General features: G+C 44.7%; 5 protein-coding genes across 9 annotated transcripts; 3 read left to right on the top strand and 2 right to left on the bottom strand.

The window, feature by feature from the left end:
- The first annotated feature begins 4,665 nt into the window (after positions 1–4,665).
- Positions 4,666–27,177, top strand: SLC19A2 (solute carrier family 19 member 2). 4 transcript variants are annotated; one of them, XM_064143234.1, is made up of 7 exons: positions 4,666–4,933; positions 5,041–5,646; positions 9,562–9,796; positions 13,698–13,890; positions 14,761–14,902; positions 15,127–15,295; positions 27,093–27,177. In XM_064143234.1, the coding sequence occupies exons 1-6, from the start codon at positions 4,760–4,762 to the stop codon at positions 15,250–15,252; spliced, it is 1,476 nt and encodes a 491-aa protein (XP_063999304.1). In that variant the 5' UTR covers positions 4,666–4,759; the 3' UTR covers positions 15,253–15,295; positions 27,093–27,177. The 4 variants fall into 4 exon arrangements, with proteins under 4 accessions (XP_063999304.1, XP_063999305.1, XP_063999303.1 ...); XM_064143235.1 differs by lacking the exon at positions 27,093–27,177 and adding an exon at positions 22,566–22,614; XM_064143233.1 differs by lacking the exon at positions 27,093–27,177 and adding an exon at positions 16,453–17,552.
- CCDC181 (coiled-coil domain containing 181) lies at positions 27,116–38,623 on the top strand. Its single transcript, XM_064143231.1, has 5 exons — positions 27,116–27,253; positions 27,815–28,798; positions 35,969–36,115; positions 36,883–37,037; positions 37,780–38,623. Exons 1-5 carry the CDS (start codon positions 27,116–27,118, stop codon positions 37,940–37,942), a joined length of 1,587 nt encoding a protein of 528 aa, XP_063999301.1. The 3' UTR covers positions 37,943–38,623.
- Positions 38,624–39,848: 1,225 nt separating this feature from the next.
- On the bottom strand, positions 39,849–49,142 carry BLZF1 (basic leucine zipper nuclear factor 1). Of its 2 annotated transcripts, none has more exons than XM_064143228.1 (7): positions 48,785–49,142; positions 47,213–47,269; positions 45,686–46,125; positions 44,544–44,743; positions 42,839–42,967; positions 42,089–42,308; positions 39,849–41,211 (listed from the first exon to the last, which is right to left on the bottom strand). In XM_064143228.1, the coding sequence occupies exons 2-7, from the start codon at positions 47,229–47,231 to the stop codon at positions 41,026–41,028; spliced, it is 1,194 nt and encodes a 397-aa protein (XP_063999298.1). In that variant the 5' UTR covers positions 47,232–47,269; positions 48,785–49,142; the 3' UTR covers positions 39,849–41,025. The 2 variants fall into 2 exon arrangements, with proteins under 2 accessions (XP_063999298.1, XP_063999299.1); XM_064143229.1 differs by lacking the exon at positions 48,785–49,142 and adding an exon at positions 48,306–48,408.
- Positions 49,143–49,232: 90 nt separating this feature from the next.
- On the top strand, positions 49,233–177,047 carry NME7 (NME/NM23 family member 7). Its single transcript, XM_064143226.1, has 13 exons — positions 49,233–49,339; positions 50,173–50,254; positions 74,803–74,910; positions 79,651–79,817; positions 88,165–88,275; positions 90,697–90,747; positions 94,785–94,992; positions 98,748–98,853; positions 120,701–120,765; positions 122,072–122,140; positions 126,783–126,884; positions 155,097–155,204; positions 176,784–177,047. Exons 2-13 carry the CDS (start codon positions 50,252–50,254, stop codon positions 176,814–176,816), a joined length of 1,131 nt encoding a protein of 376 aa, XP_063999296.1. The 5' UTR covers positions 49,233–49,339; positions 50,173–50,251; the 3' UTR covers positions 176,817–177,047.
- Positions 176,862–192,441, bottom strand: ATP1B1 (ATPase Na+/K+ transporting subunit beta 1). The gene is made up of 6 exons (XM_064143227.1): positions 192,144–192,441; positions 188,963–189,091; positions 181,811–181,966; positions 180,898–181,082; positions 178,912–178,992; positions 176,862–178,303 (listed from the first exon to the last, which is right to left on the bottom strand). Exons 1-6 carry the CDS (start codon positions 192,241–192,243, stop codon positions 178,037–178,039), a joined length of 918 nt encoding a protein of 305 aa, XP_063999297.1. The 5' UTR covers positions 192,244–192,441; the 3' UTR covers positions 176,862–178,036.
- Positions 192,442–237,893: the final 45,452 nt, after the last annotated feature.

The raw sequence follows: 237,893 nt of genomic DNA, 5'->3' as shown, positions 1-237,893 counted from the left end.
CAGAACTGCACACAGTACACCAGGTGGGGTCTGACAAGAGCAGAGTAAAGGGAGAATCACCTCCCTTGCCCTGCTGGCCACACTTCTCTTGAGGCAGCCCAGGAGGACACGGTTGCTGTCTGGGCTGCGTGCACATTGCTGGCTTGTGTTGAGCTTTTCATCAACTCAGACCCCCAGGTCCTTTTCCTCAAGGCTGCTCTCCAGTCAGTCATCACCATCCTTGAAGGCATGCAAGAAATATATGGACATTGCTCTTTGGGCCATGGTTTAATGGCCATGGTGGTCTTAGGCTGACGTTTGGACTTCCTCTTAGATGTATTTTTCAAACAAAACAATTCTCTGAAGCTTCCCCTTCCTCCATTCTCTCAGGTTTTCTTCTTTAGCATGATGTCATGTGGTCTAGGGTATCCCTTGGGTCAGGGATCCCAGAAGTATCCTCTCCCAGCCTCTTGTGCAACCCCAGCTTGCTTACAAGTAGGGCATGGTGGGAAAAATAAAAGACCTTGGTACTGTGCAAACACTGTTCAACAACAGCTGCAGCATCAGTGTGTTATCAGAGTTAGCTGCAAATCCAAAGCACAGCATTGTACAAGCTGCTAGGAAGAAAATTATCCCAGAGTACACATGATCAGGTACACAAAGTATTTCCAAATGCAAACAGAGGGGCAAATTCCTGATCCAGCTTTACAGCATGGCAGATGTGAAACATATCTGTCCAAGATCTGCCAAATCAAAGCTGTTATTAAGTGAGCCTGCAGGTGACTGGAAAACAAAGAACTTCTGCCAGTTTTATGAAGCAACTAGTGCATGTTCAATCTGCTTTTGGAACTCTGTAGTTCAAAACAATCCGTTTTGCACAGCCCTTTACACACTGGAATGAAATCCTGTGTAGGTTGAAACTGTCTGCAAAATACACAAGGAGAGCAAGAATTCCAGCAGCTTTCTGAAACTAAGGGATAAAGATGCATATCACAGCATGAAGGTTGGCAAGGCACAAGCTCTTTTGGGCTTTCTCTAAGGGAGAAATGTAGTGCCAGAGTTCAGAGTATTCAATTCTGGGCAATAATTTCTTCGCTTTCAAATCTGGGTGGATGCCTTCACACTGGCCTGTTGATCCAAAGGTCTAAAGTTAACTGCTTTTAGCCTCATGCGGTGTTGTAGTGGAGTTGCTGCCCTCTAATGTTTGTTCCAGCTTCCAGTTGGCCTCAGGGTGCTTAAAGCTGACATCTGCAGAGGACGCCGTAGAGTCTTATGCCTGAGCAAGAATAACCCTATGCACCAGTACAGATTAGAGGGTGGCCTGCTGGAAAGTAGCTCCACAGCAGAGAACTTGGAGACTTGGTGGAAAGTAAGTTGACTGTGAGAGAACAAAGTGTCCTTGTGGCCAAGAGGGCCGATGGTATCCTGGGGTGTATTAGGAAGAGTGTATCCAGCAGGTCAAGGGAGGTTCTCTTACCCCTCTACTCTGCCCTAGTGAGACCACATCTGGAATACTGTGTCCAGTTCTGGGATCCCCAGTTTAAAAGGGCTGGAGAACTACTGGAGAGAGTCCTATGGAGGGGATGATTAAGGGACTGGAATATCTGTTTTATGAGGACAGGCTGAGAGGCCTTGGGGCAGCTTAATCTGGAGGAGACTAAGAGAGGATCTGATCAATGTTTACAAATACTCTCAGGATGGGTGCCAAGAAAATTGTGCCAGTGTCTTTTTGCTGCTGTCCAGTGGTAGGACAAGGACATGAACTGGAACAGAGAAAGTTCCACCACAGCATGAGGTAAAACTTCCTCCCTGTGAGGATGTCAGAGCCCTGGAACAGGATGCCCAGAAAGGTGGTGGATTCTGCTCTGGAGACTTTCAAACTCCATCTGCATGTGCTCCTGTGTGACCTTCCCTAGGTAATCCTGCTTTGGCAGAGGCCTCAGTGATCTCCAGAGGTCCTCTTTGCCCCTTGCCATTCTGTGACACGGTTGGCTATGCATGAAGGCTCATGCTTTCCTTGCCATGTGCCACTAGGTATTTCCTTTTGCTTATGTCAAAACCATACTTTCCATTGGTGGTGGCAGCTCTGCTCCTCCATGCAGTAGCTGTGAAACTGTTTGTGCTTGCACTTGGATTGGAAGGGAGGTGGAGGTACGCGCAGACACTTGAGCAGCAATGAAGTAGTTACTGACAGAAGCACCACAGTAGTTTCTTTATCTCTTGATGCAGCAGACCAGTATTCAGACAGGTTTGTACAGATGACACTGTAAATTCTAAAGCTGATTCAGACAGCCCTTATATGACTTCTTGCTTATAGAGTGGATATAATGTCTGCTTTGGCCGCTTTTTCTGCTGGTAGTTCTGACCCAACATCTCCACTGTGAGCGTAGCAGGGCTGAAGCTGAGCCATCTCACTTCACTGAGGTTTCTGTAAGTCTGCAAAGTGGGTACCTCCCTGGTATAACATAATAAAGACACAAAGCTGCATAGTGTCCATGTATTAAATTCAGCAGAGATCATGCTTCTGTGCTACTTCTCTCAGAAACCTCCTGAGCTGTGCATCAACATAGATGCAAAGGTGAATCTGGACTGTGGGGCAACTTCACCTATTAGACACATCAGTGAGCATCTGTGGCAAGTGCCAGGAGAAATCTAGGGAAAAAGCATCAAATATGAATCTGGTCAGGACTCCAAATAAACATCCATCTTTTTTTGAGCACCCTGAAATAGCCATGAGCCTTGGTGGATTGCTCAGAATGTTAGGACTGTTCAAGATGACCTTAAAGGTGTGTTCCAGCCTTTATGATTCTATGACTTGAGACTTGTTGCAGGGCTTGCGACTTCACAAGTACTGATGCTTATGAGGCATCTTTCCATGACAGCAAAAGATTATTTTGGGCTGTTTATTTAAACATTACTATTTAGCACTGTCAAAATGAGATGCAACAGCTGTCCAGTGGTGACCAATTGCTGTTTTATATAACTCTTGATCCACTTAATCAGCATGCATTATTTCTCTTCTTGCTCTGGCTCAGGTAATTTGCTGTGTTTACTTGTGCTAGTCGTATATTGTAACCACTTTATCCACCTACACTTTCCTATTAGTACTGTGCTCCATTCTCCATGGCCTGTTACACCCAGCACTTGCATCATGCTTTAATTACAATAATCTCCTCTAGGTAGGGACTTCATCTTCTTGAATGTTTATACAGCACTCCCCAAAACATGGGGATCATTCTCAAGGTTCCTAGGCACATCTGTAACACTATTCCTTGTGGGAGCAATATTACATTAAGCCCACTGTGACCTAGATAGTTCTAAAAGCACCACATAATTCAGCCCAGCCTATCTTGGGCTACATCAAGAGATGCATGGACAGCACGTCAAGGGAGGTGACTCCGCCCTTCTATTCTGCTCTCATGAGACTCCATCTGGACTACTGCATCCAGCTGTGGAGTCCCAAACACAAGAAGGACATGGATCTGTTGAAGAGGGCCCAGAGGAGGGTCACAAAGATGCTCAAAGGGCTGGAGCACCTCTCCTGTGAGGACAGGCTGAGGGAGTTGGGTCTGTTCACTGTGGAGAAGGCTCTAGGAAGGCTAGAGCCTTCCAGTACCTGAAGGGGGTCTACAGGAAAGCTAGAGAAGGACTTTTTATAAAAGCCTGTGGTGATAGGACAAGAGGCAATGGTTTTAAACTAGAGGAGGGTAGATTTTGGTCAGACATTAGGAAGAAGTTCTCTACAGTGAAGGTGGTGAGACACTGGAACAGGTTGGCCAGAGAAGTTGTGGCTGCCTCAATTCTGGAAGTGTTTTAAGACCAGGCTGGACAAGGTTTTGAGCAGCACAGTCTAATAGGAGGTGTCCCTGCCCAGGGCAGGGGGGGTTGGAACTAGATGATCTTTAAGCTCCCTTCCACCTCAAGCTATTCTACGATTTTTCTCTGTACCATGGAGAGAATCTATTTTCAGCTTGCATTTTACTACACACAATGTAGAAGTCCAGGGTATCTTGGTACTCTAGTCTGACACAGACTAATCTTTCTCACTTTTCTTAAGCTCCACTGATTTCACCATCTAGCTCACGCCTTAATATCCACACCTGTCAGAGCTACCTTCACCACCTCTAGCTACATACACACTACATTCACCTCCTCCCATAGGGAGGTGAACGTGACCACCTTTGTGGCCCTCCTCTGGACCTCTCCATCAGACCTATGTCCTTGTGTTGGGGGGCCCCCAGAAATGAACGCGGCTCTCCAGGCGGGGTCTCACAAGAGCAGAGAGGCAGGGTCACGCCGCTTGTCTCGCTGGTCGCACCTCTTCTGAGGCAGCCAAGGACGCGAATGCTTCTGGGCTGCAAGCACACGGCTTTGGCTCGCGTTGAGTTTTTCAGCAACTGACACCCCCCCGCCCCAAGTCCTCTTCTTCAAGACTGCTCTTGAGCCACCCAAGGGCAGCGCCGTGCCCAGGCGATGACCGCGACCTGCCCGGGCGCCTTCCCGGCCGCACACGTGCTGCGCCGGCCCGCCCGCTCCTGCTCCCCGTCGCTGGCGCTTGCGGAGAAGCGGCGGCGGAGCCCAACCAGAGGGCAGCGGGACGGCCCGCCTCCCGCTCGCCGGCGAATAGCCTTCAAGCGCAGCTCCGCGGGCGGGAGGTGCCTTGTGGGAGGCGGTGTCGGGAGATGATCCGGGAGGTGACCCGGGACGGGCTCCGCCGCCGCCAGCAGCGCCGGCCTCGGGAGCACCGTCAGGTCTGGCCCGGCCCCCGCCCCTGCCCGGTATGGCGGGGCCGCGGCGGGCCCGGCGCTCCGCCCGGGGTGGCGGCGGAGGGTGTTGCTGGGCGCTGCCCACGGGGCTGCTGTGCGCCTACGGCTTCTTCTGCAGCGTGCGGCCCTCGGAGCCCTTCCTCACCCGGTACCTGCTGTCGCCGTACAAAAACCTCTCCAGAACCCAGGTACTGCGGCATCGGGCACCTCGCAGCCCTGCCTGGGTGCCCGCGTTTCTATTTCCATTGCAGTACGAAGGCGATGGGGGTTACCGGTGTCATTTTCTCCCTTCCAGGTGTTCAACGAGATTTACCCGGTGTGGACGTACTCCTACCTCGCACTGCTCTTCCCGGTGTTCCTGGCCACAGACTACCTGCGGTACAAGCCCGTGGTCCTGCTGCAGGGCCTGAGCCTCATCGTCACCTGGTTCATGCTGCTGTACGCCCAAGGACTACGAGCCGTCCAGTTCCTCGAGTTCTTCTACGGGATGGGGACAGCCGCGGACATCGCCTACTACTCCTACATCTACAGTGTTGTCGATGTCAATCTGTACCAGAAGGTCACCAGCTACTGCCGGAGCGCCACCCTGATAGGATACACGGTGGGCTCGGTGTCCGGGCAGGTCCTGGTGTCGGTAGGGGGATGGTCCCTTTTCAGCTTGAACGTGATCTCCTTAACCAGCATATCAATTGCGTTTGGCACAGCGTGGTTCCTGCCAATGCCACAAAAAAGCCTTTTCTTTCACCACGTCCCCGGGCAGCAGCTCAGTTGTGAAATGAAGGTCATGGACTGTAAAAATGGATCAGCTGTCCAAGATCACCCTGCTGTGCAGAGGGCACCTGGCTGGGAGGATGAATCACAAGTTCCCTTAAATGGGGAGAGTCACACAGCAGAGAAGCAGGTGAGTTGTGGCCAGAGTTTACATAAATAGAAGGTGCAATACTGATGTGGCCATCATGCATGCCTATGTGCAGACAAGTATACAGCAGTAGAGAAGTAATGCCCTTGAAGAAGAAGTATCCCATTGCTTATCTTGCTTCCTTATGTATGGGCACAGAAAATTTATTCCTGTTTTCCTATTGCCGATTGATCATGGCAGGCAGTGCCTTCTTTTCTGAAGTTGTTCTGCATTAAAATTCTCTGGACATCAAACTGCCATGCAGTGGCACCAAAACTGGTGCACATGTCCATCTTCTGTGTGTGCTTTTGGATGCTTGCTATCCTGCAGCAAAGAGTTGATTGTTCCTGTATTCACGTTTTGAAAACACTTGTCCTTGACAGCACTTGTAGGCTGATATTGATGAGTTATAGATGGACAAAACACAACTAAATTGCAGGAAACACCTCTCCATAACAACAGCTTAATGCAGCCTGTGAGGGCATTGAGGCGGTACCCTCACTTGGGACTTTTGTGGACTGCATATCTGCTGTCAGAGTCACTTGTGTGGAAACAAGCATGCAGGTGCTCTTTGGTGGTAGGAGGTATTGGAGCCCATGAGGTGGTGCACACCCTCCAGTTTGGAGACCCTATGTGTGTGGTTGCCTGCTGGCAGGTCACTGCTGCACTGCTCCAGATGATGTACAGAGAGCGTGTTGTGGCCGGGGGATTCGAAATCATGGGGAGAGGTTAGTCTTGCTCCTTGCTTAGAAGGAGGCTGTGTTTGATCTGAGGACATTCTGAGAAGAAGCCAGAAGGTAAATGTGGCTGTTAGTTTAGTTGGCTAATGGGTGTTTCACGTAGCAAGTAAGCCCTGGTTAGCAAAGCTGGGGGAGGCAGCATTCAGGGCTGTTTCAAATTTCTTCCATCTGCAGCTGGGAATTAAAGGTATTAACATTCCATGGTCCTAATCCAGCCCCATCCAGCACAGTCTTGTTGGAGAAGAAGTGTTTTTAGCCATGTTATACTTGCACACTTGAAGGGTATTTGTTAAATGACCAATTCTGTACCAAGAGTGACTACGCTATTAGTGTGACTTACCCATCGCTGTTGTCCCGGGTTGGGGGAGGTTCCCCCCGGGGAGAAGTGGACTCAGCACAACACAGAACCCTTTTTTTTGAAAGCCAGGGAAAGATGAAATTGTATTTTCTTATAGTATAACAATGTAAAGAGAGATAATAACTAGAGAAGGAAAAAAGGGAAAAAAAATACAACAACCTTAAGGGAGATGGGGGAGGGATCAAGCGGTGGCGAAGCAGCAAAGCAGCAGCAGCCAAAACAGCAGCCGGGGAAGATAGGCGAAGCTGCAGCAGCAGAAGCTAGCGGGAGAAGGGGGAGAACAAGCTGTGCTTCTAGACATTAAATTCTTGATGCTCCAATGAAATTATATTAATTTATCTATTGTTGCCATTTATGTGACCTATCCCTGGAATGTTCATCTCTCCCCTATGTCTGAGCTAGAGGATCAGCTCAAACGGCCACAGCTGTTGTGAGATTCCAAAGGAGTGGTGAGCACTGAAAAAGGGACAAGTACACTTGCTCAGCTCTCCAGAATTCGGTTCTACCACATGCTAAAAGCTGAGAGGCACTGGCACGTGGTCAGCGTCCTCCTTACTGAGCTGATGGCAGCCGTGTGCCATGAACATGGCTGGCTGTGTGAATGATCATACTGAAGAAGCACTGCCAAGTGGTGGGAGGTCAAATGGACCTCCCACTTTCTGGTGTATCAGGCATGTGCTTCAGTTCAGTGAGTCCTGTCAGGCTTTGTAGCATATGTGACAGTTCTGCCCCTGTACTCTGCACTGGTTAGACCACACCTTGAGTACTGTGTTCAGTTCTGGGCCCCCCAGTTTAGGAAGGACATTGAGATGCTTAAGCGTGTCCAGAGAAGGGCGACGAGGCTGGTGAGAGGCCTTGAGCACAGCCCTACGAGGAGAGGCTGAGGGAGCTGGGATTGTTTAGCCTGGAGAAGAGGAGGCTCAGGGGAGACCTTATTGCTGTCTACAACTACCTGAGGGGTGGTTGTGGCCAGGGGGACGTTGCTCTCTTCTCTCAGGTGGCCAGCACCAGAACGAGAGGACACAGCTTCAGGCTGCGCCAGGGGAAATTTAGGCTGGAGGTGAGGAGAAAGTTCTTCACTGAGAGAGTCATTGGACACTGGAATGGGCTGCCCGGGGAGGTGGTGGAGTCGCCGTCCCTGGAGCTGTTCAAGGCAGGATTGGACGTGGCACTTGGTGCCATGGTCTAGCCTTGAGCTCTGTGGTAAAGGGTTGGACTTGATGATCTGTGAGGTCTCTTCCAACCCTGATGATACTGTGATACTGTGAGTTCCCTTTCTTGGCTTTCCTGCAGCAAAACTCGAGTTTCACATGAAACCTTCTGTAGGAGTAATGTTCCTAAAGTCGCATTGTCACAGGCTGACCTCGGGTTGTTCTGTTGGGCCTCGGAGGAGTGGTGTCTCCGTGTGGATCAAGCCATTGGCATTGGCAGAGCACCTGTGGGGCTGGCTGTGTGGAGCTTAATAAAGATGCTTGGGAATCTGTGATGCTTTGAGGAGTGGAATAAAGGGAGTTCAGGACAGAGTTAGGCTATGATTTGTGAGGGTTTTAATGGAGACAGTTAGTTGTGTTGTTTATGGAGAATGGTCTTTCCCAGGCACACACTGCATGACTGCCTCAGGGAAAGGGGATACAATTGAGACACGGTTGTTGCTGTTTGGAAGTGATTGAAACTGGATGTGCACAACAGCATGATGTGCAATAGCTCAGCCCTGTGACAGTGCTGTGTGTGTTCCTCCACAGGGAATCCAAGTTCATAGAGGCTGGGGGTGCTGTGTAAGACTTGAGGGCTCTAGAACCAGTTTCATGTGTGGTAATCCTTCCTCTGACTTGGACAAGAAGTGTCTTGCCTGTCCATAGGCACTATAGTGTGTGCATGCAGCAGCTCTGCCTGCAATGCAAAGATGTGGTTATTTCCTGTGCTGCGGTTGGCTTAAAGTGGTTATCAACAAGACTGTAACAGCCTGTATAGAGAAAGCATTTTTTTTGTGGTCATCTGCTGTTACTAAAGCTGATCTACTTTTTTTTTCTTTCCTTTCCAAATCACTTTATGGATTTGCCTCCTTTCATGGTCTTTCTAGAAGGGTTTGTAGGGGAAAAAACCGGTTCTATCTCCTATCATTTGTCAGAGCACTTGTGTGTATAATAGGAACTGCCGTTTGCAATAGTAGTGTCTGCTGGAAGTAGCTTCTGTTTCTTTTTAGATCCTGACGTGACATCTCTAACCTCAGACCTTTGGTAAACATTGACAGAGGTAGTGTGTGGCACACTGAGATTACAGATATTCAAAGGAGCAATCTCTGACTGGAAGTACTAAAGCAAATCAACTGCTTTGTGGGAAAATAGACTCTCCTGATTGATGGCTTTCGTGTTTTCTGTACTACCACACTTGGTTGAATTTGAATTGGAGCTTAAATGTGTCAGTGATGCTTTTTTGGCTTTGTGATTTGAATGACTGGCTTCTGATCTTGTCTTGTCAAAATGGTTTTTGTATCCTGCTCTTCTGTGCCTCTTTTCCCTAGTATCATCCAGCTGCTCATGTAGTATTTCTAACATCTAAAAGTTAATGCTCTCTGCTTGAGAGAGACAGGGATTGAACCACACTTGGGAGTGAACTCTCCCATCTGTGTGTTAGGGGACAGTCCTGGTTAGGGCTGAGACTGTGGGGTGGGGTCACTTTGTGTACATTACTCTGGAGGTTTGTGTCCAAGAGTGACACTGTCACTCACCAGTGATCAGACCACTTGAAAGGGGCAAATCGTGGAGCAGTGTCAAGTGTTTATAAGCAAATACTAACACTTCTCTCCTCTTTCTTCCCCAGTCTATGCAGGAACAGAAAGTAGACATCATAAAGGTGCTCAAAGATCTCTGGCGGGACTTCCTGCAGTGCTACTCCTCACGGACCATGCTCTGCTGGTCTGTGTGGTGGGCATTGTCCACCTGTGGCTACTTCCAGGTCATCAACTACGCTCAGGGCCTGTGGGAGATGGTGCTGCTGCCTTCTCAGAGCACAGACATCTACAACGGTGCCGTGGAGGCAGCCTCAACACTGCTAGGTAAGCCTTTGGTATAGCTTGTACTCTGCTGGGAGAAATGTCTTGTGTCCTCCAGGGTCACTAGAGTGTGGTTTGGAAGTGGTTTGCATTCCTCCATACATGCAGGAGAGGCAACCCTGGAATTTGGGGTGAGTCTCTGCGGACTTGGTGCTCATTGTTGAGTTAGTTGCTGCACGCAGCCCTAATTCTTGTAACTTAGTATGTAGGTGTTTGAAGGAGCCTCCCAAGTCAACTTTTTACTCTGAAATACTTGGCAGAAGGTTGCAGGCTTGTGACTGACTGTGTTCTTGACAGTCACTACGGCAGTGGATTTGGTTTCTTCCCTCTGGCAGTATAAGGAACACATGAATGTTTCCTGTACGCGCAGCGTGCAGTGAGCCACATGTGGTCATTTCGGCACTGCTAAGTGGAAAAGCTGCTAAGATGAAAGGAGTTGCTTGACTTGAAAGGAACAGGTGCATTACTCAATGTAAACATTTGTTTATTAAGTTGTTTAATATTTTTCCATTGTAGAAGTAGGACAATACCTTTTTAATATAGCTAACATGCTCTTACAGAGGCTTTCTAGGTGTTGGTGCAGTATGTTCCATTTCTTTAATGGAAACGGTTCCACCTTCTGTTGTGGGCATCACCTACTTTGGAGCAAAAGAAGCCACAGGTACACAAACAAGCAAGGTGTAGTACTTTCTTGGTCGTGCTTAGTCCCCTCTTGGAGTTCAGTGGGAAAGTGTGGCTCTTTCATAGTTCTAAAGGCTGGTCTGTCACTCATTGTTACTTGGGTTTGAAACTGTTTGCATCTTGATTCTGAAAGCTTTGGCTAATAAATCATCTTTGGTGAGCTAAACCTGCACTTCTTAATGCATTTAGTCATATAATGTTCCTCAACTCTGAGATGATGCTGTGGCACTTACATTTCATTTGATTTGGCTTCCTTTACCACTCTGTCTTAGCCCTGCAAAGGAAAAGAATTGCTGTCATAGGAAGGAAAAGAGGACTGATAAAAAAGGAATATTCTTCCAACTTTTGTATCAATATTTTTGATATCATAGTCCTTTTAAAAGGCTGTGAACAATGGACCAATAAAAGAGAAGGTGATTGGCACTAAACTAATGTAAAATGAAAGTGTTTAGTTCCTAATTTTGGATTTTTTTCTTTTTCCTTTCCCCTCTCTAGTATATTTTTTATAAATGGTTTAATCACTTTGTGTGATGTTTTTTGAAAGCAAATTAGCTTTTGTCTCTGAACTGCTCAAAAGGAAAGAACCAAGAAATCCTTCTCTGGACACAAATTCATTGGAACAAATGAAGTAATAAATCTCAGCTAAAAGCTTGAAGATTGTAACAGGACTGGAAGGGGCCTATTAAGAATGGGCATCTAGTGCCCTGACTTCCTAGGCACTACAGCAGATCTTAGATGCCACTTCTCTTGGTTTCTATTTTGAACTTACTGCTAAGCAGTTTGTCTTTGTCATGCTGAGGCTGTATTTTAGCACAAAAATCTTTGCTCTAGGTCAAGGCTTTCTACTTGTACTTTGATGAAGTTATGTTTTGTGATCACTCCATTGTCTTACTAGCCCCTGTGCACCAAACCTGGTTTGAGATGCATTGTTTTTGGAGGTGGATGACCTGAACTCCGCTCAGCTTTATTCAGCAAGGCCTCAGCCTTGTAGAAAATCATACTGGTCTCTCTTTTACCTTTCCTGGTGCATCCTGGATACAAATTGCCATCTTGTGGCTTAGTCATTCTGTGCTGGGTTATGAGCAGTGTTTGGCAGCCTTTGTGTAAGATGCTGTTGCCGTCCCTGCCAGTACCCGTGCAGGTCTGCAGAAAGGTTTGGGTTGAGTGTGGTGACTCAAGTGGCTCTCAGCTTCATAGCCTGGGCAAGATAAATACTATTTCTTCCAGTGAGATCAACTTGACTGTTAAACTGCATCCCTGAGATGTGGCAATCATTTATCAGGTTGGGTTGTGAAACCACTGGACCAGCTGTAGCTGTCTAATCGCAGGACACAGTTTGTGTGTCTTTATTGTAGTTGTTTTCTTTTACAGAGCAGAGAGAAATAATTAATTTTACTCCTGAAGGCAGTGAAATAAAACTGCTTTGTGTGAATTGGAGAGGAATACAGAAAGTGTGCTTAAAGACTTACAGGAGAATACAGAATGCATGAATCCTTAACACCTGATCCATGAGAACTCCCCCACAACCAAGCCAAAGCACAACCCCCAGTGCTCCTTTTCTCCCTCCTGTTGTCTCCCACCAGGCCCAAACAGGCCTGATTGTGCAGCAAGACATTCACTGTGGCCTTGAAGGCCACAGGCAGGTTACTCCCCCGTTGGTTACTAGATAAGACTCCCTCTGGAGAGCCAAAGGAAAGGAGAGAAAAGAAGGATTTGGCTTTGCTGCCCACTTACAAAGTCATAGGAGAGTTATGGGGTTGAATGACAAAATTATGTTTTCCAGAGTCCACTCCCTGGACCTCTCTGGTCCTCTTGGAGAACTGTATGGATTTCTTAAGAGTACCTGGGCCAAACCATCACAACCTTGTCATAATCAGGTTAATAAAATCTTGATTCATAGAGGGGAGTACAGCTTCATGATTTGCCATGAGATTAGCAGATTGAGATTGATGTCTGTTACCAGATGTTGGAATTGCTGAGACAGTGGAAAGAAGGCTTTTGGACTTAGCTTCTTTTGAGTCTTGGGGTTTTGCTACTGGGGAAACCAGACTTTCAATGAGCAAATGTCAGTTGAGCTATTTGAAAGCAGGCACTGGAGAGATGAGTTTAGTGGGGGGAAGTAAATCCTTTTCCTTTGGCCTAGCTACCTTCACTGGATTGCAAGATTGGTGTGAGATTTAGTGGGGTTGCAGGCTCATACACACTGATGGTACCTAAGGAGGCTCTGTGTGCTTGAAGCATTTCTTGGATAGGCTGGCCAAGGGCCACAAAGCACTCAGATGATGCACCGTTGTACTTCTGTACAGTGGGCAAATGCTGAGCACAATCCTGGTTTTCAGACCTCTCCAGTAGGCCTCCTTTTGTCACTGTGCTCTTTAGCTTGCTATGTGGAAGCAGTGTCCTCGTGTCCTTGTGCTCTTGGTTGCTGTTGGGCTTGTTGACAGAGCAAGGCCTACTTCAGATGGAAACTTTCTTGTGATGTGTTTGAGCTTCTCGGTAGTTACATCAGTGATAATCTGTGACATACTTTGTCTGCTCATTGAGTTATCATAGAATCAACCAGGTTGGAAGAGACCTCCAAGATCATCCAGTCCAACCTAGCACCCAGCCCTATCCAGTCAACCAGACCATGGCACTAAGTGCCTCATCCAGGCTTTTCTTGAACACCTCCAGGGACGGTGCCTCCACCACCTCCCTAGGCAGCCCATTCCAATGGGAAATCACTCTCTCTGGGAAGAACTTCCTCCTAACATCCAGCCTAGACCTACCCTGGCACAACTTGAGACTGTGTCCCCTTGTTCTGTTGCTGGTTGCCTGGGAGAAGAGGCCCCCCCCACTTGGCTACAATGTCCCTTCAGGTAGTTGTGTCACCCCAGAGCCTCCTCTTCTCCAGGCTAAACATCCCCAGCTCTCTCAGCTTCTCTTCACAGGGTTGCATGAAATATCACAGGCTTTCCATCTTGCAAGTTGTCTTCTCTCCCCATCCTCCTCCTTTGTAAATTCCAGCAGGAGTTAGAAACTTGTTCTCTTTGTAAAGGACTTGCACCATCAGTGGTGTACGACTGTAGGCTGTTTCCTGGGAGACCTGGATTTGAATGCCTGCTCTTGCTTACTCTTACAGCTCAACACAAAGACAACAGTAAAGGTAGGTGTTTCTGTACAGTCTCCAAGCTGCTCCAATTGCAACTGCTAACAGTTACACTTTCCTTCCTTTCCCTCACAGGAGCTGTTGCAGTGTTTGTTGTGGGTTACATAAAGACATCCTGGGCAACATGGGGTGAAGTGGCACTCGCCCTGTTCTCCTTTCTTATTGCTGCCACTGTGTACATCATGAACACCGTGGGGAACATCTGGGTGTGCTACACATCCTATGTTGTCTTCAGAATTATCTACATGATGCTCATCACAATAGCAACGTGAGTGTCACTTCAAGGTGAATTGCTCTCAAGGTGTGAAAGCTAGTATCGTTTATATGACTAAAGTTGCCTGCCAGGAGTTTGGTGAGAGGGTTTGTACTGTGATTCAGGTTGGAAACTGAGGCACAGAGATGCATGTGACTGGCAGTCTTCCCAAGCTTAAAAGCCTTATGACACTAAAGTGACTACTTCTAAGTATTAGGTCATGCCGCTTGCCAGGGGAATGGTTTTCGTAAGCATGGCTGGAGTGAAGGGTTAGCAGATGAGGATAAATACTTTGCCTGTGTGGAAGTATCAGCCTCCCCTAACTTGTAAGGAGGAAAACTATTTGTTTTGATGTTTGTCACTCTGGGGAGGAAAACACAGCTGCTGTTGAACCACACGTGCATAATTGCTGCAAGATGACTCGGGCACAATGAGGGGTGATGCTGAAACTAGTAAGTACAAAAGGAATTCTGGTTAGAAGGATGCAGGAGGCTATGGACCACATTGTAGTTAGCTGACACTTTGAGACTGCCAACAGCTGTCTGATCTGAGCATGTATCTTCTCTGTGTGATAAGATTATTTAGCAACATTGGACAGGAGGACTGCTTTAGTAAGGCTGAAACCCACAGAACTCCCAGTGTTTTGTCTTGGGGTATTTAAGCTTTCTATATGCATTTCTTCTAACTTCTATGCTAGTCTGTAATGGTTCTATTTAGAAAAGTACACTCAGTGCAAGGTAATTTGGCTGTAGAAAATGCCTGACCAGTTTTCCTAAGCCTTCAAGTTGCATATTTAATTGTGCAGAGATGTTCTTCATGCTCTTGCACTTCCCTCTTTTTTTTATCTCCCCATCCTTATGTTTCTTGTCATCCCTATCTTTCCAGGTTCCAGATCGCTTCAAATCTCAGTGTAGAACGGTATGCCCTGGTGTTTGGGGTCAATACTTTCATTGCCTTAGCACTTCAGACACTGCTCACTTTGATCGTTGTGGATGCCAGTGGACTTGGGTTGGACATTGTTCCCCAGGTATGATAGACTCTCTTAGCTTTGCTGATGAGAGGGAGAAAGGTAAGCCAAGTTGTGAAGCTTGTCGGCTACCTGTTTCTGGGTCAAGGGTTTCACAGAGGAACAATGACCCACCCCTGCTATTTTAGAAGAGCGAGAGAACTTGTGTCTTAACCTTCTTACAGATTTGCTAACTGCTTGGTTTAACCACTCCTTTTTTTCATTTTCTTTCCTCTTCTCTGCAGTTTATGATTTATGCCTCTTACTTCGCGGCCATCTCGCTGGTGTTCTTGGGCAGTGGCATATACAGTGTTATGAGAGCTTACAGAAGAAAAGAGCAAATGCACAGCAGATCTCCTGAAAGCCAGTAGTGCACCAAGTTGAGATTCTTGGTGCCTACATATGAAGATATAGGTCTGTTTTTTGATCTCTGCCCTTTCTTCCCAAGGCAGGCACCTTAACGGTATTTGATCCATATTCATACTACATTAGTAGCACATTTTAGAAGGTAAATGTACTAGCTCTTATGTAAGTAAGAGCAGATATCTTCTTTCTAAAATGCCTTTTGTTCTTCTGTTGCATATATGAGATGTGCAGCAGAGAACTGTAAGCTGTCTCAAAGATTGAAAGCCTTAGGAGGTTTTGGGTTTAGGCTGCGTTGTTGAAAAGACAGCCTCACGATTGTCTAGTCAGCTGCTGCTCTGTCACTGAGGTGCTGCTGCAGGGCACACAACAGACCTCTATGTGAAGAGCCCCAGGCCTGGGACAGGAGGTGGCCTTAGGCTGATGGCCCTGTGAAGCTGGATGCTTGGTTTTAAGGACTACGACACTCATGTTTATGCATATGCACATTTCCTTGAGTCACTTGTACTGTTTGCTGTTTCTGTCTGTCACCCCAGCTGCCAAAGTTTTACAGTAGTTGATCATGGTAAAGCAACATTTCTGATTCCCAAAAACCTGTGTCATAGAGCAACATGTAGCACTCATGAATTGGCTGTCAGCAGCACCACTTGTGCCATGAAAGTCTGTGCTCAAGAGATTGTAAACCTAGAGGGGAAGCTTACAGGGAGATTGAGTAGACAAAATGCCAATTCAGGGGACCCTTGGACATCTTTGCCTTTGTCCTTTAGGACTGCAGATTCCTGGAGTCACTGCCTTGCAGCTCTATAGAGGGCTGTGATTGGCGAGCACTGAGGGTGGGGCACTGAGATGGTGGATAGCACTGAGAAGGAAGGTGACTTAACAGGCTTTTAAGCTGTTGTTTGTGACCTTGGAGAGTCATGAGTCTGGTTACTAAGTAGACACTTTCAGTTATGGTAGCTAGTACAATGGCTGCCTGAGGCTTTGAAAAAATGCTGGTTTCTGGTCTGTTAGTTTTCCCCCTTATTTTAAAATGCCTTTATGCATCTGGTGGGTCTCTTTCCACTAATTTTGCCTCCTCTTCCCACCGAAGCAGAACAATGAATGTTTGGAGTGGGGTAGTTCTTTTATTTTGTTGAATCGTAAGAAATTTGGCATTTGCTTTATATCTGAGTTTTAAAAATAATTTCCTTTTTTCCAAATTGCTTCAGCAATGAGAAGTTGCACAGAGCTGTGCTAGTCTTGGACACCTGGATCCTCAGGCACCAGGACCATCACAGCAATCTGTAGTATGCTGTGGAAATGGACTGTCCCTGTTGCTGTGCACGTTGTGTGAAGTGTACAGAACTGACAATGGAGAAGATGTAATGCAGCATGCTTCCCTCTGTGCCTTCTCTGTATGTGTGGTTTAGAGCTTCTCCCAGCAGAGCCTGAAGCAGCAGCTAGGATTCCTTGCTTGCTTCTAGTGTCATAAAGACTTCACACTACTGGGGTTTGGAAGGCATGTCTTCCCTTGGTGGGACAGGTGTAGCCTGTGTCATCACCTAGGGAGTTTCAGCCTTTACCACACGAGGTGAATAATTAGTGTGTTTGGGATGTTCTGTCTAGGGTCTGGGGAGCCCTTTCGGGCTGGTTGCTCAGGAGAACTCGCTCCCCAAAGCTTCTCTGTGTTTGCAGGCTGTCTTCTAAAGCAACCCCTTAAAAAGAGTCTTGGCTGTACTGGCATGTGCACATGTAGGTTTAACTGCCTTATCCTGAAATGGAAACTTGAAGCCACCCGTGTATATATCCCTTTCTTTCCCCTTTTTTTGGTCAGGTGTTTTGATTTGTTTTGGGGGTGTTTTTTAAACAATAAAATTTGAGGCCATGAAATGCTAGCTGATGAGCTGTCCTGGGAAAGAGATTGTGCCTATCCTCTCCTTGGAGTTCCTTGGTCTGATGGCAGTTGCAACAAGGCACGGGGAGCACTCATGTTCATACAGAACCGATGTGTGATAGGCTACAAACCAGTTATTTAAAAGCAAGTGAAAAAATAATGAATTAAAGTAACAATATTTTTTCTACCAAAGTAATGAAACTGGCAACTGCAATAGAGAGGCATGCTGTGTCTTCAGACCTAATAATGTATGGAAACCACACCTGGTATGTTGTTCAGGTTCCAGTGCTGTTGCTGTGGTGATGAGGTGACGGTAGAGCCTCACTGGAGCTGTGTGCAGAGTTACTGATGCCTGTGAAAATCTGTAAATGTGTTGACAGTGCTGATTGGTTTCTAATTCAATAGCTATTTTTGTTAAATAAAAATGCTCTGAGATGTCCTGTGTGACCAGTCTGTTTTGTGTTTTGATACTTTGCTAATCCACGTCACTGCTGCTGCAGGTTATTGTGAGCATCTTTGTTAAAACGAGGGGAAAAAAGACCCAACAAGACAAAACATGCAGAAAGAAGCCTTCAAGAGCTCACAGTTGTTGTCTGTTTTGCGTAGGTTTGCAGAGCTTCGTGCAGGTGTTGAACTGAGGATCCTTAATTGCTGAGCAGTTCAGAAATACCACTGTAGGTCCAGTACAGACTGGTCCAGTGTGGGAGAAGATCACTCGCTGATGCAGAAAGTAACCCTGGTTAGGATGTGTCAGTCTCACTGAGGGTGCCTAAGGAGAAGCAGGTGTAGGTGTGCCAGGCAGGAGGACCTTTCTATTTGCATTGACCTAATTACAAAATCGAGACTTTAAGGAGAAATGCTGTAAACTCCCCATCCTGGCACACCCATGTGTCACAGCCTTGGAAGGCTTACATTGTCTTGTGCTTCTAGAGGAAATGGCCTGTACTTGGTAGTACACATTGGGCTGAAGGAGAAAGTGGGCTTTAAATGTTTGCTACTAGTCTGATGGTGTTTGGTGTGGGTTGCAGCCTAACAAGCTCTCTACACAACACCAAAGGCAAAAGAAAAGGAGAGGGGTGGGGGGGTGGGGCTGTGCTTTCTTACGCGTTTGCTGGAAAGCCTTACTGCTGAAGTAGGAGGAATAGAACTGCAGCATGTCAGGCTTGCCCTGAATTTGATTCCTCTGCTTTCCTTGGGTGAATGCAGGAGTCAGCTGTGTGAGGATGAGCTTCTTGATAGTGTAGGTGATTAAAATCTCTGCTTGTGTATGACAGGAAGGTAACTAGTAGCTCATACAGGTATAGCATTACCCTGGATTGAAGTGTTTGACTCTCTGGTGCAAGATGCTGTGACAAGAACCCTGAGGCTGCTCTTCGCTGCAATGGAAGCGGGTCCACGTGAACTGTGGTAATCCTCCTTGCTCCTCCCATCACATCCTACCACACCATGTACAGCTGAGAGATCCGAAAAGGAGCAGACACCCAGCTGTTGTCAAGCAGCTGAATTCCTGCATTAGTGATACAGCACACAGTGCAGTCTGGTGGAGATAAGTACTACACATGGATGGTGTGTTGGTCTAGGATGCTGAAATTGTTTCTTTGTTCCAGTTGATGCTGGGGGCTGCTGGAGGGTGAGTGTTATCGCTGAATCTGTCTCCTACACTGGGATTGCTGTAGTGCTGGTAAGGTGTATAGTTTCTGGGCTTTAGAATCAGTTAAAAGAAGAGGTCAGGTGCTGAGCTTGTTCTGCCCAAAAAGCAAGGAATAGTAAAAAATGCCAGAGGCTGCTGCTTCAGGGGCATTACCCACTGCTGTTGCTCCAGGCTAGCACTGGCTGTGACAGCCCACCAAGGCATGGCAGGGTTACACTGAACTGGGCTATGGCTGTGTGCATGTGAAACAGCTGACTGCTCTGGCAGTGCTCTGAGGTGAAGGGAGAGGCTCTGCATGGAAGTGATTACATTTTCTTCTGTATTGTTATGATTGTAGCCAAGTACGGGAAAGGAAAGGGGGGGACTTTAACTATGGAAGGGGCAGGAGACTGGGAGCATTGCACCCTGCTCCCAGTGTCTGTTGACAGTGTGTTTCCTGCAACACCTACAAGCATTGCTAAGGTGCTTGTTTATTATTGCTCTCGGGGTCTTGCATGGTCTTTGTCAAACACACTGGCTCTGGGTGAATCAGTGTTCCCTAAACACAATGCACTAGTGACATGGAAAAGAGCAACCAACCTGTCAGGGCCTGTCTTTAGAACTCTGTGCTGCTTTGTCTGTCCTTGGGGACTTGCATTGCTTAGCTATTGTTTCCATTGCATTTTTTCGTAATGATGCTCCATAGCTCCCTCATGGATGGGAACATCCAAAAACCTGAATTTAATGACAGCTAGGTTAATGAATGCATGCTTGATTTCTAAGATAGACCTTAAGATATTAAATAATTACCGAAAGCCACAGCTTGATCCTCCAAGAATGGGCTCTAATCCTTGTTTTAGGATTATGCCAATTTGTAATTAGTCAAATAAAACATGTCTTGTGAATGCCAGGAGTAGCACTGGCTTGTAAGATGCATAGTCTTGCAATAAAAGCAGGGCAAAAAGCTTTCATATTGTGCCCAGTTCTCTCTGTTTGGACTTGCCAAAGCTACCTGTCTGTAACATGAAAAATCAGAAGTTTGGCATGTTGTCTTCAGGAGCAGGATACCTGTATGACTCTGGGTGAGGTCAGTGGTCCAAGCTTCTCCAGGCACAGCAGGAACTATTGCTAACACTTGGGAACCTGAGTGTTATCTCAAGTGATTATAAGGGAGTCGTTTCCTACCCACTGAAAACAATGTCAAACCCCATTTCTCTTTCTCACTGTATAGTCAGACTGGCAGAAACCCTGAGGTTATGGAGTCCAGCATCCTCGTGTGGCTTGTGGCCTCTAATAGCAGGTATCTTTGGTGACCTGATTCCCCACCTTGAAGGGGTTTAGCTTTCCTACTGGATATTTCTTTGATTAAAAGGGTAACTCTATCCACACTACTCTGAGTTACCAATGCCCCTGCTAATTTATTCATGGCTGGTTTCAGCTCATATTTTATTTCATTAGTGCTTTAGTACAGGAAGTGTGTTGCCCTCTGAGGTGCGTGGCCTTCTGGCACATTTGTAGGCTGTCATCTTTAACTTTGCTATGCCAGTGGATTTGGCTGGGGGCCATGGCTGTGGGGGGGACAGTGTGATGGATGAGGCATGTAGTGCCATGGTCTAGTTGATTGAACAGGGCTGGGTGATAGGTGTGGCTGGATGATCTTGAGGTTTCTTCCAACCTGGTTGATTCTATGATTCTATGGGTGCCATGTTCATGCTGTCAGTAAGGACAACTCTTTCCCTCCTCCCATACCTCCACCCTGGGGTGTCATGCAGTGTGGCTCAGGCCTACGTGCTGGCAGGAGGACTAAAGGGGGGGGGAGTCGTCTCCTAAAACGTGGTCCTGGAAAGCACTACATGGCACTGGACTGGCTACTTCAGAGGGCTGCCAGTAGTGTGGGCGGCTTTCCCTTGCTAGGAGCTGCCCTCTCTGGGTCAGGGGAATCACAGCATCATGTTATGCACTGGGAGGTTTATCCCTTGGTGTGGGGATGGTGCTGTGAGTGGGAATTGAGTCTGATACAAGCTGGCCTTTGGAAGTCGTTTGGGCTTTTCTAAGAAGAGAGCATATCTGCTTCCTGTTGAACTGCATCTATCAGGGTGAAGCTAGAGTGGCTTTCTGTGGTAACCATGCTTATTGGGAGCCTTTCAGAAGTTATCAGTGTGCTTAGCTGTTCAAATGCCACTGTTGCTTTCTGGAGGCTGGGTACCACAGCCACAGCCCTGCCCTCTGCAAGGCCTCCATGGGCTGCAGCAGTGGCAGCCTCTACCTGGTGCCACCATAGCCAGCATTTTCCTCAAGAGCCTCTGCCCAATGGCAAACCCTCTGTGTGCACCATGGCAGGTTTAGAGGTTGCATAGCTGGCTGTGCTTATCACAGGGGCACAGCATCCACGGTCTGTGGAGCTGTTAGGCTCTCAATACAGGAGGCTATGAAGTGCCATCTCTTCCCCAGCAGCTCTGCTGAGTAGCCTGATCCTTTTGCCAGCTATCCTAACTCAGGGTGATTTCTGGTGGCAATTTTTTTTCAGAAGGGAATCAATTTAGGGTGGTTTTGTGTTTGTAGTTGGTTGTATTTTTTTCCTCCTCTCTTTCTTTTCTGGTAGCATTTCAAAGATCTAGAATTAATGCAAAGAGGTGCCTCTTTTGGAGATGCAGCTCTGTCTTCATTAATGAAAGCTCAGATTTTGACACTACTTGCTTTTGGTCTGATCAAATTGCTCAACAGCAGCTAGAGCATGAATAATACAACACACACAAAAACCCCATGCCTTCACTCAGGTGCTCCCCAACCAAGTGCATAATTTAACAGCACTGTAAGGCTTTAGGCTGGGCAGAGGAAGCTGCCTAAAACACTGCTGCCACTCTCCCAGCAGCTTATGGCTGCAAGTCTGCTGTTGTCCTGTGTGCCTATCCTCCTTGCCTTCACTTTAATTTCTGAGCATTAAATGCAAGTGCATGATGCAAATGATAGGACTTGAGGAAATGACCTCAGGATGCAGCAGGGGAGGTTCAGGTTGGATATTAGGGAAAAATTCTTTACTGAGAGAAGGGCTGCCCAGGGAGGTGGTGGAGTCATCTTTCTTGGAGGCATTTAGAAAAACCCCAAACATGTAGCATGGCACTTTGGGACACAGAATCATAGAATTACTTCAGTAGGAAAAGATTTCTAAAACCATTGAGCCCAATCATCAACATGACACCACCACAGCCATTGAACCGGGTCCCCAAGTGCCATGTCTCCATGTTTCTTGACGCCTCCAGGGGCAGTAACTCCACCACCTCCCTGGGCAGCCTGTTTCAATGCCTGACCACTCTTTCAGAAATGATTTCTTTTTTCCCTGATATCCAACCTAAACCTCCTGTGCCACAATTTCAGGCCCTTTCCTCTTGTCCTATCACCTGATACTAGGGAGGCAACCAGCAATAGAACAAGGGGACACAGTCTCAAGTTGTGCTGGGGTAGCTATAGGCTGGATGTTAGGAGGGAGTTGTTGCCAGAGAGAGTGATTGGCATTGGAATGGGCTGCCCAGGGAGGTGATGGAGGCACTGTCCCTGGAGGTGTTGAAGCAAAGCCTGGCTGAGGCACTTAGTGCCATGGTCTAGTTGACTGGCTAGGGCTGGGTGCTAGGTTGGACTGGATGATCTTGGAGGTCTCTTCCAACCTGGTTGATTCTATGATTCTAAGCCAGAGAGGAGACCAAACCCTACCTCACTTCCACCCCCTTTCAGGTAGTTGTAGAGAGAACTGTTTGTAGAGACATGATTTAGTGGTCGTGGTGGTGGTGGTGTGTTAAAGGTTGGACTAGATTATCTTACAGGTCTTTTCCAACCTAAACGATTCCCTGTAACGGGCCTTCACACCTCAAAACGGAAGACAAAGAGCCGGAGGTGCGGCGCCCGTCTCCATAGAAACGGGGCGGTGTCGCCTCGCCAGCGCGCCTGTGCCCATTGCTGCCCCGGAGCCGGCGGTGGCGGGAAGGTACGCGCAGGGCTGAGCGGAGTTTGGTCCTCAGGGGCCACCGTCGGCAGTGACCGCAGGAGGTGAGGGGGGGGGGGGGGGGGGGGGGGGCGGGGCCGCTGTTGCCATGGCAACGCCGCCGGACGCACTGGGCGGGGCCGTGGCGGGACTTCATCCCCCGGTCCGCGGCCCGTGGCAAGACCCGGCGGTGCCGCGGTGAGAGGGCAGGGCGGGGTGAAGCAAGCAGGCAGGCAGGGACGGCTTCTGCGAGGAGTCGGTGAGGCGAATGGCGTCTGCAGCTGCCGGCTGAGCCCGCTGGTCTGCACACGGCCAGCCTTCACGCGTTTTGACCCAGCCGTCTCGCCCGCTCCCCGGTGTCGGTAATGATCGCGGTGAGGCACTACCGAAGGTAGGGGAGTATCGTTTGCCGGTCTCCATCAGCAGGAGCTGTCCGCGTTGAAACGCGGAGCTCGGTGCTGCTGGTCCCGTCTGCAGGGCCGGGCTGAGGGAGCCCCCACCGCAGCGCTGTTGGGTTCGAGTTTGTGTATCTGTCTGTTTCTGTACCTTGATACAAAGGGTCTGTCGCCGTACCCCTCTTTGTGTGGTAACCGTGCCTGAAGATAACCACGCAGAGCATTAAGCTTTGAAGAACGATTCAGTCATAGCATATTCCACCATCCCAAATTAAAATAGAAACAGGTGGAAATGCAGACTTGAAGTTTTCTGAATGCTTTTGGTCGCTTTTGCAGCTGAAGCGGTTTAATCTTCATAAGAGCTTAACTGAAATACGACTTGATTCAGGACTTCCCCCCGGTTTAGGAGGGACATTGAGATGCTTGAGCGTGTCCAGAGAAGGGCGACGAGGCTGGGGAGAGACCTCGAGCACAAGCCCTACGAGGAGAGGCTGAGGGAGCTGGGATTGGTTAGCCTGGAGAAGAGGAGGCTCAGGGGTGACCTTATTGCTGTCTACAACTACCTGAGGGGTGGTTGTGGCCAGGAGGAGGTTGCTCTCTTCTCTCAGGTGGCCAGCACCAGAACGAGAGGACACAGCCTCAGTCTGTGCCAGGGGAGATTTAGGCTGGAGGTGAGGAGAAAGTTCTTCACTGAGAGAGTCATTGGACACTGGAACGGGCTGCCTGGGGAGGTGGTGGAGTCGCCGTCCCTGGAGCTGTTCAAGGCAGGATTGGACGTGGCACTTGGTGCCATGGTCTAGCCTTGAGCTCTGTGGTAAGGGGTTGGACTTGATGATCTGTGAGGTCTCTTCCAACCCTGATGGTACTGTGAAAGTCACTAAACTGAAATTATCTCTTCGTCCATGACTAGTTTGTATTACAACAGTAGAGGCTGATTTTTATGCTGCTGCTCTTTATTAAAGGTATCCTAAATACGTTGAACGTTCTTCAGGATTTGTGTTGAGTGTCACCGACAGACACGAATGTGTTTTGTTAATTCGTCTTTGTAGCTTTTGTGTCCACTTAGCACAATGATGAAGTTAAAGGGAAATCATTCCCTTTTGCTGAGTGTGTACTAGAGCAAAGTAACTACCATTAAGAACCCAGGTACTTGTCACCACCCAAACCAAGGATGTTTGTGAACAAAGGGGCATTTCCTAGCAAAAATTACTTCATGCTCTATGAGAAGAGATGCTGACAAAACATGATGGAAATAGACATGGTGTGTAAAGCCAAGGCAACAGTCTGAACAAGCTTTGAAAATATAACCTTGAAATCTAGTGTAATTCTCCTGGCAAGCGATGACTAAAATGAAGTAAATTAGGAGCAAACACTTTCCAGATTTTTCTGAACAAATTGTGGATCAGATAAAAGGAGCTTTATTTATAAAGTTTCTATCCAAATAAGTTTGCAACAGAAGGGCTCAGCTTTATTACCATTCTTTCCTCTTGTGATTTAACTCCAAGCAGCAATGGAGACAGTTGCTTGCTTGCTTACTCCACCCTCTTGGTGGGATGGAGTTGAGAATCAGATGAGTAAAAGTGAGAAAACCTGTGGGTTGAGGTAAAGACAGCTTAATAGGTAAAGCAAAAGCTGTGTATGTAAGCAAAAAAAACCCCAAGAAATTAATTCACCACTTTCCACTAGTAAACAGGTGTCCAACCATCTCCAGGAAAGCAGGGCTCCAGCAATGACTTAGGAAGACAAATACCGTAACTCTAAATGTCCCCTTTTCCTTCTTCCACTGCTGTATGTGCTGTGACATTGCTATGGGACATCCCTTTGGTCAGTTGAGGTCAGCTATCCCAGCTGTGTCCCTTCCCAACTTCTTGTGCCACCCTCAGTCCACTCGCCGGTTGTGCAAGGAGCAGAAAAGGCCATGACTTTATGTGGGCACTGCTCAGCAGTAATTAAGACCTCCCTAAATTATTAGTTTCTAGAGAAATTAAAACCTCACTCAGGTACAGACCTGTACAACTTGCTCTGGATGAAACTGCTTTAGCAAAGTGGTTGGACTAGATGATCTCCAGAGGTCACTTTCAAACCCTGCCATGCTGAGAATTATCAACACTGTTTCCAGCATAAATCTAAAACACAGCTGAATAGTAACTACTGCAAACAAAATTAATTCCATCCCAGCCAAAACCAGCACACCTTTTAAACAAATCGTGGCTAAATGTTGATGTCTAAAGAGCAGCACTCTTGTTCAGCATGAAATGCAGAGTTTTAAGAAGTGGAGTTGGTGTTCCTGAGATTAAGTAACTGAGAACTCAAATATCCTCATCATCGTTTGTTAAGCAACATTTTCTGGAGGGCTTTTGCATTATAAAATGGTTGGACAGATTGGGAAGTCCAGGTGCAACCCTTGTCTGGAGGGGCAGGATGGTCATGCTCAGGGCCCTCCAGGGTCAGGGCTACTTCTTACATCCCACATTGTGTTGCCATATGCTAATGCTCAGATATTGATCTTACAGTATGCTGTAAAAGACATAGGTTTGTACTACTAGAGAGAGACATTCAGAAGTGGCACCTTACAGTCTACAACAAAGGACACAAACAGAATAGTAACTTTTGAGTAATCAACCTTTCATTTTTAAGTTGTTTTCCTAAACAAATTAGGGAAAGGATGATCAATGGCTAAAGCTGTAAAAAGAGTAGAATTAGCTCTCTAAGCTGATGTGTTTCTCCATACATCTTCAACCCTATTGTGTCTTTAGATGGAGACAGGTGCTTTCTATTGAGTGAATGAGGGGTGGTGGCAGGCAGGCAGCCTGGAGCTCAGGCAGCTCTTTAGGAGCAGTTAACACCTGTGTATTATGCAGTCCAAAGTTAAGAGATTCAATCCTAATAGTGGGTCATCTTCAGTTTTATCATGAATATGACTGTACCCAGCTTCTCACCTTGGTTTGCTTTGACTCCAAATTTCCCCTAATAGAGCTGGAAAGGCCTAAACCATTTATGTTCATAAGCTGTTTGTGTTGATCTGTTGGAAAGTAGGAGAGCCCTGCAGAGGGACCTGGACTGGCTGGATGGGTGGGCAGAGGCCAGTGGGATGAGATTTAACAAGGCCAAGTGCAGGGTTCTGTACTTTGGACACAACAACCCCAAGCAGCTATAGGCTGGGGACTGAGTGGCTGGAGAGCAGCCAGGAGGAAAGGGACCTGGGGATACTGATAGATAGTAAGCTGAAGATGAGCCAGCAGTGTGCCCAGGTGGCCAAGAGAGCCAATGGCATCCTGGCCTGCATCAGGAACAGTGTGGCCAGTAGGACAAGGGAGGTTATTCTTCCCCTGTACTCAGCACTGGTCAGGCCACACCTTGAGTACTGTGTCCAGTTCTGGGCCCCTCAATTCAAGAGAGATGTTGAGGTGCTGGAGCATGTCCAGAGAAGGGTGACAAAGCTGGTGAGGGGCCTGGAACACAAACCCTATGAGGAGAGGCTGAGGGAGCTGGGGGTGTTTAGCCTGGAGAAGAGGAGGCTCAGGGGTGATCTTATTACTGTCTAAAACTACCTGAAGGGGCATTGTATCCAGGTGGGGGCGGCCTCTTCTCCCAGGTAACCAGCAACAGAACAAGGGGACACAGTCTCAAGTTGTGCCAGGGTAGGTCTAGGCTGGATATTAGGAAGAAGTTCTTCACAGAGAGAGTGATTGGCATTGGAATGGGCTGCCCAGGGAGGTGGTGGAGACACCATCCCTGGAGGTGTTGAAGAAAAGACTGGCTGAGGCACTTAGTGCCATGGTCTAGTTGACTGGATAGGGCTGGGTGCTAGGTTGGACTGGATGATCTTGGAGGTCTCTTCCAACCTGGTTGATTCTATGATTCCTTAATCCTGAGGTACTGTGGTGCTGTCTGCCAGGTTTGTACTGATACTGCTCACAAGTTTGATGTCTCACTAGAGCCTTAAAACTCTTTTTCCCCTCTCCCTTTTCTAGTGTTAGTCTAACACATCACCAAAATGAGTGATGAGAAGGAAGACCGAGGAGATCCATCAGACATGGGTGATTTAGAAGAAAATGGAGAATATGAGGATGATTTTGAAGAAGACCTTGAGTGTCTAACTAAAGAAGAAAAAGAAAATCTTGGTGAAAGAGAGGTAGTTGTTAAATGCTAGTTGTCTTATTAAGAGAATAAAACTGAGTAATATTTGAAATCATAAGCACAAAGTACATTCACTGAATTTTGATAAGGGAGGTTATTTGGGAGTATAATTAAAAACAATTCAGTGAATGGGTTAGTTTGGTAATAAAATTGCCTTCAAGCAGAAAATCTAGCGTTCACTGAAAAGAATAAGTTTGTTTCTAAAGTGCTTCTGTGTTCCTTTTGTTGGAATTTGTCAGGCAATGGAAAAGGTTGCCCAGGGCAGTGGTGAAGTCACTATACCCAGAAGTAAGAAATGTGTGGACATGGGACTTTGGGACATGGTTTAATGGCCATGGTGGTCTTAAGTTGAAGGTTGGACTTGACGGTCTTCAAGATCTCTTCCAACCAAAATGGTTCTATGATTTCACAGTGTTCTGCTTTTATGTTGTCGTGTCATGCTAGTACTTCTCATGCTGGTATTGCTCTTCCCTCTTGCTGTTTCTTTTGTCCTTTCCTGATAGTTGTTGTTCTTTCTTGGGAGAGCAGCCTAGCTTATTCTAATTTGTTTTTTTAGAATTCTGAAAAAAATGGAGAGGATAACGAAGCACAAATTGTTAAAGTTGTGGACAACCTGGAGGAAGACAATGAGGAAATGGAAGAAAATCGAGATCAGCTTTCAGAGGCAGATGTAGATGCACAAGTGAGGCCCTCCAATGAAGAAAGTTCGGAATCTAGGTCTGATATTAAGCAGGAGGATCATGTATCTGATAGTGATAGTGAAAGCTCTGTCCAGGAATCCAAGATGGAAAACCAGCAGGAATTGGATGAGGAAGAGGATGAAGAAATAAAGCGTTACATCTTGGAAAAGATTGAAGAAGCCAACAAACTGCTGGAGAATCAGGCTCCCGTGGATCAGAAAAGAGAACGGAAATTAAAGTTTAAGGATAAGTTGGTGGATCTTGAAGTCCCTCCTCTAGAAGATGCTGAAGTTTGTAAAACTGACCTTGCGAGAGGAGATGATGTTTCAAACAGGCTGTCTCGGTTGCATATTTCTAATGAAAGGGGACAGGAAAGCACGTCTCTCTCAACACGTGCTGGCAAGGATGAGGACAAGAAGGATGGTAAAATCCTAGTGGAAAAAGATGGGAAGTTCGAACTCTTAAGTTTACGCGATATTGAAAGCCAAGGATTTTTGCCTCCAATAAGTGTTTCTTTCACTGATATTGAAACTCAGCACACGTCCCCAAAATCTTCACACGATGGTCCTTTTGGCCCTGCCTCTCGAGTGAAGGAAGTCCCTCCGGTCAGACCGGGAGGAGCACGCTGTTCTCAAGGTGCAGGTGGAGAAGAGTGTTTGTATTTCCCTAAGCCGCCACCAAACCCCAAGCGTCGCCCTAATTCTGCTGCTGGTGCCGCAAGAGGTCTGGCAAAGCGGAAGACTCCACCCAGGGCGCAGTCTGCAAATGTGGCCGTGAGAAGCTCCACTTTCTGCCTTTCTCCCAGACAAAAAGAATTGCGCAAGCAATTGGAACAAAGGAAGGAAAAACTGAGGAAAGAGGTAAAGATATAGAGGCAACAAGTAGATTGCAATGACTGTGTTCAGAGCATTTACTCCATTTTTCCATGGTAAAAAGAACAGTAATAACCATTCTCTGGCATTTGTATAGAATCTCTCAAAACTTCTTTCCTTAAAAGAACGAAACCAAACATCACATAGGATCATGCCTTGCTTACAGGAGAAATTTAGTATTTTATTTGGTATAACTGTGTTCAGTTTTGGGCCTCTCACTACAAGAAGGATGCTGAGTTGCTGGAGCGTGTCCAGAGAAGGGAGCAAAGCTGGTGAAGGGTCTAGAGAAGAAGTCTTGTGAGGAATGGTTGAGGGAAATGGGGATTGTTTGTTCTGGAAAAGAGGAGATCTCATTGCTCTCTACAGCTCTCTGAAAGGAGGTTGTAGTGAGATGGAGGTCAGTCTCTTCTCTCTAGTATCAGGCGATAGGCTGAGAGGAAATGGCCTCAAGTTGCACCAGGGGAGGTTTAGATTGGATATTAGGATTTTTTTTTTTTACTGAAGGAGTGGTCAGGCATTGGAATAGGGTGTCCAGAGAGGTGGTGGAGTCACTTTCATGGCTTAATGAGCAGAGGGATTGCTCTCTTGCTCCAAATGAGACAAAAGAATAATGCTCATGCAATGGGTTGAAGAATTGGAAAGATAAATGGACAAGCGATTCACAAGCTGCAACAATGTTACAGTTCTCCATAGTGGTGAGCACAGCAAAGCATATAAAATACACAATTTCATACCCAGCCTTGGCCCAGTCCTGTGACCTGGTCTTACAATAATCTCATTAGGCTAAAACCTTGCAAAGCCTTCCCCTAACCAGGCCTCAAATGCTCTCTCCCTACCATACCTCTCTACCCCCATTCCAAAAGTGTTTGTGACACAACACAAAAATTCCTCTTGGCAGCCCCAGCCACTTAAGGCCTAACTGGCAGCATCACCAAGGTCAGCAGTCAGGCCTGAGAAGAGCTTGGGCATCCTTCCTAGGAGGAGAGAGGCCAGGGAGAAGGGAAGATACTGACTTTACAGCCAGTTTTTATAGGGATGCAGGATTATGGATATGAAATACAAAGATGACACTTTCTGGTACACCTCTGGGACCTCTCTGAGCTTTTGGAGGTCTGTAACTCTGCGGTCTTAAAGGCACCACCCAGCTGCAAACTGGCACACGTTCCCTGGAGGTGTTAGAGAAACATACGGACATGGCACTTCAGGATGTGTTTTAATGCCCCTGAGTTCTACTAGGTTGATGGTTGGACTTGATCTTAGAGGTCTTTTCCAACCAAAGCAATTCTATGATTCTGTGATTCATAGATTGCCCTTCTTCTGCTACGTTGTGCTTACTGTTTGTGATTACCTCTCTGTTTACCTGGCTTCCATTAGAGGCCCAGTGTTTACTGAAACACAGCACATGGTACAGCATCTCCACAGGTGGCACTGCAGTGCAGGAGATTAACGTTAACCACAGTAATACTGGGACACATTTGGGTGCTCGTGAAGTATGTAATAGTTATGTGGGAGAGTGTCCCGTCCTAAAATAAGATTTGTGCAGGAAGACAACTGTGACTGCACTAAGGATTAAGAAAAATGTGTCCAGCAGGTCAAGAGAGTTCTTCTCCCCCTCTACTCTGCCCTAGTGAGACTCCATCTGGAGTACTGTGTCCAGTTCTGGGCTCCCCAGTTCAAGAGGGACAGGGATATACTAGAGAGAATCCAACGAAGTGATGCAAGGATGATTAAAGGACTGGAACGTGTCTTATGAGGAAAGGGGCTGTTTGGCTTGGAGAAGAGCAGGCTGAGATTGATCTGATCAATGTTTACATCTGAAGGGAGGGTATAAAGAAGAAAGGGCCAGTCTCTTTTCACTGATGCCTTGAGATAGGGCAAGGGGCAACACACATGCAGTTTCACCTCAGCATGAGGAAAAAAATTACTGTGTGGGTGCTGAAGCCATGGAACAGGCTGCCCAGAGAGGTTGCAGAGTCTGCTTCTCTGGAGGCTTTCAGGAGCTGTCTGGATGCATTCCTGTGTGGCCTGCTGCAGGTAGTTCAGCTTTGACAGGGGGTTTGGACTTGATCTCTGGAGGTCCCTTCCAACTCCTATCTTTCTGTGATTCTATGAACTTTGATCAAAGAGGAGTGTTCTTAACAGGTATGGTGGCTTCAAAAGATGCATACAGTTAAAGACATGCTGTCAGAGTATACAGCTGAATACATTTTTCCTGTTGTGATGGGTTGAGTAACTTCCTCCCCCCAACTATTGGAATTTACCAGCCCAGCTCAGGTGGCTTGGAAGTAAGATGAGGCTGTATTCACAACAAAGCAAAATTTACAAGCATACATGCACAATATATTTACAAGTATTTACACATATTTACACTTATATACAATTTAGAAACAATATAGACATCCAAACCTCCCCCCGGACAGGCAAAAGAAGCCCAGAAGGGGCTCAAGGCCTCTTTTTCTGTCCCAGACAGACAAAACAATTAGCAAAGTTTACTTGTTATCTGTTAGGGGACGATATTAATTATAGAATCAACCATGTTGGAAGAGACCTCCAAGATCAACCAGTCCAACTTAACCACCCAGCCCTATCCAGTCAACTAGACCATGGCACTAAGTGCCTCAGCCAGGCTTTTCTTTAACACCTCCAGGGACGGTGCCTCCACCACCTCCCTGGGCAGCCCATTCCAATGCCAATCACTCTCTGGGAAGAACTTCCTCCTAACATCCAGCCTAGACGTCCCCCGGCACAACTTGTGACTGTGTCCCCTTGTTCTGTTGCTGGTATCCTGGGAGAAGAGACCAACCCCCACCTGGCTACAGCCTCCCTTCGTAGTTGTAGACAGCAATGAGGTCACCCCTGAGCCTCCTCTTCTCCAGGCTGCACACCCCCAGCTCCCTCAGCCTCTCCTTAGAGGGGAGCAAAGGAGAAGCAAAGAGAAGGAAAGTCCTAGAGCAAAGAGGGACAAATTATTTATGCTTTCACTTTTTAGTCCTTTTGGCAAACTAGTTAATGATACAGACGTAATATAACTATGTTCTTTTTACAACCAATGATCTCATTTCTCTCATTAGAATATTCCAGTTAGCCTCAAACCAGCGTACCTGTAAAGGTTCTGCATGGGTGAGTGTTGTACTAAGTTCTCTCATTGTTTGTTGCAGAGAAGGACTTTTGTCTCCTACTAGTTGGTACTACATTTTTTTCTTATTTGGTTTTACCTGGGTGCTACGCAGAGATGAAGAGGAGTAAAATATTCTGTTATTCTGAGGTTATTTTCTTGAATCTATAAAGAGCAGCAATTTAAAATATAAAAAAATCTATTTTGGTAAGTTAAAATCCATATCTTATGTATTACCAGGGGGGAAAAAAAACACAAACAACAAACTTTAATTATTTCTCAGTTCATTATTTAGAAAAAATAACAGTGAGATGAGCCTTTGCCATGAACTTCAGAAATCTTTGACAAAGATTTTCAAATCTTTTCTTTGTTTTGCATTATGGCAACTCATGGCTTGGACAGATTCACTCTGTGCTGGGTCAAGAACTGGCTGGATGGCCAAGCCCAGAGAGTGGTGGTGAACGATGCCACATCCAGTTGGCAGCTGTCACTAGTGGTGTGCCCCAAGGATCAGTGCTGGGCCCAGTCCTGTTCACTATCTTTATTGATGACCTGGACGAGGGGATTGAGTCCAGCATCAGTAAGTTTGCAGATGACACCAAGCCAGGAGCCAGTGTTGATCTGTTGGAATGTAGGAGAGCCCTGCAGAGGGACCTGGACAGGCTGGATGGGTGGGCAGAGGCCAATGGGATGAGATTTAACAAGGCCAAGTGCAGGGTTCTGCACTTCAGCCACAACCCCAAGCAGCGCTACAGGCTGGGGACAGAATGGCTGGAGAGCAGCCAGGCAGAAAGGGACCTGGGGAGTGCTGGTAGATAGTAGGCTGAAGATGAGCCAGCAGCGTGCCCAGGTGGCCAGGAGAGCCAATGGCATCCTGGCCTGGATCAGGAACAGTGTGGCCAGTAGGACAAGGGAGGTTATTCTTCCCCTGTACTCAACACTGCTCAGACCACACCTTGAGTACTGTGTCCAGTTCTGGGGTCCTCAATTCAAGAGAGATGTTGAGATACTGGAACGTGTCCAGAGAAGGGCGACAAAGCTGGTGAGGGGCCTGGAACACAAAACCTATGAGGAGAGACTGAGGGAGCTGGGGGTGTGCAGCCTGGAGAAGAGGAGGCTCAGGGGTGACCTCATTGCTGTCTACAGCTACCTGAAGGGAGGCTGTAGCCAGGTGGGGGTTGGTCTCTTCTTCCAGGCAACCAACAACAGAACAAGGGGACACAGTCTCAAGTTGTGCCAGGGGAGGTCTAGGCTGGATGTTAGGAGGAAGTTCCCAGAGAGTGATTTGCATTGGAATGGGCTGCCCAGGGAGGTGGAGGCACCATCCGTGGAGGTGTTCAAGAAAAGCCTGGCTGAAGCACTTAGTGCCATGGTCTAGTTGACTGGACAGGGCTGGGTGCTAGGTTGGACTGGATGATCTTGGAGGTCTCTTCCAACCTGGTTGATTCTATGATTCTATGATACAATTACCAAAATGTAACTTACTGTCTGTGTTGTTCTATAAAAACAATATGAGGCACCTATCATTTCTCTGTGCCATGATGTTCTAAGTAAGCTAATTAGCTTCAGAGGTTGTGTTCTGTCTGTGAAAATAGGTCTAGCCTACTTTATTTGAAGTTTGGTGAGGCTCAGCTCAGTACCAAGGGGTATGAAATGTGAAGAGTTACTGATGTGTGTTCCTTGCATACACAAGACAACATCTCTTCACACCATACTCTGTATATTTAAAGTGAAAGGTAGCATAGTGGAAGTAAAGCAAGTTATTTTCCTGGCAGTGTGAGCTAAACCTCTTCCTCTGTTGGCTGGCTTAGGAAAAGGTAAGAATGTATGGCTTTGTTTCTTCATTCATGAATGCGTTTCATAGAATCAGCCAGGTTGGAAGAGATCTCCAAGATCATCCAGTCCAACCTATCACCCAGCCTTATTTCTTCTATTCTGTGATAGCTTTCACATGCATGAAACATTTCTAGACATTACTGGAATCCATTTGCTTCTTTTTGGTGTGGCTTCTTTCACTTCAGTAGAAGTGGAGGATAGTCTAAAAGATATGTGTGTGTGTGTGTGTGTCTGTGTGTGTAACATCATCTGTCTGCAAGAATTGATTTCTCTGAGTGTTAAAACGAGTGGAGATTGTAGCTTTTCTGTCAAAAGGAGAGTAAAAACTTGGTAAAATGTCTTAATCAGAGATGTTGAGGTGCTGGAACATGTCCAGAGAAGGGCAACAAAGCTGGTGAGGGGCCTGGAACACAAACCCTATGAGGAGAGACTGAGGGAGCTGGGGGTGTTTAGCCTGGAGAAGAGGAGGCTCAGGGGTGACCTCATTTCTGTCTACAACTACCTGAAGGGACATTGTAGCCAGGTGGGGGTTGGCCTCTTCTCCCAGGCAACCAGCAATGGAACAAGGCGACACAGTCTCAAGTTGTGCCAGGGGAGGTCTAGGCTGGATGTTAGGAGGAAGTTCTTCCCAGAGAGAGTGATTGGCATTGGAATGGGCTGCCCAGGGAGGTGGTGGAGTCACCGTCCCTGGTGGTCTTCAAGAAAAGCCTGGCTGAGGCACTTAGTGCCATGGTCTAGTTGACTGGCTAGGGCTGGGTGCTAGATTGGACTAGATGATCTTGGAGGTCTCTTCCAACCTGGTTGATTCTATGATTCTTGTTAGCTAAAATGCAGTTAGTAATTTGAAAAAAAACCCTCTTCTCATAAAAAGTCAGAAGAGGCCTTCAAGTTATGTTTTGTTTTGTAAACACTTGTTTGGAAAACTTGAAAAAAAGGTAAGCTTATCTTGTGTAAATACATTACAGCTTCATGTATGAGGGATAACATTTAGGAGGTTAAACAAAGTCAACTGCTGGGTCCTACACTTGAGTCACAACAGCCCCATGCAACAAGACAGGCTTGGGGTAGAGTGGCTGGAAACTGCCCAGCAGAAACCGATGTGAGGCTGCTGTTTGACACCTGGTTCAACATGAGCCAGCAGTATACTTAGGTGGCCAAGGGCACCAGTGTCCCAGTTTGGGTCAGGAATAGTGTGGCCAGCAGGAATAGGGAAGTCATTGTGCCCCTGTTCTTGGCACTGGTGAGGTCACATCTCAAATACTAGGTTCAGTTTTGGGCCTCTCACTACAAGACAGACATTGAGGTGCTTGAGCATGTCCAGAGAAGGGCAGCAAAGCTGTTGAAGGGTTTACAAACAAGTCTTACGAGGACCATCTAAGGGAACTGAGATTGTTTAGTCTGGAGGAGGCTGAGGGGAGACCTCATTGGTCTCTACAAGTACCTGAAAGGAAGATGGAGTGAGATGGGGGTCAACACTTCTCTCTAGTATCAGGCAATGGGATGAGAGGAAATGGCCTCGATTGTACCATGGGAGATTTAGACTGGATATTAGGAAAACTTTCTTCACTGAAGGAGTGGTCAGGCATTGGAATATGCTGCCCAGGGAGGTGATGGAGTTACTGTTCCTGAAGGTGTTCAAGAAACATGTGGACGTGGATTAATGGCCATGAGTTGTGTGAGGTTGATGGTTGGACTTGATGATCTTAGGTGTCTTTTCCAACCAAAACAATTCCATGATTCATGGACAGAAAAAAAAAATCCTTAATTAAAAATTAGTGTCTGCAGCCTATAGATAGTTAAGTGTCCCTTAGGGTTTAGTGGTCCATCAAGCTTGAGAACTGCACTGATTTTTAAAGTGAATGTTTTCACTGATTTTAAGCCAATCAAAGATACTGGGCAGGCCTAATTCTAAAAGTGTTCATTTAATGCTATTGCAGTGTCTGTGACTTGAGATCTATTATCAAATAGATGCAAACAAAAAGGGTTAGACTTGAAAGCATCTGAACGTAACATGAACTGCAGAAGTGCTCAAACTCATTTCTTCCTTAGAAATATCAACTATGACACAGTTTTGTTGAGTATTTCTGCTTCCTCAGTATTATTTTTTTGTCTCCCATGGAATTCAAATGACTTAGTGTCTTGGAAAGCCCTTGCAAATTAAGATGCTTCTCTTAAACTAAGTTTATTCCTTTTTCATTCTATTTAAGGAAGAAGAAAGGAAAAGGGAACAAGAAGAGCAGAAGAGAAAAGAGAACGAGATGGTTTTTAAAGCTTGGTTACAGAAGAAAAAGGAGCAAGTGCAAGAAGAAAAGCGAAGTCGTCGTGCAAAAGAGCTAGAAGACTTGAACAGCAAAGTAAGATCTATCTGTAGTGGAATCTGTAGTACTCATTAAATAGGCATGCCAGATTTTAAGCCTAAGTTCAGACCTAAACATGTGAAAAGAGGGACAGGAAACATTTTTGTCTGTTTTCAGTGACTGACTAGCCTCTCTGGGATTTTTCTGCTTGGCAGGGTGGCTTGTGTTGTAGAAGCTGTATGTGTGAACTTAATAGCTATAAAATCAGAGATACAGGGATGCTCCTTTTCATCAGAACGACTTGATTGAACCTTGCAGTGAACTGGAAACCCTTTGAAGAACTTGTCAAGCAACTAATGCTGCTCCTGACCAAACACAAAAGATTCAGATGCTTTGTTCTTAAGTTTCTCTTCCTTGCAGTGAGGCAACTAAAATTAAATTCAGTGGGTTTTAAAACATACTGCTTTGAATGCTTGCTGTGTATATATTCCATGCCAGATTAGCATATGCTCTAGTTTGCCTAGTATGTTTTGCCATTGGAATGGGCTGCCCAGGGAGGTGGTGGAGTCACTGTCCCTGGAGGTGTTTAAGAAAAGACAGGATGAGGCATTTAGTGCCATGGTCTAGTTGATTGGATAGGGCTAGGTGATAGGTTGGACTGGATGATTTTGGAGGTCTCTTCCAGCCTGGTTGATTTTGTGTGTGATACAAATACAAATACGCATGGGAGATGCCAGCACAGTTCAAAGAATTATGATGATGTAATTAATATAAAGTGCACTTAATTATAAGCCTTGTATGCGCATGTCATTATTTTTACATAGGATAAGAGCAGGAATCCAGAAGAAGCTTTCAAGTTATGGCTTAAAAAGAAGCACCAAGAACACATGAAAGAAAAACAGATAGAAATGTTGAGACGCCAAGCTGAAGGAATTGCACTTTTTCCAAGAACGGAGGAATGCAACAGAGCCTTTAAAGAGTGAGTAAGGTCATCCCTAGGGAATATTTGACAATTCTGTAGTCTTGTCATCTTAAGACTGTGGTTTTGGTAGGAGTGGTAGAGTCACCATCCCTGGCAGTGTTGAAAAAACGAACAGATGGAGCACATCAGGACATGGTCTAGTGGTCATGGAGGTGTTGGGTAGAAGGTCAAGGCATCATCTTAGAGGTCCTTTCCAACTTCACTGATTCAATGATTCCATGTATGTAGTTTATGGTGCAGCTTTACAGCTGAAGTCCTTAATGGTTTATTTTTTTTTCTGCATGAATATGCCAAAACTTACACCCTAGCAAAACCACATTGGTTCCTTCACATTGTTTGTGCACTGTTATGAAAATATTTGTCAGAACTTGAGCCGAAATAATTACTTTGGCTGAAAAAAGGAGATCCTTCTGCTCCGTCTCTTTTTGCCTGTTCTGGAGCAGACTTGGATTTATCCAGTTCATTAAGGAGAAAGTTAATCCAATAAAATTATGGCTATTCTCTTGAGTCCATGAGTTGAATCAGCTTAAAGAGGTGAGGAGGTAAAAGTGTGTTCAGAATCAGAACTGGGATGGAAAAGTAGCACTTCCCATGTTTAGGAGTGGCAGGCTTTTAGGCTGGCTCAGTCACACCTAACTTTATTCTATAGGACAGGTGATTCTAGTTAAATGGGGGCATGAATAAATGGATGACAACAATCTTTCCATTGTAACTGCCAGTCCTCCTCCTCTTTCCACAGATGGCTAAAAAGAAAGAGAGAAGAAAAACGAGCAGAAGAACTAGCTGCTAAGGAGAGAGCAAGGCAGATGAGGTTAGAAGCCAGAAGAGCAAAGCAGATGCAGAACATCCACTGCATTAATTCAGAGGCAAAATCCTTTCGCTTCACAGACCATTACACTTGAAAGTTTGATGTAAGCTTTGTGACAACCCTCTTAATGATCATGGCTTGAGCTTTCACTCTTTTTACAGCAACTGACTTTTTGTGGTGTTTTTAAAGCTTTTAAGCAAGTTTAACAATTACCTTCACTGACAATGATTTTATTATCTATTTATTTGGAATTCTGTTGAAAAGCCTGCTTTTACATGTAACTCAGGGATTAGTTGACCAAACCAAAATGCATGCATGATCTATATACAAGGGTGGCAAATACATGTTCCTGTCTTTAAAAGGCACTTTATACTCAACTCCACCATGAATTCCTGGATGCAGGCTAGTATGTACAATGTTGAATTTTTGCTGGATAAAAATATTGCTGTTTGTTGCTGCTCGTGATGAAGGCATTATGTTGTAGGAAAATGTTGTTTCTTGTACCACTTTGAACTGCTCTGTCAACCTGCTGTTGATTCTGGCTAGACCAGAGGATTACTTTAGTTCAGGGAAAGTGGTTAGTGAAGGCAAATGTGTATGCAAATGTGCTACAGTTTTTGAAACACTTCTGTGAGGAATTTTCAGTAGTTTTCCACGTAATTAAAAGGTTAACTGATTCAAGATTTTATGAGTATCAAGGAAGCTGGATTCCTTGTATACATGTCCTTGTTTGCTAAGTTAATTGTAATAAATTACATCACCATAGCCAGCTAAATGTTTTGTGAATTCTTGTCAGAGAATATGCTGAGATGGCTCATGAAATGTTAATGGAAGATGAGGGCCATTCTGTCCAACAGATTTAATGATCTGGCATTGTGCTTTTGTTTTTCCACTTACAGAAAACACTTTGAAAGTACTGTTAACAGACAGAAGTGTGGCAGATGCAAAGCCAACTTGCCATTATTATTTTTCTCTTACCTTTTTGGATTTAATTGTAGGCATAGAGAGAGTACTGGTGTTTGATAGAAGGTGCCTCTGCAGCTTTTGACAGCATAGGTAATGGGAATGAGCATGAAATGAAAAATTTACCTGCTACTGAGAAACATTACTAATAGATCCCTTCCTCCCTTCCTGTAACCTTCCCCTGGCAACAAGGGCAAGAAATGCTTGTGTCTAACAAGCAAATGCAGGGCAGGAGGAAAGGGACCTGGGGGTACTGATAGATAGTAAGCTGAAGATGAGCCAGCAGTGTGCCCAGGTGGCCAAGAGAGCCAATGGCATCCTGGCCTGCATCAGGAACAATGTGGCCAGTAGGACAAGGGAGGTTATTCTTCCCCTGTACTCAGCACTGGTCAGGCCACACCTTGAGTCCTGTGTCCAGTTCTGGGCCCCTCAATTCAAGAAGGATGTTGAGGTGCTGGAACATGTCCCGAGAAGGGCAACAAAGCTGGTGAGGGGCCTGGAGCACAAATCCTATGAGGAGAGGTTGAGGGAGCTGGGGGTGTTTAGCCTGGAGGAGGCTCGGGGGTGATCTTATTACTGTCTACAACTACCTGAAGGGGCATTGTAGCCAGGTGGGGGGTGGCCTCTTCTCCCAGACAACCAGCAATAGAACAAGGGGGGACAGTCTCAAGTTGTGCCAGGGTAGGTATAGGCTGGATATTACGAAGAAGTTCTTCACAGAGAGAGTGATTTGCCATTGGAATGGGCTGCCCAGGGAGGTGGTGGAGGCACTGTCCCTGGGGGTCTTCAAGAAAAGACTGGCTGAGGCACTTAGTGCCATGGTCTATTTGACTGGATAGGGCTGGGTGCTAGATTGGACTAGATGATCTTGGAGGTCTCTTCCAACCTGGTTGATTCTATGATTCTATCTTTCTTTAAGCTATCTCCCTTTATAGCTTACTCCCTTGTAGGAAGCCTCCATTCATTACCTCAGACCAGTAAAGGCCACAGAGAAAATGAGGTCAGAAATACAGGTGTATTAAATGTAAAACTGCGACTTGAAAGCAAGGAAAGAAAGTTTATTGTAGGTTCCTTCATGCAAACCAAAGCCAGCAACAGCAAGAATTTAGACCTTAACCTATTCTGTTTATGGTATGTTTCAAAGGAAAACTGGACAGAAGCAACCATTACACAAACCCTCTCTAAAATACACAGCTACATATGATAACTTTAGGAGTGAAACTAAAAAATAAGAAGCATATTTGCTTCCTCCTACCTTTCTTCTTTATATTTGCAACTTAAATAGGCTTCTTTGGATGTAGCAGATTACCTGCTAAAAGTTCTTTATAAGATTCTTTTCACGATTACAAAACCATACAAGTAAAAAAATATCTATTTTTTTACTAGTATCTGTGCAAACTTAGTGCTTCAGCTTCCCACAACACCCAAAAAGACCTTGGGCAAGGACTCAGTTCTAATGTTAGGTCAGGTTTCAACACTAGGTACTAAAGGAGGTATATCAGTCTCTTTCTGCTGAAAATCAGCTGCTACAGCTTCATTCTAGAAGCTGAAATAGATAGGAAAGGAGATTTTAGCTCTGTGTCAACACAAGAATAACCTCACCCCACAGAGTTTTCAGAGTCCATGAAAACTATTTACATATTACATCCAGAGTTCATTCAAGCTCTTTCCCCTTCTTGCCAGGATGGCTGCAACAGTGCTTATGCTCTTACTTTTGGAACTTACAGCTATGAAAAATCATTGCACATACTCAGTTTAATTACTAAATTTCAGAGGCTGAACAGTTGGGACCTGTTCATAACTGTTGCTAAGATTAAAAGAAGGCATGGAGATGACCATTTTCCATTGCCTTGTTTTTTTAAGCAACCTATTGACACTTCCTTTACTTTGATATAGTTATGCTTTTGTCTCCTTCTAAGAAGAAATTAATTGAGATTTTCTAATTAAGACTGTAAACTTTACATAGTCAAGGGCACCTCTGTGCTCTACAAAGTGGATTTGAGGCCATAGTAGAAAATAAGTAGCAGAAGTATCCCAGAGGCTAAGGAAATCCTGTGAGTCTCTAACTTCAAGGGGTAGAGAAGCAGAAACTACTGAATTTCCAATGTTAAACACACCCATTATGGAAAGAAATAGGAAAATGGGAAGTCTGCTGATCATCAAAGAGTGTAGTTATTCAGAAAGAGTACATGTGCAGTTGCACTGGCTGTATTTTTAAAGGGCAATCAGCTCTCCTTGACAATGATTGCAACAGTTAAAAGTTACATCTTCATATCTTGTATATGGGTGAAACCTTCCAATATTCTTCTTTGTGGAAAGGAAGGAGGAAGGAGAGGTCTCAGAAAAAGAAACTTCAGTTGAGGTTTCTGTATGTGCAGCTGGATCCAGTACATGTAGCACCTAAAGATGGAAAAAAAAAGACTGAAATCATATCTATGAAGTTTAATGGGTTTTATCTTTCCCTAACAGCTAGGAAGCTTTTCTGCTCAAAAGCAAATTTTCCATTTTTTTCAGAGTTGAAACTTAAATGTCCAACTATGCAGACCTTCAATAAAGAAATACAGTTTATAAATGAGTATGCCCAGCAGAAATCCAAGGTATGAATTTATTAATAATTAAAAATTAAAAACTGCTTTTAGCACAGTTGAGCAAAACCAGGCATAAATAACACAGACCACTATGCACTGTGAGGAGCCTGCTGCTGAACTGTTACTCAATTGCTCCCAGACTAAATAGTTGAGTCTAGCTTGCTATTTAAACCTCAAGCTTGCTACAGTGGAAACTTATCTTGAAAGATAATCACATGGCTTCTCTGTGTGTTTCCATCCACTTTTAAGAGGATTGATTTTTAGAGCAACAGAAACTACTGCTGAAGTGTTATGATTTATTCTTCAAATTTTAAACTCAATGGAGTATTTTCAATTGGCTTTCTCCTGATGCACTAATCCTAAACAAATTTTGACCCAATCATTTGTGGTCAGATTGGGCAGAAGGAAACAGCGTGCATCATTATGTTATTTGTTATATATATTATTTGTTGTTGTTCTGCTTATTCTTCCATGTGTAAGAGTAGTGGGTTTTTTTGTGGGGGGTTAGTTGGCTGTGTTTTTTTTGTTAGGTTTGTTTGCCTTTTTAAACTATTACCTTAAATGAAGGAAACAGCTCTATTCATCGTGTTTTCCCTGCATATAGTTTTTACAAAGGGCAAACTGCTGAGTAGCTTTATTTCTGGAAAGAAGACTCTGCTGACAGACTGAGATGTGTGAACAGTTCTTACCATTTCAGCCATTTTCTCAGCAGGGGTATTGCAAAACTCCACAGCTGCTGAAGTCTTTTTCGGACTGTTAGTGCCAGTATTTCCAAGAAGATGTGAACTCACAGCTTTGGCTAGCTTACAGTTCACAGCTGCCAGCTCTGTTGTGGTGTAAGGCTGGGCACTAGGATAGTATGTCTGTTGTCTGCCCCATTGAAGAGAAACCATCAGCTCCTCCAAGAGCCTATGCAGAAAGGAGAAAAAGCACAGTTAGTAGGTTTTGCACTCTTTACTATCAGAGGAGCCGCTCCTTATGAAGACTTACTGAGTAAGTCCTGAACTAAAGAAAAGACAGAAGAAGTGTTTAAACCCAAGAATGCAAACAGGCTATTCTCCAATGCAAGGCCTCACCAACACACTATTTTAATACTGGCAAAACTTATTTGCCATCTGGCAGGATAAGCACTAAAAAGGTCAATGCAGGTAGAAGAATCCATACTGTGGGAGGAGACAGAGAAGACTTGAAGTCAAGACAGTAAGTGATTAAATACAGGATGTCCGTTCTACAACATATTAACCCCAAGACCTCACACCTCCAGGGAATGAAGAATTAAAGCTACTTCGACTCTTCTGCCTCTGTACTGTCCATCAGTACAAATAATTTTTGTTGAGTATTACTCAAACAAGGAAAAGTCATTTAACTCATTTCTATAATAAACCAAGAGAAATGAGGTTTGTAAAACGCAGTCTGGATTAGGAAAAAAAAAATCCTACTTGTGTGTATCACTCATTTCTCGACGGAACTGATCGCGTTCACTCAGCAAGTCCTGGATTGCACTTTGTGCATCCCTGGTTTGACGCTGAAGAATTGCTCTGGTGTTGGTTAGTTCATCAGACATAACCCTGTAAAAGAAATATTCAATCATTAGTGGAAGCGATCAGTTTGAAAGTCACCTTATTCTACTACAGAGGGTGATCAGTCAGCTTCAACGAAGGATTAAGCTGCTGTTCTCACTCCTCCCTCTCCATAGTGAGCCTTTATCAAGCTAATTACAAAGGATGCATATTAAGCATCATTTCTGTTCAACTACAGTCAGCACAAGTGCAAGATTATGTTTTGACCTGCTGAATTTAAATGATCTATGTCACTGAACAGATACCTAACAGACAGTTCAAAAGACTTGGTATGACAAGGATCCTGAGAGGTTAAAATAGCTAAATACATTTTGTTTTACTCACATGATTCTCACAAGTGTGCTACAATCACATCTTGTCATGCTCCTCTCTAAAGGTGACAGCTATGGCTATAGACTGCATTCACTCACCTTGCTGCCTATCTCAAGGACTACATGCGTCAGATACAAGGATTTAAGAGCTGCAAATTAGACAACTGTTGTCACATTTTTCCATGCTATGAGGCTTGGCACTGATCCCTTAAGCAGGTTTTCCAAATGCCTGCAGTACTGCACATGCAGGGACCAGAATGCCATTTAAACCATTTAGAAATCTGAGATCTCAATAAACCAGAATATTATAATATCTAAAGATGTTACTTGAAGCACGTCATCAGGGACTCTCATCCCTGATTTTAACACTTCTATTAATGCTAAAGAAGCAAGTTAATTTAGGATAGTAACTCTTGCCTAGCTAGCATTATCACAACTACCTACCATTCTCGTAATGTGTTGGAACTTCTTAAGATCAGCAAATAAAAGGGAGGAGATTGTATTCTATGACAATTTCCTTCAAGCAGTGGGGTCTTTTGTACGTGCATTAAGCATCATAATTAAACTACAATCACAGCACAACAGAGGATTAAAAATCCTGGAACACTATTTGCAGATCTGACAAGGCAACTACACTGAGGAAGTTAAAAGTCTAATCCATTGCTTGCATGAAATTTTGACACTCGGACCAGCTTTTACAGTTACAGAAATAACAGCTGGGTTCTTAGCAGTAACACAGCCAGTGTTTAATGAAGAGGTCCCACTACTTTTTCTTCCACATTGGGTTGCTCTTTATAGATCTCTAAACAACAGTAATAATAATCAGCACAGTTATTAACCAAATCAACTTTACTAACTGATGATTTTACCATACTAAAGACTGGGCTAAGTAAGACAAGCTAATTACCTCTAGGACAAGTCAAGATAGCTAGCTATCCTGGAAGACATTTTTAAACCAAAACTGCACAATACATATCAGAATTAAGAACTTCTCTTTTTATGTTGACAAGAACTGTAGTTAGCATTTTATGAGGTATTATCTTTGTATTACTTCTGAAAAGCAGATCTAATTATATTTACAAGGAGCTTACTTTCTTCGTAACCTTTTCTGTATGCTCAGCTTTCATAGTAGGTGTCAGTATAGTTGTGTCTGCCCTCTGCACATGTAGGTGCATTGCCAAGCAGTGCAGTAGGTGCACTCAATAGAAGTGTGAAAGAGAAAGGTGTTGTTTCAGGTCTGTAGGATGGACTACCTGCTTGCCAGGAATTTGCTTCTCCACACGTCACACTGTATGGACATGCGCTCCAATTGCTCCGATAACTGGGATAAATTCCGGCCCAGAACCTCATTTTCTAGGATGAGCTGATTTTTCTCACGAGCCATCCGTTCAAAGTGGTACTGCAGATCATCCCCAACAGAAGCAACAAGCAATTTCTTCAGCTCCCGATTCACCTAGAAACAGACCAGAGAGTCTTGTAATTACCAACAGAGAATAAAACACCTCCTGCCTCCAGGATGCAGTGCAAGTTAGTGCAAATGATAGCAATACATTACCTTTCTCCTTCTGGAATGGGATGCATTCAATGCAGAGTATATTAATACCTGCCTTAGGTGATCCTGCTTTGGCAGAGGGTTTGAACTTGATCTCCAGGTTCCTTCTGACCTCTACTATTCTGTGATTAAGCATCATAACCTGCTCTAGCAACATTTGAGATCAATGCATGTTTAAAACTTCCTTTAAATTCTAACAGAGGCCCAAGAGAGAGAGTGAAGGCACATTACAAGAGTCAAAGTTAGTTTCAGTAGTATTCGATTCCTGAATCAGCAAGATAAAAGATTACAAAATCACAGAATGGTATAGGCTAGCAATCTGGAGATTGAATCTGACCTCCCTGTTAGAGCATGATAACCTAAAGAAGGTCACACAGGAACACATCCAGGTGGGCTTTGAAAGTCTCCAGAGACAAAGACTACACTACCTCCATGAGCAGCCTGTTCCTGTGTTCTGTCACACTCAAAGTAGAGGATCCTTCTCATGTTTAGATTAGACATCATCAGGTTATATTAAGTAAAAAATGAGTCAATCCTATGGCATAACATTTTTCACTTAATGGTTGAGGAGCAAAATCCTTCTTCAAGGAAGATCCATTTCCTGCAGCCCTCTAATGTGTTTCTCCTAGCTTCAAGCCTTTGAATTCTTTCATGTGATGTCAGAGAAGCAACACTGGACTACTCAGAGGTACTTCCACTTTGTATCCTAACTGGTAAGTTCAAAAGGCAAGCTATTTGTTTTAAATCGAGTGTTGTGGCAGTTCTCTTCAGTCACGTTCACAAACTGCTCACGTAATCCAAAGCAGGTCAGCTGCGTGAGAGAAAAGAGCTTTCATTTCTTACCTCTGTCTGTATGCGCAGCTGATTAGAGAGACCTTCTTTATCCTGCAGCAGCCGCTTTTCTGAATTCTTTAGCTTTTCAACTGCATTTTTCAGCTCTGTCTGTTCTTTCTTGGGATCTGTGGCTCCATCTGACTGATGAAACACATCTCCTTTATGTCCCACTGATTTAGCTACCTTAGCGTTTTTAGTTGGAACAACATGGGTGATAGCTGCTTTGGGGACTACTATACGAATAGCTTCAATCTCCACTGATTTATCGGCATGGATTTTCCCCAGCTGCAGAACTCCAGGACTCAGGGAGGAGACTGTCTTCTTAAGTGGGCTGTGGTGGATCTGACGGTTTGTAGCATTGGCTCCAGTGATTATTTCTGCTGCTTCACCTGTCTGTTCTGTTTCCATGCCATCTCCAGGTCCTCGGATGGGTGATGAGGCATCCTCAACTAAAGTTTAGAAATAGCAGAGGGAAAGTTGACAACCTTTTACTTTGTTATGGTCTTTTTGCAACTCTTCATTTGCAACTACTTCAAAGTGAGATTTTAACTGCCCACTGCATGTGTAAAATAACTCTTTGCAGCAGCAGTTACTAAGAACAAGTTAGAGAAGTCCTTGCTCAAGTATGTATTACTCATTAGTATTAATCTAACGTTAATCTGAAATGCATTAATCTTGATATCCTGCTGCCATACAAGCTTAATTTCAGGCATGAAAATGAACTAGCACAAAGAAAATGAATTGCAACATTACTCATAGGCTGAAAGTAAAATCAAGTTGTGGAAGCTGAGAGAATTAAGCAGTCTAATTTTAAAAACAAGAATTAAAGGGAACGCAGCCATTAGCTACATAGCTTCTAACACCTTAAGAAGTTTAGCAGAATTAAGTACTATCTACTCTGCATTTTAGCTGTCCAAGTGAAAGTCTGAAAAAAAACAAGCCAATTCTGATTCATTCCCCTCTGTATTCCCAGTGATGCTGCATTCTGAAATTCAATTTATTCATGTTTACTGAAATTAAGTTTATTAAAATTCACCAAGTTTTCAGTTGAATCAAGTATTACTGTAGGAAAGTTTCCTCACAATGAGTGAAAGCAAGAAACACAGATACACATGCTGGATTTTTCTTCTCATACTGTGGGCAGTAAGGTGAGTCTGCACCCTCTATCCAAAAAAAAGAAGTTTTAAAAACTGCTGTAGAAACCCCAGTACAGTGCCCTATTTTCAAGATGTACCAACTAGTACTAACCAGTTCTAAATACTAGAGGCAAGTGAAGTACCAGCATTATATTGATGACAGTACCAGTGAAAAATCTGAGTTTATTTTCAATACAAAGCTGGATTGGAAAACTACATTTAATTTTCTATCCAGGCCACTCTGGTTTTCACTGCAACAGTGAAGCCCCATAAATCCTTCCTAACAGGTACATAAAGAGGAATAAATTTAAATGAATAGAGCCTGGCACACAGTGGTCTTTAGCATTCAAATTTAAGTACTTTTAATCCAGCCTGCTTAGACATAATGTAAATCATTTACCTTTTTCTAAAGATGACATTTTCTCTTTAGTAGTCAGCTTCTCTCAACTACAGAAGTCTGAGGAGAAAATGAGGAAGGGAAAATAAAATCTTTAGCACGGTAGCAGTGACAGATAATCTTGGATTGCCCTATTTTCTCATAGAATCTCTAAAGTCCAGTGGGGAAAAAAAAAGGGCATGCCAAAACAAAGGGGAAAAAAAACCCCACCCCAAATGATAAAACCCACACCAGGACCCAAATAGTTACAAGGAGAAGGCCTGCTGGCACTTGTTTCTTTCTTTCTTTCATCAATATCTGAACTTCCAACTCCTATGTCCTGCTCCTCACCTAGTTCCAGTTTCCCTTCCTCAGATTTATCTTTCTAGGTCACCTTCTTTTTTCAGTGATCCCTCATCTTACTCAGAGTGTTACTCTCTAACATGCACAACCATGTAGAGACAGTTACAGAGCTGTAAGAATTGGAAATCTCAGGTTGTGCTTAAAGCAAAGCAAGAGGCTATGAAGGAATGACAGCAACTGCACAGCTGCACAGTAGCTTCAGTCTTGCATGCTAATACAATTTCTTTGATAGTGCAAATTGCTAACAAAAAGATGAGTCAGTGCCCTGAGCAGCTGCACATGCTCAGTTTAACCCAACAGTAAAACTTCACCCCCAGTTTGGTCCAAACCACTATCCTGGCCATTTTCTCTTACCCACCAATGCCTCCTTTCTGTGCAGTTCCTTCCACTCTTAGTTCTCCGGGTGACTCATCCCCCTTTTCTAACTACATTAATTTGAGATCCGTATAGCCCTACTTTGTGGTGGTCATTGTCGGTTTTTTTTCTTCCCATTATTCCAGAAAACAAAGCCTGTGCTTCCTTTCATTGTACCACTAACTGAAAAGGTTTAACTACAACTGTTTTTTTTTTTCACTTCCATTGGCACAGCTCTCTGCCCTGAAGAGATAAAGGCAACAGTGAGCACACAACTGCCAGCTTTCTAGAGTCATCATTATCTGTTTCATGGAAGGTTATCTTTTGTGATGACCACAAAAGGAACACCTTTTTCCTTCTTGAGTTTTCTCAAGGTATAAATATGCGAACGCCTTACTACCTGTTGCTTCTACATCTGGAGTTTGTAAATTCACAGTTCTTTTTTCTTCATTTAATATTGGGATGTGTTATTCACCACTGTTACTGCTTAATTTCTGATTGTGGGTCCCAGTTGAGAAGAAGAAGGACGAAAGTGTAGCTGGTCAGGAAGAGGCAAAAATACTCGATAAAATTATTACGAGCATTTTGTCATGTCTGCTTCCCCTGAGACCACCTGTTCCTGCAGTACTCATGTCATAATACTGTTCTTACTGTCCTGTTACTCTCAAAGCCTCAGCTTAAGCCTCTGCACTTCCCCCCCCCTCCCCTTTTTATTACATCTCTATCGGCAAACCTCCCTTCACTGGTTGAATCATTCATCCTGTATTAACGCAGCTAAACCACGACCCAGCGACGGCCTCGGAAAATCGCCACCCACACAATCCCCGCCGTCCGGCCCCGCCGCGCCTACGCTACCAGAGGCAAGATGTCCCGTCTCACCTCAGCCCTGCAGCTCGCCGGTAAGCGACAGCTGGACGCTACCCACCGATCTGCAGAAGAGGTTTCTGACCGCGCAGCAGTATCGGTCAGCACAGGCCGAACACACCCACCGCCCGCCTCAGAGCCCCAGGGAGCCAGCCCCAGCCGCTCTCCTGCTCTGTTTCTATCGCCACCGCTGTCGCCCCAACTCCTTTGCCCCGATCCCGGTGGAGGGCCGCACCGCGGAGGTTACCGGAGCGCGCAGCGGCACTGTTACGACAGACTCTGCCTCCGCCACAACCGCCAGCCGCACCGCTTCCGCTTCCCGCGGGGAACAGAGCGCCCGCGGGTGACGTCCCCTCCTCTCGCCCAGTCGGCGCCCGGGCCGGGCGCGGGGGCTGAGCCGCGGCTGCCAGGGGGCGGGTTCGGCGGCGTCACGGCGCGGCGCGCGCGCGGGTGACGTCCCCTCCTCTCGCCCAATCGGCGCCGGGGCCGTGCGCGCGGACGGGGCTCCGGTTGCCAGGGCTTCGCGCGGCGTCGCGGCCAGGTGCGCTGGGTGCTGCTGCCATCGCCATGGTGAGTGCTGCTGCCATCGCCATGGTGAGCGCCGGACCGGGACCGGGACCGGGGCCGGGGCTGTGGCGGGCGGGGAGATCGCGCAACTTCCCTTCTGCAGGGCTGGCTGCCGAGGCAGAGCTCAGCCCCGAGGCAGGTATACGGGGCTGTCGGAATAACGGCGGCGGGGCCCTGCGTGTCTCCCCTTCGGCGTTGCGCGAGCGGGGCGGGACGGGGAGTTGCTGCGGGTGTCCGCTGCCTGCCAGATCGGCCCGGCGGGCCCCGGAAGGTTTTACCCTGGCGTGAGATGAGTCCTGGCTCGTCCTTTCGCTCCTTTCTGAGGGATCTTGTGAGGCGCAGTGAGCCGTGCGTGTGCGGCTGCCTTCGGGTCCCCTTGGTGTCCTGCTGGAAATGCTGCTGTTTGCGTCCGAGCTGCCCTGAGTTAGGAACAGGCTAGTTCGGAAACTCCTGAGAGACTCATTAGGAGGGCAGCTGGTGAATGTACGAAAAAGAAATAGGTTTCAGGTGCCACAGTCTCTATTCTTGCTTGGACAGTCTGTTTGGTAACGCAAGGAGATGACAGGTGTTGTTGCAACGGCACTAATGAAGAGCAGTCTGCACTCACAGCACAGCTGACTGGGACCCCTTTGCTAAGAGGGTATGCAAAAAGCAGTGCTGCAAAGCTGATTAAAACCCAGTAACACCGAATAGAGTTCTGTACTCAAACTATATGCAGAGTATGTGTAAGAATCTGGCCAATGCACCTGCTAGCGTTCTTGGCTTTACCTGCCTCAAGCAGCTCAGATTTGCCACCTCTAGTTTGTGTAACTACTTCGCTTGCTCCTTGCTTTCAGAACACAAACTCAGTACCAGCAATTGCCGCTTAAGTAGGACTATCACTACTCAGTTTCGCATACAGAGGATAGAGGCAAAATGGTAATTTTCAGCTCCCATGATGAATTTGTTTGCATTGGCAGAAGTCCTGTTTTGTGAGTTCACGCAGATGCCACTTAGGTACAAAGCCTGCTTGGTTGTAGTTGGTTGTTGCTATGAGTGTGATGTTATTTTTGAGGTGACAGCAAGTGAACTGATTTGGTAAAGCGGTGTCAAATCTTAGCCTCTAACAAAATGTGCTGTGGTGAATTTATTTGTTTTGAAAAGCCTTCAGTGACAGGACTGTGATCTATTGACCCAATTGCATTACATGATGGTTTTCATAATTCACTGAAGTTTTCCCATAGTTTAGTCGGTGCTGCAGATGATGCCAGTGATTACTTGCTCTGTTCTAGGTCTAAAGGTAGTCCACTTTTCACATAATCACAGAATTGTCAGAGGTGGAAGGGACCTCAAGGATCATCTAGTTCCAACTCCCTTGCCATGGGCAAGGATATTTTCCATTAGATCAGGTTGCCCAGAGCCATGTCCAGCCTAGCCTTAAAAACATCCAGGGATGGAGCTTCCACCACATCCCTGGGCAACCTGTTCCAGTGTCTCACCAACCTTACAGTGAAGAACTCATTCCTAATGCCTGATCTAAATATAACCTCCTCTATCTTGGATCTATTCTCCTTAGTGCTATCACTTGACATCCTAAAAAGTCCCTTACCAGCTTTCTTGTAGGCCCTCTTCAGGTATTGGAAAACCACAATAAGGTCTCCTGGGAGCTTTCTCTTCTCCGAACTGAACAACCCCAACTCAGCCTGTCCTTATAGGAAAGATGCTCCAACCCTCTCATCATCCTCATGGCCCTTCTCTGGATATGTTCTAGCACATACATATTTTTCTTGTGACAGGGGTTCCAGAACTGGACACAGTATTCCAGGTGGAGTCTTATGAAAGCGGTGTAGAGGGGGACAGTCACCTTTTTCTACCTGCTGGCCACATTTCCCTTAATGCAACCCAGGATACTTTTGTCTTTTACTTGCAGAAGAAATTGAAGATTATAACTTTGGCTTTTTTCACATTATTCTACACTAACCAAATTCTGTTCTCTTGGTATCCTCCTGCTGATCATGTGTTTGTAAAGTTTAAATTTTTTTTTCTACTCTGCAGTTTTCTGTAAATATGATGTTTAATCTGTACATTGTGTGCCAACTGCTGTGCGTTTCACTCCTACTGAACAGAGCAAAATATTTGTTTCTGCTGTTTTACATCTCCCTAGTTAGCCACACAGGGCTTGTGTTCCAGGCCCCTCACTAGCTTCGTCACCTTTCTCTGGACATGTTCCAGTACCTCAACATCTCTCTTGATTTGAGTGGCCTAGAACTGGACCCAGTACTCAAGGTGTGACCCGACCAGTGCTGAGTACAGGGGAAGAATAACCTCTTTTGTCCTGCTGGCAGCTCGGGAGATGATTTGCCTTCTGGGCTGCATGAGCACACTGCTGGCTCATGTTGAGCTTCTCATCAATCAACACTCCAAAGTCTTTTTCTTTAGGGCTACTTTCAACCTGCTCTTGATAAATACAAGCTGAAAAATCCAGCTGTTTGTCTTTATATGACAGAACTTTGGCTTAAAAGGTCTGCTAATCATGGAAAAACAGTTTCTGTTGTCATCAGATGGGAGTATTTCAAATCTAACACATTGTGGGGTCTTGACTGTACACAGGTGACACATGGCTGCTATGTGTACTAAGCAGTAAATTCCCAAAGGGAAATCTGCTTATCTCCATCTGAGATGTGCTGTCTAACTTGGCTGCTAGAATGCATTATTCTTTAACGGTGCTTTTTATGTAATCACATGCAGAGACATACTGGACTGTCATCTTAAGAACATTACTTTCTTTTTATGAATGAGTTTGGTGTACTCTGACACTTGAAAGTGTTCCAGGTATAGAAATATAGCGTTTGCCTCTGTATGCAATCAGCATATCCCACAGGTACAGAACCTTACTCTACCATGGCTGTACATAGGTGCAGTTGGATGATTTCCTTTCCCTTCACTCTTTGGAAAACTTACCTGCACAGCTGGTAACTTAAGCCTGTGTTATGAAAACTCTTGAGCAGCAGGGTAGACAAATATTATTTCTTTCTTGTCAACAAAGAAATTGCAGCACATAAAGGCCAGGTGACTTGTCTAAAATGATGCCATCTGGCTTTGATTTTGTGTATGTGAAGTATGTGGTTAGTGGAATATGAGTGTCCATCTACCTTACTCCTTTCTGCAAAGTTGGGGAAAAATACATATTGTGAGGCTTCACCTCAAATAATGTGTTCAGTTTTGGGATCCCTCTCTACAAGAAGGACATTGAGAACATAAAATCACAGAACACTAGAGGTTGGAAGTGACCTTGAAAGATCATGTAGTCCCATCTCCTTGCTAGAGCATGACCACAGCAAGTCACACAGGAATGCATCCAGGTGGGTTTTGAATGTCTTTGCAGAGGGAGGCTCCACAACCTCTCTAGGCAGCCTGTTCTAGGGCTCTGCCACCCTCACAGTGAAAAAGGTTTTCCTTATGTTTATGTGGAATCTCCTTTGCTCCTGCTTGCACCTGCTGCCCCTTGTCCTATCATTGGGCATCCCTGAGAAGATCCTAGCTCCATCCTCCTGACAATCACCCTTCACATGTTTATAAAAAAATTATGTAATCTCTCAGTCTTCTCCAGGCTAAAGAGATCCAGCTCTCTCAGCCTTTCCTCATAAGGCAGATGTTCCACTCCTGGAATCTTCTTTGTGTCTCTGCACTGGACTCCTTCAAGCAGTTCCCTGTCCTTGAACTGAGGGGCTCAGAACTGGACACAATATTGCAGATGTGGCCTCACCCAGACAGATTAGATGTAGAGGAGAGTCTCTCTCTCGGTTGACTTCTTGGCCACAAGGGTACTCTGGTGGCTCGTGGTTAGCCTATTGTCCACCAGGACTCCCAGGTTCCTTTCCACAGAGCTGGTCTCCAACAGAGCAGTCCACAGGGTTGTTCTTTCCCAGGTGCAAGACTAAACATGTCCTTGTATTTCATTAAGTTTCTCCCAGCCCAGCTCTGCAATCTGTTCAGGTCCTGCTGAATGGCAGCACAGCCCTCTGGTGTGTCAGCCACTCCTGCCAGTTTGGTGTCCTCAGCAAACTTGTTGATGATGCACTCTGTGCCCTCATACAGGCTGCTGCTGAATACATTGAATAGTACTGGATCCAGAACCAACCCCTGAGGGACTCCACTTGATACAGACCTCCAACTAGACTGTCTCATTGACCACAACTCTTTGACTTCTTTCCTTCAACCAGTTCTCAATCCACCTCACTACCCTGTCATCCAGACCACACTTCCTCAGTTTATCTGCTGTGGGAGATGGTGTCAGATGCTTTCCTGAGATCAAGATAAACCACACCCACTGCACTATCATCACCTGTCCACCTGGTGGTGCCTTTGTAAAATGCTATGAGGTGGGTTAAACATGATATCCCCTTGGTAGAAGCATACTGACTGCTCCCAATGACCTTCTTATCCTTGATGTGCTGGAGCTTGTCCAGAGAAGGGCATCAAAGCTAGTGAAGGGTCTCTAGAACAAATATCAGGAGTGGCTGAGGGAACTGGAATTGTTTAGTCTGGAGAACAAAAGGCAGAGGGGAGAGACCTCATTGCTCTGTACATTTCCCTGAAAGGAGACTGTAGTTAAGTGGGTGTTGGTCAGTTTTCCCTGGCATCAGGTGCTAGAACTAGAGGAAATGACCTGAAATTGTGCCAGTGAAGGTTTAGATTGGATATTAGGAAAAAAATTCTTTACTGCAGGAGTGGTCAGGCATTGGAACAGGCAGCCCAGGGGAGTTCACCATCCCGGGAGGTGTTCAAGAAACACGCGGACATGGTGCTTTGTGAGATGGTTTAGTGGCCGTTGAGGTATTTGTTTGATGGTTGGACTCAATGACTTTGGAGGTCTTTTCCAACCAGAACAGTTCTGTGATTTTATATAAAGTAAACAGAGTTTGCAGTCTTGTCATTTTGAGCACATTTTTGTGAGCAATTCAGCTCACTTCACCAGAAAATTCTACCACTTGTTTATTGTTATTATTATCATCAGTTCATTGGTAAAACCTCTAGCCTACAGAACGTCGACATGGAAATCCTCAGTTCAGACAGTGAAGAAAAATGAGTCATTTTTAAAACCACTTTGATTCACCAGTGAAAAAGACTTACTTCATGTTTTGGAAACTGGATCTTGGAAAATAGGAAAGAAGACAGGCATTTTGAGAGCTTGAAAGTAGTAAGTTCTGGGTTCCTCATGTTCCAGCATTGTCATGGTGTAATCAGGTTTTCAGATTTATGAAGGCAGTGAGGCTTATGGGTCAACTGTGGAATATACTTTGGTGTACTGGTTCCCAAATGAAACTCCTGTAATCTCAACCATACTGGATTAGCTGGTAAAACAGGACAAATTTGGTGAAGAGCTGTTGTTTAGAGCTGACCATACAAACAGACAAAACTGTCCTCCTAACAGACAAAACTGTCCTCCTAACAGACTTTCCTGAACATCTGTATGTTTATAAAATAAATGCCAATAATGTCAAAATTTTGACTCTTCCAGGAAAAGATAAAACAATCTTCCTGAAAGGTACTTTCCTAACGGTTAAAAAGATTTGCTGCTTTCATAGAATCATAGAATCAGCCAGGTTGGAAGAGACCTCCAAGATCATCCGGTCCAACCTATCACCCAGCCCTAACCAATCAACTAGACCATGGCACTAAGTGCCTCATCCAGTCTTTTCTTGAAGACCCCCAGGGGCAGTGCCTCCACCACCTCCCTGGGCAGCCCATTCCAATGGGAAATCACTTTGATCTTGAAACAAAGCTCAGTTTCACTAGAGTGCCAGCTGGTGACTATATAGAATCATAGAATCAGTCAGGGTTGGAAGGAACCACAAGGAACATCTAGTTCCAAGCCCCCTGCCATGGGCAGGGACACCCTACCCTAGAGCAGGTTGGCCACAGCCTCATCCAGCCTGGCCTTAAACACCTCCAGGGATGAGGCCTCAACCACCTCCCTGGGCAACCCATTCCATCCTCTCACCACTCTCATGCTCAACAGCTTCCTCCTCACATCCAGTCTGAACCTACCGATCTCCAGCTTCGCTTCATTCCCCCTGGTCCTGTCACTCCCTGAGAGCCTGAAAAGTCCTTCCCCAGCTTTTTTGTAGGCCACCCTGAGATGCTGAAAGGCCACAATAATGTTAATTATTATGTTTTTTTTTCAGCTGCAAAGTGGCTTGACCCTTTCAGTTGCATGACACTAAGGCAAGTTTCCTTACTTAATGGCTGCCATTTGCAGCATTTCATCACAAACGTAAGGAAAATCTGTCCCTTGCTAGAGGTTAATGTTCACAATGGAGACACAGGAGTCCTGTAAAGGGAGAGTTCGTGGGACAGAAATCCCTATGGAAGCTCTCAAATTGGTGGAAGGCACAGCTTCCCTTTTACGCTAAATTCACCGACACTAATTTCCTTCTCCCTTTCCTCAGTGGCTGAGGTGAAATTACAGTCTGCCTACTACTGTTCATTTAAATTAGGTTCTTCACTTCTCTGGGCAGAGAAGTTAATATTAATTTGCCTGCTAAGCCTGTGCTCTGCCCTAAAAGTTCAGAGGTTCAGACTGTGTTCAGTTTGTTATCTGGGGAGGACAGTCTCTTGCTGATTTGCAGCATGACCTCTGGTGAGACATCAGAAGAAGCTCTTTCTGATTTACATATAACAGAGGTAAGGCTGGACTGTTGAGATTCCTATTCTGTTTTTTTCTTTGTTATCTCGGCTTCCTCTAGCCACCTCTTCATTTGTAAAGACACTGTCCACCTTAATCCTGTCACAAGGAGTTGCATGCAGCGTGGAGAAAAAATAAACAAACTGCTGCCAAGTAGCCTTTTAACACTTAAAGTCATGGTGAGTCTTCCTCTGAGCATCACAAATACAACACAGTTTCTTCATGAACTTTCCAAATTTTACTGATAATTTTACTGCTTGAGCAGATAGGTTCTGTATATTACAGAAGATGTTGCTGATGGAGTAACAGAATCTTTGACCGTTTGTCAGCCAACTGAATGTTGCTAAAAATCATAGAATCCTGGAATCAACCAGATTGGTGTGGCCTGACCGGTGCTGAGTACAGGGGAAGAATAACCTCCCTTGTGCAGCTCGCCACACTGTTCCTGATACAGGCCAGGATGCCATTGGCTCTCCTGGCCACCTGGGCATACTGCTAGCTCATGTTCAGCCCCCTATCTACCAGCACCCCCAGGTCTCTTTCTGCCTGGCTGCTCTCCAGCTACTCTGTCCCCAGCCTGTAGCACTGCTTGGGGTTGTTGTGGCCAAAGGTAGAACCCTGCACTTATCCATTGGCCTCTGCCCACCCATCCAGCCTGTCAAGGTCCCTCTGTAGGGCTCTCCTACCCTCCAACAGATTAACACCTGCTCCTAGCTTGGTGTTATCTGCAAACATACTGATGCTGGACTCAATCCCCTCATCCAGATCATCAGTAAAGATATTGAACAGGAGTGGGCCCAGCACTGATCCTTGAGGCACACCACTAGTGACAGCTGTCAACTGGATGTGGCACCATTCACCACCACTCTCTGCGCCTGGGCTTCCAGCCACTTCTTGACCCATGTGATAGTGTATCTGTCCAAGCCATGAGCTGCCAACTTTGCCAGGAGTTCATTGTGGCAGATGATGTCAGAGGTTATGCTGAAGTCCAGGTAGACTACGTGACTACATCCGCAGCCTTTCCCACATTCAGCAGGCAGGTAACCTAATCATAAAAGGAGATCAGGCTGGTCAGGCAGGACCTGCCCATCCTAAACCCATGCTGGCTGGGCCTGATCCCTTGGCCATCCTGTAGGTGCTTTGCATTGACACTCAAGATGACTTGTTCCATGACCTTGCCTGGCACTGAGGTTAAATGAACATTTCCTTTGTTCCAGGAGCTCATCTTGGATTTGATGTTGCTATCTTTGTGACATTATATGCTATAATAAAAACCCCTACAAATAAAAAGTTGACAGGTTCAGAAACCATGAGATAAATTACCTTCTGCTCTAGCCAAGTCTTGGCTTGGGCTTGCAGAAATTTCCCTCTCTCTACAAGTAATTTTAGATGCGTTGTTGGCTCTTCTGATGTAGTGGCTCAAGTAGTTGGCATTATGATAGTCAAAGTTATCTGGCATTTCCTAACAATAAATTTGATATTGATCTCTGTTTATCATCCAGAGTTGTCTTTTCAGATCCTTCAGGTTATTTGTGGGCTTTTATTTGTGTCTGTGTTGTTTTTTTTTTTAACATATATTGTCAGAAACTGAAGAATTTGAAGAATTACTCAGTAAACAGAAGTTACAAACTTTCTGTTCAGTTGGCAATAAAAAATAGTAGATTTTTGTGCGAGGGGCAGTGGCTACTTGAGAATTGTTACAGGCAGACTGGATGTGGGTAACATTTATACTTACAGAGCTCTTCTTCTGAAACCACATCTAGACCATTGTTAATGTATGAACCCAACAGATCTGTGTAAGCTCTGAAGAAGGATGGACATTAGCTTTGGGCAAGTAACCTCCAAACTATAATAAGTATCATAGACTCATGATTTAGGTTGGAAGGAACCTCCCACATGCTCTGAAGTGGTCTAACTAGATGAGACTGCTTCAGCCAACATCCAGGCAAGTCCACAGATGGATATTGTACGCCTCCTGTGGACAGCTTGTGCTAGTGTTAGACCACCCTCTTGGTAATTATTTTTTTCCCTAATATGCAACTGCAAAATCCCATTTTTCAACTTGTGTCTCTTGCGTTTTTTGCTGTCACTGTGTACCTTGGAGTTCAGCTTCATCTTTCTGATGTCTTTTTCTTAGGCAGTTGTAGATGGTGGTAAGATCACCCTCAGTCCTCTCTGAGCTGTGCAGGCTCAGTTCTCCCAGCCTCATCTTGTGTGTCGTGTTCTCCAAATCCTGACTGTTTTGTTGGTCAGCGACTAAAGGCTAAAATCTAAACCTTTTGTCTTTCTTCTGTTTGATGGAGTCTGTTTGATTTAAGCTAAGGGAATAGTGTGCCTCTGAAGAGCGTTTTTGACTGTGTAGTTGAACGTTTTAGTGTCAGGTTCTGGAATATTACACTCATTTAGTATATCCAGGTGGGATACTCTGTTAATCATTAATTAGCTGGTGAGAAACGGTGGTAGTAGGGAACACTTACTGCTGTGAGTCTGGAGAGGGTTTTTTCCATGAACATTGACCTTTAACTAAAATTGTGGCTGCCCGGAATAATCCCCAAAACCACTATTTCCTGGAAGTAAACACAGCGCTTGGCCTAACACGTCAAGGTCACTTGGTAGTGCTTTGTGGGTGGAACCCAGTAATTCTCTGCCAGCCAGCAAAATCAAAAGGGAAAAAACAGCCTGAGATTTGGTGAAAGGAGTACATTTTGTATAGCTGGGCTTTGGAACACACTGCTGCATGAAGAACCAGACCTTAGCACGTATTTGAATGTGTAAGGTGAATATCCCCTAGTCAGATGAGTAGATACAAGAAGCAGAAAGTCTTTTTTTCCCCTCACACTAATGTCTGGAGGAATACGTTCCAAGTATGAGATAAATTCTGTATTGTGACTCTTGCAAGTTGCCCTGTGGTAGACAGTGCTTGGAATCATTTTAAACACATGGTACCATTGGCATGTTTTAAGGTTCATTCTTGACAAAGGCTGCATGACCACATGTCAGCAGTTTTCCTATCTGAAAGGGTTTTACCACCCAGGCTGTGGTGATCTGTGATTTATAGGTTAGCAATTTCTACTTCCACTTGCAAGGTTACTGATTTTGGTGTGTAGTGCACTGGGATGAGATAGAGGAGACAGCTTCTTGATGTTCATGTCAGTTACTTCTTGGTTTCGAAAGGGTGCTGAGGCTGTCCGTGAGCACTAGAGGGCGCTGTTGTCCTTGTAAAGAAGTGACTCGACGGCGATCATGGATGCTAGGGGCTGGATGGGACCCCCCTAGCAAAGCAGGGCAGTGTTCCAGAGTACCTATTGCATGTTCTTTCCTTGCGTAGGGCTCTTCAGGAAGTTTAACTACCTTAAGGAGTCAGGAAGAGTGGCTAGCAGGAGAAGGGAAGTGGTTGTGCCCTTGCACTCATCACTGATGAGGCCACACCTCAAATACTGGCTTCAGTTTTGTGCTCCTCACTGCATGAAATACACTGAGGTGCTGGAGTGTGTCCAGAGAATGGAAACAAAACTGGTGAGTCTAGAGATCAAGTCTTATGAAGAGTGTCTGAAGCAACTGGAAGTGTTTAGTCTGGAGAAGAGGAGGCTGAGGGGAGACCTCATTGCTCTCTGCAGCTCCCTGAAAGGAGGTTGGAGTGAGGTGAGGGTTGGTCTCTCTTCTGCCTAGTGCCAGGTGACAGAATGAAAGGAGATGAGTCGTCGTCCCTGAGGCAGTTCAAGGCAAGGTTGGACGTGGCACTTGGTGCCATGGTCTAGCCTTGAGCTCTGTGGTAAAGGGTTGGACTTGATGATCTGTGAGGTCTCTTCCAATCCTAATAATACTGTGATACTGTGAAATGCCCCCGGGTTGGACCAGCAAAGGTTCAGGCTGAGTGTTAGGAAAAACATCTTTCCCAAAGGATTGGTCATGCATTGGAACAGACTGCCCAGAGAGGTGGTGGATTCACCTGGTGGTGTTCAAGAAATGTGTGGACATGGCACTTTGGGAACTATTATAATGGCCATGGTGTTGTTGGGCTGATGGTTGGACTTGATGATTTTAGAGGTCTTTTCCACTCAAAACAGTTCTTTGATTCTTTGAGAAGTAATTAAGTTGCTGAACAGCTTTTTAACGTCATAACTTTAATTCACATGTAACTTGTGGTTAGTCTGGCTTTAGAATGAAGGTTACATGACCATGATATCTGTACTACCTGCAATATAGATTCAGTCCAACTTCCTTAGAATTACTGTTTGGTGCAATCTGAACAACAACTACAAAAGTGTTTTGATAAGATTTGTTTAAACAGCAATGCAAAATAAATGTTTAAGTGCCCACCATAATAAGAAAATAAATGTTTAAGTGCCCACTATAATAAGAAACATGTCAGCAGAGTTCTTTGTCTGCTTCATAGGACTGTAAATTGTTATCTGACTGTTAGAAGCTCTAAGTGCTTAAGGTATATTGCAGCATGTGTGGTCTGTAGAGCATTCCCTGAAACTCCTCTGTGCTAATGCTCATGGTGTGGGCAGGCTGAAGGACCCTCTCTCCCTTAGCTGTGATTCCAAGGCAACCATCCAGTTCTTGATAAAAATGCTTTTCAGAAGACTATTATGAGCTAATAAAATCTGAAGATGCAGTAGGCATTGTACTGCTTTGAAGTGCTGTTGACAGCTTTGGTTTAGGATTTGTTGATGTTTTCTTTCAAACCTCTACTTCCAGCTGCTTGTAACTTTCTGAAATTTTAACTTTCTGCTTGAAATTTTTAAGACAGGTTCCATTGGAGGTTGAAAATTGAATGGCAGACTTAAATGAGAATGGGGGTGGGGGACTGAAAACATTTAAAATCTTAATTAAAGCATTTTCAGACTTAGTTCTGAAAATTTGTAACTTGAGAGCTGAAAGTTTGCCAGAGGAATGGTCTTTACAAAAGAATACTTTTGAGTATTGACATCAATTTCAATGCAGGACCAAGTTTTGAGCCTTTTAAAAATGTTTTTCCTGTAAATGAAATATATGTTGGACCCTGTAGTGGGATGTGTATGGGTACCTCAGTGCATTTGTAGGTCTGTTTCCTTTCTGGGGTCACAGTTAGACACTAAGGTCACAGTTCAAAGTCAGATTCCCAGCATTCAGGAGCAGACCATGGCAGTGTTAGCCTTGCCACTACTGACTAAGTGAATACACCTAAACTTCATACTTGAATGTAATGCTGTGAGATGGCTTGTGTTACAAATGCTGTTCTGGGTTAGGAAACAGATTTGCTTTCACTAAATTCACTGTTAGACTTCTCTCAAGTTAGTGCAGGCAGATAGTCACATGGTGAGCACTACTAACTGCTTGGATCGTGTAAATCCAAGTACAAGAATATAGCTTCCAATCTGCAGCTTTATAAATATGTGTTAAATGGGGCCATATTCTTTCAAAGACAAGGTTTCACACTTTGGCACGTGATTTAATAGCCATGGTGGTTGGACTTCATCTGAGAGGTCTTTTCCAACCAAAACTATTCTATGATTCATAGGTTCACACAATCATAGAATGGTTTAGGTTGGAAGGGACCTCAAGGATCATCCAGGTCCAACCCCCTTGCCATAGGCAGGAACACTTCCCACTAGAACAGATTGCTCAAGACCTCATCCAACCTGACCTTGAACACCTCCACAGAAGGAGCATCCACAACCTCCCTGGGCAACCTGTGCCAGTGTCTCACCACCCTCACTGTAAAGAACTTCCTCCTAACTTCTAGTCTAAATCTCTCCTCTTCCAGTTTAAACCCATTACCTCTCGTCCTGTCATTACAAGACCTTGTAAATAGTCCCTCCCCAGCCTTCCTGTAGGCCCCCTTCAGATACTGGAAGGCCACTATCAGGTCTCCTCAAAGTTTAGCAACTTCATCTGCCAGTTCCCTCAGGGTCTGTGTGTGGATCTTGTCAGGCCACATGGACTTGTGCATGTTCAGATTCTTTAGGTGCTCACAAGCATGATCTTCAAGTATAGTGTGCAGATCTTCCTTCTCTCAGTCCTTACTGTTGTCCTCTGGGACTTGGACATTGTGGTTGGAGCCCTTGCCATTGAAGACGAAGGCAAAGAGATCACTGAACATCTCAGTCTTATCCACCTCCTTTATCACCAGCTCTCCATTTCCCTTCTGGAAGGGTCCCACATTCTCCTTAGTCCTCATTTTCTCACTAGTATACCTGAAGATATTCTTATTATTCCCCTTACTGTCCCTAGCCAGATTCTTTGTATCTATCCCAGGTTACCTGTCCTTGCTTCCACTCTCTGTGGGCTTTCTTCTTGCACCTGTGTCCAGGAGCTCGCTATTCATCCATGCAGGCCTCCTGGCATTCTTACCTGCCTTCCTCTTTTTTGGGATGCATTGCTCCTGGGCCTGGAGGACGTGATCCTTGAACACGGACTAACCTTCCTGGGCCCCCCTTCTTTCCAGAGTTTTTTTCCCATGGCACCCTGCCAAGGAGGTCCCTGAAGAAGTTGAAATCTACTGTCCTGAAATCTAGACCACCGAGTTTGCTATGCACCCTCCTTGATGCCTTAAGGATCTTGAACTCTACCATTTCATTGTCACTGCAGCCAAGGCTACCCTTCAGCTTCACTTCACTCACCAGCCCCTCCTTGTTGGTGAGTGAAGTGATTCTCAGGTTCAACCTGTCTTCACAGAGAGGTGAAGAGCAGTATGGCATCCTCTGTGTGTTTCAGAGAAATTGTATGCCATAATTAGAAAAATAACATGAGTGCTCTTAGTAAGTACTTAACATGTAGTTGCAGAGGGCTGGAGTTAAATGGTTGAGGTTACATGAGAGACTGGGGAGGAGGGTTACATTAATCATGCCTACACACTTCATAGGAAGCTTGCAGAATTTACATAATTTAGTAGTAAAAGAAGATTTCTTGCTTAGTAACTTGACAGAAGAGCAAGATGATTTTGCTGGTGCAACTTGAGGTTGCAGCTACTGAAATCTGAGAAGAAACTTAGCATCCTTCAGCCTTCTAGGGCTGTGTTCCTCACAAACTCTGAGAATATAAGAATGATTTACTGAACTGAGATGCCAGGGGAAGAGACAGATTCACTTGGTTAGTGGTACAGAGACAGAAGGATTGCCACGTTACTTGGCAACAGATGCTCCAGGCAGCAGTAGCCACATGACCATATACAGTCCAAAAGGCATGACAGAATCATAGAATGGTTTGGGTTGGAGGGGTCCTTAAATATCATCTAGTTTCAACACCCCTGCCTAGATACTGATGTTATTGGGATGCAGATCACTGTGGATCTGAAGGATGTATCCCGTATTTGCAGTACATTAAATGCAAATGCAGTTGAGTGTTTAGCTCACTAAATAGATTTCCAAAAATAGCTAAGAATTCTAATAATTTAACCTATACTGAATTAGTTTGAAATAACCAGGACTTTCTTTCTCCAAGAGAACAACTTGCTTACAAAATTCACCAGTGAGATTCTGAGTATGAGGTTTAGAATAACCTGTAGTCAAGACATTGTTGTGCAAATTGCAGTTGCCAGATGTTTTCTCCATTTGAGAAGTAATCTTTTGATTGTATTTTTTGACTAGAGACTGTTGATAGAGTGGTGGGAGGTCCAGCAGCAGCAAGAGGGCTGCAGAATTTGAGTTCTAAAAAATACACTAACTCATGTCAGAGTCACGAATAGAAAAAGAGGAGGAAAATGGGTTTTAAGAGAGCAAATTGAGTGTTCTATCTATACAGTATTGTGGATTTAAAGGTTTGTTGTTTTTTTTTCTTGGAAAATATCCTGTATTACAGGAACTGTGAAGGTAGGAGATAAGTTGAGTTACACAACCTAATAAGCATGCACTGCTAAGGATTAATTTTAAACTAAGGTGCATAAAGTGCTGAAAATGAGAGCACTTTCTGCCACTCAAAATGTTGTTAAATATCACCAGTATGGCTGAAGTCTCTTGTTTCTGTCTTGCAAAATTGTTGCTAACATTTAATGGCTTAGCTACTTCTGCACATTTTTTCTTTCCTTTTTTTGCAACAAATGGAGATTTTTTTCCTGTAAAGCATTATTGATGGTGGAAAATTACTTGTGGTGTGCAAGCAGAATTTTTCACATGCTTTAACCTTCTTGCCTCAGAAAACAAAACTTTGTTTGATTGCAATTTATTACTGTGTGACCAGTAAGTTTCCCCCTGGCAGATTTCAGTTGGATTTAGTAGAGACATAATGATGTACCCCCAAGTTTCACAAGAATGGGGATGGGGAAGAAAATCTGTAAAGCATCTTTTAAAGAAAGACTTCAGTGCGAGCTCAACCCTGGTTAGATGTCAGCGAATCCAAGTGGGTATTAACATTTATTAAATGCCTGAGCTGCAGGGAGGCTGTGGTCAGAACAGTCAGGGATGAAGACGTGAGTATAGAGAACCAGGCTTTGTTACTTCTTGTGCTTGCAGAGGTGCTTGTCATTGAGTAATGCCAAGTAGCTGTAAAGAAAGCTAGAGAACAGTGATTTGGAAGCGTAGTTGCCAGTTGTTAAACATCCTTCTAGTTCAGTCAAAGTGAGGAGCATGCGGTGCCTGGAAGCTACAAAGATAGACAATTTCGATGAAGAAGCAAGTGCTTTGTGCTCTGATAAAGTGACACCATCTGTTTCCCTCACCATTCCTTTGTGCTCTGAGATACATCTCAGTGTAGCAGTCTAGGCATGGATAGTGAAGAGGAAATGAAGTAGCTGGTGTGTATAAGCTGGAATTGGAGTGCTTTTGTAACTCAAGTATCTCTTTCATTTACTAGTGCCCAACATGGCAAGCCCTCCCATGTTACAACTGGAGAAAAACACCCAGAAAATTAAGGGGTTGCACAGAAGTTCATGAAGAGCTTGACATGTCCTGTTTGATAGCTTGACTCTTTATGTAACATTTTTGTAAGGATTCCAATTTCTGGAAAGTGTTCTTTTCCTTTTTCAGCTTTATAGATTTATCTGCAGAGGACTGTCACATTTAGATGCCCTTACATGAAAGAAAAGCACTCCTAACCTCTAATTTGTCTTTAAAGATAATTTTCTGTTTACAGATAATTCCAGTTGCATTTCCTTGTGTTCTCAATTCAGAAGCACTCAGAGCTGCTGAAGCTAGGCTAAGTGCCGGGCCTGCAATTCCCCAGGCAGAGGCACCTAAGAACAAAATAAAGCACAGCTAGATGGATGTTAGAATGAGACACCAGGAAAACTCGTAAGTGAACCATTTCAAGCAATTAAAGTATTTCTGAGACTCTTAAAGCAAGTGGTGCTATGACAGTGCTTGCTTGCATCTGTGGCTTGCTGGGGGAGTGTAAGACTCTGAGTATCTGCCTCTGAGGAAGGTGGAGATGGATCTGGCTGAAATTCATGAGTACTGCTCAGACTAGGGGTTTATCAGTGACTTTCTTTTGATTTCTGTTTGAGTCTTCTTCTGTATTGAGAAGTAGAGTTAAATCTGAGTGGTGATTGGTCTGGAAGATGAGTGACTGGTGGTTTATGAGCTTTGAAAAACAGTTTCAATTCGTTGCAAGACTTGCATACCTGCTGTTAAAGGTTGATCATGTACCTACAACAGTAACTTCAGGTTCCAGTTCTGAGAATAATGTTCTTTATGAAGGCAGCTGGTCAGGTTCCTCACTTCAGCCCACTGTCTGAAAAGCGTGAGGCCAACATCTGTCTGTAGAATGCACCAACACATACAGCAAAGAGGAAACACACATCCTACAAAGAGGAAAGACAAGGAGAAAGATATCTGTTGAATGTCCATTTCAACAGATTTTATTTTTCACCAAAGAGAATGGTCAGCAAACTTGCATACTTTTGTAGTATTTTTTTATCTTTTTTCCATAGAAGTGCAAGGTAAATATATGTTAATGCATAAATAAACTACCTGAAGTTATAGTCAGTCAGCCTCATGATATCTTCACACAGAAAGTTTTAAGGTAATTTGTATCCCTGTCCATTAAGAATGGTCAGGCATTGGAATTCACTACCCAGGGAGGTGGTAAAGTCACCAACCCTGGATGTGTTTAAAGGTCGTTTGCATGTGGTGCTTGGGAATATGGTTTAGGTTGAACCTTGTAGAATAGGGATATTGGTCAGACTTGGTGATCCTGAGGATCTTTTCCAAGCTGAATGTTCTGTGATTCTGTGATTGATGCCATCTCATTATCCATAAAAGTATTCTTACTCTTCTAAAAATAGTTTTGAGAGTGCCCCCAGCCTGGTTGGAGGAAGGCAGATTATGAAACAAAGGCTTCTTTTAAAATGATTGCCAGAATTTTAGGAAGTTTCAGGGAAGTTTTAGGGAAGTTTTTCTGGAAGGCTTTTTTTTTGTTGTTTTGGTTTTCTTTTGTTTCTTCGTTTTTTTTTGGGAGTTGTTTTTGGATGTGTATTAGGAGAAATACCTATTTAGTGTGAGAATAGTTCCTGTTTGCTGGATCATTCTGTTCCCAGTAACTTTTGTGTAAACGATTTGACTCTTAATATCAGTTCTTAACTGTAGGTTTTCCCTCTGACAGCGCAGTTATACAAAAGACAGACAGCAAGATGGATCCTTCTGGTGCTGTTTTAGCTTTTACTGAGGTTTGTGCTGTCTTTTTATTGCTTCACTAGAAGCTGATGCAGATTCTTCAATTCTTTTTCTCTCTGGTCTGATTTCTGAGTCACTGAGAAAAATTGAAGGAGCAGCAGACACGAAGCTGCCTACTTACAATTTAACAATACTCCTTATGACTCCTAAACTTGTAAATATGTAGGCAACAGACTGTGGACCTGTGTCAAATATGTCATGCATGTTGAAGTTCCTGATAGCGTGTATAAGCCTTAGACAGACCAGACTGCTAACAGCATGTGAAGATGCATTTTGTAGATAACTCAGGGCTACTCTGAATCTAAGAAATAGTTTGATATTGTTTCATGTGACATTTTCATGAGTAAGTAGTAAGCTAAAGGAGTTCTGATACATTGCAGGCTGATGACTAGGTTAAGCCCAAGTGGTTGTTTCCAGTCAGTTACAGATTACAGCGGTTGCAGCTGAAAAGCATGAAATGACAAACTGGCAGAGGAATACTAACTTCAAGTCTACAAATGGGTCAGAATTATCTGTATAATGGAAAAAAAGAAAGTCATGTGAAAGGTAGGATTGTAGTAAAAATATGCTGCCTGTATAGCAGTGAGGAGAATTGTGTCAACTGCCCTTCCCTGGGACTGTGAAAAGTTTCAGAGTGCATATGACCAGCAGAAAAAGACTTCCTTAGCTCCTGATGCCCTGTGTTCTCCATTTTAAGAGAAACTGTAGGAGGGAATTTCTAGTCAGCACTAGAAAAAGAGGACAGAAGTATTCGCCCCAGGACAATAAAATAGTGTGGCAGTCAGGAAGCATTGTGAAGCTGGGAAAACTAAATCCAGGTGTATGTTCTGTATGGTTCAGACCAGAGGGATAAAATTGGTTCTCTACCATCTGGTGCAAGTTCATTAGTTTCTGGGCTGCTGTTCTACCACTGTTCATAAATTAATAGAATGGTTTGGATTGGAAGGGTCATTAAAGATCATCTTGTTCCAAACCCCCTGCATGGGCAGGGACACCTTCCACTAAACCAGGTTGCCCAAGGTCTCATGCAGCCTGGCTTTGAACATCTCCAGGGAGGGGGCATCCATGACCTCTCTGGGCAACCTGTTCTACTGTCTCACCACCCTTACTGTAAAGAATTTCTTCCTAATGTCTGGTTTGAAACTGCCTTTCTCATGCTTCAGTCTATTCCATCTTCTGTCACTACAAGCCATTGTAAAATGTCCCTCCTCAGCTTTCTCATAGGCACACTTGAGGCACTGGAAGGCCACTGTAAGGGTTCCCTGAAGTCTTTTCTCCAGGCTAAACAGTCCCAATTCTTGCAGCTCATCCCTACAAGGGAGATGCTCCAGCCCTCTGATAATCTTTGTGACACTACTCTGGACCCACTCCCAACAGTTTGATATCTTTCTTGTGCTAGAGGCACCAGAAGTGGACACAGTACTCAGGTGGGGTCTCACAAGAGCAGAGCCAGAGAATCACCTCACTCTTTCTGCATCTCAGGAAAACATTCTTCCTGTTGCTTCTCATGAAACCACTTGGAAGATCTGCTTTTGGTTTATTGCAGAGCAGAAGCTCTTTGAAAGTGTAGCAGGTTTACAGGACAAGTAATTCATTTCCTGTCCAGGTTGCTAAGCATTCTGCTTTCTGGTTATGAGCTTCCTTGCCAGACAAACCGTTTCTCCCTGCAGCTGAGTTTTTTGTGATGCTTGGATTTATCCTCTGGAACTTAGTGCTGCACCTAAGAAAGGCTGCTTCCCCCCATCACTTCCAGAACTAAGTGCAAAATCTTATTTTTTTAATTCAGCTAAGCATCAGTAGATGCTGCTGGTGCATGGAGCCATCCTACTGCATATTCACACATACTAATATAAACAAAAGAGTGTAAGCTAACAAAACCTACGCGTGCATCAAAGTGTTTTCCCATCCAGCTTATAAAAGGAGGAAGAAAGGAAGAGCTTTTTCTTTCTGTATTCACAGTAGGTGAACTTTTGTCATTGCTGATTCCCATGGCCCTAGATTTTAGCATGGAAAGGGACTGTAAAATGTGAGCTAAAGACAGCTGCTGTAGAACTATCAGTATGTAAATATGAAGTGCACAGTCACTGCTGAGTTTTTAAGTGCTGCTGATTTTTCCACTGATGTGAAAAGTTATGAAGAATTATTTCTTCCTCATTATGTATTATATGGTTAATTGCATAGTCATGAGACCTTAGGCTGTGTGTGATTTTAATGAGGATACAGTATATAAATGAATGTAAACTCATGCTTTAAAGCAAAAATTTTCAGAGTTTTAATGTATTTATAGATTCATTTGGTTTGTTTTTACTTGAGCTGTTCACAGTGAGTTGATTTCACAAGTGACTGCCTGTTTCAGCCATTTCTTGGGAGAATGAAGTGCTGGGGCTCTCTGGTAGAGGGCTGTGAAATCTTCCCCTTCGGTGGTGAATGGTGCCACATCCAGCTGGCGGCCAGTCACTAGTGGTGTCCCTCAGGGATCAGTGCTGGGCCCCATCCTCTTTAACATCTTCATAGATGATCTGGATGAGGGCATCGAGTCAGTCATCAGCAAGTTTGCAGATGACACTAAGCTGGGGGCAGATGTGACTGAGTTGGAGGGCAGAAGGGCTCTGCAGCGGGACCTTGACCGCCTGGACAGATGGGCAGAGTCCAATGGGATGGGGTTCAATAGCTCCAAGTGCAGGGTGCTGCACTTTGGCCACAACAACCCCATGCAGAGATACAGGCTGGGGTCGGAGTGGCTGGAGAGCAGCCAGACAGAGAGGGATCTGGGGGTGCTGATTGATACCCGCCTGAACATGAGCCAGCAGTGTGCCCAGGTGGCCAAGAGAGCCAGTGGCATCCTGGCCTGCATCAGGAATGGTGTGGTCAGCAGGAGCAGGGAGGTCATTCTGCCCCTGTACTCTGCACTGGTTAGACCACACCTTGAGTACTGTGTTCAATTCTGAGCCCCCCAGTTTAAAAGGGACGTTGAGATGCTTGAGTGTGTCCAGAGAGGGGCGACGAGGCTGGGGAGAGGCCTTGAGCACAGCCCTATGAGGAGAGGCTGAGGGAGCTGGGATTGTTTAGCCTGGAGAAGAGGAGGCTCAGGGGAGACCTTATTGCTGTCTACAGCTACCTGAGGGGTGGTTGTGGCCAGCACCAGAACAAGAGGACACAGCCTCAGGCTGTGCCAGGGGAGATTTAGGCTCGAGGTGAGGAGAAAGTTCTTCACTGAGAGAGTCATTGGACACTGGAATGGGCTGCCCGGGGAGGTGGTGGAGTCGCCGTCCCTGGGGCTGTTCAAGGCAAGGTTGGACGTGGCACTTGGTGCCATGGTGTAGCCTTGAGCTCTGTGGTAAAGGGTTGGACTTGATGATCTGTGAGGTCTCTTCCAACCCTGATGATACTGTGATACTGTGATAGTGTGGTATTGGTCTGGAACAGTGTGGTACATTGAACATGATACCTCTCAACAGGTCATTGCTGGTCTGACTCTTCTCTGGTCAATTTTCTCTCCTGTATTAGGAGGATGAACAGAAGCCAGGGATAAAACTTATCATGTCTCCCATAGTACTTTCTCATCTTTGAGTCTCCTTCCTACATTGTAGTCTAGGGCACACTAGTGAAAGGATATGTAAGGAAGTTGTGTGCTGTGCCAGTCCTGTTGATTGAGCAGTAAACCAAATGAAAGTAAACTCTCAGGAAAGATAATATCAGAGCTATTGGCTCATTATGGGTAAGATCCTGACATCTGCCTGTCTCAGAGCACCAGGACTCATATTGAATGTGTTTGACAATTAATCTTTGCCTGTTTTCTAGTGCCCAGTAAGGACTTGCCCTGACATAGGTTCAGAAAGTTTGTAGAATCACAGAACAGTAGGGGCTGGAAGGGACCTCATCACAACTACCTCAAAAAGGGTTGGAGCAAGATGGAGGTTGATCTCACATGCAACAAGTGTCAGGACAAGGGAAAATGGCCTCGAATTGTTCCAGGGAAGGTTTAGGCTGGATTTTAGGAAAACTTTCTTCACAGAAAGGGTTATCAGGCATTGGAGCATGCTGCCCACAAAGGTGGTGGAGTCACTGTGCCTGAAAGTGTTTTAAAGATGTGTGGATATGGTGCTGAGGGACATGATTTAGTGGTAGTGGCTTAGCAGTAGTGGAGGGACTGTGAGCTCTAGATGAGCCATTTGACTTAATGATCTCAAAAGTCTCTTCCAACCTCAATAGTTCTGTGGTTCTAAATTGGAGTAATAGCCCAGGAGAAGCTTTACAGACTTTGTCTTGGTCATTTTAGAAAATCTCGTGGCTCTCTATATTGTACAGATACAAAGTAATAATCATAGAGTCAACCAGGTTGGAAGAGACCTCCAAGATCATCCAGTTCAACCTAGCACCCAGCCCTAGCCAGTCAACTAGACCATGGCACTAAGTGCCTCAGCCAGGCTTTTCTTGAACACCTCCAGGGATGACAACTCCAGCACCTCCCTGGGCAGCCCATTCCAATGCCAATCACTCTCTCTGGGAAGAACTTCTTCCTAACATCCAGCCTATACCTCCCCTGGCACAACTTGAGACTATGTCCCCCTGTTCTGTTGCTGGTTGCCTGGGAGAAGAGACCAACCCCCACCTGGCTACAACCTCCCTTCAGGTAGTTGTAGACAGCAATGAGGTCTGCCCTGAGCCTCCTCTTCTGCAGGCTGCACACCCCCAGCTCCCTCAGCCTCTCCTCATAGGGTTTGTGTTCCAGGCTTCTCACCAGCTTTGTTGCCCTTCTCTGGACACGTTCCAGCATCTCAACATCTCTCTTGAATTGAGGAGCCCAGAGCTGGATTCAAATTTTCCTGCTTACCGATAACATTATTGGGTGTTGGGGGATAGCTCTGCAGTGTTTCTGAAGTCAGTAAGTAGCATTTATTATGTTGCCTTTGCTCACGATACTAAAGGAAGATAACTACAGAATGGTCATTTCTGCCATTCAGCCGAACTAGAAGCAGCTTGATGAATAACAAATATGAATAGTTAAGACATTCAGATCTTATAATGTGAATTTCAAGCGGATCTTAAAGCCAATATGAGTTTAGAAGGAAATGGACGAATTCCTCACCATTCCAGAAACACAGTATAGTTTCTTGCTGTAAGCCTGAAGATCTGATGACTAATAATGGTTACTAAGTGAAACTTTTTTTCCTGCTTGTTCACATGAGTGCATTACTTCTCTGAGACAAGTAAAGTTTGCTTACATGAAAACTAGTTGGTTCTGGAAAATGCTACCTAGAAAATAGGCTTCAAAATGATGCTCTAGTGTGAAATACATAGCGTGAAGTAATGCACTTGTGTATGCCTTCATGTTCTGAGACTTCATTGATTAAGGATGGTGCATCTCTTTTAATTTCATACATCACTAGTTGACTTTTGGAGGGTAGTACACTAGAAATGGGATTGTTTGTCTTTTTAGACAACCTCTTTAGTAGCGAACTGCACCTCCGTAATATTATAGAACCATAGAGTGGCTTAGGTTGGAAGGAACTTTAGAGAATATCTACTCCAATATACTCTGTGCTGGGGGAGGGGTTGTCGTGTGATAAAGCAGCTGCTAGAGTTTAGCCCCAAATACAAGCTAAATGCAAGCAGTCACTTTTAAGCCGAAGATGCTGAAGGGAAAAAAATGCATTGACAGTAAAAGTGAGATCACTGTTGTTTTGGGTTTGTTTTTCTTTGGTTTGGTGTAGTGGGTTTGTTTTTAAGTGTCCACAGGCTTGCCCTCAGGGAAGCTGGTTGATTCTTCTCCTGCCAATGTTCCAGAATAGTCATAGAAGCCCACAGGAACTGTTTCTGTGCCATTACTTATTGAGCCCTCTTTAAAACAACAGAAATAATGCTGTTTTCTAAAATCTGAAGGGCCTACGTAGCTTCAACGTGAACTCCAAGTGGTAGCTAAATGTTTGAGATGCTGAAGAAGGGTACAGATACATCTAAACAGTGGAAAGCCTACGACAAGATTGAGCTTACCCTCAGGAGTAGCAATCAGATGTAGAGGAAGTGTGGAAAATAAAAATGTAAAGCTACATCCAGTGGCTATCAAATAATCGATGCTGCAGGATCAGTAGCTAACACACATAGACTGCTAAGGAGTGTTAAAAGTGCACATCTACGTGCATGGCATCAGCTTTGTGCTTACTTTCCTGTAGGGGATTATCCTTTGAAGGGTGAAAAGCTATGCATGTAGCTATGGTTTTAAAATACTGCATTCTAGCTTTCTTGTCACACTCTTTAGGAACAGGAAATGAGTTGTAAATGAGATTGAGCTGTTTATGCTTTATGTAAATTTCAAGAAGTTAAGTAGAGAATCAAACTAATGTTGTCCTCAACTTGAATATCTTTGTCTCATCGAGAGTTCAGACATGACTGCTCAGAAAGGCAGAAATGTTTTCTTGTAGGATGTGTAGAGAAATGTGTTAAGATATAATAGCGATAATAATAATGTAAGGGCTTTTAACTGTTGGTCCAGAGGAAGCCATGAATATGGCCAGAGGACTGGAGCACTTCCTCTATGGGGACAGACAGTGAGAGTTGTGGCTGTTCAGCCTGGAGAAGAGAAGGCTTCAGGGAGACCTTCTAGAAGCCTTCTAGTAACTGAAGGAGGCCTACAGGAAAATTTGGGCTTGTAGTGATAGGATGAGGAGGAATGGCTTTAACCTGGAAAACTGGAAATTTAGATTAGATATGAGAAAGAAATTCCTTACAGGGAGGGTGGTTAGACACTGGAACAGCTTGCCCGGGGAGGTCATGGATTCTCCCTTCCTGGAGATCTTCAAGGCCAGGTTGCACAGTGCCCTGAGCAACCTGGTCTAGTGGAAGGTGTCTCTGCCCATGGGAGTTTCACAGAACTAGATGATCTTTAATGTCCCTTCCCACCAAAGCATTCTATGAATCTATGAAAGTAGTTGTGAGAGTACACATCCTTTTTAACAAATGAAAGTAAAACAAATCACAGAGTCATAGAATGGTCTGGGTTGTAAGGGACCTCCAAAGGTCATCTTGTCCAACCCCCTCTTCAGTCAGCAGGGGCATCCTCAACTAGATCAAATGGTCCAGAGCCCTGTTGTGCCTCTGTGGTGGTTTGGGTGTTCCCCACCCCCCCACACTTTAGAAATCACCCAGACTAGTCTCAACCGGCTCTGGGAATATAAATGAAGCTATTTATTTACAGTAGCACAATATACAAGCAGGTATTTGCAGTATATACAGTTATAGACAGAAATATACAAGGTAAAAGGTAACACAGAAACACAACTCCCCTCCCAGAGACCTGAGTCCCCAGGAGGGGCTCTCAACCACCCCTGCACCTTCCCCCTGCCCCTCTCAACCTCACCCCAGTCCCAAGGAAGAATGGAGGTTCAGCCAAGAGGTTAAGAAGCAAAGGTGAGTGGAAGGTGAGGTTAGGGAGCTGCAGCTCAGTCAGAAGGCCAAGGCAGAGTGCCACAAAAATGGCCAGAGTGTTATCTAATGTTTTCCTTTCTTCTTCAGCAAGACTCTGAGGGGAGCAGACATCACCATTGTTTTCCTTTCACAGCCTGTGATCTAGTTCCTCTCACCAAAACATTCTACCCTGCTTCAAACTAGCACAGCCTCAACTTGAATATCTGCAGGGATGAGGCCCCAACCACCTCCCCAGGAAACCTGTTTCAGTACTCCACTCCCTCAATGTAAAGAACTTGTTCCTAACATCCAATCTAAATCTACTCTTCTGTAGTTTGAGGCCATTGCCCCTCATCCTATCACTACAAGTTTTTGTAAACAGTCTCTCTCCATCCTTCTTGTAGACCCCCTCAGGTACTGGAAGGCTACTATTAGGTCTCCCTGGAGCCTTCTCTTTTCCAGGCTGAACAACCGCAGCGTGAAGAAGTCTAACAACAGTTTCTGTGGCAGTCCATGTTTCATGACTGATTGAATTGGAATAGGTTCTGAGATTGCCTGGGAAACTGCTGTGCTGTTTCCATCATGTTTAAAGGGTGATAGATAACAAGTGAAAAGATGTCACCTGCTGTGGTAGGCAGGAGATGATATGCAGACTGTGGATGTGCATTTACTAGTGATTTTTTTATTTGTATTTTTTACTTTCCTGATAATAAATATAAGGATTTTTTTGGGGGGTGTGTTTTTACCTATAAAAGATGAGTGTTTTCTCTAACAGTCTTTCTAACCCCTTTTTCTTTTTCCAGAGTCAAGATGATAGATTTGCTTTCACTGCCGAATGGTATGACCCAAATGCTTCACTCTTTCGTCGTTATGAACTTCTGTATTATCCAAAAGATGGATCAGTTGAAATGGTAAGAATAAAAAAGTACAATTTATGGTCATTAAATGATTTTTAGAATGGCAATCCACTGCATATGCCTATTGACTTTCCAGGTAAGGAAAACATGATTTAAGATGTATCTTGCTCTGTTTCTACAACTAAAAGAAAAGTGAAAATACAAATTCACAGTGACGCACGTGGAAGAGCTTCCACATTTATAAATTATATTTCCTTAAAGGTTTCTTTGATATGGAGACATGAACTTTCACAAGTTTGTTTCAATTCAGTCTCTGTCAGGTTTCTGTATTGAAACTCAGCAATGCTGACCTACCAGTTGAGAAACCTAAATTGAAGCTGATTCCAAACAGGGGAATAATCTTTAGCTGGAATTCCAGAAGTCTCTGAAGATTAAAATATAAAAGGTGTCTTACTAAAGTAGAGGAAATGCTGAACTGCTCTTAATTTAATTTTAATGAAAGGAAGAATGTTTCAGACAGTGATGTCTGAATTTTTCCATCAATGGTGTTTGCAGAGGCCTTTCTGATTTCTGGTTCATACAGATGATCCTTCTTAGTTTTTGATAGCAGATTAAAGCAAGCATTTTGCAGTAGCAGGCATGTATGTATGTGTGCATATATGTGTGTGTATGTATATATACAAAGTAGTATATACTGTAAGTAATCCTAATGAACCAATCTGTGTTTTGGGCTGCCTTTTAGGAATGAGTGAACAGTCTGAGCTAGTCTTTTCTCATTTTTAATGAAGACCCAAGTGCCTGAGAATAGCCTAGATTTGGATATTCACACTTAGTAATTCCATTATCAAGTTTTAGTTTACCTGCTATAAATATGAGATACAGAAATAATAAAGCTAATGGAATCTGCCTTTTCATACCCAGTGTAGTCCCTACTGAAACCATGGTACCCACCTGTGAACTTTGCACTCGTTCCTAGTAGTCTCTTTAAACAAACTCTATCATAATGTTGTCCCTTTTAAGTTAGTTCTTGGTGTGAAGCCTGTGTGCACAGTTGTCAAAATGTGAGGATTTTTCTTTCCCAGAGACAGTTTAGCTAATCAGTCAGGAGCCGTAATAATCTTCCTACACAACCATGTGTAGGCTGGCAAAATTGTTGTTCATTTCACCTACATGTCTCAAAACCAAGAACTTTCAAGGTGTTCTTGAGCTTATTATTGCATTCATCATAAAACACCTATGGCTTGGTAGACTTTTGTATTTTCCTGCTGTGCTTTTAGGTTAAGATAGTATGGTGTGTACATAGTCATGTGTGGACTATGGACTATGTGTGTATATATGGACTATGTGTGATCAGAACAGAAGTTTGAAAAAGCAAAAATGCATGTCTTTTCTAGAGACAGAGTATCTCAACATCCTTTTTGAGAGTGAGTGTGATGGTTTGGGTGTACCCTGCCCCCCCACACTATAGAAATCACCCAGGCTAATCTCAGCCGGCTCTGGGAATATAAATGAAGCTATTTATTTACAGCTAGCACAATATACAAGCAGATATTTACAGTATATACAGTTATAGACAGAAATAGACAAGGTAAGAGGTAATACAGAAAACACAAATTCCCCTTCCAGAAACCTGAGTCCCCAGGAGGGGCTCTCAACCACCCCTGCACCTTCCCCCTGCCCCTCTCAACCTTACCCCAGTCCTAAAGAAGAATGGAGGTTCAGCCAAGAGGTTAAGAAGCAAAGTGTGTTAGTCCAAATGGAAGGTGAGGTTAGGGAGATGCAGTTCAGTCAGAAGCCCAAGGCAGAGTGCGAGTGAAAATGGCCAGAGTGTTATCTAATGTTTTCATTTCTTCTTCAGCAAGACTCTGAGGGAGAGTAGACATCACCATTGTTTTCCTTTCACAGCCTGTGATCGAGTTCTTCTCACCAAAACATTCTACTCTGCTTCAAACTAGCACAGTGGGTTTCTGGACAGAGATCAAATCTAGAATTCTTCTCTGATTTTAAAAAAATATTTTAGGTTTCTGCAGAATTTACATATTTTAGTATCTTCTTGAGAGGGTAAAAGCCTGCTCATACCTCTGACATATCTTAGGAGAAGGGAAGTAATGGATATGAGCCAGCTTTAAATTTATCGTGAGAAGGATCTTTCATCCCCTTTCCTACCTCCCTGAAAATAGTTCTTCTTTATCACACACCTCAGCTGAGGGCAGAGCAGAGCTATTGATGGCTTGTGTTAGGTGAAGTCCTCAGCTTTCTTTTCTTTCCTCAGGTCTTCATGTCTTGGTTCCTCTGAAGAAAAATGGTGGTGTGAATAGTAAATTTCTAGTTTGCTTTGCAGCTGGAAAAAAAATCTGCATAGGTGTTTGTTCCAGGACAGCAAGCAACCCATATGATCAGATAAGACCTGTTGACAAAGAGAGGCCCCATTCTCTGAATCTTCCATAGTTTATAACTCCCATGAGGAATTCCTAAAGCCTGATCAACTTTCTTTCAACAAGAGATTTCTTTAAAAGAGAGAAGAAATCTTTAAGAAGGACAGATTCATATCTGAGAAGTATTTTGATTTGGGTACTTTACCTCTAATTATACTTGGGCAAGACAGGAGCAATCCAGTTTTCTCTTTCTTCTGCTGTGGCTTATCATTTGCTTTATAAAAGGTATTTAAACAGATGCAGAATTCCACAATAAAGAAAAATTCTTTAACAGGTAAAGGCCTCCCCCCTAACCTATTTGCCTCTTGGGAAACAAGAAATACCTTGGGGAAGAGCCAAGGAAATGTTCAGATCTTTAGTCGAGAGTCTGAAGAATTTGAATATGACCCAGGCATTTAATAGGCTTCCTGGCAAAGTTCAGGAAAAAAAACCTACTTGGATTCAAATTTGTGTTTTGGTTTTGTTTGTTTTGTCTTTGCATGCTGTCATTTCATTCCCTACCATGCCTGAATAGAGGTCATTTAGTAGGAGCGTATATGAAACACTGAAGACATTTCAGCAGGGGAGGATTATTCCTTGCTTCAGCAGAGAGAACTATCAAAATATATATTTTTTGATCTGTAATTTTGGTTATTATGGAAAAACTTGCATTTCTTCTAAACTTCTAACAGGACAAAGTATTCATGCATTTCCAAACGTGGAGTATACAGTTCTGCTCATGGCTCTTTTCCTTCACAGTTTTTGGGAATGATGGTTTTTGTTCTTTTTTTTCTTTTATCTCTGGTCTGTATTACATTGCAATAAAGGACAGAACATGTAATTCAAGACAGAGGAGAGGAAATCAGACCAAACAAGGACAAAACTCTTCTTTTCATAGACTTCTGCTTCCTCAGGAAATTGAAGGCACCTTTAATATCTACATACAGTGAAGAAACTGTTCAGCAGGTTGCCTTTTGTGCTTTGCCAGCCCACCCAGAAAACTACACATTAATGTCTTGCGTCTTGCTTGGAATGATGATACAGAGCTGAATTGTCTTGACAGGTCTTAGAGCTTGCAGCTTCAGGCAGTGAGAACATCTCAGCCTAGTACTGCAGGCATCCATCCATCTCTAATTCTGAGTCTTATTCAGTCAAACAAAACATAGTATCGCTGGAGCATTGCCCTGAGAAGGAGACTTGCCAGAGTGTGTATCATTCATGGTGTGAGCCATTGGTCTGTGAAACAGCATAGATCTGCTAGGAAAAGTGTTCAGAGAGACTGGACAGAGGTATCCAGGCACCTGAACCGTTTGTCACAGGTCAAATTGGCACAAGTGAATGATAAAATAAAAACTGCAGACAGCTGCCAACCTGATATGATTTAAATAGAATGAATTTTTAATCTTTTGGTTTAGTCCCCTAAGCCTTCCTGGTACACCTCTAAGATGAAAGAGTTAGAAATTAAATCAATTTAGTGATCATTGAATGGCCTAGGTTGGAGGGGACCTTAGATATTGTCTGCTCCAACCTCTCTGCCATTGGGCAGGGAAGCCTCTCAACTGGACCTGGTTGATCAAGGCCTCATCCTTGCTACCTCTGCTACGAACATAGGCTGAGGACACTGGGGTTGTTCAGCCTGGAGAAGAGAACGCTCCAGAAAGACCTAATAGTGACCTTCCAGTACCTAAAAGGGTCCTACAAGAAGGATGGAGAGAGACTGGTTACAAAGGCCTGTAGCGACAGGATGAGGGGCAATGGCTTCAATTTAGAGATGAGTAGATTTAGATTGGATGTTAGGAACAAATGCTTTACCGTGAGGGTAGTAGAGCACTGGAGCAGGTTGCCCAGGGAGGTGTTTGGGGCACCACCTCTGCAGATATTCAAAGTGAGGCTAGACAGTGCTCTGTGCAACTTGATCTAGTTGAGTATGCCCCTTCTGACTGCGGAGGGGATTGGACTAGATGACCTTCGGAGTTCCCTTCCAACCTAGACCATTCTATGAATAACCTATCCTTGAACATCTCCAGGAATGACCCATTGGTCATCCTCAGCCTCTCTGGGCACCCTATGCCAGAGCCTCTCCACTCTCATACTGAAGAACTTCTTCTAAAGATCCAGTCTAAACCTACTCTTTCTCAGCTTCCACTTGCCCTATCGATAGACATCCTTATGTAAAGTCCCTCTCCAGCCTTTCTGTAGGTTCCTTTCAGGTATTGGAACACTTCTAGAAGGTCTCAGAGTCTTTTCTTCAGGCTGAACAACCCTGATCAGATTCAGTCCCACAGTACTGTGGAAATTTCTGAAGGCAAGAGTGAAAATTGAATTTGCCCAGAGCTTAAATGTCTTGCTGTGATGAATTTTAATCTTCCTTTCCCTGCAGTATGATATGAAGAACCATCGCACCTTTCTGAAGCGCACCAAGTATGAGAGTTTACACCTTGAGGATTTATTTGTGGGCAACAAAGTTACTGTGTTTTCTCGTCACCTTTCCATAGTGGACTATGGGGACCAATACACAGCCCGCAAGCTGGGGAGCCGCAAAGAGAGGTAAGGAAGCATGGCTTTTGGAAGTCGTTCTTTGTGGATGGGGCTTTCTAAATAGCTGTTACTTCACAGAATCATAGAATCAGCCAGGTTGGAAGAGACCTCCAAGATCATCCACTCCAACCTAGCACCCAGCCCTATCCAGTCAACCAGACCATGGCACTAAGTGCCTCAGCCAGGCTTTTCTTGAACACCTCCAGGGACGGTGCCTCCACCACCTCCCTGGGCAGCCCATTCCAATGCCAATCACTCTCTCTGGGAAGAACTTCCTCCTAACATCCAGCCTATACCTACCCCGGCACAACTTGAGACTGTGTCCCCTTGTTCTATTGCTGGTTGCCTGGAGAAGAGGCCACCCCCCACCTGGCTACAATGTCCCTTCAGGTAGTTGTAGACAGCAATGAGGTCACCCCTGAGCCTCCTATTCTCCAGGCTAAACAGGCCCAGCTCCCTCAGCCTCTCCTCATAGGATTTGTGTTCCAGGCCCCTCACCAGCTTTGTTGCCCTTCTCTGTACATATTATAGTATCTCAACATCTCTCTTGAATTGAGGGGCCCAGAACTGGACACAGCACTCAAGGTGTGGCTTGACCAGTGCTGAGTACAGGGGAAGAATAACCTCCCTTGACCTACTGGCCACACTGTTCCTGATGCAGGCCAGGATGCCATTGGCTCCCTTGGCCACCTGGGCACACTGCTGCCTCATCTTCAGCCCACTATCTATCAGTACCCCCAGGTCCCTTTCCTCCTGGCTGCTCTCCAGCCACTCAGTCCCCAGCCTGTAGCACTGCTTGGGGTTGTTGTGGCCAAAGTGCAGAATCCTGCACTTGGCCTTGTTAAATCTCATCCCATTGGCCTCTACCCACCCATCCAGCCTGTCCAGGTCCCTCTGCAGGGCTCTCCTACCTTCCAACAGATCAACACCTGCTCCTAGCTTGGTGTCACTTGCTGGAAATAAGATAGGCTTTCCATACTGCTTTGGCCAATCCCAGACACAAACACAGGCCAGGTACAGAGTGGTTTGAGAGTAATCCTGACGTGAAAGACTTGAGGGTGTTGATTGATTTGAAACTCAGCATGAGCCAGCAGTGTACTCATGCAGCCCAGAAGGCTGCATCAGGAGAGGTGTGGCCAGAACATCAAGAGAGGAGATTCTTCCCCTTTACTCTGCTTTTGTGAGACTCCACCTCAGATAATCTGTTTGGTTCTGGTGTCTCCATCAGAAGAAGAACACAGAACTGTTGGAACAAGTCCAGAGGAGAGCCACAAAGATGATCCAAGGGCTGGAGCACCTCTATTATGAGAATAGGCTGAGGGAGCTGAGGTTGTTCAGCCTGGAGAAGAGAAGACTTTGTTCGGGAGACCTTCCAATACCTGAAGGGAACCTAGAGGAAGGATGAAGAGAGACTTTTCATAAGATTGTTTAGCAATAGGACATGAGGAAATGGTTTGAAGCTGAGGGAATGTATGTTTGGACTGGATCTTAGGAAGAAGTTCTTCAGTTTTGAGGATGGTGAGACTCTGGAATAGGTTCTCCAGGGAGGTTGTGGGTGCTCCATTCCTGGATGTGTTCAAGGCTACGTTGGATAAGGTCTTGAGCAACTAAGTCCAGTTGAGAGGCTTCCTTGCCCATGGCAGGGAGGTTGGAGTAGATGCTCTCTAAGGTCTTGTCCAACCTAGGCTGTTCTATGATTTTGTGGGGTGAGGAGGAGACAGCTGCAGGTTTGTGTGCAGTTTGAAGCAAAGTAGCCCCTGCTTTTGGGCAAACCCATGACTGTCACTGTTGCCTGATGATAAGTCCTCAAGGCCATCTTCTCCATGATTGTCAACTGCTCCCTTCTCTAGGTCTTTAGGGAGAGAAAAAGGGGATCAGGAAAGCAGAGGATCCTATTCAGCTTTGATACTTCCCCATGGCAGGCAGCAGTGGATTCTTGTGATTTGTGGATTGTTTTGTGGCAGAATTGATATAGTAACAGGACTGAAAGGCCTGGATCTAACTTACCCATCTCTCTGGGATCTGTGCAGTAGCCTTGTGTCTTAACAATCCAACCTGCTCTTACTAGTAACTGAAATCAGTAGAAACAGGAATGAAAGGTCCATTCTCACTCTTACAGTTTTTCCTACTACTGAGGATTTTTTTTTCTGGGAATTTTTTCATCATTTCTTAAATTTTGTGTGCATGAGGGCAGAAAGTATAGAGTGAGAATGTCAGTAAAACCTGTAGGCTTGTTGAAGCAAATTTTGTTTATAATGGATGAAGATAAAACTCAATCTCCTTTTGATTGAAAGATTTGCTCTGGAAAAAGTTTAAGAGCCCATCCAGGAACAAAAATATCAGGAGATGCTTAATAAAAGTAAAGCAAGGTTGATTTGCAAATAATTTGAATGTGACCACAGTGGAATTAGTCTCTGAATTTGCAAATTAATACGTTTTGATAATTTTCCTCCAGCTTTTCTTGAAAAGAGCACAGAATATTTTCCTAGAGATGGTTTTCTGATGAGTCTTATTCACTTACTTTCTTACTCCCTCCCACTCACAGGTCTTATGTTGAACTCTTTTTGGAGAGTTGTACATAACCAGACATACAAGAGGAGTTTCAAGTTTTAACACACATCTTTGTCTTAACTTCATAAAAACATTGCCATGTTAATAGTGTCTTTCCAGAAGTAGTTTTTCTCCAAGTCAGAGTTGGACATAGTGAAAGAGTAGCAAAGGAGGTACAGAAAACCAGGGGACCAGAAGGAAGCTTTTATATATGTGGCTACTCTACCTCTCCCAAGTGACTGAAGATGGAACAAGAGGGAATGGCCTCAAGCTGCACCAAGGGAGGTTTAGGCTGGACAGTAGGAAATTTGCATTGGAACAGACTGCCCAGGGAGGCGGTGGAGTCACCATCCCTGGAGGTGTTTAAAAGCCGTGTAGATGTGGTGCTTGGGTTTATGGCTTAGTAGTGGACTTGGTAGTTGAGTTAATGGTTGAATTTGATCTAGGAGATCTTTTCCAACCTAAACGAGTCTGTAATTCTAACTGTTCCTCTGTGGAGCTTTGGGTAGATTACATTTATCTTGTTTTGGGGGTTTATATCTCTTTTTATAGATGTCCATTTTCTGCACTGCCTGATCTAGTGTAAGCCCTGGTGCTGATGCAGTTTTGCCAAGAAAAGGCAGCTTATGATAAAACCCCATTTTCTTCTTGCAAGGAAAGTTGCCATCATACCCCACCTGGAGTACTGTGTACAGTTCTGGGGCCTCCAACACAAGAGGGATATGGAACTGTTGAAGCAAGTCCAGGGGAGGGCCACGAAGATGCTGAGAGGGCTGGAGCAGCTCTGCTATGAGGACAGGCTACAATAGTTGGGGTTCTTCAGTCTGGAGAAGAGAAGGATTTGAGGAGACCTGATAGTGGCCTTCCAGTATCTGAAGGGGGCCTACAGGAAGGCTGGGGAGGGACTATTTACAAGGTCTTGTAATGACAGGACAAGGGGTAATGAGTTTAAACTGGAAGAGGAGAGATTTAGACTAGAAGTTAGGAGGAAGTTCTTTACAGTGAGGGTGGTGAGACACTGGAACGGGTTGCCCAGGGAGGTTGTGGATGGTCCCTTCCTGGAGGTGTTCAAGGCCAGGTTGGATGAGGCCTTGAGGAACCTCTTCTAGTGGGAGGTGTCCCTGCCTATGGCAGGGGGTTGGACCTGGATGATCCTTGGGGTCCCTTCCAGCCTAGACCATTCTATGATTCTATCTCCACAGCAGCAATATAGTTGTGTCAATGAGGTGGTCCTGGGAGAGGGTAGGTTTTTCTACTGCCCTACAAACGAAGGGAGGGAATTTACGACATGTCAGCTGTTTGGAAAGCATTTTAAGAATGTGGGCTGAAAGATAACACAGATATGCAAGTGGTGTTACATATTCAGCATAGCCCAAAGGAACGTAGTGAAAGGTGAAAGGTGTGTCAAACAGGCAAGGGATCCTCAAAATCCAGTTTCTTTATAGAAGCTTTCACTGGGTAAACAGGGGCATGTTAAAAGAGTCCTTGGGCAAAACAGTTGCATATGAGGTATTTGTCTTTTGGGGCTGTTCCTAGCAGGTTTTACAACATGTACTAGTTACAATCAAATTTCTGCATTATGTGATAATTCCTAAAATAATCTGCAGTTGGAATTCTATCAACAATTTTAAGGATGTTGCATAAGGCAGAATGTATCCCTCTGTTTTTCTTGCCCTTGTGCTGTACAGGACTATCAGCAATTTAGTTTGATTAGGGAAATACATTCTTTGGTCACTGAATATTTATGCAAACAGGACCAGCAAAGGCCTTTGAGGAAGACTGAGGAGTGCATATAAAAAAAATATTGACTGTTATGAATTAGGGTCCTTTTGTTTATTTTTCCTCAGGAAATCAAGTGAATGTGACTTGAGGTACATGAGGTACAAAGAAAAGCCTAGATTTGCACTAATCCTCTCTATAATTAGGCTAAAATTAAGACAGTTCTCTGCAGTTCCAATTTCTACACCTATTTTTCTTAAGTCTTGTGTAAATGTTTAAGTACAGCCATATTTGAGTGGTATTCTTCCCCTACTCCTCTCCTAGGGTATCATAAGGACTAAAATGGGTAAGTGAGCAAGTGCTCACTTGAAGTATACCACATAAAGAATCACAGAATGGTAGGGGTTGGGAGACACCTCTGAAGATTATCTAGTGCAACCCCCTTGCCAAAGTAGGATCACCTAGGGCAGGTGACACAGGAATACATCCAGACAGGTCTTGAAAGCCTTCAGAGGAGGACACTCCACAACCTCTCTGGATAGCCTGTTCCAGAGCTCTGACAACCTCACAGTAAAGAAGATTTTCCTGATGTTGAGGTGGAACTTGCTGGAGTGCAGTTTATATCCATTGCCCCTTGTCCTAGCACAGGACACCACTGAAAAGAGACTGACACCACTCCCCAGTTTCTTGACACTCAGCTCTCAGATATTTACAAACGTTGGTAAGATCTCCTGTCAGTCTTCTCCAGAATAAAAAGCCTCAGGTCTCTCAGCCTTTCCTCTTAGGACAGATGTTCTAGGTACCATTGGCATAGGAGGATTTTCTGTTTCTCTAGTCTTTCACTTGTGATCCTGGATGGTTGCAACCTGAGGTAAACATCTGCATGACTAGAGTGTCCTATCTAAGTAGACTGCTTGCAGTGTGGTTTTGAAAATGGTGTTAGAAAGCTTGTCTCTCATATTTGAATTCTTTTCATTTTGATATGTTATTCTTACGCTTCTAGTAATTGACATAATCAGTGTTTCTTCCTCTAGAAGATGTAAGCTACTGTGTGTGCAGCAGTCCTATTATTAGAAATAAGTGGATGTCAGAAGCATAGCCACAGTGTGCCTTGTGCGCTGCTCCTTTGATCATTTCCCATCTTCTGTTGTTTCAGTGCTCACTGTAGTACTGTTGTACAGTCCCTCTGAAAATATAAGCAAATGAGCATCATTTTCATTCTTTCCCCTTTGTTCCTAGACATAAAACTTTCAAAATGTGCTTAGCAGACTGCATCATATCAATCTGCAAGAAACATATTTCTAATTAAAACTAAAAATAAGGTACATGAATCAAAATCCAATCTCAGAAACAGTCTTCAGCATTCTCAATTACACTTTTATTATCCTGCATACCTCTGAGAAGCTCACACAGAAATGTTAAAGTTAATACATCAGTGTTAGAGAAAAAGTGTTACAAGTTGCTCAGTGCAGTTGGTATTAATGTCTTCTACATAAATTGCTTCATAATGCAATATTTCATTATATTTTGGTAGGAATGACAGTTTTACTAGAAGGTTTGAAATGATAAAAGCAAGGGCAATTTATTTCTAGCATTAGCAGTCTTGTCTCAAATAGCCTGTGTAATAATATAGATTCAAAACAGTATTCCTCTTGGAAATGCAAACAGTGCTGGAGATCTCATTCCAGTGGTTTGATCCTTACTGCTTGTAGTGAATGACAGAGTTGAGAACCTCTTGTGCCACAATGCACATCATGCATTGTGTTACTGTGGCTCCATGTCATTGGTCAACCACACAGCTGCTGCCCCTCATGTGCTTCAGTGCACATGGCACACTCTGTCAGGTGGGAATACCACAAAATGAGGTGGACTTGTGAAATCCTTTGGGAAGAGTGGAATGGGCTATGGGATGTAGGCTGCATGGAGTATGCTAGACCACACCTTGAGTACTGTGTTCAGTTCTGGGCCCCCCAGTTTAGGAAGGACATTGAGATGCTTGAGCGTGTCCATAGAAGGGCGACGAGGCTGGTGAGAGGCCTTGAGCACAGCCCTATGAGGAGAGGCTGAGGGAGCTGGGATTGGTTAGCCTGGAGAAGAGGAGGCTCAGGGGTGATCTTATTGCTGTCTACAACTACCTGAGGGGTGGTTGTGGCCAGGGGGAGGTTGCTCTCTTCTCTCAGGTGGCCAGCACCAGAACAAGAGGACACAGCCTCAGGCTGTGCCAGGGGAAATTGAGGCTGGAGGTGAGGAGAAAGTTCTTCACTGAGAGAGTCATTGGACACTGGAATGGGCTGCCCGGGGAGGTGGTGGAGTCGCCGTCCCTGGAGCTGTTCAAGGCAGGACTGGACGTGGCACTTGGTGCCATGGTGTAGCCTTGAGCTCTGTGGTAAAGGGTTGGACTTGATGATCTGTGAGGTGTCTTCCAACCTTGGTGATACTGTGATACTGTGAATGTTGGCCAGAGGCTGACCTTCCCCGGTCTGAAGCTGGGGTTAAACCACCTTTATCTTGCACTGCAATGCGCTGAAGCATAGGCTTGGCTGACTGCTGTCTTGCAGTTTTTACATACATACTTAGTCCATCAAGTTTTTTTCTGTCACATTTCCCAGCAGATCTGGGCCTAAACTGGTTCATGTACATGAGCTTCCTGATACTTGAGGAAGTCTCTGTTTCTGAGGTCTGAAAAGTCACATACATTTAAATCTTTCTCTTCATATTTCTTGGTCCCATTATCACCCTTCCTTTAGATTTGCTGTGAAGTCTGTCTGTTCCTAAAACAGGAACAATCTGGGGTCACTTCAAGGTTCAAAGTAAATGTAGTGGAAGCTTGTCCCTCTCCTGTAGCCTCAGTTTATTTGCCCTGGCTCTACTATATTGCTGCTTATCTCAAGACTGCTTTCCATGCTGTGCTGGTGTATAAAATCAGAAAATTGCAATTCTTTGCCTTTCATTTCAGGAGATACTGCAATAAAAAAAGTCTATCTTGGTTAGTCTTCATTATTCAAAAGTGTGAAAGATGGAGAGAGCTCTTTGGGATTGTCAGAGGCATGGAATTTTCTGAGATACAGGGTTGAATAAATCTGTTGATTTGTAAGCTGAGCACATTTGAAGCTGACTCACCCCAAGATGAACACAAATAGAAAATGCCATTTTACAGACTTTTTTTTTGTGCTTGTTATTTTTGATTAATGATATGTTTAGTGCTGATGGTGTGCTTGGTGCTATGCAAAGCACACTAATAAAACAGTCCTGGCCTTGGGGATGTACAGTATAAAAAGATAATTACCAGGAAGACAGGATGTACTTGGAAACAAAGATGTGGGGGAGAGTGTAGAGATTTTATGGGTTGGTATCCCTTAGAATATAGCTGTCAGTCAGTATAAGAGATGTAGTACCTCTTCTGCCAGCCTTTTATTGTGTCTATTAACAGTGACAGCTATTTGGCATGCCAGCTTTATACCATGAAGTGTTTGTACTGTACCAAGCACAATGGGACCTTCTTCTCACTGAGGCCTCCAAATGTTGAAAGAAAGTAATAAGTAAACAACAAAATTGTTCACTTGGAATTTTATGCAGGAGACACATTTAAGTCATATTTTTAAACAGATAATTCTAACAGCTTAATTTTTAACTATATAATGTTTAACTTCAGGAAAAAAAGTGTAGCAAGTGTAGAGAGACATTAACAATTTAGTAGTGGTCCAACCCAGAGCCAAGAGTGAGGAGGTATAGAAATGTACACTAGTTAAGGAAGAAGTGGGCAGATTGTTTGCTCTGGGAGTTGAAGGAAGAAGCCAGTGAATAACAACTGCTGGTGAAGCAGCACTGTGAGCTGACTTTGGTTAGAAGCTTAGGAAATTGTAATGTGCAAAGCTTATTCTTATCAGAGTAATGGCTTGTTCAGGCACTCAAGAACAGTGTGGAAATTGAAGAGACACTGGGACTAGGATGCCTTACTGTGACAGAACTTCTCTTTGATGTGGTATTTTTTTTCCTTCTTTTTTTTTTCTGCATATAAACTCCACATTCACAGCAAATCCTCTAAGGAAAGTAGTATTGACTATATCTACTACTTTTTTTTTTCCAGAACCCTGGCTTTGATTAAACCTGACGCAATGCCTAAGCTTGGAGAATTAATTGATATCATTATTAATGCAGGATTTACAATCACTAAGGCCAAAATGATGATACTTTCAAGGTAAGGAATTTTTAGGGTTAGCTCTATTATAACTTACTATTAGCTCTATTATAACTTACTGTTATGCTTACTGTTTAACATTCTCTGAAGCTGTCCTGTGTTGTTCCACACATCAAACCCATTACAGTGAGTAAGAGAGGGTAGACTCATCAGTTTCATAATCATGTAGATTTCTGAAAGCATGTAGAGAATTAAACAAAATATTAAAGTATGAGTAGTTTAAGTATGTAATGTCTCTATTACAAATCCAAGACGACTACCATAGCTTTAGCAGTTCAGCACTGTTTGCTGTTAGCATGTCTGTATATCCTCGCCTTCTGGCCTGCTGATACAAATCATATTGCTGATTACAACAGCTTTGTCTTTGAAGCTGTTTGTTGTTTTAATTTGTGCTCTCAGAACCCAAAGTTGTTTGCTATATGCCTTTGAAAATAAGAGCTGGGTCTATCTGACATAATATTTTCATGTGTTTTTATGGTTTCTGTGGGAGGTCAGGAACAGTTTCCCTCACCTCAAAACATGTTTGGCTTTCTAAAATACTGATAAAATAACAATGTGACTTCCCCTTGTCTCCACATTTACCTGCTGTAGTATTTGATGATAGTGGCTCCAGATCCTTCTTCAAACTACTCCAGCTTCTAAAGCTGATATATGATTCATGGTGTTTTTCAAGCCAGTTTTTTATTTTGCTCTCCTGCAGTCTGAGAGATTTGATCCTGGAGTGGTTTGTTGTGTGGTTCTTTATTTCCATGTCTGTCTGAGAAGCTAAGAACTGTTGAGCCAAGTCACATGCTTTGGAATTGACTCATGCTGAAATGAAGAAACTTTGAGACTTGAACTTTCATTGCCTCTTGCTACATAAACATTTTTGCTTGTCTTGTATAATTGAAAATAATTATTAGTGAAAGCAAGATTGGGCTAGAGAACTCAAGGCATTATTTCAAATGCATCTGGTATTTGTGGTTTCTTTGCATACTGTATACTATGTTCCTTGGGACTGTGCAGTTTTAAAATGATAGAACCATGGCTTTGCTGTGGTATTCTACAGTTAGATTTTTCCAGGTATGCTTGTTCAAACTGATATCATCATCTACTGCTTTCTTTAAAAGCATTATTACTGACCAATGTCTGGCAATCACTGTTTAGTAGATTGATGTCTTCTGTAAAAATTGTAGCCAAGATATATAAATGAGGGCAGGCACTTGCTTTGGTAGAGCAGCTCTCTAGTCTCTCCTTTTAATTGTACTTCAGTTCAGTCTAGTGTTCCCAGATGAATGCTGCATTCTGTGCTTTAAAATCAGAGAACAAGAGAGATGAAATGTAAAAGGAGCTTGGTTATACATCACGACTGCAGGTTTATATTTATTGAAATAAGAATTCGTAACTGAGTAGCAGAGCTCAAATCATTTCAAAAATAGATCCCTCAAGTGTTTCTTTGTGTTCAGAGATTATAATACTTAATCTGTTTGCAAACGTTTTTCATATTCCCTTTCCAAAATTATTTGGTGAATTAGTCTCAGAAGAGGATTTTCTGGTGAAGTAGTAAAACGTATGCAAAAACTTAAGGCTATTTTCGGAGTGTGGGTTTGAAGTTTGAGATTTCAGGAGCTCCTGTGACTAGCATGATTTTAAAATCCACTTTCTGCCCTAGTTACAAAATGAAAGGAAAGCATATGAGCTGGATGGTCAATGAAAATCTTTCAAACTGTGAATGACTTATACTTCTAAGTGAACTGAAAGCAGCAAACCAGAAATTACTCAGCTCCCATGACCAGGTGGTCATTTTGATAAAAAAAGCTGCTCAAATATTTGTCAGCGATAGGAAAATTAAATTCTTCTTTGGTTCTTCTTGAGGTTATTTCTTTCCTCTGGCAATATTTGGCTCAAGACTGAACTGCAAAAGGGAAAGATGTGAGAAGTTCCCTTGCAGGTAGCAGAAATGTGCCTTTGTTCATATTTGGAATCTGCTGTTTGAAAAACATGCAAATAATTTCTTTCAGTAAAGAAACTAGAAAAAAAACCCCAGCAGATAGTTTCTACAGATAAAAACAAGTTTCCAAGAGGGATGTTTCAGTCCCTTAATCATCCTTGTAACCTCTGTTGAACTCTCTCTAGTAGTTCTCTATCCCTCTTGAACTGGGGAACCCAGACCTAGACACAATAAATACTCTGTATGTGGCCTCAACAGGGCAAAGTAGAAGAGAAGGAGAACCTCCTTTGACCTCCTGGCCACACTATTCTTAATGCACCCTGAGATACCATTGGCCTTCTTGGCCACAAGGGCACATTGCTGTTCCACAGATGGCAGTTGCCCCATAGAGATCATTGATAAAGATATTAAACAAGACTGATCCCAAAACTGAGCCCTATGGAACACTGCTTGTGCATATGTCTGTACATCTGTTTTTATGTCTCTTTCAGAAAAGAAGCAGCAGATTTCTATGTAGACCATCAATCTAAACCTTTTTATAAGTAAGTATATGCATTTCAGTTTGACATGTATTAAGTTTATTTAATGCCTAAAATAAATTTACCATACTTAGTACAACAGGACCATGGGAGAATCAGAACTTTTTTTCAGTTGATGGAAGCTCTTTGCAAAGTGTGCACCTTGCTTGTCTGCCTCCAAGGACAGATCCTTATTTCAGCTGTTCAAGTGTTTAAGACTCCTTACAGCCTGATGATATCAGGGGAATGCCTTTGGTCTCTTAGAAGTGCTCCTAGCAAGGTGAAACTTCAAAGCTAAGGGAAGGAACATCTTCAGGATCAGGGTGGAGCTTGTAGGGAATAAAAATTAGGAGGGGAACACTTACCTGTGATAATTGATTTGGTAGCAAGTAACCCAAATCGTAGGTAACTGAAAGGGTAGTGCATGGGGTGGTTGTTTGCTGCCTTTGGACAAAACTTCCATGGTGCTACACTGCTCCACCTGACATGAAAAACTTTAGGCTTTCCATCAGTGCCCAAACTGATAGTTATGACCCAGAGATTGTGTCATTTCTACACTTCACCTGAAAGTGCCAACAAACATCTTTCTTTTCTCTCCTCTGGATTTGGCAGACTGCTTTTTTTAGGAAGAGAGTGTAGCTCTGCCTTGTTTTTTTTCAGATATGTTGAAACCTGGGTTTGCACTGATTTGGTTGAAAGACCTGGTTTCAGTACTGTTATGAATGCTTGAGTATTAGAATCTACCAGCTGTTCTCCTGCAACAGCAGCTGATATATTTGTGGGTCCAAACTCAAGCTCTTCTTGGAGACATGCCCCCAGGCTATGTTTGACAGTATTGGAGATCAGAGGAAAATTGAGAATTGCCTTTTCATTGCTGAGTAAGCCTGCTTGAGTATGCTGATAAATAACCAGGAATTTTGCCTGTAGGGTTATTTCACAGATGTCTATCTACACTAATGGTAGATATCTGAGGAATTGTGACCTTTTTCCACTGTGCTGTGCCTGTTTCCCGTCCTGCAGTCCCATTGGCTACATCTTCTGTGCAGAATTTCAGAAACAAATAGTTATGAAATGTTACAAATCAAAGAGAACAAGAATCTTGAAGGTAGTGATGTGTGAAGTCTCTGGCTCGTTAATATTTAGCATCATAATCATCTTCAAATTCAGGTATCTTTGGCAAGTTCACTAGTCAATTAAAATCTAGTGAACAGCAGGGAAAATTAGCAATTATGCTTGTTGCCAGAAGTTTTTTTTTTCATATTAAAGAACTGATTTTAAAACATTTATGCAAGATTCAGGATTAGTCTGCATGATAAGCAGTGTTGTGGAAATGCTTTTCTAATTGGATGTATCTATGCCAAGTTAACCATGGCACAGCAATGTGCCCTTGTGGCCAAGAAGGCCAATGGCATCCTGGGGTGTATTAAGAAGAGTGTGTCCAGCAGATCAAGGGAGGTTCTCCTCCGCCTTTACTCTGCACTGGTGAGATCTCATCTTGAATACTGTGTTCAGTTTTGGGCTCCCCAGTTTAAGAGGAACAGGGATCTGCTGGAGAGGGTCCAGCGGAGGGCTACAAGGATGATTAAGGGACAGGAAGGCATGGCTTGTGAGGAGAGGCTGAGAGACCTGGGGCTTTTTAGTCTGGAAAAGAGAAGACTGAGAGGGGGTTTGATAAATGTTTCTAAGTATCTGAAGGCTGGCCAGAAAGGGGAGGACAGGCTCTGCTCACTTGCTCCCTGGGATAGGACAAGGAGCAATGGGTGTAAATTGCAGCACAAGAGGTTCTGCCTCAACACAAGGGGGAACTTCTTTACTGTAAGGGTCACCAAGCACTGGCACAGGAGCCCCAGAGAGGCCATGGAGTCTCCTTCTCTGGAGACTTTCAAGGCCTATCTGGATGTGTTCATCTGTGATCTGTGTTAGATAGCATTGTCCTGCTCCGGTAAGGGGGTTGGACTCGATGGTCTCTTTGGGTCCCTTCCAGCCTTAACATCCTGTCATCCTATGTGTAAGGCATTTAACTGAACCCTAAGCAAGCAGTCTCACACCAACAGAATTGAGTTCCTCATGACATTTCTATGTGTAGTTTGTTTATGTTTATGTAACCTTTCCTAGTTTGGTTGGAAAAGACCTCTAAGTTCATCAAGTCCAACCACTGACCTATCACCACCATGGCCATATCGTTCCTTTAATGAAGAACTAGCAGGATTTCTCTGCTTTTGTTTCCCACTAATCATTGCATAAATTATGATTAGGAGGAGTATGATTGGAGAAACATACACAACGATAATTATAATTACATAAAGGTTTTTTTTTAAAAGAAACTAATACAAAAAACATTGAGTCAACTTTCTTCTTTGTTGATTCTGTCCTGACTACACAGTGAACAGGCAGGCTTGTTGATAGGCGTGTTTTATAAACACACAAAATTATAGTCATGTCATTTTGTTTAGTTTTTCAACAGTGTTTGGGTTTCCAGTTTTGGGTGTGTTTCTCCTCTCTAAGTGAGGTGGTCAGGACAGGAGGCAGGCTGATCCATACAGTCTCTTCTCCTTACTCAGATTCATCCTATTAAAATCAGTTGGCATCTGCTTATGCCAGCATGCACTGTTTTGCTTTGTGGTTAAGTTCCCTCCCTCTTGCAGAATTTATCTCAGAATCATAGAACTGTTGAGGTTGGAAGAGACCTTTTGAGATCACCAAGTCCAGCTACTCACTTACAGCTCACAATCCCACGGTTGCTGCTATGGCACTACCACTAGACCATGTCCTTAAGCACCACATCCACATGTCTTTTAAGTACCTCTGGGATGGTGACTCCACTATCCTCCCTGGGCAGCTTGCTTCAGTGCCTGATAACCCTTTCTGTGAAGAAATTTTGCCTAATATCCCATCTAACCCTCCCCTGGCACAACTTGAAGCCATAATCTTTTCAAATACTTTGCAAATCTTGTTTCTCCTTCTTGCCCACTTTGGATTTTGACTAGGCAAAATACACAGAAGATACCACAAGGCAGCAAAGCGATGCCTGCTGACAGCTGTGAAGCTGATGTGGGGAACACACACAGGTCGTGTGTAGGAGTCCTGAAATCCTGCTGTGCAGAAGTGACATGCTTAGGAATTGATCCTGTGAGACACACAGTTAGCAGGGTCTCTTTCACTGTTGTCAGGACTGATGTTTTTAGAGATTATTTTGAAATCTAACATACTACACTGTAGCTTGTGTGAGTTTGTATTATCTCTTTCTTTTTCTATAACCATAATAAGAAGGGAATGTCTGCACATGACCTAGCCCAACTTCTTCCTCGAAGCAGAGCCAACTTCACAGTATCACAGTATCACCAAGGTTGGAAGAGACCTCATAGATCATCAAGTCCAACCCTTTACCACAGAGCTCAAGGCTAGACCATGGCACCAACCTTGTGATGGTTTGGGTGTCCCCTGCCCCCCACACTTTTGAAAATCACCCAGACTAGTCTCAGATGGCTCTGGGATATAAATGAAGCTGTTTATTTACAGCTAGCTCAATATACAAGCAGATATTTACAGTATATACAGTTATAGACAGCAATAGACAAGGTAAAAAGTAATACAGAAACACAACTCCCCTCCCAGAAACCTGAGTCCCCAGGAGGGGCTCTCAACCACCCCTCACCTTCCCCCTGCCCCTCTCAACCTTACTCCAGTCCTAAAGAATAGAGGTTCAGCCAAGAGGTTAAGAAGGAAAGGTGAGTGGAAGGTGAGGTTAGGGAGATGTAGCTCAGTCAGAAGCCCAAGGCACAGAGCGGCAAAATGGCCAGAGCATTATCTAAAGTTTTTGTTTCTTCTTCAGCAAGACTCTGAGGGGAGTAGACATCACCATTGTTTTCCTTTCACAGCCTGTAATCTAGTTCTTCTCACCAAAACATTCTAGCCTGCTTCAAACTAGCACACAACTTCAAAGGCAGATCAGGCTGCAAAAAGTCTTGACAAGCTGAATTGTGATCACCTTCGCTGGCTCGTATGTTGTTGTTGATTTTAGTTTGTACTGTGGATCACCATGTGCTGTTTCCATTTTGCAGTGAGCTTCTTCAGTTTATAACGAGTGGTCCCATTGTTGCTATGGAAATCTTAGGAGATGATGCAGTTTGTAAATGGAAAACATTACTGGGGCCAGCAAACTCTGCAGTGGTTCAGGCTGATGCACCTGACAGTGTCAGAGACACCTTTGGGCATAATGGCCTAAGAAATGCAGCTCATGGCCCAGATACTGTTGCTTCAGCTGCTCAAGTAAGTTTTTGACAGAGTTTTATTTTTTCTTTATCTGGTAAGAAATGGGTCAGGAATTACTTATTTCCCCCCACTTTAGTTCAGAACTATTTTAGATATCCTTCATGGGTCCCTTTTAGCATGGAAAAATGAATTGTCTGAAAACAGAAATCTTGTCACAAAGGGATACCTTGGGCACTTTGATCAGAAGTGCATGCCTGGTCATTTTTAATCTCTTCTGTGCAGCACAAACATTGAGTTAATTGCATAGTTTACATAATCTACTTTTAGACTCCTAATGTTGCCCATAAAAAGAAAGGGATTGAACAATTAAATCCTTTTCTGCCCTCCTGTGTTTCCCTTATCTGTTCTTCTCCACAATCCTCACTAGTCGTCTGCCTGTAGTAGTTGTTGTTGTTCAGAACAACTAATTATGAGAACAAGCCACTTTGTAGTAGGTTGTGTTCTGAGAGGTAATACAGTGGACTTGACATTGAGGAGTTTGGTTCCCTTTTGCTGTGTTTGCAGTGTATTTTTTCCTTAGGGTTAAGGAAAAGGCCTGGGACTGGGTGACAGATGCTACTGGCATTTCTTTAGAATTGAGATGACTATTTTGTCTGTATTGTTGTGGTGTAGGTATGCTGATAATGATGGCAAGAATAAAGTTTGCCTCATGATTGGTATTGTGCTGGTGGATGAGGCAATAGACATGAGCCAGCAATATGAGCTGGCAGCCCCAAAAGTCAAGCTATCCTGGGCTGCATCAAAATAGGTGTGGCCAGCAGGTCAAGGGAGGAGGTTCTGCCCCTCTGCTCTGCTCCTGTGAGACCCCACCTGGAGTACTGCATCCAGCTCTGGAGCCCCCATCGCAAGAAAGACATGGATCTGTTGGAGAAGTTTTAGAGCAGGCTCACAAAGATGGTCACAGGGCTGGACCACTATGCCATCAAGGACAGACTGAGCAAGTTGGGTCTGTCAATCTGGAGAAAAGAAAGCTCCAGGAAGATCTTTTAGTGGCCTTCTAGTACCTGTAGAGGGCCTACAGGAAAGATGGTGAGAGGCTTTTTGTAAGGATGATAGGTGATAGGACAAGGGGAAATGTTTTTAAACTAGAGCAAGGTAGATTTAGATTGGACATTAGGAAGAAGTTCTTTACTATGAGGGTGGTGAGACACTGGAAAGTGTTGCCTAGAGAAGTTGTGGATGCCTTATCCCTAGAAGTGTTTCAAGCAGGCTGGGTGAGGCTTTGATCAACCTGGTCTAGTGGGAGATGTTTGAACTAGATAATCTTTAAGATCCCTTCAAGCTCAAGGCTTTCAAGCTCAAGGTCTTCTGTTGTAATTCTGTGATCTTAGCTCTAGACCATCAGGGAAGAGATACCAGTTGTTGCTTCCTTGATCCTAGTCTTTCCTCTGTTGAAATTGATACAGCTGCAATAGTACATCTGGAGAGAGACCTGCCCTGCAAAACCTAATATGCTGCCAAGTACCATATACTAGAAAATACATGTAGAGGTTATTTCCTGGCAGGGGTACAGTTGATCACCTGCTGCTTCTGACAGGCTGTTTTGCTGTGTGGCACAGCAGGCTAACTGTCAATTGTGCTGGTTTTCTGCTGTCCGAGCACTCATCTTGTCTGCACCATGCCTGGACAGCTGGATCCTCTCTGTGTGCCACTGATTTTGGCAAGAAATCCTATTCTGGACCTGAAGTATTTTTTCTATTAGCAGACTTGATGAAGATGTTAGAGTCAGAAGGAGTCTGGATGAAATTGATCTTTTCTATTGAAATAGAATTATAGTCATTAGAACGTCTCTGTAGTTCTGGTTAAATAGCTGTCTTCATGCACAGGGATGAAAGTTTCTTTTTGTTCCTGTGTACTGCTGTGACAACTGTGCCAGCTTTTGAACTGAGAGTGTCAGAAAGAGCATCTATTAGCATAAAATTTTGATTAGAAGCTTCGATACAACTTGGCTGAAGTTTGTTCTTTTTGCATTTCACTGAATGCTGTTTGAAGGCCTCATTGACCTGTGGCATTTTATGACTGTGGGATTATTTTGTTACCCTCATAGTAAAGAACTTCTTCCTGATGTCCAACCTAAATCTACCCTGATGTAGTTTAAAACCGTTGCCCCTTGTCCTATCACCACAGGCCCTTGCTAAAAATCTCTCCCCCACTGTTCCTGTAGGTCCCCTTCAGGTACTGGAAGCCTGCTGTAAAGTCTCTTCTCTTATTATTTAACACAAATTATTTCTTTTTGTTCAATGAGTGTTATTTAACTTTTGTACGTGTTGCTAATACCAGTCTTCAATAAATCAACCCAAATTGTGAATTTAATAACCTCTATGCCTATTTTAATGTAGTAGGTCCAGTATTAATATGGCTGTATATCAGTTGCCATGGTAACTAGTTAGATGCACCTTGTAGAAGCTTTGCTAAAAAGAGATATAAGATAATGGTACCTAAACAAACTCACATGAAGGACCACTGAAGTTTCAACCACATTTGATGAATGTGTGGTAAACTGGGCAGCTAGATTGTCTTTTAAAATAACCCTTGGCTATAGCTTGGCATTTCATTATCCCTGTCTTTCTGCATTATATAGTTACTTTCCTTTTGTGTTTTGTTTTGTTTTACTTTTAATTGATAAAATAGAGTGTTAACACTTGTAAATATTTTACTGACTGCTTCTTTTAGAGTAACAATTAGTTAACAAAGTGGGACAAGAGCTTTGGAGTATGCAGCTTTTTATCAGTAGAAGGATGTAAGTTTTTGTCTTAGATCTGGCCACTTAAAAATTGATTATTTGCTAGGACACAAAAAACACAGTAGTATTTCCAGAATAGCATTATTTCTGCTAAACAGGAATTTATCATTTATCAAGTCTGAATTTGGCTGCTGGGTCTGAAATAGAATCTATGTTTTTTGAGCATTTGAGTGATGTTAACTGGCAGATTGTGTAACATGCACGAATAAATGGTGTGGAAAAAGTGTGAAGCTGGCAGTGAACAGTGAAACAAACTGGGCTGTGAAACTCACCCTGGTGTGATCTAATACCCAAGCTACATGATATTTGAGTAGTGATGGTGGAAAGAAAGGAAGTGATTGGAGGCAAAGAGGATCTTTTGATTCATCCCAGAAATGAGAGCAATTGCGTTAATCAACTTCAGTTCTGTAAGATAAAAGCAAGTAAAAATTGAGTCAATAAGGTATGAGGAGTGAGTCAACAGTGTTAGACAAAATTTAGTTGCTTAAGACAGAGAGTAGGAAAAGAAAAATAAAAATTGAAAGGAGATCAGTTTTGTTTATGGAAAGAAAACATACTGAGAGATGGATGGTATTTGTATTTTGCCTCATATAGTGGGAAAGATGATGTGACAGAAGGAAGGTAAAATATGTGTGTATGGGAATTGGCTTGGGAAAGATACTGAGGGAAGAGAGAGAATTCCAAAAAGAGAGAATTCCAAAGACTGGGAGCACTTCTGCAAAATGATTCAGAACAGTTTGAATGCTCTGAATAGAAATGGATTGCATTGCAGAAGTGAAAAGAAAGACATGGCAAAGAAATATTCAGATTGTGTGTTTATGACTGTAGCAACGATGCCAGAGAGAGAAAGATATAATTGAGAAACTATTATAAGGAAAAAATATTTGTAACACAGAAATCTATAATTAAAGTTTATCTTTTGTAACTGTGGATACTTGAGATATATTTGTTTCTGATAAAAGCTGATGCATGCAACCAGATCAATTTAAAACGTATCAATCATTTTCAGGAGCTGGAGTTGTTCTTTCCCTCCAGTGGAGGTTGTGGACCAGTCAACAGCGCAAAATTCACAAACTGCACTTGTTGCATTATTAAGCCTCATGCTGTTAATGAAGGTAAGCAATAGAGACAGTGGAAGTAAAAGCAGTATGTTCTTCATTGTGTCCGTGATCATTCCTGTGCCTTTGGTTTTTTTGAGGAATGATACTGCAAGAGCAAAGGGTGTTTCATAGCACATGCAAAAGTAAGCAGTTATGTTATCTTTTGTACACCTTTGTTTTTTCTGCAGTTCAGTTCCAGGAAGGGTGGGTTCTTTGCTTTCCATATGGATGCTTACTAATTTCAAAATAAGAACAGAGAGGTTTAAACAAGAGAAAAAAAAAGTAAAAATATACATGAGATTTGCCGAGTTTTACTGTGACAGCTTCCCATGGCCTTAGAATCTAGAATCGTAGAATCAACCAAGTTGGAAGAGACCTCCAAGATCATCCAGTCCAACCTATCACCCACCCCTTTCCAATCAGCTAGACCATGGCACTAAGTGCCTCATCCAGGCTTTTCCTGAGCATCTCCAGGGTTGGCAACTCCACCACCTGGGCAGCCAATTCCAATGGCAATCACTCTCTCTGGCAAGAACTTCCTCCTAATATCAAGCCTGTACCTCTTCTGGCACAACTTGAGACTGTGCCCCCTTGTTCTGTTGCTGGTTGCCTGGTGGAACAGACCAACCCCCACCTGGCTACAGCCTCCCTTCAGATAGTTGTAGACAGCAATGAGGTCACCCCTGAGCCTCCTCTTCTGCAGGCTGCACACTCCCAGCTTCCTCAGCCTCTCCTCATAGGGTTTGTGTTCCAGGCCTCTCACCAGCTTCGTCACCCTTCTCTGAACACATTCCAGTATCTCAGCATCTCTCTTGAATTGAGGGACCCAGAACTGGACACAATACTCAAGGTGTGGCCTGACCAGTGCTGAGTATAGTGAAAGAATAACCTCCCTTGTCCTACTGGCCACACTGTTCCTGATTCAGGCCAGGATGCCATTGGCTTTCTTGTCCACCTGGGCTCACTGCTGACTCATGTTCAGCTACTATCTATCAGTACCCCCAGGTCTCTTTCTGCTTGGCTTCTCTCCAGCCACTCTGTCCCCAGCCTGTAGTGCTGCTTGGGGTTGTTGTGGCCAAAGTGCAGAACCCTGCACTTGGCCTTGTTAAATCTCATCCCATTGGCTTCTGCCCACCCATCCAGCCTGTCCAGGTCCCTCTGCAGGGCTCTCCTACCTTCCAACAGATCAACACCTGCTCCTAGCTTGGTGTCATCTGCAAACTTACTGATGCTGGACTCAATCCCCTCGTCCAGATCATCAGTAAAGATATTGAACAGGACTGGGCCCAGCACTGATCCTTGGGGAACACCACTAGTGACAGCTGCCAACTGGATGTGGCACCATTCACCACCACTCTCTGGGCTCTGCCATCTAGCCAGTTCTTGACCCATATGATAGTGTATCTGTCCAAGCTGTGAGCTGCCAGCTTGGCCAGGAGCTTGTTGTGGCAGACAGTGTCAAAGGCTTTGCTAAGTCCAGGTAGACTACATCACAACCTTTCCCACATTCAGCAGGCAGGTAACCTGATCATAAAAGGAGATCAGGTTGGTCAGGCAGGACTTGCACTTCCTCAACCCATGCTGGCTGAGCCTGATCCCCTGGGCATCCTGTAGGTGCTTTGTGATGGCACTCAAGATGACCTGTTCCATGACCTTGCCTGGCACTGAGGTCAGGCTGACAGGTCTGTAGTTTTCCAGTTCCTCCTTCGGGCCCTTCTTGTGGAGTGGCTTCACTTTGGCAGCTTCCAGTCTTTGGGGACCTCTCCAGTGAGCCAGGACTGCTGATAAGTGATGGAGAGTGGCTTGGCCAGCTCACCTGCCAGCTCTCTCAGCACCCTAGGATGGACTTGTGAGGATGCAAGTGGCTCAGCAGGACCCTTACTGCTTCCTCCTAGATTACAGGGGGACTATACTGGTCCCTGAATACATCTGCCAGCTCAGAAGGCCAGTTATCCTGGAGACAACCTGTCCCACTATTGAAGATTGAGGCAAAGAAGGTGTTAAATACATCTACCTTGCTTCTGTCTGCCCACCGCACTCATCTGCTGGAGATTAGCATCCTCATGGTGGAGCACAACCTGTCCATCTTGCAGAGCCTTCCTCTCTCATGGTATGTTAAAACTTCTCACAAAGGGAGATTCATGCTGACAGGAACATTGTTCTGCTGCATGCAATGAGTATGGAAAGTAGAAAAGGTTTTACTCTATCAAACTGAGCCAAAGACCTAAAGCATTTGTTGGATTCCATGAAACTTTCTGTGCTAGAGGATGCACCCTGAGCCCACCACTTAAGTATTTGAAATGTTTACTGCCCAAATGTTACCATGCAAAAATAATGTCACTTTTGCATACTGTACTCATACAGGAACACATGTAGGAGCAGTGAGTGCAGTCAAATATTTTGACTCTGGCACTACAACAGTATTTTGGGTGCAGAATAGATATTGCTATGTGAGAGCACTGAGATTGTTGGATTCCATGAAACTTTCTGTGCTAGAGAATGCACCCTGAGCTCACCACTTAAGTGTTTGAAATGTTTACTGCCCAAATGTTACCATGCAAAAAATAATGTCACTTTTGCATACTGTACTCATACAGGAACGCATGTAGGAGCAGTGAGTGCAGTCAAATATTTTGACTCTGGCACTACAACAGTATTTTTGGGTGCAGAATAGATATTGCTATGTGAGAGCACTGAGGTTGTTCTCAGAGAGCACACTGAAACCTTTAAATCACTTCTCTGTGGAAGGCTGAAATGGAAAAGGCAAGAGTGGCCGTAGCAGTTTCCAGGCCTTTCACACCTCAAGTGGGATGTCTGGACAGCTTGCTGAAAAAGAAGAAAGGCTTTCACAAGGAAGAGTCTCACGCTCCCTGCTGATAGGGGGCTTGTTATCTCTTTGAGGCCTTGCATGGTATCTGCTACTGATAAGTCTGCCGTGCAGCAAAGACACAGTGATGTTCCCTTTACAGAAATATGGGCAGCAGCTGGGACTGTGATCTTACCTAGCCAAGAGACAAACTCATCTGTGGCAAGATTGTTAGTATCCTTAATTTGATTGTGAAAATAGCATAGTGGATGGTTCAAACTGTACCTTTTTATACTTAAAATGTAATTTCTATTTCATAGGAGGCTCAGATTCTCTTTTAGTGAACTGAGATTGCCCCTTGCTATTATTAATCTTAATTTCTGCATATTCCATAGTGCCTTGTCTGTTACTTTCTTTTCTCTTAAACTTGGAATTTTTCTGAATTCCCAAAGGTTGAATTCTGGCCTTATTTGCCTCTTCATCTGGGAATGTGTCTGAAGGAGGTACTGATGGTGAGAGAGAGAGAAAGAGGTCTGAGAACAGATAAACAGAACTCTAAATTCACACCCAGCTTTGTAGTGTGGGTACTGGAAAGACTGGACTAAAGCTAAGCATATAATTGATTTATACTCCTTTTCTCATACCACAGAAGACTTTAAAGAGACACCACAGCAGCCAAATAGCAATTAAAATTCAAAAGACAAAGTGTTCTCTGAATGTTGTATCTTCATATTGCTTTGATTTCTATCCTCAACAGAACAAAGCATAAAAATGGAATTTTCTAAGTCAGCAAAGCATTTTATCTATTTTAAATTAATACCAAGAATGGAATTCAGGGTCTGCCATAACTCTTCTTTAGTAAGACCTGTTGTTTCTGCCTGTTTTCTCCAGTGTTACTTTCAGTGTTTCAAAAGACACAGGTAGTACATCTATGAAAGAGATGATGCGACTTAGGCCTTGTAAAAGTTTCCAGAAGTCTGGCTTCTGATGAGGCACTGGGCTTAGTGTAAGGAAGAGTCACTGTGTGGAGTGGTGGTCTCCCTCTGACTGACAGCAGTGGTGTGGCTTCATATTGCAGGTAGACTGGTTGCAGTCTTTGGATCGAGGCAAGATGAATCCTTCTTCACATGGGTTGCAGGAACTGTTCAGCATCAGCACAATGTCCCAGGAGTGTGGCAGTTGGGAGGATATGGCTGCTTAATCTGTTCTGTTCTGTATTTCTTAGTCTTTCTTGTATTCTTCTTCAGCCTATTTTTGTGGGTAACAACAAAAAGGTCACTTGAATGGCATCTCTTTCGTTACATTTGGTCTTCTTATAAAGCACTTGGCATCATCACAGTTGGAGGAACCATACACAGAAGAGTAGAGCTGTGTGCTAGCTTTGCAACTGTTTTTGGAAGTCTTAATTCTGAAACTACTCTCTTAGGATTAAACTGCATTGTTTTAAAGTTGAAGAAATGTAGCCTTTGCCTCCTATAGATTTAAAGCTTCCAAAGTGCTGAGAATGCTGCGTGACGATGTCAGGCTGTCTTTGTGGGAATAGCACAATTCTTCCTTCCCTGTGTGGACTGTCTGGGAATAGAATGCTGAAAGGGCTCCGGAGTACCAAACCATCTGCTCAGGAGAACTCTCACCTGCCTGTCTAAAACAAGCAGGCGAGAAGGGAGAAGCCTGATTTTATGAATTAGAGAGCAGAGACATGGCAATGGAGCAGTTTGGCTCCATGCATTGTGCATCTGTAAGCAGAAAGTTTGAGAAGAGAAGGGCTGACATATTTGGGCTCAGCAGTCTGAGACAGAGCAAGGAGGCCCTTTTAATGGCTGTTTGCAGTGGCTGTTTGTCTTGATACCCAAGACATTCTGGTTATAGCAGCAGCATCTCCGGTATCTCAGTTGAAGTATGTGCTATAGCAACTAGTGAGCTGTGCTTGCAGCACAGCTGCGTGAAGAAGACTGCATGGTCTTACCAGCGAGCAACTTGCTTATCTCTAGCAACAGTGCTTCTAGCAGTGCCTCTCCATCCTGCTGTTTCTGGAGGGGAGAATGTAAGCAGAAACACAGCAGCTGTGACTATCAGTGTGAAAAGGTGATTTGGCAGGAGCATGGAGAGGAGTTAATGTGAGTCAAAGCAGTAGAAGTTCTTATGCATTGCAGATTTGATTTATACTCCACGATTTTTCAGTACTGACTGTACACATTTTTGCCATTTCCTATGCACTCCTGAGGGTTTGACGTTGATTATCTAATTACCATTAATCTAATCTGATCATAACACATTTAAAATTATGTGACATTTCACTTACCTACTTGAGCTCATATGGAGCTTTAGCTTTTATTTCCTGCACAAACATTTAACTGAATTCATTATCTGATTTTTTTTCTCTTTCTGGTCTTTTTTTCCTAGTATTTCTTTTTTGTTTGTTTCATAACTGATTCTTAGATGGAAAAAAAATCTTCACTTTTTCCATGCTGCAAGATGGTTTGCTTTAACCATCTTGCCATAAGCTAGGTGGCTTTTCATCAAGTTTACCTTGATGTCAAAAGGTGGAATTTAGTCTCTATGCTAGTGAATTCTTGGACAGAGTTACAGAATCACAGAAAACACTGAGTTGGAAGGAACCCTGGAAAGTCATTTTGTCCAACACCCCTGCAGTCTGCAGGGGCATCTCCAACTAGATCAGAGTGCTCAGGACCCCGTCAAACTTGACCTTAAGTGTCTCCAGGGATGGAATGTTTACCATCTCTCTGGGCAATGTGTTCCATTATTCTCTTGAAGAGTTTATTCTTAATGCCCACATAAATCTACCCTACTCTAGTTTCAAACCATTGTCCCTCATCCTATCACTATATGCCCTTGTAAACAATCCCTCCCCAGCGTTCCTGTAGGTTCCCTTCAGGTATTGGAAGACTTCTATAACCTCTCCTCAGAGCCTTCTCTTGTCTAGGCGTAACAACCCAAACTCTCAGAGCAGATTTTCATAGGAGCTCCAGCCCTCTGATCATCATGACCCTTCTCTGGACCTGCTCCAGTAGGTCCTTTCTTAGTAGCTGACTTTGATTACCGTAGAGGGTTTACAGGATTCCTGTCCAGTGACAAAGCAGTGGAAAATCACTGTTGGTTTTATCTCTGGCCTTGCTGACCCTCTCCTCAGGGGCATACAGAAACATCTGTTGCTAGGCAGCTGCAGCAGCACCTGGCGCAGCGCTCACACACGTGGTAAGTCCAGTATGTGGGAGTACTAGAAGTGTCTGTCAGGCTGCAGAGTAACCCCGGGGCCTGATAAAGGGTGTCAGGGGAGTTATGTGGAGTTTAACTCCAGCTGTCAAGGGTGCTGGTAATGCTGGTGTGGTGCTGTCATTTGCCCTCTAGGAATGTGCACCACACATACGCCTTAAAGGAGTAAGGCAAGAGCTGTTTTGTCCGCCTGGTGTCAGCATAACATCTTCTGTGTAGGATTAGAGATGGGAAAAGAGCTGGGAAGGCCATTGGAGGCTCAATGCTCCAGACTAGATGGCTTCAGCTTGTTCTCTAGCAGCTCTTTCCAGTGGAGATGAAGGAGCTCCCTAGCTGGCTGGAAAGTTAGAAGTGGCAAGGTGATTTTGTTTTAACACTGAAGGGGATTTGCAGGAGCAGTTGAATTCCTCTTTACTGGGAGCTGAAAGCAAAAGCACTCTGATGCTACTCCATGTGGGTGTGTTCTAATCAGGGGTGTGTCAGGGATACATGATGTGGTTTGGCCCCCCTAGAATCTGCCATGGTTTTCAGAGTCATTTAACCTCCTCCTCCCCTTAGAGAATCATAACTTCCTTATTTGTGTGAGGACTTAGGAAAAAATGAGGGAATAGTTCCATACTTCAGAGATGCACTTAACTTTGCCAAAAAGAATACCAAGGACAGTAGTTCAGTCTCAAACAGGTAGAGAAATGGAGTGAATTTATGTAGGATCTCAAACAAAGGCACTTTATGAAAGAGAAGGTGAGAAGGATCGAAATCCAGCATGTTAGTACATTATATACCTGATGCAAACAACTGAAGAGCCCTTTCCAACATGCTTTTGTTGCTTGTTCAGAGCAACATACTTGTTGCTCTCAGGAGGGAAAGTATCACTGTGACACTGATCCATTGATCTCTGTAGTGTTATGAGTATAGTTATGTAACTAGCCAGGAGAGGAAACAGGCTAGAAAAGAAAATGGCTGGAAAAGATGCAGCTCTGACATCATTCTTGCAACAAGGTATCTGGATTGCTTTTTATTGTGATGATTTCACAGAATCAGAATGGTAGGGGTTGGAAGGGACTTCTGGAGGTCATTGATTCCAACCCACCTACCAAGGTGGGTTCACCTAGAGAAGGTCACATAAGAACACATTCAGGCAGGTTTTGGATGTTTCCAGAGATGGAGGCTCCACCACCTTTCTGGGCATCCTGATCCAGTGCTCCATCACCCTTAAATTAAAGAAGTTCCTCCTAATGTTTAGATGGAATTTTTTATGTTCGACTTTGTGCCTGTTACCCCTTGTTGCTACCGAGAAAACACTGGTTCCATCCTCCTGACACCCACCCTTTAAGTATTTGTAAGCATTTTTGAGATTCCCCCACCTCAGTCTTCTTTTTTCCAGATTAATGAGACCAAATTCTGTCAGTCTTTCCTCATAAGAGACGTGTTCTAGTCTCCTAACCATTTTTGTGGCTCTATTCTGTACCCTCTCCAGCAAGGCCCTGTCCCTCTTGAACCTTCTTGCATTCATTACATTTAAAACAAATAACCTTTTATTTTTCCTTTTTTTTTTTAATAGTACCCTGGGGTTTTAGCCATAAATTTGAGTAATTCATTATTCTGATTTTCAGGAAACTGAAAGCAATTCTCTTACAAGTAATTTGAAGGTGTATCTTCTGTCTGTGAGAGGTAGTCATAATTGAAAGGAGAACTGCAGATGCCAGGGACTTCACTTTCTTGTAGACAGAACTTTTCTTTGTATCTTTTCTACAAGGATGAGTACAACGGGGCATAGCCTTGATGCATGTAGCAGAAGTCTGAAAGGAACTGTTTTTTTTTTAACTTGGATTGTTTCTTAATTATTTCCTGCATAAAGTTTTAGCAGCTCGGCGTTGGCATCTCTACTTAATCTGCCTTTATGTTTCAGTAGTGGTGGACAAGTGACACCTTTTTTATTTGTAAATATGAAAAACATATTTCACATTTTACACTTGAATTAATTAAAGTGAAGGGGTCTGTGTGTGTGAACTGAATGTAAAAATCCTTTCTAATAATTTGAGACTGGAAGGAAGGAGAGGAGGTTTAGTTCAGAGTACAAAGTAGATCCAGTGCCATAGCCAGTCTTTACTGAAGCTTGTAAGTAACCTCCTGCTACTGGAATAGTGTTGAGTAGACTTATTAGTGGTATTTCTGTTGTTGAAAATCCTCTCTGTGCAAGGATGATGGTGCTAGCATGAGAAAAGAAGGAGATGTTAGGAATAATTAGTTACATCAGCGACAGGACAAAGGGGAATGGATTGAAGCTTGAGGTGGGGAGAGATTTAGACTGGATATTAGAAAGAAATTCTTTACAGTGAGGTTGGTGAGACACTGGAACAGGTTGCCCAGGAAGGTTGTGGATGCTCACTCCCTGGAAGTGTTTAAGGCCAGGCTGGATGAGGCCTTGAGCAACCTGGTTTAGTGGAAGTGCCCATGCTCATGATGGAGGGGTTGGAACAAGGTGATCTGTAAGGTCCCTTGCAACCCAAACTGCTCTATGAATCTCTTTGAAGAAATGTTTTATTAATGCATTTTGGGATTTTCATTCTAAAAAGGGTTAGTGGTCTGGGGAATTCCAAGATAATTAAACTTTCATACCAAGGAAGATGATGAATCAATAAATCCATAATTTCATTTAAAACACTTAGTGATGATATGATGGTCACTTACCAGTGATGATTTGATGGTCATTTTGGAAGGAAAATGTGTTTCACGGATCTCTGAATTCTCCAAGCACTTTCCATAAAGGAAAACAGAGCCAGATAGCCTGATTCACTTGAATATCATTGAATCACTTGAATATAATCAAAGTCCCTTGCTGTTAGGAAACCAAATTTTCTTTTAATGAAGTAATTCATACATTTGGATCAGTGCCCCAAAGGCATCTGAGTAGCTTTAAATGTTTTCCTAAACATTAAGCTAGACATAAGCACATCAATTCAAGAGATAAGTCTTGTCACCTTGGGCCAGTTCTTGTCAATGTTGTCATTAAGGACTTGGATATGGAAGGACAGAGCATGCTTGTAGTGTTTGCATGTGGTACCAAGTGTCTACTGGAGTTCTGGATGATGTGATTAGAATTCAGAACCTTCCTGATGAACTACAGAAATGACACAATGTGAAGAAGATGAAACTGAATACGAACAACTCTATAGCAGCACAAGGGAGGAGGGAAAATAAAAATTGCAGACATAAAAAAGAGAAGAACTAGTAGGGTATCAGTGAAAGGTCTGTAGAGAGATGATTGGAATAGTGAGTTATTCATAAGCGTCTGATACGTGTCCATTTAGATCATAAGCACAACCAGTGATCACAAGGTTGGACACACTTTGTTTAGGGGTTGTTTTTTTGGGTGGGTAACTAGTTTTGCCCAGTGCTGATGAGAGCCCAGCTCCTGTACCATCTCCAGTCTCTGGGAACTGTGTTTCAAAAACAGCAGTTGACTGGGAGCGAAAAGAATAAGAGATTTAGCCAGTGAAAAGCTGATGAAGACTTGAAGAGTTTCATTGATGTAACCTGAGATGAAGAAGGCAGGCATGTACAGCTTTCTCAATGTAAATCTGGAAAATATCTATATGTTTGCTAATTTAGATGGAAGTGGTTGGTCTAATTGACTGGACAGGGCTGGGTGATAGGTTGGACTGCATGATCTTGGAGATCTCTTCCAACCTGGTTGATTCTGTGATTCTGTGGATTTAATAATTAAGGAATTATACATATACCATGTTCAGTTTTGGGCCCCTCACTGCAAGAAGGACATTGAGGTGCTGGAGTGTGTCCAGAGAAGTGCAACAAACTCAGTGAAGGGTCTAGAGAACAAGTCTTATGAAGAGTGGCTGAGGGCCAGTGGTGTGGTGGGGTGTATTAGAAGGGATGTGGCTCATAGGTTAAGAGAGGTTCTCCTCCTGCTCTGCTCTGCTCTGCTCTGCCCTGGTGAAGCTGCATCTGGAATATTATGTCCAATTTTAGGCCCTTCAGTTTAAGAAGGACCTCAAGGAACTGCTTGAAAGAGTCCAATGCAGAGCCACAAAGACAAATAAGGGAGTGGAACATCTCCCTTATGAGGAAAGGCTGAGGGAACTGAGTCTCTAGCTTGGAGAAGAGGAGACCGAGAGGTGACCTCATTCATGTTTATAGATATGTAAAGGATGTGTGTCAGGAGGATGGAGCCAGGCTCTTCTCAGTGACATCCAGTGATAGGACAAGGGGCAATGGGTGCAAACTGGAGCAGAAGAAGTTACACCTAAACACAGGGGAAAACCTTTACACTGCGAGGGTGACAGAAAATTGGAGCAGGCTGCCCAGAGAGGTTGTGGAGTCTCCTTCTCTGGACATATTGAAAATCTGCCTGGATGTGTTCCTGTGTGACCTACTCGAGGTGATTCTGCTCTATACAGGGGGGTTGGACTAAAGGATCTTTTGAGGTCCCTTCCAACCCCTGACATTCTGTGATTCCATGAACTGGGATTGTTTAGTCTGAAGAAGAGGAGGCTGAAGGGAGACCTCATTGCACACTTGAACTACCTGAAAGGAGGTTGTAGTGAGGTGGGGATTGGTCTCCCTAGTATCAGGTGATAGAATGAGAGGAAATGGCCTGAAATTGGCATTTCAGGGGAGGTTTAGGTTGGATACAAGGAAAATTTTCTTTCCTGAAAGAGTGATCAAGCACTGAAACAGGCTGCCCACAGTCCGTGAAGATATTCAAGAACTGTGTCAACATAGCATTTACAGGACATGGTTTAATGTCCATGGTAGTCTTGGTTTGATGGTTGGACTCATTTTAGTGGTCTTTTCCAGCTGAAGCAATTCTGTATCTATTCAAAGTATGCCTGATGTCTGAGGTGGCAAAGGAACTTTTACAACCGCAAGTTTTGGGGGAGATTTTAGAGAAACTTAAAAAAGAAAAGACAAGAAAACAGCCATGCGTAGTTTAACTTCACTGTACACTGGAGCAAAAGGTAAATGTCTCAAAGTCTCTTCTTTTGCTGCCCTTTTCAAATGAGAGCCAAACGAGAAAGGCAAGGTACTGGGTCTGAAAAGAGCCAAGACACGTAATGCAGAAATAGGGCATAGTCTTTTTTGCCAAGCTGAAAGTAAATGCCAGAGCTTACAGTATATTTGCTATTGATCTAGGACAGTGAGTTGGCAAACCTTCCATGGGAAATGGAATATAAAATTTGTTAAGGCTGGAACATTAGAGGGGATCTCCTCTGGGCTTTAACCTCCAGAGTTAATTGACAGTGCAATAGCAGATTAAAACTGTTGTTTATAATTATGGGCTAATGCACAGCACAAGGCATAACTTTAACCTTTTCCTCTCTGTAACTGTAGCCATTCATGAAAATTCCCATGCATAGTGTTCAGTAGTGTGACGGTTTGAGTATTACCCTCCCCCCCTGCTCTTAAGAAATAGAATCATAGAATCATAGAATCAACCAGGTTGGTAGAGACCTCCAAGATCATCCAGGCCAACCTAGCACCCAGCCCTATCCAGTCAACTAGACCACGGCACTAAGTGCCTCATCCAGTCTTTTCTTGAAGACCCCCAGGGACAGTGCCTCCACCACCTCCCTGGGCAGCCCATTCCAATGGGAAATCACTCTCTCTGGGAAGAACTTCTTCCTAATATCCAGCCTGTACCTACCCTGGCACAACTTGAGACTGTGTCCCCTTGTTCTGTTGCTGGTTACCTGGGAGAAGAGGCCACCCCCCACCTGGCTACAATGCCCCTTCAGGTAGTTGTAGACAGTAATAAGATCAGCCCTGAGCCTCCTCTTCTCCAGGCTAAACAGGCCCAGCTCCCTCAGCCTCTCCTCATAGGGTTTGTGTTCCAGGCCCCTCACCAGCTTTGTTGCCCTTCTCTGGACATGTTCCAGCACCTCAACATCCTTCTTGAATTGAGGGGCCCAGAACTGGACACAGGACTCAAGGTGTGGCCTGACCAGTGCTGAGTACAGGGGAAGAATAACCTCCCTCGTCCTACTGGCCACACTGTTCCTGATGCAGGCCAGGATGCCATTGGCTCTCTTGGCCACCTGGGCACACTGCTGGCTCATCTTCAGCTACTATCTATCAGTACCCCCAGGTCCCTTTCCTCCTGGCTGCTCTCCAGCCACTCAGTCCCCAGCCTATAGTGCTGCTTGGGGTTGTTGTGGCCAAAGTGCAGAACCCTGCACTTGGCCTTGTTAAATCTCATCCCATTGGCCTCTGCCCACCCATCCAGCCTGTCCAGGTCCCTCTGCAGGGCTCTCCTACTTTCCAACAGATCAACACCTTCTCCTAGCTTGGTGTCATCTGCAAACTTACTGATGCTGGACTCAATCCCCTCGTCCAGGTCATCAGTAAAGATATTGAACAGGACTGGGCTCAGCACTGATCCTTGGGGAACACCACCAGTGACAGCTGCCAACTGGATGTGGCACCATTCACCACCACTCTCTGAGCTCTGCCAGACTAAGCTCAGCCAAGCTGGAAATTAGAACAAGCTTAGCACAATATACAAGCAGGTATTTACAATATATACAGCTATGTACAGCAATATACAAGTTAAAAAGTAGTACAGAAACACAACAGCCCTTCCAGAAACCAGAATCCCCAGGAGGGGCTCCCAACCACCCTTCCACCTGCCTTCCACCCCTCTACCTTATCCCAGACTTTGCCTTACGTTGAAGGTGAGTTTGATGAATTGGCCAGGGAGGTTAGGAAGCAGAAGGGTTAGTTACACAGCAGGTTAGGGAGAAAAGTGCAGGCAGCCAGAACCAGAGAGAGCAACTGTGTTATCTATACTTATGTACTTATTTTTATACATCTATGAGTGATGTAGGCATCACCATTGTTTCTACAGCCTATAATCTAATTCTTCTCACCAAAATATTCCAGCTAGCTTCAAACTAGCACAAGTAGAGGTATTAGTAAGCATACAGATGGTTTGAATTATAATACCGAATGCCGCAGTACAATCCAGCAGTCCTAAAATACCATGTTGAATTTTGGTTGCTTAAGAATTGAGCAAAAGTAAAATCATTATAAAATTAAAATCCATTACATTAATTATTACAGGTGTTAAAATAATTATAGACATTCTACTGGCCACAGCCATTGACTGTATTCTTTACAAGTGAATAAAAACCAGAGCTGACATTCTAAAGGAGTACAAAATAATGAACAGCTCAAAAGAAAGAAGTAAAAGGAAAAGCAAATCAAATATTTCTCTTTAAGCTTTCTCAGCATAAGAACAATGAAAGACAGAAGTCTGAGCCTTTCTGTTTGTTTGTCAACATACAGCTATCAGTTTTAGTTACAGAGAACTGTTGCAGAGGCATTGATCTTTGCTTCTTAGTCTTTTCCTCCCTCTCATTCCCTTCTTCAGTGGCACACACTGCAGCCAAGTTGTCAGATACTTTCTGTAGCCTGGGAGTGATGTTTGACTCGAATTTCTGTATGGATTTTTGTACCTGAATTTTAAATGTGACTCTTCCCATCTGTTTCCATGCAAGAAGTCCCAGGAAAAAAAAAGTTTGTTTGGTGTTTTTTCCTATAGGTTTTCATCATTTTGTGTCTTAATGCCTTTCCTGGCATTCACAAGCATGGTCTTGTCTTGTTCATTAAGCTGTTCAAAACATCACAGCTAGGATTAAGCCTTTAAATGTTCTACCCTCTTTGAATCTTTCTATTGGTTTCCATTCTTAGTCACATCAGGTTCCACTGGGAACTGCACCGTCATGGTGGTAAGACTGGTGCTGCTCCAACTCACCTGCCCACGCTCTTGTTTGTATGTGGTCAGAATTCTGTGATGTGTGTCCAGTGCATCTCAGAATTCTGAACCAGGGAGAACCAAACTTCTCCTGTATTTTGAAATACCATCTTTCCCTGCTGCTCATATGCATACCTGCAAGCCCTGCTTCCCCCTGATCTTATCTTTAGTAACCTAGTGGTTATTGGCTTGTTGTAACTTCTGATCACACACAAACCAACTCTTCCCTCTTACAAATGCCTAGAGAGAAATGAGCAATGATGGAAAATCTTGAATTCTGTCACAAGGAGCAATACTCTCTAATTACCTCACACATTCCTCTGTATTTTCTGTCTGCATCCAACTTGTCTTTTTTCCCCCTCTCATGGTTAAGTTGGGTGGCTTTTGAGCTCCCCTTCTTGCTGTTGGTTCAGTGTGTGTGTTTCCGAAGGCCCTCTGTCCCTCTGTGATTCACTTCCTTGTGTTCCAAAGTACAAACACAAACATAACTGGATATCGTTTTTCATAGCTCCTGCTGCACTGGCAGCCCAAAAAGCCAGCTAAACCCTGGGCTGCATTGAAGGATGTGGCCAGCATGTCAAGGGAGGTGATTCTGCCCCTCTGCTCTTGTGAGAACCCACCTGGAGTACAGTGTCCAGTTCCGGAGCCCCCAGCACAAGAAAGACATGGATGTGTTGCAGATGGTCCAGAGATGGAACGCAAAGATGATCAGAGGGCTTCTGTGAGGACAGGCTGAGGGAGTTTGGTTTCTTCAGCCTGAAGAGGAGAAGCCTCTGGGGAAACCTTCTAGTACTTGAAGGGAGCTTACAGGAGTGCTGGAGGACTGACATGATAGAACAAGGGACAGTGGTTTTAAACAAGAGTAGGGTAGATTTAGATGATACTTTAGGAAGAAGTTCTTTACTGTGGGGGTGGTGAGGCACTGGAATGGGTTGGCCAGACAAGTTGTGGATGCCTTCTCCCTGGAAGTGTTTCAGAGCAGGCTGGATGAGGCTTTGATCAACCTAGTCTAGTGGGAAGTGTCCCTGCTGGTAGTAGGGAGGGTGGAACTAGGTGACTGTTAAGGTCCCTTCAACTCAATCCATTTTATGATTCTATGATACTGTATACAGTGAGGCTGAGAGATCAATAGCTGCAGATTATCACTAGCCAGTGTTTTAGGGTGCCTGGAAAGGTTGTATTTATGTTGCATACCAAGAATATCTAGATTTATGTTACAGAAGAAACTAAGAAAGAGATAAATAAACCTTCTTCAGGGGATAAGTTGATTAATTGATAGGAAGAACTGCTCTTTTTGAGAAAGTCATCTGTCAGATTGCTGCTGCACAGTGTTTTGAAATGCTGTCTGAAATAAAGATTAGTGAGAACCCCAACTGAAATATATTGCAGGAGAGTTTAGCTCCAAGATGCAGTTTTTCCTTGTTTGGAATTCAGAAACTACTTTGTTTGGAGTCGTGTGCGGTCATGATTCTCTGGACAGGACCTTAGGAGTTGAAAATAAGGAATTGGATAATTTCATTTTTTAAATGTCAAAAATAGACATTAAATGAATTTGCTAGTGCTACTTTGAACATCTGGTGCTGATTACTTCTATGAATATGTTATTGGATTATTTGGATCATTGATCTAATCAGTCACGGCAATTTGTGTATTCTTTATTCCTGTCAAAAAAGTGTTGTTGTTCCAGAGGGGTTGTTTTTAATTGTTGGAAGGCTATTAAAAAATGTCATATAGGCTGAGATGAAGAAGCTTGTTCATGACTTGTTTTGAAGGCAGGCTGCTGTCTGCCTAATAAAAACAGTGCAATAGATAACTGGGAAAGAGGCCAATAACAAAGGAAAAAGAGAATGTAACTGGTCGTAGGGCTGGTGATTCGTGGTGCCTTGGGACTGGCAGGTCCTGGTAAGGTAGCTGTTACAGCTCATTAGTTAAAGTGCTGTGAAGGTAAAAATTACTTTAATAGACTGTTTTATTCTGTTGCAATCCATAATTCTGCTACAAGTTATAACATTTTTCAATCTGATGTCTTTCCTGCTACTTTCTGCTTGTTCATAGGATGGCCTAGCTTGGAAGACCTTAGAGATCACCTTCTCTAACTTCTCTGCCGTGGCTGGGGACACCTTTCAAGTAGATCTGGTTGCTCAGGGCCTCATTTGCCTTGGCATTGAGTGCCTCCCAGCAGTGGAAATCCACAGCCTCTCTGGGCAACCATTTTCAGAGTCTTAACACCCTTGTACTTCTTCCTAAGATCCAGTCTAAACCTACTCTTGCTCAGCTTAAAACCATTCCCCCTTGTACTGTCACAAGACACCTAATGAAAACTCCCTCTCTAGCCTTCCTGTAAGTTCCTTTCAGGTGTTGAAAGGCAGCAGTAAAGTCCCACCTGAAGTCTTCTCTCTTGGCTGAACAACCCAACTCCCTCAGCCTATCCTCACAGTAGAGGTGCTTTAGCCCTTGGGTCATCTTTGTGGCCCTCCTCTGGACTTGCTCCAACAGTTCCTAGAATCATAGAATGGTTTAGGTTGGAAGGGACCTCAAAGATAATCTAGTTCCACCCCCCTGCCATAGAATCACAGAAAGTCAGGGGCTGGAAGTGACCTTGAAATATCATCTGGTCCAACCCCCCTGCCAGAAGTGGATCACCTAGAGCACATCACACTGGAATGCATCCAGGTGGTTCTTGAATATCTCCAGAGAGGGAGACTCCACAGCCTCCCTGGGCAGCTGGTTCCAGTGCTCTGTCACCCTCACAGTGAAAAAATTCTTCTTCAGGTTCACATGAAACCTCCTATGCCTCAACTTCCACCCATTGCCACTTGTCCTGTCGCTGGGCATCACTGAGAAGAGGCTGGCTCTATCCTCCTGGTAGCCACTCCTTACATATTTATAAACATTAACGAGGTCAGAGACACCTCTCACTAGAACAGGTCGCTCAAGGCCTCAAGTTCTATGTGCTTCTTAGGGTGAGGACACCAGAACTGGCTACATTATTTACTTACAAGAGTAAATGAGCAGAGTATCCTCTCTGGAACTGTTGGGTGCACTTCTCTTGATACAGCCCAGGACACAGTTTGCCTTCTGGGTTGCTTGAGCTCACTGCCAGCTCATGTTGAGCTTCTCATCAGTCAACACCCCCAAGTATTTTTCTTCAGGGCTACTCTCAGCCTACTCTGCACCCATGAAGTACAGTCTTCAAATGCTGTGTGTTGTAAAGCAACCAATTGTAGAAGATCAGTGTTACTGCTGAGGTCTTGGTGCCTTACCTTTGTATCTAATTAAAATATGTGGGAAGATTAGCTGTCCTGTATTAGGTGTGTGGTAACATAATGCTGCCTAGGAGACAAAGTGTGTGCATGCTTTCTCTCTCTCACATATTTTTTTAGGATTAGTACTCAATTCCCCTGGTTGTATTTAGTAATGCTTGTGATTCTTTTGTGCTTTGTGACTGAAAATTCGTCATAACTGGTGCCTAATCTGAAACTTTGATTTGGGTTCTTACTGTAATCACATTTTAAACATGCACTGGCCCTGTTTGAAGGGTCCTTAAAAAGTTGTTTTTTTCACTACAGATGTGGATTTTAAAGTTGAAAACAAATTGTTGGAAGCTGCTGAAATGCCACTCTAATTAATTCTTTTTCTTAGCCTTATCTGCCCACAAAGGAGAGGACATGTCCCAGTTCAGTCATGCAGCTGGCTGAAAGCCTGAAAACAGATTCCAAGCTGAGCCTTCAGCCTCCACTCTTTTGTTGCTTGGGAATTGCCTCTGATTTTGTTCCTATTTTGGTTCAGGTGGAATTCAAAAGGAAAATGTCCCTAGGACAAGTGATTATGTGTGTTGCCTGAATGGGGACAAGGGAAGCCAAGTCACTGAATTTGTAGATCTGCACTGTTACTGGCAAATCACTTCTCCAGTGCCCCAATACCCACACATGGGATGTGGAGCTAACATCCTGCTTTGCAAACATAAATGAAATCTCCTACCTCTTCCTCAAGACACTTTGCCTTTTTTTTTTTTTGGCAGGACATATATCTATGTACAAGTGGCAGTAACTGTTTTTACTGAAGCTTTTTGGGTGTTACACTTGTGGGCAGTATGTCTGAAACAGCAAGGTGCTCTGTAGAGTGAACTCAGGAATACAGCAGAGAGGAAAATCTTGATAGGCTTATCACAGTTTATTAATAAATGAATCTTGTATTAAAGGCCTTTATGCAAAATAGATTCCTATTCTTACAGCTGTAATTAAAGGAGCCTGTTTCCTCTCTATTCAGAAGAAAATTATTAAGGAATGTGGTAGAGAAACATCCCAGAAGGCTGAACATTTGAGTTGCTTTTTTTTTCTCCAAGATGTGGATTTCATTTACAGCTCACCTGCAAAGGATGGTGACTGCACCACCTGCCTGGGCAGCCTGTTCCAAGGCCTCACCACTCTTTCTGTAAAGAAATTTTTCCAATCTAAAGCTCCCCTGGCACAACTTAAACTTCTCATCTTGTCATTAGTTACCTAGGACAAAAGACCAACACCAGCCTCACTCCAGCTTCCTTTCAGGAAGTTGTAGAGAGTGATAAGCCTTTGTGCTAGTTTGAAGCTAGCTAGAATGTTTGGGTGAGAAGGATTCGATCACAGGCTGTGAAAGAGAAACAAATGGTGATGTCTACTTCACTCATAGGCTTGATGAGATGTGTAAGAACAAGAGTATAAACATAGATAAGGTATTCGCATTTGGGGCACTGCCTGAGCTCTGGGCATTTTTGTCTCTAACCTCACCCTCCGTCTCTCTGATTAATACACCTGCTTTCTAACCCCCCTGGCCGACCCTCCATTCTTCCTTGGGGCACAAGGCAACGTCTGGGGTAAGGTTGAGAGGTGGGAGAAGGTGGAAGGGCAGTCGGGAGCCCCTCCTGGGGACTCAGGTGTCTGGGAGGGTTGTTGTGTTTCTGTGTTACCTTTTACCTCGTGTATTTCTGTCTATAACTGTATATACTGTAAATACCTGCTTGTATATTGAGCTAAGCTGTAAATATAAGCTTCATTCATATATCCAGAGCCAGCTGAGTCTAATCTGGGTGATTTCCCAAGTATGGGGCGATGGGGAACACCCAAACCATCACAGCCTTCTCTTCTCCAGACTAAACAACCCCAGATTCCTCAGCTGCTTCTTGTATGACAACCCTCAAAACACCTCCCGAGCCTCATTGCTCTTGTGGAGGCATTCAAGAAGGGTGTAGATGTGGCACTTCAGGATGTAATGTAGTGGTTGTGGGAGTTGGGTTACAGTTGGACTTGATGGTCTTAAAGGTCTTTCCAACCTTAATGATTCTTTGATTCTGTGATTCTTATAGAACTATCCAGGACAAAAGTTTTGTAAAAAGCAGATTGCCACAGTGCCCAGAACCTGACACCTGATAGATATGCCAGGTGGGGGGTGGCCTCTTCTCCCAGGCAACCAGCAATAGAACAAGGGGACACAGTCTCAAGTTGTGCCAGGGTAGGTATAGGCTGGATATTAGGAAGAAGTTCTTCACAGAGAGAGTGATTTCCCATTGGAATGGGCTGCCCAGGGAGGTGGTGGAGGCACCATCCCTGGGGGTGTTCAAGAAAAGACTGGCTGAGGCACTTAGTGCCATGGTCTAGTTGATTGGATAGGGCAGGGTGATAGGTTGGACTGGATGATCTTGGAGGTCTCTTCCAACCTGGTTGATTCTATGATTCTATTCTATGATTCTATATCCTAATTATTTTCTTACCAGTTGTGAAGGGCTATGCAAGCAGCCCATTCTTGACTGATAAAGTATAGAATGAAGATCTGTCATGCAAGCAGCTTTCTCATACCAATGTAGCCTTGGCCCTCAAAATGGCAGTTAACCATTTGTCTGCCACTGCCCTTTCTTCCCTCTTTTGTTGGTTTTATGTGAAGCAACAGTTGTTGACCAGACTAATGGCTATGAAAATGAAGCATGAGGAGATGTTTATGCTCTGTCAGAGTTTATTTATTCATTTATTTCCTGAAGGATGCTCTGCTGGTCACTTAATCTGTTTATAAAGTGGCTTTTCATCTCTGAAGTCAAGACTGAGGCTGTCTGTCTCACTCGAATTCGTATATGGGAACATCTGGGCTGCCTAGCTTTTACAGCAACGTGGACAAGAAGAAACTAGAGATCTGGTTTCTCTTTCTGATGTGGGCTTGTGTTTCCTGGGTATTTCCTGGGCTACTTCATTTTGCTGCATCTTTTATTGTTTCTTTCACCTTGGGAAAAAGGAAGGGAAATACATTTACCTGGATTTACAGGAGTGAAAAGGAAAGCAAACGTTTAACAGTGCTAGTGAGCCATGGGATAACAATATAGTAGGGTAGCAGGAACTGCAGCTGTCCCTGCTTGTTTCTGTGTTCTGTAAGCTCAAGGAGCTGAAACCCAAAATGTCAGATTTTTCCTTTAGTAGTTTGAAAATTTCTCTGTGAAGACTGCATTGTTTTGTGCATGGAAGGTTTTTCTGCATAAACCTTCATGTGAAGGTATGGTGCAGGATACTTCAGGCTCAGCTTTCTTGCCTTTTCCTCTGTAAATACAGTTTTTGAAAGCCTACCAACTATCAGTGTCATTTACTCAGAGCTTCCACTGACCTTTTTATATGCTAGGAAGTTCCCCAATCTTATGCCACAGGTGTTAGCAGGCTGTGTACAGTTTAGTTCTTGAGCATGATAGAACCTAAACACCAGATGTATTTTGTTTTAATCTGCAACATTTATGCAGTGCTACGTAAGCCTGCCACTGAAAGACTGATAAAAGGATGAAATGATCAGGGGTCAAATCCTGTGGTTGTCATTCATTACAAGACAACGTTCTGGGCCCCTCAATTCAAGAGAGATGTTGAGGTGCTGGAACGTGTCCAGAGAAGGGCAACAAAGCTGGTGAGGGGCCTGGAACACAAACCCTATGAGGAGAGGCTGAGGGAGCTGGAGGTGTGCAGCCTGGAGAAGAGGAGGCTCAGGGCAGACCTCACTGCTGTCTACAACTACCTGAAGTGAGGCTGTAGCCAGGTGGAGGTTGGTCTCTTCTGCCAGGCAACCAGCAACAGAACAAGGGGACACAGTCTCAAGTTGTGCCAGGGGAGGTCAAGGCTGGATGTTAGGAGGAAGTTGTTGGCAGAGAGAGTGATTGGCATTGGAATGGGCTGCTCAAGGAAGTGTTCAAGAAAAGCCTGGCTGAGGCACTTAGTGCCCTGGTCTGGTTGATTGGATAGGGCTGGGTGATAGGTTTGACTGGGTGATCTTGGAGGTCTCTTCCAACCTGCTTGATTCTATGATTCACTCACACAGAGGACTGTGTGTAGCTATATACAATATTTCAAGTGTCCTGATCTTGTAAGCACAGGCAAATCTAAAATACACATTCAGTGGAAAAATCAGTGGTTCTGTGCTTAGTGGGTTTTATGTTTTCAGTGTCATTCAGTCTTTGGAGATGCATTTTTGGAGAGCATAAAGTAAAGAAGTATAATGTGCAATAACATATTTGTAAGTTATAAGCTTAGAAGCAGTAGGTTATTTTGCACTACAGGAGACATGAATTTATGAATAGGTTTATTTTATATATTTATTATTATCCTGCATTGTTTCTGTCTTAAATTAGGATCCCTACTCTGGTGACCACTCTATAAACCCAGCAAAATACATCAGTGCAAAATGAATTGATTATTGTTTAAGCAACATTATTGCCTGTGGAACTTAATAAAAAAATATAAGTCTGAGACTAGAAGAAACTGAGTGTCTTGCAGTTGATCTGAGAAAAGCAAAGACTTCACTAATTGCCTTTTTTTGATGGAGATTCTTTTCAACAGCTGCATGGAATTTAGTTGTTTTAAATCATCAGCACATCCTTTTAGATAGAACATAGGATATGTGTGTTCAGATCTGCTTTCTGTTTCTTCTCAGAGCATTTCTCAAATGCTGGGGTTTCTGGTTTAAGAATAAGTGGAGTGATGACCTGAATGTCCTCCAGTTGTAAATTCTGCTTTTTAAAATTGTATACTGCATTTTGTGTGCTTCTTCAGGGCTAGCTGGAAAGATTATAAAAGCCATCATCAATGAAGGATTTCAGATCTCAGCTTTGCAGATGGTAGGTTTCCTCTTGTGTATGTCTTCCTGATGAACAGAAGTTGGAGAAGTGCTGTATGAGCTTTATAGCCATACACAGGTGTTTCCAGCAATTCAAACTCCTTGTGCAGACTGTGTAGCAGTATTTTGGGGTCAGCATTGTCCTTGTGATATTTGCAGTTTACTATTTGATTGGTCAGCTGATGTGTTTCTTATTGCTGAGTGAACCTCAGACCCCTTTCCTCTCTGTGTTTCCATTTGTCTGTAGTCAGAAGAGGGATAATGATACCTGTCTCTTCTGAAGCAAATTGAGGTATCTTTACAAAATGTACAAGATTAGCAAAGTGACTGTTAAACTTTCCTCAATTTTGTAAAATATCTACTTAGTATGCATTCAGAGGAAGGTTTTTAAAGGTACTTAAAAGGATTTTGACACCCTAAATCACCCTCAGCAATTAAAGGAATTTGGCACAGAAATTGTTCCCAAGAGTGGTCCTGTAAATTTTGCCTTTTGATTTTTGTGAAGGTTTCAAGACTTGAAGTCTTGCTGTAAGTTAAATCCCCACCAGAAATCTTGCATGTCTTAGTGGCATCAGCCATCATGACCTTGTCTACTTACCTTTTAAGGTGGAAGAAGTGTGCTGTGTGGACCAAAGATTGATGGGGAATGGGGCTCAATCCAGCTGGTATCTGGTCACTAGTGGTGTTCCTCAGGGCTCAGTGCCAGGGCCAATTCTCTTTAATATCTTTATCAATGATATGGATGAGGGGATCAAAGGCACCCTCTGTAAAATTACAGAGGATCCTAAGTTGGGAGGGAGTGGTGTTCTGCCTGAGGGTAGGGAGGCTCTACAGAGTGACCTGAACAGACTAGATCAATGGGCTAAGGCAAATGGGATGAGTTTTAGCAAGGCCAAGTGGCTTCAGATTGTGCCACGGTAGGTTTAGGTTGGCTGTTAGAAGAAACTTCTTCACTCAGTGTTCTCAAACACTGCAACAGGCTCCCCACGGAGGTGGTTGAATCCCCATGCCTAGAGGTGTTTAATAGATGTGTGGTATCAAGGAACATGGTTTAGCACCAGCTTGGTAGAGTTAGGTAATGGTTGGATTTGATCTTAAGGTCTTTTCCAGCCTAAATGATTCTATGATTCTGTGTTGCCCTTGGTATCATTGGTTAAGTTGCTGAAAAACCATACATTACAGCTGCAAAACAATTACTTTTACCTAGTAAAATGTCTTTAAAAGGGTATTCTGAATGTTTACTGGTTAAGAACTGTGCTTCCATTTTGTTGTTTAGGGCAGGTTAAGTAACATTTTTGTTTTCTTAGTTCAACATGGAGCGTACAAACGTGGAAGAGTTTTATGAGATTTACAAAGGCGTTGTTGCTGAATATGTGGTAAGTAGAAGTTTGAGGATAATCTCTTTAAAAGTATAACATGGTTAAAGAAGGAAGCAGTTAAGTCTTTCATTTTCTGGGGGGTGGGATTGTGATAGGATTTCTTTTAGGACTCTGGTATCAACCAGTTCTAGCTTGTTGTCAAATAAACTAACTCACCTTGCAAGTTGTGCTATCTGTATTGTAATAGAGGAGAGTCTCTTGTGAAAATTGCTCAGCCAAGAAATTTAAAAGTAGAGTGGAAAAAAAGTCAACCCTCAGGTAAGTTATTTTATTGCAGTAGAGCTATGAGAATGTGTCACATCTGTATCTTAGTTTGATTTGATATTGCAGTAGTGGTTTGGACCAGAAAATATGTATTTATTGTTTTGCTTACAATGGAGCTGCTGTATTTGAATGCTTTCTTAATGACATTCTGAACTATTCTGAAGTTTATTCATCTGACTTTAGTAGATCTTCAGAAAATTTAAGAAGTTTAAGATACACTGTGAATCTCAGTGAATGCCTAAGACTCTGTTTATTATTATGCTTTGTTTTACTGCTCCATAAAAGTTCCTAACTGCAGACAGAACAGCAGCAATACAAGAAAAGCCTGCATTTCTTTATCACATTCTGTCAGAGGATTTTGGTTTCTTTTTGCAGTTATGAGCTTAGCTTCTCTGCCATGCTAAGTACTATGTAAATCATCCTCGATTTTTAATCAGGTAATATTGTTTTAATTAACAAAGTGGATTCTGAACTGACCCCAAATGGTCTTCATTTTTAATCCATTTTCTTTTTAAAAAAATGATCCTTTTATGAGTGTTTAGTGTAACTTACTTCGGCAGAGCTTGTAGGTTTGTCTTTAAAAAGACTAACAGAACAAGGGGACACAGTCTCAAGTTGTGCCAGGGTAGGTATAGGCTGGATATTAGGAAGAAGTTCTTCACAGAGAGAGTGATTTCCCATTGGAATGGGCTGCCCAGGGAGGTGGTGGAGGCACCGTCCCTGGGGGTCTTCAAGAAAAGACTGGATGAGGCACTTAGTGCCATGGTCTAGTTGATTGGATAGGGCTGGGTGCTAGGTTGGACTGGATGATCTTGGAGGTCTCTTCCAACCTGGTTGATTCTATGATTCACTCTCAGACTGGGGAATGTGATGGTTTGGGTGTTACCTGCCCCCACCCCCCACTTGAGAAAATCACCTGGACTAGACTCAGCAGCTAGAAATTGAAGAATGAAGCTGTATTTACAGCTTAGCACAATATACAAGCAGCTATTTACAGTATCTACAGCTGTATACAGAAATATACAGGTTAAAAAGTAATACAGAAACACAACAGCCCTCTCAGAAACCAGAGTCCCCAGGAGGGGCTCCCAACCACCCTTCCAATTCCTTTTCACCCCTCTGCCTTATCCCAGACTTTTCCTTACGTTCAAGGTGAGTGTGGAGAGTCGACCAGGGGGGTTAGGAAGCAGACTGTTTAGGCAGCAAGTGAGAGAGAAGTGCATGCAGCCAGAGCCCGAGAGAGCAACTCCCTTATCTATGTTTATGCTCTTCTTCTTATACATCTCAGCAAGCCTATGAGTGAAGTAGGCATCACCATTGTTTCCTTTTCACAGCCTATAATGTAATTCTTTTCACCAAAATATCCCAGCTAGGCTCAAACTAGCACAGGGAATAAAGTTTCTTCTGGTAACACCATTTTTGACAAGGACCAAAGGAAGATTGGACAGGCAGAGCTGTAGATAATGTGGCAAAATTCCAGTATGGTAATATTGATCCAGTATTTCAGGTCCTGAAGAATCCTGTGGTACTGCTAAAGTCTCTGCTTTGAACCAAATTGGAAGCTCTCTACCATCTTTAGCAACTCAACTGTACAGTCTCTGACCCCTTAATAAATTGCAAATTTTAGTTACAGAATTTAATTGGAGAGTTACTCAGCAAGGAAAGTGACATTTAAACAGAGTAAGTCAATATAGATGTGCTTCAGATGGGATTTGAAGAAAAGTGAGAATCTAGGGCTCTGTCCTGTAAGCCATATGTGCTGGGTGTGCTTAGCTGAAATGAGTATTTCCATGTATCTGCAAAACAGGAAAATGTGGGAAAGTCAGTTGTGATGGTACAGTGATCCAGAGAATGCACACAAGAGAACAGCAATAGATATTGTCACTGCAGGACAAATAGGAACATGAGCCAGCAGTGTGCCCAGGTGGCCAAGAAGGCCAATGGCATCCTGGCCTGTATCAGGAACAGTGTGGCCAGCAGGACAAGGGAGGTTATTCTTCCCCTATAATCAGCACTGGCCAGGCCACACCTTGAGTCCTGTGTGCACTGAGTTCTGGGCCCCTCAATTTAAGAAAGATGATGAGGTGCTTGAGCATGTCCAGAGAAGGGCAACAAGGCTGGTGAGGGGACTGGAGCACAGCCCTGTGAGGAGAGGCTGAGGGAGCTGGGGTTGTTCAGCCTGAAGTAAAGGAGGCTCAGGAGAGACTTTATTGCTCTCTACAACTATCTGAAAGGAGGTTGTAGCCAGGTGGGTGTTGATCTCTTCTGCCAGGCAACCAGTGACAGAACAAGAGGACACAGCCTCAAACTGCACCAGGGCAGGTTTAGGCTGGACACTAGGAAGAAATTCTTCCCAGAGAGAATGATTGGCCATTGGAATGGGCTGTTCGTGGAGGTGGTGGAGTCACCATCCCTGGAGGTGTTGAAAAAGAGGCTGGATGAGGCACTTAGTGCCATGGCTTAGTTAATTAGAACATGGTAGGTTATAGGTTGAACTCTGTGATCTCAAAGGTCTTTTCCAACGTGGCTAATTCTATGATTCTGTGAAGTATACTGCAAAGCAGGATACTGGAGAATGAATATGACCTCTTATATCTGTGACTCACATCCCTCTGTTTTCATCTGGATTTTATTTATTGTTCAAAAATAACTCAGTACAGAAAACTGACATCTAGAAAGTGTTTTCAAAAACTGTGCTCCCATTTCTTCTGGTTAGCCCTTGTCAGTCAGATAAAGGCTTGACTTAGAAAGCACTTTGGGCAAAAAAGCACTGTGAAAAGAGAAGGATCAACAGTTGCCCCTAATTTTAGCTTTGATGGTATCTCCTGCATGGGATCTTGCTTACTCTTGGTTAGTTTTTATGCTGATTTGCTTTGTGTTTCCTGCTGTAGCTGGAGTAGAAAATGGGGGAAAGGAGGAGGGAGATTATTTTGAATCAGCTCATAATCGACTTTCTTAATCAAAATGCTTGGGCCTGATCCAGGACTAAGAATGGTTTTGGCTGACCACAAGTCATGTTATTTGATGAATAAACTACTTGCTAAAGGAAATTTTTATTTAGCTGTAGCTGGAAGTCTTTGTGGAGAAACTCTGATCTTGATGAGGCTGTATAAGGTAGACCAACCTTGTCTCACATAATGCCTCTGTGCTGTAGCTGATGGCAGTCTTCAGTCCTCAGCTTTGGATTGTAATGGAGGAGTCAGGAGTAACTTTGCTCACATTGTTTGCTGTTTGTGTGTTTAGTTTCCATCACGATTCATAAAAGACAGAGAAGGGGACTTGATCCTTCTTTACCTACTGCTTTTTTGCCTACTCTGTACTCTCTTGGTTTTTCGCTATGACTCGTTCTTGACCTGCTCATGAGAGGTAGATGTGATGGCAGTACCTTGTTTGACCTGTTTCCTGTGAATGTTTTCTCCTTTCTCCTTTCTTCATTGGTTTTGAGTCTTTCAGTTATCCTGATTTGTTTAAATCTTATCTGTGCAAATTTCTAGACAAGAATGCAATTTTAAAAGAGGAAGTCAAACTAGAACATCAAAATAGGTTCTTTCTGTTCTTGAAACCCAATTAACAAACTCCAAACTGGCAGTAATGCCCAAATTAAGTTAAGCTTATGAAAACTAAGACCCATCCTCAACATCCATTTGGAACTCACAGCATCTCTTTACTCTGCAGGAGGCTCCAGGTAAACAGATGGGTTTCATGTAACTGAGATTCTGGTAAAAGTAGTCCAAAAGAATCTTTCTAGATCAAGGACTTTTCCCCTAATAGGTTGTTTGACAGGCCCTTCTCATTTCTGTCCTGTTGGGCAGATTCTGTAATAATGAGAGGAAAAGACAGTGAGAACCAAAACCCCAAGAGACTTATTGATGACTTAAAAACATCAAATAGGTGTATATTTTGAAACAAATTTAGGCTGTGTACTGTACTCCTTATAGGGAATGCTGAGAAGTACCCTGCTGCCTGTGGAACTGGCTGAACACAGTATGATCTTCCAGGCTTACATAAGTGTGTTGCATTGATTCAGCCTAGTTTGACAACTTATGGGATACCTCTGTGAGATCCAAGTCCAGATCAGTAAGGATCTATCTGCAAAAGATTTTGAAGTATCATGGGTGCTGTTCCATGATGTTCAGAGTCCTGCTGAGCTACTTCATCTTCAGCTTCTAAATAAAGTAGCAAAATGGAAACCACTTCTTCAGTTGTGAATGCTGACATCTTTATTTCGTGTCTTTGCTTTCCTACATGCACCAATATTTCTTAATTACTCCTGTCCTATAAATTTGAGTCTAATTTTGGGGAGGAATACAACCCTTGCTAATGACCAATGAAGCTCAGAATTGTTTCTGATGTTTGTTTTTTTTCTTTCTTCCAGGACATGGTTACAGAGTTGTGTTCAGGCCCTTGCATAGCAATGGAGATAATACAACCTGAGCCTCCAAAAGTGTTCAGAGACTTCTGTGGTCCTTCTGACCCTGTAAGTAATTGCTTGAGTGATAAAGAATGATTAAAAAGTTGATGTGCTGTCTACATGAATTAAAATATCTCAATGTGATATGGCTGCCACATAGCTACTGCGTTCCTTGGAGACATGGCATGACACGAACCTCATGAAATTTAGTAAGGACAAGTGTAGAATCCTGCATCAGGGGAGAAATTACACCAGGCACCAGTACAAACTAGGGGTTGTCCTGCTGGAAAGCAGCTCTGTGGAGAAAGACTTTGGAGTCCTAGAAGACAGTAAGTTCTCCATGGGACAGCAGTGTGCCCTTGTGCCCAGGAGGGCCAATGGTATCCTGGGGTGCATCGAGAAAAGTGTGTCCAGCAGGTCTAGGGATGTTTTTCTCCCTCTCTTCTCTGCCGTAGTGAAACCACACCTGGAATCTGTATCAAATTTTGGGCTTCCCGGTTTAAGATAGTCAGGGACCTGTGGGAGAGTCCAACGGAGAGTTATGAGGGTGATTGTGAAACTTGAACAACTCTTCTGTAAAGAAAAACTGAGAGACCTGAGGCTGTTTAGTCTGGAGAAGAGAAGGTTGAGAGGAGGGTCTTATTAATGTCTACAGATATCTGAGGGGCAGGTGTCAAGATGAAGGTGCCAGTCTCTTTTTGATGGTGCACAATAATACAACAAGAAGCAACAACTACAAACTGCAACATAGAAGGTTTCACCTCAACATGAAGAGAAACTTCTTTACTGTGAGAGTGCTGAGTCCTGAAACAGACTGCCCAGAGAGGTTGTGGAGTCTCCTTCTCTGGAGACTTTCAAAATCTGCCTGAATATGTTATGTGACCTGTCCTAGGTAATCCTGCCTTGGCAGGGAGTTTGAATTAGATGATCTCTAGAGGTCTCTTCCCATCCCTAACATCCTGTGGTTCTATGTAAGCATTATTTTGGTAGCCAAATGCTAGTCTCAGTGGACCAAATTTCAAATCCTCCAGCAATTCTTCTGACCTGATGTTAAAATACCAGATGATAAAGTACTGTGATGATATTTATGTGAAAGGAAAGCTATCTAGGCAAAAATCTCTCTTACAGATTCATAAATATTCTAACACAAGCCTTCAGAGCCCTGGAACAAATAGTTATTGCTTGTGCATACCAGTGTAAATCAAATGTTAGTCCACTGCAGTCTGTGGCATTCTCCTAGGATAAGACTGTAAAAGAAGGATGGTCCTTCATTTTTCAGAAGGAGGCAAACAGAAAAGGGTGTAATTCTGATGCTTGTTGGCTATGCTTTTCATGTTGGCTTTTACTTTTCATTTCTGGAGGTGACTAATGAGATATGTGTGATAATGTGTGCAATTTGAAGAAAAGCATAAGCACTGTCTCAAAGTTTGCAGGTTTTTGTCAGCCAGTAAAGGCTACTATAGCATACAGCAGCCAAGGGATGAAATAACAAGACAGAGGCAGTGAGGTCAGGGTTTGTACAGATTTATGGTTAAGATTTGATATTTCAGTTGCAGACTTGAGTGTGTTTCCCAGTTTCCATGGGAAAAAAAACTGCACAGATTAGTATTTGAAGGGGAGAACAAGTTGTTCAGGATGTGTTTTAGCGCAGACCCAGAGTTTCCATTACAGAAAACACAAGCTAAAGGTATTACCCAAACCCTTTCCTCCCCCTTCTGTTTGGTGACATTCAAATGTTTCTCTGCTGGGTTAACATCTTGTGAGCAGAACGAACCTGATTATCTGACTTAATATTAACTGCAGGGTGATGTATCAGTAGTGATGCTCACAATATGATGGTTTCAGCTTTGTGTCAAATCCCATGTTTAAGGCTTCTGGTCTTTAAAAGGTGCAGTTGTTTTATTTGAGCCTTTTACATCCTTTTCATGCTTCTGATTGTTTAATCCCTGCTACATTAAAATTAAAATATGCTTGCAAACCACAGTGGCTTTAGGTTACTAAAAACAAATGTACATGTACAAGGGAAAGAGAAGTTGTGGTAAATGGATTAAATCCAGTTGGTGGCTGGTCACAAGTGGTGTCCCCCAGGGCTCAATATTTAATGTCTCTACCTATGATTTCAATGAGGGGATCAAGGACATCAGCAGTAAGTTTGCAGACAGCACTAAATTGATTGGGAGTGTTGATCTGCTTGAGAATAGGAAGGCTCTACGGAGTCATCTGGACAGGTTAGATCGATGGGCTGAGGCCAGGGGAATGAGAATTGACAAGAGCAAGTGTGGGGTCCTGCACTTGCTCACAACAACCTCAAGTAATGCTACAGTCTTGGGGCAGAGTGTCTGGAAAGCAGCCTAGTGGAAACAGATCTGGGGCTGCTGGTGGCTGGCTGTCTGGCTGATGAGAGCCAGCAGTGTGCCCAGGTAGCCAAGAAGGCCAACAGTTTCCTGGTTTTGATCAGGAATAGTGTAATCAGCAGGATTAGGGAAATGATTGTGCCCCTGTACTTGGCCTTGGCGAGGCCACATCATGGGTACTGTATTCAGTTCTGAGCACCACAGTATCTTGGAGTGTGTCCAGAAGAGCAATGAGGCTGGTGAGGGGTTTGGAGGGCATGCCGAATGAGAAGTGGCTGGAGGAGCTGGGGTTGTTTAGTCTGGAGAAGAGACAGCTAAAGGTGATCTTATTGCTTTCACAATTATCTGAAAGGAGCTTGTAGTGAGGCTGGTGTTGGTCTCTTCTCCCAAGCAACTAGCAACAGGATGAGAGGAAATGGGTCTAAGTTGTGCCAGGTGAGGTTTAGATTAGATATTAGGAAAAAATTCTTTCCTGAGAGAGTGGTGAGTTTTGGAACAAGCTGCACAGGGCAGTGGTGGAGTTGCCATCCCTGGAAGTAGTCAGTAATAGCGTAGACGTGGTGCTTCAGGATGTAGTTTAGTTGAGTAATGCTTGGACTTGATGATTGTAAAGGTCTCTTCTGACCTTAATGATTCTATGAAACATGTGTATTTCTCCTTACTACATCAGATGAAATGATCTGTCATAGCCATACAACATGTGTGTGACAAACAGAACTCTCGATGAGCTGAGGAACTGAGGCATGTATAAATTGATAATTTCTCTAGGTAGCACAAGAAAACAGCAAAGGAGACAACTAAATTCTTCTCTAGTGACCAACTTCACTGTCCCTTTTATTAGTTAACTGTGTGATTTGTGAAGTGAAGATGAGTACCCACCTGCTTCTAGTGGAAGCAAGCAGCTCTAAGTTTTGGACGCTGACTTAATAGGAGTTACACTAATGGTGTGCATGAAAGACAGGCAACTGGCCACTGCTTTCTGGAAGAATTACAACTGAATTGGTTCTTCAGGCACATATGTACAGTAACTACAGCTGCTCTCAAGAGTGAACTTTGCCTCAGATATTTATGTCTCTTCCATTAGGATTCGTAGCCTGTCCTTGAGGAAGAAAGGACTAAGATATTTAAGTGGTCTTTAGTAATTTCCAACTGGAATTGTCAAAGAAGCTCACAACTGAACTTTGTGGTTACAGTTTCTGTTTTGCATAGGGGTAGCAGAAACTATAACAGCAGTTTCATTATCTTACAGAGTTGTGTGCAGGCAGTGAGGATACCATGGGCTTGATATTCAAGTGCCCTGCAAATAGTGTATGGTTTTTGAGAGGTCTGGATCTCTCTGTATCTTGCTTGTTTGTTTATACATACTGGATTCTGATGTGCCTGCAGCGTGTTTATAGACATAGGTGAAGACCAAGTACAGTACAAAATGCACCTGCTTGCATTGCTTTGGCTTCTCTTTAGTACCCTATTTGGCAAGCAATGCCATTGAGATCACTGTGATGGCTCTCAAAGCAAGGTGCTATTAGAGGTGAGTAAAGGTGTTGGAATTCAATTTATGTAATTAATCACAGTCACATGTGCTGTTAATTATACCTTGGATCCATAGCAAATGTAGTCATTACCTTGTGGTAAGTCAGAGATCTAAATTGGATATGAATGGCCACAGCCCTTTCAGTCTGTTCTTTGTTTTGCCAGAAGACAGTGGAGGTGTGCTACAGTAAAACACTTCTAGAAAGAGATGATACAAATTTTCCCAAATTAAAATGAGATGTCATTTGGAAATAGGTCTGGTTTTGGCCAAGTCCCTGATGTCTAGGGCTGTAGAAAGAATTAGAGTTGTTCCATTTTGAGGATTATACTTTTATGAGCTATCAATTTATATGCAACGTACAGTGCTAAAAAATTAATGGAGTTTTCTGCTATTTTCTATAACTGGGTAATATTTTGTTAGTCAGACAAGTGAGTAAAGCTCTCTGCCAACAATACCCTTCATTATTAAACAGCTCATAAATACTTTATTAAAATCTATCTTGTGGTAGTAGGGAAGACTACCCAAAAACTTTTGAACCTCTTTGTAGTAGCATACAAGTGGCCTATCAAATCTGGAAAGCAACCAGTGAGATAAAGATATTTGTCTCTAGGATGTTCTGGACATGCTCACTCTCAAATTTACTGTGACCTCACTGAAGGGCTCAGTGTCATACGTTTCAGGCTTGTGGAACATTTGTCCCTGGTGGATAACACATGCAGTAGAGAAATGCTTTCCTGCAGGTCTTGGTGCTGCTTATGTCCTTGTTGTATGCTGACACTTTTTCTACTGAGTGGCTGGTTGGCTTACTGCTCTCATTGTGAACTGTCAGCATCTTTAATTGCATTCATCTTAAGCTCCTGGAATGCAGAAGGATTTTTTTAGTGTCATTGCTGGTCTTATCTGAGGCCTTTCTGTTATCTTTCAGATCATCTGTGAAGATTGTTTTTCATGTGTTCCAATTGCAGACTCTGGCTTACTTGTGCCTTACAGCCTGGTCTCAGACTACTCATGTGAATTGCTCTTGGTATTGCTGTGCACCTTGTTCTCACTGATCAAGAATGCCTCTGTGGCTTATGTGTAGGATTTAGAAGTGGAAGGCTCTCTTCACATCTCCTATAATACACAAGTATTTACACTTTACTTTTAGTTGCAGAACCTGTGTAAAAGGCCAGCAGACGTTTTGATGCCCATCTTGAAAATAACATTTCTTTCCAATGTTAATAAGGGATATTTTAAAAAGATCTCTGAATTCCAGACAAGAGTAGAATTTTGAGGAGGGGAAGCACCCACAGCCTCTGCTAAGCTCCCAGAGCTAGGAGGTTTGAGATACTGGGATACTGTGAACAGCTTATCACTTTTATTTACCCACTTGAGAGTATTGTGTCCTGCACAGAGACATAGATCTGTTGGACCAGGTACAGAGGAGGGTCACAAAGATGATCACAAGGCTGGACCACCTCTCTTGCAAAGACAGGCTGGAAGAATTGGGCGTGTTCAGCCTGAAAATGAGAAGGCTGTAGGAAGACCTTCTAACTACGTTTCAGTATCAGAAGGTTACCTATAGGAATGCTGGGGAAAGACTGTTTAGAAGGGCTTGCAGCAATAGGTTTTAAGCTGTAGCAGGGTAGATTGAGGTTGGACATAAGGAGGAAATTCTTTACAATGAGAGTGGCAAAATATTGAAGGAGATTGCCCAGAGAGCAGGTGGAGGCCCCATCCCTGGAGATACTCAAGGTTGAGCTTGATGTGGCCCTGGGCAGCCTGGCCTAGTTGGAGGTGTCCCTATTGACTACAGTGGGGTTTGGACAAGATGATCTTTGAGGATCCCTTCCAACCCAATGCGATCTGGGAATCTGTGGATTTGGATTTCAAATAGGAATGTGATTTCTGAAATTACTTTGAATTCCACTGATTTTTCCATGGTTTGTCTGAATCAATCAGAAATATGACAATAGCTGCAAGCAGAGTTCAATAGTAAAGCAGCTACGTTTCTTTCTTTGTAAAGAGATGAAAGTGCTTAGAGATGAAGAGGTAAATGCAGCATGGTGTGCATTTGCATTCCTGCAAAACAGGAAAACTGTTTTGTTTAAATGTAAAAAGCAACCTATTCTGCATTGATTTGACACTGTTTCACATGGATCAGGAAGCAAAGGCTGTAATGCTTGCTGGCGTCAATGTTTTGTTTGATTGGTGTCTGTGTGTTTTTGGCCTTATGGTATTAGGTCTAAAGCTACAGCTTCAGTTTTCACATCTTTTTTTTTGTGCAGCTTTGATGTTGGAATAGCTGCTGGTATCATTTCATCATGAAATTGTTGAGGTGATTACTAAGACACTTGTCAAATGATGTGGAAATTAGATAAGTTGCTTTTATTTTCTTATTTTTACCTTTCTTTTGAACTTTATACACAAAAGACAAGGTTAGTTATAACATGTGATTCCAAGAGTCAGTATCATTTTCATGTTCCTGGCTGATTGTGTAACTTTTAGTAGTCTTAAGAGCTTTTAGTTAGGATTGACAGCATGTTAAAAGTGACTCAAATACCTTCTGCTGTGAGATATTATTAAAGTGGTGGAATGTGTTGCAATATTTCTGCATCCAGTGGGCTGAAAAGAGATTTTCATATGTGTGCCTTGGATCCTAACCTGCATTATTTTTACACTGGGGATTTTCAATTTTAAAGGTAACAGTGTGCTAATGCTCTTTTGTACTTTTGCAGCAGTACCAAAGAGCTAAAGGAGAAATTAGATGGTTTAAAATGAAGCAGTGAACTGAAAGAGATGGAGTCTGCTTTAGCTCCATTCCTAACCTCACTCTGTGACCTTGGATAAAAAGTTCAATATGTTTCTGCCTCAATTATCACATCAGTTAAATAGGGATAACAGTATGAGCCATAAAGCACAGTTGATTTAAGATTTGTATTTGTATAAACCTCCTGTGAATCTCTAGCACCAGAAAATATCTACATGTGAGGCCAAAATGTTCATATTCATTCCTAGAACTACATTAGCAGCAAGACATTTTCATATTACATCACATAAAAATGGCTGATTGGAAGACATAAAGAAATGTAAAGACTATTTTTGAGCTCCTGAGTGTTAATTTTCTGGTAGTACATTCACGGCTGTTTCAGTGCGAGTTCTCTCTACAATGAGCCTTGCTTCGTGTGTTGACAGTGAATTGCATAATGTGCTTCAAGAGAAATAAGATTTACTAATCTAATTCTTCAATGAAGAAGATTTTTGTGGGATTATCTTCTCAGATAGCCTGAGTCATGTAATAATAATAAAAAATTTCATTCAATGCCAGACCATTATCAGACACAGTAGCAAACAGATCAATTGGTACCAGTTACAATATCCTGCTGTCTAAGCCTGCAATGGGAAAGACGTGATTGGATTGCTTAGATGTTATTTAGGGTCAGTCATCTGACTCTGCCCTTTCAGTTTTTAATTTCCATCTCAGCCTCTGCAGGTCTAATGAAAGTGTGTTCTAGGCAGAGCTAAGGCCCTTTAGTGGGGACACATGGGAATTTTTGATGAGTATCTGTGGAGGGAGATTCTTCCAGAGAAGGGGAACAAGACTGATGAGGGGGCTGCAGCACAAGCCCTATGAAGAGTGGCTGAGGGAGCTGGGGTTGTTCAGCCTGAAGAAGAGGAGGCTCAGGGGAGATCTTACTGCTCTCTACAACTACCTGAAAGAAGGTTGTAGCCAGATGAGGTTTGGTTCTCTTCTCCCAGGCAACCAGTGATAGATCGAGAGGACCCAGCCTCAAGCTGCACCAAGGCAGGTTTAGGCTGGACGTTAGGAAGAAGTTCTTCACAGAGAGAGTGATTTGCCATTGGAATGGGCTGCCCGTGGAGGTGGTGAAGTTACCACCCCTGGAGGTGTTTAAAAGGAGGCTGGATGAGTTACTTAGTGCCATGCTTTAGTTAATTAGAAGGTGTTAGGGGATAGGTTGGACTCGATGATCTCGAAAGTCTTTTCCAACCTGGTTGATTCTGTGATTTCTTCTAACTGCATTCCCTTTTTGCTGAGCTGGTGCTCCTCGTTCATGAAGTCCAAAGTCTGGGTAGATTTGGGACTTCTCCTAGGAGTTTGGTTTCACCCTTCTGTGCATGGGCAGGGGGCTTATTAAAACTGGATCTAGAAGAGTTAAGGCAGATGTGCTCTAGTGACCCAGTTGCCACCAGTGGTTTAGGGTGTCAGTATATTGTTGTATATTAGCATCTAAAAGTGTTAGCAGCTTGTCAGAGGCAAGCTTATGTCTCTGTGGCAGAGAGTTGCTTTCCCTGGTTTAAAATGGATAGAGTCAGGGTTGGCTGCACCAAAACCAAGACTGATGTCATATTTATTCTTCCTGACGAAACTGTGTGCAGCCCTGGAAGCAGCAAAGAGTCAAGAACCCAATGATTTTACAGGCATGAATTCAGTGTCCATAGTAAGTTCTCATGATGTGTTTATTCTGCTTCTGAGTGGTTATTGCAGAGGTCTGCTAGCCCCTTTTGCCTTATCATGTGTATATGTGCACATGCTTTGTAGTGGCACACATTCATGATCTGGTTCTAGATTTGAGGTGAACTTCTTAGAGCTCTCTGTTGCATACTGTCTTCTCCAACCCACCCTTTGCATGTGGTGAAAAGTTCTTTGATAGAAAGAGGACAGAGTGTGTCTTTGTGTAGAGATGTGGACTTGCTGGAGAGGGTGCAGAAAAGGAATACAAAGATAATTAGGAGACTGGAACACATCTTTTATGAGGAAAGACTGAGAAGACTGAGGGGGGAATCTTATAAATGCTTATACATACTTAAGGGGTGAGTGTCAGGAGGATGGGACCAGTCTTTTTTTCAGTGGTGCCCAATGACAGGACAAAGGGAAACAGGCACAAACTTGATCATAAGAAATTCCATCTAAACATGAGGAGGAGCTTCTTTAATTTAAGGGTGGTGGAGCACTGGAATGGGCTGCCAAGAGAGACTGTGGAGTCTGCATCTCTGGAGACATTTAAAACCTGCCTGGACATGCTGCTGTGTGACCTTCTCTAGGTGAACCTGCCTGAACTCAGTGATCTCCAGAGGTGCCTTGCAAGCCCTATCGCTCTGTGATTCTGTGAGATAAGAACACAGAGCACTAGTAATGGTGGAGGAGGCTTTTGTGTGCAAGCAATTTGCTTTGAATGTGACTTGTTATTGCCAGAAGGTTGCTGTCATGTGATGGCTGTTCAGTGTCATGTGGAATTGGAGTTTGCAGGCTCACTTTGATTTTTGATGGGTAGGTGAATATGTGTTGAAAATTGCTGTTACTAGTGGCGACTGGCAGTCTCCATCAGGAGACTACTGACAGAGCCCTCGAGACTGAACTCTGCTTTAAATCCAATGTGATTGAAGCACGTTGGCAGGGTTACAATTTGGAAAAAGCACTTTTATCTGCCACTCCTTGTCTGAGGCTCCAGAGCTACCAGACTTGAACATGACAGCAGTGCTTAAATAGATCATGGTTATGAGGTCATGGAACTTAGCTTCTGTGGTAGCAAAATACAGTCCTTTGGTAAAGTAGGTAATAAAAAATACTGCGCTGACTGATACTGAGCCCACTACAACCACAGAAGCATTATGATGGAGAAAATCTGCTGCTTTCATCCCCTGTAGAGAAGATGCAGGGGGCTTCTGGAAGAGAACTGAAACTGAAGGACATTTGCATCTTGTTTCTGTTTACTGCACTGTTGGGGGTTGGTTTATCTTGCCTCAGTTGGCTACCAAAGCCCCCTTAGCCTGTGTGGGGATTTTTGTGGTTTTCCCTGCTACTTGTCACTATGATATTCTGGTGTCTCCTCATGAAAAAGCATCTTCCTAACTGCTATTTCTGGACATTTTTAAGTTCTCAGCATTTTATCAGAAGTTCTGTATGCCCTTCTGGAAAGTGCCATGAGCTTCAGAGCCTCAGATTTCCCATCTGTGTTGCCATCTTTCCCTTACATTGCACTGTCTTTGGCATTGCACTGTTTTTTCCTGGGCTCCTCATGCCTGATTCCAGGCTAGAATAGTTTGCCCTATTTTAGCAAGAGAAGAGAAGCTGAACACGAGCCCAGGGATTGAAGAAAAGCAGGGATGTGCCACAAGCCATTAACAGCCCTTGTTAATGATTTCCTTTGGCTTCCTTGTTGCGTGGCTGTAGAGACCTTCTAGTTTCTCCCCAGAGAAGATAACACACCTGAGTATCCTCGAGCTAGGTTTTCAGGCATTTCTCTGGAAATTCCTAGGGCTACCCATTTTTGTAAGAGTTTAAGCCACAATTAGAATATTTACTTTTTAAGAAAACTCAATTTCCTGATCAAGGACTTTGTACTGTTCAGCTCTTCAGACACTGAAGACGTTTAGCCTAGTTTAGTCATAGTGGATGTGAGCCAGCAATGTGCACTTGCAGCCCAGAAGGGCAATCACATCCTGGGCTGCTTCAAAAGAAGCATGGCCAGCAGATCAAAAGAGGTGGTTCAGCCACTCTGCTCTGGTGAAACCTCACCTGGAGTACTGTGTCCAGCTCTGGGGCCCCAGAATGGGAAGGACATGGACCTGCTGGAGTGGGTCCAAAGGAGGGCCACAAGGATGATCAGAGGACTGGAGCACTTTTCCTAGGAGGACAGGCTGAGAGAGTTGCAGTTGTTAAGCCTGGAGAAGAAAACGCTCTGGGGAAACCTTACAGCAGCATTTCAATATCTAAAGGGGACCTCCAGAAGGGAAAGGGCTGTTTAGAAAGGCTTGCAGCAATAGGACGAAGGGCAATGGTGTTAAACTTGGGCAGGGAAGATTTAGGTTGGGCATTAGGAGGAAGTTCTTTACAATGAAAGTGGTGAAATACTGGAACAGATCGCCCAGAGATGTGGTTGAGGCCTCATTCCTGGAGACATTCATGGTCAAACCTGATGTGGCCCTGGGCACCCTGATGCATTCTTTGATTCTGTGATCTGAATTCATGAAGACTACTTGTATCTATAGGTAGGCATCAAAAAAAAAACCTGAAGAGCTGGCCTAGAGCTGCCTCTCAGACTCAAGACTGAGTGCATCCCAGAGTAGTAGGTGGATGCAATTAAAAAGGTGGGATTTTAAGCATCAATACTGAACATAATATTCTTATAAAAGCTCTAAGTTACATGAACTTGTCTACTTAGCCTTGAGGAAGTGGTAGGGGTTCTTTAGATTCCATAGGGCTTTAGTGGTAGCTGTCCATCTGCATGTCTTGTCTTGGACAATGAATGCTTCTGTATCCTGTTTGTGTTGCATCTTCCTTTGTAGGTTCTCTGCAAGTTTTGAAGATAAGCCAGGTTTTAGCTAGTGGTACAGATTTAGTATCTGCTGTAGATGGATCATATTTTATTTAAAAGGTGACCACACAAACTTTTAGAAGTGCCTGCTTAGTTCCTTGTAGCATGTGCTTAGTTTGTTCTTTTAAATAATGCCAGCTGATACCTTGATTGTATCTCTGCTTACGTATCATAGAATGCTAAGGGTTGGAGAGGACCTCTGGAAGTAGAGTCCAACCCTTTTGCCAAAGCAGGATCCCCAAGGGAGGTCACACAGGAGCACATTCAGGCTGGTTTTTAAAGTCTCCAGAGAAGGAAACTCCATAACATAATCTGGGCAGCCTGTTCAAGTGCTCCAGCACCCTTGCAGTCAACAAGTTTTCCTGTGTGCTGAGGTGGGACTTTCTGTGTTCCACTTTGTGAGCATTTCACCTCATCCTATCACAGGTCACCATTAAAAAAGGACTTCTTCTTGACACTCACTGTTCAGATGTTTGTAAACATTAATAAGATCTCCTCTCAGTCTTCTCTTCTCCAGGCTAAACAGCCCCAGATCTTTCACCCTTTTCTCATCAAACAGATATTCCAGTCCCTTAATCGTTGCTGTAGCCTGTATTGGAGTCTCTCTAATATATTCTTGTCCCTCCTGAACTGGGAAGCCCAGAACTGGACATTGTACTCCAGATGTGGTCTTACCAGGGCATCTTAGATGGATTAAGAAGAAAAGTTTTGTCTTTCACTACTGTGGAAAAAGAGGTAAGCTTCAAAGGTATCGGGTGATCCTGTGATACCAGACTGTTAGAGACAAATAGCCAATGTAACTTTACTCTGGTAGGCTGATCAAAGGCAATCTGCAGCATTCTCTCCAAGATTTGTTTCACCCAGCTACCCTGGATTAAAATATTATTTGCCTCACCTACCAGAGGGTTTTAACACTTTAAAAAATCAAAGTGTTCTGCTGTCTTGTGAAAATAAAGTCTTTGGCAGCAAGATGCAGAGCTGGCCATCAGAATCCCTGGGTACCTCAGTCACAAGAAGTCTACTTTCCTTGGTGATTCTTTATCTTTTTATTTTGATGTTGGTTTTCCTCCATTCTTCCTCCTTTGGATTGTTCTATTATGGTTCTGTTGTAGTTGCTGAGCCTTCTGAGAATAGATTCATGAATATATTCAGTCCATAAAAGCACAAATATGAGTCTCTTAAAAAATAAGGTGGCTCTGGGTTTATTTCAGTCTATGTGGCTCTTTGCTTAGCTTGTTTTGTTTGGTTATAGCAAACAGCAAATCAATGTCATATCATAGAATTATTTTGGTTGGAAGAGACCTCTAAGGCCATTGAGCCCAACTGTCAACCTAAGACCACCATGGCCATTAAACCATGTCCTAAAGTGCCACGTCCACACATTTCTTGAATGCCTTCAGGGATGGTGACTCCACCACCTCCCTGGGCAGCCTGTTCCAATGCCTGACCATTCTTGCAGGAATGAGTTTTTTCCCTAATAGCCAACCTAAACCTCGTCTGGCACAATTTCAGACCACCTCTTGTTCTATCACCTGATACTAGGGAGAAGAGACCAAACTTACGATTCATGGAAGAAGGGATTGGTCACTTGGGAGAAATATAGAGAAGTAGTCAGGGCTTGTAGGAAGGCAACAAGGAAGGCCAAAGCCCTCTTGGACCTGAAGCTGGCAAGGGAAGTAAAAGAGAACAAGAAAGGCTTCTTCAAATGTATCAGTAGAAAAAGGAAGCACAGGGAAGGTGTGGGGCCACTGCTGAACATGGAGGCAGCACTGAGAACTGAGGATGCAGAGAAGGCACAGCTGCTGAATGCCTTCTTTGCTTCAGTCTTTACACCTAAAGCTGAACTCCCCTATGTACTCCAGACCCTGGATAAAGGGGAGGAAGCCTGGAGGAGGGTATGCTCCCCACTGGTCAGTGCAGACTGGGTTAGGGATCAGTTACACAAATTAAGCATTCACAAGTCCAAGGGCCCTGATGAGATGCACCCAAGGGTGCTAAGAGAACTGGCTGAGGTTATCACTCTGCCTCTCTCCTTCATCTTTGCCAACTCATGCCAGACAGGAGAGGTGCTTGAGGACTGGAGGAGAGCCAATGGCACTCCAGTCTTCAAAAAGGGCAAGAAAGAGGCTCCAGGAAACAATAGACCAGTAGCCTTGCCTCCATCCCTGGAAAAATGATGGAGTGGCTCCTGCTGGAGGGCATCTCAAGGCACTTGGAAGACAAGAAGGTTATCAGGAGTAGTCAGCATGGATTTACCAAGGGGAAGTCTTGCTTGACTAACCTGAGAGCATTCTATGATGCCATAACTGAATGGGTAGATTCAGGGAGACCACTGGATGTAGTCTACCTTGACCATAGCAAGACCTTTGACACTGCCTCCCATGACATTTTAGCGAGCAAGCTGAGGAGGTGTGGGATGGAACAGCAGACAATGAGGTGGGTTAGAAACTGGTTACAATATAGAGTTCAGAGGGTGATTTGGCTACTGGAATGGGCTGCCCTGGGAGGTGGTGGAGTCGCCATCCCTGGAGCTGTTCAAGGGAGGACTGGACATGGCACTTGGTGCCATGGTCTAGTCTTGAGCTCTGTGGTAACAGGTTGGACTTGATGATCTATGAGGTCTCTTCCAACCTTGGTGATACTTTGATACTGTGATCAATGGTGCCAGGTCCAGCTGGAGAGCTGTGACCAGTGGTGTTCCCCAAGGATCGGTGACTGGGTCCAGTCCTGTTCAACATCTTCATCAATGACTTTGATGAGGGCACAGACAAAGTCTGCTCAGCAAGTTTGCTGACGACCCCAAGCTGGGAGGTTTGGCTGTTACAGCCAAAGGCTGTGCAGCCATCCAGAGAGACCTGGACAAACTGGAGAGCTGGGCCCAGAGCAACCAGATGAAGTTCAACAAGGACAAGTGCAGAGTCCTGCACCTGGGAAGGAATAATAAACTGCACCAGTACAGGCTGGGAGGTGATCTGCTGGAAGGAAGTCCTGTGGAGAGGGACCTGGGAGTCCTGGTGGATAACAAGTTAACCATGGCACAGCAATGTGCTCTTGTGGCCAAGAAGGCCAATGGCATCTTGGGGTGTATTAGGAGGAGTGTGTGCAGCAGATCAGGGGCGGTTCTTCTCCCCCTCTACTCTGCCCTGGTGAGACCTCATCTTGAATACTGTGTTCAGTTTTGGGCTCCCCAGTTTAAGAGGAACAGGGATCTGCTAGAGAAGGTCCAGCAGAGGGCTACAAGGATGATTAGGGGACTGGAGGGCATGGTTTATGAGGAGAGGCTGAGGGACCTGGGACTTTTCAGTCTGGAAAAGAGAAGACTGAGAGGGGGTTTGATAAATGTTTCTAAGTATCTGAAGGCAGGTCAGGAAGGGGAGGACAGGCTCTGCTCACTTGTTCCCTGGGATAGGACAAGGAGCAATGGGTGTAAATTGCAGCACAAGAGGTTCTGCCTCAACACAAGGGGGAACTTCTTTACTGTAAGGGTCACAGAGCACTGGAACAGGCTCCCCAGAGAGGCTCTGGAATGTCCTTCTCTGAAGACTTTCAAGGCCTGTCTGGATGTGTTCCTCTGTGATCTGTGTTAGATAGTATTGTCCTGCTCTGGCAGGGGGGTTGGACTCGATGCTCTCCTTGGGTCCCTTCCAACCCCTAACATCCTGTGATCCTGTGAACTCCCACCTCACTACAACATCCTTTCAGGTAATTATAGAGAGAAATGATGTTGGACAGTGATGGGTTTGACCATATGAAAAATAATCTAAAAGAAGCCAAGAAAAAAAATGTAAAATCTATAACCTCAGTCTTTTTTTGGAAAAAGGCAGCAATGCTTGCAGAAGATGTAGGAAGTGCTGAGGTCACTCTCTCTATCTGGAAAAGAAAATGATACTGTAACTGCACCAAAGGCTTTTTTTCCCCCTATCAGTTTCTTACCATCCTGGTCACAGTGACCTTGTGTATTTGCAGAATCTTTGATTTGAGTAGATTAAGAGCATTTGCCTACATGACTGACTCAGGGTTTTTGTTGACTATAGATAGGCTTGTCCTTCACTTGCGTTCTTCCTGGAACGTAGTAGTGGGTTTGGAGTGCTGTTGTGTATGTTTCAAGATATTAAGTTCTACTAATGATATTTCCAGTAAAAAAAAATATTAAGGAAATAATAAAACAAGGCAGAACTTGGCATGCCAGGCTGCAAGAGCTCTTTCTAGAGTGTTAGAGAAGGCATATGGGAAGAGTCAGCACCTGTGGGCATGGCATTTCAGGACATGATTTAATGGTTGTGATGAATCTTAGTTTGACAGTTGGACTCAATGACCTTAGAGGTCTTTTCCAACCAATACAGTTTTATGATTCTGTAAAGGTGCTTGTTAAAAATGTGCCACAGAGGAAGTTATAAACATGTAGAAGAAGAGCAGTAGGACACTTAGTTTTCCATGTAACCATGATGATGTTATCACAGAATCATTGAGGCTGAAAAAGACTTATCATCAAGTCCAGCCTATGAGCTATGAACTTTAGTATCCTGAAAATGACTATAGCTGTCACAACAAGTTTCATGTCTTTTAGTCATTTAGTAGTCAGTTCTTGAATGGGCATGACTTTTTTGTTTTCCTTTTTTCCTATCCCAAAGGAATGCTTATTCAGGCTCTGCTTAGTTATTAAATTGGTGGCAGAGCTAATAATAACCAAGCAGAAACGGAGCTGCAGATCACAGGGTATGTTCTGTACTCTTGGTTGTAGGATGGTGCACAAAAGAGATTGATCTGGGGGGAACTGGTGAACTAAGGGTGATGCAGCACTGAAACAGGCTGCCCATAGAGGTGATGGAGTCTTCATCTCTGGAGACATTCAAAAGCTTCTAGATGCATTCCTGTGTGATGTTCTGTGGGTGGGTGAACCTGCCTTGGCTGGGGGGATGGACTCAATATGCTTTAGAGATTCCTTCCAACCCTTACTATACTGTGATCACTGCTAGAAGATCTATCAGTTTCTCAGGTTGATTTCTCCATGTGAGTTTTGTCTTTTGGTGTGTCTGCCTTTTCTGTTGAAGTGGATGATCCTAAGTTGGTTCAGCTAGGGAACTTTGAAGCAGTTTTTTCTGCTTTGCAAAGTGTAAAGTGAAGATACCTGGACTGCTTTCCCAAATGTAAGATTCCCTCTCACAAAATTCAGAAGTAAGGATAATTTATTATTTTTCTTGTTCTTACTGGGGATAACTCAGCCAAGATATCTACAGACTAAAAATGCCTTGTGACTTCTTAGTGACTTTTGCTGGAGACTCTCAGAATATCTTGCTAACATGAATTAATGAAATCCCAAGATATCACTTGCAGCCTAGTATTTTTTTATCTTTGTTTTTCAGGTGAATTAATAAATAGATGAAATTCTGGATGCCTTGAAGGCACTAGGAAATCATCAGTAGGACTAGTATTTAACTTTTAAAGGTTAAAGGAAAGCAACTAATAATCAAATTTAGTTATACCATCTTTTCTGATGTCTTGTGGAGCTAGCTGCTTTCAAGTTCTTAAATGCTTCTTATCACAGTATCACCAAGGTTGGAAGAGACTTCATAGATCATCAAGTCCAACCCTTTACCACAGAGCTCAAGGCTAGACCATGGCACCAAGTGCCACGTCCAACCCTGCCTTGAACAGCTCCAGGGACGGCGACTCCACCACCTCCCCGGGCAGCCCATTCCAGTGTCCAATGACTCTCTCAGTGAAGAACTTTCTCCTCACCTCAAAGCCTAAATTTCCCCTGGCGCAGCCTGAGGCTGTGTCCTCTTGTTCTGGTGCTGGCCACCTGAGAGAAGAGAGCAACCTCCTCCTGGCCACAACCACCCCTCAGGTAGTTGTAGACAGCAATAAGGTCACCCCTGAGCCTCCTCTTCTCCAGGCTAACCAATCCCAGCTCCCTCAGCCTCTCCTCGTAGGGCTGTGCTCAAGGCCTCTCACCAGCCTCGTCGCCCTTCTCTGGACACGCTCAAGCATCTCAATGTCCCTCCTAAACTGGGGGGCCCAGAACTGAACACAGTACTCAAGCATCTCAATGTCCCTCCTAAACTGGGGGGCCCAGTTTGTCCAACTTGTCGAGCAATGTATCCCTTATTGGACCCAGATAGCAGAACAATATAGCTAGGTGTTTTACCTTTTTTCCTGGTTTGTGGCCACCTTATGCTTGGTGTGTCAGTTGTCCTCTAGGCTTTGCCATCCGATCTAGTTTACACTTAGAAGAGTGGCTGCTTGCTCTCATCTAAGTTCAGCCCTCTGGCAATGGCAGTTAGGCACACGAGTACCACACTAAGAAGTTTCCGAGCAAGGCAGTTATCACTAGAACTGCTTAAGCATCAACCAGGAGCATCAAGTGCAGTAAAATACTATCTCAGGCTGGCAAATGTGCCACGTTTGCTGCCCACAGCAGAGAGTCTGCGGAGAGTTGGTGCAGCACCTTTGGGCTGCCAAAGAGGAGGAGTGGTAGGGAATGTGTGGGAGGGAAGCAGAGAGAATCAAAGTGCCTCAAGGGATGGAGAGTGAGAAGGAGACAGTCTAACAAATTTACAGACTTGTGAGCTTTCAAAAAAACTGCTAACTCTGGAGTATGGAGATAATTTTGGGTCCATTAACAAAACTTCCAAGAGATACAGGACTTCAGACTGGGAGCTGAGAGGTAGGCTGACATTAAAAAATAAAAACAAACCAAAAAAAAAGGGCAGGTTTTTTTTTTAATTTCTAATGTAGTTTTTTTGTGGTTGGTTTGGTTTGTTGTTTTTTTTTTTTCTCAGACCAGAGTAGGCTTTCATGACCAAATAAATTCAGGTTTGATTGCTGTTGTAAAACTATTTGATTTGTAAAGATGGGCCTCGGATGCTCTTTTTACAGTCTCACAGCTGTAAATTTGGCTGCTGTTGTTGGATCAGATAATTTAATTTGCTGAACAAGTTGTGCTAGTTTGAAGCTACCCAGAATGTTTTGGTGAGAAGGATTAGATCACAGGCTGTGAAAGAGGAACAGTGGTGATGTCTACTTCACTCATAGGCTTGCTGAGATGTATAAGAAGAAGAATCCAAACATAGACAAGGGAGTCGCTCTTTGTCCGGACTCTGGGCTGCACTTTTTCTCTCTAACCTCACCCTCCATCTCTCTGATTAATCCACTTGCTTCCTAACCCTCCTGGTTGACCCTCCATTCTTCCTTGGGGCACAAGGCAACATCTGGGGTAAGGTAGAAGGGTGGAAGAAGGTGGAAGGGTGGTTGGGAGCCTCTCCTGGGGACTCAGGTGTCTGGGAGGGCTGTTGTGTTTCTGTATTACCTTTTACCTTGTCTATTTCTGTATGTAACTGTATACACTGTAAATATCTGCTTGTCTATTATGCTAAGCTGTAACTATAAGCTTCATTCAAATTTCCAGAGCCAGCTGAGTCTAGTCTGAGTGATTTCTAAAGTGTGGGGGGGCAGAGAACACCCAAACCACCACATAAGTTTATAACTATAACTATATGCATACAGACTTGGCTCAGTGAGGAATGTAAGAAACTTGTCATAGAATCAGGTTTGGAAGGGACCACAAAGATCATCTAGTTCCAACCTCCCTGCCATGAGCAGGAACACCCTATCCTAGATCTGGCTGGCTACAGCCTCATCCAGCCTGGCCTTAAACACCTCCAGGGATGGGGCCTCAACCACCTCCCTGGGCAACCCATTCCAGCCTCTCACCACTCATGGTGAACAACTTCCTCCTCAAGTCCAGTCTGAATCTCCCCACCTCCAGCTTTGCTCCATTCCCCCTAGTTCTGTCACTCCCTGGTAGCCTAAAAAGTCCCTCCCCAGCTTTTTTGTAGGCCCCTTTCAGATACTGGAATCATAGAATCATAGAATCATAGAATCAACCAGGTTGGAAGTGACCTCCAAGATCATCCAGTCCAACCTATCACCCAGCCCTATCCAGTCAACTAGACCATGGCACTAAGTGCCTCATCCAGGCTTTTCTTGAAGACCCCCAGGGACGGTGACTCCACCACCTCCCTGGGCAGCCCATTCCAATGCCAATCACTCTCTCTGTGAAAAACTTCCTCCTAACATCCAGCCTATACCTACCCTGGCACAACTTGAGACTGTGTCCCCTTGTTCTATTGCTGGTTGCCTGGGAGAAGAGGCCACCCCCCACCTGGCTACAATGTCCCTTCAGGTAGTTGTAGACAGTAATAAGATCACCCCTGAGCCTCCTCTTCTCCAGGCTAAACAGGCCCAGCTCCCTCAACCTCTCCTCATAGGATTTGTGTTCCAGGCCCCTCACCAGCCTTGTTGCCCTTCTCTGGACATGTTCCAGCACCTCAACATCTTTCTTGAATTGAGGGGCCCAGAACTGGACACAGGACTCAAGGTGTGGCCTGACCAGTGCTGAGTACAGGGGAAGAATAACCTCCCTTGTCCTACTGGCCACACTGTTCCTGATGCAGGCCAGGATGCCATTGGCTCTCTTGGCCACCTGGGCACACTGCTGCCTCATCTTCAGCTTACTATCTATCAGTACCCTCAGGTCCATTTCCTCCTGGCTGCTCTCCAGCCACTCAGTCCCCAGCCTATAGCTGCTTGGGGTTGTTGTGGCCAAAGTGCAGAACCCTGCACTTGGCCTTGTTCAATCTCATCCCATTGGCCTCTGCCCACCCATTCAGCCTGTCCAGGTCCCTCTGCAGGGCTCTTCTACCTTCCAACAGATCAACACCTGCTCCTAGCTTGGTGTCATCTGCAAACTTACTGATGCTGGACTCAATGCCCTCATCCAGATCATCAGTAAAGATATTGAACAGGACTGGGCCCAGCACTGATCCTTGGGGAACACCACCAGTGACAGCTGCCAACTGGATGTGGCACCATTCACCACCACTCTCTGGGCTCTGCCATTCAGCCAGTTCTTGATCCAGCACAGAGTGAATCTGTCCAAGCCATGAGCTGCCAGCTTGGCTAGGAGCTTCTTGTGGCAGACAGTGTCAAAGGCTTTGCTGCAGTCCAGGTAGACTACATCCACAGCCTTCCCCACATTCACCAAGCAGGTAACCTGATCATAAAAGGAGATCAGGTTGGTGAGGCAGGACCTGCCCTTCCTAAACCCATGCTGGCTGGGCCTGATCCCTTGGCCATCCTGTAGGTGCTTTGTGATGGCACCCAAGATGACCTGTTCCATGACCTTGCCTGGCACTGAGGTCAGGCTCACAGGTCTGTAGTTTTCTGGCTCCTCCTTACGACCCTTCTTGTGTATGGGAATCACATTGGCCAGCTTCCAGTCTTCAGGGACCTCTCCAGTGAGCCAGGACTGCTGATAAATGATGGAGAGTGGCTTGGCCAGCTCAGCTGCCAGCTCTCTCAGCACCCTAGGGTGGATCCCATCTGGTCCCATGGACTTGTGAGGATCCAAATGACACAGCAGGTCCCTTACTGCTTCCTCATGGATTAGAGGGGGACTGTACTGGTCCCTGACTCCATCCACCACTTCAGGAGTCCAGCTGTCCTGGAGACAACCTGTCCCACTAGTGAAGATAGAGGCAAAGAAGGTGTTAAGCACCTCTGCCTTTTCCTCATCCTTTGTCACTATGTTCCCCTCTCTATCTAACAAGGACTGGAGGTTGCCCTTGGCCCTTCTCTTGCCACAAGAAGGCCACAAGAAGGTCACCTCAGAGCCTTCTCTTCTCTAGACTGGACAGTCCCAACTCTTTCAGTCTCTCCTTATAGGAGAGGTGCTCCAGCCCTCTGATCATCCTTGTGGCTCTTCTCTGGACATGCTCCAGGATATCCACATCCCTCTTGTAATAGGTGCTCCAGAACTGGATGCAGTACTCCAGGTAGGGTCTCAACAGAACAGAATAGAGGGGGAGAATCACTTCCCTCAACTTGCTGGCCACACTTCTGATGCAGCCCAGGATCTGATTTGCCCTCTCAGCTGCAGTGCACACTGTCAGCACAGCTGGCAAGTGGTTGGAGGTATAAATATTCTACCATCAGCCAGGAGAAGACAATCTGAATGTCTAGGTCAGTTGCACAGTTGCTCAGGAGATAGAAAATTAGGCTAAGCATTTATAAAGACTTTGATAGATTCTTGAGAACCTATGTATCAGTTTGTTTCATCACAAAGAATAAAAGATGACAAGTGTTTAGTGTGGAGGGGATTGTTTAGATCTGGTTTTCTGTTGTTGTTTTTAGTGATGTGTGGAAAGTATAAAAGACTTTCTATTAACACTGGCTCCCTTGGAAGTGTGCCTGAGGTCTTTAATACTTACTCCATATATGCATATGACATTGCTTCAGCTCATGTGGAACACAAAGAGAGAAAAGGTCGCTGCCAACAAGAGACTTCTGTTCTGGATTGGTGTGTGAAATGTTAGCTGAAAGAAACCTATTGCATTCTCTTTAATGTTGACCTTGTTTTGTATTTAGAAACTTTCTGGAGTACCTGTCGACAGATGGGCCCCAGGTTTTAGGGCAAAAAGTACTTTTCCCCAGTTAAAGACTGCAGTGGCAGCAGCACCATCTTATGTAGATGTGGTGGGACAAGAAGGAATGGATTTAAGCTTGAGGAGCTAATTTTAGAAGGGATAGCAGAAAGAAATTCTTTACAATGAGGGTGGAGAGACACTGGAACAGGTTGCCCAGGGAACCTGTGGATGCCCCTTCCCTGTAGGTGCTCAAGGCCAGGTTGGACAAGACCTTGAGCAGCCTTACCTAGTGGAAGGTGCCTCTGCCAGCAACGGTGGTGAGGGTTGATTAGAGTCCCTTTCAATCCAAACCATTCTATGACTTTTGTATCTGTAATATAGACAGAAACCAGTATTTAGAAATTATTATATAGATCTCAGATTAATGCAGGAGCAGAAAATTCTTGCATTCTGCAGCTGCTGATGTTGAATTTAAGGTGGCACATTGCGTGAAACTGAAGAACATAAAGCTGGTCAGAGCTGAGGTACCTAGCAGAGAAGCACCCACATAAAAGCTGGTTGGCTGGAATTTGGAAGGAGTATGGGCTGCAAAGAAGACAGGCAAAGCAAGACGAGGCAAGGTAGCTTTGTTGCCTCATTTTGACAGTTAAACCTTTGTCTTTGACTGGGAGCTTCTGTGAAAGACATATCAGACTGATCAGCTGAGGTTGTTACTGCAGTAACAATAACATCCAGGTGTTCCTTAGCTTGAGTAAGCAGTACAGGGATGCTTGTCTAGTATTGTATTCTGCATGATGGAGGCTGTGCTGCTTTTGTCAGTTTATATCTTGCTGATGGCTTATGTAGGAATGAGTATTTTGTGCAGCTCACTGCTGCAGCCAGCAGTGTGTGGTATGAGTAGTGCTGAAATCCACTGAATACAAAAGCCAGCTGAATACCTGACTCTGCCCTGAAGACAGGCTATGAGAGTTGGGCCTGTTCAGCCTGGAGAAGAGAAGGCTCCAGGGAGACCTTAGAGCAGACTTCCAGGATTTGAAGGAGGCTATCTGGACAGGGACTTTGCAAAGGCTTATAGTGATAGTATGGGAGGTAATGGCTTCAAACTGGAAGAAGCTGGATTTAGACTAGCTATTAGGAAGAAATTCTTCCCTGTGATGAGGATGGTGAGGCACTGCAACAGGCTGCCCAGACAAGTTCTGGAGGTTCCAAGCCTGGAAGAGTTAAAAGCCAGGTTGAATGGGGCCTTGGGCAAGCTGGTTTCAGCAGCAAGTAGAAGGTGTCCCTGCCCATAGCAAGGAATTTGAAACTAGATATCTTTAAGGGCCCTCCAACCCAAACCACTTTGTGATTTGGTGATGGGAAGAGAAGAGGGAGGTGCTTTTCCTACCTACCTTACCTAGTTGTGGTACTGCAAGAGAGTTGTTTGGGTTTTTTTTTTTCCCTGAAAAGGCTTATTAGCCTCCTCTCACTACAGAGGAAGCTCAGATGCCTCACCTGGACAAGGCAGTCAGCTTTCTGATAGCTAAAGTTCAGCCAGACCAATTCCAGGCTGAATGGTGGAGTTTACATTATTTTGTGTGTTCACAGATAATCTGTGTTCTATGCTCTTGACAAGGGTATAGCTGGTCTTTAAAAAGGGAAAAGCACTTGGTCATTTACCTTAGGCTGGCTACTGCTTGCTGGATCAGTTGTGATGCTCAAGAGGAAAGAGGGATCATCTCTTTCATAACAGCAGCAGCACATGGAAGAAAAAAGAGGAAGAAAGAAGAAAGCTTCATGAGTGCAGGGTAGGGAAAACAGGTGGGGATTCCACATCAACATAAAACTTCCAGAGAAAGTGGCGAACAAAGGATGCCAAGAGGAGTAAGGAGCAGACATGTAGTCAGGGCTTGGCTAGAGAAGGAAAACAAAGTGTTTTACTGGGGGTTTACAGGGGACCATGCAAAGTTTGCTGCAGCCCAGCAAATTCTCTGAATGCCACTGGCTTGAAAGTAAAGCTGAAAGAAATAAGCCTGCTCTGGAAGCACTTTGTGAGTAGCAGAAGATTTGACTACGAACTCTTATTTGTGTTCTGCTTCACTCAACAGGACCAGTATTGAATTTTCAAGATACTCTAGTTGTACTTGATGTTCAAATGGAACAAAGTTTGAGGCTGCAAAAGCTTCTTTGTGTGTTTTTGGTCCTTTAAGAATTTGTGCTGTTTCCCACTGAGGAGGGAAGGAATGATTGCTGCACAGAGTCAGTGGTTGCCTCTTTGGCTTTCTTTGAATGCCATTTAAGCACAAAGACAAACTTAAGAGCTGTGGCCTTTCAGTCTTTCTAAGTACTCAGTATATCCAGGGCAGCTGTTATTAAAAATATGCCCCAATATTATCAAAGACCACGGTTTTGGCTAGAATACAAGTTACTGTTCTATGTAACTACCTATTCAACCCATAAAACAGACCAGCTGTTTGAAGGAAAAGCAGTTGATGAGATGTGCTCGTGAATTTGTTGATGATTTTTCAGTCTGATTTTGACATATTGCTGACATTGGTGACATTGTGTTCAGTGCTTCATACAGGCAATGGTGTACTGGGCACCATTAAATGATAAGCCAGAAACATGAAGTACATGCATCTATATCTTATGTAGGACAAGGACTTTCAAAGGGCTAACTGTAGCTCAAAGCCCAGCCTATAAAGTGTGATCAAATAGCCTGCTGAGTAAGACCAAAGAGGGTGAAACTTTTTGGTACAGCAACCCTGGTTTGTTTTGCTGCAGATAGGTGCAAGTTTGTGGCATATCCATTAAACATGCACATAAAGTTCCACTTTCCTCTCATGCACATTATAGAGATGCAGCTTAACTCCCCCATCATCCCACTCTCAGTTCCTTTCAAAAAGCTTTTGAAAATCAGTACACAAAACACATAATTCCAGAAACTAGACTTGGTAGAAAGCTTAGGAAGAAGTTTGAAAGAGGATGGAGGGATGCAGGAAAACTAACCCACTGCCATCCTTGAGAAGCTTCCTGTTGTGGAGCAGCAGAGTGTGTATTAACATGTGCTCGAAGGAATAAGCTCTGTAAGGAACTCTCTTCATAGATTCATAGAATGATTTGGGTTAGAAGGGACTTTAAAGATCATCTAGTTCCAACCCCTGCACAATGGGCAAGGACACCTTATACTAGACTGAGTTGCTGAAGGCCTCCCATCTTTGAACACCTCCAAGGAGGGGGCATCTGTGACCTCCCTGGACAACCTGTTCCAGAATTTCACCACCTTCACTGTAAAAAATTTCTTTCTAATATCTGGTCTAAGTATACCCTCCTTAAGCTTCAATCCTTTTCCTCTCATCTTACCACAACAAGCCTTTGTAAAAAGTCCCTTCCTGTCTTTGTGGTAGGTCCCCATCAGGTCTCACTGGAGTCTTCTCTTCTCCAACCTGATCAAACCCAGTTCTTGCAGCCTGTCTCCATAGGAGAGGTGCTCCAACCTTCTGATCATCTTTGTGGCCCTCCTCTGAACCTGCTCCAACAGTTTGATATCCTTATGTGGGGACACCAGAGCTGGATACAGTACTCCAGGTGGGGTCTCACAAGAATAGAGTAAAGGGTGAGAATTTCTTCCTCTTTCCCTGAAACCTTTCCAAGATTTCCAGCCATACATACCCAAGGACACCTGTGTATGATCCACACAGCTTATTCCCTGAGCATTCCTCAGTAGTGGGGAAAGAAGAAACTGCTTTACCTCTTCCCTTTGTTAGCTCATGGCAAGAAAGGCTCACTCTACTCTTATTAATCAAGTGCTAACATAAAATGTTAGAGGACCTACCTTTGTGTACTTCTGATTAATGTAGTCCCAGGCAGAACAGAATGTGTCCCATTTTGTGCAAGGTGAGTTTCAGGAAGGCAGGACAAAGCCTTGCAACCTGTATGGAAAAATGGAAGGAAAACAAGAGATTGCAGCTGTAGAAGCTTTTGCCAGTGTTAGTGAGAGCAAATGAATCCAAGAGAAGAAATGTGAGGACTTCTTTTGTGAAGTTGTGAGGCAGAAGTGAGAGCTTAGGACAAATGATAAGTCAGGAGGCCATAGCTGCTTTTGAAACAGGAAGAAGAAAAATAACAAGAAAAATGAGGAAGATGGGTCAAGGGAAACATAAGAAACAGCTCTTTTGGACTTGGTGGGGGATGGAACAGTTTGAGCAAGAGAATTTGATGGATAGGAAATAAACAGTATATGAAATAGCAGCTTTAGCTTTTTATCTCTGAGCTGTTTCTTGACAAAGTGTTTCCACAGGTTTCATAGCCACAATATTACTTGTTTTTTTGGCTAATATACCAAACCTGTCCCTAAAGTAAATGAAAGTCTAGTGCTATTGCAGGCTTCCTGACAGCTAGTTGTTACTGGAATCAATAGCTGTTTCAAGGAAGGCTTGATTAAAGTGTCACATAGCTATCGTTAACTCACATGTGACTTTTGTTTCTCCAGCACACTTTCTTATCACAAACCTTTAATAAGGACCACGTAAAGGAGAGGTGTTTTTTTTTTTTGCCTGTTTTTTTTGTTCTGTTTTCTTTTTCTCCTTTCTGCTTGAGTTTTATTTTAAGTGAGACTCTTGAACTTTTCCTCTGAAGTAGAAGTTGCTTGCTGTTGAGCGTGTCTTATTCAAATATCCTTGACATCCATATCCAGAGATTCTGAATAATGTATGATGTACACACAGTAACTGAAACTTCTCATAACGTCTTAAAGTGGTTTAATTGTCTTCTAGGTAGGTAAGAGCTCACTGTGGGTAACAAATCTAGATCACTAGGTAACAGATCACCATAACTGTTAAATGTGACTACAAGAAAATACCTAAGACTTGCTGTGCTGAGGGAAGAATTTGCCCTTAAAGTCCAGTTGTCTTAATTTAGTATCACAAAGGCACCGTGAGACACAAGTGGGTGAAGCTGGAAAACAGCAAGAGGCTGTTGTCAGATAATGCTCTTGTGAGGTCTTTTGGAACTAGCTTAAAATATTCACTGCCATCCCAGAAGAGAGTGTAGCTCATGTGAGCGGGCTCTCCTCTGTACCTCTGCAATGTTTTCCAGGTCAGCCAAGAGCGACGTTGCTGAAGTCATTTGAACCCATTGACGCTGAAAGTTAGGAAATGCTTGTACAATCCAGTCTGGTGACTTGGCTGTGGGGGCAGTTACCTGCATCTGTGACACCAAGACAAACACCTGGGAGTGGCATGGTGAAACTGTGTGGGCCACTTCCAAAGTGATGACATTCTAATGTACCAGGTGCCTTTGAGAAAGATGCCAGTGTAGGCTCTGTGGCAAGGAAGAATGTTTTCTTCTGCTCAGTAGCTGAGGTGTGAGCTTGTCAGCAGACTGTTCCCTCACAGGCAGCAGTGCTCAGGAAGCACTCATGGAAGAATGTACAAAGTGTTTTAAAAAGGGAAAACTGAGTTAATGCCATCACCACTGAGTTTTAAAAGGAGGCACACTGTGCATGATGTAAGCTTGGAGAAAAGCTCCAGGATGTTAGGAAGAGAAGTCAACAAGGCATAGCACAGTTGGCATAGAAAATGGATTAAAGGAAGACCTTGTGAGGTGATAGTGCAGAGAAGCACAACAGGACTATGTTATGCCTTGGAAGAAAGAGCATGTTGGAGTGGAGAGCCAATAGAGGCAGTCCTCTGGGGTACAGCAGTACTATGTAAGGAGGTAGGGGAGAAATGTTATTTCAGGACCTGAGTGGTGTCTGCTGTGGCTAGAGAAACACTCTGAGAAGCTAAGGAGACGTTTAGCATTGTAGATGAATATGATCTACAAAGGTCAGAGAAAGATGTGAGAGAGAGTCTGGACAGATCCTCTGAGAGGATCAGTTGTTGGCAGTAGTCACAGAGTCGGTTCTGGACCTACACTATCACCTAGATAGGTGGGACCAGATGATCCTTGGGATCCCTCCCAGCCTTGCATTCTGTGATTCTGAGAAGATCAAAATGGTGTTTGGTAGATGGGCGTCGCAAATTTCACGTTCTGAGGCAAACAGTTCAGTATCAGGGGAGCCTGTTTGCAAGGTATTGTGTTTGTGTTTACTCACTAAAGGTGGTACTGTCTGTGCTTGAAAGCTGCAAAAGTGTTACCCTGAGCTAAGTGTACTACTACAAATGCCAGGAAGGTGTGTCTGTAATATGAAGGGTTCTGCTTTTCACCTCAGGTGGCTTGGTTTGCCCAGTTGCAAGCAGTTAGTTTTCACAATTGTTTTTCAGCAGTCGTGTACATAGAGTCCTAGAATCAACCAAATTGAAAGAGACCTCCAAGATCATCCAGTCCAACCTAGCACCCACCCCTATCCAATCATCTAGACCATGGCACTAAGTGCCTCATCCAGTCTTTTCTTGAACACCTCCAGGGATGGTGCCTCCACCACCTCCCTGGGCAGCCCATTCCAATGCCAATCACTCTCTCTGGGAAGAACTTCCTCCTAACATCCAGCCTATACTTTCCCTGGCACAACTTGTAGTGGAAGCTGGAATCTCCCTCTTTGTTTTCTCTTATATATTTTTTTTTCTCTACATATGTTTTCTTTTACACAGTAATTTTGTACTGTATGAGATTCTATTGTGTCTGCAATGTGGATCACAAAGGTCTTCTGGTTCTGTTGTGTTCCGTAGGAAATAGCCCGTCATCTCCGACCTGGAACTTTGCGTGCTCTCTTTGGGAAGAACAAGATTCAGAATGCTGTCCACTGCACTGACCTACCTGAAGATGGGCTTTTGGAGGTAAGGCCTGCTAAACAAACTTAACCTACTTGTATATTATAGAAAGTTTTAAGCTTTCTATGATATAAAAAAGCTACACTTGAGGCTGTTTTCACCTTTTGAAATGTTTTATATGTGGAGTGGCTGTGTTGGAGACCAGTGATCAAGTAGGAACAAAAGCAGAGAATTCTGCTAGTTCGAGCCTAGCTGGGATATTTTGGTGAGAAGAATTAGATTATAGGCTGTGAAAAGGAAACAGTGGTGATGTCTGCTTCACTCATAGGCTTGCTGAGATGTATAAAAACAAGAGCACAAACACTGATAACAGAGTTGCTCTTTGGCTTTGACTGTTTCCCTTCTCTCTCTCTAACCTGCTATCTGTGTAACTAATCCCTCTGCTTCCTAACTCCCCGTGCCAATTCTCCAAACTCACCTTGAATGTAAGGCAGAGTCTGGGATAAGGTAGAGGGGTGGGAAGGAGGTGGAAGGGTGGTTGGGAGCCCCTCCCAGGATCTCTGGTTTCTGGGAGTGGTGTTGTGTTTCTGTATTACCTTTTTAACTTGTGTATTTTTGTATGTAGCTGTAGATATTGTAAATACCTGCTTGTATATTGTGCTAAGCTGTAAATATAAAGCTTCATTCTAATGAAGCCATTACAAGAATTTATGAATAATGAAGCCATCACAAGAATTTTTTTAAGGCATTTGGGTCAGTAAATTCTGATACTGTGAAAAACTCATCCATGGAGTTTTCTTGAGTGAATATAGTACAGTGAAATATTTAATGAGATGAAAAGTCAAGAGTCTTCTCTTTGGCTGAATGTGGCTGTGAGACTGGATGTCAGCACCTGACTGTGCTTCTGTAGGGACACATTCTTAGCTCTTTCTTGGATGACCACCGTGACTCCTGATCTGTGTTGTCTCTAAAAGTGAGTTTGTGCAAGGCTTGGGATATTACAGGCACTAATGATTCAGAATCTCCGGATAGGTTCCAGGTTTCTTTATAGGCAGTTATTGCATGTCAGTTGGTATTTCCTGTGCTTTATATTAACTTACTAATTTTAATCTCATTTTAGCTTTGTAGGCTTACATTAATGTTCAATAAAATGAGGAAAAAGTTAAATTAAGGGATTTTATAAAGATGGAAGTACTTGCCTTGAAAACCAGAGCAAGCTTATTCACTTAATTCCATGCTTCAAAACTAAAGTCTGTGCAGGGAAGTTGAAGTGGTATTGAAGCATTTCTTGGATGGATCTCTCTGCACCAATGCAGATGTTTTTCCAGCTCATGCATAGCTACTTTTCTGCTGCCTACATGTATTTGTGAGTGTTTTGCTGTCAGACTATAGCAGAATGATGGAGCAGTAATAGTTTTCCTATCTTAGATAATTTTACACTGCCAATATGGTGTTTTCCTTGAGGGGAGAGGAAAAGCTAACTGTGTCACCATCTCTCTTCATGAAATAAAATCAAATCTGTGGGTTAAAGTGCTGTTTGCCAGGAAATTGCATCTAGTTGAAGGAACAGACTAGTGACATTCAACAGTGAGAATGGCAGCCAGTATCAACAAAGTTTCAGCTTTTTAAACCGTTTCCAAGCCGTCATTAAAAGTTGACGACTTCTAGCTTCTGCTCAAAGGGACTGGATTTAAACAAGTAAATGGGAATTTGTCACTGCGTGCCTAACATCCCTCAGTAGCAGCTTCTCAGTGACAGCAGAGAAAAATGAAAGTCTCACCAACACTCGTAGAACATTTTAGGACTTAAGCAGAATTCTCTCTCATGTCCACAAGTCTGTCTCCTTTATGCTGCTGCAAAGTAGGTGTAACCCTATTTTTCTGGTTGTTTAAATTGAGCTTGCAAGCTGCTGTATGTGAGGTGTGTGAAACAAAACAGTTCAACTTTTCTAAAACAAAACTCAAGGCTGGAGTTCTTAAGGTCACTACATCCATCTGTCCTTTGAATCTCATAGCTGAGCCATAAGCTAAATTCTTGGTGTAGTGTTAGTCGGACTACACCTTTTGCAGTTCCCATTGCAGGCTTGTCATTTTAATAGGCATTTATTGATTGTACTTTTCTGGGAGAGGGATCTAAAATCTTTTTTTTTTCACTGTAGATGTAATTGTACACAGAATGTGGCTCTTCATCTGTCTGTATTCCTTCTGTAACAGTCCAGATTGAGCCAGCAGTTGTAAAGGACATTGGTCAGTGTTCTTTAGTGAGTAAATAAAACAGTGAATATTTCATTCTGATTGTCTGGCAAATAAGCATCATAATATAAAGTACAGAAAGTGTTTTACTGCTAACACTTTATTTCTTGGAGAATCTTTAGATCTGTGTTCTGTAAGAAATATAGTTGCTTGAAAATGTAGATGAGAAAAGTGAAAGATAACATCTGGATTTGCTTAGGTTTCATGACTTGTCACAACTGCTGAAGAAAAGGTCACAGTATATACAGAGATCGTCCTTGTGACTTTTTCCACAGTGAGCTTTTCTGTAAGGGGAACTCAAATCCAGTTACAAAAGTCTCATCTGCTGGCAAGCAGAAACCAGACTATTCCCTCTCTCAGCTCCGCTAACTGTTAGCAGTGTTGTATGTGCTGGGCAAGAGCAGAGTGCCTGTGTGGCATGCAAGACATGCATGGAAGGAGGTGGAGACAGACCAGTATTTTAAAGTATGCTGGTCAGTAAATGGAGGTGAATGTTTTCATTCTCTAGTAGGTAACTGAGTATTTAATAGACTGACTTTAAGAGAGCAATTATTGTCAGCTTTAAGGGAGCTGCATTCAGGGATAGGTAAGGATTAGTTATTGAGGAGTATGACCTTGGCTATGTTGGTCCAGTGGAAGTTCTTTCACTGTGGAGGTAGTATTTGTGTTTTATGTCCATATTCTGGGCAAGAAGGCCAACAGCATCCTGACCTCTAAGGGAATGGTATGGCAAACAGGAGTAGGGAAGTGATCATTCCCCTGAACTCAGCACTGGTGAGGCTGCACTTTGAATCCTGTGTTCACTTTTAGGCCCCTCGCTGCAAGAAGGACATTGAGGTGCTGGAGCATGTCCAGAGAAGGGCAACAAAGGTGGTGAAGGGTCTGGAGAATAAGTTGTATGAGGAGGCTGAAGAGACTTGGATTGTTTAGTTTGAGGAAGGCGACCCTAAATAGAGACCTCATTGCTCTCTACAAGTACCTGAAAGGAGGTTGGAATGACGTGGAGATTGGTCTCTTTCCCTAGTATCAAGTGATAAGACAAGAGGAAATGGCCTGAAATCATGCCAGGGGAGATTTAGATTGGATATTAGGAATAATTTCTTTCCTCTGAGAGTGGAACAGGATGCCCAGGGAGGTGGTGGAGTCACCATCACTGGAGGTGTTCAAGGAATGCGTGGACATGGCACTTTGGGACCTAGTTTAATAGCCATGATGATCTTAGGTCAACGGTTGGACTGGATGATCTTAGAGGCCTTTTCCAACTGAAACAATTATAGCTGCTGCTGCTGCTGCTATAAAAGCTTTACAGTGTCATTGTAGGACAACTGATTAGTAGAGTGGGACTCTGGAGTAAGTTTCATAGAGAAATCTGACCTACTAGATTTATACTACAAAGATGAAGGATCCTTTTGGAAACCACTAAAGAAAACGAGTTCATCGCTATCAGTCTCCTGTCCTCAGGTGTTACTGTTTTTTGCACAGCGTTAGTGTTCTGCTGCAGTTGCTACCCACTGTAGCTCCAAACCCCAGCCTGTGTGCAAATATTTGGACTCTTGCCTTGCTGATGAAAGTTAAATTTGGCAATCTGAATTCAGACACAAGAGTTAAGAACTCCAGAGATTGATTTCTAACCGTGCTGCTGATTTTATCTGAGCTTGACTAAGACACTTTCCAAATTCTGGCATGGAAAGTGTTTGGCACTGACATTCTGTATGGAGATGTTCTGATCTGTGATTCTCTTCTCCAAGACAAAATACTAAATACAACAAATGTTAGGAAACAAATTGCAAAATCATTATTTAAAACAACACTTTCCTTCCCCAGGTTGTACATTGGTGAGGTTTTTGATGAGGTGAATTGGTTGGGTTTGGTGTCTTGTGGCTTTTATTTGTTCTTTTTGTGTGTTTGGGGTTTCATGTGTGTGTTTTTATTTGTTTGTTTGTGGGGATTTTTTGGGGTTGCATCAGTAACCACTGGCAACCACCTGTTCCTGTTTTGATAATCTGTTTCTCAGAAAAAAATAGCTCTGCAGCCAGAGTTTATGCTTATTGGAACAGATTTTCCTTCAGGTAACACAGCCTTTTGAGGAGCAGAACAATCAGACTACAGTTTGTTTCCTCAGTTTGTCTGTGGTTTCTTTGCTTCTTAGACTGAGCAGTCTGGTAACAAACAGGTGTTCCTTACCCCCCACTTCTTCAGCTATTTAGCTGGGTAGCAAACAGTGCTTTCTCCAGCCTTTTGTGCACTCCAAGCCGATGAAACAAGCTCAGAGTATTCCTGCTACCAGTTCCTGGCATCTATCCCAAGCAACTTTTGGGCTGCACATCTGGAGGCAGTGCTTTTCCTTCTGCACAGTCAATCGTAGAAGCAGCCAGGTTGGAAGAGGGTTGGTTGGTTTTCGTTTTGTTCGGATTGGTTTTAGGTTGTTTTTTGGTGGTGATGGTTTTGTTTGAGGTTTTTACTTCCTAGAAGATGAAATAGCTTCATTACTTTTCTGAAATCCAGTAGGCTTTCTTGGAGAGAGGATGCTCTGATGTAATCTTTCTGAAGCTCTTAGTGATTCAGAGGTCTGCCTCAGGGAACTGTTAGAGTGCAAAAGCAGGCAGAGCCAGTCTGATACACTGTGAATAAAGGTATTTACTGTCTTAGATTCAGAACCTTTTACAACCTTGATCATGTTTAATCATAGAAATACAGAGTTATAGAATCGTTTGAGTTGAAAAAGACCTTTAGTACACTGAGTACAACCATCAACCTAAAACCACCATGGCCATTAAACCATGTCCCAAAGTGTTTCTTGAACACTACCAGGGATGGTAACTCCACCATCTCCCGGAATTCACTCTGAATTGTCCTTTTCTTGAAGTTTCCACTTCCAATACAGCCTCTCCTTACATGTGTAAGGGCTGCAGAGTGGAAACCCCATCAACTCTGACCTTGAATTAAGCCCAGTCAGCTTGTACAAAGAATGTCTTGGCTGTGTCTGGCTGGCATTTGGACTACTCAATGATATTAATGCTAAACCAGCTTATTAGAGATCCTTGCCACACTCCTGACTCTCTTGGTCAAAGGGACTACTGTTGATATGCTTTTTGATTGGTTTTGTGACTCTTGAAATTCCACAACTAAATGGAGTTGGAAAGGGGATATATGTGGTTGGCCAAATACTCTATCATGGACCTTAAATGCACACTTATCTGCGGGATCACATCAAAGGTGTGTTGCTGTGTAGGAGGGAACACAATGCTCCTTTCCTTAAGACTCATTTAGGTATTCTTAGTGCCAGATACTGCTTATTTTCAGATTTCTCCACCCTTCTCTGATGCTTTCATCACCCACAGGTTAAGATCTAACTGAAATTTGAAAAGTGCTTGCAGTGGCAGCTACTGTCTGTTTGTCCACAAATGGATACTTATTATAAGAATTAAGAAATTGAGGGCTAGGTCAAATGCTTGCTGAAGTTAATAGCATACTCTAGGTGACACTGGTGGTTCATCTTAGTCTGACAGTCACTAGGAAAGGCCTTTCTCCACAAAATCATAACCAAGGAGTACTTGGGGAAAGGAGAGAGAACAGTGCTCTTTTGGGAGTAGCAAGGACTAATAACAGAATCAAGCAGTTTGGAAGAGATCTCTAAGATCATCCACTCCAGCCTTTCACCCAGCCCTGTCCAATCAACTAGACCATGGCACTAAGTGCCTCAGCCAGGCTTTGCTTGAACACCTCCAGGGATGGTGACTCCACCACCTCCCTGGGCAGCCCATTCCAGTGGCAAATCACTCTCTCTGTCAGGAGCTTCCATCTAACATCCAGCCTAGATCTCCCCCGCCACAGCTTAAGACAGTGTCCCTTTCTTCTGTTGCTGGTTGCCTGGCAGAAGAGACCAACACTCACCTGACTACAGCCTCCCTTCTGGTAGTTGTAGACAGCAATGAGGTCTCCCCTGAGCCTCCTCTTCTCCAGGCTGCACACCCCCAGCTCCCTCAGCCTCTCCTCATAGAGTTTGTGTTCCAGGCCTCTCACCATTTTCTTGCCCTTCTTCTGACACATTCCTGTATCGCAACATCTCTCTTGAATTGAAGGACCCAGAACTGGACACAGGACTCAAGGTGTGGCCTCACCAGTGTTGAGTACAGGGGAAGAATAACCTCCCTTGTCCTACTGGCCACACTGTTCCTGATCCAGGCCAGGATGCCATTGGCTCTTCTGGCCACCTGGGCACACTGCTGGCTTATGTTCAGCTACTATCTACCAGTACCCCCAGGTCCCTTTCTGTCTGGCTGCTCTCCAGCCACTCTGTCCCCAGCTTGTAGCGCTGCTTGGCATTGTTGTGGCCAAAGTGCAGAACCCTGCCCTTGGCCTTGTTAAATCTTTTCCCATTGGCCTCTGCCCACCCATCCTCTGAACCAACTCTATCAGTTTTAACAGACTAGAGACAGCTTGGCATTTGTGTCTCTCCTGTAGATGTGTTCCAAAATGATTCTGTTTCTCAACTCACCATCTTTGACCTGAGGACAGTGTCTGATAAACGCCCTGTTGAAAGACAAGCTGGCAAACTACTGGATGTGGTGACTCATTCTCCAGGTCAAACAAGCTTCCTTGAAATTAGTAATTTCTGAACTAGATTTTGAGTACATGATACATGTACCAGACTTCCCTGCTTAAGCACCTCTTTAAAAAAAGTCAGTCAGTGAGGACTTTGTTCACCTCACTGGAAGCACAGTGAGTAAAACTTGACACGGGAGATGGTGCTGTACGCACGCCTCGCTGTGTTGGGTACCAAGTGGCTGAGTACCTTTCACATTATGCAGGAATCCACATGATCTGCAGCCATTAAAATTCCAGTAGCCTAAACTTGCAGCTAAACAAACACGGTATTCCTGAGGTTTGGCATGCTCTGCCTGTAAATGGTTGCTTGCACTGTGCAGGTCAAGGTTGTCTTTTGGGGTTTTTCTTGTGAATCTGAAAGAGGGTATAAATTGGAAGAGGGTAGATTTAGACTGGATATTAGGAAGAAATTCTTTATAGTGAGGGTGGTGAGACACTGGAACAGGTTGCTTAGGGAAGTTGTGGATTCCCTCTCCCTGGAGGTGTTCAAGGTCAGGTTGGACAGGGCCTTGAGCAACCTGGTCTAGTGGGAGTTGTCCCTGCCCACGGCAGGGGAGTTGGAACTGAATGATCTCTAAGGTCCTTTTCAACTGTGAAACCATTCTGTGAATCCATAAAGGCATTGGTACTGCAGCAAAACACTCTGAGGACGATGAGCTGCACAGCTGGGCTAACCTGAAAGCTTTCTTCCTTGAGGTGCAGTCTGCTGTGTCTGAGCCATCACTGTTTATGTTCCTATGCCACTGTGCTTGGGCTATTAGTCTGTCTCATGGCATTCATTTGTGTAATTAAAAATACTTAATAGTCACAGATCCATAGATTGGTTTGAGTTGGAAGGGACCTTAAAGACTATGTAATTCCAAACCTACAATGGAAAGAGACATCTTCCAGTAGACCAAATTGCTCAGAGCCTCAGCCAAACTGGCCTTGAGACTTCCAGGGAGGGGACATACAAAGCTCCTGGGGCAAACCTATTTCAGTGTTCTCACCACCCTTGCTGTAAAGAATTTTTTCCTAATATTGAGTCTAAATCTACCCTCCTCAAGCTTCAGTCTGTTCCCTCTCATCCTATCACAACCAGCCCTTATAAGAATTTCCTCCCCAGCTCTCTTTTAGGCCCCCTTCAGTTCCTTTAAGGTCTCCTTGGAGCCTTCTCTTCTCCAGGCTGAACAGCCCCAACTCTCTCTGCCTGTTCTCCTAGGGGAGGTTCTCCAGCCATCCAATTGGCTTTGTGGCCTTCATCTTGACCCGTTCCAAAAGTTCGGTGTCCTCCTTGTGTTGGGAGCACTGGAAGCAGATGCAGTTCTCCGGGTGGGGTCTCACAAGAGCAGAGTAGAGTGGCAGAATCACCTCCCTTGTCCTGCTGGTCACACTTCTTTTGGTGCAGCCCAGCTTTATCACAGCCACATCTGTACATGTGTCTGTGCACTTAGAGGGAGAGGATGCTGCCCTCAGCAAGATGTGCATGAAAAAGGATTTGCTGGAGAATGGGTAAAATCTGAGTTCAGGATGAAATAACCTTCCTGCTGCTGAGGAAGATGCCATTAAATGAGTGGCTCTGCGGTGGACAGTGATGTGGTAACTGTTGCAGGAGCATGCTTACATGTGCTGTTGCATGTCTGGTAGGCTGTGTGTGAAACTGCAGGAGGTTTTTGTGGGAGTGGAGGGTGTGCCAACTGCATTCCCAGTATTGAGTCTCTGCGGGCAATCTTTCCACTGCTGCCTGTGCCGCTGCATGGCTGCTGGGTGCCTCGGGCATTGCGGAGGGAGTTGTGTCAGTTTTTAGTGTTGCAGGCAGCTTTCCAGCCAGGGAGTAGTGAAGACTTCCTCGTGTGTCATTTGCTGACCTTCTCCCTTGCCTCATAGCTGTTTGTGGGATCCACAGACATGAAAATGACCTGTTGAAGGGAGATGATTCTTCTGTTACCAAAAGAGAGTGGGTTTTGTTGGTCTTCTGAGAGACCCACCATAGTGGTTGTTTTTCTCCCTGTCTCTTCTTTGAATTGCTGCTGAGCAGTGGTGTTTGAGGCTGGGGACTGGCAGACTGTGCAGCTTACTGCTCAACCTTGCACCAGTGAGACTGGCCTGCAGCTTCTAAGGTGTTTAAGCAAACTAGAAATATCATCCAGCTGTAGAGATGGCTCTTAGCTGTCTGGTGCATGGAGGCTTACACAAGTTGTGGTGCTGAAAGATCAGTTGGCCAGATCCAGCCTTAGTGAGTTGGAAGGTGATATCCTATGACAAGCAGTGGCAGGTCAGGCCAGTTCAGCAGATGTTTTGTGCAGACAGGTGCTGTGGGTGATGGAAATCAACAGCATTTTCTTCAGAGTTGGTATTAACTAAATATCCTGATGAGTGTTAAAAGCTGTGAGGCTTGGGGGCTTTTGGCACAATGTGTTTTCCACCTGCTAGAAGCCAGCCATCCCTGGTTTGGCATTCCAAATAGTGTCAGGAGAGGCATGCCTTCTGTTTCCTTTCCCTTTGTTCATGGAGGCAGGATGGTGTTTTAGGAAGGTGTTCAGAGAGGATAGGGGCACTCACCTTGTAGTTGGGGGACATGACAGGTGCTTCCCATAAGCATTTCAGAGAATCACAGAATGGTTTGGGTTGGAAGGAACCTTAAAAATCATCTAGTTACAACTCCTCTGCCAGGGGACACCTTTCACTAGAACAGGGTGCTCAAGGCCCTGTCCAACCTGACCTTAAACACTTTCAGGGAGGAGGCATCCGCAACCTCCCTGGGCAACCTGTTCCAGTGTCTCAGCACCCTCACTGTAAAGACTTTCTTAGAATCATTGAATCAGTCAGGGTTGGAAGGGACCACAAGGATCATCTAGTTTAAATCCCCTGCCATGGGCAGGGACACCCCACCCTAGATCAGGCTGGCCAGAGCCTCATCCAGCCTGGCCCTAAACACCTCCAGGGATGGGGCCTCAACCGCCTCCCTGGGCAACCCATTCCAAGGTCTCACCACTCTCGTGGTGAAGAACTTCCTCCTCATGTCCAGTCTGAACCTACTCACCTCCAGCTTCAATCCATAGCTTCTTTCTGTTATCTAGTCTACCCTCCTCAAGCTTCACTCCATTCCCTCTCCTCCTATCCCTACAAGCCCTTCTCAGCTCTCCTGTAGCTCCCTTCAGGTACTGGAAAGCCACTGTAAGGTCTCCCTGGAGCATTCTCTTCCTCAGTCTGAACAGCCCCAACTCTCATAGCCTGTCCCCATGGGGGAGGTTCTCCAGCCCTCTGATCATCTTCGTGGCCTCCTCTGGACTTGTTCCAGCAGTTTGATGTCTTTCTTAACGCTGGGGACACTGGAACTAGACAGGGTACTCCACAAGGGTAGAGTTCTGCTCTGGCAGTGGAGCTGGACTAGATGATCTCAGAGGTCACTTCCACTCCCTTTCATTCTGTGATTCTGTGCTGCTACAGAAGAGCTCTGCTTGTGTCTGCTGCTTCCTTGGTTGTGCTGCCATTGTCTTAGCAAGGTGAGTGTGCTGCAAGGTGCTTGCTATCATCTGCCTTGGAAGTGCCTTTGTACCAGCAGTGAGCTGATCCGTGGGTGGAGGTTACATTGCAGCAGTTTAAGACAGAAGGCAGCAGAGGGATGCAGCTCTGTTAAACTAACCTATTTGGTGCATCAAGGTATAAGTCCAGGCAATTTAATAAAGCATGTCAATGAGTAACTCCCAGAAGTGTCAATGTGCTTAGTGTGGAATTTGTGTATGCCACACTTGGAACAAAGGTCTCCTGCATTGCTTGTTACCCATTAACTTGTCTGCTGAGAACTAACTCTCCCCATTCACAGGGCAGTGCAGCTTGTAAAACATTACACAGCAGAAGTGCACAGCATGGCAATGAACCTTTCACTGAGGGCATTTCAGCTGTACAGTGTTTCCCTCAGGAGTCTTTAAAATATTAATAAAGAAGCCATTGTTTCACTCAGTCCTACTGCAATTTTGCAATGAAGCCTTTTATTAGGGGCCCATACTGAGCTGCCTAATCCAGGGTAAGATGCTTTTAATCATCTCCAGTGAAAATAAATTAAAAATTAAGGGGTTTGGCTGGGGTTGAGTTTTGATGAGTTCAGTTTGTTGGGGCTATTAGTTGGGGTTTGCAAGTTTTCACCAAAACAGTAGCAAATTTTGTCTGTCAGTTGGAAATTTCAACCTCTTCTGAAATTCTGAAGTCTCTTCTACAAAATAATCTGTCAAATAATGGTTATTGTGATTCAACAACACAGTCTTAAGTTGTGGCAGGGGAGGTCTAGGCTGGATGTTAGGAGGAAGTTCTTCACAGAGAGAGTGATTGGCATTGGAATGGGCTGCCCAGGGAGGTGGTGGAGGCACCATCCCTGGAGGTGTTCAAGGAAAGCCTGGCTGAGGCACTTAGTGCCATGGTCTGGTTGACTGGCTAGGGCTGGGTGCTAGGTTGGACTGGATGATCTTGGAGGTCTCTTCCAACCTGCTTGATTCTACGATTCTGTGAAGTGTTTCTCCAGTTTAACTTTCTGAAGCTTTTTAATCCAACAGCTGTGGGAACAGGTTGGAAAGAATATGGAGTGTGGGGAAACTTCATCTTATGTGCTGGTGTGTTTTACATATCAGAGAACGTTAGCCAGCACTGGAATTCTATCTCACAGTTGTGTCTCTGGTGCTGTATATATAGTTATACAGAGAATCAAGTAAGCCTTTTTTGCCTGGACCTGTCTGAAGAGAAAATGAGTTATGGCATTATTCCTTTACTCACAGCCTGCTTTTGAACATAGGTTATATAATTATTCCACTCGTGGGCCAGACAGGCAAACTAAGCTAGCAACCTGTTCAAACACAGTTGTGAAATAGTTCAGCTCTTGTACTTCCACTTCTGGGTAAGATCCGAGGTCCAACTGCCCCTTGTTCTGCCAAGTCTGTGGTTTATGAGTGCCAGAGAGAAGTTAACGAGTGTGAACCAAGCAGCTCCCAAAGCTCTTTAAGTTTCACCTGTTCCTGAAGGTAACCAACATGATAAACAAGTGTTGGCTTTTGGCACGTGTTCGTGTTGCGCTGAGCAAGGGAGTTTTGTGGAGGGGAAGTCAAGGCAGAAGGAAGGTGTGGCAATTCTTGATAGCTTATTTGTGTACCAGTTTGTAGTTTTGAGGTTGCTGCCTTCTGTCTTTTCCACAGCACGTTCTCTTTTTGAACCAAAAAGCCCAGATCCTCTTTCCATTAACCCCTCTTCCTCCAGCTGAATCTTAGAAATGATCTATCTGCAACGTAGCTGCACAATGGACAGACTACAGCAGAGAAGAGGGAAAACCCCAGGGGAATAGTTTGATAGATTCATAGAATTGTTTTGGTTGGAAGGGACCTTGAAGATCATCTAATTCCAACCCTTCTGGTATTGGCAAGGGCAGCCTCCACTAGGGTGAGTTGTTCAAGACTTTCCCCAACCTGGCCTCGAACACCTCCAGGAAATGAGCATCCACAACCCCCCTGGGCAGCCTGTTCCAGTGTCTCACTACCCTCACTGTGAAGATTTCTTTCTAATGTTCAATCTAAATCTCCCCTCCTCAGGCTTAAATCCATTCCCTCTCTTCACTATAAACCTTTGTATAAAGTGCCTTCCCATCTGTCTCGTAGGCCACAGCCATAGTTCATACAGCACAAGCAGTGAAGCAGTTGTAGTTAGACAGGGGAGCTCAGACTTTCTTCTCTCAAGCAATGGGTCCTGTATCTCTTCTGGGGTAAGGTGAACATCTGTGTCCTTCCCTAGCACACACTACTGTGGCATGCAAATACATCTTTGCATTAACTACTATTATTAACCTTATCCAGTTTCACCTTCCACCTCTCTCAGAGGTCAAATAAGGAAATGATTAGCTATATCAGTACTTTCTCTGTAGGGTTTACCCCTTCCTGCACAGTGCAACCTCCTCAACTGACTGCTGTCAACTAGCAGCAATTCACAGGAGAGTTTAAGTCAGTTACCTACAGGCATGTGTTGAAGTTGGTATGGAACATAGGAGGAAAAGACAAACCTGCTAATATGGGTAAGGGTGTTCAGAAGGCTCAAGTGAGTCCCCATATGGGCCTTCCAGTACCTGATGGGGATCTACAAGGGCTTGTAGTAAAAGGATGAGGAATGGATTGAAGCTTGAGGAGGGTAGATTTAGACTGGTGTTAGAAAGGAATTCTTTGCAATGAGGGTGGTGAGACACTGGAACAGGTTGCCCAGGGAGGCTGTAGATGCTCCCTCCCTGGAGGTGTTCAAGGCCAGGTTGGATGAGGCCATGAGCAACCTGGTCTAGTGGAATGTGTCACTGCCCATGGCAGTGGGATTTGAGCTAGGTATCTCTAAGATCCCTTCCAACTCAAGCAATTCTATGGTTCTGTGATAGGAGACTGGAGAAGGTCTCCTAGGAGACACACTCCTGTGTCTCATAGATGCCAATAGCATAGGATATCTTAAGAGTTTATCAAGCCCTAGAAACCACTTTCTTCATAACACTCATTGTTCAGTGTGTTGTGTCATATTGGTATTCAGTCTGTGTTGTGGTGACCATAGAATACACTGCGTTGGAAAGGACCCTAAAACATCATCTTGTCCAACCCCTTGCATTGAGCCAGGACATCTTTAACTAGTTGCTATGGGGCCTATCAAGTTTGGCCTTCATTGCCTCCAGGGATGGGACTTCCACAACATCTCTAATCAGTCTCATTATAAAGGACTTCCTCCTAATGTCCAGCTTAAATCTACCCTGCTCCAGCTTAAAACTATTGCCTCTCATCCTATCACTGCAAGCCCTTCTAAAAGTCCTTCCCCTGCCTTCCTGTGGGTCCCTTTCAGATATTGAAATGTAGCTGTAAGGTATCCCCAGATCCTTCTCTTCTCCAGACTGAACAACCCCAACATTATCAGCCTGTCTTTGTTAAGAGTGGGCTTAGATGCTGGCTGTGATGATCTTGTGCCAGAAGCTATGCAAACACAGAACAGGATGGCAGTGGTGGGCCTGAAAGAGTGCTAGCTGTAATCTGAGGCTCCTCAAAGTCACCAAACAACTTCTGGTTCTAGTAAGAGCTGAACTCTTCCTGTTCCTCTTTAACCCAAAGTGCATTGGCATATAGGCAGAGTCAGTGCACCTACAAGTGCATGAGAGATGCCGAGACACATCAGCAAGTCTCTGAGCAAGAGGCACTTACCGTAAGTGGCCACTTGCTAAGGGGGCAAGTTTCCTTCCACGTCAGTATCAGTGGTAGGTACTGCTGTTCTGCAGGCAGTGCTCTCAGACTGGCCAGCCCCAAACCAGGAAGTGTGGGTTTTCCTTAGCAGCTGCCTTACTCAGTCCAGCTGCCAGGTAGGAACTTGGTCACTCAGGTGTCAAGAGACTAGTCCTGTCACAGTGGCACGTGACTCAGCACACAGCAGATGTGGTGGCATTGCAGAGCTGCTGAGGCTTGAAACAAGTTCTTGGCCTCTTAATACTAACCTATTGCACAGGGTGGTGGGGCTTTCCAGGCTCACTGATGTTGTTCAGGGGGTATGTTGAGCACCACTGATGGCATTTATGCCATTAGTGTGGTGGGATGCTTCCTGTCCACACAGAGAAACACATTCTATGCTGGGGCTTGTGATGGTGCATGCAAGGCCACATGTGGACTGTGTGGCACTTTTGGTTGGGGTTTTTTCAGGGTATTTTCTTACTGTCTTATCTGTCAGAACTTTTACCCTGCTGCTGGGTGTAGCCTATGGGGTGCCTTGGCCAAATACTACCCTGCAGAATATCTTCATTGCCCAGGAAGAGCTTGGAATGCTGTCTGCATTCTGCTTCATCTATTTCCTTGTTGATTTATTGATTCCATCCTTGCCTGAATCCATGATTTGTCTTGGTTGGTAGTCTGGTAGCTCGTGAGGACCATGGCTTTCAATGTTCTTTTGAATAGGCCAGAGAGCCTTAGCAAGGAGCCTTCACAATTGTGCCTGCAAACACATCCAGACAAGGCTTTGCTTAGATGTTTCAGGTGCTAGCAACAGGGGCACTTTTCAACATTTTTATCTGGTGTTCAGGCTGTGTTTGCAGCCTGCATCAACATTTGTGGTGGCAGTGCCTGGTGTCTTGTCTATACCTAAGCTGACCACTTCAAGGATGTCAAATAAGACATTGAGTTGCTGGAGAATGTCCAGAGAAGGACAACAAAGCTGGTGAAGGGTCTGGAGAAAAAAAACTTATGAAGGGTTGTTTGGTCTGGAGAAGAGGCTGAGGAGAGACCTCATTGCTCTTTATAAGTCCCTGAAGGGAGGTTGCTGTGAGGAGGTGGGTCAGTCTCTTCTCTCTAGTATCAGGTGATAGGACAAGAAGAAGTGGCCTGAAATGGTGCCAGGGAGGTTTAGGTTGGGTATTAGGAAAAATTCCTTTCCTGCAAGAGTTGTCAGGCATTGAAACAGACTGTCCAGGGAGGTGGTGGAGTCACCATCCCTGGAGATATTCAAGAAACATGTGGATGTGGCACTCTGGGACATAGTTGAATGGCCATAGTGGTCTTAGGTCAGTGGTTGGACTTGATGATCCCAGAGGTCTTTTCCAACCAAAGCAATTCTATGATTCTGAGACCTCCCAGGTTTGAGGCAGGCAAATGTCCCTCAAGATAAAAGTCTGAAGTGCAGAAGCAATGATCCTGCTGACTCAGTGAAGTGCTTAGAATTGTTGGGAAACTGGCTGTCATATTGTAGGTTTTAATGTGTGATGGAAGCTGGGACCTTCCATTTGCTTCATTCCAGAGGCTCTGCCAGGCTAGTAATCTCTTCTGATGGTGATCAAAGATGTTGTGAAAGGAGGAACAGAGCTCCTGATGGAAGTGCCCTGGGCTAGTATGTTCAGCAGTTAATATGTGGAGTGAGGAGATGCAGTGAACCTGCACCTTCTTAGTAAGTCTACAAGTGTCTATACTTGGGGAGTCAGCAGTCTGAGTCAGCACAGCAGTAGTGTCTGATGCCAAACCAACACTTTGTTGTTTTAAAGGTTTTTGGTTCACTTATTTTCTCATAGTGTTACAGAGAACTTGCTGTGGTGGTGGTTTCATTGTGGTGTGATGATTTGTTGTCCTCTCATGTACATCTGTTTGGAATTTGTATTTCTCTGATCTTTTGTTTTATGATACAACTTCCACAGAGCTTCCCTTACCCTTCTCTTTTGCTGTATTTTCAGAGGCAGTTGTCACCACATTTGAGGGAACAGCAGCACAGGGCTTGAGAGCAGGATGCACTCTGTGTTACCCTGTAGTGTTTCTTTCATAAAACCTTCCATTGCAAAGGGAGTTTTGGTGCATTGGAGTTTTTTATCCTGGTTTTACTGAAGACATTAACTTGGGCAGCTCAAGTACATCTGTACAAATTGTTCTGCCTTGGGCAGCGTGACAGGCTTTGTTTCTTCCAGCGTGTGATGCTTGAGAGAGAGGCAGGAATGAACAACTTTCCTGGGAACAAACCCTCTTCAGGTTCATGTGGGAAAGCACTTCATTTCAGAACAAGTCATACACTGAATTATTCTTTACCCATTATTATTCAATGTCTCTCTTCTTTTAACAACCTTTTTTGTTTCTGAACTCCTTGTAGCTGGAAGGCAGGCATGAATCCGTGGGGCTTCAGTGTGTTAATGATTTAGTTGTGTGAGTCAGCTGAGTGAGCTGTGGCTGAAATGCATTTAATGTGTCTGCAAGTGCACTTGCTACCGCAGCTGGCAGCTTCATGCTGATGTACACACCAAGATTAATAGGCAAAAAGAGATTTTGTTGGTTTCTATTGGTGACCTCCAACTGAGATAACCTGTAAAAAAAACAGGACCTGAGTGTTCAGGGCTGGTGTACTGATGCTGAAGCTTTAGGTAGCAGAGATTTCTCTGGGTCATATGCCTAGGTAGCCAGACTGAAGCAGGAAAGAGAGGACTGGTGTCTGCCCAGCTGCATGAAAGGCACTGAGGTGACTGGCAGACTCCAAGTTGATACCAAGATGAAAAAGCTTTCCATCTCCTGGATGCCAGTGTTGGTTTGGCATTGATGAGGAAATTGCCATCATCATTCTGTGAATCTCGGTGTATTTCCTGCCTGCTTGTCTCCTTGTCAGCTGCCTGGATTCTGCCATAGGTGATACTAACGGGGCCTCTTACCCAAAATTGCCAGCCCAAGCAAACAGGGGGAGGGGACTGTGAAGGCTGAGGTGCAGTGTACCCTTTTAGTGCTGGGGTTTTCTGTGAGCAAGCTAGAATGCTGCCTGGGTGAAGGCCAGCAGCATCCTGGCCTATAATGGCCAGCAGGAGTAGGAAAGCAATCATGGCCCTGTACTCAGCACTGGTTAGGCTGCACCTTGAACCCTGAGTACACTTTTGGGCCCCTGACTACAGAAAGGGCACTGAGTAGCTGGAGTGTGTCCAGAGAAGGAACACACTCCAGGTGTGAAGGGTCTGGAGAGCAGGCCACGTGAGAAGCAGCTGAGGAAACTGGGGTGCTTAGTCTGGAGAAGAGGAGGCTGAGTTTGCCCTCTACAAATCCCTGAAGGGAGGTTGGAGTGAGGAGGTGAGTTGGTCTTTTCTCCCTAGTATCAGGTGAAAGGACAGGAGGAAATGGCCTGAAATTGTGCCAGGGGAGATTTAGTTTGGATATTAGGAAAAATTTCCTTCCTGCAGGAGCTTTGGAACAGGATGCCCAGGGAGGTGGTGGAGTCCCCATCCCTGGAGGTGTTCAAGAAACATGTGGACATAGCAACATGGGACATGGTTTAATGGCCATGGTGGTGTCATGTTAATAGTTGGACTCGATGATCTTGGAGGCCTTTTCCAACTGAAGCAATTCTATGGTTCTGTGATTGGTTAGTACCATTCAGGAGGTGCCTTGGTCTGCCCTGCTGTAGACAGAAGCCCTGACTCCAGAGCTGCTTATCTGGCAGCTCTGATGAGCTTTGCTTGGTTTTGTGGGCAGAGGGCAATTTAAATTGCAGGTATCTGATTCAACTTGAAATCTTCAGGGCGCTGGATCAGCTCCTGTGTTAGTACCTACAGAGAGCTTCTGCTGTCCCTCAGAAGCCTGTCTGCCTTACTCATTTACTTGTACTGGCTTTCTTTCTTAACTTTTGCCTGTCCTCTCCATGCTGCTGGGGCACACATTGCTCAGATGATAATCATGTGTGCTCAGCCAGGGCATTAGACTGGGTTTTGTTATTGCCTGAGGCAATGGAAGAACCCAGAAAGAGCAACCAACTTCATTGACTGTGAGGTTTGCAGAGGCGTGTGTGGCCAAAACAACACTTCATGTAGATGCAGCAACCTTGGGCTCCTCCTTGGTGGGACATTTCCCAGGATCAGAGTCAGAACATCACAGTTCTTCACCCATTGTTGCTTCCTGGGCATTATGGTGATTTGTCCCTGGACAGGAGCTGGAGCAGGCAACTATACAGCAGGTTCCAGGGATCTGAGGAGACTGCTGATGTTGGATTTGATCCTGTCTCATCCCTGGAAGGAGTGAGCACACATGAATGTTTGCATCATTTGACAGACGTTTGAGTGGCATCTGTGAAGTACAATTGATTGTTGTCACATCAGTTTCTGGTGTGGATTTATCCTCTGCCACCTTTTGGGCCTATAAACAGACCAGAGGTGTGCTTGGCTGAGAGAAGTTGACCTTGCCCTAGGTCAAATGTGAGGCTTGCTGAGGTGCCACAGCCTGGGAAAGAGAGCAACTGAAGTTGCTGAAATACAGTGTTTAGGAATACCTGACCCCCATCCATGTGCTCAGTGCAAGTACTTCCAGGTCCCGGGCTGGCTTGGACAAGGACTTGGTGCTTTTAGAATGGGGTTCTTCAAGCTCTCTCTAGCTGGGGCCTCAGAAGATGAGGGCATCCTAAGTCTTTGGGCAATGCTTAAATCCCTTGGTCTTGGCTCTTTTGCAGAATCTGTGTGGTGGGGTGTGTGGGACATGACTTTCAGGTGTTTCTTGCCCAGCACTGCCATGCTCCCAAGGGTGGGGTTCTTGGAGAGAAGGAACCTTTCTGTGTATCAAGATATGCCAGCTCTTAACTGGTTTTAGTGGAGCTGGGTGGCAGCTGACCCACATAAAGATAATTATCTTTAAAGAGAACATACTGGTGCCTAGTTTTGCACATTATACAGTACCTAGCGTGCCCATCCTGATGGCCAGGCCTTGCCAGTACAGCCTGTGTGGATCTTCAACAATCCAATAAAAGCTAATGGAGAAGAGGTTTTCCATAAGTTCTGCAGGCACTGAGGTTGTTCTGTCTGGCCTGGGAAAATTGGTTCTGCAAAACGAGGGGCTGTTAAGGACTCAGCTCAAAAGCTTTTGTTGCACATAGCAAGTTAGCAGGAGTTGGGTGAGGACAGCTCTTACCTGTGTGTGCTGCAGGGGTAGCTCATTGCCTGCTCTACAGGAAGCAATGGAAGTCAACCCAGCACCATTAAACCTGCCCATCTTGGGGAACTGGGGCCCGTGGTGACAGCAGCTATATTGGTGTCTCAGTCTGAGGCTGGTCCTGAAGAGGAGCAGACTCCACTGCACACAGCCTTTCCTTTGCTCTTGACAGCGCCGTATACACACAGGGTGACTCCTGACCTGTTGGCCAGCCAGCCTTAGCCAAACTCAGACCAGAAGCCCAAGAGCACCAGCTCTCAGAGCTGTAAGCCTAGCAGCTGGTGTGCTCGTGCAAGCAGTCGTGCAGGTTCGTGCAAGAACCCTGAAGGTTTCCTGCCCTTAAGCGTGCGTGTCGCTCGCTCGCTTTGTGTTAGGCTCCCTAACCTTGAAATGCAGGTCTCCTCTATCAACAAAAAGGCAGCTCTAATTCACTTTAATGGCTGCAATTACACTTAACTATGTTGAGCCAATCTAGCAGAAAGAACAACATGTTCAGACTGCAGTTTGTAATGTAATGTCTTGCTAGGCAGCAAGGAACGTGAAGCCTTCCTGAGGAGAATGGATTTTTACATAGGCAATGCACCACAGATTAAATATATATATATATATATATTTAAATTAAAAAAAATTATCTTGGAAGCAATGCAAATTTTACATCTGGTTGACAAGATGAAATATATTGACACCATCCCACCCACCCCACCCCCCACTTCCCATTGCCCTGCAGGAGTTTGGCCTGCCACTTGATGCAGCGAGCCTGTGACAGCAGCGTTTTCTGCAGGGTTTAAGTACCCGCTTAGTCTGCTGTGTGCTGTAACCACTGGGGGTGCTGGCAGAGCTAGGAGTCTGCCTGTGCTTGCTGGTGTGTGGGAAGGGTGGGTGGAGGTTGAGGTTTGGCTGGATTTCATAGTTTGTGTCCTTTTAATGCTGTAGATCCACTGGGTCTGGCAATTGAGAGCAGCATTTCTAATGGAAGGAGGGGACATGCCTGGCTCCGTGTGCAGTGTATTGGGGTGGAACTGATGTCACAAAGCCTGTTAGGTGTTTTCATTGGGCGACTGGGGTCGTGGCTAGGTATTTAGCACTCAAAGCCAGTCATCATGCTGTCACTGATTTTGTACTGGGGGCAGGAGGGAAAGGTTTAGGTCTTGCTTTATTTCATGTGCTACTGCTACTAAAAGTAGTTCTTACATGCTCCACTTTTGAAGCATGTTTTGCATTGCTTGTCCCAAGCCCTGGAATAAGCCATTATCTTTATTAGTAGTTCATGGCTGGACTTTGTGCTCTTCTGGTAAATTAAAAGGAGCTAAATTATCTACCTTTGAGTTGGGCCTTCTATAAATAAACCAGTTTGAGTTTTCATTGTTGGGGGGGTGGTGGTTGTTAGTTCAGGGTTTGAGGGTTTTTTTTTTTTTTTTGTTTCTTTCAAGATTTGGGTTTGTTTGCTTGCTTTGTGTTAGGGTTTGGTTTTGTTTTTTTCTTTTTTTTGGGTGGCTTTTGGTTTGGAGTTTTTTTTCATTTCATTTTTGTGTAGTTGGTTTTGGGGTTTTTTGTTTTGTTTTTTTTTAAACTGCCACAGACCATGCAGCTAAGAACTGAATTGTAGGTGCAGCTGAGCCTAACAAACCTTGAACCATGTGGCAGCAGCACACAGAGTAATTGGTAGGAGCCAAAAGGGCTCTCAGCTTTCCTACAGCTCCTGTGTAGGTGCAGTTTCCTTCAGGGTTTATTCCAGTGCTTGACTCACAGCCTCTTGCCTGGCTCTAAACGTTAACAGCAGCAGATTAAACAGCTGCAGGTAAGATCTCCACCAGCTCCTGCACCACACGGACACCACGAGACAGCCAGCTGCACAGGGTAGCTGCTGTAGCACACCCTTACTGTGCTGCTCTCTGCAGCAGCTGGCAACAGGTTTAGCAACTCTGCTTTTCCAGTCTTGTGCACTTTGACTGGGAAGCCTTTACCCAGCAGCTTGCTCCAGGAGTCACGTTTGGTCACTTTACATGGAGACATTCTCCCTGGCACTGTGCGTCATGCAACATAAAGTGATCTTGACTCTTGCCCGACGGCAGCTGCCACATTTTGTCGTGTCTGAGCAGCCCCAGCAGGCAGAGCTTGCTCTCAGTGCTGAGTTACTGGCCCAGCAGTGACACAGAACCAGTTGTTGCTGTGAAACTCCCCTTTCCTGTGCTGGTGATCACAGTGTGCACCCTCCCCTCTGTCCCCGCAGCCCACACTGCTGGTGGATAAAACATTTTTACCTGCAGTTGCTGCTAGCACGTGTGGCCTGATGTGTAACAGCTTTTCTCACAAATGGGAGCAGCAACTTAAGGCAAGCCCAAGCACCTTTAGCTGAGATGTTCTGGGACTGTAAAGCTGTACTTTGTTTGACATAGGTGCAGTACTTCTTCAAGATCCTGGACAACTAAGAGCCTCCATCCTTCCCCCAGGCAAAAGACATGCACGTAGCAGGATGTGTTCATTCATTTATTTGTCCAATGTTTCAACCTGACTGAAATACAAGATCAACAAGAGCACTGTACTCCTGGCTATTGTTACATGTTAGAACATAGAGTTTTGCACTTTAGACAACATTTAACACCATTCTATGGGGTACTGCATTGCTTTTATAAAGTTTAAAATAAAGATTTCTTTTCAAACATGTGACTTTGGTTTATTTCATACATTACACTTTCTTGCAGAAAAAAATAAAATTGTACAACTGCATAAATATAAAATTCTTCCACCATGAAAATGGTTAAAACATTCAATAAAGACATTAGCACCACAGTGTGCGATGCCTCCAGCAGGAAAAAAATAAAAGGAAGGAAAAAGAAAAGAGAGAGAAAAAGAAAAGAAAATATACAAAGCAAAGAGTTACGCCTACCACTGAAGGTGATAGTCTGACCCAGTCTCTCACACAACATACTTGAGGATGAGGGAAAAGGTGGAGAGAGAGACAGCATTCGCTACAAAGCACGGTACACATCATCTATTCTCTTGAACTTCACTTAAGTTAGATTCTCCTGCCACCCCTCCAAATAAAATACCCTAACACCATGGAAAAGTCAGAAGCCTTATGGAGTGCTGTTAAATAGAGTCTCACAGGTGGGCCTTTCTTTGAAAAGGAACGAAATAATGAGAAGTATCATGCCAGTTCTAGTCCCATTGAGTATTTACACCTTGGACAGCAAAAAGTCTTTGCTCACGAGAAGTAGAAAACAGATACAATACATGGCTTGAAAAATGACCAGAGTATGCACCTATAGTACTGTACACTAAATAAAATACACAAGGCAGCGATACTTAGGGGCCAGAAACACTGCTTACTACAAGTCAGTTATGGAATCATAATTTACAGTAAAAATGGGCATGTCCCAAGGCTCAATTTTGTTTTCTTTTGTCATTTACAGTAGAATAAATATTTGTCGCTATTGCTACACTTTGTTTACATTCTAAACTAGTAAATGCAGAAAGCTAGTGTAAAGCATATAGATTACGTGTAGGTCCCATACGTATGACAGTTTGTTCAAGACTAGGAGTTTTGCTTTTTTGTTCTCTTTTTGTTTGTGTTTTGTTTTTTTTTTAACCTTTTCTTAATGGCTAGGAGGAGGAGGAGGGGTGGGGAAGAAGAGAGTTGTGCTTACGATCAGCTGCTTTTTATGTCGAATTTAATATCAAAGCGTCCCTGGAAGCGGTCTTTGTCGCTGTACTGGATGTTCTGCCCGTAGGCCCTGCATTCCACACGCACCTCCGTGTCGTAGGTCAGGTTGGTGAACTGCACCGCCACCAGCGGCTGCAGGTACCGTGGCTGCAGGAGCTTGCCGTAGTAGGGGTAGTACTGCAGGGCAAAGCCGGCGTAGCTGCCCATCCCATAGTACTCCACGGTGCCGATCTTGTCTACATCTTCCTCTCTCTAGAGGTGGGGAAAGGAAGAACAAACAATGACAGGTCACCCGGAGGCTACACCTTTTGCAGCCCTTCTCCCTGGCAGCATCCGCTGGTTTTGACCACAACACCTTTTTGATCATCACCAATGACAGCAGGAGCGGTGCAGAGGACACCTGAATGCTGTCCAGCCAGCAGCTCCCAGCACACATCAGCCAGGGAAAGGGCTTTTAAATTAAACCTCAATCACTTCACACGTTCAGAAACCACCACAGCTTGTGCCAATGCACGGTCTTTGGCTAACAGAAATCTGCTGTTTCTCAGCTGTTTTTTGCAATGTCAAGTAAAAAGCCAGCTTCTCCAGAATCTTCTCTTCAGCCATCCTCCTCAGAGCTCCAGTACAGTGCTTGGAGACAAAATGGCTACACTTGAGGACATCTTTTACTATCTGGCCCTGGGTTTAACCCTCTCCCTGTGAGGGCAGCACTGTCTCCTATTGTGTCAGGGTGTTTTGAGAACTTGTGCTCTGAAGGAGGAGATACATACCCCAAGGGAGCACCACCCCTGCTGTCTGCAGAAAACCAGAGAGGGGTAACTTCATGTGGGCAATTCCCTGCAGCTTCTGCTGTAACTCACCTTGGCAATGCAGTGGACAGGGATGAGATAGGGGTTGTATTTTGCCATAATCTCTGGAGGGAGGCTTTCATTTGCTGGAGGCTAGAAGAAACCCAGAACAAAGGGATGTTACACGTGGAACACTTCTCTGCGGCAGCGAAGGTCAGTGGTACCCAAACCATGCTGTTATATGGACTCCCTTCTAGAGCCATGCCAGAGGCAAACAGCTCTTGGTGGTGGTCTTGGGACACATGAGCAGCATAACACAATTCAGAGCAGGAAAACTTAACACAAACAGAACTTCTATCTGTTCATACAGCCTTTAGCAGATCCCAAGGCAAGCAGATCAGAACATTTTTAGCTTTGTGGTGTCACTGAGGAAAGCCTTTCACAGCAGTGTCAGCCAGCAGGGCTTGTTTGTGCCAAGCACACACACAGCAGCCGGAAGAGACCCTGGGGGAGGATTTGCACCTGCCTGCCAGGTGTATGCTGTTAGGGCTGGAAAGGCACAAGGAAGAACAAAAAGCAGCAGTCATACCCTGACATTACTGACCTTCGACACCACCCACAGGGAAGGACAAAGGCTCCGAGAGCACCAGGGGAAGGTGGGAGTAAGTGACAAGGCCAATGTTTGCCTTTGGTCTCTTAACGAGTGCAGTGCTGCTGCACAACCTTGCAACACTCAGATCTGCTTTATCCACAACAACTACAGGGTCTCTATTTCGGAAACCAAAATTCTGCCTTAAGATACTCTAAATAAAAAAACATCATCCCTTGATTAGAATCTGCTGTCTACTGTGGACTGCAGCTCCTCAGAGCTTGTAGCTGAAGAGCTTGTAGCTCTTGGTGGCAAATAAAAGAGGAACACAGCAAACCCCTCCCTTCCCCAGTCACCAAACACACACATCTGTGTCATCTTACAGCCACCACATACCAATTCCTGTTAAAATGCACCCACTGCTTCTGCCCTGGATCAGAGGAGCCAACATTCAGCTCATTTCTTTAGCATGGGGCAGGATCCTTCATAGAAAAATGCTCCTCACAACTCATTACCAGCACCAGTCCTCATCCTCAATTGCACTGATGGGCAGCAGTGACAGCAGTTTGCACACCCTTTGCTCTGTTTTCCATCCAGAAGACAGAGTGGCAAGATCTGCACACCACCTTGTTCAATAGCATGTGTTCTGCTACTAATTGCTTGGAGCATTTGTTAGCCTTTAAACATGCTGGGAGGAATAAAAACCCACCAGAAGTAAAAGCCACTCCTGTCCAAATTAACATCCTTCAGCACTGCTGCAGACATGCCTTCAGGTGCAGCACAGAGCCAGCAGGTGACAGAGACATCCTATGGCATCTGGGAAACTGCACTAAATGACCTAAAGGTCTCCTCACAGCTCTTGCAGTGAGAGCTATGCCTGACTCTCAGACGTAGTTTGTGTTTTATAGCCTATGTTTCAGTCTGATAGTTAATATATTAGCATTAATTAAGAGGTTTTAGTCAGGCAGGCAACTCTACGCTGCCTGAGGAAAGCATAGAGTAGATCAGGGCAAGACACTTGGTCTTACTACAGGTCTGGGATGGTCCCATGGACGCACACAGGAACTTAAAAGGGGTTTTACCATTTGAAGTAGTCCATTAGAGCAGTTCAGTTGGTAGGCTCAGAAGTTACCAGATAAATAACCAGAAGCTTACTCAGTGAGGGTCACTTCTCATTGTTACCAACTCAGTGTGCCATTCCCATTGCTTTTTGATGGAGTCTCTTTAATGCCTCAGTCACTCATCCACATCATCTCACAATTTCTTGTCTGCAGAAGTGCTTTAATACTCCAGAGACAGAGAAGCAGGCACTCAGACAGATACTCTCTCACTCCAGAGACAGAGAAGCAGGCACTCAGACAGACACTCTCTCACTCCAGAGACAGAGAAGCAGGCACAGCAAACCTGCAGTCAACTCCTTCTCCTGCTCCTCATCAGTAGCCTCTGCTAGAAAGGGAAGAGATACTTACCTTAGGTTTGAAGCCAATAATTCGGTTGAGCTTGACAAGGATGCACGGTTTGCCATCCTTGTATCCGAAGTAGGGATCGCTTATTCCAGAACAGTTTTCCAGCCAGTCACGTTTGAATTTGCAGACCTTCTTCTGACCCTGGGCATCATTATATGGTCCTCTCTCTTTGTAATCAGTGGGTGTTTCTGCAGGGTAGGGGAATGAAAAGACAACTGTATGACGGCGACCTTTTGCTTAAACACTGATCTACACACAACACGCATCAGCAACACTGATGCTTAACTGGGTAGTTTGGATTAACCCCTGCTCCAAACAGGTGACACCACCTTCTTGAGGCTGACACTGCAACAGCCCCACCACACATAGCCACTCGGTGTGTGTGGGCTGGTCCCAGACCAGCACAGCACTTCCAGACAGCAAAAGAACAATCATGTTTGCAAGCCGTTGCCTCAGAATGTTTCTGGCATCTTTGGACAAGTGGACTCCCCCCCCAGCCCTGCGTGCCCGTGTCAGGAGGCGACAGCGTCTCTGCATTATTACACATAACCTGCTGAAGGGGAAGTCCTCCCAGACTGCAAAGCCATCAGTAATGACTTTCAGAGAGGACAAGGTCAGCACCACATGCTCCTGAGTCAGCACAACTCTCTCCAAGTGAAATCTGGGAGCTTCCAGCCATATAACCTCTACAGTAAGCTTCTAGGTGCGTCCCTGGCCAAGTCTGGTCTATCCAAGCTAATTAAATGAGCAGCCATATGACTGAAACCAGAGCCTGCCAGTTTACCAATGTGCCCTCCATTCCAGAGAAAGGAATGGCCAAAGACAGAGACCATCGCCACTCACCCTCATCTTCTGATGGACCTGACACAGAGGCAATGGTCAGAGCCCTCAGCTAGAGGAAAGAGTCAAGACTTACCCCCACAGTCCTGAAATATAATGTTTTCAGTTTGTTGATCAGCACTGTAGTCCTTTAAGAACTTCTCGAGGTTCTTCACATAAGGCTCATAAGTTTTTGGATCGGAGGCAGTAAAGGAGATTTCTGTCTTTTGCACCTGGGGGACTTGAGTCAGTCCTAAGAAAAGCAATGTCAGAGAGAAAACATTTAAGTACAGCACAGAGCTGCACAGCCTCCAGGCAATTCAATGCACACTGAGAAGATAACTCATTCTAATAATCTCTATTTTTCAGACTTCACGACTTGTACAAAACAGCTTAAGATCACTAGAGGGGAGCCTCTGATGGGCTCTTATCTCCCCTTTCCCAGAACAGTCTGGCATATTTGTCATGATGTTTGCATCACTAAACAGATAAAAATCACAGAATCCAGAAGGGAGGCTACAAGTCAAGGTTTTCCTCAAGAAAAACAGTCACCCACAGGTCTCCTGCCCACTTCTGCCTCCTCCCCAAGGACACAGGAGAGCTGCCTATGTGTGAGACCAACAGTATGAAATAAAGTCCCACAGAAATATATAGGTATCCCTCACAGATTGCCTCAGAAGCCTGCAAAACATGCTTTGTGTAGGAGACAGAACTGTCCAAGCAGTCAACACTTGCACAAGAAAAAATGAGATTCCCCACGTTAGCTACAGCCACTCTTTGCTGGCTGCAGTCCTCATTGCCTTTGTGCAGTCTCTTCCTTGTAGGCTGTAGGGTAGGAGATGTTTTCTTACTCCATAACTTCATCATCCTGATCACGTTCTCTGGTCTTTTGACTCCGTAAGCAGGTATTTCTGCCTGCAGAAATCATCTGCTGAACCCTCTTATCAGCAGCTCATTGCTGAGAACGTGAGCTGGAAATACCGTGACACAGCAGAGATGCTTCAAAGGCTGTCCTTGATTTGGGGCTGTGCAACTGGCTCCACTTTTGACTTATAGGAGGATGAAGAAAAGAGAAAAAAGAAGGCACGGAGAAGGGTCTAGACGCAAGTGATGCCTACAGATGATGAAAAGTGCCAACCCCTTCACTTTTCATTACGTGATTTGGAAGTAGTTGCTCCTGTGTGAGGTTTAGGTCATGTTTTAATTGAATGCAGTGATGCATGGCTAACAGGCTAAACTCAAGTAATGGAACTGCAGTTCCTGCTGCTTTGTGGTGGCCACTGTAATTATCGAGGTCCTGACTTCTGGTCAGTTTGTCTTTTTCGTTTTAGCAAGATAAGAAAAAGGAGCAGTGGAGCAGCACTGGCTTTGACAGCTTTCAGAACAGGCCTGTTTCCAGCAAGTTCTCCTGGTGCAAAACTCGGGCAGCTTAGCTGGCTGGCCCCAACCCACAAGAGCTTGTGACTGCAGCAATTTTCCAAAGCCACTTGAGTGCTCCTGCTTAGTCCCTCCTCAAGCCAGCTCACCACTCCCCCTTCACTACCCACCGAGTTGGAATTTGTAACCTAGGACAAAGATTAGCTTTGTTCCCCTAAACACAGCTCCTAGCTACCAAAGATAGCAAGACATCCAGCAAGGAGCTGAGAGGTTTGAGTTTTATTCCAGGAAGCAGCTTTAACCCCTCAGAACTGCCTCTGGTCAGCACTGACCAAGTTAAGTGTTTCAAGTTTAGAACCAACTTACTATTGCACTAGCAGAGGCTTTCAATCCCTTTTTGAGCAATTACTTGCTTTCTTGCTTCATACAGTTATAAATATATATAAAATAAATAAGCTGGGTTCAATTTTAGTAAGGGACTTCTCAATCCTACCCTGCCAACTCCTCCTCCTTATGTTACTACTCATCTGGGAAGCAATGGGCTCAGAGCCACTTCAAGTGGCTATCTGGAACTGCAGCAAAGGCAAGGCAGGCCAGCCAGGCCATGGATCTTTTCCTGAGTCTGCCTTTCCCAGTGTTCAAGTTACAGTTGTATCATTCAAGTGCATATAAATATAGACATCAAGAAAGCTTGGCCAGGTTTCTTAACCTTTGTTCAGGCAGCTAAGCTATTGCTCAGCACCTCTAAAATGAACTCCCCACCTTCCCTGCCCTCCCCCTCCCCCCCCAATCCAAGGTAATGCATAAAGGCATCCATGCAGGTGTAACAAAGGAGAAGGCAAGGTCAGTCCTGAAGAGCCTGTGCCGTACAGAAGTCCCCAACAAGAATAATCCCATTTTCAGTTTAGGAGAGCCTGGCTCTGCTCACAAGAGAAGTGACTTGGTTGGGAGAAGATACTCTGTTTTGCCCAAGCGGTAAGCTCCACATAGACATTTGAGTGGCCAGCACAAGAGAACAATTATTGCTGCCAGGCAGACTCATCCTGTGGCCATAGCCTGACTGCTTTCAGCAATAACTGACAGGCACTTGATGAACCAGACTGGGTCAGGCTTTGGTACAGCAGGTGCTGTCTTTATTTAGGACAAGAGCAAAGCCAAGATCCGCCTTTGCTTATGAAGCAAGGAAGTAATCTTTGTGAAGATGAAAGACATGTTATGAAAAATAGCTTTATCCCAATTTAAAATGTTTTACTGGCTTCCAGCACTTCCCTTTGCACATGCCTCTAATGGGCAACAAAGCTGTAAGCACACATTTATTGTTTCTTTCTTTTCCACCTGTACTTCCATAGCCAAAGTAAAAGCTTCACTGCTATCAGAGCAACACTATCACTGAATCCTTAAGCAATCCAGTTTAAAATAAATGTGTTGATTTGGTGTGATGAGAGGTAACCACTGCAGAACACTTCTGTAACCTCTGAAACCTTCTCTCATGCCCATAACGGAACTGAAGCAAGTAGGTACATAAATAAATCAAAGCTGAGCCAGTCCTGTGCTACCTACCATGGGTTGCCAGATACCTGTGTGGCTACGTATACCTATGCACCTAGGTATGTGGCTCCAAGAAGTTACAGGCATAAATAATAAGCCTCTTAAAGGCTTCATGCACACAACAATGCCATCATATGCAAGTCCTGTGGGGGAAAAGAAACAAAGCCTGGAGTCTAAACAATCCTCTCCTCATCCTCAGACTATGATCTGTTTGCCACAGTTCTGCACCTCATGCTGTTACCACAGAGACATACCACTGTACCATGTGTGTTGATACTGGTCTTTGTAGACAGGTTGGTGCTAGAATACAGAGAAATTACTTCAGAAAATGTGTGCAGCTGGCTTTTAAGAACCTACTACTAGGAAAGACAATTCCTTGATGTAACAGACATCACCTTCTGTTGGCTAACTCTGTAAATGTACAAAGACATCAAAAGCAGCACATCAGATCATTAACTTTTTTCTAGCTGCAGATCCACTTCCAAAACACTGTTACATATTATAAACACATTTATTCAAGTTCATTCAAAAACAGATTTTCCACACAGATTTTATTCTAAACTGCAAGAGCAAGACTTGAGGAAAAACAAAAGGTCCTGAGGGTGAAGAGGAAGAGACTACAAGTGGGAAGTCAGGCTTGTTATTAGGAATGGTTGTGTAAGCCCATAATAACCACTCTTACTTCATCATGCAATGTCCATTTCAAAGTACTGTGTAATCTTGGTTCAGAATGAGTCTCAACACCTCTGGGATGACAGATGATGAATTGAGCAATCACAACACCATTTGTATTTACCAGTTGCCCCAAACCCTGCAGCTCACTAAATAAGACACTCCATACCAAGCGATGTCCTTCCTAGCTTCCAGTCACCCTCAACCTCATCCCCCAAGTGCCAAGAGCAGGTGCAAGTTTTCTGTAAATGCAGCAAAACCTGCTGACCAGGTAACATTCCTGAATCTTATCTGAGTTTCTTTGTAATGAAAGAAATTCTTTACAGTGAGGGTGGTGAGACACTGACACAGGTTGCCCAGGGAGTCTGTGGATTCCCCCTCCCAGGAGATGTTCAATACCAGGTTGGATAAGTCCTTGGGCAACTCTGGTCTAGTGAAAGGTGCCCCTGCCCATGGCAAGGGGATTGGAACAAGATAACCTTTAAGATCCCTTCCAACCCAAACCATTCTGTGCTTCTGTGACTCTGGAGCTTCAGACATTCTTCCAAGCATAGGTGCTGAGACAGCAGAGCGCTAGAGAAGCACAACTTCACAAGAAGCAGCACACTTAGGGCCTCCTGCCACCTCCCTGCTGCTACCCAAGCTAGATAAGCTAAGTAGGGCATACACACCAGAGCCCAGCACTTGAAGCAAGGACGCCTGAAATCCCCTGGCAGGGGCGACTGAGCTAGGATTCTTCCAGCTGCCACTCAGGAGCCTTCAGGAGCAGCGAGTTCTCCCATCCCTGCACCCGCCGAGGTGCCGAGATGCCGTATTTCAGAGGCGGCACGCCACAAGATGGCAGGATACACGCTATCATTTATGTCGAGGAGGGAAACGGTGTGCTACTGATTCTGGACACCCAGTGTGCGTTTTAAGACACAATACCCTCATCCTCCCCAGTGAGCAGGGCAAGTCCTCTGTGCTTAAAGCAGACAGCCTGTGGCACACGCAGAGATGGGGCTGTCACAATGACAAAGCTGGACAAGGTGAACTGCATTGTCCCTTCCTCCACCCCAAGACAAAAGAGGAGCGGAAAAAAAAGTATCATGGAACAGTACAAACCTCAGCTTGCCCTGAAGCCCTGTATAACATTCCTGTTGTGTTCAAGGCAGAAACCAATTAACATATTAATGACACTTGGCTACAAAAATAGCACTTTATGGCTTTCAGTGTTATACCCATGTCAATAATTCAATAAAACATCCTGTAGGTTCTGCTGCTGTTACAAACTCTGTTGTATTTCAGAACAGAAATTATCTTGTAACAGCCCCTGTAGCATTTTCTCCTGCAAATTTTGAGGGGAATTATAGTTTCCCCTTTCCCTGGCATTTCAGGCTGACAAAACAGCGAGTTGCCCAAGGAGGACACAGCACTTCAAAGAGAACACACACAGGTTTTCTGGCTTCCTAGAAAATCCAGGGCTCTATCGAGCCGCCAACATACTTGGCTTGCAAATCTTTCCAGAAGAACCAGGAACTGCACAAAAATCTCTTATGTAGTTCACAGTCAACAGAGGTCCCAGATCACAAAAATAAGTGTCATAATCACCATGAGCAGGAGTGAACATGCCCACACATGTCCATTGTCAAAAGCAAAGGGGAAAGACTCAGGCAGTGGGGAGCAGTGGGACTGCTGACCATCCAAGCAAAGGTGCAGCAGCTCACACCAATGTCAGACTCTGAAAGCCTACACTAAAGGCTATTTCTGACTCATTGTGATCTAGTGGTTGCTGTGCTACAGAATGAGGAACGGGCTTCAGTTTTAAGAGCCAGCCACCATAAGACCTTGCCCACATCTGGAAGTTGTCACACAATGTCCCTGCAAAGGACCCTATGCTATTCAGTGGCAATTACACTTCAAAGCTGTACACATGTGCCATTTCAGCTGGGTTCAACACCCTTGTTTGCAGGGCTGCCTACTGCCACATAGTCAAGGAGCTGGGTTTTGTCCCCCTTGGTTTCAGCACCTGTCCTGAAAGATCCCTGATGAATGTTTTCTCCATTTTGATTTCTGTACAAAAGCATCTCATCATTAAGTTCCTTTTTTTGGTAAAGAAAGGATAAGCCCCAGGGAAAAAAAAAAGGTACAGCACACAATTAAGAGATGAACAGAAGTCTTCTGCAGACTTAACTCTTAAATGGGAATTGCAAACTGCTATGACAGGGAAAGCAAACAATTTATCTAGAATGAGTAACTCTCTGACATCAGGCTAAACAGCAGGGTCTGCCTGGATGCGACCCAAGATCCATGGGCTGCTTTGCTAATTATTCCACGTCTGGTGGGACCACTGGGCTTTGGCCGGGGAAAAACCACATTGTTAAAAGTAACTACTCCACCATTTGCTGTGTTGGCTTTTCAGATGCAGCTAATGGCTTTAGGCAACATCAGTGACACTTTAGTTCTCCCTGCAAATGTCACAGCCCATTGCAGAGATGGAAACGGCCACTTTGCAGCGCTTAAGACAGCATTTACCCCAGCCAAACGGGTATATTAAGAAGGGCTGCACACTAACACAGTGGTTCCACTGTGCCTTTAAAAGAGTGCTGGTGAAAAGGCAATTATCTGGAAAAGATGCTTCTTTGCTGAGATGTAACACCATTTGGTGATGGTGACATCCTGTGTTGTTAGAGCAGGGAATAATCGCTGCAGACAGTGGGGCTGTTAAGACACCACACGACATCAGAGCCAGCTTCTGTAGCTACAGCCATCAGCCTCGCAATTGTCACTTAAATACCACTGTTATTAAAAGCTTCTGAACTGTTTTACAGAGCAACTGGAGACAGATCGTTGCCATCCCCAATGCCAAGCGGCCTCAAGGTCATTTGTAATGTGGGAAAGCAGCAGTTGCACAGCTCCCCCCTCCTGGCTCCAGGCTGCTGCCAGTCTGTGGTGGGAATCAGTGCGGCAAATTCTGGGCAGAGCAGGAACCTGCAGCCAGGGATAGCTACTCCTGCCCTCACCCAAGGCAGCCGGGCCACAGACACTATTCTAGTGATCGTTTTAAATTTGGGCAGAGACTTAGTTTGTGCAGTAAAAGGTAAGTCACATATTGACAAGTGCAAGAGCTACCTTTCGCTTCCCACAACATGCTCAACCAAATACATCCATTAGTAAATGCCAGAATCTCTTACAGATCACACTGTGCAGTTCAGGGAATCTGGTGAGCACATCCAGGACTGGCACTGCCCCCTTTCTCCTTCTGCATCCCCTCTCACAGACAAAGCTAACGCTTTTTGTCCCTTCACTTACCAACAGGAGCACAGTGGCTATGAAGAAATTAAAACTGAACCCATCTTCTTCATACAACTCACTCCCAAATGAAGCCTCAGCCTCAATCCATGGCTTCAGTTTAAGGAAAGTTAGAAGAGCAACCCGGGTTCAAGCTCCTCTCAGACAGGAGGCATATTTCATGCGATGCAACCTTTAATTATAGCAGGATTGCCTTCAAGCCCCAGTACTGTTAACACAGAAGGCTGAGAACATACCCACCCCCTACAAATGTGTTGCAGCAATGAGACACTTATTTTATCCTCCTTCTTGAAGTGAGTAACCAACCCGCCTCCCCAGAGCAGCTTGCACCAAGTCAAACATGGGCCTCCTATTTAGTTACCTGGAGGTGCCACCCGATCCTGGTATTTGGGCTCAAATTCACTGACAGTGAGCAACATCACTTGGATGGTCCCAATGAATATACCTGCCAGGCAGCCATAGAAGATGACATAGAAGAGGAGGATCTTAACTGCAAGAGAGAACAGAAAAAGGAATCAAATTAAGCCCTCCAAGGCAGTCACATTTCAGGACAAAATTTCCAGTCTTTGCCACCTGCAAGGAAGAGCCTGGCACACTGCATTCAGATGGCAAGCCCCACTGCAGAGGCATGTATTTAACACAGACTATGCCCTGCCACAGACAGAAAACTTACATCACTTCAGGTTGTTTTAGGGGACTGGAAGCATAAGCACCTGAAAACCTAGAAATCTATGAATCAGAATTTGGGATGGTAAAATATAAAGATTAAACCATGGTCTTTCATATTTTAAAGGATCCCTTGGCTGACCCAGCACAACCACTGCATGCTAATACAGGTGACAGTTTCAGTGAAGAAAGTGCCCAAAAGCAAGAAGCTATACCGTGGGTGTGCTCTGAAGGACACCCATTCCACAAAGGTCTGGGCCTCAAAGCAGTTTCCAGGCCAGTCTATAATAAACGTTTCACTCAGATTTACAAGAAATTGTGAAGTCTGATCTCCCCTAGTAATAGGGGTGACCTTATTGCTGTCTACAACTACCTGAGGGGTGGTTGTGGCCAGGAGGAGGTTGCTCTCCTCTCAGGTGACCAGCACCAGAATGAGAGGACACAGCCTCAGGCTGCGACAGGGGAAATTTAGGCTGGAGGTGAGGAGAAAGTTCTTCACTGAGAGAGTCATTGGACACTGGAATGGGCTGCCCGGGGAGGTGGTGGAGTCGCCGTCCCTGGAGCTGTTCAAGGCAGGATTGGACGTGGCACTTGGTGCCATGGTCTAGCCTTGAGTTCTGTGGTAAAGGGTTGGACTTGATGATCTGTGAGGTCTCTTCCAATCCTAATAATAGTGTGATACTGTAATCCAGGTTATCACCTTCACTAAAGGCAGCAAGAACAGCATCTGGACCCAGATCAGCTCAAATAACCTCAAATGCTGGGAAGTCTTCAGATGTGTCACACAGCACTGCACATTTACCATCCTTGAACATCTACAACAGCACTCCAGTGCTGCTCATTCCAATTAAAAAGTGAATTACAAGATAAGACTGAATGTAGTTTTGGTTTAAAGGCTGATGCCCAGAATAATCAGGACAGGAGCCAGGGGAATGGAGTGGAGCAAAGTGGAGAAGAGTCTGGAGACACAGCATGGCTCGGGCTGTGGCTATCAGTTACCAGTTTACAAGGATTATCTCCACTGATTAACTGCACAGTAACATGCCGTACTAGGCATCACCAGGCCGCCTACAGAAAGGCTAAGCCAGCTCATGCCAAGCAACTATATGCTAATCAGGTTGCAGGAATAAGCAGGCCAGAACAGAAGCCAAGGAGTACTAGAAAAAAAGCCTCTGCTGGATCTTGGACAGTCTTCATCTAATTGCGAACCAAAGGGAAAAAAAAGGTGTTTGGTTTATTTGAAGAACTTGAAGTGACGTGCTACAAAAGGAGGAGGAGGAAGAGTAGGTGGAAGTATTCCTCCTCGCTCCCAAGCTCCATCGTAAAAAAGCCTCCATGGCTGCAGAAAGCTCCCGGTGAAAGCAGGCAGTTCTGGGTGCTTCAAGTCTATTAAAGACAGGTGAGCAGGAGGGTCAGTCAGCAACACAAAGGCTGAGGGCAAGGCACTCCTTCCTCTTGTCTTCCTCACGGACACCAGAGGCAGGGGAAGCAGACGGGGCTGGAGGACAGAGCTGGGTTCTGTAACTTGGTGCTCCAGGAGTTAAAAGCACTCTTTGGTATCCAGGCAGCGTAAAGCAAATGGCTGTGACGTCAGGGACGTGTGGAAATTTTTTCCAGAGCACGGTCATAGGAGGTGCTGTTGTAACAAACCAAACACTAATGCTGTAGTCTGCAGCGTAACGCCTTTGAGTTTTGTAACATCAAAAAGCAAACGCTGGGAGGTAGCTTATTTAATCAGGTTGCCAGCCAGGATGCTCTTAACGCCAAAGACACCTCAAAGATCAAAATCGCTCCGAGGTCTCAGAACACACACAGCAGGGTCTAGCAACCAAGCACAACAGGGCTGAATGAGAAAGCTTCCTGCAACAGGTAGGCTTAAACCAGAGGGATGGAATCATAAGCCTGCAGATTGACTCGCAAATGGCCATCAGTCCTAGGTGGGTAGGTGCAGGTGTTCTGGGAGGAGGACCTGGTTCAGCCTCTGTGTTTGAAGCACTGCGCAGATGCCTGGTGCCTCAGGAGCTGAAAATACCTATCCACGCACACCCAGAACCCAATTCTGCTCACATAAAGATACAGCAGAAACCTGCTCTAGTCCGCCTGCCTGCCAGAGCTCAAGCCGGCAGTTCGGGATGTGGCACCTCCAGCTGATCCATTACAACAGCAGCTGAATTCAACATCGCCATGGTGGCACACCAGCTGTGGTTGGCAGCAACTGGAAGACTATTTGCGTAAGGAAAACGTTAAAAGCCTCTTAGTGCTATTTGTATAGTACCTAATGAATTCATCATGAACATTTAATCACAAAGGCACATATAGCCATTTCCTTCTCGCAGGGGCACTAAAAGCCAATGGTTCTCTCTCGAAGAGGTAAAAGTAGCTCAGTTTCCTTTAGCCAGAGAAAAATGGGGGGGGGGGGGGAAGCCACCTTGAAGTGTAGGGCAGATGACCGCTAGAAGGGCAAGCGGCCCCGACAGCGATGCTCCCAGGCCAGCCCCGCCACCGGAGAAGGAGACCCAAGGACGAGGCGCCCTCGCCAAGGTCGGTACGCTCTGGGTTCCATCCCGGGCCCGGAGGATCGACACTGCCTCACCCCCAGCCTCACCTAGAGTCACGTCTAGGCGGGCAATGCCCTTCAGCCCCCTGTAGGGCCCCACAGGACGCAGGAGCAGGGAAAGAAAGAACCCCCGCCCGCATCCTGCGGGGACGCGTCGCTACGGCCCCGGCCGCCCCCTCCCCCGCCCCGGGCCGCCCTCGCCGGGGGCCGCAGACCCGCCGCAGATAGGGGAGGCGGGGCGCCACGGGCCGTGCTGCAGTGCCCGCCGCATCGCCGCCGCCCCCCGACCCAGCCTCGCCACCCACAGCCCAGCACTCACACCAACTGCCCCCGGTACGGCCCAGCAGCTCCTTCTTCTCCGAGTTCCAAATGAATTTCTTCCAGTTGCCGTCGCCGTCCTTGGCCTTCCCGCGGGCCATGGCGAAAGGGCGAGCGGGCGAGCGGCTGAGAGAAGTCTAGCCCCTCAGCGGGCGGCGCAGGCAGGCCCCGGCCGGGCTCCGCGCCCTGCGGCACCGGGAAGGTCTGGGTGCGCCTGGGGTAAGGAAAGAAGCGACCGCAAGCCGCAGCAAAGGAAAAGACAACCAGAGCCCACGGGGCACAGAGCAGCCGCGCTCCCCGCCTGCCGCGCCCCTTCATATACACCGCCGGCTCCGCCCTGCGGCCGCAGCTGCCAATGGAAGTCGGCAGACGGCAGGAGGGGGCGGAAGCTTTCGTGCGGTAGGGCCGGGTCCGGGACCTGGCGGATGGGCGGGGCGCGGTGGGGGTGCGGTAGCCGGCGGAGCGGGCGGCCGGGCGATGCTGCGGCACCGGGGCTGGCGCCGTTGCGGGCCGGGCCGGGCGCTCCGCGCTCCTCCGCTCTGTGTCGCGGCGGGGCCGGGCCGGGCCGGGCCGGGCTGCGGCGGGCTCGCGGCGGGCACGTGCGTGCCCGAGGGCGCACGCGGACGGCGCTGCAGGCGGGGGCGCGTGCCCGCTGCAGGTGCGTACGCGCGCACGCTCTCGCGCCGGCCGGCACACCTGGGCGCGCGCCTGCCTCGGTCCCGCAGGGCCCCGCCCGGAGCCTTCGGACACCAGCCCCAGCCCCCCCCCGGCCCGGCGGGACCGGCCCCTGCCGCGGCGCCAGCCGGCCCGCGGCGCTGAGCATCGTCCTGCTGCCCTGCGGCTGCCGCCCCGCACCGGCCCCACCGCCGCCCGCCGGCTGGCTCGCGTGTAGCCCGGCTGCGGAATATTTTTACTGTAAACAGCGCGCCCGTCCCTGCAAGGACCTGCAGAGAGAGCCTGGCAAGCCGGCGGGACGGGCACCGCAGGGGTGCCCGCCTGCCTACCCCGGGGGGCTGCAGACGAGATAGTGAGAGAACAGGCCGCAGTCGCCTTTGCGGAGTGACCTTCCGGAACGGTGCAGAGGTACCTGTGCCGCCCGCAGCCCCGGGACCGGCCGGTACCCAAGCTGCCCGCAGCGCGGTGCCCGCAGCGGCCAACAAACGGCACTTCCCGGTTCGCTGCGGTTGGGGGTTTCTCTGGGGCGATCCCCTCTGTGAGAGTAGTTGGAGCCCTGCTGCAGAGCGAGTGCGTCCTCGCAGTGCAGGAACTCACCTGCCTACTGGACACTCACACTCCCCACACCAGTGGGAGCAACTCCTACAATGGCACCTTTCTCTGAGTGACCCCTGGCTGCAACTCATGACTAGCTCCTGACACAGCCAGCTGAGACACCTACGGTTTTGGGCCATCAGCCATAATCTACTGGAGCTACACTGGATCCACAGAGGTCATGCCACCACTCATGGCAGTGTCTGAGCATGGAGTCCACACAGGCCAGACACCCTCAAGGTCATGCCACCACTCATGGCAGTGTCTGAGCATGGAGTCCACACAGGCCAGACACCCTCAAGGTCATGCCACCACTCATGGCAGTGTCTGAGCATGGAGTTCACACAGGCCAGACGCCCTCAAGGTCATGCCACCACTCATGGCAGTGTCTGAGCATGGAGTCCACACAGGCCAGACACCCTCAAGGTCATGCCACCACTCTTGGCAGTGTCTGAGCATGGAGTCCACACAGGCCAGACGCCCTCAAGGTCATGCCACCACTCATGGCAGTGTCTGAGCATGGAGTCCACACAGGCCAGACACCCTCAAGGTCATGCCACCACTCATGGCAGTGTCTGAGCATGGAGTCCACACAGGCCAGACGCCCTCAAGGTCATGCCACCACTCATGGCAGTGTCTGAGCATGGAGTCCACACAGGCCAGACACCCTCAAGGTCATGCCACCACTCTTGGCAGTGTCTGAGCATGGAGTCCACACAGGCCAGACGCCCTCAAGGTCATGCCACCACTCATGGCAGTGTCTGAGCATGGGATTCACACAGGCCAGACACCCTCAAGGTCATGTCAGCTATTCATTGCAGTGTCTGAGCATGGAGTCCACACAGGTCAGACACCCTCAAGGTCATGCCACCACTCATGGCAGTGTCTGAGCATGGAGTCCACACAGGCCAGACACCCTCAAGGTCATGCCACCACTCATGGCAGTGTCTGAGCATGGAGTCCACACAGGCCAGACACCCTCAAGGTCATGCCACCACTCATGGCAGTGTCTGAGCATGGAGTCCACACAGGCCAGACACCCTCAAGGTCATGCCACCACTCATGGCAGTGTCTGAGCATGGAGTCCACACAGGCCAGACACCCTCAAGGTCATGCCACCACTCATGGCAGCATGGCCTGCTTAGCTTAGGCATAGAAACAAATTTCTCAAAGCCATCCAGGCTTGTGGGATAGAGAGATGATAGGATGTGTAGATAGGTCATGTGCCTAGAAGGCTGTGTGCATTTAATAAGGAGTGCCTAAGTTGCCAAAGGCTCCACAGTGTGTTCTGCATGACCAAAGAGCCAGGTGTGCCACACAGATTTTCATCCTAGATTAGGAGAATCAGCTTTCATTGGCATTTATGTGATGGGAGAGAGCTGGTCAACTATAGGAAAGAGGATAAACAGCATCTCTCTTTTCTCCTTGATGTCTGGTCAGAGCTGGTCTTTTAAAGGGACCTGCTGATGGTGGGTGATAAGCAAAGCAAACACAGACAGCAGTATCTGATACCCAGGTGAACATCTTCTACACTGCAGGGAGGACAGGGAGGACAGTATCAGTTACAGGTTAAGGCAGCTGTGATTACAATCAAGCCAATAAACGGACAAGCACTGCTGGAGCTAAAAACACCCATTTTTAACTCCCAGACCTCAGTGTAGTTGCTGCTGTCATCAACTAGACAGTTTCTCTTGGCTGCTGGGTCAACAGGACTGCACCGACCACTGAGGAACTGAGCCAACTCTTCTTCTAATACCTTGGGTACAATTTGTAGCCTGTGTATGCCACCTACAAAGGGCAGCCTTTCGGGAATTATGTGTGGGTGTCTGATGGTGTCACCCAAGCATGAAGTGTGCTCGTCAAACAGCCTACCCTTGGATGCTGTGCCTGACATTATTCAAGGGCATGGGATATTCAGGTGGATTCACAGTGATACTCAAATCGAGGAAGATTTGAATGGGAGGTCACTCTCCTACAGCCTATTTCCTAAGACCACAGAAAATTAGTTTGGAGAAAGCAGCTAGAGAGTACCTGAAAGAAATGGCCACACAGAAACATGGTCTTCCCGTGAGCGCATTCTCACCGTTGCTACGAGGTCTAGTGATGGAGGTAGAAGCTGAGCTGCAAGAGCCTCTGTCTTCTTCAGTATTGAAGGATCACCACGAATCTCTCTCCTCTTCCTGCCAAGTGCCTGCATTTCTGTATAAATACTCAGAGAAGTCCTATTGGGTTGGCAGTGTCCAGCAATACCAAATCTCCATGACTGCACAGGCTGAGGTGTGCGAGATCTGGAACAGACAAAAGGCCCTTCATGAAGAGTTGCACACCATTTCTGCAAACTCTTCTACACACCCAAAGCTTCAGCCCCACGTCTGATCAGGACTTTACTTGGTGAGTTAACCTCTTGAAACTGGCAGAAAAGGTAACAGGGTGCAAAATTTGATTCAAATTTACTGTTTGTTCGGCTGCTCAGATATCAATCAGGTCGTCCCTAGGGCCACCGCTGTATATGATCTGATTTTTTAAGACGATAAGGGCCTGAGGCAATCTTTGAAACTGCCAAGAACAAAATGTTCAAAGCAAGCCATGTCCAGGAAATTAGCTGCAAGAGGAAAGATGGGGCTGAGAGAAGCTATGCACCAGCACCTAGGAGGGAACAACCAGCAACATTGAAGTTGTTACACGCTTATTTCACTACCCTGAGGAGTGAGCATGTGAAGAGCACCCTTGATTTTCTCCAGTCAGTCTGAGGTAGCTACCAGTGAGGTATCTGCTTCCTTTGGGGCTCCTGCCTCACAGGACTGGGGAAAGCACTTAGGGCACAGGCAGGTGCCTCAGTACAGGGTAGGACAATTACTTTTGATGTAGAACTGAAAGAGAATGGCAGAATGGCCCAGCACCAAGTGAAACAAAGTGAGGATTTGTCCAGCTTGCTGACTTTTCTGCCTGCTAGTGCCATTTGGGGGGGGGCATGTGCAGCAGGAACTTTGGGTGACATCATCTAGAAATATCTCTGAAGATGGCTGTCAGTGATGCTGCAGAGGAAGGAGAGAGACACACCAGGAAAGAGGGACTCCTGCAGACTGAAGGGCTTAGTGCTAATTATAAGGTGACAGAACTATGCAAAATGGTCTCAAGTAGTTACTATTTGTGGGCTGCCACTGCAAACAAATGGGGCTGGGCCTCCTCAGGCTGGCATGCCCAGGAGCTGGGAAAGGGCAGCTGCTCAAGAGCTTGGCACCAAGCCTGCATCACACACAACAGGTGAGAGAGGGAGAGGAACAAAACAACTGCCATAGCCCTGCAGACTGAGCAAGAGGCCCAGTGGCACACGACTGTTTTACACCACTCTGGGATCTGCAAGGGGCCTTGAAGGAGAAAAGAATGACCTTCAAGAACTAGCCATAGTGTCCCAGTGAGGTGAGTGGTAGCATATGGCTCCCACCCCATCTTACTTATCCTGTGGAACACTGCCTTAAGACTGTCCTCACATTTTCTGTCTGGGAAGATCAGGAAAATTATGCTCAGGGACTGCTGCATATTACTCTGGCTCAGGCAGGGTCTGTAGTCTCCCAGAACACAGTATGACAAAAAGAGATTTCAAGTCTTCCTCCTTCTCTTACTTGTCTCCCTCAACAAATGTGGGATCACTAGAGATTAGGCTTAAAGATGTATGTGTTTGGTCCTCTGAGCACACTGAATGCATTTGAACAGGTTAATTGCATACAGCTATGCAAGCTGAGGTAACCATGTTCAGGAAATCATGATCTGGTAGGCACTAAGAAAGCAAATATAGGAAGAAATAACCTCCCCTCAAATTCAGACATGGGGCCAGTCTTAATTTCTTTAACATCACTTTGATAGCTGTGTAATGTAACTTGTGGGGGTGCCCACACAGCTTACCCTTGGCAAAACGATGTGGAAAACAACAGCTGTTAAGATAAACAAGTGAGTGTAGACAGCATGTGTGGATGGGAAACTCAGAAGTATCTGAAAGGGCATTTGCCCCAAACTGATCTTGCTGAAGGGGGAAACAACTATTAGTCCTTAACTAATGATACCAAAGAGGGTGGCAGCCATCGGCTGGATCAAATGGTAGCCAAGGAATTAAACAGTAGCCAGGGAATGACAAAGATAATTTTGAAACAAAGAATGAGTTGGTCTGAAAAGCTGTGTAAAAGAAGCATACAAATTTGCAACAGAGCAGGGAGTAGCCTCGGTAGCCTTGGAACAGAGCAGCAGTCAAAACCCAGTCTGGCACATCAAAGCCTCTGCCCAGAACAGATGTGGCAGCTTCCCCATCCATGAGACACCAGCAGCAGCCAGCGCCTAGCATGTGGCCTGATCCCCCCCGCCATGGGGTGCAGCACACAGGGACTCACACTTTGGGGGTGCACTTTGCTGAGATGCCTTCCCACCAGTGGGTACGTTAGCTGCTTGTAGGAAGTAGCATGGGCACCCTTAGAGCTGGAGCAGCCAGAACCCTAGTGGGAGCAGGATGTGGGTGATGGGGAACAATGCTCCCAGAAATTGCTCCCACAGCCAGTGAGAGGGGGGTGGGTGCCTGCATGTGTGGGATGAGAACTTCTAGGAATTAGTTACTGAAGTGTTTAGGAGCTTGCAGGAGTTTGTTAGTGCTTTTTTAAATGTTTTAAACTTTGGCTGAACTGTTGTATTGCTGATAAATCTTGAATGTATAGTTCACTGATTGTCAGTTAATTACATGTCCTTAGTAAATCAATAAACCATTTTAATCCTGATTTGATTTAACCGTTGTAACCCATTTTTTCCTGCAATGATGACCAATTGATACAAGATTTTGACTGATCTTGGCAGGAGAAGGCCTATATGCTCAGTGACTGAGAAGTGATTCACTTCATGTTGAGCTGGAAACTGGGTGCAGGACAAAGGATGGTTTCTGGTGTAGACTTGTAGACGGATGTAGACAGTAAAGGAGGATGCAATAGAGGCATTGTCCTGGGTGCCCAATGGGATAAAAATACTTCTGTTAGACAGCGTGGAGTCCCTCTGGCTAAGCAGAGCCACCAGTAGTGAAACCTGCCAGCTATCAACACTGTTCTGATGGAAGCAAAGGCAACTTGTGAAGGCAGCAGAATTCAAACCATATTGCCAAAATTTCTGGTTTAGGCTGATGCAGGAAAAAATATTCTCATCTCCTCACTGAAAATAAGACCAAAATTGCACAAAATCTGCCCCGTTTTCCTTGGCACATCTGAAAGTGACCACCATACAGGGAAGAGGCATTGCCTAGGAACTAACTGTGAAGCTAGCAAGAACAGCACATGTTTTGTGACAGTAGGCACCTGGAGCTTTTACTGGAGCAGCAGCCACCTTCCTAGTATGTAGTCACTGAGCTCAGGCAGCTACGTGAGCTACTAATGCAGCCAGCACCTGCAAGTCTGGAGGACTGATTTTTCTTCACCCTTGCTGGTCCAAACAAAATGGTCCTCATTCAGCTTCTACTGGATATAGCAACCTTGTGCACCATTAAACAAGTTGTCATTAGCTTTGGCAGCAAGATCACAAGGCTTTACTCTCCACTTGTCCTAAAGATGGTTCCTAAGGAGTTTCTTATGACAGGTTGTGTTTGGGCACCAGCCTGCTCGGTTGCCCCAGTTAGAGCTCTGCCATCTCCTGAGACATCCAACATAAAACCAAGCTGAAGAATGACAACTAAATAAACTCCCAAACTATTTTGAGACCTGCTCTAACAGAATTAAAAGAAAAACAGAATCAGAGTGGAAAAAACATTTCTATCTTTAGCCATCAGGAGTAAGAGTTATTTGAGCAGCACCACACAGGAGTTGGCAATGTGAATGGTAAATTAGGGTTCAACTTGTGCCTATATATTTTCTAATTGTTTGGTCAGGGCCACAGTAGAATGCTACATAATTTACAGTGCTTACCACAGGCCTTTCTTCTGTTGTTCATGGGAGGTCCTTTCCCTAAACCAACTAAATTACTAACTTTGGTAATTTTAAAGATTACCGCAGCACTGTCCACATTGAAAGTTCTTACTGAAGGTAGATGACTTTGCAAACCAGGAAGCCTGCTGTCCACTGTGGACTTCTTGGTGGTCTTCGATTTCTGCTTCCCCTGTAATGTCCTGAAAGGACTAACACTGCACCCTCACCTGCAACGTAGTATAACACAAGACATGTGAAAACCAAACATGTTTTGACTGGACATATCATCTCTCACCAGTCTTCAGCATCCAGTTACCGTGACAAAAGACATCATGCAGCCATAATGCAACTGTCTGTCTTCATTACCCTGACAAAAATTAAGTGCTGTGGTAAACCATGCTGGAGTCTGAGATTCCCTTTTCTCTTTCAATCTGCCCTGTGCAGACCACAGCATGGCTCGCAGACAGAGGCATTTCCGTACAGGTCAAAGGAGGCAGACACATATCTAATAGAAATTTAAAAAGCACTGAAGTCTTTCTCATTATCATCAGCAGGAGTTAAAAACCTGACCTGTGTCATCCTGTGTGGATGATTTGAAAAGCTGGATAGGCCTCAGTTTGTATTTTTAGGTGCTTGCATACCTTGGGAAATCTGCTTTGGCTTTCCACAGGTCAGCCTTTCTGCTCAGGTAGCCTCTATATATTTGACATGGACATTTTTACCAGATCCATGTTAAGGCAGATCAGTTCTGCAAAGACATGATGGGCACTTGTGTCACTAGTGTCCACAGATCCATCAAGCATGTCTCAGAAACTATCGATTCTGGCTGGCTAAGACACCCCAAGTTACAGGCAGAGGGAAGTGAACACCATAGACAAACCATTCCATCATGTCTGGTTTAACAATGGGGCAGGCAGGGGAAGCATGCGGCGATGCTGCTGTTATTTACACAAGGCGATACCTTTGTTTTCCTGTTATTTAAACCCTATTTATCAGCTGAATAGCACAGACCTTTGGAGGATATAATCGTGGCAAGACCCTCAAGTCAGCAAGGGGTTTGAGTTGCTTTTTTTTTTTTGTCCCATGAGAAATATTCCCAAAATGCCAACATGCAAATCTATTCTTCTGCATGTTCAAAATATCCCCCAGGCAACCAGAATTGGGTACTGAACAGAAATTCCCTTTTCTCTCCACCCATATTTCCTTCTGAAAAAGCAGTCACAACTGGTAATCAAATATGAGCTTCTATTGCCTGATGTTCAAAGCACTTCACAGACAACACTCAGTAGCAAAATGGCCATAGCTTATTACAAGCTAGTTTTGTTGATTGTGAGAACATAAGACTGACTACACCTGGAATGAACCAAAAGGCCATTTAATCCAGCATGTCTTCTCCAGCTGTGTCCAGCAGCAAACACCGGGAAAAAAGAGCCCAAGAACAGCAAGTACAGAGTGACCAATGTGACCTCCCAGGTTTCAGCAACCTGCTTGCTGCCTTGGGATTTCCCAAGCCAGGGAGTACATTGACAGCTAAGTAAACTGGGTGTAGTCCCAAACCTAATCTGTGTCTTACTTTGGAGAAGCAGTTTGTATCCGGCATGTTGCACCTCACCCTGCAGCTTGTTGGTGTGACTGCAGCCTCTGCAGGTTCACTTGAGCAAGCTTTAGAGGCCAGGGACTGGACAGAGGTGAGGGCAGGTATCATAGCCACACACGTGAACAACTGTAGCCTGCACTGGGCTTCGCACTGATGTTTCATTGTGGGTCAGCAAGAGGTTTTAAAGCTGAGTAAGCCACCACCAGCATCAGGGCACCCAGAAATCAGCCTTCCCATGGGGCATGCAGTAACAGTGTGACCATAGAGTTCAGTGGGAACACACTAACGTATCTGGGGAGTGAGGTACCAAGCTATGTGTTTGACTTACTGTCACAGTGGCATTTGAGTAGTCACCCACATGTCAACACCACCAAACAACATACTAGCCTACAACGTAAGAGTATACAAAGAGCTCTCGATCTTCAACTCTGAGCTCCTGCTTTGCATGCAGCCTCCTAGCACATGGCAAGTGCCTCTCATTTTCGGTTAATACAAGTGACTGAGGTGGCCTGCTTGTCACCTGTGGTGGCCCACTGACTCACAGTCCGTCCTTGCTGCACTGGGAGAAGAGGCTTGCCACACAGAAAGGCACACTCTGCTAGATGCATACTTAATTTATTCATGCTAATTAATGGAATAATGAGTAGCAAAGCCCCTGGTCCATACTGTATTCTGAATGCCATCTGGAAAGAGGCTGGTGTGGTTAGTAAGATAGGTGCTTTCTTAAACCCGATACCTTTGTAAGCTAATCTGCCCCAGCATTAGCAATGAGCCAGAATTTAACAATGAAGATGTGTGTTTTGTTCCAATGTGTTTTTGAGGTGGCAAACATTTGATCATTGGGATGGTGATCATCGTTCTTTATCCCTGTGACAAGCAGTGGGGTGATAATCTTGTTATAAATGGAAAGCAAATAGTTTACTCAAAGAGCTTTAAATGTCATCAGTCTCCTAGAAAATGCATGTCAGTAGGTCTCATGTGACTCTGAAAGCAGAGTGGCTGTTTAATGTAACTTCTGCCTGCATCTAGGCCCACTGGGTGCCTACAACTGAAAGCAGCTATCTTTATACTGACAGTTTTGTTTCAGGTCATGGAGGCTCTGACCTGCCTCTGAACTTAAGAGTCTGAAGTACTGGACAGATACTGCTGTTTCAGTTCTTCCATGTTTATCTCGGGGATCAGGTTTCCAGGAATGTGCTGCAGTTGAGTTCCCATAAAGAAATGGCATGGGAATGTCATCCACATCACATGCTCACAACAGGCCTGGAAATCCCTCTTGGGTTGAAAGCACATAAAAACGTAAATGCATATACATTGGTATGGCCCCATTTCTAGCAGTAGTACATGGGAAGCTGGTGGCAGAACCAGTGCTAGCTTCATGCAGGTGACAGCACTGTCCTTGATAGCTGGCAGGTGTCTGGGAGAGGGGTGCAGCTGGGAGCCTCTCAGAGAGCCATAAGCAGCTGCCCAAAGCCAGTGGCTGCTGCACTCATGAGAGAGAACCATCCAGGTCTTGTTTTGTGCCTCCCACAGAGCAAAGGGCTTTCTAGGTGTTAACTGAGTTCACAAGCAGCATGAAACTCTAAAGTAGAAAAGTCCTGATTTCATCAGTAGGAGAAACTATGGGTTTGCTTAGATGGAAATGCTCTGGAAGCCTAATTTGACTGAACTCTGCAAAGTAACAAAACCTTTTAAAACTTAATTAAATCATGTTACAGCTTTACATGGACACGTTAACTTCTCCACAATATTCTTCACCTCCAAAGCAAATTGAAGAACTTTAATTTAGCCCACCCTAATTCTTACTAAAGGTGTCCACTTTAATGCAGTTGATTCACCTATTTGAAATTCACGCTTTGAATTCACACAGATGACTTTTTTTCATCCATTTTTCTTTGTAAAGAAACCATTCAAGGGATAGAAGAAGGGAGCTTGACAGTGTTGGCTCAGAGCTGTGTTGAATCTTTGAGTGATTTGGGATTTCTTAAAGGAAGTATTTGTCAGTGTATGTTAAACATTCTAGAACGACCTGAAAGGAGATTGTAGTAAGGTGGGTGTCAGTCTCTTCTGCTTACTAACAAGTCATAGGGGGAGATGAAATGGCCTCAAGCTGTATGAGGGGAGGCTTAGGTTGTCTATTAGAAGAAAGTTCTTCACTCTGAAGGTTGCCAAACACTGCAACAGTCTCCCCAGGGAGGTGGTTGAATCCCCATTCCTGGAGGTGTTTAAAATACGTGGAGATGTGGTGCTGAGGGACACAGTTTAGCACCAGCCTTGGAGGAGTTAGATAATGGTTGGACTGGATGATCTTAATGGACAAACAGTTCTGTGATTCTGCCACTCTATGACTTGCCTATAGTGCCAGAAGTAGGAGAGCCCAAACATAGACAAGCATTCAGAGAAGTAGTTTTTCTGTCTGCTAACTTTCTGTCAGTTCTGGAAATGTTTTCTGCAGGTATAGCCCTACTGTACTCTTTTTTTTTCTGCCCCTACCATACCAGGCTTTGTAAGAGATCTGAACAGCAGAGGCAAGGCAGGAAGAGTGAGCCAGCAGGTGTTTTGTCTGGATGCAAGTAACACTGCGTAGAAAAATCATGAAAATGCCACACTCCTTCCAGACTGCAGAGCCTGGGGATCATTTATTCTGCCAGCATAACACAGACAGTATAATTTCATTCCATTACTTCTTCAGTCAGCCTGATAGCTTATCTTTGACTGAAGCATAAAGCCAGGTATTTGCTGCAGGCAGATTGTTTCAAGCATTTTGTTAGATGTGTGTTTTCCATTGAAACCAATTTTCCTTTTAGTAAACTACTTTTCCATCATATTTTCTCTTCTGTCAGACATGCCTTTCTGTGCAAATGGGAAGCCATTTCTTTCTGTGCAGCTTTGCTCTATGGCAAGGAAATAAAAAGGAAGGAAGGAAAATCTCATCCCTCTCCAGGGGTCTGGAATTATTATTTCTCCTAACTTCAAATACCTCTCTCTTATGGTCACTGATATATCTAGGTTATTGAGGATTTGTCTTCCTTGCTATGTCAGCAAAGCAGCTGGAATGGGAACACCAAAGCCTGTACTTTTTACAGGGTGGTCTCAGGCTCTGCCACTTTACAGGAGCCAAAAGGAGAACATGGTGGACAGCTTCAAAGCAGTTACATGAGCTGTTAGTTTAGCCTTTTCTTTCCCTCTACCCAAATGAGGGTAGGCATGAAGGTGGGGGCAGTGCAGAGAGACTCAAATACACATTGGAATAAAAATTAAAAACAATCAAAGCATACAAATGGAGAATGGCCTCTATAAGGTAAGCAATTCACTCACAAACATTTTAGTCTTATCAGACTGGAGTTACCATGCTGCCCTCTCAGCATTCTGAGATCATCAGTAACATTCAGAACATATATACACGTATATATACATACACACACACACACACATATATATATATATAAAGTTTTCTAGTGATGTCTCTTAACATGATACTAAGGGCAAATAACATTATGGAGATGGGGAAAGTGACCTAACCTTGGTGACACTAGACAGTTATTTACTAGAGAACTGGGGGCAACAACTCCACACAATAGTTATAGTGTGTTTGTCAGCCAGACTCACAGACTCAGCTGAACAGAGCTCATGAGGTACACAGCAGAGCTGGGCACAGCCATTCTAAAATGGAGCCCTGTTGACATGAGCTTCTCTTGCAACATTCATAGATACTCTCTCATCCCACCATTGCCAGGATCTTTTGGTTCCAGACCTTTCCTCAGCCGCAGTCTTCTGCCTGGAAAACTGCACCACAAACTCTGTAGAAACAAAGTTGGAGCCATCATTAACCTCAACTTGTGCCCAGACACTTATTATGGTACTATTACATGAAGCTGAATAAAACATAGCATATTCAGCTGAGTCTATGGCAAATGCATTATATTTGCCTAGTTTTCTCATTTGCCATAGGAGAGAGTTGGAATTATTCTTTCTGAGCAAATGAGTTTTAGCTTTTCTCATTAGCTTTTCATCATTTTTAGTGCACAGATTGTGAGGGAAGGGCTTCCAGCAATTTGAGCTGAAAGCAGAATCAGTAAAGGTTAAAACTGAAAGCTGGATGGAAGGCACCCCTGCTCCACAGAAGTTTCCAGTCTCCTTCTATTAGTCTTGACTGCATGAGGACTTTTTAGATGGCAAAAAATGACAGAACCAGGCAAATCCTTACCCACATAGTGAAATGGACTGTTTAGGTCAGACACTGCGACTCACACAGGACAATTTAATGTAAATAATCAACTCCAAATGAAGGTCCTACCTCTACTGAACTGTCACTTTTAGCCTTGGTTAAGTCAATTTAGATCAGTCCTGTGAGTTAACTTGATGATGACACTGCACTTGTGAAGTCTCACCTGATCTAAGGCAGAGATAGTGATGGGGCATCCTGTGTACATGCTTGCATCTGTCATCTGGCCATCCACTCTCTCACTGGACCATGCCCTGTCTGTTGGAACTGAAATGAGCTGAGGCAAATCCACTCTAGAGCACATGGCTGCAGCATCCTAAATTGGAGGCAGGTCAGAAGCCTCTCACGCATTCTCCTCATGCCTAGACTTTGCAATGGATGCTTACCAATGCCATCCTGGCCTGGATCAGGAACAGTGTGGCCAGTAGGATGAAGGAGGTTATTCTTCCCCTATACTCAGCACTGGTCAGGCAACACTTTGAGTACTGTGTCCAGTTCTGGGCCCCTCAATTCAAGAGAGATGTTGAGGTGCTGGAACGTGTTCAGAGAAAGGTGACAAAGCTGGTGAGGGGCCTGGAGCACAGCCCTGTGAGGAGAGGCTGAGGGAGCCGGGGGTGTGCAGCCTGGAGGAGGCTCAGGGGTGACCTCATTGCTGTCTACAACTACCTGAAAGGAGGTAGTTGCTGGTTGCTCTTATCCCAGGCAACCAGCAAGAGAACAAGGGGACACAGTCTCAAGTTGTACTGAGGGAAGTATAGGCTGGATGTTAGGAGGAAGTTCTTCACAGAGAGTGATTGGCATTGGAATGGGCTGCCCAGGGAGGTGGTGGAGTCACCATCCCTGGAGGTGTTCCAAGAAAAGCCTGGATGAGGCATTTAGTGCCATGGTCTAGTTGATTGGCCAGGGCTGGGTGCTAGGTTGGACTGGATGATCTTGGAGTTCTCTTCCAACCTGGTTGATTCTATGATTCTATACCACTCCTGGGAGTTGCACCAAGGCCATTAGACTGCTGCCTAGATTGAGTAGCTGCCAGCACCATACAGTTTGAGTCACAGCTGGGCAGTATACCCTGTCATCTGTGCACTGCATGATCTACTCAGCATCAGGTTTGTTGGTACAGCAGTGGAAGCCACTGCTAAGAGCACCAAGGGAAGAGAATCACATAATCAAAGAACTTTAGGGGTTGGAAGGGACCTCCAGAGATCATTGAGTCCAACACCCCTGCCAGGGCAGGATCTCCTAGAGTAGTTCGCAGAGGAATGCATCCAGGAAATTAGTTATCCAGACAATTTTTTTCTGACATAACTGTGTCAACACCAGGGCTTTTACAAGCTCTGTTTTTTCACACTCCTATCCAGCTCAGCTTCATGAGCAAAACAGTGAAATGTAGGCCAAATGCTCTGAGACACATAATCCTTTTTTTATGAGAGCAATCAAATAGACAGAGTTGGTTGTATGTAGCCAATGTGGCAGCACACAACAGTGCATACCCAGAGGAAGCAGAACATGCTTCATTTTCAGCTGTTTTCAGGGCAGTGGGAGGCATGCCTGTGCACAAACTAAAATGTGGGCAAGGCTTTGGGAACTTGAAATGAGGGTTACCCTTGTATGTTTCCACAAAGCATCACCTGCCTTGCCCTGTCTGTAGCTACAGGACATGGGCTGAGTGGACACTGGTTGCAACTGAGGCACAGACATGAGGCCAACAAAGCATCAGCACACAGGTTCCCAGACTCTGCTGCTTGTCACACCGTGTACAAAGGAGAAAATGAGGAAGGTGAAGCCACCTTGGTAGTATATATCCTATGGCAGATGAGCTGTACTTCTTTGTACAATGTTAGAAAGTGGGGGTGGTGTTTAAAAAGATGTTTTCTATACTGGTGCTAAGAATGGCAGGTTTGACAATGAAACTGTTGGTCATTTAAATGTGAATCGGTGCTTTTGCCCACCTGACTGAGACAGGGGAGTAATCAAACCACTAAAACTGATCAGCAATTCTTACTATTTCTTAATGCTCTTTCTAAACTATTCTTTTGACCCGTTGGCAATTCTACTTCATTCCCTGATGCTGTAACATTTAGAAAGTAACTGAAAATTTATGCCACTTGTTAACTTATTATGTTTACAGCCCAAGACAAAGGCCAATATATCATAAAGTAAAAGTCCAACTCTGCATTTAAACTCCTGAATAAATGGCTTGAATTTGAAATGAGCAGAACTCACAACCTCTCTGACTGCTTTTAACAGAAACTCAAGGATTCTTTTATCAGACTGGGGACTTGGCATTTTGTGCAAATCATGGGCACAGGCCTTCAGGGAACATTGTATCATTAGTACAGTTATTGGGTGGGGAGGTTCAGCAACACCAAGTGCCAGGTCCTGCAAACTTGGGGATGTGTGGTTGGAAAGCTGCAGCTTGGAAAGGGACCCCGGGGTATTGGTTGCCAGTTGACTAAATATGAGTCAGCAGTGTGCCCAGGTGGCTGAGAAGGCCAATGGCATCCTGGATATGGCCAGCAGAAACAGGGAGGTGATCATCCCTCTGTATTCAGCACTGGTGAGGACATACCTCAAATACTGTCTTCAGTTCTGGGCCTCTCGCTATAAAAAGGACATTGAGGTGCTGAAGCACATCTAGAGAAGAGCAAGAAGGCTTGTGGAGGGCCTGGAGCACATGGCCTGTGAGGAGCATCTGAGGGAGCTGGGGTTGTTCAGCCTGGAGAAGAGGAGACTTGAGGGAGACCTCATTGCTCTCTACAACTACCTGAAGGGAGGTTGGAGTGAGGAGAGGGCAGCCTCTTCTACCTGGTGTCAGGCGACAGGACTAGAGGAAATGATTTCAAGCTGCATGAGGGGAAATTTAGGCTGGATATTAGGAAATACTTCTTCACTAAAAGAGTTATCAAACATTGGAATGATCTGCCCAGGGTGATAGTAGAGTCATTGTCCCTGGAGGTGTTTAAACGGTGAGTATCACAGTATCACAGTATCATCAGGGTTGGAAGAGACCTCACAGATCATCAAGTCCAACCCTTTACCACAGAGCTCAAGGCTAGACCATGGCACCAAGAGCCACGTCCAACCTTGCCTTGAACAGCCCCAGGGACGGCGACTCCACCACCTCCCCGGGCAGCCCATTCCAGTGTCCAATGACTCTCTCAGTGAAGAACTTTCTCCTCACCTCCAGCCTAAATTTCCCCTGGCGTAGCTTAAGGCTGTGTCCTCTTGTTCTGGTGCTGGCCACCTGAGAGAAGAGAGCAACCTCCTCCTGACTAAAACCTCCCTTCAGGTAGTTGTAGACAGCAATAAGGTCTCCCCTGAGCCTCCTCTTCTCCAGGCTAAACAATCCCAGTAGACCTGATGCTTAGGGCCCTGGTTTAGTGGTAACATTGCAGTGCTGGGTCAAAGGTTGGACTCGATGATCTAGAAGGTCTCTTCCAACCAAAGATATTCTGTGATCCTGTGACACCTCTTAGTCACCTCATCAGGATATTTGTGCTTTTTCTTTTGAACAGTATGAGGAGCAGCTTTGCATCCCATTAGGCTTGTTTAGCACCAAAGGCTGGATCACTGAAGGCTTTGACCGGCCTCTGTATCAGTCAGGACAGTGGAGGGGTGAACCGCCTTACTGGCATGCACCAGAGGTCTGTTTTCTGCTTGTGAGGTACAGACTGGTAGGAAGCACAGCCTTGACAGCATGCCATCTCCACAGGAAAAATACCTCCCAGGTAAAACTCACTGGTGCTAGGAAAGCATCTGTAACCAAGCCGTGGCTGCAAAATATGTTCTTTTGTCTACACCTGCTCACACACTCATGTGTCAGTGCTTTATGTTGGCAAAGCTTTCAATGCCAAGAAGAGTTAACAGCAGAAAGTTACTAGTCTGAAAGTAATTTTTTTCCTGGGTTTTGTTTTAATTCATAATTAGAAGAAGTTAGATCCAGATTAGACATTAGGAAGCAATTCTTCCCTATGAGGGTGGTGAGGCACTGGAACAGGTTGCCCAGAAAAATTGTGGAGGCTCCAGGCCTGGAAATGCTCCAAGCTAGGTTGGATGGAGCTTTGAGCAGTCTGGTCCAGTAGGAGGTGTCCCTGCCCATGGCAGCATTGTTTGAGCTAGATGATCTTTAAGGTCCCTTCCAATCCAAGCCATTCTATGATACTATGATTCTATTCAGGCTATTGTAGTGGGACTTAAACTTGGAGTTATATCAGTATGGATTGGGTTAAATGAAAAAGAGCTTCCCACTAACACATAGATACAACTACAAGAGTTGTGCAGACAATTGATTTAAAAGTTTCTTGGTGAATGAAGAAAGACTTCCATGCAGTTTGGCCACATGGCAGGACTGTGCAGAAGAAAGCATGAAATGAAGCTATGAGATGACAGATTACAAACTAGCAAAAGGAAACATTTCATCAAATGCATAGTTAAATTTAGAGCTTGCTGCCAACAGTGTTGTGGATGCCAAAAATAGATTTCAAACAATGGTTTGACAAAATTGAGGCTACAGTTCTATTAAGTGTTATTAGCAGGAAGATCTTAGGGAGCTTTTAGGAGCACACAGCCTTGCGAGTACACCATAGAATTACCACTACATGCTTGCCTTTCTCATACAGTCTTCTCTAAATGTCTGCTGCCAGCCACCAGTGCAGAGAGGCTACCAGACCAGACAGACAGTAAAGAGTGAGCCAATATGATAATTTTTCATTTAAAACTTTCTAAACTGGTGCTAATTTACCTTAATGTTGAGGGGGTTTAACCACAGTGGTTCACCAACTGCTTCCTAAGTCATTATCATAGAATCATTAAGGTTGGAAAATACTGTTAAGATCATCAAGTCTAACTGTAAGCCACATACCATGACCACTAAACTGTTTCCTGAAGCACTGCATCTACATGCTTCTTGAACACGTCCAGGGATGGCAACTCCACCACCTCCCTTGGCAGCCTGGTCCAGTGTCTGACCACTCTTTCCATAAATAATTTTTTTCCTAATATCCAACCTAAACCTCTCTTGGCACAACTTAGGCCTATTTCTTTTTGTCATACCCTTAGGTACTTGGAAGAAGAAACCAACACCGGCCTCACTCCAACCTCCTTTCCAGGTACTTGTAGAGAGCAATAAGATCTCCACTCAGCCTTCTCTTGTCTAGGCTAAGCAATCCCAGTTCCCTCAGCCACTCCTCATACAACATGCCCTCAACAGCCTTGTTGCTCTTCTCTGGAGATCAGAGAATCACAGAATATTAGGAGCTGGGAGAGACCTTGAAAGATCATCCTGTCCAACCCCCACTGCCAGAGCAGGATCACCTATACCAGATTACACAGGAATGCATCCAGGTGGGTCCTGAATATCTCCAGAGAGGGAGACTCCACAACCCTCCTGGGCAGCCTGTTCCAGTGTTCTGCCACCCTCACAGTGAAAAATGTTTTCCTCATGTTTACATGGAACTTCCTATGCCTCAAGTTCTCACAGCCCAGGCAACCTCTTCAAGAGACTGGCTTTAAGTCGGTGGGAAGATGGTCATGATGTGTTCTTCCAGGATTAATTCATGCAGCTGTTGCCTACCTGAAGGTAAAGCTTCTCAGGCACTTAGTTCACCTAGTGCAGACATGCCCTAAGGGGTCTGCCCAGATCAGACACAAAGTACCGCAGCAGACAAAGACATTGATCCCAGGTCTCTCAAGTGCTTTGCCAGGTTCCAAACACCTGATTTGTTGTGCTTCTCAACTCAGGAGGAAAGTGCAGGCCAGAGAGGAGGTAGTAATATACACAAGAAATAGTAATTATGCAGTTGGCTAAATGGATGTGGAAACTCTTGTAGTGCAGCAGATCATCTCCTGCTAAAGTTTGAAGTGCACATCCCACTTGGGCAGCCCTCTTCACTGGTGTGAGCAGTCCTCTCCACACAGAAAACTGTCCATGCCTGGTGACCCTGCTGCCACAGTTGGTATTGCTGCTGGCATACATAAAGTCAAATTCTGTTTCACCAAGGAATTTGTTCTCTGAGCTGTGACAGGGACTGGGTTTGCACCACAGGTCAGGCAAAAACATGCAGTAACATGGTTAGTGGAGAATTGTGCTGTAACATGACCCCTTGGCATGGAGATCTGCCTGCAGAAATGTCACTCTGGGTGGGACACAAGTAGAGAAAGGAATGTCTGATGCTGTTGCGTTATGCTATGGCTCCCAGATGGAACAGATCCCAGATAACTGTGACTCCTCGGTGTTTTGCCTGAACCACTGCACCTTCTTACTATGTGCTGCTGGCCAGAGTTCTGTACCTGTGGGCAGGAACCCCCTGAGCTATCCTCCCCAGAGAGTGCTAACAGAAAACCCAGGTTTCATTCTGGCCCATAATTTCTCATCATTCCTTAGAAACTGAAGAGGGGACATCTCTGTGCTTCCACTTCTCTTCTGTGAAGCAAGGCTTGCAGCAGTTTTTAACCTCTTGGGAATGTGAGGAGGATGCAAAAATGTAAGGGAAGCTGTGAGGTGCTCAGATTTGTTGGTACCAGACACCACCACAGCATGAGACAGAGACTTATGATGGACAGAACCTGGGAAGAACTCTTACCCTGGCATGCAGAGCTGTTGACTGCAACCAAAGCTCACCCTGCCTATGGAAGACCTCCTGTGTGAGTTGGGATAAATCTAGACTTAGCCTCTTCTTCCCTGCCTTGAGTCAACTAGTCAGGACCTCAGCTCGAAGGGAACTCTTTGCACCAGCATCACAAACACCTTGTCCTGGTACTGCTGTGAGCCCAACACCCAAATCTCCCAGTTCCATGCCATTTCTGGGAAGAATCATAGCTTCTGAAGACTTCCCTGAATAACCATACAACTGCATGTTCCAGAACAGCTTGTTCTGCCTCAAAGCCAAGTGGTTATTTCATCTGTTGGTGGACTTTAGGGGAACTACTTTATCACCAGCTGCAGCAGGGCTGAACCATTTCCTGCCATTGATTAAGGAAATGAAAGTCACCAAGCACAGATTTTCCTGAAGTCCTTGTGTGAAGTTCTTCCCGTCTGCATGCATGCCTTCCACGGATTGTATTGCTTTGCCAAGCCTCATTAAGGCTTCTCCATTGTTCTACTTCATGTGCTGTCAATCACTCACTGTTGCCTGTACACACTGGCAAGCTTTGCAAAGAAGAATATGCAACTGAGATCCCTAATTAATGCCATGTAACATTCAGATGTATTCACTGAGGAAGGGGCATGTGAAAGAAATCAAGCAAAAAGCCTAGCAGAGTAGAGGGAGGAGAGTGGACCCCTTCCAAGGATTTTATCTGCAGAAAGAGCTAATTAGGCTAGAATAATATGCAAGCTCAATTTAAAAGAACATGCACATCAAGAGAAGGTGAAGCTACTGACCAGCTGCCTCCTCTTTGAGAGTTAAATGCAGTAGCTCCAGAGGCGGAAAAGAAAGAAAAACAAATAGGCTTAGGACTTACGTGTCTTAAAACAAGTGAAAACTGCACCCACTGGTATAACACTGCAAATCTTCTACTTCATTTGCATCACAGGGACAGGTCTACTCACTAAAAGGAGCTGTGCCTCTATTCACCAGTTACAAACACAGAATTGTTTCAGTTGGAAAAGGCTTCTTAAGAACATCAAGTCCAACCATCAACCTAAGACCACCATGGCCATTCAACCATGTCAACCTAAGACCACCATGGCCATTCAACCATGTCTTGAAGTGCTATGTCCACAGGTTTCTTGAACAGCTCCAGGGATGGTGATTCCACCACCTCTCTGGGCAGCCTGTTCCAGTACCTGACAAACATGGGTGTCAGTGCCTGTTGTTGAAAACCTAGTCCTACCTTTCCACTTTCCAGCCCTGCCCAGGCTTCCACCCCAGGCTTTGCTGCCTGGGGTTTACCTCAACAACTGCCTGAAGGAAGGTCGTTTTAAGGGGGGGTGGGGGGTGGGGTTGCTCTCTTCTTCAAAGGAACTACTTAGTGATAGAACAAGAGGGAATAGCCTCAAGCTATACCAGGGGAGGTTTAGGATGGATATTAAGAAAAAGAAATTCACAGAAAGGGTTATCAGGCATTGAAGCAGGCTGCCCAGGGAGGTGGTAGAGTCACCATTTCTGTGTGAGTTTAAAAGGTCTGTAGATGTGAAGGTTGGGGATATAGCTTAGTGGTGGATTTGGTAGAGTAGCATTAAGGGTTGGACTTGATGATATTGAACGTCTTTTCCAAACTAAATGATCCTATGACTCTCTGTCTCAGGGGCAGCACTGAAGGCAGGGCGACCAACAAGAAGGCTGGATTTGGGATTGAGGAAACATGATGTGGGACTTAGGGACATGGTCTAGTGGTCATGAAGGTGTTGGGTAGAAAGTTAGACTTGATGATCTTAGAAGAGGTCTTTTCCAACCTTAATGACTTTATGATCCTACGATGCTGGATTGTTCAAAGAGACTTATGAGGTTGGGGAGTGACAAAGAGAAGTGTGTTAAACCATCCTTTCAAAAGAAAAAACAGGCTTTAGATAGTGATTTCAAATGTGTCTAAGAGAGTTAGGTTCCTAGGTGATGGACACACAGTTCATATTGGTGTGTCTACACTAAAAGGAGTTTTCCAGCATATATATCTTTATATATATATACTGCTAGAGCCATGACAAAAATATTTCAGTAATGGAGATGCCTTTCATACCAGTGGAGGAGTTATTTTCTCAGCTTCCTAAATAGACTAAGCTGCATAATTTTTAATTTATTTTTTTTCACAAGCATAGTTGAGATTATCTTAGGGCCAGAACTGGGAGGAGTTTGATGTGTATTCTCCTGTATGCTCCCAGCTAGTACACCTCAGAAAGACAAAAACATTTTCAATGCAAAATAACTCATAGTCACATTATCAATATTACTGTTACCCTTTAGCATAGGAAAAAGAAACCCAGGTGAGAGCATTCACTCCACTGTAAGGAGTCACACAGCTCTGCTGAAGACTCAATAGCAGTAGCTTGAATTTTCCCACTCCCAGTGGCCTGTCTTGAAGTCTCAAGACCCTGAGAATGCCAATGGTTCTTTTATGGTTGAAAAGTTTCTGCCTTCTGGTCTAAGTATTACCAGAAAATAAATGTATAACCATGAGATAAATTTGTCAAGAAATCACAATCGAATCTGCAAGCACTGCAGGACACTGAGAGAAGCTGAGCAGTTTTGGGAGCACAAACCAACACAAAGTGACTGGACTCTTCAGTGGTGGCTTGTGGCTTGTCAGCAATCCATAAAATTATTCCAAAGAAGGTGCAAGGTTGTTGAAATCCAGATGAACACCCAGATCAAAGAGCTTTTCCTTACTGCTCTAGTTGTGTATTAAACAGACATGTGAAATATTACACTGTTATAGATGGCTTTGCTCAAATGTTTGTTCTTCCTGCCTCCTGAGGTGAAGGGTGGAAAGGAAAAACGTTCATTTCTATAGCCCAGGAATCAAGATTGGTTTTTCCTAAATGCAGAGCAAGCCAAAAGATCTGGGTTTTTGGTTTGGTCTGGGTTTTTTTTTTTCAGTAAATCAACTGGATTTTGAATGGGAGTGACCAAGCAAGCATATATTGCTATGGTAAGTCTGAAAAGACCAAAGTGCATGAAGATTCCAATTGAACCCTTTCAGGTTTGGCTAAGATTTAACCACTTTGACAGCTGTCCAGCCCATTCATGTGGGCAATGCACTGAGAATTCAACCACAATGCAAGGAGGAAGAATTCCTAAATGCCTGTGTTGAGATGGTCAAGAGACCTTCTCTAGCTGAAGACATGATCCTTCAATCACAGTTTCCTCTAGTGGCAGGCAATGAGAATGAGCTGGTCAATACCCATCAGAAAACAGACAAAAATGAGATTAAAAGTTAATTATTTTGAGAACAGAAGAGAGCAGCCACTAAAGCCAAGATGTTTATGAATACAAGGATGAGTGCTCCAAGTCCTGGGATTTTTTAAAATAGAAAATTAATAAAAGACAAGCAGGATAATGATGTATTATTGTATACTTTATAGGCACAAGTATAAGGCCTGTCTTATTCTTTTAAAAAGGACAAATAGTGTACAAAGAAAATAAATGGCTACAAAGCAAGATCTGGATTCATAACTGATGCATCCATACAATAACCTCCCTTTTTCCCAGCTGGAGTTGGGAGAAAAGATTTAACATGTCTTGAGTTTTTAATTGTGGCTCCTCAGGCATGTCTAATGGGTCATATTTCAGCTGCAGTGTAACTTCTCTAGCCTTCAATTTAAGATATACTCAGTTTTGGTGAAGAGAACAAACTTGGCCTGGGAACAGAGTGCAACCTCCTCCAGTCAAATTAACAAACCTCACTCTAGGCTTTTATCATCTGCTGCTAAATATGCATCTCTATCTCTATTTCTCTCTCTATCTAATTATGTATGTGATTATTAAGGTGATCATAAAACATGACATATTGTCTGCCTTTGTTACAATACCCATCTTGCTTGCCACCCCAATTTGGCATCTTTGTCTTCATCACATCTTTGTTGGCTCTCTGACTGGTAAAAAAAGTCTTTGCCATCAGTGGCATACCAGGATACTTTATGCTGGATTTTACCCACATGTTTACTCTGGAATGCTTGACATGACTATAAATAATTCAGTGCTGACACATAGGTTTTCAAAAAGATTTAGTCTCAGTTATAATGCAAGATAAAGCCAAGTGCCTGTTAGGAGGGAAACTGCATGAGAATCGTGCTTTAACCATGTCTTTACCTGAGTGATCAAACAGTGAAGATGGCACTTCTGAGTCCATGTCTTTGTGGAAAAGAGCACCCAGTTGAAAAGCTGGAACAGGCAGAGCTGGTGGAAAATCCTCAGCACAGCACATTGCCCTTGATGGGAGAGCCAGCAGCAAACAGTTAACACATTCCTGGCTCAGATAGATTTCTTTTCCACAAGCCCTGGCTTGTGGAGGGCAGGATGATCTGAGACAATGTGTGTAAAGGACATTTCTCTCAGTGGAATGAGGTTAAAAAAATACAGTCTAAGAGAAGTGGGAGGTTTTCCTGCTCCATGCCTAAAAGCCCAAAGCAGCATGCATAAAAGCATAAAGAGGTTTCTTAGTCTTGTCCATAGCATCAGGGCTTCAAGACAAAATGAAATCAAAAAGGAAAACTAAGTAGTCCAGTCCTCCTTTGTCCTTCCAGCCTGATAACAATGAAGACCAAGTCTCAACTCAAGGCTTAGGATTTGGTATTTCTGCTTGTTCCAAGGAGGCTCCCTTGACTTATGACTCCCAGAGCGGCAATCTCTCACTGATAACCTTGACTGGTATAAGACAGGGGCTAACTGTCCTTGCCTGATGACCAGCAGAAAAAGCTGTTCAGGCTAAGACCTCATACCTCTGGCCTCCTGGCATCATATGGGCAAAATCCCCATCAGCTACACAGCAATACCTTGGTGGCAGTGTGTCGTTGCATTTACAGCAACATCACCTTTCCTTCTGGAGTTCAAGGAGAAAATGCTGCAGACCAAGACTTCCCCCTTGGCTTTTTCCACTAACCTTAAGGGCAACCTGGGACAGCAAAAGAGAGTGACTGTGAGAGTAGTTTTTGTGCAAGGACACTACTCCCTGCAAACCAGCCTGTAGCACTTGATGGTGCCCGGGGCGGTTCTGTGCACTGACCCTGTGCACACACAGCTGGAGGCTGACGTAAAAGCACCTCTGTCCTTCTGCCCAGCCCTGTGGAGGCACCTAATGCATGATCAGTCACCCAGGCTGACCTGCAGCTGGATGTACCCAGTACCAGTACTATGTAAAAGAAAAGAGTATTTCTTTCCTCCTTGCTCTGATGCCCTTGGCTCTCCACAACCCATGTGCCAGCATGGGGCCCTTCATCAGTGGAAACCTGCTCCTTCACCTGCATGACCTGCTTTGCTCTGTAAAATCCCCAAGGAGGTCTGGGGTGCTGGTTACCCTGCTGTTCCCATGCCTGAGAACCCACTGGAGGAGTAGCCCTGGGGCTGCAGCAGTGCTGTCTGGCACCTGCTCTGGTCTGGTATGCTGGCCAAACCAGTTACACCAGCATCAATGTCCACCCAGCCCCCATGCTGAGCTGGCTAGGCCACCAGGAGGCCCCTAGGCAGACAGGGCTGGGACCTGCTACAGCTCAGGCTTGGGTGCTAGCCAAGAAGGAAAGCCACGTGGCACCTCAACACATGTGGTTTGGGTTTGGGGCCAGCCATTACAGCCACTTGCTAACATTGCAGGCTAAAGCTGTAGCCTAAGCAGAGCTAAGCTGTAAGTTCTGTTACAGAGCACAGCTAAAAAAGGGGTATCTGAAGAAAAGGAGTGTGGAGCTCCCCATGGAGCTGTAGCTATCCCTCCCATTTTCCAAAATTAATCCTTTTTTGTCTCCCTGCTTGTCACAGCCTTTTGACAGCTTTCAGCTATTCAGACCTCTGCAGTAAAGTTTCCCACATCTCCCATCTAGTTCCTATTAGAACTTCTCTAGCTTGGACTTCCTTTCCTTCACATACCCATTCTGTAGGCCAGGGCTGCACGTTGATCTTGTTTTTCCTTTCCATTTATTTTGCTACCTCCCTGCCTCATCATCTGCTCTTGTTTCACTCTTCTACTGCTCTACTTTTCCCCTAGTTCCAGGGAAGTCAAAGCTGATTTCTGCTATAGACTCTGTGGGGCTGCAACAAATAAGCTTCTGGCTAAGAACAAGGTCAAGAGAGCAAGCAAAGACAGGAAGCCTGACTTACCATGCTGATGACCAGGTGTTTTTGTAAGGCAAGCTCTCCTGAGCACTGACACAGTAGATGAGTAGAAAGCAAATGGCTCTCAGGGAAAGAAGCAGAGTTTCACCAAAGGTGACAAGAATCATGCATGATTGCACTAGGCCAGGTGTGTGGCTCCAAGTCATCGCTCCTCCACTCCACTGTGAGCCACACACTAGCTCCTCAGGATGGAAGACATCTGTTTTATAATGAGTGGGCTTTTCCTACCAGTTGTGTTTGTCACTGCTTTTCCTCCTCATGCTTGTGAAAGCAAATACATTATCCTCCACTTGTGCTTACATATGATTTATCCTCCACTTGTGCTTATATACGATTAGATGTTTTCTTTCATGAGAGGCTGTTGCTTGGGTCAAAGCTCCTGGGTAGACTCAGAGCAGATGTTTGATGCGAGGGGAGAACTTCCAAAACACAGTAATTTCACACCACCAGGAGACAGCCCTTCTCTTAAAGTCAGGGCCCTTACTTAGCCTTTTCTAGTTGGTGATCCAATTCTGAGTTTTCTACAAACATGAAAGCAACATAAGTACTACTGAGTGAGCTGACTTTGTGCCAGGCACACATTCCCACTCATAACCTGGTGTGTTAGAGTTATAATCATGCTCCATTTTTGGATTGTTTTCAGAAAGTCATGATCATGGTCTGGGTGTGCATGACACAAAATGCCAATAGCCTTTGCTCATCCTTGCAATGCATGTGGCAGCCTTGCTTTGACAATTCAGCTGCCCTCATTCGGCTGCAACTCACCTGGTATGGGCCCCTGTGCAAGCACCTCCTGGAAACCCCTCAGTGCTTTACCTGTGAAGCCAGCAGGGGCTGAAACTCTGTCTGGTTCTGAACACAGATGGCTGTTTTGGTAGGTAGGGTGTGAGCAGCCATCTGAGACGGTGCAGCTCTGATGTTTGCCCTTTCTTTCCCATGCACCACTGATCTGGACTGCTGCAATGCCCTGGGCTCTCTGGGCAGAAGGCCCAGGCAGTCAGGAGAGGAGTGCTCACCACAGTAGGGAGCTTGCATAGAATGGCTTGCATTGGAAGAGACCTTAACAGCCATCTAATTCCTGCCCCATTCCATGGGCAGGGACAGCTCCTGCTGGACCAGGTGGTTCAAAGTGTCATCGACTAAGTATCTTAAACACTTGCAGGGATAAGGTGTCTCCAGCTTCCCTGGGCAACCTGTTGCAGTTTCTCACCACCCTCATAGCAAAGAACTTTCTAAATCTACCCTGCTCTAGTTTAAAACCATTCCCCCTTGTTCTATGACCACAGATCCTTATAAAATATTGCCTTTCCAGCTTTCCTGTAGGCCTCCTGCAAGTACTGGAAGGCCGCTATAAGGTCTTGATGAAGCTTTCTCTTCTCCAGGCTGAACTTGCTCAGTCTGTCCTTGTAGGAGAGGTGCTCCAGCCCTATGATATCTTTGTGACTGTCCTCTGGACCCTCTCCAACAGATCTATGCAATTCCATTTACAGTGGGATGGGAGCTAAAGCCCTGCTTACTGCTTGGGAGCTTCCTCCAGCTGTTAGCCTGCATTGCTGGTGTGCCTGCAACAGCCCTGACTGCTCAGAGGACAGACCTTGCAAACACTGGAGGAAAATATACTGCATGCCATAGGTCCTTGCAGCACGATTAGGGTTATGACCTAAATACATGAATGTGCATTGTGAAAACCAAGCAAGGGAAGGGATAAGAAATCAAACCCCATGAGAGCGCCTGGGCAGCTACTGTGTGCTGCAGTAGCCTTCTCACCTTCCTGCGCTACTCCATTTGACTTTGGCTCCAGCAAGAAAGCCAGCACCTTAAATTGAGCATAGGCTAGCAGTGCTTAGCTGCCAAATTCCAGCTGGTGACTGCTGGCAAGCTGAAGATGTGTTCTAGGTGGCTCACACCTCACTTGCAGTGGGCCCAAACTGTGTCTTTGTTTATGGGACTGAGATCTGAATGGGCAACTGAGACTGCTCTGACTTGAGAGAAAGAGCAATGATTTGGGAGGCTCTGGCATAGATGCTTGTCTTGCCACAAACCTGTTGTGTAACCATGCCCAAGTCACTTAGCTTCCAGCTGCTTCACCTTGCTTTCCAGAAACTGGAGTAGGCACTGAGTCAGCAGGGTACCTGGGGCTGGTTCGCTGAGGCCCGTGTGAAGTTTGGCTGTTACAGGTAACAGGTGCTGCAGAAGGGTTCACAAGAAAAAAGTAGCTGGTACTTGCACCTGACCTTCTCTTCCAGGACTTCTCTTGCACTCTGATGGGTGCCTGCTCCCAGTCTACCCAGAGCAAATCCAGGACAGGGACATTTGCACCAGCCCTGTCTGTTTTCCATACTTCGTGGGTAAGACAGAGCTTCAGGCTCCAGAGCTGTGAAGGAGTTTCTCTCATCAACACTATATTTGTGTTAAAAGTAGCAGCATCAGTTGTTTTTCTCACCTCCTCCCGCCCCACAAGTGCTTGAAGTGCCTTTCAGGTACCATACTCAACAGCACAGGAAATCCTGGATTAGAGAAGGCTGCTGTTATTAGAACAACACATATCATAAATGCTTCCATAGCTGCATACTCCTTGCCTGGTCTGAACCACTCTCCTTATGCTTCATGGCCTCTCTCCCACTGGACAGGTTGCTAATGAGGTCAAATGCTCTGGAAATGGCTTGCAGCACTTTGTCTATAATAAAAAGCCCCAAAGGAAAGCATTTCTCATGTCACCAGTACATGAGCAAAGATGCCTAAGATGTGGTGTTGGATTAAAGGTGCTGAAGCTGACTGTTTTTGCACAGACAAACCAGGCCAGTGAAGTCTGGGAGCTGTTCATTTCTGCAAGGACCAAGATGCCCTCCTCTCACATCTGAATGGCAAACTTAGTTAATGATAATTCATGGCTTACTTTTTCACAGTACAAAGTGTACTATGGACATTCCACAGCAGCTTTCTAGCTGCAAATAGCAATGCTACACATCGGGACCTGTACTGCTATGTGGCAAAGAAAAAAAGCTGTCTACAACTATCAGCTATACAACTAGAGGAGGGACACAGAAGAGCTGAGGAAAGGGAAACTAAGTCATTGTGCCTGGGACACAGTAAGGTTAGAACACTATTAGAACCTAAGTGTCCAAACCCCAGTATTACCTATCTCACTGAAAACAGAGGCCACTCTGTTTTCTGCCACTGTGGGGGCCTTTCCTGCTTTGTTTCCTGCCACAAACTGACCAATCGTCCCTACTTTGGGCAATACCCTAGATTCTCACCCTCCCTCCTAAGACTCTCCATTCTCCTCCCATTGTGCACAAGACTCCATTTAGTTTGTGATATCTGATCAGGTTGCAACCAAAGGTCATACACTGTACAGACCATTAAGCACCGGTTCACTTGGGCAGAAGCAAATGGCTCCATTATAAGCAAGTCCCATTATTCACACAGCTCACCTTAAGCACCAGGATATCATCTGAGCAAGGCAGTGAAGGTAATAAAAATGCATTCTGCCCAGGACATGGTTCTTGCTGGGGAGATCTGGCTGTGGAAAGTATTTCCAGATACTTCCAGATCTGTGCTGCTTAACGTACAATGGGCACACATTGCGAGCAGATAGATTTACACGTCTGGGACTAGAATATTTGGGCAAGTCATTGCTTCCTGATATCCTGCCCTTACCTGCCCGATGCAGAAATTGGGCTTTCAAATGTCTTCTCATCCAAATGCATGTGAAAAAGTATCCCTGCTGGAAAGTTGTCAGTGTAGCACAGTTATGTTTGTGTTGGAAAGCCCAGCCATCACCACCCAGTAAACCAGAAGAATGATTTTGGAGGGATTCTTCTCAGCAAATGTCCAAAACCAGCAGATATTGCACCAGGGTAGAAGGTCACGTAACACCCATGCTACTACACTCTTCTGAGTCCTGTTCATTACTTATGCAAAGTCAGGAACTCTTTTTTGCTGCATGCTAGGCAGTTTCTACTTCACCGTCTCTCTTTAGGCACTGTGTTGCTGAGCATCTCAGGCTTATTTTGAGGCCAGGTCTTCCTTTACAGAGCTGAGGGCCAACATCTGTGCATTTCCCAGCTTTCTATCTTGTTTCAGTCACAGCCTCTGCCTCTGGCTCAGATTGGTGTTTCTGATAGGATCCCAGAGAGGGAGGAAACAGGAATAAATAGCATCACGCCCTCCTCACGTCGGTTGTAGTGCAGAACTGCAATAGAAGATGAGGAAGAGCCTGGGCTGATGAAGGAAGGGGTTCAACTGAAACTAACCTACATTTTGGGGATTCCTCCACTCTAATGGGGCACTGAAGGGACATGACCAGCTTCTTCTTCTCTCATACCAGGACTCAAGCTGACTATTACTTGTTCCTAACTATCAGAAGCATGAGCTGTCTCTCTTAACCTGCCAGAGCTGGAGACAATGCTAAGAGGCAATTAATGCTGTCGGGCAAGATGAGGGCAGGTTAGCATGGTAAAGGTCATGGATACAGGGCATGCAGCCCTGACTGAGGGTGATACTGAGTTTGCTTATCTCTGGAGACTGGCATTAAGGAGAAGGCAAGCACAGGCCACTTTGAAAGAGTAATGCTTTGAAACTTGCAAAATAGCTTTACTGTCAAGGAGAGATGGAGAGCTTAAAGTTTTTGATGATAAACAACTGATCCTCTGACCTGATTCAAAACCTGGTCTGGTGAGAACAGATGGTGACTCAGCCTCAGAGGGCTGATTAGTACTCTTCATGCCAGGATATGCTGGCCTCGATTTGATTCTTTGGTGATACCTGCATCATGAGGATCTCCTTGCATCTGGCACATACTGAGAGTTTTAGGAGGCCACTAGGCTGAAACTTGAGTCAGCCACTTACATTACAGTCCATACATTGCAGCCAGAAAGGCCTGATGGTATCAACCACAGTTTCCTTGGCATCTTGACAGAGAAGCCACACACAAAGAGTTTTTGTGAAGCTACCCTTAGAATGGCACTATGCGCATGTGGGTGTCCTCAAAACATTACAAAATGCTTTTCTTAGGTACCTACAACTAAGTTCTTTCACTCCTCAGCTTGTAGTAAAATACTTTCTTGCCTCACTGGTTGCAGAGTTTCACATCTCATTCTTTGCCTCCACCAAACAAGGTACAGGAGCAGTGCCCTAACTGGCAAACCTCAGTATTGCATTTGCAGTTTATTTTCTCAGTAATAATAAGCCACACCAGGAAAAAGCCTCCCGTTGTTGCTTTTGCCTTTATCACTTCATTTACATTAAAGGTTGTGCTGGTTGCAGTTGATTGGTGGGAGGAGAGAGAAAGAAAAGCTATTTTCCGCGTTCCTAATAGCTCTATGATTTCCCAGTGAGAGATAAGGACAGGTCATGTCACTGATTGCTGTAATGCAGGATATTCCAGGGCAGGGGCCAGGGCTGGGCTTGGGGATGTAGATAGATGCAGGCTGCTCATTCTAGGTGAGGGACAGAGCCCCACAGAAGAAAGTGGAGCAGAAGCTTCCATAGGACTGAATTAACACCAGGAGATCTCTTTCCTCTTTTCAGCAGAGCTGCTGTGGTGGAGATGAGCTCTAGTGTGAGGTAGGAACTACTGTTTTTAACAAGGTGTGCTTATTAATATCTCAGAGATCAAAAGGAAGGATTTAAATAAACTCTCAGTTTAAGAATTCAGAGACCTCCTGATCAACATCTTAAGCCCACCAAGACAGACCCCCAAGAAACCGACTTTGCATTTGTGACAGTTCTAAAGACAGAAAATTGTTTTCAAAAACCTAAACATTTTCAAACCTTCCCTGTATGCCCTGATGTGACAAAACAGGAGGAAAACTCTTCTTGTTTACAGATGACAGTTCTCCATCTCAAAAGGGGAGAGGAATGAGGAGATGCAAATTGAGTATAGTACATTGGGAAGCGCTGAATGTCATATTTACCTGTCCTGTTACATCATTTTTTCCTTTGATGCTCTGACGTTTATACCTCTTTCTCATGGTTGGCTTTCTGCCTTAGTTCATGCATAGGAGAACCTGAGTCTTGATCTGGGAGCCACAACTGTAGTATATTCTAGTTATGCCACAGCCCACCTGGGGAGAAAAAAAAGGAACAGTGTCATTTTACATCCTCACCTCACTCTTCCTGGGATTTTGCTGTCTCAGCCTGCTGCACCTCACAGTTTGATTAACACTGCTCAGCACATCAGTGCAGCCATGAGCCAGGTGCGTGCTCTTGAAGGGACTTTCCCTCTGCTCTTACGTGAGCATCTGGGTGCCTCCTGGTTTACATAACTCTGAGAAACATCTGGGGTTTAAAATTCCTAATACCTCAGTTTGTTACGGAAACAAAACGCACGCTTGTTGGATAAGGATGCTGTTTGCAGCTTACACCACTTGTTGAGTCAGAGGGAGGAGAGGCTGGGTTAACATGTGCAGTTCTCTGTCCCAATTCTTTTGATAATGGTCCTGGTCATCTGATTGTGCCCTTCCTGAAGTACACAGAGAACACCAGAAGACTGATTTCTGCCAGTCCAGCTGAGGCTTTCTGTGTGGCTGTGTGTAGAAGGCATGTTTCAGACATGCATTTTTAGTGCTGTGATGCTGAGAGACCTGGAGAGGGAAGGCACCTTTCCAGAAGCCAAGTTGGGCAAGCATGGGGCAGTCATCCATGCCATTCCTCTGTCCAGGTACTCCCAACCTGGAAGGAAGCTGCCTCTTACAGAAGCAAACAAGCTGCAAACCCACCTTCACAAGGTTCTCCTTCTCTGATGCCTTTCCAAACTGCTGCAAAGCAGCCTGCCAGCTTTTAGGCCACACATACCTGCCCAACCCAGCCCAGCTAAGCAGGAGGTGCTCCTATACCCCCGCAGTCACTGGCAGTCACCCTCAGCCAGCCCACGCAGGGCTTGCTCCAGAAACCCAGCTCTGGGTCACTGAGTGGCATCCATCCCTCCCAGGAAGACAGGTTTGGCTTTTTTTTTTTTTTTAAATATGGTTTCCATTGTTCAGGAGATTAAGGACATAGTTGAGGCTTGTGGAATTTTTCCTGTGGGATGTAATTAGAGAGGAGGGGAAACGAATCTGTATATTTATTAACTCTCCCAAATTCAAAGTAAGACATAAGAAGGGCCCTGACAGAGCAGGGTGAAGGCTCATCTAGCCATTGCCCTGGCTTTGACAGTGGCTGCTACCAGATGCCCAGGGAGATGGTAAAACAGGAAAGTACACACCAATAATTGTTGAAGGCACCCAGTTAGCCTCCAGCACTGCCCTGTGGCAGTGGCAGTCTGCCAATAACTGGATGATAAATGTGTCAAAAAATCTGCAGACTTCTGTACAGGAAAGTTTTGCAGTGTTTTCCTTAAAGCTGCAGTTCCTGGTATCCAGGGGCTGCATAGGTGCTTTGGACAAAGGGAAATGGGATTCTAGCCTGGAAAAGCCTGAGAACAGAACTTCTCTGTACACCGATGGCACTCATAGCCACAGAACATAAAAAAAGGAACTTTTTTTCCCCTACTTATTCATTCACAATCCTTTAATTTCTAAATGTGGAAGGCCTCTAGATGACTAAATACCTGAGATTAGTAGCAGAGCATGCAAATATTTTTTCTTTAAACAAAGATAAGCATTTTTCTTGACTTTCAGGGCACCCTGGCTCTTCTTTTCAGAGACAGCAAGCACTCGGCACTCCCACCATCTCCAATAAGCTCTCTGCCAACTTCAGCAAGAGTCTGAAAACACTCATATTATAAAGCAGGTCCAGTAGAAGAAAAACAAACCATGCTGTGCAGTGGATTTCTCTTTCCTGGCCACCAGTACACCTTAGCTAGCCAACTCACTATTTACTAAACAAGGCTGGATATAAAAGGCAAAATCTGTGCAGAGAAGACAGCAATAAACCAGATTCCACATGCACCTTGAATCATCTTCTCTGCGCTGTGCCCCAGCTCCAGTAAGGGCTACTAGCACTGTGAACCTTTTGATTAATATAAATGAACGTTTAGAAAGAACCAGCTGGCTACAGAAAGGTTCCTTTGTGTCCCTCTTGCCAATCACGCTGACATGTAGCGTTTGATCTCCTTTGACTATCTGATTCAGGGTACTTTGTCCTGTGAGAATACAAAAGGAGCTTCTGATCTCAGAACACGGGCTGTGCATTTAAGATCAGACTATGAAACTGTGAGGCATAGACTGAGACATTTTACAGGACATCAGCACTAATAATTACTTTTCCTTAAACTTACCTGAGGGTGTTTGGTTTGTTTTTCTTCAAAGAGATGGAGTAAATCACAATGACTACAGCAGCCTTTGAGAGAGAACACAAGCTAATGCACCAGCAAGGCTCCCTGATATTCACTGCAGAATAGCCATGTAAAAAGGCCATTTTTTTTGGACATTTCTGATACTAGTCCCCTGCCCCCTCTTAGACACCAGGATATACTACTTTTGGGACATCTGAATATGACCACACATTTTCAGACTTGGCAGAGCTAGATAATGGCTGGACTTAATGACCTTAAAGGTCTTTTCCAGCTAAAATGATTCTCTGATTTTTCTCACAGTGGGCTTTTGTTTATTTTAAAATGCATCTGGCTGGGCATTCACTGGTTGAAATGTCTTAGTTCTGCCAGCAGATTTCAGCTGGATGCCTTTCTCTATGACTGGGCTATTGGAAACCAAGTCATCATCGGAACTCAGAAATACTAGGAAGCAGGACAAAGAATTTTCCAGTCTTAATGCCTGGGGTTTGTACAGCCTTGTATTCAAATCTTAACTGTCACCTGTTCCAAAACACAGCCAAAATGAATGAGATCCTGCTCGCCTCCCCACCCCAAAAGATGGGACATAAAATTTGAATGTTGCTTAGCTTAATGGATCTAAGTATCAATCCTTTCCCTTCCTAATCACATTGTCCAAACCTGATTTTGCAAACTGCCATTCAGGTAAACCAATTTATGTGCATGTGTGTGCAGTGCCAAGAACTATAAAAGTAATTAACATTCTTTCATTAAATTCTAGAAATAGGCTGTCACTATTTTATTGTAGGAAGTCTTGTAAAACATCAGTCTTGCTCTGAAGAAAAGCAGGGAATGTGTCTTCACACAAATGCCATTTTAATGAGAAATTGGTTTTGAGAACAGACACAACAAGTGGTGTTTGTGCAAATGTAAGAGGCAGGCAAATGAAAGAAAACCTACTTGTCGTTATAGAATTATAGAATTGCTTTGGTTGGAAAAGACCCCCTAAGACTATCAAATCAAACCATCAAACTAAGACCATCATGGCCATTACACCATGTCCTGAAGTGCCATGTCCACACACTTCTGAACACCTCCAGTTATGGTGACTCCGTCACCTCCCTGGGCATCCTGTCCCAGGCATCCTATTCTAATGCCTGACCATGCTTTCCATTAAGAAATGTTTCCTAATACCCAACCTAAACCTCCCCTGGCACATTTCTGGTCATTCCCTCTCATTCTATCAGTTGTTACTAGGGAGAAAAGACCAATCCCCACCTCACTCCAACTTAGTTTCAGGGAGTTTTAGAGCACAATGAGGTCTCCACTCAGATTCATCTCCTCTTTCTAAACAACTCCAGTTCCCTCAGCTGCTCCTCACCAGGCTTGTTCTCTAGACCCTCCAACAACTTTGTTGCCCTTCTCTGGACATGCTCCAGCAACCCATTGCCCTTCTTATAGTGAGGGCCCCCAACCCCAGTTTCAGCAAGGTAATAATACCAGCAAAGATTTGAAAGAGCAAGGTTAAACATTTAATTGGTTGTTTACTGTTTAAATTGCAGGCAGCTTTTATGTATCTGCTCAACACTGAGATGGCTTAGGAACAAGGGTGGGTGTACTGACTGTAAATAAGATGCAAGGTACAGGCCTGTGAGCAAGCCACGATCTGGTGCAATAAAGCACAAGTCAGATGCTCTTGCGGTTCGTGACATCAGGGGTGCTCAGAGCACTATATATAAGCTCTACCATGCACCTGCTGACCAAGGTTATTGCCAGTTCAGAAATGGCTGTGAATTAAAATGTTTAGGATTTGTTTCATAGGGTCTCTCTTAGCTAGGGTGACGTACTGGCAGCAAATTTAAGCCACTAACAAGACAGGGTTGCTTGGGGCCACAGGTGAGGTGTGCCTAGATACTTTCTTTGCAGGGAACTTAGTGGAATCGAGTACATGAGAGTTGTGCTGCTGAGATGATTACCACTGTTGCTCTTTCAAACATAGCTTCTCTTACAGCTTTACTAAGGTGACCTGAAACACCAACAAGGAAATATTTGAGGAAAACATTGAGCAGGAGTGAAGATAAGATGCTGGCAAAACAATAGACAATGATTGGAGGGAACTAGGGTTGTATAGTCTGAAGAAGAGGAGGCTGAGGGAAAACCACATTGCTCTCTACAACTACCTGCAATGAGGTTGTAGTGAGGTGGGAGTTGGTCTCTTCACACAGGTTACAACTGGTAGAACAAGAGGCAATGGTCTCTGTAATTCCCTGGGGTCATCCTTTTTTCCCTTCTTGAAGTTAGGCATTATGATTGCCCTTTTCCAGTCAGCAGGAACTTCACCAGTCCACCAGGACCTTTCAAATATGATGGACGGTGGTTTAACAACTCCATCTGCCAGGTCCCTCAGGACCTGTGGGTGGACCTCATCAGGCCCCATGGACTTGTGCATATTCAGATTCTTCAGGTGCTCCTTAACATGGTCTTCAATTATAGGGGGCAGATCTTCCTTCTCCCAGTCCTTACTTTTGTCCTCTGGGACTTGGACATTGTGGCTGGGGCCCTTGTTGAAGACAGAGGCAAAGAAGTCATTGAGCACCTAAGCCTTATCCATAACCTTTGTCACCGATTCTACATTTCACTTCTGGGAGGGTCTCATATTCTCCCTAGTCCTCCCTTTCTCACTAATACACCTGGAGAAATTATTCTTGTTCCCATTAATGTCCCTAGCCAGATTTAATTCTACTCATGCATTAGCTCTCCTCACCTGAGCTTCTGTTGCACAGACAATTTCTTTGTATTCATCCCAGAGTTACATGATTTTGCCTAAATCTGCTGTGGATGTAGCACATCACACAGTTCTAACACAACTGATGCAGCTGGAGGAAAACGAACATCTTCAGGCACAAATGTGTTCTGTGTATCTGACTGGACTGGAAGACCAACCTAGTCATGTTTTGTTTGTGTCTGACTTTGACACAAACTGAGCTTGCCAGCAGATGCTTTTTGTTAAGTTCTTCAGAAGAGGAAGCCTACTGCTCTGGTACAAAGGCATAGGGGATTGCCAACTGAAATGACAGGTTAAAGGACTACCACCAGGTGCCAAAGAGCTAAAAACCAGAACGCTTAAGTAAATCCTGTATGAAATCTGCATGGCACAGTTTCCTTCTGCTTTCAGGATCAAGTGAATAATTGCAATCAGTTGAATTGTTGAGGTAAAACCCATCTCATAAAGGAACTTGTAAAGGATTTCCAAAATAGCCCTCTGAAATTTCCAGGTCTCTTTTATGTCCTACCAAACAAAACTATAAAGCAGCCAAATAGTCACGAACTGAAAGCATCCCCTCCTTTTTGTCCTGCTTCAGAAAGGTGGTGGTGGCATGGTTTTACCCTTGAAATGACCCCTGTATGTCGTTGGAAATAATGCTGTTGAACAGCAGGAAGGAAGCAGGAGTGACTTGTGGCCACTGCGATAAAGAATCTCTTAATGAGCGTTGCTGCTGTAGGGAAGCTTTATCAAGGATCTGCCCTGCTCTTGGGCTTGAACTCAGCCCGTCCTACTTTCTGGCAAAGGTTTTCAGTCAGGATTGAAGTCTTGCAGCTAAAAATTTCCAGTACCCAGTGGTGCTTAGTTGGGATTTGACGTTTCCTAAATGCATTCGCCGTGGTAGAACAAACTCTGCTATCTCGAGGGCTGGAAAGGGAAAGCAAGTGCCTGGGATCTGCAAGGCTGGCAGGTCAGGAGCCTAGTTAACAGCTTCAATCAAGCACTGATGACTGCAGATAGCGACCAGAAGCAGTTCCCAGCTGGCAGAGGTTCAGTTTCCTGTGTGACATGAGTCAGTGGCGCCAGGCCAGGGACTGGAGAACAAAGTACCCTCAGTACACGCAAACAGAGACACCAGGGACTGGGTGGCTTTGCAAAAGCTGCACTCTTCTCTGGGTTTTAGACATGGGCTCCTGCTGCTGGGGTGGCAGTGCTGGTCAGGGGTTTTGGTTATTGGGGCCATGAGAAGAGAGCTGCATGAGCATGAGGCTGTTTGGACACTCTTCTTAGGCCTGAGGTAGGTATATAGAGAAGCAAAACTGTACTGCTGGTTTGTTGATACTGCTATCTCATCCTCCACACAACTTCACTGGACATTTATGGTCCTGAACAGCAAATATCAACCCAGTAGAGACATCTGTCCCTCACCTCAGCAGGAAAGTGCCTACAGGTTGGCTTACAAGGCACTAGAACTGAGTGCACTCCTACCAAAAAGCAGCAGATCTACCTCTCTGGTCCACCCTTTTGCACTCTCTTCTCTGTTACAACTGGGTGAAGAGTTCCAGGTCCAAACATGAAACTGGAGACACCTTCAGCTTTAAGCAGATTTCTTATTTTTCTGAGGTCTAAAATGCCACACCTAGAAATTTCTGAGACAGGAAGAGTTTGCATTTCAGATAAGCAACCTGATACTCGAAGCAATTGTCTCTAACAGCCTCCCAGTCTTTAAAACAAGGTTGTGCAGGGACACAAGCAACGAGAAAACACTTGGATTAATGAAAGGAGGGAGTAACAATAGATTTAATTAATCAATAACCACACAGACACCCTTCATAACCACTGCCAGCCAGATGGAAAGTTTCTTGCGTAACAAAGTCAAACTCTAAGTGCTTTATTGCTCAATGGACACTTTTTTCCCCCCTTTTCTTTCTTTCTTTTTTTAAGCCTTAGGTTTGCATTTCATCTGGAATTACTGACCTTTCAAAAACATTGACCCTTTTGTGTGCACTTCTGGCTTTTTGGTTTTTTTTTTCCTTCTGGTGTAAGGATGAGAGAAAATGTCAAACGACATTGAACTGATAAACGAGTTGTAGGTGTCTGTGCTAGTTTGAATCATAGAATCATAGAATCAACCAGGTTGGAAGAGACCTCCAAGATCATCCAGTCCAACCTAGCACCCAGCCCTATCCAGTCAACTAGACCATGACACTAAGTGCCTCATCCAGGCTTTTCTTGAAGACCCCCAGGGACGGTGTCTCCACCACCTCCCTGGGCAGCCCATTCCAATGCCAATCACTCTCTCTGTGAAGAACTTCCTCCTAACATCCAGCCTATACCTACCCTGGCACAACTTGAGACTGTGTCCCCTTGTTCTATTGCTGGTTACCTGGGAGAAGAGGCCACCCCCCACCTGGCTACAATGTCCTTTCAGGTAGTTGTAGACAGTAATAAGATCACCCCTGAGCTGAAGCAAGCTAGAATGTTTTGGTAAGAAAAACTAGACCATAGGCTGTGAAAAAGGAAAACAATGGTGATGTCTCCTTCCCTCAGAGTCTTGCTGAAGAAGAATGTAAACATTAGATAACACTCTTGCCGTTTTGCTGCACTTTTGGGCTGGGCTCTGACTGAGCTGCATCTCCCTAACCTCTCCTGCCACTCACCTTTGCTTCTTAACCTCTTGGCTGCACCTCTATTCTTCCTTAGGACTGGGGTAAGGTTGAGAGGGGCAGGGGGAAGGTGCAGGGGTGGTTGAGAGCCCCTCCTGGGGACTCAGGTTTCTGGGAGGGGAGTTGTGTTTCTGTATTACCTTTTACCTTGTATATTTCTGTCTATAACTGTATATACTGTAAATGTCTGCTTGTATATTGTGCTAGCTGTAAATAAATAGCTTCATTTATATTCCCAGAGCTGGCTGAGTCTAGTCTGGGTATTACTAAAGTGTGGGGGGGTGGGTAGCATCCAAACCACCACAGTGTCTCAGGAATACCTGTGGATGATTTCTGCAGAGTGAACAATGTGTCCCAGAGCACACTTTGAAATGTGGACTCTGAGCTGGTAACTCCCAAGGACATACCTGCTGCATGTACCCATTGACACATGCCAGGAAAGGCAAAAAAAAAACCCTCTTGTCTTTTTCTCATGGTAAGAGGCTCTTCCAAGGACTATCCAGGCAGAGAGCTAGAGACTGAAAAACTGTCAGCCTGAAGAGCAAGGCCTGAAGAGACAAGATGGCCATAAAAAACAGTACTGAGGAGACCGATTAAGGTAACACTGAGCAGTACCTATAACCTAGTGCAGAAGTGGCTTATCTTAAAGCAGGAAAAGAACTCCTTATCTGGAATAACTACAACTGCAGGTAGAACCAGATGTGCCAAGGAAAGTAATGATCATAACAAAATGTGGAAAACACTATTTTTAGCCTAGTGGGAAAATGAGCTCTTTTGAGGCTGTCTGTCCTGTGTCATGTGGTTTCAATGCAGGCCCCCCCAAACTGAACACATCAAATAGATGCAGAAAGGTAGGCTTCTCTCTTCATGTCACTTAGCCTACTGTCTTCAGTGACATGAATCAGCTGCACAGAAATGGATCCACAATTTTCTTATTCCTCTTCTTGGGACTCTTCCTCATCTCATGGAGGTAAAGAAAAGGTGGGCACTGATTTTTGATCCATCACTGGTGACTTGGCACCTAGAAATGCAGGTTCTGGGGTCTGAACCCATTTTCCACAGTTCCCAGCAAGTTTGGTAGGAGTAGTTCTTAATAGCATTGGGCTAGCTTCATTTCACCAGTGCTATGAAAAGACACATCCTAGCCCCTTACCAATATTTTTGAGATCATATGTTTCTTCTGGAAGCTATTTTCTGGTTGTTAGTATCCTAAGGAATAAAGCATCTTAACCTATAATACAAACTTGCTGTCATTAAGTCATCTGACTAGGCCTCCCCTTCTGTGTTTCTCCATACACACTTGCTCCCTGAGTTGTGATAAATGTTCTGAATAAGACAGATATTTAACAAAGACAATCCCACTTGAAACAAGAATATATTTATAGAGGTTTTAAAGCTATAATAATTGCTTAGAGTCTAATCATTATGTCTAATAAAAAAAACCCAACAGCCAAGTACCAAATTCCATAGTGACATCAACACTGTAAGTCATGCAATGTAAGGCTGATTATTTAACACACCAAGAGATTATATGGAAGAAGCAGAGAACAGCAAGAAGAGCAAATAACAAAGAGAAGTGTATGTGAAAGAAGAGTGGGGTTACTTAGTATTTTTCAGTTTGTAACAACCTTGTGTTGGTTGCTTGTTGGTTTTTCTTCCTTCTGCTGTTGATGTACAGTAAGGACTACTAAATTAACCACCTGTACGAGGCCCCCTAGCTGTGTACCAAATGAAGTCTTTTTTGATTAGCTGCAAAGTCTCAAAGGCCATTGAGGCTGGCTGACCAGCTTTTGGATACAGGGTAGGCAGCTTGTATGGTGAAGGCAGGAAACTGAAGGTGTCCATTTCTCAAAGCCAGGAGTGGTAGAGTAGATGTTGCTGCATTTTCATTAAGCTTTGTTCGGTATTCCAAGCCCTGCTACTCTGGAGCAAGAAAGGGATAAAAAGTAACCCTAGATGCATTTCTAGTGCTGTAGCATTATACAGTAAACTAAGGTTCATCCAGGAAACTTGAGAGCAAGTGGAGGACTCGATGATTCAAGCAATCTTTTGCATTATTCATTTCTGAACAAAGCTCTGATAGGCAGAGAAATGGTGACAAACATCTAGACCCTAGGCTAGATCTGACCTATGAAAGAGGTTGATCTGTGGACTTCCCAAAAGGCTTTGGGCATTTCTGCACTGTACAGTGTTGAATGAGGCAGAGTAACTCATGACAGAGCTGAGAGAAACCAAGGCTCCTCTGCAGATGCCTGCAGCATGCTGCTACTCTGATGTACCCAGTTCAAGCGCAGACATAGGAAAGCTACATGCATGCACTGCTGGGCTGCAGTGTTCTGCTTTCAGACCTAAGTTGCCCAGGGGTGAAGAAGACAGTGAACCCAGGAGCAATAGTAACCATAAGTGCCATCTAAAGATAAATAGCAACATAGCTTGCCCTTAGGACTTATACCTGTGTTAAAAACATCTGATGAAAGCATTCCTGAAGTACTTTCCTCGTGATGACTTTACAGCTAAGAAGTCACACTGACCTGCAGCATCTCAGGAGACTCCTAGAAAAATTTCATCTGCCTAACAATACAGGATGCAGGGAGACTAGAATTAAAGCTGTCTCATTCACAAGCAAGCCTTAGCATACTGCCTCTCAGCAGTCTCTCAGCTTGAGAAGGTTTCCAGAATGAGTCCGTCACTAACCAAGGATGTACACAGGGAGCAGTTGTGAGATCAACCATAGTCTAGCATGAGCTGGACTGATACTAAATCACACCAGCTGGCTAAACAGGCCATCCTTCCAAGTCATTAACAACAGGAACATGACTGGAGAAGAGAGGGCTAAGAGGGGACCTTGCCAGTGTCTACAAATATCTGAAGGGTGGCTGTGAGGGGGATGGAGCCAGTCACTTTTCAGTGATATGCAGTGATAGGACAAGGAGCAATGGACATAAACTCAATCACAGGAAATTTCAGCTCAACGTGACAAAACCTTTTCTCACTGTGAGGGTGCCAGAACGCTGGGACACCCTGCCCAGAGGGGTTATGGAGTCTCCTTCTCTAGAGATCTTCAAAACCTGCCTGGATGCATTCCTGTACGATCTGCCCCTTTGATGGGGCGTTGGACTTGATGATCTCTGGAGGTCCCTTCCAACTCCTCGTGTTCTATGATTCTATGGTTCTTTGGCAGAGCCTGTTCCTTTCACCAGTGTGGCCTTTAGACAGGACTTTTTGATACTTAATCTTAGAAGCTTAATCTTCTTGAAGGAGGTAATGTTTGTTAGATTCCATTAACACAAAGATTTTGGACAAAATGAGGCATCTCAGTTGCACAAATTTCTCTCCTGTTCCAGCTCTGAAATAATGACCCACATGAGCTATGTCAGTGCATTTCCATTGATTACATTTTGTTATTGTGAGTTTAATAGTTTGCATATTTGTGAGGATAGGTCAGGGTAGATGCTGGATCCCACCACCAGCCCTGAAGAGGTCTCTTTAAACCCAGGACAACCACATGTCCTCCAGCTTGTCCCTTCACGAAACTAAGGACAAAGAGTAGGAGCTTCTTCTCTTTTTAGCTTGCTCAGCCCAGGTATCTCTTCCCAGATTGGTCTTGAAACTACAGGGTCAGATTGCATCTATAAATCTTTACAGCTTTTGTGGCATTTGTTTCTCCCAGATCTCCTATATCCCTTTCTGGGATTGGTCATTGGGAATCCAGGGGAGAAATCCATTTCTTTTTATTTATACAATGATATTATAGCTTTCAGCCTTGCTGTTAGAGCTGTAGACTCAGTAGAAATCATAAAAGTATTGGCTTGGAAAGACCTCAGAGGTTTTTTCCTCACAGAAAAAGTAAACATGCCTAGATCATCATTGATTAACAAAGCTTTCTTCTTAAAGGACTCCATAAACAGGGACTTCACAGTCTTCAGGGCTGATTCATTGCTTCTCCCTTCCTATTTTCAGGATAAATCTTCTTCTGATACTTAACCAAAACCTTTGTTTGTACAAACAAGCAGGCCACTATTTGTTGTAGCCCTCCTGCCCCGGAAGCAGAGAACAATTAATCCCTGTTTTTTCAATAGCTCCATTAGAAGACAGTTTTTCATGTTCCCCCTTATTTTTCTTTCCACTAACCCCAGCAAGCCTAATTCCTTCAATCATTCCACTAGACCTGTGACAGCTTTCATTGCTTGCTTGTAAACACACTTTCAATCTGTGTTTGGCACAGAGACGTGCTCTACATAGGCTGATTTTTTTCCCCTCTGATGTTGGCAGAGAGATTCTTAAATATCTAAGAGATGTCAGATGATGCCACAAACTGGATCAGATTTTCTCCAGCAAAGAAAGCAATAACATATAGGCAAATTCAGGGACTTAGAATATTTTTGTATTAGCACAAGAGTTTTGTAGTGCTCCAATGTGTCCAGCACACCATCAATAAAACCATCAGAATGAAAATGTCCCAACTGTGCACATCACATTACTTTTGTTACCATAACTCCTGAACTCATCCCTTCAGTCCATCTGTTTGATTTACCAGTTGTACCTTGGTTTCGACCTGGGAGTGATTGTCCTTTGCTAGATCTGCAACCTGTCCCTTACTACACTGGGACTTCAGCATGGTAAGGTTGTGGGCATGAAAATAGTTTGGTTTGGATTTTTGTTTGTTTGTGGTTTTGTTTGTTTGCTTTTGGTCTTCAAGTAATGTAATAATGTGTCAGATGAGAAAGCACCTCTGAGCATAAATGTCAGGGAGAGCTATTCTGGTATTAGTGAGACTAATAGGAGCTATTCAAACTGGAGAAGAGCAGAGCCCTCAGAACAGCAGGTCTTTTGCCTTCCACTGCCTCAGAAGCCCAGGGAAGAGAAGCAGCTTAGGGAAATGCCTGCATGCTAAGCTCCATGGAAGGCGAAGAGGCTGAGAGGGACACCTGATTACTCTCTGCTACCTAAAAGGAGGTTGTAGTGAGGTGGAGGTCAGTCTGTTCTCTCTAGTATCAGGTGATAGAACAAAAGGAAATGGTCTCAAATTGTGCCAGGGGATGTTTATGTCAGATATTAGGCATTGGATCAGGCTGCCCAGGGAGGTGGTGGAGTCACTGTACCTGGAGGTGTTCAAAAACCACATTGACATGGCAGTCTGGGATACGGCTTTTGGCCATGCTGGTGTTAGACTGATGGTTGAACACAATCTTAAAGATCTCTTCCAAACAAAACAATCCCTTGTTTCTATGATTTGGTAATCCAGAAGGGGAAGAGATGAGTTATGTTCAGCACACAGATACAGACTCCTTAACAGAAATGGCTTTGGTCTTGGCTGTCTTTGTTCTCCTCTGCTATTCTGAACAATGTGATTCTGTTTCTCCCCCATGAATGCAACTCCTTACGTGTTACTGCAGTTTTGTTTATTCCTCATATCAAAGCTAGGAACTGGCTTTATTTGTCTTTATCATTTTTTTAAATAGCAGATGAGTTTGTCTGGTCTTTCGTAACTGTCCCAGGGCTCTACAAAAAAGCAGAGGCAGCCAGGTCATGTCTGGATCGTTACCATAAAATACTGTCAGGAGAAGAGTTAAGGGAAGTCAGGATGTTGTATATAGTGCCATACAATGTAGGACAGCTATTTAGGTGCTCACTCCTCTCCTCACAGGGGTTCAAGTTCTCATCAGCCTGGGCTCTGGCTGCCAGCAAAAAAATCACCAGGTGCCATAGAAATTGCAGGGAAACGTAAGTTTATAGTGTTGTGCTTACAAGCAGCATCTCGGTGAGTCTGAGGGAGGTGAGTGATCTGTTTAACAACAGAGGTGACAAATCACTCCACAGTTAGTAGCCTGGCACACTTTTTTTTTTTTTTAACCCCAGCAAATGCAGCCTTATGAGCCTCCTGCTCATCACTGTCATGTCAGAGGGGCTTCAAGAGAGCATCAAAACTAGGTAACAGAGGTGTGTTGCTCTGGGGGGATGATTAGAATGTTTAGTCCAAGGTTTATATCCACTCAACATTTTGCTTTCACTCAGCCCTTCTTTCTTACTCTTTCCCGAGATCCTGTGATTCTCCCCCTTGTGCCTGCAGATACAAAGCTCTAGCTGTTGCTTGATCTCATTTCTGTGACATTTCAGGAACTCTTCCTGCTGACTTGTTCCATCTGGTTATTACCCTTTGAGTGAGAAGCAGCTCTGCCTGCATCTCTGCTGAGTTTCCTTGTCTGTGTGCTGACTGTTTCGGCTCCTCCTCCCTGAACAAGCAGGCTTAAGCAGGTTTATAAATAGGAGTTTTCAAGCTAATGAGAGGGAGTGCAAGGGTGAGGAGGAGAGAAACTGCACTGAAATCAG

Source organism: Pogoniulus pusillus, chromosome 5, assembly GCF_015220805.1.
Source record: "Pogoniulus pusillus isolate bPogPus1 chromosome 5, bPogPus1.pri, whole genome shotgun sequence".
In the NCBI taxonomy this organism is placed as follows: Eukaryota; Metazoa; Chordata; class Aves; order Piciformes; family Lybiidae; genus Pogoniulus; species Pogoniulus pusillus.
The sequence above is the reverse complement of the archived record's forward strand: the minus strand, read 5'-3'. Positions and strand labels throughout refer to the sequence as shown.

What these genes read in the sequence shown, in the direction of transcription:
- SLC19A2 (XM_064143234.1), top strand. Translation starts at nt 4,760, where the DNA reads ATGGCGGGGCCGCGGCGGGCCCGGCGCTCCGCCCGGGGTGGCGGCGGA. An exon ending in GGCAGCCTCAACACTGCTAG is followed by an intron (nt 9,797 to 13,697) that starts GTAAGCCTTTGG and finishes TTTCCCTCACAG; the next exon opens with GAGCTGTTGCAGTGTTTGTT. An exon ending in GGTTGGACATTGTTCCCCAG is followed by an intron (nt 14,903 to 15,126) that starts GTATGATAGACT and finishes TCTTCTCTGCAG; the next exon opens with TTTATGATTTATGCCTCTTA.
- CCDC181 (XM_064143231.1), top strand. Translation starts at nt 27,116, where the DNA reads ATGAGTGATGAGAAGGAAGACCGAGGAGATCCATCAGACATGGGTGAT. An exon ending in TAGAAGACTTGAACAGCAAA is followed by an intron (nt 36,116 to 36,882) that starts GTAAGATCTATC and finishes ATTTTTACATAG; the next exon opens with GATAAGAGCAGGAATCCAGA. An exon ending in TGCAACAGAGCCTTTAAAGA is followed by an intron (nt 37,038 to 37,779) that starts GTGAGTAAGGTC and finishes CTCTTTCCACAG; the next exon opens with ATGGCTAAAAAGAAAGAGAG.
- BLZF1 (XM_064143228.1), bottom strand. An exon ending in AGCTGCGCATACAGACAGAG is followed by an intron (nt 44,744 to 45,685) that starts GTAAGAAATGAA and finishes GTCTGTTTCTAG; the next exon opens with GTGAATCGGGAGCTGAAGAA. An exon ending in CTGAGAAAATGGCTGAAATG is followed by an intron (nt 41,212 to 42,088) that starts GTAAGAACTGTT and finishes TTCCATCTTTAG; the next exon opens with GTGCTACATGTACTGGATCC.
- NME7 (XM_064143226.1), top strand. An exon ending in CTGGGGAGCCGCAAAGAGAG is followed by an intron (nt 79,818 to 88,164) that starts GTAAGGAAGCAT and finishes TTTTTTTTCCAG; the next exon opens with AACCCTGGCTTTGATTAAAC. An exon ending in CTGTTGCTTCAGCTGCTCAA is followed by an intron (nt 94,993 to 98,747) that starts GTAAGTTTTTGA and finishes AATCATTTTCAG; the next exon opens with GAGCTGGAGTTGTTCTTTCC.
- ATP1B1 (XM_064143227.1), bottom strand. Translation starts at nt 192,243, where the DNA reads ATGGCCCGCGGGAAGGCCAAGGACGGCGACGGCAACTGGAAGAAATTC. An exon ending in TATATTTCAGGACTGTGGGG is followed by an intron (nt 181,083 to 181,810) that starts GTAAGTCTTGAC and finishes CCTACCCTGCAG; the next exon opens with AAACACCCACTGATTACAAA. An exon ending in CTGTCCACTGCATTGCCAAG is followed by an intron (nt 178,304 to 178,911) that starts GTGAGTTACAGC and finishes CCCCACCTCTAG; the next exon opens with AGAGAGGAAGATGTAGACAA.